This window comes from Brassica napus, chromosome C7 (genome assembly GCF_020379485.1).
Source record: "Brassica napus cultivar Da-Ae chromosome C7, Da-Ae, whole genome shotgun sequence".
Lineage (NCBI taxonomy): Eukaryota > Viridiplantae > Streptophyta > Magnoliopsida > Brassicales > Brassicaceae > Brassica > Brassica napus.
This window is the reverse complement of record NC_063450.1, coordinates 51,088,192-51,335,522: the sequence shown is the minus strand read 5'-3', so window position 1 is coordinate 51,335,522 and position 247,331 is coordinate 51,088,192. Positions and strand designations below refer to the sequence as shown.

The window sequence follows — 247,331 nt, the reverse complement described above, 5'->3', positions numbered from 1 at the left end:
TAGAAAGGGAAAGGTACTATAGCTAGTTGAAGACACAAGTTGAAAACTCTCGTTAGAGTTTACATAACTACGATTCTGAGTCCATCTGCATCAGTGAACCCTCACAAAGTATTTTTTATTATTCTTTTTCTGTTTGATTTTTGTTTAAAAAAAAATTAATTAATTAATCAGATCAATCACGGGCCGCCACGTGCCGTGGGGTCCATGCTACAATGATGACCCGGATTCAGTGCAGTGATCCCGCAGGAGACAAGTTCACTTCTTTTGTTTATTTTAATATTTTTTTTTTTTTCAAAAACTGTGTGTATGGAGTTCACTGATGCAGATGCTTTAAGAGTTTTTAAGCCACAAGTGGGAACTAATCAACTATTTTATTTTGATGTCCATCGAAATTTTTATAATCGAGCTGATCCAGTGATCCTTATCCTAATTTGATTTACGTTCACCGCCTAAACTTTATAGTCATCAAAATGATCTCCTATTTAGACTACTATTACTCAATAGTAAAGTATATTATTTGGTTTAAGTCCTTTTCTTTGCCTCACCACCACGTATATAGGCGGATATACACACAGAAAAACGATATTTGTATCGCTTTACATGTTAAATTTTGCAACAAACAATAACGTATGATTTGTATATACGTTTATAAGAATTAAGTGATAAAACAGCATGTAGTCGATCCTTTTCGATCTCCACAACTTATGCATGTGCCCATTATTCCATTTTAGACACTTCTAGTCTTTAGGAGATAACATAAAATACAATTCATCTCAAGATTATATATATGCCTATCTTATTCCACACTTTACAATACATTACAGATGGAACATCACTATTCACAAGATTTTATATATGATTTTATGGAGTATATTTTAGAGTCAATTGGCTCATTATACAAAAAGAATATGAATATTAGCAATCTACCTATAACATTAAATTTTATTGTCTAGCAATCAAAGCACCATTATGTGGGATTTTGGGTATTTACCTAATTAAGAAAAAAGTTGTATGTATAGGATGCAATTTCTATATATTTTATATATATGTATAAGTATATGTACATAAATCCGGTCTATTTATGTACGTACCATATGTGTATAAAAGGCTTCAGTTGGGATGATAAGCTAAATTAAGTTCATATATGTATTTTCGTTGTGTTTTTAGATCCTCAACCTATAACCCAAAATCTGCGTCTACCATGTGAATATTAAAGTCACCAATCATGCACAAAATAGATTTAATTGTACTTTGATCAACTAGATGAAGCTAATTGATTAAAACCACTTGATTATTTCTACTACTTTTGTCAAGTATATTGATTTTTTTCTCTTAGTAGACTTCAAAGAATAAGAGGCCAGACCTCTCATGTGTGATTAATAGGATGACACACCTGGACTATAAGGGCATCCTCAAAGGGGGAGCAGTTAGGTGTGTGCTTAGAGTGAAAATAGTAGTATAATATTGTATTTAGGCTAGGAACATGGGACATTCTCAAAAGGAGATCACTTAATTAAGGGTGTGCTTAACCAAATAAAATTAATTAAATAATGTAACAAAAAAACTTATTTTAAAATTGATTCCAAAAAAAAAAAAAAACACAAAATACAATTGGAAATTTGTATGAAACAAACATATTATTTAATTAAACAAACAAACATTTTATTTAATTAATACAAAGTTTAATATCCAAATTTATTCCATATATTCTCAATCAAATCCTCTTTCAATTGGTGATGTGCCTGTCTATCACGAATTCTTGTGTGACCATCACCAAAACCCTCGAGATTTGAAGCCATACTTACTGAAAATGAACGACCCGGAGTAGTTCCGGTTCCATTTTCTTGTTCCAATTCTTGTTCGAGAGTGTATGAATCTCGTTCATCTTCAACAATCATATTATGGAGTATGAGACATGCTCGCATAATATATGCTATTTTACCTTTCGACCATAAAAGAGATGGATTTTTAATTATCGCGAATCTAGATTGGAGGACTCCGAATGCACGCTCAACATCTTTTCGCCGTTTGTGGATTCGAGAGACAGAGAGATAGATCGCAAACCCTAGGAAATGGGAAAAAGAAAAACCCGTGTTCCCTTTCATTTTTTCGACCAATACACACTTGCCACGTCGACCAGCACTTCCCTTAAGCACAGCTCTTCGACAAGCCCTCCCAAACTGCTCTTAGCCCACTTTTGGATTAAATCCAAATATATTAAGCCCAAGCACATCCCATGTGCTCCTCCTTTGAAGATGGCCTAATACTTCTTTTTTATAATCAGGGATATCTGAATCCGAAAATCCTACTATTCTTATGGGCTTCGGTTCACCGGCATAGAAAAATCCGATAGCTCTACATAGAAATTAGATATCCAAGTCATTTTACTACACATATGAACAAATCCAATTGGTGAGTTTTTTTAATTCGGAGCGTTTAGCAATACGAACCCGCCACCACACCCGCGTGGTTACACATGGACAATAGTTTCATTGTAGTATACTATATACACAACATAATTCGTTGTTTTCTTTGTAAGATTAAAATTTCTTAATCCCAAAAGTATAAATAAACTGTTCAAACCAATTAAATGTCACGAAGATGTAGGTTTTTGCTTTACGAAAGTACATTGACTATGCAGAACATTCCGTTTTCGAATATCCCTATATTTACGAGATATACATCTTCTCCTTTTTGAAAAAAAATGGTGTTTAAGTTTGAAAATATTAGATTTGGAGTTTATGGGGTGTATTGAATCTGAAATTTGATTTTTAATGAGTTTGTAGATGATTACAGGAGAATTAGAGAATTTGGTGTGATTTTTGTTAAAACACTCTAGAATCTCATCTAAAACAGTGAGATTTGGATTTTTATTTTTATAACTAAGGAACTCCCCTCAAACATACTCTAAAATTTTCAACTTAAATTTTGTTCAATAACAGTGGATTTTAGAGTGTTTTATGAAATGACAAGTTCAATAACATTGGATTTTAAAGTGTTTTTTAAAATACATGTTTGAATAACAGTGAATTTGTTATTTTAATACAAATCACTTGAAACTCTTGGTTGAATACAAATCCCTAAGAGTTATACATCTTATTCGTTACAAACCAACTATTATAAATTACCTGCGCGAGAGGGTAAGAAGCATATGAATTGATAATAATCTTGTTTACAAAAAGGAGCAAATTAATGAATAATTAGTTCGGTCGGTGATGCATACTAAAAAGATATTGGACAATGACTCGACTTAACACCGTTTTTGTCTCAACCATTCGAACAAAAGTTTTCCAAATCTGGAAAAGAAAGACAGATTTGAAAAAGGTAGAACTAGTTTATATTGAAGAATATATGAGATAAGAAGGAATAGTCATATGGCAACGTAAAATATTCGAAGTTCTTTCGTTAATAACGTATTAATTATTATTTAATTGTATAATTTCAGTTGAAACTTGCAGATCAGTTAAAGAACTGTACTTTTGAAAAGTACCAACATTTAGCAACATGTGCTTGGTTGGTCGCAAAAGTTGCCTTTCTATATAAATAATCAAATAACTACACAAACTAGAGTGTATATATAATATATATGGAAAATTTGGAGAAATGCACTTAAATGATATTTTAATTTGAAAACTACAGCATTATTTAAGTTTTTAATACACTTATATATATATAAATTTACTAAGTTTTCTAATCTGAATATTCTGCAATTAAGTATAGCGTATCTTATATTTAAAGTAATGGTTTCAACAAAAAATATTTTTTAAAAAAATCTTTAGAATATCTACACAATATTCTTTTTGATATATCTTTAAAAAAATTCCGAAAAAAAATTAAGAGTCATCTCGTCTTTTTCTTCTCAGTAATACATCTTCCACTTTTGCAAAAACATTTTTCTTTCTCTAGTCTCATAGTTTATTCTTCTTTTACTCATAGGCTTGTTTATTAATTATGAATCCTAAATGTAATTCGATTTTGTAATTCTCATTTTTTATTATTATCTTCTTTCTCTTGAAACATACATTTTCTCTGCATAACATTCTCATGTCGATCTTTTATGGTTCTCTTAAGTTTAAGAAACTGTAATTGGGTTTTCTGATGGTTTCAAAATCAGATTTCATTTTCTGATCCTGCTTATGTTTTATTTTGAAAATAAAATTCATTTAAACTTCATGATAAAGTCAAAACACATCATAATTTATTTCTTTGATAATATCTTTACTTTTTTATCATCGATAATATCCTTGTTATTGTGAAATTTTAAATGGTAAGATAACATATTTATCTCAACGCACAAATTTATTTTAAACATAAATAATAATAATAATAATAATAATAATAATAATATTATCGAATTTATATTTCAATTACTGAAATATATAATCTGGATTAAAATGTCAAATTATATTTACTAAAATGTAATTTAAAAAATAAAATAGAAGGTGTAATTTTCAAATTTTAAATTATTAATAGAGTAATTTACAAATCATCCACAATATATACGATATATTTATTCAATAAGAAACCTAAATTTTAAAATGACAATCTATTTAGCAATACGAATGTGAGAGAGTATATTAAGTTTACCTTTGGAAAAACTCAAAACCGTCGGAAAGTATAGTCATCCAAATAATCAAGGTTAATGGATAATGAACTCATTGTTGTAAAATATAATGGTCTGTATTGCTTAATATGTTATTTATTTTGTTTTACAGTACATGCTAGTTAATATTCAATAAAAAAAAATTCAAAGAAAATAAGCACATTCATGACTACAACAGTTTAACATGAAAAAGTGATAGAACAAATTGGAAGGAAAGAAGAACAATATGGAGCCACAAAGCACGTGATGCATGGGTTTTACATAAAAGTACTTTGTCAAAAAAAGGGTTTTACATAAAAGTATATAGTGAAAAGAAGATATCAAGAATTGTTAATAACGTAAGTATAGCCAGCTACTTCGTATTGTGCACACAGCACATATACCATAAGATTCAAATACAACCAGCAAAAATGTTTTTATCGTATTGATCGGATTTGTGCTTAAGCCAATCGCAGATTTTATGCACGTGTAAAGCATTTATTCTGGGTATCAAAAGTTTCAATTCAAATACCTAATCAATAAATAACAACTCAAAGCTTGAGTTCATTCGATTTTGAAAAGTCATATTGTACGATTTAATCGGTCGACGTACAGTAGTTTTGACTGAAATGGTCGACATCTTTTGAATTTTCTAAAGAATCATTATAGTTTTCTAACCCAGAAATAAACTATTAATTTTGTTATTTACGATCTAGATTTCATCTCCAAGTTGAATCATATGTAGACATGCAGACACTGACACAAATGTATATAAATTAGTATATAATATATGGAAAACATATACGTAGACTCTTTTTTTGGCCACCATATATAGAGATTGATTGGTTAGGATATAACAAGTGTTTTCATCTTTAATTTCTATCTACAAACATAAAAATTATAAATCATACTTTATCTAATTTTAAAGATAAAATCATAACTAGATAATTTTTAGCAACCATGTTTTTAAAACATTATTTAGTGAACTATAGAAACAAAAAATATATTTTATTAATTTTTTTTATTTGTATTTTTTTTATTTAATTCTTAAATTTACAACGCATATAGCAACATAAAAAAAATTAAACAATAAATTTTATAATTAAAAATTTTTGTAAAAATTTTACAGCTAAAAACTAACCAATCATCAACATAAGCTTTTGATAAGACAATAATATTTATCGTATGATTCCCATAAGTATAAGCATTTTAAATTTTAAGAGTTTTAGAAAAGAAAAGAGAGAAACTTACAGAAATGACACACACACAATCACACGTGTGCCCCCGCATTTCTTTTGTTACTTCTGGGGCACTAATCGCAATCATTAATTCTTAAATGGTGATTTGATTATGTTTGCATGAGGACCGCACATGGGTTTAATCCCTTATATATTAATTGAGGAAATTTGAAAAGATGTAACCTCAATTTTGTATTAATTAAAAGAGGCCCCAATGCATAGGTGGCACTCAATTAGGTAGTCAATTACATTCAATTGAAAAATAAGTAGGTCCACATTATATTTTTATATGTTGTTAGATACATAAGTTGGTCAAACTATATGATATAATGATATGATATGATATTTTCTTTCCTTAAATAAAACCTACGGAATTACCATAAATGACTAATATATATATGACAATTAATGAGTTTAATAATAAAGATTTGATAACAATGTATATCTCCTCCATCATTTTTTGTTTAATTTTATATTATTAAAATAAATTAAACAATCAAATTAGCTATAAAAATAAAATTTAGATTTTTTCGTATATGTTATATTTTGAATTTTTAAAAACGACAATAAATGACTAAAACTATTAAAATTATTATGTTAAAAATTAATGATCAATTGGTTTAACATTTTTATTATAAGAAGATACACATGATTTAAAAACCATATGAGTAAAAAATATCATTTAATAATAAAATAAATATATATATATATATATATATATATATTAAACACTATATACCATAAGATTACATAAATATTTTAATATTAAAACTTTCAATGAATTTTCAAGAACATTTATAAATTATAAACTTATTAAAGATTTCAGATTGAAAATTTTGTTATCGATGATTTAAATATTTTGTTATAAAACGATATGAACGATCATAGAACCGTATGATTATAAATTCTTATTTAATAAATAACTATACAAAATATACTATTCCTAGAAAAATAGGTTGGTCCATCTTAACTTATATTACACTTTTTATTAAACTAACTATCGAATTGATAAATAACGTACCAAAAAATATTTTGCACTTCCCTTAAATAAAAGCTACGAAATTACCTAATATGATTAACGTATATGTGAAAATTAATTATAATGAATAATAAATATTTGATAACAATTTTTGTATCTTAGTTCTTTTTTTAATTTTATATTATTAAAATATATTTAAAAATCACATTAAATATATAATAAAAACATTTATAATTTTTCTTATATGTTATATTTTGAATTTTTCAAAACGTCTATAAATTATTAGAAATTTGAATATCCCCACCCTGAAAATTTTGTGATCAATAGATTATTTTTTTTGTCATAATAAGTTACAAATGATCATAAAATTGTATTAATATGAACTTTTATTTAATATTATAAGAAGATACACATTATTTTAAAACCATATGAGTAAAAAATATCATTTAATAATAAAACATATATATTATATATATATATATATAGATTATACTATATACCATAAGATTACATAAATATTTTAATATTAAAACTTTCAATGAATTTTCAAAAACATTTATAAATTATAAACTTATTAAAGATTTCACATTGAAATTTTTGTTATCGATTATTTAAATATTCAGTTATAAAATGATATGAATGATCATAGAACTGTATGATTATAAATTCTCATTTAATAAATGACTATATAAAATATACTATTCTTAGAAAAATAGGTTGGTCCATCTTGACTTACATTATATTTTTTATTAAACTAACTATCTAATTGATAAATAGTCTACCAAAATTTTTTTTGCACTTTCCTTAATTAGAAGCTACGAAATTACCTAATATGATTAACGTATATATGAAAATTAATTATTATGAATAATAAATATTTGATAACAATTTTGGTATCTTAGTTCTTTTTTTTAATTTTATATTGTTGAAAGATATTAAAAAATCACATTAAATATATAATAAAAACATTTATATTTTTTCTTATATGTTATATTTGAATTTTTCAAAATGTCTATATATTATTAGAAATTTGAATATTCCTACTCTGAAAATTTTGTTATCAATAGATTATTTTTTGTTATAATAAGTTACAAATGATCATAAAATATAACGCATATGAATTTTTATTTAATAAATATTCAAACTAAATAATATATATATATAAACACTAATGATTTAAAGCAACAAGATTGGCTGATCAATTTAGTCGTCCAGTTGAAATCTTTCAAAAGTATGTGAAAGACTAAAGTCAAAGTAAATATTGATTTAGAATAGTAGTTATATTTTACTAACCAAATACCGAAAAAAACCGAACCGAACCGAAACTAACCCGATATCCGGGTTGAACACCCGTAATCCAAATGAAGCCAAACTATTGTTTCATTCTCCAAAATATAATAAAAATAATAACTTAATCCCGCGCAAGGCGCGGATCTTATTCTAGTTAGTTATTAGTTGTGCTTTTTTATTGAGACCGTTGACTATATGACACGTGAGGCTAATAGGCACACGTGTCTTAATTTTGGCGGCTGTTTACTCGGAGAGATTATTAGCTAACGGAAGATTATTTTTCTATGTTTTGCAAAATAACTCCTTTCCTTTGCCAATATTTTCTGATAGTCCGTAACTTATTTTATGCATTCATTAACTCAATATAATTTTAATTCGATACTATAGTTTCCTAATCTACTACTTCATCTCTTCTCTGCTTCATAATATAAGTAGTTTTTAAAATATTCTCTTATTTCGGAATATAAGTAATTTCAACATTTCAATGTAATTTTATATTTATTAGATATTGCATGACCAACTAAATTATGTAAACATTTTCAAAATTAGTAACAACTTTTGAAATATCAGTGTTCTTACAACTATTTACATTTTAAAATATTATGGGAAATAAATTATTTTAAAATTAAATTAAAAATAATTTGTAATTAAAAAATAAATTTTAATGGGTTTTGTCAAATTGGTATCGCTCTACAATTTTTACGCCTATTTTTGTTATACATGTAATCAGCCTTTTCTTAGATAACCAATCCACATATTTATAAGAATTCTTATTCAGTACTACTCACGCAATATTGTTAGTGATCTATATCTTACTAACATAATTTTAATCCAAAATTTATAATATAAAAATGCCGATTAAAAAATAAGCAACCACTAAAGTGGCAATATGTTTTGTATAGTTTTGATTTTTATATAAAATGTTTTTTAACTATCAAATACATGCAGAATAAACTTTAAAATAAATTAAACATCGAATCAGAAATCTTTGTAAACATCTATCCAAATTAATTATGAAATTAAAACAAATTCTGAAACTAGCAATACTGAACTAAATTGAAAGATCGAGTTTATAAATTTTTTAAAAGAAAATATGATTGCCACAAGTCTAAGGAATCCTAACCATTAGACTTGAAAGTTGAAACAAAGTATACACTCGATATTTCAAACATAAAATTAACAAAATGTGACAATAAGGCCTAAAAGTGCGTATTTTTGGTATTTTCTTATTTTTCAAAGATGAATCAGCAATGAGTTTAAAGCCATAAAGTTTGACTCGTTAATTCAATTATATGAATATAATCCCATATATCAATGTGGAGCGATGATTCAGTAACAAAATGTCCGGTCCTACCTGCCTGGCAATGGACTTCGTCTCATTTTTTGCGATCAAAACTATAAAACAAGTTAAAGCTTGTTACGAAAGCACAACCATCATTGTTAAAAATATAAAAAAATGGTAGACCCACTTCATTATTTGCACAGTAAATTTTTTCTTTATCAGTGTTATAATTTTACGGATATAAATTTTGCCCTTATTTAAATTCATGTGATACAATAAAATTCCAGTTCTTTTTATAACACGTTATCAGCACGATCGTTCTCAATTTTTGTAAAATTTATTTGTATCATTTATACCCTGCTATAATGGTCGGTATACCGCCTCCACTATTATTTATATCAGGTTATAATGGCCGGAATACCGCCTATATTATTTATTAGTAATTTAATTAATTTATTGGTCGGTCGAGCCGTCTTATATTCTGTTTATTATTTATTAGTTGGCTGAGCTGCCTTATATCCTGTTTATTATTTATTGGTCGGCCGAGCCGTCTTATATTCTGTTTATTATTAATTAGTCGGCCGAGCCGCCGTATAATTTATTACTCTGCATTGACCGGCTGAGCCGTCGCATGATTTGTTGCCATAATTTTTACTTTTATTAATTTTTATGAAATTTTATAGATTTGATTGACTGTTTAATACAATATTTTCAGACTGATTTTTGGTGCACTCGATTTATCACCAACGGTCACAAAGAAAATTTTTCAAAAATTTTCCCTTTCTCAAACGGTCATGAACAGTGATTTTCATCTATAAATACAACTCATTTTCACTCCATTTCATCATCCAAAACATTTCATCTTCTCTCAAAAATTTCAAATCGCTCTCCTCCGATTTTTTTCATTTCAAGAAAGATGATTCGCGCACTTTTGTTTTTATGTGCCATTTTTATTTGTGTTTCTATTTATGGTTTATTCGTTGGAGAATTTACTCCGAGTGAATTTAAGATGAATATCTGTTTAATTTTCTTTACATCGCTTCTCCTTGTAATTGCTTGCATAATTAATGTAAACGGTTCCTTTTAATAATATTCTAATAAAATATATTATTTTGTGTCTTAGAAATACAAATGGAAAACGTGAAGAAGCTCCAATTTCCCGCTTTAGACATCACCGGTACCAACTACATTTCATGGGTTACAAATGTTGAACTTCATCTTGAATCTCTTGGTCTATCCCAGACCATTAAAGAAAATAATACTTCAACGCCTCAAGAAAAGGCTAAATCGGTGATCTTCCTTAGAAGACACCTTGATGAAAGTATTATTTATGACTATGCCAACATGAGAGACCCTAAAGAGCTATGGAAGTCTCTGAAAGATCGTTTTGATCATCAGAAAGACATAACACTTCCACTTGCTCGGGATGAATGGCAGAGTCTGAGATTCCAAGATTTCGACAAAGTGATGAATTACAATTCTGCTGTGTTAGGAATTGTAGCCAAATTGAGATACTGTGGTGAAACGATTACCGAGTCTCAAATGCTTGAGAAGACATACACCACATTCCACAAGAGCCACATCACCTTGCAACAACAGTACAGGTTGCGGGGATATACCAAATTTCCGGAATTGATTGTAGCGCTTCTCATAGCAGAAAAGAACAACGAGCTTCTGATCAAGAATCACATGACTCGTCCAACTGGTTCTAAACCGTTTCCTGAAGCAAACGCATTAGATGCGAAGAAACCACTCAAGGAAAATAATACCTTTCGGGCTCGCGGTCGCGGTCGTCAAAACTACCGTGGACGACGACGAAAGTACAATCCACAAGATATGAAGTCATTCCAGTGGGTCCGCTCTGAGCAAACCCCTAAGGGAAAAGAACACCAAGGAAATACCTCCCAGAAGCGAGAAGAAGCTTGTTTCAGATGCGGTACTAAGGGACATTGGTCTCGTTTATGTCGTACCCCTGCACACCTTTGCGCTCTATACAAGGAGTCCGTCAAAGGGAAAGAAAAAGAAGTAAACTATGCGGAACACTCTGAGGGTACAACTCACCTTGATGCGTCTGACTTTGTGAATGATTTCGAGGAGACCGCTATCACGGAAGCTTAAGTGCCCATCAAGTGACTCTTGAAATTCTACGATTATACCATAAATAATTGTTGTTTGTGGAAGATTAATGTATAATTATCGTGTGCTTTTCACCTTCTTATGTATAATTATTGTGTGTTTAATGTTTCCTGATGATGTATAATATTTTATGAATAATATTATCTTTCTTTTTCTTTGTCTCAGAAATGGACATTACAAATGGAAAATCAACCAAGATCAATACTAAAGATATTTGTATACCAGATAGTGGAACAACGCACACTATTCTGAAACACAGAAAATATTTTTCGGAACTAAAACCGACAAATATCACTGTTAACACAATATCGGGTCCTGCAGACTTGATTGAAGGGATTGGTAATGCCCATTTCACATTACCCAATGGGACAAAATTCTCGATAAATGATGCACTATTTTCTCCAAATTCTAAAAGGAATTTGTTGAGTTTTAAAGACATATATCTTCAAGGATTTGATACTCAGTCTGCAACTGAGGATGGAAAGAAGTATATGTATATTACTCTTGGGAAATCGGGAAAACGGGAAAACAAAAAGTATTGGAAAAATTACCAAAACTCCCTTCTGGTCTGCATCATACATATATAAGTGCCATTGAATCACATTTGGTGATTAAGGAAAATTCGGATAATTTTACACTATGGCATGATCGTCTTGGTCATCCGGGCACTACAATGATGCGAAAAATCATCGAGAACTCACATGGTCATTCACTGAAACCCCAAGAAATTTATCAGGGGAATAAAATGACATGTCTTACGTGTTCTCTTGGAAAGTTGATTATACGACCATCGCCAACCAAAATAGATAAAGAGTTACCAAAGTTCCTTGAACTAATTCAAGGCGATATCTGTGGACCTATACATCCACCTTGTGGACCATTCTATTATTTTATGGTAATGATTGACGCGTCGAGTAGATGATCACATGTTTGTCTATTGTCCTCTCGGAATTTGGCATTTGCGAGATTTTTATCTCAGATAATCAAACTAAGAGCTCAGTTTCCTGATTATCCGATAAAAAGAGTTAGACTAGACAACGCTGGTGAATTTACGTCTCAAGCATTCAATGATTATTGTATGGTAACTGGAATTGATGTTGAACATCCTATCGCTCATGTTCATACACAAAATGGTTTGGCTGAATCATTAATTAAACGTCTGCAACTGATTGCGAGATCATTGATCATGAAATCTAAACTCTCAACTTCCGTGTGGGGACATGCTATTTTGCATGCAGAATCACTGATTCGGGTGAGACCAAGTGCATATCACAAATACTCTCCAATACAGTTAGCATTTGGACGAGAACCAAATATTTTTCATTTAAGAATTTTTGGTTGTGCTGTATATGTGCCAATTGCACCTCCCAACGTACAAAGATGGGACCCCAAAGGAGGTTAGGGATATATGTTGGTTGTGACTCTCCATCAATTATACGATACCTAGAACCACAAACTGGTGACGTATTTACGGCACGCTTTGCTGATTGCCACTTTGATGAAAAAGTATTCCCAGTTCTAGGGAGAGAAAATAAACAAGTAGGAAAGGATATCAAATGGTGTGTACCATCTTTGCTACACCTTGATCCCCCTACAAAACAGTCGGAATTAGAGGTCCGTCGAATTATGCATTTACAAAGCATCGCAAATCAACTACCCGATGCTTTTGCAGACACCAAATTGGTTACAAAATCACATATACCGGCTGCAAATGCCCCTGCTCGTGTAGAAATGCCACATGAACGTGGAGTAGAAGATAATACACGAGAGTCTAAAATACGCTTGAAACGTGGTAGACCTATTGGTTCTAAGGATAAGAATCCTAGAAAATGAAAGGATGTAGAGAAACAAAATCTTTCCAATATAGCAGAAAAGTTAGAAGTGATTAACAATGAGGTCGATGAAAATGTTGAACATCATGAGTCTGAAGAAAGTCATGAGATTTCTATTAATTACATTCATAACAGAAAAATATGGAATCGAAACAAAGTGAATGGTGTTGATGATTTTTTCTCATACTTTGTTTCGAAGGAAATAGATGAAGAGAGTGATGACCCTGAACCAAAATCTATCTCGGAATGTCAAAAGAGACATGATTGGATAAAATGGAAAGATGCAATACAAGTCGAACTTGATTCACTTAACAAACGAGAGGTATTTGGTCCTATTATAGTCACACCTGAAGCTGTGAAACCAGTTGGGTACAAATTGGTTTTCGTTCGAAAACGAAATGAGAAAAATGAGGTTACGAGATACAAAGCTCGTCTAGTGGCTCAAGGTTTTTCTCAAAGACCTGGAATCGATTATGAAGAAACGTATTCTCCAGTTATGGATGCAATCACTTTTAGATTCCTGATGAGTCTATCAGCTGACAAAAATCTAGAGATGCGTCTCATGGATGTTGTTACAGCTTATCTATATGGATCATTAGATACTGATATCTACATGAAAGTTCCTGATGGATTTAAAATGCCAGAAGCATTAAGTTCCAAACCTAAAGAGTTATGTGCAATAAAATTGCAAAGATCATTATATGGGTTAAAGCAATCTGGACGTATGTGGTATAATCGTCTCAGTGATCATCTAATAAAAGAAGGATACGTGAATGATCCTATATGCCCATGTGTTTTTATCAAGAAAACAATATCCGGATTTGTAATAATCGCGGTTTATGTTGATGATTTTAACATTATCGGAACTCAAAAGGAAATACAAAAGGCATCAGACTATCTCAAAGGAGAATTTGAGATGAAAGATCTTGGACATACACAATATTGTCTTGGCCTACAAATAGAACATTCACAAAATGGTATATTTGTGCATCAATCCAAATACACTAAAAGAGTGTTGAAACGATTTAACATGGATAAATCAACTCCTCTTAGCACCCCGATGGTCGTTAGGTCACTTAATATTGAAAGTGATCCATTTCGACCACCTGAGGAGAAAGAAGATATACTTGGTCCGGAAGTACCATATCTAAGTGAAATTGGAGCGCTGATATACCTTGCAAATTGTACACGGCCTGATATATCATTTGCTGTGAATCTTTTGGCAAGATTCAGCTCATCTCCAACTCGAAGACATTGGAATGGGATTAAACATGTTTTTCGTTACCTCCAAGGGACCATTGATTTAGCCTTGTTTTATCCTAAAAGTTCAAAAGGTCAAATGGTTGGTTTTGCAGATGTAGGATATGTTTCAGATCCACACAAAGCCCGATCACAAACTGGATACGTTTTCACGATCGGAGGCACTGCTATATCTTGGCGTTCTCAGAAACAAACGCTCGTGGCTACTTCTTCAAATCATGCTGAGATCATTGCACTTCATGAAGCAAGTAGAGAATGTGTATGGCTAAGATCAATAAGCCGACACATCTGTTCAAGCAACGGGATTAACGAAAATACGGAACCAACTATTCTATATGAAGATAATGCAGCATGTGTTGCTCAAACAAAGGACGGATATATCAAAAGCGATAGAACGAAGCATATTCATCTGAAGTTCTTCTCATACACTCAAGAGCTCGTGAAGAAGAAAGAGATTGAAGTAAGATATGTCCAATCATGCGACAATGCAGCCGACCTCTTCACAAAATCACTCCCTACCTCAGTATTCAGAAAACACATCCATAACATTGGAATGCGCCATCAGAAGGATCTTTGACTGCTCATTCGAGGAGGAGCTTATGTAGTTGTACTTTTTTTACCTTACTATGGTTTTTTCCATTGGGTTTTCCTTGAAAGGTTTTTAACGAGGAAACAAAGACGTTAAGCGATAATGGATAGTGACACCGGTCCCCAAGGGGGAGTGTTACGAAAGCACAGCCACCATTGTTGAAAATATAAAAAGATGTGGGGCCCGCTGCACTATTTGCACAGTGAATTTCTTCTCTATATAAACGATCGATTTCGATCATTTGTAATACACACCTCAACTACTCTTCTCTCTAATAATAAACACTCTCTATCAGTATTATAAATTCTACGGGTATAAATTTTGCCTTTATTTAAATTCTTGCGATACAATAAAATTTCAGTTATTTTTATAACAAAGCTTAATTTTTCTTCCTTTTCTTTGTTTTCCTTTTGACAGTGCTTTAGTGGGAATCATACGTGGTGTCTCTTCAGTATATAGACGAGCAAACATGTAAACCACCTTCTTTTTTTCTTTTAATTTATAATATTTTTCGTAGTCAGGAATATTTTATATATAAACACACTTTTACGCAATATTGGTCACTTGCGAGGTGAATAATAAAGAGCATGTTGAAAAATGTATAATGTAAACTCTATTTTAAATCATCATGCTTCTGTTTGACGTGAATTCGAATCTGCGTTGGAACGCTAATTAGACTTTACTAGGAAATTTATTCACATGATGATAAGGTATTAAGGTGCTGCATTAAACCTACGTTTTGGTGAATCACATCATATAAAACACAATAACAGATTCGTTGTACTCGTATTTTATGTTTAAATCAAATCAAGTTTAATTTTGGTTCATTAATCATATATGCACATTATTATAGTTTTTTTCGTTACCAATAAATTTTAAGTTTAAATCGATAATCTTCAGAGTCATACGACCAAAAAGCCTCAACAATAGTCTCTGATTATTTTGGCTATTTTTCTTCAAGTGCGATATCGTTGTGATGAAGACCAAACAGTTTCTTAATTTGATTAAAGTAAACATAATTTAAATTTCTTAATACCGTAAAATTGGTCCACAATGGCAATTAATACCATGTAGATTGGCCAACCATATACTAGTTTTGTTTTAATAGTATAGAAAGATAGTAATCTTCTAAGGACAAAAATATAAAATAATGTAATTAACTAAATAAAAAATCTTGATACAAAGAGATTCGATAATTTTTAATGATGAAGATAAGATTTTGATAAGATTTGGAGGGGTCGATATAATTTAGTCTCCTCTAATCGTTTTGTTCGAAAACTAATGCTCGACGCTTTTCCATATAACTGAGTGTAATGTATAGTGCATTATGTTTATATAACAAAGACAAAATCAACCTTAAATCAACGAGATTAAAAAAAAACAGTTTGAACCCCCTTTTAATCTTTAGATTGTTTATCAATGAAAAAAAAACAAAAACATGGTTTTAATTATGTATCGTTTTTTTACTCTCAGGAAATGTATTTCTATGATGTCGTAAAATATCGAACATGTGGTTATAATCAAGACATGCGCTCCTATGATTTCGACCGTCCCCTAATAATCTAGAGTATCCAAATTTACTGAACGATCTTAATTAATGAAAGGCTAACGAGATCAAAACAACATGGGTCAATCGAATTGGGACCACTAATGAACTGAAAGTAATTAAAAGCTATCTTAATTAATTAAGATCTGACGAATATTACTAATAATAATTACACAATCAATATTTTCATAATTATAATTGAGAGTTGACTTGAAAGGCATATTATAAGCTTATTAATACATAATTAAATAGTACTCCCTCGGTTCCTAAAATATCTATGTTATAGTATTTTCACACTTATTAAGAAAACATTTAAAATTGTATTTTCTAATACATTGTTTTCCTTAATTAACTATTTTCAATAACTTTTAACAATGAAATTTTATTAAACACAATTGTATTTTTTGAAAAGTACAATTTTTCATTAATTAATGTCTTGAAAATCTAAAAAATGTATCTTTTTAAAACAATTTTTTTTTCTAAAAAATGGATCTATAAGGAACAGAGGGAGTATTAGTTACTCCCCCTATTTCCGAAAGTAAGATTTTCTAAAGTGTTCATGCTTAGTAAGAATTCAATAAATGTTTATAATTTAATTTTTTTTAATTTATTATACACTTTCCAATAACTTTTCACCAATGAAATTTAATCAATTAAAATATTTTCATTTAATGTTTCTTAAGAGTTAAAAAAAATACCTTAATGTTATGAACCAGATTGTGGATGACTCATAACCAAGAGATTATGATTTGTAATCTTTCCATTTATCTATGACGGTGTAATCTCCTATATAAGGAACATCTATTTTATGAATAAAGATAGACTTTTCCATTACTTTCACAACACGTTATCAGCACGATTGATCTCTAAAACCCTAAGCTAAAATATCGACCATAAACCCTAAATCTCTCTCCATTGCTAAAACCCTAATCTCTATCGATCACCTCTCTTTGATCATGACTCTGATCTGTATTCGAGCACTGATCTCAACAAGATCGATCTGTGGACTGATCTCTGCAAGTTTCAGTACGCCTCAACTATTCCAGATTGTACGATCAGCATGTTCCAGTCCGTGATCAAACTATTCCAGATCTACGAGTTTTTTGACTGCAAGTACCAGCTCGCGTACCAACGATCTCGATCAGCTCAACCTAAGCTAAGTTTTCGATCTCTATCTGAATCTCCGATCTCTCTCTCTCTCTCGATAAACCCTAATCACTTTCGATCTCAACTTGTACCCGATCTCAGCTCGCGGACTGCAATGAAACAGTTTGGACCAGTCCGCGTAAGGTTCCAGTTTGTACCAGTCCACGTAAGCTCATTCTCTTGGTGGTCCATTCAACCCATCAAGGGTTTAAGGTATACCTAAACTCTAAGAACCGAGAATCGAATGAACTAATGTTCAAAGTGAAATTCTAAAATCTGTAAACCCTAAATTACGTGTGCGTGGATTGTTTTATTTGATTGATTGAATGTTTCTTTGAGGTTTAAATCCGTGTGAGTTAGGATTGATAGTTTTTATAACCTGAATGAATGATTTGAAGTTTGATATTGAATGTTAGAATCTGTTATAATATAAACCCTAATTCGAATTGATAAACCCTAAAATAGAATCTGTGTATTGCATAATCTGAATTGAATGTTTTGAGGTTTCATATTATACTAGGTTGATAGTTTCATGATATAATCAAATGTTTTGAGGTTTAAGATTATTTTCTAGAAGCTGATTGATTGATAAAACCCTAATTTCGAATTGAAACCCTAAACCCTAATTTGCGTATTCCTAAAATCAGATTGCTTGATTCCATCTTGCTAATATCAGCCTTGAAACTGATTAATAAAATTGATAGAACCAGCCTTGAAACTGATTGTTTTGGTTTTTCATGATTAAAACCCTATTTTTGGATCGAAACCCTAAATTGTGTTATGGTTGAATCCATTTGATTATTTTTGATTATTGATTCAATTGCTAATCTTGATAAAACCTAATTGAATCTGATTATTAGTCTAGCTAAATTTCATACCTGAAACTGATTGATTAATTGCTAAACCTTGATTGAATGTTTTAATATTACCCTTGCACATATAGAATCCGCTTGCTAAGAATGAGTGCATCATATCTACTTGGCCGTGTGGCCAGTTTGCATTATATATCATCGTGACCAACATGTTTATGTTATGCGCATGATCTGATTATTATCACTTTTGCATGATCTGATTGTTTTAAATTGAGGTTCCATAATTCCACTCTTTTACATATAGAATCTGTATGCTAGGTTTGCATTATAACCATATGGCCCCATGAAAACATATAGAAATTGCTTGTTTGGTCGATACCCTTGCTTGATAAATATGTGCGACTTATTATGCATCATAATTCATATATAACTTTGGCCGTGTGGCCTTATTGCATTATATCACCTTTGGCTGTGTGGCTTGTTTGCTTATTAGAAATGTATTGACTTGATAGCATGTCTTGTTTATGGTCGTATGTTAAATATTTTATGAGATCTAAAATTGATTGATATATAATTTGAAATGTCGAAAATCAACTTGGATTTTGCTGCCATAAATCTCTCAGGAGATAATTATTTGAAATGGACATTGGATACTGAGTTTATCCTAAAGTCAAAGGATTTGGTGAATGAATCACAAAAGGCGATAATGCCAAATGAGAAAGATTGATACATGGCAATATTAATTATTAGCCATCATCTTATTAAGAGTCTCAAAGATCAGTATCTGACTATAGAGAATCCCTTAGAACTTTGGACAGAATTAAAAAAATCGAGATATGATTACCAAAGAACAGTGTTATTACCAAAGGCTCTATTTGATTGGAGGAATCCCAGAATCCAGGACTATAAGTCCGTGGATGAGTCTATTGCTAGCTGGGCAAAATAATGGATTACTGATGAGAAACAATGAATTGAGACCTCATGGATTAACCCCATTACCTGATACCAATAAGGCCGCAGAAAAAAAGAAGGGTAACTACGTCCAGAATGATAGACCACACGGCCATGGCTGTGGAGGGTTGAAAGGACGTGGCCATGGCCACTATAACACATTTGGCCGTGGGAATCACTATGGCAGAGGCCGTGGATATCAACCCAATTTGAGCCATGGTCAAGGCAGTGGCCGTGGTATATCCTTTAAACCACAAAGCTCGACCAAATCAGTATGCCATAGATGTGAAATGGGGAACCATTGGGCTAAGATATGAAGGACTCCCAAAGAGAGTCTGAAAGGGAAGAATCCTGAAACCCACTTGGTTTATAAAGATGGTGAAAATAATTTCGAACATGATCAAGATGATCTTATGGAATATGAGACTTATGATTGCCTAAAAAAATCAAGTTGATAATCTGATTTCGATATCAAACTTGTGTGATTGCTTTGCTTGTATGCTTTCTCTGATTTTTATCTCCTTTAATTTATTTCTATTACATTGTCAACTTAGATTAAATGAATGAATGATTTTTCTATATGAGTACATTGAAAAACGCTAATATAAGTATTAAAGCAGGTATCGCCAGTCTGAAAGAAGACTATGACTAGGCTAATATATTATTACCTAAGGGTATGCATCTAGAAATCAGTGATGCCTTATATTCACCCAGCTCTAAGAGCAAGAGCAGCCTATTGAGTTTTAAAGATATAAGAATGATTGATTTCCATATTGAAACAATGGGCGAAGGAAACAAAGAGTTCCTTCAGATATATGTATAAAATCGCCCAAGACCATAATAAGTCCTAAAGATTAAACATGCATTCTCTACTGACCTAGACTATGCATAGATCAGTATGATAGAGGCTAAAAGCCTGCGAAAATATACACTTTATGGCACGACCGGATTGGCCATCCTGGTCCAAACATGATGCAAAAATTGATATTCAAAAGGCACACATTAAAACATAAGAAGAGTTATCCCAAAGAATCTCACGTGTGTAGCATGTACACAAGGGAAACTCATTAGGCCATCACCAGTAAAATGGCTACGAGCCCCTTTTTCATGATAAAGACTATATGTCTAGATAATACTGGTGAATACATGTCTCAAGCGTTTAAATGATTATGGTTTGTCCATGGGGGTAAGTGTGGACAATTCTATGATACATGTACATAACAAGAACGGCTTGGCCGAAATCTTTTAAAACGCAAATAGCTGATTGATAGACCATAACTTATGAGGTCAAAACTCTCATTCACAGCTTGGGCCACACAAAATTTACATGCACCTAAGTTAATACTCATCAGGCCATTTAGTGAGTATAGATATCCCATATCACAATAATTAACGGGTCAAGAGCCAGACATACCCCATCATAAGACATTTGGATGTGCTGTCTATGTACTAATTGCTCCACCACAGAGAACTAAGATGGGACCTCAAAAGGAGGATGGGGATATATGTTGGATATGATTCTCCCACAATAATAAAGTACTTTGAGCCGACTATGGGTGATTATATTTGAGGCCAGGTACACGAATTATTTTAAGACTAGGAGGAGAAAAATAATAAAGCTGGTAAAAGAATGGTAAAAGAAATAGAATGGAATCAACCATCAATGTCTTGGCAAGATCCTCAGACTAAAGAATGTGAAATAGACGTCCAAAGATTATACATTTACAAAGCTAGCTAATCAAATGCCAGACATATTTGTTGACCCAAAAAGAATGAACCAACAAATTTGATGTCCAAGAAGAGACACAGTCAAGTTGCTACAAAGTCTAGACAACGTATGAAACGTGGTAGACCAATAGGTTCCAAAAGATAAGAATCCTCGGAAACAAAAGAAAGGTGCAGAGAATGATAATCAAAATCCAAATCCGAGGTTACTAAGGAAACCATCCCAGACATGGAGATAAGGCCGGCCGGCTCTAAGGTACAGGTACCAAACAATGTAGCTTGGGACGCCAAGCTGCAAATTATTAAATGTCCTAATAATAATGAATCTCAATTGATTATATCATATTCGGAACATAATTGAACTAATAACGAATGTCGACATAAGATGATTTATTTGCATACAAAGTAGCACTTGAGTTTATGAATATAAGCGAGGATCATGAACCCACGTCAATATAAGAGTGTGCACTCGTAGAACAGATTGGATTGAATGGAAACGTGGGGTTAAATAGTTTAAGGAAGAAATGCGTATTTGACCATATGATTAAGACGCCATATGATGTTAAAACCAGTGGATATAAATGAGTCTTGTGAGGAATATAAATCGTGAGATATAAAGCTGATGTTGCACAATGATTCTCAAAAAGACCAGTAATAGATTATGAGGAGACATACTCCCATGTGGTGGATGCAACTACTTTTAGATTTCTCATAAGTCTGGCTATATAAGAGAGAAAATCAGACTTGCAGCAAGTTGATATAGTGACTGCATATTTATATGGTCTACTGGATAATTAAAGTACTATAGGGTATTGAGCTGAAAGTACAACAAGTTCTCGAGAACAATATTGATAATCATCAAAGTATATGATCTGAATATCCTACGAACCTCTGGATACAATTTTCCAAACAGTTGAATATCTCAAGAAAGAGTTTGAGATGAAAGATCTTGGAAAACAAAGTTTTGTTTGGGATTACAGCTTGAGTACATTAACAATGAAATCCTTGTGCATCAAATAATATATACTGAAAAGGGTACTCAAGAGATTTAATATGGACCAGTCTCATCCATTATCTAGTACATGGGCGTGAGATCACTTGTTTTGGATACTGATCCATTCAGTCCAAATGTGGACGATAAAGAAGTCCATTTAGTCCTGGGATGGACGATGCAGAAGTCTTGTTTTAGATACTGATATGTTTGGTCCATAAGAAGGACGATGAAAAAGCCTTTGATTTTGGTTTATTTTATACTAACCAGCCCAAATAGGGGTTATTTGGTTTTGTTGATTTGTTTTGAGACATGTTATGTTTTACACATGGTGGTACACGCATATCACAACAACATCATCCAAGATTTCGTGTGTGTGTATTTGAGGTCGATGACTCAATATGTTCGATCAGATTGTGGCATGGCTAATGGTAAAGAAGAACCAAATATCATGTTCGAATACGAAACATATTCTGCCCAAGATCTTCATCATTCACTGATTGCAGAAAATTGGAGAGGTCCAAGGGACCTTCAGTAATATCCAAATCAGGGGAAGTAATGTGTGTTGTACTATTTTTTCTTCACCATGGTTTTGTCCCAATTGGATTTTCCTGGTAAGGTTTTAATGAGGCAACATTAAAGCACATTACAAGCTCTAAATGGTTATGGCATCTAATGGGGAGTGTTATGAACCAGATTGTGGATGACTCATAACCAAGAGATTATGATTTGTAATCTTTCCATTTATCTATGACGGTGTAATCTCATATATAAGGAACCTATATTTTATGAATAGAGATAGACTTTTCCATTACTTTCACAACATTTAAACATATAGAAAATCTATCTTTGTGGAATAAGTAAAAAATCTAAAACATTTTACTTTCGGGAACGAGAGCAGAAGGAGTAGATTTTAATAATGAGATAATTGAGAATCTAGGGTGTTATTGGTTAGTGGATTTAAAGTTCACTCTCTAAGATTTATAATGTAGTGTTATTCAATGATGCATTTTAAATTTTTTATCAAAATCTTTTGTTATTGGTTGTTGTATTTAGAGTATCTTCATCTAAAGAATTTGAAATCCATTGTTATTCAATTAAAGATTTAAATGCAAAATTTAAAATCTTGTGTTATTCATGTGATAAAAATTTACAATTCATCTGATTTGAAATATTTTAAATGGATTTAGATAGCATTCTATGTGTAAAATATATGAGTCAAAATCTAACCTATCACCTCGTGATTTTATAGAACTCTATTTAAACCAAGACTCGTGAAAACATATGACTTGATGAACAACACTCATCTACTGACAAAAAACTTCACTTCAAACCAGATTCTCTGTACCTAGAAAATTTATAACATTTTTTGTTATAAAATTAGCGTCTCCTATTGTGTTAATTCTGTATTTTTCATTTGATCAAACCTAGAAAATAGCTTTCATCATTTGACCAAACCCAGATTTTCTTTGCATTATCAAATTCATATATTTTTTTCTTACGGTACTTCACAATGCTTAGATCATCTTTTTCATTTTTCATAATGATAAATAAAATAGTGTTTCCACTGTGTATTAATGATGATCTTATGATAATAATGTTTTTTCTTTTTGCTAAAAGTAATAATAATGCTTTTTGCACCTACATAAAATAAAACGTTAGATGAGGTTCAAGAGAAGAATGTACGAATTATACATATATAAATAACTTTTGTGTGAATTAATTTTATTTTATATTTTTATAATTTGAGAGTTTGGAATTACAATTCATAGAACCCTCTTAAAATGAATTATAGTTCTGTTATAATGAATTTATAAATGCATTGTTAATGATTTAAAATATCTAAACAAATCATATATCTTAGATTGAAAATGAATTAAAAAAGTTAAAAATCTAACCTATTTGAAATCTACAGGTGCTGAAACTGTTAGCTCCCCACACGGGCATATTTCAATTCAACCAATACAATATAATGGTTTATTACATTTTTGGTCAACAAGAAAAAGATGATAGTTTCTAATTCCGTTTAAAGCAGTATTATTAAAATGTTGAATTTATTGATTTAAGACGTCAAAGAAAATATTTTAATAGCATTTTCAAGATGTATATTATTGGGCTGTAAATTCACTGTGATGAAGACCAAGCATTAACTTTACCCTCCATTTGTTTCGAATTGAGTGAATGGACTAACATTGAAATCCTTAAATCCGGCCCAACGGCTTCATAACATGTTGGACTGCCACAAAAATAAGATGTTGGACATAGTAATATCGTTGACATGCTAATCTGCCTATGTAGTTTTCCATTCAGCTATAACATGAGACATTGGACCAATTTGTGTGTGTTTAATATAAACACTAAAATATGCTATACTAAAGATATACAGTACAAATAAATGATTGAATATTGTATGTTTTTATTACTCTGTAAGCTGTAAGAAACACACCGTTTTGCTAAGATAAGGCGATTGGCGATTTTGAGGCGACACACGACCTAGGGTTCACAGCATGATTTCGGCGCCGCCGCCGGACTCATCGGACACGGATCCGCCGTCGGAGGATCAGAATGACGCGTCGAAAGGGAAGGGCGACTCTTCGGGGGAGGAACATGGAAGGAAGGAAAGTGCTCCAAAGGCTGCATCGTGGGTTGATGTAGCTCAGGAGAAAAAAGCTTTGCGGAAATACAATCTCGACATCACGAATCTGGAAGGCCAACTCAGTGTAGAGATTCCAGATGAAGTGGTCTTCAACGCGAACCCACTCTGGGAGGATTTTCTGATAGGGAAGTTTTTGGATTATGCGCCTCACATCGCTAGAATCCATGCCGTGGTAAACAAAATCTGGAGAGAAGGAAGAAAGGGGCAACATGTAGAAGTTTACGAAGTCGATTCTACCACAATGAAGTTCCGAGTCTCAGATCCATTAATGAGAGATCGGATTCTACGAAGGGGGATGTGGAGTATCGGCAACATTCCTCTAGTGGTAACGAAATGGACTCCGGAGGAACTAAAGGAGAAGCCGAAGATCACATCAATCCCAAAGTGGGTCTACCTAAAGAACGTCCCTATGAACATGTTCTCGTGGGAGGGCATGAGCTTTATCACAAGAGCAGTAGGACACCCGGTGAAGCTTCATCCTGAAACTGCATCGTGTTCCAACTTCAAGCTTGCAAAAATCTTTATGAATGCGAATTTGTCTAAGGAGTTGCCAAAGAAAATCAAATTCACAAAGAATGGGAAAGCTACTACAGTTGAATTCATCTACCCACGACTACCAATCTGCTGTCACACCTGCAGCAAATGGGGGCACATGGAGAAGGCTTGTATCATGAACAAAAAAGGAGAAGCACTAAAAACGGTTATTGAGATAATAGAGGAAGGGTATGTAAGGGAGAAGGCTAAAGAGACTTTGGCTATCATGGAGGGAAATAAGGAAGTTCTGGGAAGTGGAAGCGGAATGGAAACACCAGAGCAGACAGAGGTTGAGGAAGTGATAGAAGATATTGAGGAGGGCGAAGTGGTAACGGGTTTGTCTGATGTAATACCGAGGAAAGTCAGTAGCAGCCCCAAGATATCACCAGAATATGGTAAGGTCAAAATCGCTTCGCGATTCACTGCTCTGAATAAAGTAGATGAGAATGGCGATTTGGTTGATCAGGAAGAAGAAACAGAGACGGAAAATGGAAACTCAGGCGAAGGAGGGGAAACAGTGGCTGAAGTGGAGACAATGGGAGAAGGAAATCCCACAACTCCAGGAAGAAAGGAAGATCACGGTGAAAAGAACAACAGCTCTGTGACAGAGCAAGGGATAGATTTGGAGTCTGTGGGAGAGAAAAGCTTGAGGCCTTCACTCCCAAGAGCCTCAAAAACAAACCACAAAGTACTCTCTGAAGGCATTGGAAAGGAAATGGAGAACCCATGCACACTGGGAAAAAGGTCTCGCAAATCCTTTCAATGACTGGTTTCTTCTGGAACGTGAGAGGATTTAACAAGGCCGCAAAACATACTGTTGTACATAGCTGGATTCAGAATAAAGGGCTTCAGTTTGGAGCATTACTAGAAACTAGAGTAAAGGAGAGAAAGTCGAAGCAAATAATTTCATCAGCCTTTCCGGGCTGGTCTTGTGTAAATAACTATGAGCATATCAGGAAGGGAAGAATATAGGTAGTTTGGAACCCTCAAACGAGGTTGACTCCAGTTTTCAAGTCGGATCAGATCATTATAGTGTCGGTTCTCATGGAGGGCGAGACAGAAGAATTCCTTTGCTCCTTTGTCTATGCAGAGAACCTAGCAGAGAGGAGGAAGGAACTATGGGAGGATCTAAAAGCTCATCAGGATTCACCTATGTTCCGAAATAAGGAATGGGTCATCATGGGTGATTTCAATGAAATCCTCGAAGGAGATGAACACTCAAACAACCAAGATGCAGGGCTATCTACGGCCGGTATGAGAGATTTTGAGGATGTAGTTCAGCACTGCAAACTTATAGACATTGGGTATCAGGGGCCGCAGTCTACATGGTGTAACAAGCGCGATGAGGGTATCGTTTGTAAGAAGCTGGACCGGATTTTGATCAACGAAGCTTGGTTAAATCACCACACTCATGCGTATGGAGTATTTGAGGCAGGAGGCTGCTCAGATCATCTCAGAGGAAAATTCCACCTAAGGCCGGAGGCAGTGGGCAAGAGGAAACCTTTCAAGTTTTCAAATGCTCTAGCCGACATGCCAGAGCTTCTTGAAGCCGTTAAATACTTCTGGAAAGATACACAGCCGCTATTTGTTTCAACTTCAGCGCTCTATAGGTTCTCAAAATCCTTAAAAGCCCTGAAGCCAAGGATCGGAGCTCTGAGCAAATCAAAGTTGGGAGAGCTAACAAAGAAGGTGAAAGAAGCTTACCTGGATCTTTGCGACAAACAGGAAAGGTTGCTAAGGAACCCATCACATGAAAATGCGCAAGCTGAGATGGTAGCAAATGAAAGATGGCAAAAAGTTTCAGACATCGAAGAGAAGGTTCTGAAGCTACGGTCAAAGCTTCACTGGCTACAAGTAGGAGATCACAATACAAGGCTTTTCATAACGCCGCAAAGGTCCGAGAAGTAAGGAACGACATTAGGGAGATAAAATACTCGACTGGTAGAGTGGTTTCTTCGCAGGGTGAGATTAAAACTGAGGCTAAAAGGTTCTTCAAAGAGTTTCTTACCACAGAACCGTCAGACATTCAAAGTAAAATAGTTGAAGAGTTGTAGGAGATTCTACCTTTCAAGTGCAGTAATCAGGAGAGGTTACTACTCACAAAACCAGTGACAGAAGACGAAATCCGTGAGGTGGTTTTTCATATGCCGAGCAAAAAATCACTAGGGCCTGACGGATTCACAACAGAATTCTTTAAAGCTTCATGGAGTGTTATCGCAAAAGACTTCACAGTCGCGGTGCAATCCTTCTTTAGCAAGGAATTCCTGCCAAAAGATCTGAATTCTACAATTCTGGCTCTTATACCTAAAAGAGAAGCTGTAGTGGAGATGAAAGACTACATACCGATCTCCTGCTGCAACGTCCTATACAAAGTGATCTCCAAGATTATCGCAAACAGACTTAAAGCCACGCTTCCTCAATGCATCTCACATAACCAGTCAGCGTTCGTGAAGGACAGGCTGCTTGTGGAGAATCTATTGTTGGCAACAGAGATAGTGAAGGACTATCACATAATAGGGAAGATATAACCCCACAGTGCGCAATGAAGATCGACATCGCCAAAGCTTTTGACTCTGTCCATTGGAAGTTTCTCCTAAACACGTTGAGATCTCTCAACATACCGGAGGAGTTTATTCACTGGATTGAGTTGTGTGTCTGCACGACTTCCTTCTCAGTGCAAGTCAACGGGGAGTTAGCTGGATTCTTTCAAAGCACAAGAGGCTTAAGACAAGGGTGTGCCCTTTCTCCTTATCTCTTTTTTATTTGCATGAATGTTCTGTCTCATATGTTAGACAAAGCAGCTGAGAGGAGGCAAATTGGCTACCATCCTCGTTGTCAGAACATTCTGCTAACATACTTGTGTTTTGCGGATGATCTTATAGTGTTCACTGATGGTTTAAAGCGCTCCATTGAAGGGGTTCTCAGGATTTTTGAAGAGTTTGCAGTGACATCAAGGTTGAAAATTAGTCTTGAGAAGTCTACTCTGTACATAGCTGGTACCACGTCGAATGAAGCAGAGGACATTCTCAAAGATTTTCCTCTTGTCTCTGGACAGCTACTAGTTAGATATCTGGGGCTTCCTCTCCTGACAAAGCATATGACAGTCCACGACTACCTACCTTTGGTTGAGAGAGTCCGAAAGCAAATGAAGTCTTGGACTGGGAGGTTCCTATCACACGGAGGTTGCTTGCAACTCAGTCATCACAAGTCTCACCAACTTTTGGATGCAAGCTTTTAGGCTCCCCAGCAGTTGTCTAAGCGACATTGAGAAATTATGCTCAGCGTTTCTGTGGTCAGGGCCAGATTTGGAAACTAGCAAATCAAAGGTTAGCTGGAAGGATGTTTGTCTGCCAAAGCAATAAGGAGGACTGGGCATGAGACCTCTTAAGGAGGTAAACACAGTTCATGCCTTAAAACTAATATGGAGAATTCTTTCCTCTCGGAACTCGCTTTGGGTTCGGTGGGTGCAGTGTTATCTGATTCGAAAGGGATCGTTTTGGTCAGTGAGTATGAACACTGTAAGACCCGATCCTGGTCTCTCGACCCAACTGGATACGAATGCTTACTTATTAATTTCTTTGCTTGTTTGATTCATTTTAAGTCTTTATTTACTAAGTCATATTCGAATATGAGGTTCATAAACAAACGAACAGATTGCACAGTGGAATATAAATGTGTATAAATTGTATTACTTAGAAACATGAGATCCAATACACAACTTCTTAACAGTTTCATAGACAATCACTAGTTCATCCCTAGCATCATCTAACCACACGTTACACAGCCTCTCACTGACCGAGCCTTCACGGCTCCTTGGCTTGACCAGAACCATCCTTGGTTCCTGAAACCACAACCAGATAAGCATTAATCATAACCGAGAATAGAACTGGACGATTCTACAATGCTTGGCTTGGTTCCTAGAACATAGATAAACCTCAGACAATATAATAATAAAAAGATGTGAACCCATCTACCGTATCCTAAGTCATTCAACCAACCACCCCTTGACTTAGAATCAGATAGACGGTCCAGAATAGATAAGCAGAACACACGAACAGGTCCGGATCATCCCAAAGACCAATCAGTCTAATCGGATAGAATCTAGGTGCGACCGGTCCATGAAGTCCGGCTCAATGGCCCAACGGACTTCCTTACCTGATCCAGCCTTGGGCCTGGATCCAAATGGCCGAGTAAGCCTCAAGCCCAATCCGGTAGGCTTAGCAACCGATCAGACCATGCGACTCTTTCCTGGCTTAGACAAACCGTGAACCATGTCTTGACTTAGCAAGTCATAGACTGATCCATAAGGATTGGACACAACCTGTCTCAACAGACACCATTTGGAACATGCACCCCTCCGGTCCTTGGTACCTCTTGGTCCTCGTACCTTTTGATGTTCGTAACCCTTGGCAACTTGTACCCTTTGGTTATTTACACCCTTTCGCAACTCACAACCTTTGGTAACTCGTGACCTTTGGTAACTCACAACCCTTGGTAACTCGTGACCTTTGGCAACTCGTGCCTTTTGGGACATGTCCAACCGTTTATCCCAACCGCCCAGTCCATGGTGTGATTCGAACCATCCGCATAGCCGACCCGTGTCAAGGCTAGCGGTTCGGTTATGAATGGCCAAGTCTAGGGACGTGTCCCTTGGACTGAACCAACACAACCCTTTGTGTATAAACAGAAAGAACAGAAAGAGATCGGATAGAACACAAGTAAGAGAAGCCGGATGGGACTTAGGAACCGACAGAGCCGCGGTGCGATCGCATGGACCGTCCGTTCGGTCTGATGGAGCCACGGCCCATCACATACCTTCTGAACCACCTCTGGGTTCTCCACGTTCTTCTCCTTATCTTGGTCTCCCATCTTGATCAGAGATTGCTTCACAAACGATCAGAGTCGCCGGAAACCTAACCACCCTAAACTCGGCCTTTCCTTGGCCGGAACTCTCTCTCTCTCTTTTTCTCTCTCTCTCTACGTTTTTCTCTGAGTATTTTACTCTGGAATTGGATAATGAAATCAATAGGAGGGCCCCCATATTTATAGAAAACGAGGGGGTAAGTCTTGCCCCACGAACATGCACGACTTGCTAGCAAATGGGCACCATCGGCCAAGAGTTGTGCCTTCTCGGCCACTAGCACTCCATCGCCCTTTCTGATTGGGTTTGGGGTCGGTCACAAGCCCAACCCACTCCCCAAGCCCTCTAGACTTAGCCCACGTCTTTGTCCAAAGACCCAACAAACCATGGCCTCATGGCTGGACCTCACAGCCCACCACTGGCCCGGACTCAGACCATCGGCCCGAAACCCGAACAGTCTGTCTAGCTGAGATGAGCTGACTCCCAGCTGCATCAGCTGAGTGAGCTAGTAGTCCAGCTAGTGGAGCTGACTTAGTAGTGGTTGAGTTGGAGTGAACTTAACCTAGCTCCGTTGAGCTGGTCGAGCTACTCGAATACTTCTTCCAGCTACTGTCTTACTCGTCCTAGCTGTCTCTTTGCTCTTATAAGGTTAAGTCTAAGTCTCCTTAAGTTCTTAACCTTCTTTCTTGGCCATGGAACGCCTGCCTTCATGTCTCAAGACTGGCTAGTACGTTTCCTCGATCCATGGCCGTCCCAACGATCCTATTCAGGATCGGGGATGCGACAAACACAACCTCGGGATCATGGGTATGGCAGAAATTACTGAAGCTACGTGATCTTGCGAAGCAGTTTTTCAAAAGAGAAGTGAAGAATGGAAGAGAAACCTCTTTCTGGTATGATTTGTGGTCGACGCTTGGCTGTTTGAAGGATGTGATGGGAGAACGAGGGTGCATCGCTTTGGGCATATCTGATAAGGCTGTTTTTGCAGATGTTCTGAGTAATCACTAGAGAAGAGGACACCGTGAGAGTTTTTTAAATGAGATTGAGAACGTGTTAGAAGCGCTGCAAAATGGAGACAGTTGGGAAGAGGACATTCCTCTTTGGAAGCAGAGAGATGGGAAGTATGCAAGCGGGTTCTCTGCAAAGAAAACATGGCTGCAATTGCGATAGTCTCAGACAGTCTGTGAGTGGAGTAAGGGGATTTAGTTCACACAGTCCACGCCGAAATATTCCTTCCTCGTATGGGTAGCACTCCGACAACGACTGCAGACATGCGATAGGATACAACGGTGGCAAGCTACAGTAAACACAACTTGTGTGCTCTGTGATGCAGCTGACGAAACCTGCCAACACCTCTTCTTCAGCTGTAACTACTCAAGGCAAATCCGGAAGGCACTGGCTGGTGGGATTCTCCAAAATGCGTTCACTACATCTAGGAACGACATTGTAGAGATCATCTCTAATACAAGCTTGCCACCGACGAAGAAGTTCCTTATCGGCTACACCTTTCAAGCTACGGTACATGCGCTGTGGAGAGAGCGAAATGCCCGTAGACATGGAGAACAGCTGCAAACTGCGAGTGTCATCACCAAGTTTGTAGATAAAACAATCAGACTCAAGTTACTCTCAGTAAAGGGACTGGGGCACAAGTATCTTGAGGAGAGCTTGATCACTTGATTTGCAACAAGAGAGACACCACCATGAGGAGAAGGCTTTCCACATAATCTAGAGTATAGAAATCTCTTACAAACAAAATAGAAGCACTTGATGTACAAAGTTTTGATTGAATAAAATTTTATATTCATTTAAAAAAAAAATTTGAATAAATTAGGGGGAAGACTAATTATATGCTAGATCAATTTGGTATTATTTAGCCTTTGACCAAAGTATATTTGATCATTTGAAGGATTTTAAACTATTTTCGTTTGCTGCAACTTTAGTGTATATAACAAACAAAAGATAATATTAACTTAGTCAAACTTTTGCCCGCTTACTTTTAAAAAATCTATTTTACTTCAATTTTTATCGATGGAAAATATCAAAATTAATGTACTATTCATATTTTTACATTTTAATTTATGTTTTAGTTTTTAAATTTAATTTATTAATTATATTTTAAACATCAAATTTTAAATGTAAAACTAAAATATAAAGATGGCTCATGGAAGGAACTTGTGAATTCAGATAAGGTTGATATAGTATTTTGAAATGCTTTGATGGACTGATGGGCGCACGAAACGTCCGTGCTTGTCTTTCCTCTCTTCATGCAGATGTGGAAGCTTTAGTTTGGGCAATGGAGTGTATGCAGAATTTACGTCAAACATTCGTCACATTTGCAACAGATTGTTCTCAATTGGTGAAGATGGTTTTGGAACCAGAAGACTGACCAGTTTTGCAAGTTATTTGGAAGACATCAAGATCCTCAGAGAAAGTTTTATAAGCTCAAAGATCATTCATGTATCAATGACGCAAAATACTAAGCCGGACAGCCTCGCACGCAGTGCTAGAAGACAGCCCCACACGCTGTACTAAGAGACAGCCGTTTTTTTGTTGTTCACATGAATACGGAGCACCCGACATGGTTTTCAGAATCTGTTTGAGTATGTTTAAGTTGACGGAAAAAAAAACTAAAATATAAAGCGTTTAAATGCGAAAAAAGTAATTTTGTTTTTTAAAGAAACACATTAAATTTGTACTCTAATCAAATAACTGGACATCTAAGTAACAACCTTTCTAAAACGAAGATTTATATGACTACATCTATATTTGAGTAGATATCCAAGTGTTGTTACAACACAGTAGTGGAACCAAAGTGACTGTTGGTGATCCAGTTGAGAAGCTTAGACGAGAAATAATAGAAACAGGCGGGCTTTTAGGAGAAAAGCAATTGGCAGTGACTACTGTGGTTAGGAAGGTGAAGCCTGTTGTTGAGAAGGCCAAGCCCAAAAAGGTTTCAAAGGAAAGATTTGGTATCTTCGATTGTTGTGTACTGTGACAAGGGACATAAATCGAATGGTATGCAGGATACATTAATCAGGATAACAAAATAATCAAATAATAAAAACACTCTTAAAAGAATTGTAGAATGATCATAAAGACATAAACACACAAAAATTGGTTTAGTGTGTTACTGACCTTTTCTTCTACTTCTGATCATAAAACCCTAATTATATAGTGCATATATTCATTTTCGTTCAAATTTGATTTGTTGTAAAAATATCTAATCAGTACTTTCAATGATGTGTGATTTTCTTACCAAAAAAAAATGATGTGTGATTTTTTGTCAAATAAATTTAAACTATTTAAATAAAATATTTGTACTAAAAACAGGAGGAAGTGAGGAACATATTAATTTTCCATGTTTGTATCAAAATATATTATATGCTACATTTATTTTACGACTATACAAATTATATACAATATTCTTGGTATTTAGATAAGATTTAACCGGTTTCAATTGGACACTGCTATACGATAACAAAGCATATTTTTTTCCCCAAACAACTTGGTGAATGAATAAAGAGATAAGAGCACCATTATCGGTGGTCTTTAGGGGGTCTCTTAATTTAATTGTGCATTAAAATTAAATCAAAAACACAATAAACGTTGGAGACGTCGCTTAATTGGGGTAAGGTAGAGACCGTATTTGAGAGACACGTGTAGGCAAAGGAAGAAGAGAGAGAAAGAGCGTCTACGGTTTGTTTTGGTTCATTCTCTCTTTCTCTCGAAACCTCTCCACCTACCTTTCCGAGAAGGCGATTCTCTCTTCCTCCATGGTTCTTCGACTTGCCGGCGAAACTCCATGTCTCCATGGGACTCAGACGAAACGAGATCGTCTCTCTCTGTGGCTCGCAGACGAAAGGGCGATTCTCTCTCTCTTTCTCTTTGTGACTCCTGGAGGAAACGAAGCCAGACCTCTCTCTCTCGGTGGCTGACGTCGATGAAGGAAATCGTCGATTATCTCCCTCTCCGTGGGGCTTCTCGTCGGCGAAGGACGGCACTCTCTTTCTGGGTCGATAAACTGGAATCTGAAGGTAAATTTAAAGTGTTTGTTGTGTTCTTCAAGCATGCATGTTTTATTCTACACTTATTCTTGTTCCGACTGCAGGTTTGTTTGGTTTGTAGGTTCGATTCTTTCTCGCGGTGGTAGTCGTCGACGGCGATATATGGCTATCTGTCGGTGGCTCTCCTCCACGGCGACAGAGCTCTCTGTCGATGCCTCTCCGCGATTCGTACAGGTAATGCTTCTGTTTCATGTTCTTCAATGATGCATGTCTCTGATTGTGGCTTCATAAGTTGTGATTTGTTTGTTGCAAGTGAATTTATTTTGATAATGTTTCTGTCATATGATTCTGTTGGGTTTAGCTGGAACAATTTTTTTTCCAAGCTCGTTTTGTTTGTTGCAAGTTCATCAATGTTTATTTGGCTATTTTTGCTGATTGAATTTATTTTGTTTCTGCCTTTGTGTGGTGAGATGAAAGGATCAACGTGAGACGAGGGATCAACTTGCGTTTGATCTGCTAAGTGGAAAGAGAGGTCAGGAAGGTTCTTCAATGCAGGTTAGTGTTACTCTCCAACATCTGGTCCGATATGAAATGAAATGAATTGAATTAGAAGTGATGTGGTTAGCTTCTGTGATGATTTGAAACTCGTGTAATTAAAGATGTAGTTAAGTGTTAGATTTATGGTTGATGGTTGTGTATGGTATTAAATAGAACTGATGGTTAGATAGAAACATAAGTTGAACCATAAATTTTAAAAAGCTTCTGTGGTTAGATAAATTTTAAAAAGCTTCTGTGAAACTCCTTTGTTTGTTGTTAGATATGTGTCAATTCGATCAGCATTCAAGTCTGCTAGTAGTTGAAACATAAATTTTAAAAAGCTTCTATGATGAATTGTTTGTGTTGAGTTGTTTGGGTTGGTGTCTTGAATGCTACCTCTCTTCCTTGTATTATTTATAACCACTGTCTTTCTCTTCAATCTCCAACATCTGAATGAGCTTGATAGCTCTTCCTTCTCTTTCTCCTCCGGCTCCTCTGCCTCCTCTTTCTCCTCTGTCTCATCTTTCTCCACCGTCTCCTCTTTCTCCTCTTTCTCCTCTGTCTCCTCTGTCTCCTCTGTCTCCTCTTTCTCTTCTTTCTCCACCGTCTCCTCTTTCTCCTCTGTCTCCTCTGTCTCCTCTTTCTCCTCTGTCTCCTCTTTCTACTATATCCTTGTCTTCGAAAATGGATTTTAATCCATTTGAGGATTCTGCCAATTTTGTTGACCTACTTAATAGTCAACAAAATGTTGTCTTTGGCAGTAAAGCTGCAGAGCAGCGACCAGAGCGTAAGGTTTTCTCTCTTGTCATTCATGCCACTGGTTTTCTCTCTTGTGGCTGCTTCATACGCCCCTGAGAACTTGCAAACTGCTTCATTCACCTTGTGCCAACGTTGCTTGCATTGACTACCCTCTCGTTTTTCAGAGGCTGCAAGTTTAGGACTAGCCGAGAAGTATGCTGCAACTCTGGTCCAGAAAGCCACAGACTTCTGCTCATTCCCCACAACGGGGTCTTTGCTCGTGTTCAACCACGCGCTAATGAGCACTATATCCTCTGTAGCTGTCCACGACCTTCTTTCCTTACGCTCTGGTCGCTGCTTTGCAGCTTGACTACCTCAGGGGCGTATGAAGCAGCCACAAGAGAGAAAACCAGTGGCATGAATGACAATGACGTTCTAAAACTGGCCCACGAGATCTTCTTCAATAACCAAAAAAAGAAGTTCGGTCTCGAACATGCCTGGAACGAGCTTCGCAACGACCAGAAGTGGTGTGAGCTCGCTACTGCTAAAACTGATACCAGCTCGAAAAGGAGGAAGTTTGCCGACGGTTCACATTCAGGAGCAAGCTCGAAAGTCAATGAAAATGAGGCTGCTGTAGAAGGAACATCTCGTCCCCCTGGTGTTAAGGCTGCAAAAGCCCGTGGGGAGAAACCAATTACTGAGGGGAAAGACGTTGGTGAGCTTCAGAACATGTTAGTTAGGAAGGAGAAGATGTCGAAGATGAAGCTTCTGGACAGGCTCATGGCTAAACAAGAACCTCTAGATGATGATGAAGTAGCTCTGAAGAAGAAGTTAACTAAAGAGTTGTTGCTGTCTAATTAGGTGTTGTGATTGTTAGTTAATTATGTTTGTTTCTCGAATTTCAAAGCTCTGTTAAAGAGCTTAAGTTTTAAAATATTTAAGTTCTCAAGGATTTTATTGTAATGGTCTGGTTAGTGATGATATAAAATGTTTTATGTTAATGTCAATATTTGTCTTCGTCTGTAGTATTTTATATTTCTTATCATGCTAATGTTAATGTATGTCTTTGTCTTGGCCAGGATGCTTGCGTGACATGAGTTTTGGAGTTTTGCCTTCGACTGAAGCGAGTCACGGAGTGGAGTGTCTGTTAGTGTCTTTATGTGTATGTGTCTATATGTGTACGTGTCTGTTAGTTTCAAGTGGAGTGTGGGGATGTCACGGACTTGTATGTCACAGACTTGTATGTCTGTTAGTGTCAAGTGGACTTGTATATCACGGACGTGTTTATATGCACTCATCTTCTCTATTTATATGCACTCATCTTCTCTTTATATCAATCGCCAAAACAAACTCCTCTCCTCTCTTCAAACACAACAACAACAAACTCATCTCCTCTCTTCAAACACAACAACAACAAACTCACAAAAACCATCTCATATTTTCAATCACCATATATGGCTTCTTCTTCACAAAATACTTTAGATGAATCTTTTGATGATGATGCTTTTGATGATGCATTTGATGAGGTCTTTGATCAACATTTTGATCAAGCCTTTGAGAATTTAATCATTCATCGTGATCAAGAAGAACGGAGAAAGAAAAGAAAAAAATGAGCGTACATAGAAAGAAATCGTGAGGAAGGGCATATCCGTTTATGGAATGATTATTTTAGTGATACTCCAACGTATCCTGAAAATTTATTCCGTCGACGTTTTAGAATGAACAAACCATTATTTACGCGCATTGTTGATCGTCTCTCCAACGAAGTTCTTTACTTTAAGGAAAAGCAAGATGGTCTCGGAAGGAGTAGTCTCTCTCCCCTTCAAAAGTGTACTGCAGCCATTCGTGTATTGGCATATGGTTCTGCGGCTGATGCGGTCGACGAATACCTCCGGCTCGGTGAAACAACAACTCGGTTATGCGTGGAAAATTTCGTCGAAGGGATTATATGTTTGTTTGGCGATGAGTACCTAAGAAAACCGACACCGGCTGATCTTCAACGTCTACTTAATGTTGGAGAGTATCGAGGATTTCCCGGAATGATTGGAAGCATCGATTGTATGCACTGGGAGTGGAAGAATTGTCCCACCGCTTGGAAAGGGCAATATTCCCGTGGTTCGGGTAAACCAACAATTGTTTTAGAGGCGGTTGCTTCATACGATCTCTGGATATGGCACGCATTTTTTGGACCTCCAGGTACGTTAAACGATATCAATGTTCTTGATCGCTCGCCTGTTTTTGATGACATTATAAAGGGTCATACGCCAGAAGTCACTTACTATGTCAATGGAAGAGAGTATCACATGACTTACTATCTCACAGATGGTATTTACCCGAAATGGACAACTTTTATCCAATCGATTCAACTACCCCAAGGGCCGAAAGCAGTTTTATTTGCTCAACGTCAAGAAGCTGTCCGAAAGGATGTCGAGCGTGCTTTTGGAGTCTTGCAAGCTCGCTTTGCCATTGTTAAAAATCCCGCACTTTTTTGGGATAAAGTCAAAATTGGGAAGATTATGCGAGCATGTATCATACTCCATAATATGATTGTTGAAGACGAACGAGATTCATACACTCTGCTTGATTCTTCGGAGTTCGAACAAGCAGAAGACAACGGAAGTTCGCATGTCGATCTCAATTTCTTCACAGATATGCCTACAAATATTGCTAATATGATGGGTGTTCGAACTACAATTCGTGATAGACAGATGCATCAACAACTAAAAGCTGATTTAGTTGAACATTTATGGTCTAAATTTGGAGGAGATGAAGACGACAACTGAGCTCGAACGCTTCTTTCAAATGTTCCCGTTTGTTTTTCTAATCTTTGTTTTGATGTTTTAATTTAAAAATCTATGTTTACAATGTAATATTTTATTATGCTTTATGTAACAAATTATTTTTTTTTTAATAAAAAATGTTTAATATTTTTTTTAAGAAACCTCAAATAAGAGACTTGCAATGCAGGGAGGAAAAGTGTAAGTTTCTTAATCAACTCTCTCACCAAAATTAACTCTTTAAATAATGCTAAAATAAGAGACCCATTAGGGTCTTTAGGATAAAGATGGTCTAAGACGTTAGGTGTTTTTAATACCTGAGAATGACGTTTTTTCAATAGGTAACATGTCGTAATAAATTGCCTCCACCAGCAATTTTTATATGAACCAAATTGAAATTTTCCAAGCGATACAGTTGCTCGATGAACAACTTGAGAGCGGCATCGTATCTTAATATTTTCTCTTCTTTTTTTCCCTCAGTTTATACAAATCTTTACTGTTTTGTGCCTGCTTAACATATCAAATTATCATATAATATATACTTATTTTTGTTTGTGACAGGAGAAACATACTATCTACGTTATATTAGTTCACTAATGCTATTCAATATGTATTCTGCATAAAAACAGAAAAGATAGCACCTTTTTTATGTCTCAAAATTATTCATTAATTTGATTAGATTTACTTCTTGGTTAAAATATGCGAGTTTAACTCGAGTGAACGCTAGCGTAAACTGCTATGCTACATGGCATGGATGATATGTATATTTTAAAGTATTACAAATGATTACATATTGTAATTAATTTATGAGAGAGATGACGTTATTATGGAATTGATAGACTCACCAATATAGTATTTTTTCACTATGATAAGAAAATATATACACAGCCATGTTTACATCTTTTACAGAAGAGACAAACATAAGTCAAATCCAAGTATACAACAACACTCGAAGGGAAATATATCTGAAAACTTGAAAATCACTGTTCCACTCAATATTTCCCTTATTATTTCATTTGTGCATGAGTCATGAAGCAATCTTTGGTCACTAAAGGCACGCATCACCTAACCCAACCGTCGTGGTACGGCGACTCTAACGCGTTCCCCATCTTCTTTTGCAACTTAAGGTTCTTATAAAACTTCTTTATAAACTCCTCCGCCGCTTTATCCACCACGTGATCATGGTCTCCTCCGTCGTCTAATGGAAACGGCGAATCCGTCACTCTCACCCCTGGAAACGCCATCAATGGAGACTCTCCAGCCGCTGCCCCCACCATGGCCGCCGCATTCGTGTCATTCTCCCCTAACAACTCAAAAACCTTCTTAACCGCTTCTGTTACAGCGTCTTCCTTGTCCATACCGCCGTGGACGCGGCGTTTGCGTTTGCACATATAGGCAAAAGGGTCATTCGCTGGGGTGTTGCTGCAGCTGAACTCGTAGTCACGGACGCGTGCGGATGAGGTAACGTCAGCGCCGCCAGTGATGCTAGAACGTCGGCGGCGGAGGTTAGTGATGGCTTTGTTCCCTCTCTTGAGCATTAGGTTTAAGTCAAGCATGAGCTTGTTTTTGACCGTACCGGTTTTCAAAACGCAGAAGACGATCCGCACGACTTTCCAAAGTCTCTTGGCTGCGACTTGAGCGTTTTGTTCTATTTCTGTGTATAAGTCTCTCTTTCGGATAGAAGCTTCCATTTTAAATATTTTTTTCCTACAGAAAATTATATTTTTGTTCTTCTTCTTTTGCTTGTCTCTAGTCGCACTCTTGTAAGTTTGGGTTGCAATGGAAGAAAGAAGTTGAGCGTATTTAAAGGATAAGGAAAATAATATATTTAATATAAAAATGAAAAAGGATATTGTATATAATAAATAAATGTAAAGAAAGAGAAACAACCTAAAACCACAACTTTAGACAAAAGATTTTTCTTTCTCATTAAGAGGTTGGAGTAGTCGCCCAATAAAGAAGTCTTCTTTGTATGATTTATGTGCTTTATTTCTTATAAATTTCATTTTATTAGAGCTTAGTTATCCACATATCATATCACATGCATATCAGCATATCTAACCGTTAATGATGGAAAGGAAGTTGAGGGAAAATAAGCTTGCCTTTAACTCTAGAGTAAGCAACCGAATTGTAGCTATGGTCGTTACAACGTTTCAAAAGTGAGTGTGAATTAAGTAGGCCAAAATATCTTTCGTGAGCTTTTCATGAGTATAGCCGTTTTCTGGCAGGCTGATCTACGAGCATGGCGAGCAACTTAGAGAGTTTTGCTTGTAACAAAATACACTACAACTTTACAATTTTTTACCCAGCTCTAGAGAACTATCATTTTCTTAAGACTTTACATCATTTTCTTAAGACTTTACATTTAAGTTTTATTTCATCTACAATAGTTAACCAATAATATTTATAATCCTTAAGTTCTTAGAAATTAAACACATGTATATAGTTCAAGAACTATAAATATTACGCATACATGAGTTAGATTTTTTAATCGCAATTCTAGACAAGTACCGATCTGTGTCAGCAAGAGAGACTGACCTATGTTGGTACCACTAATCAAATAATCAGTGAATCCTTTGTAAGTTATTATATATAAATTATAGTAACAATTAATTATTTGATAACCATCTCTGTATTTGTACGTTTTCTGTTAACCTATTTGCATTTGTTTATAAGATTGTGATAGTATTTAACAGGAAGAAAATCTTGTATGCAACTTTTGTCAAAACAATAATTCCTTGTATATATGTTTTTGTTAGAAAAAGAGCGTATACATATACACATTTATGTGAATTATGTTTTCACCTGATTACATATATTAAAGCGGTAAAGGTCTGGAGTTGATATTTTTTCTTTGTATTTACCCTTACCATTATTTAAAACCAACTTGCTATATCTTTCAATAGAATATCACACATTTTAATGATACTGCGTTTGAAACACATGCCCAATATCCAATCAGACGCAACATTAACTATGATTAGATTGTCCCTAAGTGTATATGTCCTCCAACGCTTTTTATAAATTTAATCCCCTATATATTATTTGTGAAACATTGCAACTTCTTTTTGTAGCCACATGTCATCACTAAGATGATTCTTAGAATTACTAGAGAAATAGGTTGGTCCATCTAATTATATAATAAACTTTTTATTAAACTAACCATAAATTCATTATTAATGTCATTTATTATTTCCTTAAATAAAGATTACGGAATTGCCTAATGTGGATAAAGTATATATGACAATTAATGATTTTGAATAATAAAGATCTGATAAAAAAATGTATCTTCTATCAAATTTGTTTAATTTAAAACTATTAAAATAACTTTTAAAAAACACAATAACCATATTATAAAAATTTAGATTTTTCTGTATATTTTATATTTTGAATTTTAAAAAATGACTATAAATTACTAAAACTGTTAAAAGTCCCACATTCAAATTTTGCGATCCATGGTTTAAATTTTTTGTTATGACAAAATACAAATAATTACAAAATCATATAAGTAAAAGTCTAATTTAATTAATCATTAAGATTTAAAATATATATGTATATATATCATTCTAAATTAAACTATAAGCCATATTGAATAAATAAATATTTTAGTTTCAAAATTTACTTTGAATAATTTTTTTTGATAAAAGTTTTGAACTAACATTGATAATTTTTTTTAAAATTATCAATTACTAAAATTATTAATCCCACAATGAAAATTTTGTTATCAGTAATTTAAAGTTTTTGCTATTAAAGATACAAATGATCAAAAAAAAATATGAGTAGAAAGCATCATTTAAAAAAAAAATATAGACATTAATATTAAAAATATACTATATATGTTAATATCATTTAAATTTAATTCCATATCCTATCAAATTTTTTAAAAAAATTGTTTGGATTAATAAAATTGATTTATACGTTCGCACCAATTTAATTATATATGTAATAGTTACTGACTTTTAATTATTCAATATATATTTATTATTTCATAATATGTAAGAACATATAATACATAAAATAATTTTTATATATAATTTTTATTCCGCGCAAGGTGCGGGTCTTAATCTAGTATGATAGTATATTAGTTGAGTCATGTCTTTAAAGTTGATAGCACATTTAGACCGTTGCCGTAGCCACTAAGGCGATCCAACAAATTAAAGGAAAAGACCTCTTCGTACGTGGCGATCAACATTTACTTTGTTCTCGTTAGAAACTTCTTATACGTGTTACTCCACAAATAGACCACAAGCTCGTATACCAAAAGGTCTTTGAGTCCAATGTATGGTCAATTTACTAACGTTTGTTGATCGAACATCGAAAGATTTTGGAGTTTGTAATTATAACTGATGCTATTTTTTTTTGTGAATTAGGGAACAGTATTAACCGTATTCACGGAATCGATGACCTTAAAATATAGAAATGAGTAGCTAGTATTCATTGTAAAACTGAAATAATATAATAAGAAACATATACATAGTACGATATATTAATTGTGGATAATTTGTATATCTCATTAATCAAAAGAAAATTGTATACGTACGGTTCTTCTACTTCCTTCAAAATAAAATTTTACGCTGTTATATTTTATAAAAAACAATCTTATGATTTTTCCTTTGGATACCACTACGATTGTAGTAGCCAGTAGCCACACAACTGAATAGAAAACGACAGCGCGTGTACGTCGTCAAGAACGAATAATACATGGGAACGACACGAGGTTTCAACTCCAAACTAATAATTGGTGAAAACGACACACGACAAAGCCATTCCAGTAATATAGCGCTATATAGCTATATAATAGACGTTGTTGAACAAAAAAAAAACTATATAATATACGCCTTGTTTCGAAAACTAGTGCTTTGTTTTTCTCAGTCTCATTGTTTTAATTTATATTTAAAACAAAATTATATTGTTGTTATTATTATTTTAAATAATTTTTCATTTTTGGGGTTTCTAAAAGCAGCTTTCGGAATGGGCCATGAACCTTAGAGCTTAGACATGAAGGCATCTAAGCTAATCATAGCCACCTATCTCCACTTACTGAGATATTAACATGGGAATTAAGTTATGTGGTATTTATATTGTATTTTGATGAAATATTAGTGTTTTTACTACATATTGTGGTATTAAACGCTGAGTTTTAGTGGAAATTACTTGGTTTAGTGACCAAATCTTTAAAACTTATATATATATATATATTAAATTTGGAGTTTGATTATAGATTATATGATTTCTATAAATTAATAGGTGTAGCGTCTAACGGAATTTATAACTAGAATATTGTAGAAAAAGTCATCGTTCTGGTTTCGAATATAATAAAAGATGTTTATTCACTACAAAAAAAGATGTGAATTGTATCACTTAAATTGTATCACAAAATTAAATGATACAGTTTTCAATCATTTATTTGTAAATGATACAAAATATAGATAATTTAGTATCAGTTATAACAACTGATGTCATTTTTAACAAATTTAACATCACTTTGACTAACTGATATAATTCATCTTGATTAGCGTCACTTTAATAAAACTGATGCTAAATTATTAAGTTATATCATTTATATAATTGATGTAAATTTATTCTGGATTAAAATCATTTATGCAAATGTTACAAATTTTACATCAATTAAAAAGTGATTCTAATTATATATACTTTTTCGAAGAAATAATTATTAGTATTAACTTCAATTATAAGAAAATGATGTAACTATCTCTTTCTTTTACATCAATTAAATATAAATGATACTATTTTATCCTAATTTGTATCAGTTAAAATATTTGATATTAAAAAACTAATTTTCATCACATATTTAAATATGGATACATTACTTTTTATCATAATTATATTTTATGTTGATATACTTTGATAAATATTTTATAGTAGAAAGATAATAAGAGATTTAAGTTGATATTTATCTTTAAGAAAGTATAGAATATACAAAAAATAAAAAATAAATAATTTTTGGCGTTCCCTGATGATAATCAGAAAAAGTTTGCTTCGTTACGTTAATGTCATTAATTCACGATCACACATCGTCATCACCTTCCATTAGCTTTTGAAAAAAAGTTTGAATAACAAAAGAAAGTAAGTTTCTTGTAAATTTAATCAATCCTGTTTTTTTTTCCTCTTAACAATTAAACCTCATCTAAATATATATCTCTTTCTCTGGCAAAGATTGTTTTGTCTTTTGGTTTCAAAACTCAATAGTGAGCATCTCAGAAAATCAGACGTTGCATACAATTGAGGTAATTTATTTATACTGTTCTCCCATTACTTACTGATATGAAGTTTGTTGGGTTTTGAAGTTCAATTGTTTGTCGTGAATTTCTAAAAGTCTACTAATTGTGAAAGTCTGTTTTTTTTAGGTTCTAATGGATAAATCATGGATAAACAAACCACGTTTATCGCAAGATTAAAGATTAGGAGTGAAAAATTTCTTGGATTTTGCATTTGGTAAATCTAATGCACCCATGGTAAAATGTCCATGTACTCGTTGTTCTCTAGCCAAATCTAAGACAAGGGAAGATATCGAAGGTGATTTGATTTGTCATGGCTTTTTAAGTTCTTACACAAGTTGGATAGTACACGGAGAATATATGTGTGTCACGGAAAATGCAAGAGTACCTTCTGATAGTGCTCATGTTGAACTAGATTCAACTTTCAACCTCTTGGATGATATTTTTCCAGATATTAGTGCAAATATGAATGAGGAACATGAAGAAGGGTTGTCTGGGCAACCTATGGACACTGATAGACCATCAGCTTCAAGTGGAAATTCTAAAAAAGGAGAAGGTTTTGATGAGATGTTTGCTGATTACAATCAAGAGCTATATCCTGGATGCGATAAATTCACGAAGTTGTCCTTTATACTGAAGTTATACCATATAAAATGTATGTGTGGGATTAGTGACAAGGGGATATCCATGGTGCTTGATTTGATGAAAGAAGCATTTTCACATGCCAAATTGCCAGATTCATTTAATGACATGAAAAAGGTTATTCACAAATTAGGAATGACTTATGAGTCAATTCATGGATGTCCAAACGATTGTATGTTATATTGGGAAGCTGATGCAGAAAGGGAAGTTTGTAAAGTCTGTGAGGCCTCTCGTTGGAAAGATACAAAGAGCACAGAAGTATCTAGATCAGGAAAAAAGAAGAAGAGATCTCCTGCAAAAGTTTTGCGTTACTTTCCCCTGAAGCCACGGTTACCGCGTTTATTTATGTCATCAAAAACTGCTGCCCACATGAGATGGCATGGATCTGCTACTAACAATGATGGTAAACTACGACATCCAAGAGACGGAAGGGCTTGGAAGGAGTTTGATAAGAAATATCCTGACTTTGCATCTGATCCAAGAAATGTCAGACTAGGGTTGGCGACTGATGGTTTTAACCCATTTGGTACAATGAGTAGTAGTTATAGCATCTGGCCAGTGATATTATTTCCTTATAACTTTCCACCGTGGATGTCAATGAAGCAGACGTCAATGATTCTCTCGATGGTTATCCCCGGAAAACACATGCCTGGTAATGATATTGATGTTTACTTGCAGCCACTTATCAAAGATCTGAAGGAGCTATGGTCTGATGGTATTGAAACGCTAGATGCTTCCACAAAACAAACATTTGACATGCGAGCAGCCATCATGTGGACAATAAGCGATTTTCCGGGTTTAGGAAATTTGTCGGGTTGGAATACGTGTACAGCATCAGCTTGCCCAACCTGTAACTTTGATGGAATCGGACAACGTTTACGACATGGAAAAAAAATTGTTTTATTGGTCATCGTCGTTTTCTTCCTCTAGATCATGGCTTTCGGCAGAATCAAGCAGATTTTGATGGAAAATTAGAAACCAGATCCCCACCAGCCACATTGACAAGTTCCACAATTATTCATCAATTAGAGCAAGTTAATGTTACTCTTGGTAAAAAAGATAAGTCTGTGGTAGTTGGAAGAAAGAGAGACAGAAGTGATGCCGGAAGATCTAGTACTCAGCAGTGGAAGAAAAAAAGCATATTTTTTTAGCTGCCTTACTGGGAATTTACAATGCTGCGACATAACTTGGATGTCATGCATATAGAGAAGAATGTGTTTGATAATTTAGTCTACACATTGTTGGATGACAAAACAAAAACGAAAGATAATCTGAATGCCAGAAAAGTTCTTCGTGAGCTAAATATACGTTCTGACTTGTGGCCTGAGGATAATGAGAAATATCAAGCTGCATGTTTTTCTCTTAACAATCATGGGAAAGACATTTTCTTAAGTGTCTTAAAGAATGTTAAACTGCCAGATGGTTATGCTTCTAACTTGTCAAGTTGTGTTGATGTTAACAGTCGAAAGCTATCAGGCTTAAAAAGCCACGACTGTCACATGATAATGAGAGATTTATTATCAGTCGCAATTCGGAATCTGCTCCCTACAGATGTGTCATCAGCCATTGTCGAGCTTTGCCAAATTTTTAGAGATATATCTGCAAAAGTTCTTGATATAGATGAGCTTGATAAATTACAAGATCGTACTGTTATGACTTTATGTCGTCTGGAGATGTTTTTTCCTCCATCGTTTTTCACAGTGATGGTACATTTAATAGTACATCTGACAGAAGAAGCAAAACTTGGTGGACCAGTTCCGTTTCGTTGGATGTATCCGATTGAGAGGTGCGTTGTTTTTATTATGTATATGTCTGTATATGTATATACACAAAACTGGAAACTTACATGATTAAGTTATTTACAGGACTCTAGGATACTTCAAATCATATGTTCGAAATCGCGCCAAGCCTGAAGGTTCTATAAGTGAGCAATATTTAGCTGATGAGTGTATAACATTTTGCTCAATGTATCTAAATGATATAGAGACACGATTTAATCGGATTGGACGCGTTGATGATCAACCTCCAGTTGAGATTAGTATAAGAACAAATTCAGAACTTCCACATATTTTTCCAAACCATGGAAGATTTGTTGGAGCAGGTCAAGTTTATTCTCTTAATCATGTAGAGAGGCAGCAAGCACATCGACATATATTAGTCAACTGTCAACTACTTGATCACTTAAGAGAGTAAGTTCTATTATTATTTTAGTTATTTTTTCTTGACGTCCTAATGTACATGTTTTTTAATTGTTTGTATAGGAAATACAAAAATGAATTGTTGACAAAACAATCTCATCAGGGCAGGAGGAATCGTGCTATCGACATTGACCGAGAAGTTCATATTAATTTTTCAGAATGGATCAGATAGAAAGTACAGACTAATGAGATAGATGGGATAACTGATGATTTACGATGCTTGGCTATGGGTCCATCTGCGAAAGTTTTAAAGTACACAGCTTACAATGTCAATGGTTTCAAATTTTGGGCAACAGAAAGAGAAGCTAACCTGAAAACACAAAATAGTGGTGTGTATGTGGCTGCTGAGACTATGAGCTATGCTAGTTCTCGTGATTCAAACCCAAGAACAGGAACTGTTAATTACTATGGAAATCTGATTGAAGTTATGGAGCTAAATTACTATGAAGTTTTCAAAGTTGTATTATTTAAGTGTAACTGGATGGACACTCGTACAGAACGAGGTTATAAGCAGGATGCGTATGGTCATCATATGGTAAACTTTTCACGTTTTTTACCCACTGAAGAAGAAGGGGATGAACCATATATATTAGCGTCTCAGGCAAAAATGGTTTATTATGTGAAAGATCCTTTTGAAGTAGAGTGGAATATTGCTGTTCATGTTCAACCTCGAGATGTGTATGACATGGGTGATTCAAATGACGCATAGCCGTTGGAAGATGGTTTCGAACCTAGCATCTCTGTTTCTTCTTGAGGAGATATTTAATTATTTATTTGGTTATCGGTTTTTAGAACGTTAAAGACTATTTTGATGATGAATTATTTTTACAAGTTGTTTTTTATGCTTTTGATCTCTTCCTTTTCTCCTGGTTTTCATATCGTTTTTTTTAACATTATTCTCTTCCGTTGGTTTTGTTTTCTTTGTTTGTAACTTATTAATTAGGTGCAGAATATGATGGAAGTAATAGTGCCTAAATATTTATGTTGCATAGCATTCGATGGTCACTTCAATAAACACATGGTGGGCTTTGTTGTCAAATAATTCCATGAGCTCTCTATCTCTGATCTTCTTAAACATTCTACATCTCAAGTCACTGAAAAGGTATAACATAAAATATGAAATTTCTTTGTCAAACAGAAAATATATAGTTGTTGTCGGTGACAAAGGCTCTTGGGCATCCATGTGTCCTACTCTAGCTTGAGCTGTATGTCCATGTTAAATGCATACTCAAGTGTGTGTGTTTTCTGTGTGTGCGCTTGATATATATCATGAACGCGTCCAGGTGTCAAGCACGCCAAGTGAGCACATATACGGTTAAGGAAATCTATATGCTGCCCCAGTATAATTTTGTGATCCTAACTAACTTAATTTTTATGCTTACGGATCAGCACACAAATGATAAGAAAACTCTAAAAATATATTTATTTAGTGAAAATTAAAATCCCGCTATCTTTTCATCTCAAGCGGGAATTGAAATAATTATATTTTACATAAACTCACCACCTCTAATAAAATTGTTCTAATTAGGGTTCCTAAATACTAAATCCACGTTCTCTAGGGAAAACCTCCCGCAACCTATCTCTGCGAGTTAATATCAGTGAATTTCATTGGATCAAGGTGATGTATCTCTCTAACTCTATTATTTTGGTATTGTATTGTATTCTTCACTTTAAATAATGAGAAGGAGATCGTTGATTCATAGATTTGTTGATTTCAATTATTTTAGATCATGGATTACATGGACTCAGAAACACAAGAACCAGATGATTTACCATATCTGGAAACAGAGTACGACATGCCTCCTCCACTTGCCGCCGAATGCAAAAGTTTCAAATGGAAAATAGAAGTTATAGGTAATATAACTAAAAACTATTTCTTTCATTTACTTGAAATTTATTTTCTTAAAACTGTTTATTTTCTTAAAACTGTTATGTTATTTAGTCATCAAATATTTTTAATGTGTAGAGAAAGTTAAATTGAAATTCAGAGAACATATTATTAAACGTAGTCACTACGGCACCGTCATTTGTGTGGGCAAGGAAGCTTCAGTTATAGTCAATTTATTTGCTATACCGTATTAACTTAGTTTATCAAGAGAGCTAATGTTTTATTCTTGCACAATGTCTTGTTTAGATAATCAGATTTTTTTGTTGCAATGCTAGAATTATTTATATATGCTCCGTTCATAAAAAATAGATACTTCATGTTAATTTAGCCTATTATATAACACTCATATTTTGTTTTTATTAACAAGACACTGCTGGGAAAATTGAAGGCAAAATGATAACATCTAAAGAAGTTTGGAAAATTCAAAATAGCAAAGTGATTGTTCATTTTGACGAAGTTAGTGGCCAGCCAATCGGAGAGTCGGGAGGTCTACTAGGGTCATGGTTAGGTCAACTAAGCAATGATGTGAATTTGCTACCTATTAACTACAGTGACTGGAGAATGGTTAATCCTCACATAAAAACTAAAGTCTGGGAAGTAATACAGGTAATACATAACATTTAATCTCTTTATAAATTTTTAACTTTGAGATGTAAGATAATATATCCGTATGATGAACATGGTTTGGTTTGTTTTTATTATTTCAGTCCAAATTCTGGTTTGATGATCCACCGACGAGAAAAGTGTTTGTGATGAGTGCATTAGGTAGCAGATGCAAAGATGTCAAACTACGTCTTTGGAAAGAATACAAGCGAGACAGTCTAAGTGAGACATTGCTCAATCGACCAGAAAATGTTTCTGAAAATCAATGGGGTCATTTCGTTCACATGAGATTCACTGAAAAGTGGAAGGTACAGTTTTATTTGTTAGATATTTATACATAATTCTATATCAAATACAAGCAATATTTTTGTATGTGAGATTACAGAAAATGCAAGAGAGGAATACAGAAAGCCAAAAGAAAAATATCATGCCTCATGTATGTGGAAGGAAAAGTTTTTCAAGGAAAAGAAATGATATTGTAAGTAATGTAAAGTTATTTTATTATATTGATATAAACTACTTTACTATACTAATATTATATATATTTATGCATGTTACAAAGACAATCAAGACTGGAAAATGACCATGTCGAGCAGAGTTTTTTATCGAGACTCGTACAAAACCTAATGGAAGCTTTGTATGTGAAGAAGAAAAAACACGGGCGGTTAGTTTCAGTCAATATTATCATAGGTTTGTATGTTAATTCTACTTGATATTTATTCTTCATTTGTGGTTTAGGAAAAACTTACGACGTTGTTGGGCCAAAAGTCACATGTGACAAACAATGATATTGCTAGTTTGGATGATGAATATGCACAAGTTTTTGGTCCAGAGCGTCCAGGACGAGTACAGTGTGTTGGTCCTGGACCTACACCTTCAAAATTAGTGAACCATTCACCTGTTACGAGACAAGAGATAGAGAATTCAGAAATGGTTATTGACCTGAAGTCACAAGTCAAAGAATTATCAGATCAAGTCAAGGGAATGACTACATTCATCCAACAAGTAATTGATACTTCAACTAGTGAACAGGTAATAATATATTTTATAAGTTAATTGTATTTTTATACTTTTGATATATGTAAACTAATATATGCTGAACTAATTATTTAGGCAAGAGTATGGGCTTCAAGTTTTGCTGTAGCTTTTGCTAACATACTAAACCCAGCTTTTGCCAACGTACCATCTCCACCAAATCCAAATCAGGTAAATTATAATTAATTTTAGTTTTATAATCAATAATTATTCAAAATATTAACTGATTTGTTGTATAATTCTATTTCAGGAACGGAGTGATGATGCTGTTAGAGACTAAGACTCAGACGTTGGAAGCAATGGCAGTGATCTTCATCAACATTAGTTTAATAATATTTTCAGTAACTTTCAATTTATTTTATTTTTATGAATTTGCATGATGGATTAGTTGATTTGATTTCTAATACTTTATTTATTATCTAAATCAGGTTTTATTCATTTAATTAATTTTCCTGCATTTTTATATATATTTTAAATTTAATAACAAAACAAAAATTCGTTTATATTAATATTAATATAAATCATAAATATGTAAATAAAAATAATATTTGTATCATTTATATATAAGTGAAATATATTATAATCATTTATGAAAACTGATATAGATTTAGCATCAATTATATACAAATGATGATAGAAATTTAAATCACTAAATTGTAAATGATACAATTATAAAAATCACTTCTTAAAACTGATATAAATTTAACATCAATACGTAAAATGATAATAATACTTTAAATCACTTGCTTTAAATGATATAATTATTAAAATCACTTTAAAAAAATGATTTAAGGTTAACATCAATTGTTTAAAATGATATATTATATAAAATCGCTTGTTATAAATGATACAATTACTAATATCATTTCTAAGAATTGATGTTACTGTTACATCAGTTTATAATAAATGATTTAACAATTCAAATCAGTTTTTCTAATTGACACTAATACTAAAATCATTTCGCATAACTGATCTTAAAGTTAACATCATTTTCTTACAAATGACACATTTTAAAATCATTTAAAATAATTGATGTAAATATATAATTTTATTGCATCAGTTTTGATTAAAATGATGTAAATTATTTGCATCACCACTTTCAGAGTTATTTATTTAACTGATGTAAAAGTTTTTTACATCATTTATAACTAATGCAAATATATAAAATAAATGATGTAAACTAGTCTTCTTTGTAGTGATTATAGATACAGTATATATAAATTAATTATTATATATTTTTATATTGTATAAACTGTGTTCTAGAATTATTATTAGTAGTACTATTCATCATAATAATCTATATTAAATATTTAAATTTACCTACTTAATAATTACTTGTAACAAAATTAGAACAGCAATTTTATTATATGATGTAGGAAGAGAAAAAAACCCTCAGCTCTTATTTTTTATCTTATTGTATTGTTTTTCTTTAAAGTCTTCTTTTATTATTTGGTGGTATGCTTTCATTGAGTGGGAAGATTCTGTAGTTTGTGTGACTTGGAATAAAGAAAAGTAAGAGACGATTTTTAATTTTGTCATCTTCTGCATAAATATGTTTTCCAATATAATTTGTTGTTGGATCGGGTGTTATGGAAAACCCCTTTAATCCACTATATATATTATGTTTCTCAATAATATGATCCACCGAAAAAGAGAACATATATAAAATGAGAGATTTATCCAATTCAATTATATGTACTTAAATATGTTTAATATTCATAATTGAATAATACTTATCTACTAACAAATTACTACACATGGAAGCAATGCCATTTATTGTTATGTTCGGAAAATACTAGCTAGGCTAGTTATTGTCTGTTCAATATGAACTTTCTATTAATTAAATATTAAAAAAATTATTTTTTAGGCGAAAAAATGATAACTATGCTTTATTAGGCTAATATTTTTTGTACCATTTTTTTTAATACCTTTTAGTATTTTCTAAAATAAATTAAATAAATAGTTTTACAAAAAAAAAATTAAAAAAATAGTAACTACTGATGAAATACCTATATCAACTTATTGGTATTTTTTCAAGTTCTAAAAATGATTAAATCATAATTTTATATTTTGTTCTACAAAAATTAGAATTAATATTCTACACAGTAGAAAATATAATCCACATTTTTCATTGGATCTAATATGTTTAGAATACATGATCTACGTAAATAAAAGTGATCTAAAAATATTTAGAAAACACATTCGGCGCTTAACCTATCGTTCTAAAATCTGTAAAATCCGGAATCTACACATTACTATAAACCTAAAACATGTAGAAATCGAAATCTATACATTACTATAAATCTAAAACTAGTGAAAATTAATTTCAAACATGTTTATTGTGTTCTACACATAGTAGAATGCAAATTTTACGGATAAGGACAATCAGTTCCAAAATATAGGAAGAAAATATTTGGAAATATTCAGTTTCCTTATATTTATTAAATCGATTTTTTTTTTCTAAAAAAAAAATCGTGAATTAGAAATTCAATTTTTAAATTAAAAAAATTATAACATTGATTTGAAAACTTCTTCTCACGCCATCTTTTCTGCCATATGTTCTTCAAGGAGAAGACAAAAATGGGTTTGATTGATTAGAAATCGAGTTTTAAGAGTTCAGCTCGTGTTTGTTTGATTCAAATCAAGTGAGAATCAAACCGGATTTAACCGACGAAAACCAGAAAATCGATTTGGAAGACTTACTTGGGCACATGATTGATCGATCCTGATGACGCAACCGATCGATCGAAGTGGGATCGAGCTTCTGCGATCGACTGACCTGGACTTAGTCGATCAGTATATGCTCCGTATATTTTCGTTGCTCTGGATATATTTATCAGGATCGACCGGTTCAGATCGAACGGTTGCTTATGGGATCGATCGATCCCTTTGAGAAAAAACAATTTCGAACTTTAGGTTTTGTTTATGGATTTTTAATATTTTTTTTAATTATTTTAGTAAAAAATATATTTTTATATTTAACAATTGTTTTATTAATTGAAATTAAGGGCAGTATTACCATTTTCAAAATATTTAGACTAATAGGACATAAGGTATATGAGATTAGTCTAATATGACATATTTATCATTTTTTGCTATAAAAAAAAATTTTCCCTTAAATATTTTATACCTGACTAAATCGCACAAAAATAATTTACAAAAGAAAGATCACAATAATATTATCTAACACTAACAATGTATGCTAATTTCTTTTAATATATATTCAAAACAAAAGAACTTAACCCAAAAAGTACAGGAAATGGGGTAAAGGAAGAGAAAAGCATATCTCGAGATAACGAGGTAACCGAAAATCCTAAGACGTGTGTTGGTTTTATTTCATTATCTAGCTTAATGTGGTATTAAGCTTTTCTTGTATTGCAAATGTTGTAATACTCTATGGTTTCCATCAAACTTGTAACAAACTATATAGCCTAAACGCTATATCAGTTACATTTATTTTTAATGCATCAAATTAGTTTTAAAAAAAACAAAAAAAAACTTTTAAAAGGAATTTTATACCAAAACTCTGCTAACAAAATTGTGAATTCGTATCCACCCGGTCAGAGCCGGGCTTCACCCAATTATTTTTAACCAATCGAGTGGGGCCCCACTTCCTGGGACCCTAAATTCTTAAAATTTTGTAATAATATGTCTTTAAATATAATGATATGTATAAATGTGTAAAGGTATGAATAGTGATCAAGGGAACGACGAAGAATAATGTATTCCATAACTTTTTTAAAAAATTATCATTCACAAGGAATAATAATTTCCTTTCATTTTTTTTTGTAGAGAATTAATGAACAAAATGATTTCTTGTCAAATTTGAGAAGGAACAATCGTTCCTTTTCGTTCATTTTCATTCCTGCTATTTTATTCCCGTACATTTTTTTTCTATTCGTTTATCTTGTTTCCCGAATGGTCACCAGTCAGATTCTAAGTGTAAAATAAAAATGTTCATAAAAGATAAATAAAAATGCATAGTTATGTATATATGGCAGTAAATTAGATTAAGTTTATATTTAAATAAAAATTATAATAAATTTTAACCTTTCATAAAAAAATATTTAATACTTTTTAAAAGAAAATTGTATAAGGCCCCAAACAACTCACAGGCCCGGCTCTGCACCCAGTAGATATATTGTTTAGTTATCTTCACTAATACCCAATAATATGTCTAGGAAACTAAAACGAAATAGCCATATTTTCAATTCAACATGCATTTCACATATCAAATCCAAATTTAGCTCACGTCACGAGTCTTTACCAACTCTTCTGGGTTTCATTTACCTTCTGCAGGCGTTTTCTAGGCCTTCTTTTTCTATCTTCTCATGGATTATGGGCAATTGAACCGATTATCATGGTGCTATTGGGTTCTTATGGATTAACTTGGACTAAAGTTATTCCCCTTGTTCAGTTTGTTTTTTTGTATCTTACTAAGGTGGGCTTAGTGTAATGGAACCCCAAAACGCACTCTGTGTTTTTTTTCCACTGCTCAAACTCGAACCGGAATATTATTATTTGATTTGGACAAATTTAATCTGATTCTCACAAAGCTGAAATCGAACCAACAACTGGATTAAGTCGTAGAACAGTTGGCAAGGTTTGAAACTGAACTGAACCGGTTTGAGAAACAAAATATTAAACTAAAACCATACTAAACTAATCAATATTACGAATTGAACCACGCCTTTGGAATCGAAGATTAAACTAAAACCATGTTTTGGTAGTTGTAGGGTTATCGCTCTTACCATGTTTTGGTAATGGTGGATTGGGAACCGCACGAAGCAATCGATTGTTAACTCGTCGTAATTGCACATAGGAAAAGCGTCATTTTTGTAACATGAAAATGAAGAATGTGAAGAAATGGAACCAAAGAAGAGTTTTTCTTGAAACTTTCGGAGGAAAATAAAAGAGTTTTATTTTTGTACTTTCAGAGAGATTGAAACAAGAGCCAGAGCATTTAAACAGACCAACTTAACTATTTTGGCTTTTCATGGACCAAGCCTAGCTTTTCGATCTAACAATCCTTTAAAGACAAAGTTTATGTTCGCTTTGCTTCAAGTACTTGACCACAAATTACAATGAACCAGTAAAAACATTAACAAACAGTTTCCTAAAAAACAGAATATGCTTTGATCATCTGATTACACAACAACAAATGATGAAACGCTAAACGCAAATTCTTTAGCAGATTATTAAACCAAGTACTTTGTATAGCATCATGAGCAATCAGTCTTGGAAACTCAGTTTGTTGGTTTCTCATTAGATTGACTGCTCGTGATGTTATATCATTTTCTCTAACGTTGGAATTCCACGTGGTATAATTTCATTGGCTCAGTGAAAACTGGCGGAGCCGAGTGTCGGAGCCCAATAGTCGGCGCCATTGTCACTGCCGACTTGGAGTGTGTAGGAGATTGGAACAAGACATAAACCTCGACTTCTTAAATCTTTCTTAGGTTCTTCTTTTGCATTTTGATTCTCTGAAGACGAAGACGAGACTCCTCTTCTCTTCACGCATTGATCAGTCACGAGCTAAAACCATATAATAAAATAAAATAGCGTAAGATTTGTATTGCATTTGATTGCCAGCAAAATAACACATTTGACAAGATATTGTATGGTTAATATCTTTATACATAATATTATATATAGTTTTAATATAAATTAAATTAGAAAATAAAATGACATAAAACTTCTTAAGAGATAGAGTATTTATCAATAAATAAAATTATACATTAGATATTTAACGTGTAAAAATGTGAATCAACCTGTAAAATGGGACATATAATGTTCAAAAAGGGACAAAATGACAAAAATAAAAATAAAACTTCAAAATTTAAGATTCACGATATTTTGGCTGAGAATTTTACAAGAAATCATATAACAAAAGACGCGCCCAAACTAAACTTTGTTTTGTATATTTAACTAAATTTTAAAGATGAAATCATATAACAAAAGACGCGCCCACACAATTTGAAATGCACTTTGATGGAGAACAAAAATAAGGAAGAAAATGTGATATTTAAATAAATTTAGTGGCGCCGTTCAAAAAAAGAAAAATTAGTGGCTTTGTTGGTTTTAACAAACTTTCCTGGTTACAGTAATCAATAAGAGAGGTGAATACAAAAAGCTGGTGATTGCATCTTTTAATCTTTTAATATTAATTCAACTTTATTTTAAAAGGAAACAACAAAACGGAACAAAATGGGATACATTTTGGAAATTAAAGCTGTCCACATTTTAAGATTTTTATTCATTTAATCCGTATGCTTTAAATAACGATAATAAATATAAAGCATACATATAATTGTATAAACAGACGAAAATAAACGGGTGTTTTACCTGACCAGGGTCCTCAGGAAATAAGCAACTTCTGTCTCCTTGCAACTATTTATAAAAACCAGAATTAAGAGAGTATTTAGTATATATGACAATTAAAAGTAAGTACGGTGTGTAAACTATAGCATGGTCATGTGTGTTTACATGTTGGTTCCTCATATTCCCCGAGGCAGTTGTACCAAAGTATGGATGACTCAGAGCCTGCAGCAGTTTAAGAATATATACTTTATACATTAATGACATCAATCAAAGATAACTTAACAATGAGAGAATAATTTAGACTATCTTTATCTCTCCCTCTCTCTCCATTTTGTAAAATTTTATGTCTCTTTTCATCACTATTAAAAAATACTTTAATAATTTTCGTGAATTTATATATTAAAGTTCATACACTATAAGTCTATAACTAATATATGTACTAAATTAGTGATGTCATGCTGAGATGAATTTTCAGTAATCAGGAAATTGATACTCGGGGGGCATTTAAAAAATACCAAAAATGTTTGAGATATTATTATTTGTGTTTTAGTAATCACTTGGATTAACCTGACAAAAAGTATTTTTCTCCAAGTTAAGTTTAGTATTATTTTTTATACTAAAAGGAAATTGAGAATATTGAGAGTTTGGAAAAGACGTGTCACACCTCAATTTGATTCTGAAGGAATCTAATGTATCCAATAGCTTCCGACAGGACAGAAGCTGTGTCAGTCTGCAAAAAAAAAAGGTGAAAAAGGAAGAAGAATGATTTAGATTAGCAAAAATAAAACTAAAATGTCTCCTTGTTTTTTTTTTTGTAACACTACTAAAATGTCTCCTTGTTAAAAAGTTTTCTTGGGGGTGTAATTTTTCAGAATAAAGTTAGAAAGTTGATTTGATAAGATTAATAAATTGTGAAAAAGATTAATTATGGGATTTGTTAATTATATCGATCGCGACCTTGCCAAAAGGAGATACTAGCTGATGAAGCACTGCGATCCGGCCTCCTAATTTCTCCTTTCTCACCTTTAAGTATCAACAAAAATTAATTAGTACCATAAAGTGAAAACTTTATATGCACACATGTACGGTTATATTTTCTTACTAATTACCATGCATAGAGAAAACGTGCATGCTTCATAAGTAGAAGTGATTAATATATTTGTGTATAAAGCTAACAGTTATTTCATCGAATCTGAATTCTTCTACGAGTCTTTATTGGTAGGTTTCAAACGCTTACAGTAAAAGCAAACTTGGAAATCTAGAAATTTAATACTCCATATAATATCTAAGGAATATTGTTGAGAAGTATCAAGTGTGATTTACTGAAAGAAAGAGAGAAAAGGAATATGAAGAAGGAAGAAGAAGACAAAACAAGATAGAACAAAAGAGTTACGAAACACAAAACCGCACAGGTTATTCTGTGCCCATTCTGTTTTGTTTGCTTCGTCTGTTCTCCTTGGTGTTTGTGTTTTTGTTTTTGTTTTGTTATTATTGATGTCAGGGAGAGATTATATATATATATATATATATATATATAACTTATATAGGTTGATTACAGTTTTGTCGATATAATCAATTAGTTACCTTGAGGGTGGATTGTGACGAAGGAGAAGGTTGAAGCCTTGGCTTCTTATTAGTAGAGCCGCCAATATCTAAGCTGTTACACTTCATCACATATATAGATAACAACCAAAGCAAAGATCAGTTAGTCTGTAATAAAAAAAAATCATAGCAAAACCTATTCTGGTTGAGTTAATTAAACTGAGATCTCAAACCTCAAAAATAATACATAAGTTTGTCCTGTTCTTTTTAAATTACCTTTTTAGATTTCTCTTTTTCGTAGTAGATGATGTGTTTACTAATTTATATGTATATTAATAAGATCTCGGATTTTTCTCTCTGTTATCTTTTTTAACTCTATTTAGCTTTTTTTAAAACAAAATATTAGAGAGGTGGAAAAGGAATTACCTCAGAGGATCGATCCGGAGGAGTGTGTCTAATCTCGGACAAATTTAAACCATTGTGATTGCTGGAGAAACCCAACATATTATTGTTATTGTTGGTATTGTCGTTGCTATTGAGGCTTGTTGTGGTCGTGGTTGTGACACAAGATTTGTTAGGAGGTGAGTTTGGAGAAGATATGAGATAGCCATTATTGTTGTTTATGTTACTCTCTTGTTTAATGTCAACAACTCCCATGGAAGCTTGTTGGTGGCGTAAGACTTGTTCTTCCCAATTTTCTAATCTCATCTTCCCTTGAAAACTATGGTGGTGTTGTTCATCATGATGACTATGATGGTTCATTATCTCCAACCTCTCTTCCTCTCCCATCATCAATCCACCCCTCAAATTCACAAATAAAATATTCGTTATTAGATTTGAGTATTTGATACTGAAAATACTAGAACTACAAAAAAGGCAAAGTTTGAGTTTTCTGAAATTTTTTTAACTATAATCTTAACGTGTATATATATATAACGTGTATATATATATATATATATATATATATCACTGTTAAAGAAGAAATCAAGATTCGGTTACAACACATGATAAAACGAAGCCATGAAGTTAACCAGGAGAGACTATTTTCGTTTCATTATATGTATATATATGGAGGGAGAGAGAGAGATGAAGAGTTACAAGAGAAGTTGACTAAGGCTCCAAGACTCAGGAGGGAGATCATTGCTTTCAAGCCAAGAAGATAGACTTGGGTTATCAAGCAAAGACGGTGAAGAAGAAGTCATCATCATTCGTGGTCGGAGATAATTGTTGTTAGGAGTCATTTGTGGCGGCAACGGCCCCTGTTGATGACCCATCAATGGTGGTGGTGGCCTCGTGCTGCCGCTTACGTTCCACCAATTAGGGTTTCCAGCCACCATCAGTTGTTGAACCGGCGAACTCTCCAACGCACCTCTATTCATCACCCTCTCTCTCTCTAGATATTCTTATGTGCCTACTGATCAAGAGCTTTGGAGAACTCTGAGAAGCGTTATTCTTTAACTTAAGTAGTTTAGTTTTCATGGAGAAGAGAAAGAGAAAGAGAAAGAAAACTCGAAAATAACTTATATCTTGATCTTATTTGTTACTAATTTCTTTTGAAGTTTTTAATTTTGTCTTTTTCTCTCTTTTTCTTTCTTACTTTAATTTTCTTTTCATTAGAATAATCTTATTTTATATCTATATTTACTTTTTTCCCCATGCTTTTAGCTTTATCTTAAAGTGGGGCAAAAAGGTGGTAGCTACTTTTATTATTTTAAATAAAATCATGAGTTGAGAAAAAAAAAAACAGTATTTTAATTCAAGGAAAAATGCTATTCGAATATTGTTGTGTAATGTATAAATTGCTCTAAAATATATTACTAAATAATATTTTTGGGTATATCGTAGGTGTCTTGCATCTATGGTCTATGCATCCACCTTATCATCAATTGAGGATTTAATTATCCTTTTCAATCTTAATCATTCTTCAGTTAGTAAGATTGCTTCTTTGATCTAACGGTTTAGATTAATTAACTAGTTATAAACTCGCAATGATTATCATCTGGACAGATACTAGGGATTTGTAGGTACTAGCCGAGCTAACCATTTTTGCCATTATTTACTACTCCAAGACTAAATTAAAAGTTATACGGTTTCAGTTTTTTTTTTTTGACACGGTTTAACTACAAATTTGTTGATAAAAGAATTTCACAAAATATTCAATGAAGTATAACAGCAGTTACTTATGTTTGCACTTGTATTAACCTATAACTTTATATTTATATATAGTGGTCTCGTCGATTGCTGATGAGTGGTAAAAGCGTGCATAGTACAAATTACTGTAACGAACTAGTAACTCTCCAATTGAAGATATGAAAAAAGTTATGGACAAGAAAGATTCTTTTATTTTTTCAAAGATTCTTTTTCTGCTGACGTATAAATTACCGAAATGTGTTGCGTAGGGATTTCTATATTCGCAATAACGGAAATACATTTAACAAACTATGTATTTAACTAACGGAATACCGTGAAACGGGTCACAATATCTGTACGTTTGCGTCAGTATTACATCGGTTGATCAAATTGCCCAGCATTTTTCTTTTAAAGTGTATGTTACTATTTTTGTTCCTTATTTTTCGTTGTAAAGTAAGGTAAGATCGTAAGACATATGTCTTGATATCATTTCATCGTGAAATAAACTCACCGTAGAGGAGTATCAAATAAAAAGTACTTATATTCGCTGATAAAAACTTATGAACTATTTTCTAAGAATTCAGTATAGCACTACTGTAAACCTAAACAATGAATTCATAAACAACTACTATCTACAAAAAAGATTCATAAACAACTAATTGTTTTTTTTTTGTTATGAGTTCTAGATTTTATACCATGCAGTTAACTATGCTAGAGTGGGGCAAAAAATGCGATTTTAAAGAAATATCAGATGTAATAGAAAGTTGACAAAAAATGAGATGTAAATAAGAAAAATGTTTGCCACTTACCCACAAGATGACGAGAGCATTATGTCATATGACGCACACAAATAGAACCTGTATCTAAGCGTAAACGAGTTGCAAAAATAAGACCAACAAGGAACAAGACCAATTTCTCGAAGGAGTCAATGTCCTAGGGTTTGAAGATCCCTAATATTCCCTTTCCTGTGATTTCAATTTCCAAGAAATTATTACAATATACTGTACTTAACTATACGTCTATCATATGTAATTATGTATATAATACAGTATATGTAGCATATGCCTAGTTTACACCTAGTTAAATTGATGCGTATATAAAGAACTCAAAAGTTCAAAACTTTCATTTATTTTGTCCTAATTTTTTTCGCAAGTATTAAAAATGTTTTAGGTATGTTTCAGAAAATAAATAACAATTGAGTTGTTCTTATATTTTCTAGTTATAGTTTGGTTATAATCAAAGAAAAATTAAAATTCGACAATCTCTTTAAAAACCTAGTCTAATTCGAACCATATTAATTGGTCCACCGTCAAATTTGTTGTAGATATTGAGTTTTCACGCTTCCAAATCTTTGTCGGATTCTTGTTTGTCGTTTCTTCCCATATTTATTCTCTTCCTTATTAAATGTTCCTCACTTCTCTTCTTTTCTAATTTAATGCTTATAACAAAACATACACCAAGCACCAAATTCCTCTTTCTTGTCTTCCTCAGTCATCCCTATTTTTTGTTTTTTTTTTTCAGCATTATTTATATACTTCTGTTCGTTGGGTTAAGAGGACTCGGTTAAATTTGTTTAGTGATATCTCTTAGACTCAATTTTGGCTATGATTCGTTGTATAGTACTTATGTAGTTATGTACCACAAAAGTGAATACTGAAACGTAACTAAAAACAAAACGATAAGAGATCTTGAGATGTTGTGTGAGGATATGCATGCGTATGTCTTTGTAGTTATGTATAATTGAACAATCACAATCCACAAAAAAAAAAACAATCACATCCACAAAAATTAAAAAATTACTTTACTTTCTCTTTTTTATTAAAAACAGCAATATATATAAGTCTATAATTTTGGAATATAACCAGAAGATAAAATCTAGAAATAGTACAAAATATACTTAAGCAGTTATATAAATAATTCGAAATAGATTACCTACCGTATATAGTTTCTTAATAAATATTAAATATGTTAATTTACATTTCATTTATCTCTTTAAGAGATTCTAGAGACGTTGTATGAGATGTGTATCGATGTCTTTGGAGCTATGTATATAGTTGAACAATCACAATCTATTGAAGAATTTTCAAAATTACTTTGTTTTCTCTATGATAAAATAAGTATTACTATAAAAAAATTAATAACCAAAAGGTACGATTTGCACTTTTAATATCCTACCATTTTTAATATTTTAAGTATAACCATCAAATAGTTATATATATAATGTTCTAGAGTTAGAAGATAAATTCCAGAGGACACAAAATTACATAAACAAAATCCAAGTTTAAACTAATTATATATATTGCACTTTAATTTCTTTACTAATTCTGTTAATAAATACGTCTCAACTTAACCATTTTTTTGGTGAACCTTTAGACTCATCTTTTGTCATGAATTCACTTTTTTTTTTTTCATTGAACTCCTTTCGTTTCATATTAAGTGTCGTTTTAGAGAATTTTTTTCGTTACAAAATAAGTGTCGTTTTCGATTTTCAATGCAAAATTTATTAATTTTATGCAAAATTTATTTTTCTATTGGTTGAAATATGGTTAGGTGTATAGGTAATAGTGTTTTTTATAGGAAATGTACAAAATTAATTGTTTCCTTAATCCTTGTGCCGAAACCTAAAACGACACTTATAATGAAACAGAGGGAGTACGTATCAACTTAACTATTTTTTTGGTGAACCTTTAGACTCATCTTTTGTCATTGAATTCACTTTTTTTTTTCATTGAACTCACTTTTATTACAACCACTTTATATATTACAACCACTTTATAAAACTTTATAAAGTTCCAATTAATCTTTGAAATGATCACATACATTTTTGTATATGATATTTGATATTTATTGACATATTACTATAAGTTAATTTTCAATAAATTATTATGTTTAATTTAAACTGTACTAATCAATCAGGTTTCACTGTTAAGTCAACCGTAAATGGTGTAGACAAACCAATCACATATTTGCATGAACAAAAAAAAGAAGAAATTACAGATTTTTGATTAAAACTCTAATCATATGTAAATGGAGGCTTCAGCTGCTTCTGATTCCTTCACAGGCTCTACTGGTTTCTCTGCTTCTTCCTCCCTCTTGTCAAGAAAGCAGCAATCTCTTCGCTCTCACGAAAAGCAACCACAAACGGATTCTTAGCTGTATGCACAACCCCTTGACTAAGCGTCTCATCAACCTTACCACCATCTCCCTCTTTCATAGTTATAGTAAACGGATTCGTAGATTGCATTAAAAGAAACACATTTAAGCACAACTAAGAAAAGGAGAGCTACCTTTTTAGTTCCCCTTGCTCTGGTAAAACTCTCCCAGAGAAAGAGGTCAGAAGCTTCAAACCCTTATCTCATTTTGTCTATCTCCTCTGTTCTTTGTTTTTGATTTTTTCCGCTCTATTGTTCGTGGATAGAAGAGATAAGAATCGGCTCCAGCTGAGTCGATTGTAAATATGGGCTTGATAACAAGGCATTCACAAGCTTGAGGGTTGGAGGCTTAAAGAGTGAAAGTAAGTATAAACTGCTGATAAATCAGAATCTGAGCAAGGCTGGTTTGTCAAGGGGGGCAGAGACGACGTTGTTCAACATTATAGTACCAAGAGTTTTAGCTTTTGACTCTCCCAAGTTGTACTCGCTTCTTTTTCAGATCATAAACGAAAATGAAGGAACTGTTATTATGAAGGAAACCAGATGGCAATAGTTTTACATAACCAGAAAGATCCTATGCAGAAGCAAAAATGTATAAAGCAAACTGCGGAGGATGACGATGATGATGTTTTTACATGTAAAGGCCTTCAGGAACACCTTCTTTCTTTTTGAACATAACCTTCTCCTTTGCTTTCTTGAAATCCGGATGCGTCACCTGAACAAAAACCCAATCCAAAACATTAGATTCTGTGGCTCGTAACTACCCAAGTGTGTGTAAAGAGAGTCTTTTACCTTCATTCGGCGCTCCCTGAGAGCAAGCAGACCAGCCTCAGTGCAAATAGCCTTTATATCAGCTCCTGAGAACTCGTCTTTTGTCATCACAAACTCTTCCAAGTTCACATCTTCCGAGAGAGTCATCTTTGATGTGTGTATCTATTTTCAAAACAAAAGACACACAATCTCTCAATGAACAGGACACTCTTAAGCATTTGATTTGTTTTCTCAGTATAAATTAATTACCTGGAAGATTCGTCTTCTCGTTTTGATATCTGGAAGCGGGAACTCGATTTTCCTATCAATACGTCCTGGTCGAAGAAGTGCAGGGTCGAGACTCTCTATTCTGTTTGTTGCAAGGATGACCTTCACGTCTCCTCTTGAATCAAACCCATCAAGCTGGTTTAGAAGTTCCAACATAGTTCTTTGGATCTCACGCTCACCCCCTGAGTTGGCATCATACCTGTTTTTTATTTCAATCTTAATCAGTTACTACTATCTCTGAATAACAATAGGTTATGGAGTATGTATTTGTGTTGGTTTGACTCACCGCTTGGTACCAACAGCATCAATCTCATCAATGAAGACGATTGATGGTGAAAGGTCATCGGCAACTCTGAAAAGCTCCCTCACGAGCTTGGGACCATCTCCCAAATACTTCTGAATCAGTTCACTCCCTACAACTCTCAAGAAAGTAGCTGATGTAGAATTCGCCACAGCCTGAAAGGAAACCAAGATACAAGAGCTCACTCCCACATCGTTCAAAGCTAAAGTAAGAACATGCACGAAACCAAAACTAAGCCACAAAATTGCAGCAACTGCATGTTTTCTCTCTTAGCTAGATTTGCAATCAGAGAAAATCAACTTCACCAGCGACCCTAGAGGCATCTCAACAAGTCACTTAATGTTAACTAAAACCTAACAGGAAACTAAGCTAAAATCCTACAAGATGTTACATCAATAGTTCGAAAAGGCATACCTTAGCAAGCAGTGTCTTCCCAGTTCCTGGCTCACCATACAAAATCACACCCTTGGGAGGCTTAATACCAATATCTTCATACAACTCAGGATGAGTCAAAGGCAACTCAACAGCTTCCTTAATCTCCTGAATCTGAGCTTCTAAACCTCCAATATCAGCATACGACTCCAACGGAGCCTTCTCAACTTTCATCACAGACACCATCGGATCCACCTCATCTTGTAGTATCCCAACAACAGACAGAACCTAAACACACAAAACCCAACTCAACACACATCTCATAATAACCGCAACAAAGATCCAATCTTTAAACCCTAATCCAAACAACAGACAGAAACTAAACACAAAACCCAAATTCAAGACATATCATAATAACCGCAACAAAGATCCAATCTTTAAAACCCTAATTTCACAATACCTTATTATGCATCAAAATCGAGCACCCAGGCTCGAGCTGATCTTTATCAACAAAAGACAATATCCCAACGTAATACTCAGGCCCAACAGAAGACGACACGATCGCGTGATTCTCATCAATCAACTCCTCCAAGTTCCCAACGCTCATCGGCGTCCCTCTCAGATCATCGACCTTAGATCTATCTTCCTCTGCCTTCTCCTCCTGAGGTTTCAGCCTCTCCTGGTTCGCCACGAACTCTTCCTCCATCAAGAGATAGTCCTTGATCCGCTCCATTTTGAGCAGCCGGAGCTTGCATTTGGTGGAGGGAGTCACCGTCGGGAGCCGCGCCGCCGCCTCGGGTCCTTTTTGCTTCCGCTGCTTTCTTCCGACGCGAGACGGTGGAGCCGCCGGCTCGAATTTCTTCTCTTTCTTTTCGTTGCCGTCGGGCTTGCGATCTCCTGGACGGTTCAAACCTCCGGATGGTCCTTGACCCATGATTTGATTGCTTCTCCTCTTCGGTTTCTTCTCGACAGAGGAGAGCTTTGTACTAAGAGTTTCTGGCTTTGTGATGAAGAAATCTTTTGGGCCTAAGCCCCATTAAAGGACAGAATTGAGCCCTTATATTGAAACTAACTAGCGATGTTAAATGGGCGGGCCGAACCCACTTATGTGTATCCAGATGGACCATTTATTTCCATGACCAAATAGAACCTTGGTCAGTTGGGCTGCACATGAGCCCATTTAATGTAAATAACGATTTATTTTACTATTTGCATTTTTGGCGAGAAAACTGGATTTTGCGATTTCGATAAAAGAAATACAATATTTATGTTTCAACGAAAAAACTAGATTTTGTGGTTTCAGTAAGAAACTTTAATTTTGTAGTCTTGGCAGAAAAAAATTGATTTTGTGGTTTTGGCCTCAAAACGTGATTTTTTTTTTGTTTTTACGAAAGTGCAATTTTACTATTCTGACGGGCAAACGAGATTTTCTGGTTTTGCAAGAAAACGTGATTTTGCGGTTTTGGCGGAAAAATTGAATTTGTTGGTAAATGTAATTTTTGGTTTTAGCGGGAAAACATAATTTTATATTTTTGTTGGGAAGCTAAATTTGTTGGTAAATGTAATTTTTCGGTTTTGGCAAAAAAAAAAGATTTTGCGGTTTTGGCAGGAAAACACGATTTTGCGGTTTAGCATAAAAATGCTATTTTGCGGTTTTGACGGGAAAATGCGATTTTGCCGTATTGGCGAGAAATCTTAATTTTGTTGTTTTGGTAGGAAAATGTGATTTTGCGGTTTTGCGATTTTGATAAAAACACACGATTTTCTTATTTCAGGAAGAAAACTCGATTTGTGGGAAAATGTATTTTGGCTGTTTTGTTTTTGAGCCCTTAAACATGTTTCTTAACCTGTAAAAACATGTTTAATATTGTCAGATGAATTGTGAAACCATGGCTGACGATGTATATAACCACCATATTGATATATCGATATGGTAAAAATAATGGTAAATAAACTTTTTCAAAAACTGTTTTTGAAGTGTTCAAAAACTTTTCATATACAGTCTCTAGAGAAGTTTAAAACCATTTATAATTTGTCATGTTTTTTATTTATGATTTTAAGTAATTTTACTTATTTGTCATGTTCTAAATAATTTTAGTTAATAATTTTGCTTATATAATTTGTGAAAGAATTCCATATTAACAACAAAATCTAATTTTACTTATTTTTAATGTTCTAAATAATCTTAAAATACACTTATCTAAAAGTTTGTAATTGTGTATATGGTATTTTAATATATGGGGTATTTGTTTACACATATATATAAAGTAACGCTTAACCAATAAATAGTTATATATATAACTAGGGCCGGTCCGCGCTACGCGCGGAATGTGATGTATGTTTTTGTGAAAATATAAAACTTGTGTAACCGTTTTTGTATGTTCATTTGGTTGACAGTGCAATTTAGTCGATGAGGGTCATTAACACCGGTCTATTGTTTTATTCGTTCATTTTCATTTTAGTAGTTTATAGAATAGTGACTTCGGTGACTAATTTGATTTTAAACCATGAAGTGTAACAATCAATCCATATATATTTTTTTTTGTTAATACTTCTGGTAACCAACAAATGAGATTAAAATAGTTGATAGTTTCTTCGCAGTAGCAAATAGGATTAAAAAGTAAAAATTTGGTGTTGAGTTTTTGAAAATACCGTCCGTAGTCAACTGAGGAATATATATAAAATATACTATGATAGAAAATATTGTTTTTCAATAAAGAAAGAAGCAAATTTTTTTTTGAAAATCTTTAGCTTTTAAGATTACAAAATAAAGTGATGACATGATTTGTTATATATATTATCCAATAAAATCTATGATTAATATTTTGTAAAACAATAATTGAGAACTTTGAAAAATTATTTTTAAAAATATTTTTTTCATTTGTGGGTGTAAAATCATATTACATAAGAAAAAAATTATAAAGTTGGTTTTTGTAAGTAGTTTTTTAAAGTTTTTTTGTGAGCTTTTTTAAATATAACTAATACTACTATTTTAACCAAACTTCCGTTGTTCTTTGATGTTGGTTGCATCAAGTCTTGAGTTATCAAATTATCAAATGGTGTAATCTAAGTATGGATTTGTTAGATGAGCATATCGAGATGTTTCATTTTGGGAATCCATAACCGCAAAAGATCCATTTATGTTTAATTGTTTTATATTTTTGGTTTATATTTGGTTAGTCTAAAATTTGGTTAACTTGGGTTTTTTTTTTTGGTTTTGGGCATTACTCAGATACTGATTTATATTTTATAAACTTATCGAAGCTACTTATCTAGACCGGTCAAGTTTAATATAAAAATGAACATCATGAAACAAAGATAAAATAATCCATAATTAAACATTTGAACTTGTTCGTAGCAAAAGGAAAACTAATCTTCCAAAATCACACTCGTTTCGGCACATAAAGATTTTAGAAGAAATGTGTATTCTCCAAATCAAAGCTAATAGCAGTAAAAAAACTTTTTTGTATGTTATGAGGATTATTACTGGTTTCTTGCTCAAATTCTTCTTCATCTGAGTCCTCTGCATTGCCTGCATCATCAGCGTCATCTGCTTCATTATCGTCTTCTTCTTGATGGTTGTCAACTACTGGTTTTCCAATCATGGGTAAGCTTATGACTCATCTTTCTGATCTCGTTGCACTGCACCAAAACGAAGACACAACAGGAGTTTACTCAAGACTTACTTTGGCATTCACAAAAACAAACAGTGAACATATACAATAATGCTTATAGTCATGTAAAACGTTCTGCCTTAAACCATTTCGATTTGTCAGTTACCAACAAAACCATCTTCATCAAATTTGAACGGAAACACAAAGATTACTCATTTATAATCTCTCAATTCATCAGCAAAATTCACCCAATACGCCATCACACATGGACTAAACCGACGTCAATTTCAAAACCCAGAACTTTTTTTCAATCATCATTTTACTTATTACATACATATCTAAATATTATGTTCGATTTGTCACAACTGAAACAAAAAAAAAAGACATTTAAAAAAAAAACATAAAACGATCATTCTTATGTGGTGTTTCTTATCAGTCCCTAGGCGTCGGTGGCTGCGGCTTCTTGTGATTCAACAGCAGCCGCCTCCGTCTTTGCATTAGCTACTTCCTAAGGAGTCTTGCCATTGGTCACATGTGGCACCAAAGAGTCAAACTTGTCTGATTTCCCCAGCACAATCTCAATCTGCGTAAAACATAATGTAAAAATAAGAAGTCAAAATGTTACACAAAGGGGAGGATGATGCTAAAGTAGTGAAACTTGCCTTTGCTTTCTGAACCATCTTTCCTTTGGCCTCATCCTTCATTCCCACAGTGGATGTCAACACTTCTGAACAATAATAATAATAATAAAAAAACAGACTTGAATTAGATTAAAAGCTTTTCTATCATCATGAAAAAAAGAACTTACTCTTATCTGTAGTCAATCCAGTGTTCTTCAAGATCTCAGAGATTGTTACCACCATCATTATTGCGATTGTTACCACCATCATTATTGCTGTGTGCAAATTAAAACAGTTAAAAGTAAAATACACAAAGAAGAGAGAGAGACCAGTCAATGCTTTTTCGATAAGATTTTAAGTTATGATGAAAATGTGGTGTATACCCATTCAGAGTGCAGAGAGCTCGACCTCATTGTGTTGCCGAATGTACCTCTGCATCAAACCCAATGCATTTCACACAAAATTGATTCAGAAACTTTTTCAAATTTCTCTATTTGGAATACAAACAAACACTTTGGTGGACATATAAAGGCTAGAGATCGTTCAGGAATCAAAACTAAATCAACCAAGCAGATCTCACGCTTCCACAAACGAAATATAAGAAGTAGATGCTTAAAAACCTAGATCCGGTGTGGAATTTTCGTTCCCATCAAAGAGATTTTAAAGTAACAATACCTTGGCGAGATTAACGTCGAAGAACAATGGTTTCTTCGTGTTGGAGACTTGAATCATGTTCTTCTTGTGAGTCTCCGTCTTTGCTGGCGAGAGGATGATGTTTATCTTTGGGGATGTTATCGGTGCAGGAGCCGGTGTTGCTATTTCCATCGCCATCTTCTTCTTCGATAACTCTCAGTTTATTTCTGCGTAAACTTTCTCTTCTCTTCTTTCTTGTTGGTAGCGGGAAAAAGTTATATCGGGAATCAAAACCCAGAATGTATCATTCATGATTATCACACAGATTTCATCATACGTGATTAAATATTTGATTTTGGTAAATTACATTCAAGTGATATGCGAAAACTCTAATGAAAGAATACAGAGAAGAGAAGATATACCTTTTCTTCGAACTCAGCTTCTTCCATGGCAAGACAAATCTCTTCGTTCTGAGGCTGAGGCCACTGAATGGGTAGCAGACGCCGGATCGTCTTCGTCGACGACGGAAACTAGCTCATCAACGTCGATCTATATACGATAGGATGATTTCGAGAGGAGGGATGCAAACCTTTTAATACTTGAATTTCCACAGCTTTGCAAGAGCTAACCTCATTGAATGTAGATCGTGGATGATGGATCATGGAGCCATTAAACCGACCGTTTCAGGTTGTGAGAAGAAACACAATCGTCACCGCATCTCCGCCACACGAAGAGGAGAGACGAAGACGAACCTCGTTTCATCACTTCACCCGTACTCCATCGGCCCAGAAAAATCTTTAATCTTCGGAGCCCAAGTACACAAATAAGCCAACAAAACAAAGCCCAACATACCAACGGTTAAATGATACGCTGCAGTCGAGAATCATGGGACACATGGCATCTCCTGGTTAAACGAATTTCCTAGCTGGACGCTGATGTGGCAGCACTATGAGAGAAAAACCTCTTCTTTATATATAAAGATCGCATATATGATATATTTAATAATAATAGATAGCTAAAGATCTGATAATTTATTATAAATTAATTTAACTAGCCAAAATAAAAGTATTTTAAAAATAAAAAGGATTCATATATAATTTTAATCATAATTTTTAATATTAATAAATAAAAATACATAATTAAATATTAATCAAATAAAAAATTGAGTTTAGTATAATGAAAAGGAAATATTCAGTGGATTCAAAATTTGTTTGTTATTAATGAATATAATGTATGTAGATATTTTTCAAAACTATTTGTAATATATTAGAGTTTCCAAAAAAATTAAAAGCAATAACAAATATATATCTAAAATTTTTTTTGATGAAATTTCGTGCCGTATATAAATAATTCGTTGTTCTGTATGAGAATATAAACAATAATTTATCATAATATTAATTGATAATGTTTGTATGTATTAATAAATAATAAAATCTATACACCACAATCCACAAAAGAAAAGGAAGTACCTACTCATATATAAATTGACTCAAAAGATATTAGGGCAGGATTATCGGGGGAAGGAGAGGAGTTTTTAGTGAGGTTTTAAAGGGGAAGCCCACAAAAAGGAAAAAACGGGTTGCAAAGCCAGAACAAGGATGTTGTTGGCTGGTTTATTTTTTATTTTTTTATTCAGATAAAAAAAACAAAAAAAAAATTAGAAAAAAAAAAAATTAAAAACCCATTTGGATTTCAGCCTTAATCATGGTCTTAGTGGCGTCCAAAACATAACTTAAAAGTTTTGAGGTTATTTATACAAAATATACCCAAAAACTTAACGGCGGTGTTTGTCGTTCCGCCTCTCCCTCTCCGCCGAATATTTATTTTTCTCTGTCTCAGGTAAAGCTAGCTTCAAGTGATTTCAGCCACTAACCTCTTTGCACAACTAGAACGTGGATGATGATGAATCCATGCGAGGAAGAGCCATCATCCTCGGAGTGGGTTATCTTTGTTGCCGGAAGAGATGGTTCTATCTATTGTTGACGCCTGAGTTGTACAACTTGAGAACCCTTTCCGGCTGCACAGAGAACCTTATCTATCTATGCTTAAGCATCCCTCCAGAACCAAATCCACGCTGGTTCACCCTCTCCCCAAGAACCCTTGATAGGTTGGCGGAAGAGCCTCGTCGAGTGTCATGTTCCTGGATTATCGATCCCCATGCCCCCGCCTCATTGTAGTCGTCCCTTAATGTGCGAAAAGATTGTGATAAAGGAGGAGAAGGAGCTTGCTGCAATGACTGGCACAGGAAAATGTTTATCCTACATTCCAAGTGAAAGCAAATGGAAAGAAAGGGGTTGGCATGTGATAGAGAATGTAGTGTATTGCAGTAATAGTGATGGGCTGGTAATGTGGTGTGAGGGAGAGCCCCGAAACCGAGGTGGTTGCGTGGAGAGAGGTGATGGGCTCGGAGGCTCTCAGGGATACACTCTCGCTGCTTCCAAGCTGGTCAGCTATGCTGGACGGTTGTGGGATTACTGAGGCGAGGCGATTCAAGATTCGAGAACTCGATCAAGTACTTCCCGGGCACAAACTGAGCAACTCTGGTCCCAACTTGTTGATCTTCTGGGATGTGCTTGCTCCTCATAAGTTGGAGATTTGGTGTGCTGAGATCTCTTTGGAGAGACGCAAGGAGACTTGCGAGATTAGAGGAAACATTGTGTGGCCCCAAGTTGTCATCACACTCGACCCTCCTCCACATCACCAGCATCACTGTAGGATTTTGTCTGCTCTACCTCTCAACCTTTGAGCAAAAACTCTGTCATTACTTTTCTGTACTTTCTAAAACTCTGAACACTACTCAAAATGCTATCTCTCTTCTTTTACCCTGCCTTACTGGTTCTCTGAGTTTTTTTTTCTGTGCCAATGGAGATTAATTTGAAATGCAAATTATTACTTGTTATTATAGGATCGTCGTTTGGCATATTCTGATGCTATCGAATTGTAATTATTTTTGTATTGCAGGTGACCTCCCCGTTGTGATATATCATGTTCCAGTAGCAGATGCTATGTATGACCTTATCACAGCTGTCTCAGTGGTATGTTCATTTTACAACAGTTTCACCAATCCCTCTGCACTATCTCTGGAGTTTATTTGCGTTAGATGAAGAAAGTAACACATACATTGAAATAAACAAGAGTGACATGTGGTTGAGCTTGAACCTACTGTTATCTCCTGCGATTTTGAAAGCCTTGCATAGGCATGATTGATTGACCCGGTAACACTCATTTTATTGTTCATTTATGTACCTGTGTACCTGTACTATTATTAGTGCTTGATCATTAGTAGAAAAACAAGAAATAATACAAAACATAATCCATACTTTGTCATTTTTATGATAGTCAGACCATTATTTTTAACATTTACTTGAGTATACATATTTGAAGGACTCCTCTGTTTTTGAAAACCAAACTAAATCCAAACCAAAACTAAGGTCTTACAAATTGCATATATCTGAATACCGAACATAAACCGAAGCTGTACCAAATGCTATAACGATCATGAATTATATATTGGGATTCTTGAGCAATAGAGAGAAGATCTAATAATTTATTTATATTTTAATTGTTTCTAAGTTGATCACATAATATTAATCGATAAATTAACCGGTTTGTGTATGTAATATATAACTATATACTAACAAACAAAACGGAAATTTATGATGGAAAAAGTACAAAATGAAGAGAGTTTTGTGAGAGAGAAAAAAACATCTTGAATTAGTTTTGTTTCTCCATAAAACTAAACATTAAGAAGAAAAAATCACCATCCAGCTTCCCATTTCTCCAACAACAAGTCTTCACCATTCGCAAAGTTCCAAAGATAAAGCCCATCAGTTTTAGCAGTCCAAACGCATTTCTTCCAACCACATCTATGGAATAAGATTACATCATCCCAAAACACTTCCACATTCATATGACCATCATCTTTACTCAAGTAGCACCAAAACAAAGTTGAGTGAAGCATGTTTTCTCCAAAATTCCATGAAAACCTATCTCCAAGACGCAGATTATGTTCTCCTAAATCGTCTTCTTTAGATTTGCAATGGATGAAGAGAGTTTCAGACGTAGCTAAACCGTTGACTACCATGACTTGCCATTCAGAAATCTTGGGGCCTATGATGTCTCTCATGGTGGCGCTCCTGGCTACGACACGATCTTCACATGTTAAGACTAGAGAGATGTAAATGGCCAAGAGAAATTGTTTGATGTTGCTCATACTTTTGTTTTCAACAATGAGAGTACACAATGGTGAAGAGTTTTTTTTTGTTGGTTTCTTTTATAATGGAAGAGCGAAACGGTAAATGACGTTTAGTTAGATCATGAACTCTGAAGTTATTGCATTGCATTAGTGATGCATCATGCTCTAAATCATTTATGTGACCACGGGTTATTTAGCATTGAAGTTGAAAGGTTATCTCCTATAATATCTAGTTAGTAATGTTCAAAAAAAACATCTAGTTAGTAGGAAAAATAAATCAGCATTATGATTTAGCTATTAGTTTTGAATATATTATTTATGGTGATAAAAATATAGGATTAAATAAACGGTTAAACAAAAATTGTGATTTATCGTTGGCAAAAAATAATAATTGTGAGTTGTCAAAAAAATAAAAATAAAAATAATTGTGATTTATCATCCAGTCTCATTTGAAACCTATAAATTTATTAAAATTATATGAAAGTACTAAGGATTTCAAAATTACAACTCCAATATTTATGTCAAAAAAAACATTCAAGTAATTTTCGTTAGGACTTCAGCATGGTGGAGTATTTATTTCAAAAACAAATGATTTCAAAGTCCTACATAATTTGGGTTAATTATATCTCGGCAAACTTTTGGTTATCTTTTTTTTCTGAACCAAGTACTGTTCAAGTTTTACGTTACAGTTTCGGAATTAATAACAGTATTGAACACTGAAATGTCTGAAGAATTATTCTTTCCGATAAAAAACTTACATTTACAATATTAAAACAAAAATTAATCCTTAGTAAATAGTCAATTTTTAGAAAATATTAAATCAAGCAAATGCTTTGTCTTTGTGATTGGCCGTTTCTTGACCCCTAGAGTCCACGTATGCAAACATCAAAGAATTTATACCCTGGGTTTATACTATAAAGTCTATCTATAAGACTATAATCAAAAGTAATCATAGATGTTGACATCAATACTATTAAAAGGGAATGAGTTTTAATAAATCTACTTTAAAAAGTTGTTTGGTCTATTTATTACTATTAGTTATTATTTTGGTTCTACAATTAATTCAAACAAAACATTACCGATTGTTTTGATTCTTATGACATATATATAATTATTCATTAAAAGCGAGGAACCGTTACAAAATGGTTTAACCGTGTGACATTTTTATTTGGCTAACTTTACATTAACAAATACATTTATAACTAGGTTAAGATCCGCGCCTTGCGCGGGATCAACATTATATATATAAATTATTATATGTATTAAATATTTTTACATATTATAAAATAATAAATATATATTAAATAATTAAAAGTCAGTAACTATTAAAAATATAATTAAATTGGTGCGAACATATAAATCAATTGTATTAATCCAAATTTTTTTTTTATTTGATAGGATATGTTATTAAATTTTAATGATACTAACATAGATAATATATTTTAGTATATTTTTAATATTAATGTCTATTAAATGATGATTTCTACTCATATAGTTTTTTGATCATTTGTATCTTTTATAAAAAAAAATTTAAATTACTGATAACAAAATTTTCATTGTGGGATTAATAGTTTTAGTAATTTATAATTTAAAAAAAATAAGTTGTCAATGATCGTTCAAAACTTTTATCAAAAAAATTGTTCAAAGTAAATTTTGAAACTAAAATATTGTATTTTATATGGTTTATAGTTTAATTTAAAACGATATATATATTAATCTTATTAATTAATTAAATTAGACTTTTTACTTATATAATTTTTGTAATCATTTGTATTTTGTTATAACAAAAATTTTAAACCATGGATCATAAAATTTGAATGTGAGACTTTTAACAGTTTTAGTAATTTATGGCCGTTTGTAAAAATTCAAAATATAACATATACATAAAAATCTAAATTTTTATTATATGGTTATTGTGGTTGTTTAATTTATTTAATAGCTTAAAATTAAACAAATATGATAGAAGATACACTATTTTTTTTTATCAAATTTCTATTATTCAAAATCATTAATTGCCATATATATTTTAGCCACATTAGGCAATTCCGTAAATTTTATTTAAGGAAATAATAAAGTACATTAATGATGAATTTATTGTTAGTTTAATAAAAAGCTTATTATATAATTAGATGGACCAACATATTTCTCTAATGATTCTAAGAATCATTCTACTGATGACATGTGGCTACAAAAAGAAGTTGTAATGCTTCTCAGATAATATATAGGGGATAGTCTAATAGTGCACAACACACGTTAGTGTATATATATATATATACATAAAATCTGAGAGTGTAAGATAATCCTATTTCACTTAAAAAAAGAGATTTCATCTATTTACATAGTTATATTATAATAATATAACTAAAATTATTAAAATCTCATATTAATTTCAAAACTCACAAATGTAACTTTAATATGATCATTACAAAACTCATAAACTAAAATGCATAACATAAATACAATGTATTTACTTTATATGACAAATCAAATAGTTTATTTAATTTTTTATACTAATAAAAAGTATATGAAAAGTTTAATCACATTTTTCTGGGATTTTACTGGATCAACATGTGTCGGTTCACGGGTTAATTGCGGGTTTTTAGGTTTTATTGCATTTTTAGTTAATGAGTTTTTTCATTAAATCGAAACCATATTATATATGGTTACCAAATTTAACGTTTCGACTGCGGGTTAAATCGTGTATGAAAACACTGCTTATATCTTAAGTCGTCTATAAACCACATATATACCCAACTAAAAGGAGTTAAATACTTTGTAAAAGTACCATAATTTTTCACGCCATCTAAATGTAGTGCATTATTAGTCATCAACATTTGGTTTCAGTTTTTTTTTTTTGGTTTTTGGTGTTGTATTTCTAGAAATTTAGAAATTCTTCAGGTACTTACAAAGTATAGTTCGGTTTCAGTTAAGTTATTTTGGTTTCTGCTTTGGTTCGGGTATCAAAGTTAGGAACCAGTTAATATCCAAAATAAATTCGGGTCCAATTTGTTTCCAGTTCGATATGGTTTTTGGTAATTTCAGATTTATAATAAAAATATTGGATAATTCGGGTTGGTTCGTTTAAATATCGGGTTATTCAGGTTGTTTGGACAAAAATACGAATAATTCAGATAATTTTTAATATTTCTAATAAAAAATTGGGTAATTCGTTTTTTTGGGTAAGTCGGTTTATAAATAATATTTTTAGATATTTGGCTATTTCAAAATTAAATATAACAAATATTTGTTGGTATATAATTTGTATTGTAAAAAAATTAGATACTCTTAGTTTTCGATTATGTCCTGGTTTTTTGGTTCTACAGATATTCGATCCGTTCGGTTATATATGAAATTCAGTTTAATTTTGTTTTTTTATGGTACGGTTCAGTTTCTTGGTTTCCGATATTTTATCTTATATAAAAAATTGTGTAAAAATAATTTATTTAATTCTAAAATAAACCCGCGCTTCTAAAGCGCGGGTCAAAATCTAGTTAACTCATTAAATGAAACACTCAAAATAGTCGAATAGAATTTGAAACTGGACCAAGCCAACAAAGACACGAGTCTGATTCTAAGGACACCAATAGTAACTTAAGACGCACGTTAAACAGCTAATGAAATTTTCAAAGTCCAAAACCTTACAAAGACATGATTATTATTGTTGCTCTGAAATCATCTTAAACTAGACCTTGCTCAAGGACCGTGCGAAACCTTGATCCAAAGTAACAACTCAAGGAAAATGAACTCCGGTACTTCCTCCACCAGCTCCGGCACCAATACCACTGCATATCCCGTTTCCCAAACCACCGCCTATTCCATTTCCCAAGGCACCACCACCAAGTCTGTCACATCCCGGTTCTCCCAAACCGGAATGGTTTTGTTTTTCTTGATTATTAACTTGATTTAGACCAAAGCCCATTAGCTTTTATCCTTCTTTTCTGGTCCGTGTAGTAAACCCTAAGGTTTCCTCATCTTTTCTTATAAAAAAGAACCTCCTCATTCTCTTCTCTCCCATTAGAAATCAGAGCGAAGCCTTGCAGAGTTCCAGAAAGATCTGAAAACCCTAGCCGTCAAAGTTTCTCTTTTCTTCTCTCTCGCCTGCGTCTCTCTCTCTCTCTCTCTCTCCTTGGTGTTCGCCGTTTGCTGAAGGCTGGAGCCAAGCCGTTGGAGATCCCCGATGAACCGATCCAATTCTATGTCCAGATCTCTCCTTGTCTTCTTTCTAGATCTTGTCGCTGGTGAGGTAAGGAACCCTAGTTCTCGTTTCCTCCATCTCTTTGTTCTCTTTTATCTTGGATCTCTCATCCCAGATTCTTTGGTGGTAGCACCAATCCTTTTTGTTGTAGATCTGGTTCGTGGAAAGCTATAAGCTTCAGATCTGGTTCTACTCTCTTTTCCATTCTCAGATCTAAGGCCAAGGTGAGAGCTTGTTGCAATCTCTATCTCCTTCTATTATTATCTCATCATGGTAGAAGTGTCTAGGTTGATCATTCATCCTTATTTGTTACTTTCTATAGATCTACTAATATAAATAACTATACATATGATATATATAAATATCTTGATGCTTGATCTGTGAAAAACATAGATCTATTTCTAAGGTTGTTAAAATATGGTTGAATGATGTTTGAGGATTGAATGTGATGATTGTATTGATTGGGGTTATTATTATAAGAGGATGATATCTTTATAATTGGGAGATGTAAATGAGTAAGAGAAAGGCTTTAAGGCCTATGTGTGCCGGTGTAACGTGGTGGAATGACATATATGTATGTCTCGGGTGTTACATATCGTTTCTTGTTGGGTTATGTGGCAATCATTTGAGTTGGCATGATTCATCGCCGAAGCGGGCATGCGGCGTGCCTGTAAATGAAGTAACGTAGAAGCGTGATGTCGTGGAGACTACGTGGAACGTATGAACATGGTGGCGGATCAAGCGAGAACCAATGTCGGTAACTTGACTGCGTGAAGGCGTGAGACAGCGTGATGTCGTGGAGACAACGCAACATGGAAGTTCTCGCGCGACAACATGAGGAACGCGGGTACCGATTTAGGTGGCGTGGTCTCATTGTTGGCACCGCCGGGGTTTATCCTCGTTTCTTGTTGATTGCTTTCGATTTACTGAATGTTAAAGTTAGATGCTTATGCTATGTTGTGTGATGATTGTTGGTGATTGATTTCGGAGCTCCTGGAGCTTCTCTCACTGAGTATTTGTCGAAATGCTCACCCCTCCTTCTTCCCTTTTCATTTCAGGTTCGGCTCATATTGGTGAGTTTTTGTCAAAAACATCTTGGGATCCTAAAGACACATTGTTTCGGCCTTGTGGCTGGAGACAAGTGTCATGATATCGCCGACCATTTCAGCTATGCTGGATCAGGGTGTCACAAAGTCCACCAAAACCAAGATTACCACCGGGACCAGAAACACCACCACTGACGCCACCAAAAGGTAAACCATTGTCTCCGATGCTAGAATACCCGCCACCGTATCCGAGGTAGTTCTTCTGGTCAGAGAGTCCTCCTGGGTTGTTTCTTGCTCCAGAAGCAAAAGCTGTGGCTAGGGCAAGAACCAAGAAGAGTGTGAGAAACCACTTTGCCATAATCTTACTCAAGAGGTTAAGAACGGTAATATTGATAAAATAGTTGATTATGTTTGTTGCCTTGCCGGGAAATCTGGGAGATTTGCTGGGACCTTTTAAAGGCAGAGACCACATACAGAAAAATGACCTGTGTAGATAGTTATTGCCACTGTAAATGCTATAACCAAACGCTCTGGTATCAAAATTAAGTTTATTTACATTGTGAAAGTGACGGCTGATTACGCGGTATTGTGAAATGTTGATAAAAATGACTTTTACATGAAGAAAGTATGTTTTAAAATGTGTTTTTTTTTCAATGCGTAATAGAAATTTGGTGCATTTTAACAAAATAACTAAACCGTTGGCGTTAAGATGATATACGAGTTTGATGATAGACCAAATAAGAAAAAGAGAAGGTGTAGGTAGGGTCTCCTGTTTTACAAAGATGTAGTTTAAGTTTCTGAAATAATGTATGCACACTTTCGTTGACAGAATCATGAAAGTTAACTACCATAATTATACCATGAGATAATTAGCATACATGGTAGTAGATGTATTTCGTTTGGTTAGAGGCTATAATACTTCAGTTTCAAAGAAGCTCTTCTAGAGCTGCATATTTATGGATCTACCTACTGGTGGTTGTAACTATTTTTTAATCCCTTATCGGAGTTAAGTCGATATATGTATACATATATATATATATATATGTGCGTGTAAATATTTGTAATAATTTAAAACTCATGATTCATGATCTGCGAATAGTTTGAGCTCCCACCGTATAGACCCTGCCACAAAACAGCCCAAGCAATGCATTATACTGTAGTCATCACATAATAAGATATACTCCGACAGTCCGACGATATTTGAGTGTCAACTCGATAGAAATCTATCTGTTGTGACCCATTAATAAAAAGTTATGTCCAATTAAAAATAACTGAATTTTATATAACTGCATTTAATTATATCAAAACACTAACCACGTTATAACTTTTTTACCAAAAACAGTTATCAGGTTTTCTTTGAAAAAACTTTTTATGATCATCAATTAATTTCCCAGTAACAAATAACAGAAGTCAGACATGAATACAGAGTACAAACTACAATCGATCCATCTGTGGTTTCCGAAATCACTTTGTAGCTGCTTTCCCTTATTCCACTTACCGGTCTGAGACAACAAAAATTAAGACAAAGGCCCTGTAAAACACGGGTAAGGCATCCAAGTTTGTCGTAATTTTTTTTTGAGTTTAGAATGTTTAAAACTGATGTTTTATGGCAGATCTATGTATTTGAGACATAATTAATACTTAATCACACAACAATTTGATACTTTACAGGAAAATAGTTGATGACCGCCATGAAAATAGATTTACAGAGTCAAACCCTAAAAAAAGATTCAAGGGAAGATGATGCAAAAATTACAATTATGCCACACATTAAAACGATAAATTAAATAAAAACGCAAGACAAGTTTTTGTCGTATAGAACCAGGGAACTAAGAGCATGATTAACCCGGGGTTCTTAGGATGAAGTTCTTACCGGAAGTTAAGAAACTTTTTATTAACTTTTAAATAAAAAAGTTAAGAACCGATTCTTAAATAATGACTTTAAAAACCGGATTTTAGTTTTTTTAATTAAAAGTTAAGAAACAGTTTCTTAACTTCCGTTAAGAACCTCAAATCCGGGTTAATCATGTTTTAAGCGATTGAGCCAACAACATTTGCCACCAGACCACTGAAATTTAATATTATTTATTCCCATGTTTATTAATTACAAAATCCGGTTCAACCAATTCCAAGCATAATCGATTAATTTTGATTCTTAATAATTACCATAAATGACATTTCTTGATTAGTTCCTGATTTTAGTCGTTTGTAAACCAAAATCATTTTTCTTCCTTACTCACAGTTATTTTGTTTTCATTATACACACTTGCTATATTTTCTATAGCATTTATAGAAATAACTTTACAAAAATAATTTTGGTCATTTATATTATTTCTGTTCATATTTATAATTTACATTTAAAATATACTAAAAACTAAGTATTCTGTAAATTTTTGAAAATCCGGTTGAACATGTTTGACCAGTCCCAGTAAGCATAACAAATCAATATCCGGTTCGATTTTCAAAACATTGGTTCCAGTTCAGTTTTCTGGATAATTTTGCATAATGTATATAAAAAAACGAATAATCCAGATTTTTCAGTATAAATATAGAGTTGGGTTTTGGATTAAAAAGTATCCCAGTAATTCGGTTAATAAATAGCATTTTAGGTATATTTGGTTAATTATAATTAAATATAATTAATATTTGTAGGTATACAATTTTTATTCTTAAAATTTGGGTTTGCGGATTAGTTCTGTCGTGATATATATATATATGATTTTTCTTGATTATTTATGAATTCGGTTCTGATTTAGTGGTTTCAGATAAATGTGCGTAGACCTATACAATATTTTATATAGAAATTCATATATATTTTTTTTCTTAATTTCAAAAATAAACTCAGGTTTACAAAGCGCGGATCAAAATCTAGGTTTTCTAGGTTTTTGTTTAACAATTAGGCCATGAGTCACAATATTTTAAATAAATACAACGGGGTTTTAACAACTAAAATGAGCCTTTTCATTTACATTGGGTCAAAATTTACAAAACTTATTTTTAATTGCATGACAAATTACTATATGTAATAATAACGTTATTATCATTATATGAAATAAATTCATGAAAATTCAGTGAAAACATATAATTGTATCTATTTAATTACTAAACAAAATTGTAACTATATTTTGTTATTTTTTGAAAAAGTTTTAACTGTTTAAGAATAAAGTGCCAAATTAATGTGTCAAATGACTATAGTACAAGTGTATAGTTATGCAACATCATAAATTCAATACAATTATTAAAAAAAAATTACTTATAATTTTTTAAAAAAAAAATTTACACAAATATAATTAGAAGTAAAAACAAAAATATGATTACAAAAAACACAAATATGAAAATTAAATTTCTAAAAAAATGTAAAACAAAAAATATAAAATCTAGTTAACCTCTTAATTTTTAAACAATATTGTATCAACATACAACAACTTTCAAATCCAGTAAGATTTTGTTTTTTTAAAGGGTTAAACTAACAATATTTGCTGTCGATTGTTTGTTTTTATTTGGGTTAAAAGCCGTACATTGTTGGCAACATGCAAGTAAATAAATGCTTAAATATAACAACGTATAAGCTAATTTTGTAAAACTGAATCCCGGCCATAATGGTTGACAACAAAAATATCTTGGTCATATTTTGTTTTTTTTTTTACAATGGAATTCAACAGCTGAAATTAACACTATATATGACATATATATGTCAACTTTTACAAACGAGATTAAGTTTGATATTCATGCATGCAAACTGCAGTTACATGATCGAATATCTTGGAGCACAAAGTAACACGATTTTCCACACGAAAAATACTCTATTTATTGATAGCACAAGGTTTCTCACAAGAAATTAATAACAAACAGCATGAAAAATAGACTTGAAACATAAAATTGGGAAAAACAACATGATAAACTGAACAAATATAAACCACTCGATAAACGTTTATATCATCAAGGGTGAGGAAGAACGCCACCGCAATCGCTTCCACCGCCAATTCCTCCCAAGCCACCAACTCCGCCTATGCCACCTACACCGCCGAGTCCACCTACGCCGCCCAGTCCACCTACACCACCACCAAGATCTGAACCACCACCAATTCCTCCTATTCCACCACCGAGACCTGAACCACCGCCTAGACCACCTACACCACCGCCTAGACCACCTACACCACCGCCTAGACCACCTACACCACCGCCTAGACCACCTACACCACCGCCGAGACCACCAATCCCTCCGCCTACTCCACCTACAGGTAGAACTCCAGCGACGCCACCTACTCCACCGGCTACACCACCAAGGCCTGCTCCAGCAGCTCCACCGACTCCAGCAAACGCAACAAAATTCTTTTGGTCGTCAAGACCAGCTCCGACATTCTTGGCCGGGGTCGGTCTTGCGGCGGTGACGGATTGAACCACCGTTAGAGCAACAAGAAACACTGCTAAATACCTACTTGCCATCTCTTGTTACTCTTTTGTAACTTAACTTTGTTGTGTGTTTCTGTTAAGAAGAGCTAGAGAGTTCGTAGTGAAGAGTGCATAATACATTGGGAGGTTTATATAAGAGAATGTTTGGTTAAAATTAGGGCAATGGAGTGGCAGATGGATAAGCAGTAAATGAATGTCGGTACATCTCATCTCTTATTTGTTCGATGCAGATTCCTCCACGTGTAAATTTACTTTCTACCACTCTATATGTATAAAATTAGTTAGGGTATTATGACTTACAAAGTGACAAATGGGGAAAGATATTGTAACTTTGGAATTGGTTTAATCTCAGTGTCAAAAGCTATGGGGTTAAAATATACTCATTCTGTTTCAAAATAGATTATGTTTTGGAAAGTTTAAAATGTTTAAAAATACTTGATGTTTTGATATTTTTATATTAGTTTTAGTTTTATAGAAAATTGTGTCACTAATAATATTTTATAGTTATTTTTGTGATTGGTTGAATTAGTTTTACTTTATATTTTTAATGTTACCTTTTAGAAAAAAAATGCATGCTTTAATTTTTGTGCATTCACTTAAAACATCAAGTATTTTGAAACAGAGAGAGTATTAGATCAACCTTCCCGTTTTAATTAACTTTCTTTGTTTGTTAGTAAAATATATGTGGCGCTATTAGGATTTGCGCCATCATTCCTACGCAGACCATTACACTTGACATCAAGTGTTTATAATGATTCTCATATAAACGAACGATCTGTAATACGCAATAACTTGGACTCGTATACTCAACGTATATAGTGGGTAGTTTATAGTATATTACATACATATACAAAATACAAATGCAGTAAATGAGAGCATGCTGAGCATGAGGCTGTACCCAAAACCCAGAGTTAAAGAGCATGTAAATGCATTGAATTGACAGGTTGGAAGGCAAAAAGAGTAATGTGGAGATTAACAAAGTAAACCCGTAATAATTAGTATTTCTCGAAAAAAGGGTGTAAGAAATTAAAGCATCGTGACAGGCTTTGTAAAGTTTGTTTCAAAATTCTCCACATTTTAAACTATGCATTGAGAGAAAACAAGCTTAAAACATACGAAACATTTGATTTGTTATTGTATACTATTTTAGAAGGGTTTTAAACGAGTCTCTTATTTAGGCATACGGACTTGGAAGGACGATCCATAGATAGTTTTTTTGCCAAACCGATCCATAGATATGGTCAAAATCTTTGTTGAAAGCTACACACCCAAACAAGTGGAATATAAATGGTCAGTGAAAACAATAAATGATCACGAGATTTCGGTCAGTAGCATAATGCATCTGCATATTAAGAATGACAGGCTGAAACCGGTAACATATAGTTGTTCGTTGGGCCTTACTTATTGTTCACTTATTAACCTCTTTAATGCTTTGTTGTTCTCATATCAAACGAGTTTCATACTAAAAAATTATAACAGAACCAATTGTTTGTTGTCCCTTGCTAAATTTAACTGACCAAACTAAAATCCAAAGACTACTAGATAGCAAAACATTATACATCTTAACACATCTGACTGTCCGGACCAGTGGCGGATGTAGGAGGCCATTTAGACAGGCCTTGCCCATCTAAATAAGATTTTTGTATTATTTTAGTTTTTCGGGTATTCTTAGAATCAACGGTACCAGAGCCAACACTTTGGTTTCTTAATCAAAGTTTGATCCTATGGCGATTTTATATGTTTGTCCCTCCTCTTACGAAAGCTTCTTTTGTCAACATGAAGAAATTGTTTACAGGAAAATTGTTGGAGATCCAATCTTTTATCTTTATGATGATGAAGGTAGGATTCAATTCTACGGCCATAAACTTGATGCCCAAGAGATATAGAATCCAGGAGATGAAGTTCCTCTCCAGAAAATTAGGTTTCTTCTTGTGGAAGACAACAGCTTGGAGACAGGCAACTCACGGTCTAACGATTGTGGTACCAGTTGCGCTTTGAAGAAAACTGGCCCAATAAGAGCTTCCACACACAATCGTAATGACGAGCACATTGACTTACCATCATCCACTCTCATGTTGATCACGTGGGTTAAGGCCAAGGGAGAACAAACTTATATTTTCCTATTTGGAAAATATTATCAATGGAAAAAGAAGAAGAAAAAAGAGAGGAAGGCAACAACCGTTACATATCTAGAATAAATATCTTATTTATTTAGTGTTTATTTAGATTTTATTTATTATTAAGATAATTATTTCTAATGTTTTAGGGTTTTTATGTTTTCTTATATATAGTCTTTGAGGCTATAGTTTTATGATTTGATTAATAAAAGTTAAGAGATTTCTCTTTTATTCTTTGTTTTCGGTAGATCATAGATGATCTCAACGAATTTAAGAAGACATTGATCTTAGGTATTCTTAGACTAAATAAGATCTTTGTATTATTCTAGTTTTTCGGGTATTATCAGAATCAACGGATCTCTAGTTCTATCGTATAAAACTTTCGCTACATACTACATGCATTAATTGTTTTCTTGATTTTCTACACGTTTTTTTTGCCTTTATATTTTTATATATAACTCAAATTTAGTAATCCAAACATAATAAGAAAATTACTCTAAGTAGTGATGAACTCTGCTACTTTGTTGATTGTTTCATGTGTTTTCTGGTCTTTCTTTACAACCAATCTTTATGGTAATTTCTTTTTCTAAGTTTTGATTTCGAATTCACTAGACCTAAAAATCACTCATTGTAATCATTAGTGTAAAATGATAGAGTAGTATGTTCTTCAAATCATATTTTATCTATGATAGTTACATTTAACCTGGAATAGTATATGTTGATTTTCTCACTTTTCCTTAGATCTTTAGAAAACAGATATCTACAAAAATGTTACATCATTTGTGAAATGATTTCTAGACGATAGAAGGAAAAATATAATATCTAGAAAAAATTATCGTTCAACATATGTTATTGGGCCATCGAGTCTAAACAAAATTACTTTTATAATGACTAAAGTAAATTGAGTTATTCTTGGGTTCACCCCCTAGGATGAACCTTTAGGTTCACCAACCAATAAAAAATTGTCATTTTAAATCTAGTATCTTTTAATTAAGGAAACCAAATAACTTGGCAAATTATATTATATTTTCAAAATAAAATTTAAAAATAAATAAAAATAATATATAAAAAACGAATTAAAAAAAATAATGTTGTCAACAAAACACTAAACCCTAAACTCTAATACTAAACCCTAAACTCAAATCCTAAACCCTAAATCCTTGGGTAAACCCTAAATCCTTGGGTAAACCCCTAAACCCTTGGAAAAATACTAAACATGTTGTCAACAAAACACTAAACCCTAAACTCTAATCCTAAACCCTAAACCCTTGGGAAAACCTTAAACCCTTGGGTAAACCCTAAACCCTTAGGTAAACCCTAAACCCTTGGAAAAACACTAAACATTTGGATAAATTCTAAATTATAAATCTTAAACACTAAACTCTAAATCTTAAAAATAAATTTTTTTTTAAATAATCTTTTTTTAGAACTATTGTTATTTTTATTTATTTAATTTTTTATTTTTTTATTTTAAAAACATAATATAATTTGGCAAGTTATTTTGTTTCCTTAATTAAAAGATACTAGATCTAAAATGACAACTTTCTATTGGTTGGTGAACCTAAAGGTTCACCTAGGGGGTGAACCCAAGAAAAAGTCAAGTAAATTACAGTATTGTTGTCTTCAGATATCTTTAAACCTATGGAAATAGGGTCCATCGTAGATCAAATATCTTAGAAAGTAGAATAATATCTGATATGCTAGGTAAAACCTCTCAGGCCTAGGTCCCTATGCACGCCGCTTTGATGGATCTCATCCGTTTTAACTCCGCCGTTCAGCCTTCTTCCTCCTGAAGCAGATCTTCTCCTCTGCCATGCTCCTGATGAGGACTGCTCCTGCCCCGTCGCGCTTCAGGCCTCCTCCCGACCCACCACCGTGTGGCCACTTCCATGGATCTCTCCAGCTTCAGCCCAGTTCTTCAGTCTCCAACCCTATAAAGCAGCTCTCCTCTCCCATGGCTCCGGTGGTGACTGCGTCTCCTCCATCGCCACTCCATCTACCACCTCCTCCGTTGCGACTCCGTCTTCCTCCAGATCCGCCGCCGCCGTGGTCGTCTGCTACTGTGCCGTTTGAATCTCTCTCCCCGCCGGAACCACCGGACCCTCCCGACGCTTCCTTAAGTCTCGTCATTCATCGGCTATTTGACACACCATTCACCCTTTCTCAAGCATCTTTCAACATTCCAAATCTGGCTAGTGATGGTGTTGTCTCCCTTGTGTTCGTTGATGGCACAATATTTGGTTCTAAGTGTTTATATCCTGAAGTATGCAGTGTGATTTTTAGCCGACTTGTTGTTTGGAGACGTCACTGTTCTTCTCTCACTTGTGTTGGTTCGCTTACTCCCCCGTTCATTCTGGTTTGTCTCCTCTCCTCAATCTCAGTTTGTTCTCTTGTAGAATGGTCTGAGAGGTTTGTTGTGTATGTAGCACCAGATTTGTCGGTTATGGACTTAGATTACAATGTTCCAATGAACTTTGTTTCATTTGGTTCTACCTCTATGCCTGTTGATGACTCTCAGGTCACCTTAGTGCGATCTTCTACTGCAGTATGCAGTCTCCTTAGTGTATTCAGTCCAGCTCTTGGTGCTGTGATTTCATGTATCTTTCTTGGTGGCAGATTGAAGGAAAACTCGTTGATACGCTTATCCCGGTGAATCGGGTTATGGAGGAATTTCATTACCCAATGGATTCCTTTGTGGAGCAGTTTCTTTTCCCAATATTTCTTTCTATGTGGAGTGAATTGGATGGCCAAGCGTCGCTAGTATTGCAAGGATCTTCTCCTGGCTGATGCTCTTCTCTGCCTTTGTTGCCTTTGTTGCAGTGTTTGTGACCTTTGAGGTTACACGGTATGCAATTATTCAAGAAGATTATGAGATCTTTTGATTTTTTATGGTCTCTTGTAATGTTGTATATCGTCAATCTATCTTTTGCTTAATTTATGTTTGGTTTGTTCAGCCCTTAGTGGCTTTGATGTACTCTCCTTGTGGAGAAAAACTCTTTTAAATTTCTAATTAAAACTTGGTTTGAACAAAAAAAGAAAGAAAGTAGAATAATATCTAACCTCTACTATGATAATATATTCAAATGGATAATACATTATATATACATTATATAGTTATATATGACTTTAATAATCCCACCACAATTATGTTTATGATCATAAACAATTTTTTATTTGTGTAGCATTTTCAATAGTAGAAGAAAATAGTATGGGACAAAAGCGATGTCAGAAGACGATTGATGCAGCCATTTTTTGTCAGATTAGCAATTGTCGAACACATTGCTACAATTGCTATAGTCAGCAGAACGGAGTTGGAAAATGTTTTGACGATCCCAAAGTTCCCGGAAAATCTAACTGCGGTTGTACTTTACAATCCCCCTTGTTAAAAATATATTAATTTTAGAGTCATTTAATTACGTATATATAAACCATGATTTTATAATTGGGCAAATCTCCAAAATAGCACATTTCGAAGTTTATATCACAAAAATAGCACTCAAAAACTAAAATGACCAAAATAGCACATTTCTAAGTTTATCCTTTGAAAATTTTAATTTTTTTTATTTTTCAAAATTTGAAATCTTATCCCCAAAACCTCATTTCTCAACTCTAAACCCTAAACCCTAAACTTTAAACCCTAAACCCTAAACCCTAAACTCTAAACCCTAAACCATAAACCCTAAACTCTAAACTCTAAACCCTAAACCCTAAACCCTAAACCCTAAACCCTAAACACTAAACCCTAAACCCTAAACCCTAAATCCTAAACCCCACCTTTTAACTCTAAACCCTAAATTTGTGACTTTTGATAAAACATTAAGTGCTATTTTTGTGACTTTTGACCTTGAGTGCTAGTTTGGGAAGATAAACTTGATTTAGTGCTATTTTTGTCTTTTTCTCTTTATAATTTGTAAAGTATTAATATAAGTATACAGTCTGTAAAAAGTATTTGTAATGGCTACTGTTTATATTCCAAAAACGTCTATTTTTTTTTTTTGGTTAAACCATTCTTCATTAGATATTAAACGTTATCAGCCAAAGAGTTCCTCATCCCACTGGGTGAGTTAGAAAGTACAAACAGAGCATTCTTCGCACTACAATCAGCAGCAGAATTATAAGCTCGAGAGATAAACTTAAAGGAGATAGAGTTGAGGGAACTGCTCAACGCGCAGATGTCATGGAGCAGTCCTTGAATTGAGATCACAGAAGAGTTTCCTGTGAGGAGGCCAAATAGACAGCGAGAGTCTGATAAACAGACTGCGTCCTTGTACCCCAATGAAACAGCCTGTTGTAGGTCTGATTTTAGAGCCAGTGCTTCAGCTACCAAGACTGATGCAACATAACGGCGACTCGATGACCCTTGGAAACTTACAGCTCCATTTATATCAGTGGCAACCCATCCCAAACCGCTATCACAGGTGGTGCTATTCCAAGCAGCGTCTGAAAAGATGAGAAGAGCGTTTTGAGGACCTGCAGGGTAGTGATTTCTGGTTCGGTGGTTGACAGTCTTTGGGCGAAACAGAGTTAACTTTGTGCTGAGGTTGGGCAGACTGCCATTCCTTTGCCAGCTTAAGTGCATTCATTAACATCTCTGATTTGGAAAAAGACTTATCTTAGAACATGAATTGATTCCTGCTTGTCCACAGAATCCATAATATCCACGGGTAGAGGGGCGAAGTTAGTCCAGTTGGGGGGAGGTTGGTCATTTTCATGCAGCCTTTGAGTAGATTTTCCATTGAATCACACACCTCCGGGGCTGGAACAAACAAAGCAGGGGCGAGTTTCCACACTCGTTTTGCGACAGGGCATGTGAACATCACATGGAAAGCTGATTCTATGTCACCACATCTCTTGCATTTTCCTTCCGCTGTAATTCCCCTTTTTACAAGCGTTTCTCCAACTGCTAGAGCATTATTCTGCATAAAATCTTGGCAATATAGACGTATATAAATATTGATTTTATGCTAATGATATAGACATATATAAAAATATTGTTTTTACACATGCATATGCTAAAAGCCTAGAACCTCTGTCAGCGTGCTATCCAAAATTAAAGAGAAGAAAATAACATTTGTAGGAAGAGCAAGAACATGATCTGGTTAAAATATCTCACAAGAACATTGTTTACATGTCTTTTAAATTTAAAAATTGTATTTATTAGCTAATATATAATACTACTCTGTTCATTATATTGGCGGCAATTAAGTAACTCACTATTAATTAAGTAACTCATGGCAATTTTTTATAATTTAAATAAGAGCGATGATTACACTATGTAGTTGATTTGATTGGTTAAGATAAATAGAGAAGTTAAGGAACGAGAATCACGTTTTTCCAACGTTAACGCCTGATTTGATCTTTGACTCAAAAGGGTCCGAATCTCATCAGAAAACGTAAGCAATGGCGAAGAAGAATGGAGTGACGATGGAAGTTGGGGAAGATGGTGTTGCTGTGATCACCATTTCGAACCCTCCTGTTAACTCTTTGTCCAGCCCAAGTACCAAAAACCTCAAACTTTTTGGATCGTTGACTTTTTTACTGAGCTGGGTTGGTTTTTATATATCTTTCAGTTCTTTCTGAGTGGAATGAGAAGCTTCAAGAAGCTAATAAGAGGAGTGATGTTAAGGCCATCGTCTTGACCGGTAAATAAAACAAAAAATTGAAACTTTGAGCTTCTATCTTTAGATTTTGAAGGATTGTATGGGTTTTAGTGTGTGGGTTATTGAGTTTTATGTGATGTGTAGCATGGCCGGTGGTCTGTGCCAAGCCGGATGAAACTTTCGTGACTCACGCCTCTTTTAAAAAACTTATATATGCATAGACCATCAAATTTGTAAAAAAAAAATTAGGTCTCTAAACTATTGAAATCTTTATTAAATCGTCTAGAGCTCTCGAAGTCTTAGGGCTGGCCCTGATGTGTAGTAGTCTTATAAAGATCGTGAATTTCAATCCTTTTTTCATATCTTAGTTTGGTGTTACTGTCCTTGATCATTTCAGGGAAATATGGACTGTATAGCGTTCATCTCTTTAGGAATGCGTTTTGATTAGTGTGGCTCGTTAGTTTTGGATCATGTGTGGTAGCCTTCTGTCTTCTTTCTTTAAGCTAAGGATTTGCCACTTTCAATCCCTTTTATTCTTTGGTGTTTTTAGTTTGATTAGTGTCCTTGAATACATTGATCATTTCAGGGAAAGGTGGAGTATTCTCTGGTGGTTTTGACCTTAATATCTTCCACCAAGTTCATAAGACTGGTACCAAAGTTTCTTCTCTTAGTTTTTTTTTAGCCTGAAGCATGCTGTGTTCTGTGTATTGACAAATCTTGTTTCTTGGCAGGTGATATGTCGCTTATGCCTGATATATCCTTTGATCTTGTGGGCACGCTGATGGAAGGTGACTTTAGTTTCAGACTATTTTTCTTTGAATTCTCAATAAGATTAGCCTGCAACTGTTATACTGATACTGGTTGCTGCTTATCAAAGACTCTAGGAAGCCCATTGTTGCTGCAGTTGAAGGAGTAGCTCTTGGTGGTGGTTTTGAACTGGCACTGGTGTGAGACTTTTCAAGTTTATTTATCTCCTCTTCTTTCTAATGTTGTTGTGCTGATTATTCTGTCATTCGAAATTCTTTTAAGGCGTCTCATGCTCGTGTTGCTGCTCCTAAAGCTCAACTAACCTTACCGGAGCTGACACTTGGACTTATTCCAGGCTTTGGAGGTAAAGATTTGTTTGTTCAGCTTCATCTTATTGTTTTATCAATGGATACCATTCAATAACCAAGCTAGTTTTGTGTATCAAGGAACCCAACGTCTTCCTAGACTAGTAGGCCTTGCTAAAGCAATTGATATGATACTGGTATGGACTCACTTACCAACAGTTCCCTTAGTATGATTTGCTTGGCTAAGTTTTTTTTTTTGTAGCTTTCCAAGTCGATATCGTCAGAGGAGGGGCATAAACTGGGTCTCATTGATGCTTTGGTGCCTCCTGGAGATCTGTTGAGCACGTCAAGAAAGTGGGCTCTAGACATTGCACTTGGACGAAAACCCTTTTTGCGCTCACTATACAGGACGGACAAGATTGGTTCTTTATCTGAAGCTCGTGCTATATTGAATAACGCAAGACAACTAGCTAAGAAAATAGCCCCAAATATGCCTCAACACCATGTTTGCATTGATGTGATTGAAGAAGGAATCATCCATGGCGGATACAGTGGGATTCTTAAGGTAAACTTTTCCTTAGGATTTGATGCTCACTGTATTACTACTAGTTTGTGCACATTTGAGATCTTGTTCATTGATCCACTATGCAGGAAGGAGAAGTTTTCAAGCAGTTAATACCGTCAGACACTGTAAAGGCGCTTGTTCATGTTTACTTTGCACAGCGTGCAATATCAAAGGTGAGATTGACCAAACCTTTTAGCTGTAGTTTCCTTTAGGATTAAGTTGCACTGAGTTTGCGGCTCCTAGTACTTCTAGTTTTCCACATTCAACCTTTATCATTGGCATCTTTTTAACCACTTGTCAGGTGCCTAATGTAACTGACGTGGGATTGAAACCGAGACCAATGAAAAAAGTTGCAGTTATTGGTGGAGGTCTGATGGGTTCCGGCATCACTACTGCTCTACTCTTAAGCAATATAAGAGTTGTGCTCAAAGAAATAAACTCAGAATACCTTCTGAAGGGAATAAACTCAGTTGAAGGTTCTCATCTTATCTAGACCATATCCATTTGAGTATCTATCTGGTCAGACCAACAATATAAAATGGTGTTCTTAGATGAAATGCTGTGTATAGACACATCAGTGAGTTGTTTTTGAGCCAAAAGAAGCATGCATACCTTATGATGGAATAACAGATTATATAGTTTATTCATGTTTTTTCTTTTCTTGTAACAGCAAATCTCAATAGCTTGGTGTCCAGGGGAAAACTGACACAAGATAAAGCAGAGAAGGCATTTTCTTTGCTCAAGGGAGTACTAGACTACACAGATTTCAAAGATGTGGACATGGTCATAGAGGTCTCTCTCTGCCTTCTCTTTGGTTTCAGTTATATCCAAAATCTAGTTAGTATAAATACTCCCTCTGACCATAAGCCACTGCTTCTGGTATCATTTTTCAGGCAGTGATTGAAAACATTGAGTTGAAACAGAAGATATTCATAGAAATCGAAGAGGCATGTCCATCACATTGCATATTGGCGAGCAATACATCAACCATCGACCTCAACGTGATAGGAGAAAAAACTAACTCAAAAGATCGCATTGTTGGCGCACATTTCTTCAGGTCATTCTTCACTTTCAATGTCAATAATACTTTTATCCTTTTCGTATATTAAATGTAACTAACAAAGGTTTGCCTTATCTAACAGCCCGGCGCATATTATGACACTTCTAGAGATAGTCCGTACAGAGAATACTTCTCCGCAAGTGATTCTTGATCTCATGGCGCTTGGAAAGGCCATAAAGAAAGTTCCAGTGGTGGTTGGAAACTGCATAGGCTTTGCAGTGAATAGAACATTCTTTCCGTATGCACAAGCTGCACATATGTTGGTCAATCTCGGTGTTGACTTGTTCAGAGTGGACAATGTTATTACCTCTTTCGGTTTGCCCTTGGGTCCTTTCCAGTATGTCTATCCTTCTACTTTGCGTGTATGCGTTGCTGTATGATTAACTCAGCGAAGTTACTTCTCAGGCTAGGTGATTTGGCTGGACACGGTATTGCAATAGCAACTAAGGATATATATGACAAGGCCTTTGGTGACCAGATGTTCAGGTCTCCATTGACTGAGCTTCTGCTTAAGAGCGGGCGAAACGGTAATGTCATTTGCTATTGCGTTTGCGATTTTCTCATGTAACATCTGCTGCTTCAGGCAAAATCAATGGGAGAGGATACTATATATACCAAAAAGGAAGCAAACCAAAACCAGATCCATCAGTGATTTCAGTTGTTGAGGAATCAAGGAAGCTTACCAATATCATGCCTGGTGGGAAGGTAAAGAAAAAAAGAGGTCTTACCAAACATAAGTAGTATTACTATTTGGTAATGTATCCCTTTTCCTTGTTATACAGGCTATAACAGTAACTGATAAAGATATTGTAGAGATGATCTTGTTCCCTGTGGTTAACGAGGCGTGCCGTGTCTTAGATGAAGGAGTTGTGATCAGAGCCTCAGACTTGGATGTTGCGTCTGTTCTAGGAATGAGTTTTCCTTCTTACCGGTGAGGACTTAACGCATAATCCTTTGTTATGGTGATGATCATATCTTATGGTAAGCCCTTTCTGTTTGCTTGTTGCAGCGGTGGAGTTCTTTTTTGGGCAGACACGGTTGGACCGAAGTACATATATGAAAGGCTCAAGAGATTATCAGAGACTTATGGCGGCTTTTTCAAACCGTCCAAGTATCTGGAGGAAAGGGCAATGAGAGGAATGCTTTTGGTAAAAGTCCCCTCATGATCACAGTCTCAACTAAGTCCTTCTGCGTTGTGTTAATTCATGATGTAACTCTGTTTTTTTGGCTGCAGAGTGATCCGAAATCATCAAGGTCTCGGCTGTAAATGCACAAGAAAAGGGAGAGCTTAAAAGAAGTGAGCAAAATAACATAAGTTTATGAAGAAAGAGAGGCTGAAGGAGTGAAGGTGTTCATTCATGAATCATAATCAGAAATAATAAACAATGTTGTTTCATAATTAAACCATCAACATAAATTTACAGGGAAATCAGCCAATTCATATATCAACAGAGGGTCGCGGTTCCGATTAGTACATGGTCTTATCCATATAAAAAGTTTTACTAATCAGTGTTTTTTTTAAAAAACCAACTTTATATTGATGTATCAAGTTATTCATCTCCAAACCGGATATTTAACCGACTTCAAAGCTGAGTTTGATACGAGTAAAATATGGCACAGTCAAACCGGAAAATCACAGCTAGACAAGTTCACAAACAAAAGAAAAAGCAGTCAAGCTCATCCAGGATGTCTTGAAGTCTCTGTCTCCTCACGACGACCAGACGAGCAAAGGGCAACACGTCGTCTTCAGGTAACAAGCACATGCGAGACATCAGACGAAGGTAGGAACGATGGAGCCACTCGATCAGTTCCCAGTGGTTAGCGAAATGAATTGGTGGATAAAATAATTGTTTCGAATACAAATAGTGTTTTATGTTCTTAAGTGTTTGTAGTGACTTAAAATTATGTAATAATCAGAAATAATAAATAATGTTGTTTCACAACTAAACTTACAAACATGTTAGTATCAATATATCATAATCCTAAATTTACACCAGCAAAAGAGATTTTCTAAAACAAAGAAAAGAAAAACGGGGAAAAAATAACTTGACACAGTAAAAACTTGTGTTTAATATCTAATTACATGTCAATACACGCAATTGCCTTTAGAAATAAATGAAAGAAAATGAATAATACATGACTCGTTTTCTTCTATTAATGTTATATCCAAGGGTTGATGATGGCTATATCTCCAAAGTTTCATTTAGAATTTTCTTAAGAAAAGAATCCAAGAAATTAACATATCTGAGATTAGAGGGAATGACGTGATTGAAAACGATGATGCATCATCAAACAAATCATAAGAAATGTTTCAAGTGAAGAGTAATAAATCTCATAGCTAAAATTGCAAAAGAAACAAAATATGTTGCAAGTTTTGAATTTTTCTATATCTAGTACATAGATTAGATTTAGATGTATGTGGTTACAAAGCATATGATCTTTGTTGGTATTGTAGCAACTTCATAAATCTGAACTTTTTAATTTTGTTGAAAATTTATTTCTCGTGTTTTTTGACTTTTTGGTCAAAAATTGTTCAATTTACCAGAATTGACAATCAATAGTTATCAACTTTTTCCTTTTATCATGAATTATCAAAACACTTTTCTAGTTTTATCATACAAAAAATAAGTTCATGAGTTGCTCTTTAGATGTGTGTTCATTCTCTAATAGGCTCCAATTGGTGACCATATTTTAGGAAAAAATGATCATGAATTTTTTGTTCCTTTAATTTTATACCAATCACATTGAAATTTTTTGTCAATTTTATTACATATAGGTCCCACTGAATATTTCTCTTTTTCTCATGTTTAGATGAATTAATAAAGACATTTATTCCTTCTAAATTTTGATTAGGAACAAATGGAATTTTTTAAAGAAAAACATTCATCGTATTTCTTTTTTTTTTAATTCATTTCCTCAAATGAAAACATGTTCATTTATTTTTCAATTTATTTGATTCATCTAAGTGCTACCAATTGAGCCATAATGTTTTAGTCTTCGTACGTTTATGTTGCTCTCAGAAATATTAAAAATTAAACTAAACAAAGAAAACAACTTAATAATATGATTTATATAATTTATTTATATGTCGCTTTGCTTATTGAAAACCTTAGAACACCAATATGACGTTTTTGAAAATATAATCACCCAAAATAAAAGTAGAGAAAATAGACTATTTAGGCTAACACAACCTACATAATAAAATAAAATTAAAAAGGAGAAAAGTTTCATTCATGATTCCAACTTACTATTAAGTCTTGTTGCAGCTTGTTGTTTATGTTCTCTGGTAAATTATTTTCTGTCATAGGTTGAGTATCTCTGATATTATTTTAAAAATCAATATTTTTATGTGTCGCTCGCATATTGATTTTTAGAATGGTTAATTATAACTATAATCTTAACAATTTAAATTTATTATTAAATATCATTATTAATATCTTTTATTTTTTGTTAATATTTGTTTCTAAATCACCTTATTATCAAAAAGACAATATCTTTAATATATATATATATATATATATATATATATCATTTTCTGTTTAAACCATGTAATTTAATAAAAACACCTTTAAAAATAAAATAAAAATGAATTTAATATATAAAGGTATTATCTTTAATATAATATATCAATTTTATATTTAAAGCATGTAATTTAACAAAAATGAATTTCTTTTATATAAATAAAAAGAATATAATATAAAAGATAATATCTTTAACATAAAATATAATATTTTTATATTAAAACATATTCTTTAAGAAAAAGAATTATTATATGTATTAAAATATATCTAATATTAAAATGGCAATATACATGATAAAAAATATCTATAATTTATCTTATATTTGAAACATGTGGTTTAATAAAAACAAATTTCCTTTAAAATATCAAATTCATTAAGAAAAATTATAGACTAGTCTTAAACAGTAATTTTTTTCAATTTTAGAATTTTTCTTACTTTATAAGTTTTATAAATAATTTGTGTGTTTTCAAAAACTCACAAATTCCAACAATAAATAAAATATAAAAGCATAACTAAAATAACCAAACAAACGCTAAGACATTACACCAAATTAAAATAAAATTAGAATTTTAGAAAAATATCATAGCGTAGTTGAATAGTTTGCAAAATCAAGTAGATTAAAATATCACAAATCAATAACTCATAAAACAGTTTTAACTAAAATATTAGAAAATATAAAACTACACAAAATAAAATAAATATTAATAAACAATTGTAACTAAGTTTCTATCTTCTTTTTTTTTGAATGAATAGTTAAGTTTCTATCAGCTAGTACTTTATTGATTCAGAGGGTCTTTCTTCTCCGGTAAAGCTGGAGGTTTATGCGGATGATGAGTGCTTGAGGTATTTGTTGTGGTCTGCATCGGCTGCAACAGCTGCGGTTTGTTGACTGTAGGTTGAGTAGTGGCTCCATTCACAATTGGTGGTACTTGCTGTATCCCATTCTCCATTTTCACAGTCTCGGTTGCGCTTGGGGGTGACTGTATATGCCTTCTTGCTAAATATGAACGCTTTGATTCTGCAAAAACCAACAAACTTAACTGACTTTAGAGAAGAAAAGTTGCTTCAATGAGTTGGTGTGTGAAGCACAAGAAACAACACTACAACAGTACCTTTTAATTCTGCATAAGAGATAAGACGACTAAGGCAATCTCTGAGCTTGGTTAACACCACTCTCTCCAGCTCTGCGTAATCCTGTGACTGCCCCTGTGAGTTTGTTCTGCACCCACTGGGATCTACTGAACCATTAGGTTCAGATGCCGCCACCATGAATATAGTGTCTTGTTCATCATCACACATCAAAGCCAAAGTTGATGGAGATAGAGGCTTTCGTCTAGACTTATCAGCTTGGTTTCCATCAGGTTCAGCCATCTCGACATCACCTTGTGAGTTTTCTTGTGCAGAAGAGGCTAAAGAAGTTTCGGTTTGATCTTCAACCCGGTTATCATTTCTTTTATCTAATAAGTAAAATTCAAAGGAAGATCAATGAAACAATACGCACAGAGCTGAAACCACATCAATACAGAGTTTTTTCACTCAAAAGTTTCACCTGTTAATGCCTTTGCTGCTTCTCCGGCTACAGCGACCAACACAGAGCAAAGCGCTTTCACATCCTGTGGTTGAATTACATCTGCTAAGAGAGACCTATAAAAGAAATACAACATACAAGTCAGTGTTATGCAGCAGCTCTTTGGATCAAACAATATAAATTGTGAAACCCCAGAAACTTCACCTATATACAAACTTTGATGGACCAGTTGCTGGAGATGTATCTGTGGTGGCTTGGTTGAAGGAAATATCTTGGCCTCCTTTCCTTCTCTTAGGAGCTGGATAAGGAGCAAAGCCTGAGGAGCCAACAGCGCCAGTAATGGCCGCATTTGCTGCTTGTTGGAGGTAAGCCATGTTGTTGGCAAGTTCACCGTGAAAAAGAGCTTGTCTCTCCTCACTTCCGTCAAAGTTTTTGCAATCTAAGCATTTGCAGTTCTCGGAGCAAAGAATGTTTGCTTGAAAGCACTCACAATACTTCTTAAGGCATCCTGATTTCTTGCAGTTGCATCCTTTGTTATGTTTCCCTAACAACACCATCTCCTCCTGCAAAAGGACAAAATCAACAGTTTAAGCATCTCACAACACTTTTTATCAGTAACATTGATGATCCTTAAACTGCTAACCCTTTTATCCCTCACGCCATGTGGACTGCTAGCGATTTTCGGCCTGAAGGCATTGGGATTCCGCTCCAGAGTTGCTTCCACAGCGTCTCGTCTTGCAGGTTCATTGTCAACGTTGTTGAAACAGTTGACACAGTTACAACCGTCACAATATGTTCCGGACGCAAAGCATTCACAGTACCTGACAAGATAATAGTGTAAGTTTATGGAGGTTCAATAGCTTAGAACAATCCTTAACTATAACCAACACATCTCTTGAAAACTAAGAAGGGATAGTTCACAAATAGAGAACAACATAACAAGTATTGATAAATGCTAGTCCCTAAAGATGAGTGGGAAGGCTTACAGTTTCAAGCAGCGAGAATGTTTGCAGTTACAGTGCTTCTTCTTTTGAGGAGTTCCATCCACAATAGGTCTTGGTCTAGATTTTGGAGATTCCTGCTTTCTGCCAAAAAAAAAAAAAAGGTTTAAAATTTAAAAACCATTTGTCATCATCCCAAACCAAAAGTTTCAATTTTTTTTTCAGAAACTAGACTTACGGAAGCCTGACTGGCGCGTTGAGGATTTGTGATTGTGACGTCGCCACCGGATGAAGCCGCGATGTCGTTACTGTTACCGGTGAAGGAACAGAGGAAGTGACGGCCGCAGGAGAGACGACGGTAGGAGCCGGTTTAGAGAGTGAATGTTGATCTGAACCACCAGTGAAGTCGAGTTGCGTTGCTGGATCCCTCGCTGGGACACCAAACCCACCGTCATTTTTTGGCGGGAGTTTACCTCCTCCGCCGGCGTTACCCATCTGAAAAAAAACTGCGAATCTCGAGTTTTTTTCGCGGGGGGTACGGATCTAGGTTTTCTGAGTGTGATCTCTGAGCTGATTTGTTGAATTTCTATTTTAGGAAAGGGAAATAGAAATCAGAAACCGATTCGGCGGCTGTTAAAGCTTGGGACTTTTGAATTTGATCCGAGAGAGAACGATAGGGTTTTGATCTCTCTCGATGACAAAGAAGAGAATTGAGGAGTTAAATACTTTGGGTTTTGTTCTTCTTCTTCTTCTTCTTCTTCGTCTTCCACAGCATCCCTCCTCCCTCTTCTCTTAAACATATTTTGAAATTTCAATTTTTCTAGAGATTTTATTGGACGGTTAGATTCTCATGGGAGTCTGATCGTACGGTTAACGTTAGATATGGTGATCCGACGATTTGAATTCATTTAAGGCTTTAGGTTTCGCCGTCTTTCCACCGTTCCCTTTTTAAGTGTGCGTAATTTGATATCTACCAATTATAAACTGACACGTAGACAGACCACTCGTGTCTACAGTGCACACGTTTTGTTTAGTAATTGAGAAGAACGGGGTCCTTTAAGAATAAGCGTATTTTTTATTTCGCCCCAAAGGATTCTCTTTTTTTGCACAAAGAGCACAAATGTTTTGCTAATGTTTAAAAATGGAACAAAAGAATCTAAGGTGTAATACAAGGTCACATTGAATTTTTTCAGGGAAAATTTTTGAACCGTCTAACTGGACTCCCAAGACATACAAAGTTTTGCATTAGTAAGAGTTTCACATCCTGTCTCTGTCGCCACGCCTATCGAAGCAACTGTCACGGCGGTAATCTCTGAGCGGTGGTGGACCTCCTCTCATTGGATGTGGTGGTGGTGGACCGTCTCTCAATGGTGGCGATCTGCTCCTCATTGGATGCAATGGTTGACCTCCTCCTCTCATTGGATGTGGTGGTGGTGGACCGTCTCTCAATGGCGGCGATCTGCTCCTCTCTCTTGAATGTCGTCGTTCCCATCTTCCCCCACGCGGTGGACCGAGAGGTGGTCGTCTCTCGTAGTGAGGTTTTGGGAGTGGTTGAGGATGAACCCAGTCAGATACTATTCTTCTGTTAGGAGGGTACTCAAGATCTGAGTAACGCAGACGGTCACGGTCTCTGTCTCTCCATGTGGGATGGTCAAGTCTTGGTGGAGGGTAGTCTCTAGGGTAGCCACGTGGAGGAGAAGACCTGTAGCCGTTGAAGTCTCTTCTTGGAGAAATATTCATGGGAGGCGGTGGCGGACTATTGGGACGTGCATAGCGATGCCTCTTGCACTTGTAACACACTTCTCGCCTCGCAAAGTTCAAGTTTCTGCATCTGCATCCATAACAAAACAAAAAAAACAATACATGCAAATGAAATCTAGAAAGTTCTGCAGAGGTCACATATAGAGCAAACTGAGCCAATGATAAACTTACAATGGATCTAGACAGTACCAATCCCCATCTCTTGGTTGCACCTTGTGAGCAGGTTCAGGCCCATCAAAACGACGACCACCAGCTCCACCTCTAACATGGCGTGGTGGTGAATAGTCTCTGTATCTCCCAGAAGATTCCCTCCTGCCGCTGAACTCACGCCCACGAGGCGGCGCCGCACCTGAATGGTTTAGATCAGAGACGTGTCGGTGATCTTCGTATGGACGACGGGGTGGTGAGGTGGAACTTGGACGAGTTCTATGTCCTACACAAACAAAAAAAAAAGACTCTTTCACCAAACAAGAGAAAAGTGGAATGTTGATATGAATGTAACTGAACTATTAGCTACATAATCAATACAGCCTCTGTAGCAAATGAGATTCTTATTACACTAGCCACAAGACAGAACAGCAACAAACCATGACTTTGCCCAAACACGATATATTCATGAATTTCAACAGAATCCGACACGAACCAAATCAGACTAAACATTGTTTCTACAAGACCTAAGTAGCAATTCTCGTAACTATTAACCATTCTGGAGATTGTAATAACGATGGAAGAGATACGAACCATTGTCAGCCTTATGACGATCCGAGCGAGAAAATGAAGGCCGGTCACGGGAGACATCTCCGGTGGCGGCGAGGCGGTCAACTTCTCCGTCGTTGCTTCCGGACGTACGCACGACGAGACTGCTAATGTGAGGCGGGTGATGCTGCCGCGTCGTCGTCGTATGATCCTCTCTTTCATTAGAACCCATTTTCTCTCCGATTGTCGAGCGGAGGAGGAAAAAAAACCCTAGGGGGATTGGGAGCGCACGATAGAGATTGCTGATTGCTGGAAACTTTTGTTTTGTTTTATCTCATTGCTTTCAAGGTCTCTCAACTTTAGTCCCCTTTTTAAAACAACCCCTTAAGTTAATTATTTAACATATTAGTACTACTGACTAATTCATAGAGTCAAGTCAAAGCTATGGTCATTCCTTCTTTGACTCAGAGTCACAATTATGATTAGTTCTATGACATTTTGAGGGTCAATGGCAGCAATTTGCAATCATGTCAAAAAGATATTTAGGATTGCAATAGTATGATAGATAATTCAAATGGTAGTTCAATGACTAGTTGACTACATCCGGAACTGAGTATTTGATCCTGTAATTTGGTTAATTGAATAACCAAAAAAACTCATGGCCTCATTAGTCATTATGTCTCATTCAACAATCAACTTTGACCTCATTAGTCATTATCTCTCATTCAAGGATCAACTTTGACCATGATGAGAGGAGGTTATTACACATGTTGATATGAATATTACAAATTTGATAAAACGGATAATACAAGATCAAATGTATAAACGATGAAGAAACATAGAATCAAATAAGCAAACTTGAGTAAATATAAGATTTTTTTTTTCTCATTGTAACTTGAGATGAAAAATAGGGTTAAGGTTAGCTTGAGCAACAAGAAAACTAGCTCTTGAGCTAGCTAAAGGCTCACACCAACTTTCCAGTTGTAAATGTTAACCGTCTTCCATTACCAGAGAGGCAGAGAGACAACACAACACGATGAGTTCTTTGTTTAGGAAATCACTGAAGCTAATTTTCTGTTGCCTCTGATCAAGATGAGTGCTACAATGTGTGAGCAAGGAACTAGAGCGAGGTAGTTAGGGAAGTTTCTATATGTACAGAGGAAGAGAATATTGAGTAATAACTATTTGTATCAAATCTATTCCTTAACACAGAGAACATCTTTAAAATGGGAAAGCCAGTTTTTTCGGGATTCAATTTTCGTTTTTTTTTTTTTTACTAAATGCAAGTTCAATCGCTTCTCCATCATGCTCATACTTCCAAGCCAGGATCTCGTCGAAGATCTTGTAGAGTCCCGAGACGGAGGAGGATGTGCTCGAGCTGAGACTTCTTCTGGTACATCTCCTCGATCGGGAGAGAGTTTCTGAGAGGGAATCGAATGAGAATTGACGGAATCTCAGAGAGGAAATGAGAGAGTGAGCGAGACGACGATTGGGTAGTGGCTAAAATCAAAATTTCAAATTTTGAAACTGCGAAGATCATTAGTAATAATTTAATAATAATTTTAAAGCCCAATGTAAGCCCATATAAGACCAATGACAGCCTGTTTATTTTCAAACAAGTAGCCCAAATTCGGGGAAGAACCAAGTTAGCTAGTATATGAACTGAAGCATATATTGGCTCGTGTTATTTTTACATATGTTTTCTTCTTTTTGGTTGTTAAGATTTGAGTCATATTATCATCATATGTTCATTGTATTCGACATTCTTCTGCTTATACGTTCATTGTATTTTTGCAAATGCATACGCTTACGCCTATTAACATGGTAAAATTATCCTGAAAACAAAGTGAATTTTGGTTAACATGATTTGACCACCAACAGTAGCATTCTTAATTAGCTTGAAATCTATTTATTTAGTTATTGTAATAAAACAATCAGACTATTGTTTCATAAAAACAAAAAATATAATAGAAGAGAGGCTACATGGTTTTGTATAGTTAAAAGTTGTCTGGCCGTGATAGAAATATCACATACCCTAATGTACCATGCATTATATATGTTCCGTTTTCGATTTTTTTTTTAATGCTTTCTAAATTTAGGATACAATATTTCATAAGCTTTTATGAATGTTTTCAAACATTTTATAAAGCGTATTCAAAGACAAATTGTAATGTAAGCGTGGTAGGTTTCTAGAATGCTCTAAAGATTCTGTAACACTAGCAAACAATAATGATGGGACTAGTTAGTCTTAAAATGCTTTTCCCCGAGCTACACAACAAAGGTTGAGGAGTGATTGATGATTAACTACATAAAAATTAAAATGCAAGAGTCAAGTGTTCCACCTACCTAATACCATTTTTTTTTTTTTGTAACTTACCTAATACCATTATTAATTATCATTCATCGGGTCAAATCCAAATCTCGACAGGAGAGTAACTTGGTTCTCGTCACCAACTACAACATAAAACCACTGATACAAATCAAAATCCTAAAACCCCTATATAAATAAAACAAGTTTATAGTTGTTTTGAGCCAAATAACATACATGGCCACATTTGGTCTCCAAATGTTTTTCAAAATTATATACATAAATAGATTATAAATTATTTTTAAGAAGTTAATAAAGTTTTTAGTAAATGTTTATGGATTTTAAAATTTCAGATCCGGTCATATGTGAACACAACACATCTCTTATTCATGAAATAGAAAAGTTCAAGGCAGATACATCTTATTTAACGTTACATGCTCGTAGTTAAAAATACACATCAACACGACAACACTTATTATTCTGACTGAACCTTGCTTCCGCGGTATTGAGGCAACAAACCAACGAACTTCACAAGAACATCCACAGAGTTTACCGCAGCGAGGCTGCCGAAAATGTCGGCTTCGTTAGAGATCTCGGAGCCGCCGCCAGCGAGATCGGACAAGGCACGGATGACGATAAAAGGGATGTTTTGCTGATGAGAGATCAGAGCAACGGCGGCGCTTTCCATTTCCACCGCGGTGGCGTTGAATTTGGAGCGGAGGAAAGTCCGGTAAGCGGCGTTGTCGACGAAGACGCTTGCACTCACTCCATGGTCAACGATGGTTACCTTTGGTGGTCGAGGGAGGCACGTGGTGTTCACGCACTGTGGTAGCTTCGTGTTCTGTTGTTTTGTTTGAAATGTATATCATCAATCCACGTATACAGAAGACAATGATTTCATTGTAAGATCATGTGCAATGAGGGTGTTGAAAACCTCTTTCAACTGTTTAATTCCATACAACTAGGGTGTTGTAAACCTGTGTATAATGACGTGGTATCAACAAACTTTGTATAGTTTCAACAGCGGAAAGAAAAAAATTTGTGGGCCACCGTGCCACGTGTAGCGATGTGGTTGGTTGGGCATATTGCTTTTGTTTTTTTATCTCAATCCAATAATTCGAATACATTTACTATATAATAATTTTTTATTTGAAAATATGAAAATTATATCAAAATTCAAGATTTTTTTTAATCTATAAATAGAAACTACTCTCAGATACAGAAAAAGAAACATCATTTTTACTATAAGCAACTGTTTAAATGTTTTAAACCTTTCTTTTTTGTTAAAATGGATCCTAATAATATTTTTTTTTACTCTTAATATCGTGTGTTTGTATCATGTGTATTTAAAGTTTCTTAATTTTAGTTGTTTTAAAAATATTAATTTTCGTATTTTTAAAAATAAAATTAGGTAAAAATCTAACTTAAAAATGAATATATTCTTAATTTTAATTGTTTTATTAATACTTATTTTTGTATTATTTAAAAAATAAGCTAAGTATAATAATTGAAAATAAATATTATTAAAATTTATGTTATTTTAGTTTTTAAGTTAATTATTAATATGTAATTATTATATTGTAAGAAAAACAAATAATATAAATTAAAAGTTGTGGGATAGAGTGTTTAATTTTTTAAAACAAACCATTCTGGAGGTTTAGAATGAAGTGGGTGTTGAATAATTGAGGTAGACAAAAAAAGAAGATTACGTGAAGTGTTAAAATGAGAAAATGAGGGTGTTGAAAGAGAAGCGAGTGTTGAAAGTATTGTACATGATCTAATAATTGAACTTCTGGTCAGATTTATACTGATACAAATATAACAGATCTCTGACCTAAAGAAATAATAATAATGACAAATCTTTTTTTTTTTGGGCAAACTGAATACTTTCATTAGAAAAAAACTTAAAAGGTAAAAAACAAAGCAAAAGTTTTATATAGTATTTATCTATATATGTACATTTTCGAACTTATGTACGTATGGACACATCTGGTATTTTCTTATTTTCCGAATTATAAAGTTGGATTAGTAAATAGTTATAGTGTACATATTGATATAATCTATCCATCTATAGGAAACACTTAATGGACTACAACGTGTTGTAAATATTTGCCGATATATACTGTATGTAACTTGGCTAAAAATAAATTATAAATATTGTCAACTAAACGAATCTAAATATGTGAGTTAAGTCATACCTCGAGTTTGCTTGCAATATCCAAGAAGTACTCGTCAACGGGAACCCAGAAGGCATGTTCCCGGACTTCTGGAGTTCCTGTGACCGGAAAGATTTCTTCCGGCTGGTACCAAATTCTGTTGAGCAAGTTGTCACTTCCGTTAGTGTACTTGGCAAACTCTAGATAACCAATTTCCCGAGTATAGTCTCCGCCTCCTTCCAAAGCTAGTTCGTTGTCTATTCCAGCTCCATACCTCTGTATCCAAAGGTAGAGTAAGTATATAATGATATATGCATGTTATACCACCAGCAAATTTTTCTTGTAAGAATTTTTTGAACATATGGAAATATGTATATTTAGATCTAAAAAGTTTGAATCGTTACAGAAAATAACCAGTTAGTTTAACCACCAGCACATAATTGTTATTGATATATAATAGTAGATTTTGAACATGTGCAAATGATATTAATGAACAGAACCCAAAAGCTACTACCCCAAGTTTGAACGTTTAAATTACAGGGCACAAGTGTATATACTGAAACCTGGTCCAATAGAGGTACGAGTCTTCCCTACGATATATATATAGGTCGTAAACTATGCATGGATTCTAATAACCATATTTGAATATATGATATATGAGTTTCAAACTGTCAAGATTATTAGTACAATTAAGTTTAATATTATAATACGCTAGAAACAAAAAAAAAACATCTACTCTATTAAAATAGAGTCTTAAATTTATCTACCATTAATGTTGTCATTTAAGTTTTGGACTGTTTTAAGTTTGTTAGAAAGCTGTTTAATTTATGGACCATTTCAAGATTGTTATAATCTAATTATTATATAACACACTGCTATTACAAATGGAACCGGACAACTTCCATTAAACCAACATTAAAATCTATTAAAAGTAAACCAATATATTAACACGATTTAATTTAATTCTGGATGTACTCTATTATAAGTATAACAAACGAATTATGTTCTATGTAATCTGTTAATGTAGACCGACTGTATATATAAAATTATATTAGCAATACAATAACTTTGATTTGGACCTTTTTTACTAAAGATGATACTTGCTCTAAGTTGATTTATAAGTTTCTCATCGACATAATATCATCACACAGAGAATATGTATGTGTTTGGTTCCTCTTTTCTTAAGTAGATAGATTAGATACGAACTCTTTTTACACCTTATTTTCGTGCAATATGTTAATTTGCTCTAACTTGATTGAATCTTTTGTCATACCTGCCATTATGAACACACTATGTCGTTAAATAAACTTCAATCACATAATTTCATAAGTGTCAAACTTAAGAATATAACTTTTGCAAAATTTCTTTTTTTGAAATACAGAATAAGTTAGAAATTACATGTATTTTTAATCATTTCAAATTCTTATATCTAATCTATTAATTTAGGGTCCTATTTTATCTACTATTAACAAGTCATAGTAGAACCACTTAAAGAATTAGGTAATATAACATATTTGATTATTTACATTAATAATAAACCAACTATAAATTTGATTTTTTTTTTAATTATAACAAAATATGTTGAGAAAGAATCTAACAAAATCTTACTAAAATTTTTAAATATTTTTATACAATAACATATTAATTAATTTTGTAATTAGTAATATAATATTGTTATAAATAAATGTTAACTAAACTTTTATTATAAAACAAGAAAATAAAAATTATATACTATTCTTTATAAATTCTATAATTATATTCTGTGTTATATAAAAATAGAAGTGCTATATGAATTAAATATGACAAAATTCTATTAAATAGGTAAATTAACAAAAACAATTTAAAAAATCATCTAAATAATTTATCACTCATCATTAAAGTGGGTTAAAATTTGTAAACTATATAAGATTTTTATACAAAAATAAATAAATTAAAATATGTTAAAATTTAATATCTACAACTATATATTATCTTTTTATTTATTTTGAAACTCTCAACAATATATTGTTTAAAATGTTTATATAAAAATATAATAGTATATAATAACCTTTAGTTCATATACTATTTAAAAAATATGTTATTAGAAAACTATTAAATTTTAGTAATTCATTTAAAATATTAATGACAAATCAAATTTTAATTATATTTTTTTATTTTAATTATAAAGAAATATGTTGAGAAAAAAATAGAAAATATTACCAAAATTCAAATATTTTTTTAGAAGATAGTGTAGTAACGTAGTAACAAAAACAAATTCAAAATTCATGTAATCTTCAAAACTGAAAAATAGTTGTGTAATTTTTTAAAAAAAATTTGACAAAATATAAAATTTTGAAAATAAATATTCAAACACAAAATGATATATTTCAAATTTTACAAAAGATAAAATCATAGATAATAAAGAATAACTTTTTGAAATGCACCAAGAAAAAAAAACTATATATGTTGTAAAATTAAAACAATCTAATATTTTGAAATCTTAATTAAATATAAAAAGAAAACTCAATATCATAACATCCAAAATATCATATATCAATAAAATTTACTAAAATAATGTGTTATATGCTACTATATATAAAATCTACTAAAATAATAGGGCTATATTATTTAAACAAAATAGTGTTTTTCCTTATAAATCCCGCTAAATACTAAAATAATATATGTTAAAGTACATTTTTAAACACAACATGTAAATATAAATTATCTTAAACATATTTCTTTTCTATAATATAAATAAATAAATTTTTAAAATGTATTATAGAAAAATGTATAAATTAAAGAAAAAAACGTATTTTAAAGGAGATAATCTATTTGATTATTTTATATTGTTATTTTATTGGACCTAACTCGAAAGTATATTAGTAAATAACAAAGTAAAATGTATGAAACAAATCACTATATGTTAATAATGTCGAATAAGAAATATAAAAATAAATTATGAGTTACACAATATATAATAATAAAATGAAATTTATATATTTAAAACATTTGTAATAATATCAAATATATTTATAAAATGAAAAATTATCTGCACGGACGTGCGGATTAAAATCTAGTTCTGATTAATTTAGAAGAGTTTTCTATATTTGCTTAGTATGTCATCACTAATTTATTTGGATGGATGATAATTACGATATACAGAAAACGTAACTGCTGACATATTAATGACTTTTATTTAGTATATTTCTTTTTCAAATTCATTTATTATTGGTTGGTATCGATAATAAGTCTTTTTTTTTTGTCATAGTATCGGTAAGAGCATGATTAACGGGGTTTTTAGGGTGAAGTTCTTAGCGGAATATAAGAACCCGTCTCTTAACTTTTAACTTAAAAAAATTAAGAATGTTCTTAGCTTTTTAGTTAAAAGTTAATAGACAGATTCTTATATTCCGCTAAAAACCCCCGTTAATCATGCTCTAAGACCATGATTAACTCGGGGTTCTTAGAGTGGGGTTCTTAGCGGAAGTTAAGAAACTGTTTCTTAACTTTTAACTAAAAAGGCTAAGAACCGGTTCTTAAAGTCCTTATTTAAGAACCGGTTCTTAGCTTTTTTAGTTAAAAATTAAGAAACAGTTTTTTAACTTCCGCTTAGAACCTCATCCTAAGAACCTCAAGTTAATCATGCTCTAATATCTCTTATTTAAGAGATGGTTCTTAACTTTTCTTAGTTAAAATCTAAAAAAAAGGTAAAAACCGTCTCTTAGTCAAAGCTAAGAATTTCAGTTAAGAGACTGAGGTTAATCATAGTAAAGTTTAATGAAATTATTGAGTGAAAAGTAGTCTATGTTTTTGTTTTCGGGTTAGAAAAACCCTACCTGCCAATTCCAGAGACCAGAATGGGCCCAATATCTAGGAATAGTGACGTCACCAATCTGAAGATTAACATCTGCGTTCCCAGCGATTCCATAGTGCAACACTCCTCTCAGCCTAAACAGGTTCACTAGTAATTGTGTTGAAACTGCTGCATTTACCTGTTTATATATGTATATATTATTTAATCAAACTTTATATTAATAAAAAGACTAGAGTTCTTTGATATACACGGGATAAAGAGTTGATATAATCAATGAACTAACCATTCCTAGTCCTGACATCACGATTACCACCCGGTGGTTTAATATACTTCCAAAACGAAATTTTCTACCTGCACGATTCATATAAACCAGATCAATATATATATATATATATATATATATATATATATATATATATATATATATATATATATATATATAACGTTCAATGAAAAAAAATTATCATGTTTTACAAATTTGAAGAAAGAAAAAAGGAATTAAGTTCATATAAATTAATTTAATAACAAACATAGAACAAAATTTTACCTGCGAAATCGATCGAAGGCAGTCTGTGATATGGAACATAGGCTTGGGAATCAAGGAGAGGATTAAGCTCATAGTTGTTTGGAGCTACAATCCCCAAAAAGGGACCTCTCTTATTAATCCACTCTATTTCGCTCAAAACTGGTCTAGGTATTTCACCATATGCCTCTTCAATAACATTACCAATAGACAGAGCAACCACAAGGAGACCAATCAGAAAGTGTCCCATAACTTCTCTCACTTAATTAACCTTTCTTTTATGCTTCTCGTGAGTCTCATATCTCTCCCCCTTAGGTTCCTTATATATCTAAATCTATATTATAATGATTGAGTTTTTGCTTTTTCTCCAGCGCGCCACGTCAGCGTTTTATGGATCTCACTTTTAAAAAGTGTGAAAAAGTGTCGAGCACATGGTTCGAACCCGGGTTATTGAGATATAAATATCAACATTTATACCACTAAATTAAATGATATTTTGTACATTGATAGCTGAAACTAATATATATTTATGAAGGTCGGAAATCCTTGTTTCTTCGGTTTTCTCTGTGGACCGGGCCTACAAGTGTATTATTAGTTTCATTTTTAAATGAGATTCATCACATTATATGGAAAAAAAACAATTATAGTTTTCCCATATTGTAAACTGTCTTTGTTTAATATGAGTTAGGGTTCTTTTCATCATTGTCTTAGACAAGTCTGAGTTACAGAGTTGCGCCGTGTGTCTGTTCGTAATCTATGTTTTCACCGGCGAACTCTTCATCTCCCCATCTTAAATCGTTTGATCATAAATATTCCTTATTTGTAGTCCTTCTCTAAACTCTATATATATGATTCTCATCTTTGATGAACCCAATTTGCATCTCCACAAAACTCATTGATTCCTCTTAGCTTTAACCATCTTCTAGAAAATGTCTCTTTCTGCCTCTCCAGTTCCTCAAACTGGCGTCCCCGGCGTCCGTCACTCAACATTCAAGTGTCTCCCTCTTGGTCGTAGTAGTCAGAGCATAGTCTCTAACCTCCTCGCTTATGGGATTCCCTGAATTTCAAGAAAGACAGTGAGTTTATAGGAATCACAGTTCTCTTCCTTGATGAAAAGGTAAGTTAATCTTAGATTTATCACATTTATTTAATATATATTTTTTAATTGATTTCCTGATTCTTTGTTGAATAATATTATTTGCAGACTCCGTGATTCATGAGTTTATTCATGTCGGACGTGCTAATCATTACATGTCATCTTTGAAAGCCGGTTTTATTGTGAAAGTCGATCGTTTTGAGGTTGCTATGTGCTCAAGCATGTACAAGATAACTGATAATCCATTCTTCATTCGTTTCATCTCACCAACTATTAATGATGAAGTCATCACAGGTGCTCCTGAGATCAATCTCCAATCATAACTAGACTGTTCGACAATTTTCAAGTGATTGTGAACACAAACCTATAACTCCCAGGTATATTATCATATTGCATCTGGGTTTATATTATGTTTCGATATCATAACTGATATTTAAACTTGCAGATGTGGTTGGGAAAATCCGTTCTGTCCAGAGCTCTGACTTTACCAAAGAAACAACTCGAGTCCTTATCCGTCTCCTCATTGATCTGTAAGAAACAATCAACACATAATTCCCTTTATATTATTATCTATATTGTGCTAACATTAATAATCAAAAATATTTCCTATTTTGCGATCGTCTATTTATCTCTCTTACTTATCAAACTAATTTTACACAAACTAGAATTCCAAAAAAAGACGAATCATTAATGATTACCTCTTTTTTTTTGTCTAATCTTAGAAATAAACTTCAAAACAAATATAACAAACCAATCAGCTCAACTAAAACTCAACGACACATACATCAAGCCAGCTAAAAAAATACAAACTACACGGCCAGCTATTTAACAATTTACAAACTTACTTCCGCAATGAAGAAGACGAAGACGACAACCAAAATCAGTAAACTTACCTATACAAAAAAAAACAGAGTAAATTACGAACTTTGATAAATACTACTAACAATGATTTTTGTTTACATATTACCCATCAAATAAAAGATAAACAAACACAGCTACACCAAGAGATACAAGAGACAATCCCGATAGACACAAAAGCAACAATAACATCTCCATCTGCTCACTACTCTTGTCTTATAAAAATAGCTTACATGCCCAATGTCAACATGCCAATGCTATTGTCTTCTTATGAGAAATGCATAAATTCGTTTAAAACTCATTAAAGCCCAAATACTCAGAATTGTCACTCATTTTATAGTTATTTATACAAGTCTTCATGTATTTGTTTTAAAGGTTCGGTAAGAGCAATAAGTTTAAAAATAAAATAAAAACACATAACAAACATAATAAGGATAATAAAAATTATTACTTAATACACACAACTAAACTGGAGAAAAAATATCTAGAAACAAAAGGTACTCTCAACAACTTTAATATAATTTATGTACTCTCAACAGTACAAGAAACAAATTAAAAAGACAAACAAACAATAAGTCTCAGTGACACAGCAAACGACACCACGAACTATATCAATCACATTATTAACACAATTTAGTCCTTCATAAGTAGAGAACAATGCATACACAGTTCATCATCACAACTCTAACCCTATAACAATAAAAAAAACTTGAAAAACAACTCAAAATGCAAAATTCACAACCATAATAACCCTAGCAAGTATTAAGATGAAACAAGAACTCTGTCGACAACTCCGCCCCCTAGTGGAGATAATGTAACACACTAACAGTCCAAAACACACGTTACGAACGTGGAGATTGATATATGACTCAACCACTATGGGTGGGCCTAGAACCGGTGAGCGTAAAGACTGAGTGATCAAAGACAAAGTTTTGGGTTTTTGTTTTTTTGGGATTATAGAGAGGAATTTTGTTCTCCTCTTATATTATGTGGAAGAGAAACGCTCTCTAACTTTAGTTTTTCGTTCTTTATTTTTGATTCTTTGCATTCGACAGGAGGATATAAGAAAAAATCAAGAGTAACTTTTTAATGTAAATGTTTCCTATAATTCAGTTATATTTTGGGGGCCCTATATTTTGTGGCAGATTTAGAAAAATATTTATAGATATTATAATAATTGTTTAAATAAATTTATAATAATAATATTTATTTTGTATGTATAAATAACGTTATATTTACCAACACATATTGATAGTAATAACAGATATTAATACATTATACATTATACCACTTCTGATTAAAACTTAACAAACAGAATTTTGTTTCTCCCTTTTATTCATCTGCCTTAGCCATGAGGTCAATCATCTACCTTAGCGATGAGGCCATGAGGGAATACATCACTAACAGCAACAGGATAGCATGGTACATATCAAAAGATGAGGCTGTTGTTGCAATTAGATCCGAACATAAGGTTTGCTTCCCACATAGCCTAACATCACTTTGGAATCTAAATCAAACATATCATTAATTATACTGTTCTTGACTAATACGTATATATATAGTTCATGCATATATATAATTTTTTACAGCATATAACATATCAAGCATAAAATAATTTTAAACATTTAAATTTATTGATTGTAATTTAACAAAAAATGCTTTTTGATCAACTAGACAAACAATATAGTATAATAACTCAAATTTTGAAGGTGACAAGAAAATAAGAAGGGTCGGCAAAAGTTAGAAGAAATCATAATTAGTTTAATAATTATTAGAGCATCATTAGTGGAGGGGATCTTAGGGTGAAGTTCTTAGCAAAATATAAGAAACCGCCCTTAACTTTTAACTAAAAAAACTAAGAACCAGCTCTTAAATCCCTCAATTAATCATGTTCTTATGGCATTAAATTTTGGGGAACTAATAGAAAATATTTACTGCATGAGAACTGAACAGTGGAAAAAAAACAAGAGCATGGGAGCGGGACAGAGTGAATTCGACTTGAGAAGGGTGGGGCTATTTTATAAAAATATGACCAAAAATGCCAGCTCAACGTAATATGTCTCTTTTACAAATTACAAATTTAAATTTAGCACGTGTGCCGATTCCCCACTATTGTTGATGTTACACCCTATATTTTTGTGGGAGTAGATTACCAAAAAAAAGAACAAATATTTTGTGGGAGTAATTTTTCCTCCAAATATAATAACGTATTATTTATTATTCCGTATTATATATATATATAATAGGTGTTTTACCCACACATGCAGACATAATCATCTTACGAATACTTATTATTTTATGTCTTATTAATCCAAAAATCGGCATAATAAAACTCTAATTGGTGAACATGTTGAAGGAAAAAATTATGCTAAATTCTTTGTTCCTTAAAATTTATACCAGTTATGTTGAAATTTTAGTCAAATTATTAAAAGGTAGATCCCACTTTTTTCTTCTAAATTCCCCATGGAAGAATGAATTTATAAGAGAAAATTTCCCTATGCAATTTTGATAAGGAACAAATTGAACAAAAATTCATATTTTTTTTTATTTTTTCAATTCCACAAATGAAATCTTATTTTTTATTTTGTTCGTTTTTTTTCATTCTTCTAGTGGTCACCAACTGAAGCTATTAGAAATATTTAGAAAATATTTTTATATAAATATTTTTGTTTGACTAATATTTAATTATAAATTGTTTTATATCTTAATTTTTAACTTTATAACAAAAAAATATTGTTTTCAGATAGCAACACAATATATATAAGAATTTCTTAATTTTAAAATATATTTTCACAATTTAATTATATTAGTTTATAATTAAGTATTTAATATAACATATAAATTTAATATTATTAAAATAAAATTCGTGACTTATTATATATAGAATTCACTACGGTGTTTGTGAAAATTAATAAATATTCAGTTAAAAACTAATAATAAATCAATGACCTATATAAAAGCTTAAAACCTAATAAGAAAATAAGATTTTTTTTAATATAACATATAGATTTAAATATTATTAAATCAAAATTCGTTTTCAATTATATATAAATTCATTACGGATATTTTTTTAAATTAATAAATTAATGATTTAACTAAAAATTATTAATAAATCAGTGACTAAGCTAAAACCTAATAAAAACATGACAAATAAGCAAAATTGACTAAAATCATGGAAAACATGATAAATAATCAAAATCAAAATAATTATATATATAATTACATATTTTATAGTTATATTATTTAAATTAATAAATTATGGACTCAACTAAAAACTATTAATAAATTAATGACTCAGCTTAAACCTAATTAAAACATGAAAAATAAGTAAAATTACCTAAAATCATGGAAATCATGACAAATAAGCTAAATCACTTTATAAATAATTGTATAGATATCTCCTATATATTAAAAGAAAAATATTATAACATTTGAGGTAGTCATGTGTCATCACCAGAATGAGCCTTAAAATCTTTAGAGAAATATATTGGTCCATCTAAATATATAATAAGCTTTTTATTAAACTAACAATAAATTCATTATTAATGTCTTCCATCTTTCCTTAAATAAAAACTACGGAATTACCTAATGTAGCTAAAATATATATATAAAAATTAATGATTTTGAATAATAAGTTAGTGTATTCTCTATCATATTTTTTTAATTTTAAATTAATAAAATAAATTAAACAACTACATTAACCATATAATAAAATTTAGATTTTTCTGTATATGTTATATTTTGATTTTTAAACGATTATAAATTACTAAAACTGTTAAATGTTTAACATTCAATTTTTGTGATTTTTAGTTTAAATTTTTTTGTTATGATAAGATACAAATGATTACAAAATCATATAAGTAAAAAGCCTCATTTAATTAATATTAAGCGTAATATATATATATATATATATATATATATATTAATATCGTTTAAATTAAACTATTTACCATATAAAATACATAAATATTTTAATTTCAAACTTTTCTTTAAACAAAAAATGTTTTGGTAAAAACTTTGAGCAAATATTGACAACTTAATATTTAAATTTTAAACTTAGCCTTAATGTTTTTAAAAAATATAAATTACTAAAATATTAATCCCACAATGAAAATTTTGTTACCAATGATTTAATGTAAAAATGTACAAATGATCAAAAAATTATATGAGTAGAAAACATCATTTAATATATATCAATATTAAGAATACACTATATATATGTTAATGTCATTTAAATTTAAATATATACCATATAAAATAGAAAAAAAAGTGATTGTTTGGATTAAAGAAATTTATGTATGTGTTCTCACCAATTTAATTGTATATGTAATAGTTACTGGCTTTTTCATTATTCAATATATATTTATTATTTCATAAATATGTAAAAAAATTTACAATACATAAAAATAATATATATAATGTTTATAAAAAACTTACAAGGCGCGAATCTTAAACTAGTATGTTATTAAAAACAAAACCCTTAAAGCACAATCAGTTTATTATGCTGACATTAACTTAAAAATAAAATAAAAACGAAGATAAGTCGCATCGAGTCCGAATAGCCTTTTGTGTGTGTAAAACTATTCATGTAATTAATATACACACACATGCATGGAACGTAAACTAGATGCCATATGCGATATACTTAATTATATGTATGCGATCATATGATTGATACACGAAACCAATTAAATTAGGACAAGCTAATAAGTGTTGCCAGCAAAACATAAAATAGTTACAATCACAAATGCCTACATTATTGATTTTTTTGTGTGCGACATGGCTAGTATTGATTTATTACGGTCTTTATGAGGAAAAAATTGTGGTCCAGTTTAGCAAAAGAAATTGTGGTCCAGTCTGACAAAAAATAATAATAGCAACATAAAAAGTTGCGTGGATGCAGTTTATCAAAATATAATGTATGCCTATAACGAAGCACAAGAAAACTAATCTTACATTTAAAAACCATGAAAATATAAAACAAATACCAAGGCCATTAAAAATAGAAGACAAATCTTATTTTGCGTAAGACAAAATATGGTTTGTATCGATTCTAAAGAACCTCAATTTTTTTTTACAAAAATATACATTAACGAATAAACAGAAAATAAAATTAATGAACAAAGCTTCTAATTGTTTTGAAACCCCGATATAGAGATAAAACAAAGCTTCTAATTGTTTTAAACCAATGAACGAAGCACACCTCTTATTATTGAAAAAAAAACAGACAGATACATCTTATTTTTACGTTACATGCATGCTCTTTATTAAAATACACCCACTCTTATTATTCTGACTGAATTTTGCTTCCGTGTGGAGGTAACAAACCAACGAACTTCACGAGAACATCCACGGAGTTTTGCGCGGCGAGACTGCCGAAAATATCGGCCTCATTGGACATGTCGGAGCCGCCACCGGCGAGATCGGATAGGGCACGGATGACAACGAAAGGGATACTTTGCTGGTGGCAGATAAGAGCAACGGCGGTGCTTTCCATTTCTACCGCGGTGGCATTGAATTTAGAACGGAGGAAAGTCCGGTAAGCGGCGTTGTCTACGAAGACACTTGCACTCACCCCACGGTCAACGATGGTTACCTTCGGTGGTCGAGGGAGGCACGTCGTGTTTACGCACTGTGGTAGCTTCGTGTCCTGTTATTTGTTGAATATTCATTCAATCCACGTACAGAAGACACAATAATTTAATGATAACAAATTTATATATAATTATTGTACTTACGCATTTTTAGATTGATAGAAATATATCAAATACTTGACCAAGAAAAGAGAATATAAATAAATATAAGGAATATACTATATTTAGCACTTATACGTACATTTTCGATTTTATTTATTCTATGCTCATGTAGTACTTACATTTGATGGACGTCACCCTATGACCTATGATATCTTTATTTTCTGAATAATATAGTTTAATTAGTGAAGGATATTGTATAGTGTCCATGAAAGGTTGAAATTTAAATTTGTAGTCAATTATGTCTAATCTAGGTAACAGCTAACTGACTAACGTGCAGTGTTGTATATATATCTTCAGATAAATTTACTAAATGCAACTTGGATTCAAAATAAAATAATTATCAGCAAAACAAACCTCGAGTTGGCGTGCAAAATTCAAGTAAGACTTATCAACGGGAACCCAGAAGATGTGTTCCCGGACTTCAGGAGTTCCGGTGACCGGAAAGATTTCTTCCGGTTGGTACCAAACTCGATTGAGAACGTTGTCGCTTCCGTTACTGTACTTAGAAAACTGGAGATAACCAATATCACGAGTATAGTCTCCAGGGGCTTCCAATGCTAGTTCATCGTCAATCCCAGCTCCATACCTCTGTAATCAAATTTGAAAATGTATTAAGTATATTTAGAAAATTCCCTTGTATATATGCAAGGGAATTTTCAACATGGGATACCTACTTTTTCAAAAACAAAACATATATACATGCATGTGGTAGCTGTGATACTTGATATGATACTAATTAACACTTACAAAAAAAACGATACTAATTAACGCACAAAACCCAACCCATCATAAACTATAGTAATAAAAAGCTTTGCTACTCTTAGCAGCTAAGACCACAAGTTTCAACATGTATTATTTGTGCAATCATACAACTTAAAGGCAACAAGTAGTATTGAAACCAGCTGGTCCAATAGATTTACGAGACTTCCCTACGACATAGATATGAGTCGTTGATATATGGATTATAGTTGAGAAGCAGAAAATTGTTATTGGTACATATATATATCATAGCAGATTTTGAACATGTGCAAAAAAAATTACCAAACCCACGATAATAACTTTTTTATAAGTCTCTTAACAACTATATATGACCGCAAAACATTTAATATTATGTAAACAAATAAATTAAAGGCGTCCAATAGATTTTTCAGTCTTTCCTACGACATAGATATAGATCGTTGAACTATATATATGGATTCTAGTAATTAAGCATGTGCATATGATATATGAGTTCCAACATATATATCAAAATAACTATGAAGTATGAACTATCTTTTCGATACAACCCTATACCTGCCAATTCCAAAGACCAGAGTGTGCCCAATATTTAGGAATAGTGACGTCACCAATCTCAAGGTTAACATCTGCATTTCCAGCGATTCCATAATGCAACACTCCTTTCAGCCTAAACAGGCTCACTAGTAATTGTGTTGCTACTCCTGCATTAACCTGTTTATATATGCATATATATTATTTAATCGAAAAGATTAAAATTATTTGATAGATATAAGGGGAAAGAGTTGTATTTGATCAGTGAACGAACCATTCCTAATCCCGTCATCACGATCACCACCCGTTGGTTGGATATTTTTCCAAATCGAAATCTTCTACCTGCGTGATTTATTTACATCAGTTCAGTATCTACAAATATGTATATTATAGATATTCACACGAAACAACTCTCTTAGTAGTTAAAAGAACCCTAACGATATCCTATTTTGAAGTTTTTACGCAAGGAAACAAAACACTTAGCTACGTACGTACAAGCAATCATAATAATAAACAGTTCAAAAACATATACAAGAAATAATCGACTTTGTGTCCTACAAAAAAAAAACCTGCGAAATCGATGAAAGGCACAGAGGGATATGGAACATAGGCTTGAGAAGCGAGAAGAGGATTAAGCTCAAAGTTATTTGGAGCTACAATCCCCAAATAAGGACCTCTCTTGTTCATCCACTCTATCTTGCTCAAAACTGTTGGATAGATTTCACCATTTGCTTCTTCAATAACATTACCAATAAACAAAACAACCACAAGCAGACCAATCAAAAAGTGTCCCATAGCTTCTCTCTCTCACCCTTTCTTTTACGCTTATCGTGATGAGTCTCATATCTCTCCTTAGGTTCCTTTTATTATTGTAATACATGAATATTCTACTACACACGTTACGATCGTGGACATTTATATATGTTCAACTATTATGTGCGAGACTAGAACCGGTGAAAGATTTTTAGACGTATGTGATTAGTATATGTGTATTAGAGTAAAAATAGGTGAGGAAAAAGGAAAGGATAGAAAGGCAGAATTGTGGGGTAATTACGTTTTAAATATTTTTTTTTCCTCTATTTCAGTTACGCCGTATATTGTTTTTGTTGGAGTAATCTTCATCTAAAACATAATCACAAATATTAAGAATTTATTATTCCGTCATATTAATATATGCATTTTTTTTAAAAATTGAAAAGTTTTTAAGAAGAAGCTTTCTCAACTCAGAAATCGTTCATGTACCCAGGACGGCGAACATAAAGGCGGATAGCTTAGCACGTAGTGCCCGGCAACAATCGTCTTTCGTTGTACACATGGATGCAGAGTTCCCAATTTGGTTTACAGAGTTTACATGAATCTGTGATTGTTTGCTGTCAAAAAAAAAAAAGTACAATTAATATATGCTAACATTAACATACGAACTATGCGTTATATATGTAATCATATACAACACGCATATGATTGATACACAAAACTAATTAAACTAGGACAGGACACTTGATGATGTCCAAAGAAAAAGTTTGTTGAAAGGAAAAACATAAAATAGTCGTCACACAATCACAAATGGTTTTTTTCTTTTTTTTTTGACATCGAAAATCTATTCTATTACACAATCACAGATTTTTATATTGATAATGTACTAGATTTTTAATGAACGTCAAATATATATTAACAGCAAATTGTAAACCGTTTTTAAATGAATTTAATGATAAAAAATGTCTATCTCCAAAACTAAAACTTTAGTTTAATATCTCCCACGGTTAACATCGGAGACACAATCAGCACTTGTGCCAGGAAGGTTGATTTCGGATAATATTATTATCGCTCAGGAAATGTTTCATGGACTACGGACTAATAAAGCTTGCCAAAGTAAATATATGGCGTTCAAGACGAATATGAGCAAAGCATATGATCGGCTGGAGTGGGGTTTTATTCAAGTGTTACTTCTCAGGATGGGTTTTGATCCGCATTGGGTTAAATTAATTATGGAATGTATATCATCGGTTCAATATCATGTTTTGTTGAATGGGCAGCCGCGTGGACATATAGTTCCTCAAAGAGGTTTACGGCAGGGGGATCCCTTATCTATTTATCATGTGTACTGAGGCTTTGATTGCAAATATTAAGAAGGCTGAAAGGGGTAATCAATTCACGGGAATGAAGGTTGCCAGAGCTTGCCCTTCGATTTCTTATCTGTTGTTCGCAGACGATAGTCTTTTTTCTGCAAGACACAGAAGGAAGAATGTCACACTATCCTTAGGATCTTGAAGGAATATGAGTTGGTCTCGGACCAACTGATTAATTTTCAGAAATCTTCGATTCAATTTGGACATAAGATTGAGGAGTCCACTAGACAGGAGTTGAGAGACATCCTAGGGATACAAAATTTAGGAGGGATAGAATCATATATGGGTCTGTCGGAGAGTCTCGGAGGATCCAAGATACAGGTTTTTGGATTTGACCAGGACCGTTTGAATAATAGGGTGAATGGATGGACGTTTAAATTTTTTTCCAAAGGTGGAAAGGAAGTAATCATTAAATCAGTAGTCACGGGTTTGCCTAACCATGTGATGTCGGTTTATCGGTTACCAAAGGAAACGGTGAAGAAATTAACGAGTGCGGTATCAGAATTTTGGTGGAGCTCAGGGGGACATACAAGGGGTATGCACTGGAAGTCATGGGACAAATTATGTACAAATAAGGACGAAGGAAGTCTGGGTTTTAAGGACATAACGGATTTCAATACGGCTATGCTTGGAAAGCAATTGTGGAGGCTGATAGAGAAGCCTTCAACTCTTTTTGCTAGAGTTTTTAAAGGACGGTACTATAGGAATGCCTCACCCCTAGAACCGATCCGTTCATACTCCCTGTCGTATGGTTGGAGGAGTATTGTATCTGCTAGATCTCTGGTTAGCAAATGACTAATCAAAAGGGTGGGAACAGGGTCCTCTATCTCTTTATGGAGTGATCCATGGCTCCCAACCTGTTGTAGGCACAGGGGGGCGGGTAGCCCACGAATTGATTGAATGATGGATCCGAGGCTTCAACCTAAAAACAAAGAGAACTGATTTTTATGAGTTATAGAGTTTTTATGATGAGAACAGAAAAAAAATATGAATATGAATCAAAACGATAATATGAATAAAAACAAATAGAAAAGGGATAGATTGATGGAGATGAGATCTTTGTTGCTGGATGTGTATCACTCTCAACAAGGATCGATGGATGGAAGATGAATGAAGATGGAACCGGTTTTGCTGGATGTGTATCACTCTCAAGATCGATTAATGGATGGAGATGGGATGATGGACGCCACAAAGATCTATGAAAGGGATCCTTGATAAGTCAAGTTGCTCCAGAGTTGTTTCTCACACACTCAAAAGACTTAAGACAATAGTTTTGACAAAACTAGAAAAACTGATTTTCATTCATAAAAGTTCAAGGGTGTTTTACAAAGACAAACTAATTGAGCTTTATAGGCTCGACTACTGGGACTCTCTAACAGTCATAAAATGACATAAGGAAAGAAATAAAATCGAAATAATAAACTTGGAAGCAAAGGAATTGATGGCTCCTTGAAAACTAGCCGTTGGAGGCTTAATGATGAAAATCTTGGCCAAATAAATGTAGATGGTGTTCTTCTTGTATCTGGACGGTTTGAGGGGATAACTAAGCTTCCTGGGAACCTTCTTGATGGCTTGATATGTGCTGAAGTCGTGCACAACTTGTTTAGAAAGTATCTGTTGGAGAGTTATTGCCAAAGACTCCAAATAAGACAAGTTAAAGTAAATGAGAATCTTCCTGATCCAATGGTTGCTGGTGCATGGTATGAACATGTAGAACTCCTCCTGGACACCTAGAATACCTCCTGATTGGTTGAAATGATCTCCTGGTCGCCAATGCCTGGTTTGAAGCTGATTGAACCGGTTAGCTTCCAATTGAGGTAAGTGCAGAACTGGTTTGTCCGGTTTTGGAGATTGGATCATAACTTCTGATTTCCGTGTCTATTTCTCCTGATTTCGGGCTTTCTGGAAAGCCAATACATCTTTCTTGAAGCCCATGGTTTGTTCTGGAGAAGGACACTTCATGGTTGGGTTGAAATCCACTCCTAAGGGCTGATACTCGCTACTGGATGGGGTGGGGAACCTCCAGTTTGTAAAATCCATAACTTTCTGGTCCGTGTAGTTTTTCTTGAAATTCAAAGCCTCAATGACTCCTTGATGAGTTATTCTTCTTGTAAAATTGGTTTCATAGACAAACTCTTTCTGGTTGTCTAGATATAGTCCTTGGACTGAACGTCTATTGCTGGTGTCTCCTAGGTGGCCGGTTTGGGAGGTTTGGTGAGACTCTGGTTGAACCAAAGATTTCAGGGATACAACACAACCACTCGCCTGAGACCAGCAAACAAAAATCAACATGACACTTATCAGGACCTCACAGTGGACTCTTTGATAGATCCAATTTCACGAACTTGGAAGTCGCAAGTAATTCGGGATTTGGTGGATCCCCAGGATGCTCAAATTATTTAAAGTATTCTCTTGAGTAAGACTCGGATGGTGGATAGGAATGGATGGCACTTCACAAATAATGGGAAATATTCGGTTAAATCAGGATATCAATTAGAACGGGTCTATCCGGACAAGGCAAAACCACCAGTGTTTTATGGTCTCACAGTGGATATTCTGAAAGCGTTCTGCTGGGAGGTGAGATGCCCTCCGAATATTAAGCACTTTTTATGGCAAATGGTATCCGGATGTATAGCTGTTAAGAAGAATTTGCAAGCAAGAGGAATGAAGGGAGATATTTGTTGTGTTAGATGTGGAGCTGAGGAGGAATCAATAAACCATGTGTTTTTTGAGTGCCCTCCTGCGCGTCAAGTTTGGGCTAGTTCAAAGATACCGTCTAACCCAGTCTACTTCCCCACTAGTTCTCTATTTACAAATATGGATCATCTTTTCTGGAGGGTACTCCCGAAGATGGAAGATCATCAGTTTGCGTGGATATTATGATATATTTGGAAAGGAATGTATAATAAGGTCTTTAGTAATTTGGATATTGACCCAAGAGATATACTTACGCTTGCAGAAACTGAATCAACACTTTGGGCTGAGGCTCAGGTGATGAAGACTAAGCAGGCACCACAACAGACTGAGGTTTTGAATCGTCAACCGCGGGTCGGTCGTTGGTGTTTTATAGATGGTTCCTGGAAAGATAAAGAACCTTATTCAGGTCAAGGATGGTATAGCATACTTGAGGGCTTTCAGGGATTGATGGGTGCAAGGAATTCTAGGGCATGTCTTTCACCTCTTCATGCAGAGATGAAAGTGTTGATATGAGCAATGTAATGTATAAGGAATTTACATCAGTTTCAGGTTACTTTTGCTATGGATTGTTCTCAAGTGGTAAAGATGGTTTCAGAACCAGAGGAATGGCCGGTGTTTGAGAGTTATATGCATGACATAAAGCTACTGAAGACACGTTTTACTAGTTTAGAGATCATTCATGTACCTCGGACGGAAAATCAAAAGGCGGATAGTCTAGCACGATGTGCTAGAAAACAATCATCTTTCGTCGTTCACATGGATGCAAGAGCGCCTCTCTTCTCTGGAGTACAGACGAGGGTGTGATGGTGGTGCGATTCTCGGTGGCCTTGATTCTCTGCCTCCTCCGACTGTCGGCGTAAGATCTGGGTCAGATCTTAATCTCAAGAGTGGTGATTTTTCGAGAGCGTAGCTACCTCTCTTCTCATTGCTGCCTTGCCTCCCGATGGTTCAAGGGTCTAGTAGCTTCAAGGTTCTTTAGAGCCTCTCCTCGAGAATTTGTTTTCTCTGAGTACGGCGGAGCTGTGGCTCTTCGTTGAGGGCCTCTTTCCTTTGCTTCAAGTGTTAGCTTCCATGGTTTGTCCCTGTGTTGCGGCTTGTGTCTCTTTCTATTGTTCTTTGGTGGTTGAATACTCAGGGTTCTTCGAGGACAGTCCCGCCGTGTTTCCTCCAGGTCATGATGCTAGAGTCTCGCTCACACTCGGATTCACCTGTTTTTGAGGTGTCTACTGACTTTTCCAGATCTTCATCTCCTTCGCAATGCTCCAGGATGCTTCTCTTGACTGATTTGTTGTCTGCACTTAATCTCTGGGTCGCGTGGCCGGACTTAAGACCGCCTGCGCTTGACCATGATACCTGAGTTTCAAAACAAGTGTAGTCAGCTTTGATAGTCAGGTTGTGAGCTTCCCGAGCGGTTATTGGTGTTGTCTTCAACGAAGCCCACCTCAGCTTGCACCGGATTGGGTGTTGCCAGCCCTCCGTCGTCGCAGCTTGAGAGAATCTCCGAGTTTGTCGTCGGCATTTCAACACCGTTTTAGCCTACTCTTCGATGCTTAAGGCTCAGCTTCAGGTATCAAGAAATGCTTGTGTAAGGTTCTAATAGCTAATGTTTGTTGCAATAATCTTAGTTCTAAGTGTTGTTCACCTCTGAACACTCTTAGTTCTCTCTAGGTTCTATGGGTTTTTTTATATTTTTACGGCCAATAGAATCTGAATTAGCTTTCGAGCAAATCAGATTTCAATTTGTATTGTGATCAGACATTCATTCAAATTAATGATATTTACACTTTTAGCAAAAAAGAATGAAAGCATATGCCCTTATAATAAATTTAATAATATATTATATATATTATCTTTTTGCATTTGAAATAATGATGTTTTAGGTTATTCACACATATTAAGAAGAATTAAATACTTACATATTATTTTTTGTTGTTTAATAGTTTTATTAACTTCCTGATATAATTTGACCAAATATATTTTACACTTAATTTTATATTTTAGTTTTAAAACGAAAAGCATTAATTAAAACCTAAAAAATCAATTTCAAAGAAAACAAAAAAAAATTGGAACATTAATCAAAATTTTATAGTATTATTTATTGAAAATGTCTTTTGTTACTTATAGTGAGATATTTCTTCTCATGAAATGCTAATCTAATAATATATCGATTGTAAATCAAGATAATGTTCTCATCTTATAATAATGTAAAAGAAAACATGAAGTATAAGAGATAGAGTTGAAAAAGGAATTTAATGATAAAAATATATATATATTTCCAAAAACAAAACGTTTGTCAGCTAATAAAAGGAGAGGTGGTCTTCTATGAAAATTGTAAAGTAGAGGGGTATAAACGTAAATCTGGAATGTGAAAAAGGATTAGTTTAATCAAACAATCATCACCCTCGCTTGGAGATTGAGATTGCGATTGCGATTGCGATTGCGATTAGGGTTTAGACGAAATCGGAGACGATGACTGAGATTGCGATCTTGCTTAAACGGAAATTGGAATCTTCAGGAAGCTCAGGCGCAGCTCCGATACAGAGTTTCTCCAAGGTTGATTACGGTCGCAATCCATGGGATGACGATGAGATTGATCCTGTGATCGAGAAGGAGTACAACCGTCAATTTTTAGAGTCCGACGTAAGCTCTCTAGAATCTTTTTATGTTAAAATTGATTGGTTTTTGATCGAATTCATGTTAAAAGTGTTTGGCTTTGATCAAATTTATGCTAAAATTGATTTGACTTTGATCGAATTGATGTTAAAGTGATTGGCTTTTGCTATGATTATCTTAAAGTATTGCTTTTTGAATGTGGGCAGGGTTTCGATGTTGATTACTTCTATCTTCCGTATGGTGGTGAACTAGTTCCTCACTTAGTGGAAAACAAGTATGATTACCCATATGACATCGGCTTGTCTACTTGTTTAGTAGACTTGGACTTCACTGTTACAATCTTGAGAAGGTAAACAACAGTTAATATCTGAGCTCTTTATCCATGACATGGATGGTGAACTTGTTTGATCTTGTAGGGAACAAGCCTCAAACTGGCTGCTATAAACAAATACAACGATGAGCTGATGTTTACTCGGTGCCTCTATTACTACATAACGTTGGAGGCCATTGATACATCCAGCAACTCTCTTTGCAACTTTCAGACGTGTGTTTTCAAAGATTTCCTTCCGGAACAGGCATCCTTTGTGGCACAGACCGAAATTTCCAGACTAAAAGGTATATATATAACTAGACTAGTCAAAGGTGGTTCTCTTGTCTAATATTATCTTTCTCCAGTTTTCAATATCTTGTCTGGAATATCTGGTTATTAGTTCCTAGCGGCCCTCGACTTACGTTTACTGGGCCTGAGAGAAGATGGAAGGAGGATGGAGTTGACGATTATTACAAAGGTAAAATGCCCAAGTGGTTCACCAAAGATGAGATGGCTGCAATTAGCAATAAGGGGCAGTTTTATGAGGTATGCTAACTTTACTTCATCTGAATGATTGGGTTTGATTTATGAGATATCTGATTCACTCAAGGCTTCACAGTTGCAAGAATCAGACTTGCAAGGACATGAGTGGCTTCATATGTATGCGGAGTTTGCTTTTCACTATAAGTGGATGGCACATGAGGTAGGTTCTTCTTTAATCTAGTGGCTTCTCACTGATGGTTTTTTCTTTTGCCATAACTTTGAGTTTGTGTGTTTTGTAGAGCGACCTGAGGCCATTTCTACCATTGGAAATCAAGAAGGTAACTATACAAACTAAGGAAGAGTCGCTGCCATGCATGAAGCTCAAGGCCAACAATGCCATCTTCTACATTATCTTCAAAGGCAATGGTGATCCGAGTGGTGCCCCTGTGGAGTACCAAGCGGTTGTAAGAAAGACCATGGATGGGAGTCCTGGACACATTTGCTTGGAAGTCGACTGCTTGGCCTACAAATCCAGTTGAATGAAAATTTTCTTCCGAGGCTAATAAGATCTGATGTGTTTATTATCTTTTAGTTTTGTAAGTGGTGCACTATATCGTGGAGGACATAACCTTGGTGGTGTGTATGTTATCTACAGTTTGGAGCTTCCCTCCTAATATCTATTTTATTAAATTAAAAGTACATTTTTAGGAAGTGTTTGAAAACATATATAACAGTAAAAAAATATAATATTGTTTGAAAACATGGATAACAATATATTAAGAAAAAAAAGTAATGGACTTATGTTATCAAGAGAAATTAGAAGTCCATTTTATTATGAAAAACTATATATCTATGCACACCTTAGAATATACGTAAATGGTCTAATCTAATTACCTAAAAATATAATTTGTCTAAAATAATCATAAAACAAAATTTAAACTTTATATAAATTTTTCAAATCAAAATATTAATCTAAAATTGATTTATATCAAAATTGATTCAAAAATATACATAATATTCAAAAATTGATTTTTACTAAAATATTTTCCAATAACCATTATAAAAAAATGTTTTAAATATATATAAGAAAAATAAAATACAAAGTCCAATTTTAAATATCAACTTAAATTATGGTTTTTATATTTCACATTAAATTTTAAAAATATAATATATATAATTAAATTATGGTTTTTATATTTCACATTAAATTTTAAAAATATAATATATATGATTATTTATATGATGGTACATATAAAATACTATTAGTTATATGATTACTTATATGATGGTACATATAAAATACATTAATTATATGATGACATATACTTATATAATATATATATATATATATATATATATATATATATATATATATATATATATATATATATATAATAGTGGCATGAAAAATAAATAGCTACAGATTTTGAAAAAAAAATATAAGAAATATGATATTATACTTATAAGAAAAACAAAATAACATTTAATAGAAAATATATAACAATGTCTACTTACAAAAATATATATTTATATAAAAGCTAAAGTAAACACCCGTGCAGGTGCACAGATCAAAATCTAGTTTTATTTAATGCTTATGACCTAAGACATATATCAAAATTAGCAAAAATACTATGTTTTAGGGATGATTGTTTCTTGATTTATGATTGTTTTTGGTGATTGGGAGGGATGGAGTAATTGTCAGGTCATCTTTATGAAAAGAAGAATCACCATGATTAGACCAAAATATGGCAAGGGAAAATACATGGAGCTATGGTTATGGTGGCTCAGGGCTTGACAGCTTTATGGAAGATGCAACAGGAGAATGCCTATTTTTGCTTTTGGCTTGACGAATCAAGTTGAGAAACAGAGGAAGCATCGCCACTGAACATGAGTTTTTTGCTAAGGTTTTTAAGTAACATTCTGACAAAGCAACACATACTAATTCAAGCTCCAAAACAAACACATAAAGATGAGAGCAAACAAGTTTTAGACTCGAGAAATGAATTTTTTTTCAACTGAAACAAGTTCACAACCAAAAGTATCAATCTCGACTGTTTGGTGAAGGCGCAAAATGTGAGAGGCAATCCACTTCCTGCAATCAACAATGATTAAATATACACTTAGCAATACAAATATTCCTATATCAAAAATTATTTAAAAAATCTGTACCTTTTAGAGTCAAACTTCTCGAGGTGGAAGTTTCGGGAAACAAAAGCGAGAGAGCAAACTGCATGGTTGTGCAAAATCGCGATGAGCATTTTTTCCTTTGTATGGCACCTCAACTAGCATGGTGTCTAGAGATACTCTGAAATAACCCTTATCCCCTAGTTCTGTGCCATGAGTAGATTTCACAAGCGCAATGGTTTCTCTGTCTACAACTTCGATGGCATATATGGAGACCGCATGAGGACATTTATACACAGAATCTATGGATGTAGGTCCTCTGTAAACTCCCTAGCAAATAAGACACACAACACACAATATTAATAAGTTATATTCATTAACTTCTCTACTATAATCTTTCATAAGTTACTAATCTCGCAATGAAATATATATTTAATCATTACTTTTTTGACAGTGGAGTAATCTGGTAAGAATACAGCCAAAGATGCTCCAATGGGATGAAATTGCAGGTGATATAACATCTCATCTACATAAGTCAATCGCTCAACAGAAGCAATCTGAGCATGAGGATCATCCTTCGGTGGACGGTAAGTTGGTGCTTCTGTTGGTATTCATCCATCCAATATAAAATCTAACCCTCTTTAGCTACAGAGTAAGTGTAGCAGTAATGCTTTTCTTGCTCATAGTTCGATAATGTCTTTGCTGGGTCAGCATAATCCACCAAGTACTAAGCATAGTACTCAGTGTACTTTGTATCATACTTCAGAATGAATCTTATGGCACTGATCAACTCTGCAGTTACAACAGCCCAACAAGTGTCTGCAAAAAGAAAGAGAGATGAAAAAAAATCAATTCAAGAGACAACTGCACAGTGCAATCGTTTCTCCATTTACCACTTCAATGCCATATATAGAGACTGCATGAGGACATTTATACACATATTCTTTGGATGTAGGTTCTTAGTAAATTCCCTAGCAAATAAAAATCATTCATACACAAGACTAATAATTTATTAATTAACTTGTCTACTTACTAATCATATAGTGTAATATATATTTTTGATATTATTTTTGATAATAGAGTAATCAAGCAAGAGTATAGCCAAAGATGTTCCAATATGATGAAACTGCACGTGGTAAAACATCAACTACAAAATTTAATCTATAAACATAGATAATGTGAGCATGAGCACGATACTTTGGTCGACGGTAAGCACATTCATATTTTCAATGTGTTACTTATGGTATACTCCATTCAATACAAATTCTAAGTCTTTTACTATAAAGTAAGTATAACAGTAATGCATTTCTTGTGCATAGTTCGCAAACACACTTGCTTGGTCAACATAGCCCACCGGGTATTTTAGGATGAATCTTATCACATTAATCAAATCATCAGCTATACAACATCCTAACAAGTGTCTGAAAAAGACAGTTGAGAGTGATGAGAAAAAACAACAATTCAAGACAACAAAGCATTATCATTAATTGCTCTAATAAATAAAACGATACTACCATGACCATCTTAATCTCTTATCAGACTCATGTACACTTTCCAATTAATTTTTATCTTTCAAAAATGGCTTGATCTTGTTTATCAAGTCATCAAAGATGTGGAAGGCTGAGATACTAAACAAATCTACATCTTATAAGAAATGGATCAGTTTAAATTGGCAGTAACAAATTATAAAAATGTGAATATATAAACTAGTTTAGGCCTAAAACAAATGTTGGAATTGAAAGAAATTAGGCGCATATTTACATCCATGTCTTATATACAATTTTTTGTGGAGGTATTCATAACTCCTATGTAACTGACATGTTTTTGAGAATAGTCAATTTTTATTATTATTGCATTATATTTTGTTATAGGGAGCTTCATTTATTTTTTATATATTTGAACACAAATGTGGAATGTTTTGTATTCTCAACTCTCAAACTTTTTATTTTCTTTAAAAAAAATTATTTGAAAAATAAATGGTTATAAATAAAGTCATACTATATATAATGAATATCTCAGGTATTCAGTTGACTTAATGCCCAACTAATAATGGAGATGGACAAAATATTTTTGATGATGAAATTTTCACAATCTAGCATTTGTATTAAACATTATGGTTAGAGAAGAAAAAGGAAATCCAAAACAGAATAGTTTTAGAGGGTGTTATTGGATTATTTATTTGCAAAGAGTTATAAAGATTTATATATTGTGATGATTCAAGTGTTATTCAATCAAGACTTTTCAAAACTATGCTAAAATCTAGTGTTATTAGGTTCAGAATTTTACAAAGTCAATAAAAGTCTTGTGTTATTCAATTTTTTTTTTTAAATACTGATTTTGCTAATCTCTTATAATCTGTGGTTATTGGTTTATGGATTTTACAAGTTTTTCTTCATAAAATCTATTATCAAAGTATTGCACATTGACCATGTATTCTCAAAGGATTTTATTTATTAAATTGAATTGTTATAATAAAAAGTGTAATTCAACTCTCCTTCCCAAATCTTTTGAGGTGAATTGTTTGTATATATACTCCTAAGTCCTAAACTACCCTATAACACACATCACATCTCACGAAGCTTCTATTCTCGTATAAACTTTAGCAAAAACGTCTCCATTTTTACATCTTTCTCTCAATAATTCATACCTCAAATTCTATCATGTTCTCTGTTTTCCTCGGTAAAAAAATTACAGTATGATACCTCCAAAATCTGTTTCTTTAATTACCAGAAGATTTATAATTATCAAGAAAAACTGTGTACGATCCAAAACCTTATTACGGGTTGATGATGGTGAAACAACATCAAAAATCCCAGAACAAGAGTTTATAAAACAAAATGACACAATCTAATGCGATACTTGAAGATAACTTTGAAAAAATTATAATTATCTTCGATTAAAGAATCAGTAATAATCTATAAAACTTTTTAAAAAATAATCTAAGAAATTTAAATATCACTAAAACTCTTTTTAAATTCAGTAAAATATTTATTTTCCAAAATCATCAAAACTCTTTTTAAACTGTAAACCAATAACAACCCCTTAGTAATAGTTATATATTATAGCTTATCAAATTCAAAGAGATCAATCAAATGCCAAAAGGAAGAGAAAAAAAAACTGAATAAAATAAGAAATAGTAATAGGGAAATACAAAATGGATAAAATAAAAAACAAAAATTATTAAGAATTGATCCGTACTATGTCCGAGACTGAGTACCAAGGAGCGACGCCGCGAAGCTGCTAGGGTTTTTTCTCTTCTTCCGATCGTCTCCTTCCCCCTTTCAGGTCTTACCTTTGTTCTCTCTCTGCCTCGATTTAAGATCTCTGAGCTTCTTTTTTTTTTAATTTCGCGCAATAGCTTCTTTGTGATTGAAGAAATCGCTCTAATTTTAGCTGACTTTGCTCTCCAGCTGCGTTAATTAGGGTTGTGGGTATGAATCTATGATGATTTCGAACTCGAAAGTCTGGTACTTTGGAGTGATTTAAGAGGTTTATGATAGTAGTACAGATCTGCTACTTGTTAGGGGGGTTCTAGATCAAAAAGGAACTCCTTTTTGTATCTTTCCTTTTTTGGTTATAGATGTTTTAAAAAGGGAAAGTGATGAATGGGTTCCTTTTTGTGTGACTAATGATTTCTCAGATGACAGGGGATGTTGTAAAGATCTGTTGAGCTGTTTAGGATTAGATAGTGTGAAACAAAAAGAAATGGATGATGATAATGGGCTTGAGCTCAGCTTGGGTCTCTCATGTGGTGGAGGCAAAGCTAAAGGTACTAACAATGCTGGAACCTCCTCTGAGAATAATTACAATCTAGAAGGAGGAGGAGGAGGTGATAGAAGTGCTAAAGTGATTGATGATTTCAAGAACTTTCTTCATCCAACAACTTCTCAAAGACCACCAGCAGCAGAGCAGAGTTCTGAACCTCCTCCTCCTCCGCAGAATTTCTTCAATGACCTCTCCAAAGCTCCCACCGCCGACGGTGAAGCTTCCACCAAGCCTCTGTGGGTGGAGGATGAGGTAGTGAAAGAAGCAGGAAGCAGCAAAAGAAAGGAGGAGGCACGTGTTGATATGCACGAGAAGAAGAAGAAGAAGACAAAGGCATCCCATGTTTCGAACGCGACTGATGAAGGATCAACTGCTGATAACGAAGATGTTGCGGAGTCTGAAGCAGGTGGTGGTGGTGGTTCTTCTTCCAACCTCGCAAAGGATGTGGCGGCTCGTCCAACCGCTGATATGGACAACATAGCCGCTGGTCAAAGGAAGAACACTGAAGCGTTAACTACAATCCGCAACATGAGTTACAACGTACCTTTCGCTGTTCATCCACAGAACGTCATCACTGGTTTACCTTACTCCTTACCACCGAAAGAGTCTGGACCACATGCTGCAGCAGCTACAAGTCTGACTCAGCCTACTGCTAATACTGGGAATCTCCCAACCATGTTCGGATACTCACCGGTTCAGCTCCCTATGCTTGATAAGGATGGGATTGTCGCAGTTTCTCAGTCTCCATTTGCTGGAAGAGGTCCATCAAACTCAGGTAAGCAAACATTTCCCTTAAACTGGTGTAGAATCATTACTTGCAAAGTCATTAACTTCTTATTGTCTCCCTAAAGCTACGGCGAAAGGCGAGGGGAAACAGCCTGTTGCAGAGGAAGGCTCGTCAGAGGATGCATCAGAACGACCAGCAGGAGACACCAACAACAACAACAACATTAGTACAGCTTTCTCTTTCGACTTTTCCGCCATAAAACCAGGAATGGCAGCTGATGTGAAGTTTGGAGGATCTGGCGCGCGTCCCAACCTACCTTGGGTCTCAACTACAGGGTCAGGCCCTCACGGTCGGACGATATCCGGTGTCACATACAGGTACAACGCGAACCAGATCAAGATAGTATGCGCTTGCCACGGCTCACACATGTCGCCGGAGGAGTTTGTGAGGCATGCAAGCGAGGAGTATGTTAGCCCTGAGTCATCCGTGGGAATGTCGGCTGCCTCGGCTCATACCTGAATAATGTATTGATGTTTGTAAAACAGTATGGGAAAGTGGTTTGTAACTCTCGGTGCCAAAGTTTTAACGGTGCTTTTCCGCTATGTTGTGTTTGTAATCTCTATGCTTTTGCTTGTTTTGTTAGTTGTTACTCAGTTCTACATTTATCTCTTCGCTTTTGTGTACTAGTGGTTGTAGTTTTGTAAACTCTTCTCCTTTTTGTAATATCCCGAGTCGTGATATGTGAAAAGGTTTAAGAGAATTGATTTTGTTACCTATGTCACCAAAGTTGACTTATCTTTTCCGTCACACATTCGTTTAGAACTCCAGAATTAAGCTTGTTTGGGCTGGAGTAGTGAAAGGATGGGTGACATATCGGAAAGTGATTCGTGATACCGTGCGAGTGAGGCCAAAGCACGGGGAAAGGTCGGGTGGTAATTGCAGGGTCAGTAAATAATGATTCCGAGCCTTGGAAAATTAACGGACCAACCGTCAGACAGGATGGGGCCCACGGGCTGAGAGAGCAGGCGTGGATAGCCCATTTGCTGTGGGCAGTCGGGGCGTTATAAGTGGTATCAGAGCTGGTTAGCCATCTCAGTTCTGACCTGAGAGGCGTCTTGAGACCTGTCGTGGGCCGCAACAAGGACGTTGCGTTCTTTGAGACGGGGTGAATTGTAACATCCCGAGTTGTGATATGTGAAATGGCTTAAGAGAATTGATTTGGCTACCTATGTCACCAAAGTTAACTTACCTTTTCCATCACACATTCGTTTAGAATTCCAGAGTTAATCGTGTTTGGGCTGGAATAGTGAAAGGATGGGTGACCTATCGGGAAGTGATTCGCGATACCGTGCGAGTGAGGCCAAAGCACGGGGAAAGGTCGGGTGGTGATTGCAGGATCAGTAAACAATGATTCCGAGCCTTGGAAAATTAACGGACCTACCATCAGACAGGATGGGGCCCACGGGCCGAGAGAGCAGGCGTGGGTGGCCCATTAGCTGTGGGTAGTCGGGGCGTTATACTTTTTTGGGTTAAAATAAATGTTTAATCATCTGTGATATTAGAAACCCACTGATTTAAGAAATGGGCTTTAATACGTTGAAACAAATCTAAGATCATTGGTTTATCAACCATTGTCAAGAGTGAAACACAGATCCAAGCCATCACACTCAATCATGAAAATGGAATTCTATGCAACTGGTGGTTGACTTTCTATACTTTCGGCGAGTGCAAGAAACCTCATTTTATATTTATTTTAAGTTGCATTGCCAATTAATCTGTCAACAACTATCATTTATAAGTAATAAGAATATAATTTTTCTTGGTTATAAGTTAGTGATGGCTTTCCATATAGAAATATTTTGGTAGGGTACTAATTTTTTTTAAATAGTTTCTAGACCAAGAACCAAACTAAAAATCCAAATGTGCCATGCAAGTTGTAATTTTAAATATAGATGACAAACAAGTTCTGTATATTCTATAGTCTTGAGTATGTATCGTAGATGACGTAATTTATATTAATCAATCTCTCTAACATAATCTCATTTGCTTCTGCAATAAAACTATTTCAAAACCTAAACCTTTCCAAGAAAAATAAGAAAAACATCTTCTTACGATGTATCAAAACATCTTCTTCTTCTTTCTGACAACCTTGCACAGCTATTACTATGTCTCTGCTCAGCGTCCTGCTCCTCCGCTCACAAACGGCGACCTCGTCGCCAATTTCGAGCCGAGTTTGGCCGTCGTCACCGTAGTTCTCGCCATCATGTTCTCGCTCACTTTCTTCCTCCTCGTCTACGCTAAGTGCTGCCACATCGATCTCCGGTCAAGAACCGGCGACGGAAGACGGCAAGATCGCCGGAGCATACAAGGAATATTCGTTAACCGGTCAACTAACTCGTCGGACCGGTTCTCCGGTTTAGACAGAACAGTAATCGAGTCACTTCCTCTGTTCAGGTTCTCTGCTTTGAAAGGATCAAAACAAGGGCTTGACTGTTCTGTTTGCTTGTCTAAGTTCGAAAGTGTCGAGATTCTTAGATTGCTGCCAAAATGTCGTCACGCTTTCCACGTCGGATGCATCGATCAGTGGCTTGAGGAGCACGCTACGTGCCCTCTATGCAGAGACAGAGTCTCGATAGAAGAAGAGTACTCTATTTACGGAAACAGTTTTCGGTTCTTGAATCAGTCTGAGGTGAGAGATGATTCGAGCTTGGAGCTTTACATCGAAAGAGAAGAACAAGAAGAAGAAGAAGTTGGTGGGTCATCGAGATTCAGCGTCGGAGATAGTTTTCGGAAGATTCTTAAATTAGGTCATAAAGAGAAACCCTTACTTGATCAACACGGAAACGATAAAGACGAGAGGAAGCTGATGCATAAGTTCAATCATAGGATCATTGTGTCTGATGTTGTGTTCAAGAATCGTTGGAGCAATGTGAGTACGTCGGATTTGATGTTTTTGAACTCGGAAATGGTTAGTTCGATTTCAAGCCAGAGGTTCTTATCGATGGATCGAGTTAAGAGAGGTGATGAAGAGGGTGGAAGAGGTATCTTGGGAGTCAAGGAAGAGATGGAAGAGAAGAGAATGTTGGAGAACAAGTTGAGTACGATGAAAACTATGTTGTTGTCGGAAAATGGAGAGTCTGGTTCGAAAGCAAGAAGCGTTATGGTCGAGCCAGGAAGAAGATCGGTCTCTGAGATCACTACAGTTCCTAGACTCAGTGTTGCGGTTCATGGAGATTATAGCGGTTTAACCGCAGTGACTGCGTTAGAAACGGAGAGAAGACGGCGTTTGTGGCTGCCGATCGCTAGAAACACAGCACAATGGTTTGCTAATAGAGAATTAAGAAAGCAAATTAACATAACACACCTACACTTAGATGTTTAGTTTTTTTTTCTTCTTTAAGAATTGCAAATTTTTCAAAGTTACAGAATTAATTTATATTTAGTTTTGATCTATGTCTTGCAAAAAAAACACACACATGTTAGTTAGGTCAAAAGAAAATTATTTGTGTAAATACGATGAATTTATGTATAAACAAAGTTTTGATTCAATACAAATTAATGGATTGAATTATTACTGAGTTTTATTCTGGTATTCCATTTTATAAAATGGTGATCATTGTTTTCAATAAATGGAACATGTCAGCTTACCTGGCTACAGAAGCAACCACGTTCATTTAGAAGTTATTGTTATGTCTGCATCAAATTGTTGTGAATGACTGCATCATATCCTTATAACTTTAATACACATGTGTTACATCAAGTTATGAACTACCCCTTGGTTTTGTCTTTTGATATTGTGTTATTCTGTTAACGTTACTAACTCGTGTATATGATATTGAGCAGACTTTATTCGTATCTGAAAAATTTCCAATGAACGAATCATATAATACGAAATAGGTATACGGGGCCAAAGATTCTTGTGATGTAAGAAATAAGTCATTGCATCATATCATGTGGTCCAACGTTATGACGATTATGAATGGACTGGCAATATTATTGTATATACGTATATTATTAAACTGAACCCCAGGAAATTAATAAAATATGATCAAGCTAAACAATAACTTTCATATGGCTTTAACAAACAAAAACTCTATTATGTGGTATAAGGCTTTCATAATGCTCTAACGAATTATTCGTGGTTTTCATTTTTTGTGTGGTTCATTCTAGCATTTGATTTCGAGATGATATGTATTTTGAAGAGTATATATAATACACTAATGACTAAATTACAAAAAAAAACATCATAAGCCAAACATAATACAAACACATCATGTTACACAATTAGATCCTCTCTCACGGCCTGAGGTATTGTTTCCACTGAGGCTGCAGATACAACCTTCACCTACCTCATGGATGATGATGATTTTCCTAAAGACCGCAACAAACCAAGCAGTCGGATACAGTAGAAACACAGGCCGGTTGTACCCAAACCAATACATGACTCGACCTTGTTTTCCTGGCTTCATAAGCTCTCTTTGACATATTTGTTTTTTTTTTTCCTTTTTCAGATTTAACTGCTCGGTCGCTACCTCTGAATTTAAGAACCCCATGTTGGCTCTCAACATCTTCCTCTGAAACCTACGTCATTAAAAAAGGAGAAACGTGTGCGCTCTCCTAAGCCTCTGAAGACAGCTCCCAGGTCAAAAGCTTGGCTCTGGATTTCTGCAAAGAATATTGTTATCCATTAACATAAAATATTATACTCAGCAGTACAATAAGGCTAAAGCCCAACTTATGAGCCTTAACACAAACTTGAGTAACTAAAACTTGACATATATAACAATATAACAAATCTGGTGGTAAGAATTATACAAAGGTTGGAGCAAATCTTGAATGAAAAGCAAACATACACTTCATGTCTTTGTGTGTGTGTAACATGAATGTGTTCATGGAAAAACACCATCCTCTATAGCTGCCTGTCCACACACATCTCAGATAATATACAGCAGAAATCAGAACTTGGTGTCACTAACACCTTTTTAATCTTCCAAGGGCATGACTCACATTAATAGCTCACCATCTCAGATAATGTTTTGCTTTCTTTGCATCATTTATCTGGAGACATGAATGATGAAGTCCAGCCTCCGGTTCTTTTCCCACTTTCATACCCAGCATTTGTGGTTTCCGGAGGGAAACCTGATTGTCCGACATTTCTTTTTGAGGTACCCGCAGGAGACAGCGAAGTGGATGGCATGTTCACCTGCAGTGGTGTTTCAGTAAATTAAATGGTGTCTTACAATTGACAATGCAATACGGGTTTAAAGAATTTGTCAGGGAACCATGAAGAGTAAACATACATTCTTGTGGACGGGCTGATCAAAACCCAGAGTCCTCCCTGTAGCAGGATTGTTATTTATCTGTGGGCTTGGACCAATGGCCTTACCCGATCTGACACGCTCAGAGACGTCGGCTTCATAAGGAATATTTGGTCCCCCTACAAAACAGAGCATCAATAAAACAGAGATTTTGAGATAAATAACTGCAATAAGAAACTTAACATGCCATCAACTAGTGCTAACCTCGATGATTGCTTGTGTCCATTGGCGTCGCACGAGTATTGCTAGACCCAGGAACTGTCTGCAGAAGAAATAAAATATTTTGTTAGATAGTAACACGAGATGTGAACTAATAAAGAAAAAAAACGTGTATACTTAAGATAGAGAAAACTAAACTGATATGTTATACCTGAGACTGATTTCTAGATTTTTGTGCTTGTTGATACTTTATTATAGTCCAGTCAAATATATAGTCCATTTCATATCCTGCATAAGAAGAAAACCGTTAGTTGATGGAGGTAGGTAAACCACTGCTGTGAATCCTATCATTTTCATTTTCTACATGTACCTTCCCGTGAGAATAAATCACGAAAAAGCCGCTTCAAGAATCCATAATCAGGGCGCTGATCAAATGTCAGCGTGTGGCAGTAATGAAAATATGAAGCAAACTCCACAGGGTGTCCTTTGCATAGAACCTGCAACAAACGAGGTATGGATAATTTAGTCGCATATGGATTTTGAGAAACTAAAGAAAAGTCCACGGGACAACAGAGGGAAACAGACCTCAATAGGAGTTGATATCTTCTTCTCGCAAATTTTGTCATACTTTTGCTTCTTGTCAACAGCCTTAAGACCCTGCCATGGAAGACTAGCAAAAAAAGTGGTTCATGAGAACAGGACACAACGTAAGCAAGGGAAATGTTAGCTAGTTTCTTTTCAAGTCGGAAAAGCCAACACACCTTCCTCTGAGGAAATACAGAAGCACATATCCAAGAGATTCTAGATCATCCCGTCGACTCTGCTCTGTGAAAGAGAAACCAAAATATATGAGCATACTTAACAAAATGGGAAAGGAAAAAAAAACTGGCAGCATTTCTTACCAATTCCAAGATGAGTATTGCAACTCGCATACCGTGCAGTTCCAGTTAAATTCTTGTTCTCCCTGTATATAATAAATAAATGCAATAAGTTATATAATACGACCTTAAAAACTTAAAAGATAGATAATAAACCATCTGCAGATGGAGCACAAGGTTACCTGTAAGGGATGTGGCGGTTGGTGTTGGCATCACGATATCTCTTCGCAAGTCCAAAGTCAATTAGATAAACCTGACAACAAGAGACTTATCAATAACACCATCCCATTTTCAAAGTTTCAGATGGAGAAAAAGCACCACAGAAACAATACCTGATTAGCTTTCCTGCCTAGACCCATGAGGAAGTTATCAGGTTTGATATCTCTATGCAGATATCCTTTGGAGTGTACATACTCTATCCTCGTTAGCTGTAACAGAAGATGATCAATGTATGAGCCAAGAGAATAGCATAAAGAACAAGACTTGAGCCTTTATACCATTTGGTCAGCTAAGAGCAACACAGTCTTCGGAGAAAACTTCCTCCCACAATACACGAACAAATCCTCGAGACTTGGCCCAAGCAAATCCATCACTAAAGCATTCTCCGTCCCATCAACACCAAACCACTTTATCCGCGGAATCCCACCTAAACACCCACATAAACATTAGTTTCCTCTCAATCTAACAATCAAAGCTCCTCGAAACGATCAGTAACAAGCTTACTTCCTCCTTCGAGAACTCTGTATAGCTTGGCTTCGTAAAGAAGCTGAGGATGCTTCGTCTTGCTATTCTCCTGCCAAAACCAAGAACAAATCATCAGCTACAAATGAAGAAGCAAAAGGAACAGATCCGAATCGTGAAACACTTACGATCTTAACCGCTACGATCTCGAACGAATCGACGTGAGTAGCTGCGGAGAAAGTGATAAACACAAAGTCGTTAATTCCAAAGCTTAGAGGAGGAGAACACACATACACATACACGCACGCACCTAGATAGATCTCTCCGAAGGAGCCGCCGCCGATCTTGCGTCCGAGCTTGTACTTGCCGCCGATGATGCGTTCCATGGCAGCTCTCCGATCAAAAAAAAAAACGAATCTGGGATCAGTTCGTGCGCGACGTCGACGGAGAGAGAGAGAGAGATAAGGAGGATATAGGGTTGATTGAAAACGCGAGGGTGTTTTCGTAATTTTGGATCTGGTCAACTGTGTAATTAAGGTTCTTTCGTTTTGTTTCCTAAACTGGAGATTTTTTTTTTTTTTGACTTTTTCAACTTGTTAAATAAACAGAACTTGTGTTAATTATTTTCACTCTACAAAATCGAGTGATAATTACTCAATGTTTTCTTACGCAATTAATTTATCGAGTAATAACTTGATAAATTACGCAATTAGTTGAAGTATATTGATTAACTTGATTAATGTAGTATGTGTATTTAATAACATTAATCACTATTTTTTTCTCTAATAATTGCGTAATTTATCGAGTTTAAGATGAAACTTTACGTAATAAACTCAGTGTATGAGCAATTTGTACAGTTTAAGATGAAACTTTACCGTAATTAAACTGCAACGGTTTCAGCAGGGAACTCTGGGCCTCTCTCTGGCACATGTTTGATGAGCATTTGTACACTTCCTTAACAAATGGAACTATACTTTTGAGCAAATAGCATATCCTTTTTACAGAAACATATCCAGTTTTTACGTATTTATGCATCACATCTATATTATTAAAAGAGAAGTACAAAATAAAATTACCCCTTAATTTTGCAAATTATTTACACTTTCATACCACTAATATATTTAATGATTCTAAATTTAAGTTTTCTTTGTTTTTTTTCAATTTAATTAATGCAACTAAAATAATTAATAGCCTACTTTTTAGGATTCTGTATCTTTTTCTATTTAATTAATGCATATTTCTAAATTTAATTTTAAAAAAATCATAGCAACAATTATTTAAGAAAATCAATTTGTCATTACTATCGTATGGACATTACGGATTTCTTACTTTCAAATATTAAGTCTACTATCATTGATGTACATAACTGTAACCTAGAAAATTAGAACTTTCTTTCATATAAACCACAACAATTCATGGTTTTATGTATAAAATTCAAACCAATTATACAAATTAATATATTCATCTATATTATTAAAAGAGAAGTACAAAATAAAATTACCCCTTAATTTTGCAAATTATTTACACTTTCATACCACTAATATATTTAATGATTCTAAATTTAAGTTTTCTTTGTCTTTTTTCAATTTAATTAATGCAACTAAAATAATTAATAACCTACTTTTTAGGATTCTGTATCTTTTTCTATTTAATTAATGCATATTTCTAAATTTAATTTTAACGAAACATCATAGCAACAATTATTTAAGAAAATTAATTTGTCATTACTATCATATGGATATTACGGATTCCCTACTTTCAAATATTAAGTCTACTATCATTGATGTACATAACTGTCCTAGAAGATTAGAACTTTCTTTCATATAAACCACAACAATTCATGGTTTTATGTATAAAATTCAAACCAATTATACAAATTAATATATTCATACGTATGTATTATCTTAGTTATCTTATACCCAAATCGTTTTTGTAGTTCTAAACAAACAAAATCAAAAATATAAAAATCAAAACCGTAATATCTTTATTTATCTTTCAAAAGGATAATTAAGGAGAAATCATGGGTCAAAAAACAAAATAAATTACCGATATATAGTATAAAATTATTATGTTTAGAGATGCCATATTAAAAAATTATTTAATATATAATTTTAAACTTATATATTACTATATAAAAAATAAATATTTATTTATAAAAAAAATAAAAACCCGCGCGGATGCGCGGATCAAGCTCCAGTCTCTCTTATTATATATCGATGCCATAATATTACAATACCACTATGAATCTATGATGGTTACCCCATGTAACAATCTTTTTTTTTTTTATATCATTGTTTGCCTCCACATATGTGCGATCTAAAATAGCTAACGCGGCCAATAGAAGGATCACTAGCGGTTGCATGCGCTCAGAGACCGGTCACCAGTCCATATATAGCCCTTTTGAACAAATTTAGGACTAAGCAATGTTGATCGGTCGAAATGATCAGATTGACCTAAGTGGGCTGGGTCCATTGGGTTGGTAATCTAAATAATAAGTTTATAAATTTTCGGTCCGACTTTTGGAATGCAGTACTATTTCGTCAATGGTGGTGTGAACTGTGTAACATTGTAAACAAAGATCCTTCCTTCATTTAGGTTAATCATATTCATAAAGGTCAAAATATTTAAGACACATCGCTAACACATGCTTCAATGATATAAATAAAATCTAGTGATCAATCAAGAATAACTTTCGGTGGGTGTTCAATAGTATATGAATATTCTTATGTATTATATTCACAATAAACCTCGATCAATGGTAAATAGACAAATATTGTACGATTAAAAGCTTGATAATGAGTACTGATCACGTTTTTTATTAGTCTTGTTCAAAATCATAATTATATGTTCAAAACTTTAATAAGTTTCATTTTTTATTTCTTTTCAATGCCATACCAATCACCGTCAGTCCATATTACTGTATCACTTTTACTTTAAATTTTCCAAAATAAACTGAAGAACCCAACATCTTTTTTTTTACGTCGTATCACTGTTTTTTTTGTGGTAAAAATGTTAAAATAAGAATCACTTATAACATTTTAACTGATCCGAAATTACTTGTGTCTAGATTTTGTTTACGTACAAGTATGCTCCCTCACAATGTAAAGAACCATCATCCTCGTTTCTTAAGTAATTTTACGTATAGGTTAATCCTATACCTCGTTCATGATCCGTCTATATTTGAAAGTTCCAATCTACTGCATTTGCATGTCTTAACAATATACGGAGATGACTTTATGACTACTTTGACATATATGAAAATCATGTAGATTTACAAGCATACTTTGTCGAAAAGGTAAACATCTTGATGGTATCAAAATCTGATGCCCACAAATCAAACGATGACCTAAATTATATATTATTATTGTCTAATTTTTTAGTGTAACAAATCCATGGGCTCTTTAAAAATAATATGAATTTATTCATTACTCAAAGTGACAATCTCAGCTCCAAATCTGGCTCAGTTGCGTCACTCGTCTGGAAGTTCTCAACATCCGATCCCAACGAGTTATTTCTCGGATCCTATATCAATGAGAAAAAATCATTCAAAGATTCATATATTATTAAGCCACAATTTTGAGACACTGAACACAGATATTATGTCAAAATTAAGTTCCACTAAATCTCTTGACACATGATATATGTATCTACATAAAAACTAACCTCATGTAAGAAGTGTCTGGTTGTGTTTGGTTCCACAAAATGTTGGCTCTCCAAGATACCGTAGTTCGGGTTCCAACTGTACATGTGTTGTAAAAATTATTAGCTTTCTCTACATATTACAGACATCTAGAAGTATATACGAAGACCATACCATATAATTAAATATTATGTATGATGAAACTCTAACAATGTGTACGGACCTTGGTGCTATGTAAGGCTGAGCATCTATGTATCTTGTGGTTGTTCTCTCGTATTGATCATTACTTGCATTCATCTGTGAGATCACAAATAGAATAATGAAGAATGCTTAAATAAAAACCTATAATCATACTATTAAGTATAATTAATGGATCTTATTTGATTTTTAATTCACGTCTATAATTAGTCTAAAGATTAGAGTTCGATATGAAACTTGTTTAAGAATTCTTTTATGTTGATAGCTAAACAAATCTGATAATCAATGTGAGTATAATTGGAGATTTTACATATTAAGTTTATATATGAAATTAAAATGATTTCAAATGCAATTAAGAATCTAACTGAAATTTCATATAAATCTACAAAAATATGCATTTAAGAACAATTATGTGATGTGTATCATAATTTTGTGAAAGCAAATAAATGATACTACTAGATACAATATATATTCACACACACATACACAACAATAAATGTGGCCTATATATTTACCATCATGTTTGGATGAATGCCATAATGAACCGACGACGATGAATATGGTATAGATGGATATTCTCCTTGACTTCTCACATCATCCTACATTATACAACAAGATGAAACAAGCAAAATGATGAATCAGTATCTAAAACTATATAATTCAAAAAATCAATTTATACCTATGAAAACATAGATTTTGTTTTCGTGATGAATGATGATGTGTTAAGCTATAAATGCAAATATGCTTCCTTACTAATTAAACCTTAGCTGAAATCTCCAAAACATTCACACACACACACACAAAGGCAAATACTTCAAACATTTAGTAATCATGATCAAACCAGAGTTATTAATTCTGATAAAATTCTAAAAGGTTTTGACTATATCTACATGGATCTATACACATATGTATATGTACGGGAAATTTGTACCTGAGGACTGAAAGTTGAGGGATGATAAGAAGGGTAAGTATTGAAACTGTTGCAATTAAGTTCGCCGTGTAATCTAATCTTCTCCAACTGTGCCACACCCAGACCTCTCTGCGGCTGCTTAGGCTTGTCAGAACCATTCTTGTTCTTCCCTCTCTTTGCCGGAGAAGACGATGTTGGTGATGAAGACGAAGATCCACCCATTTTTGGTCTCCCAAAGAAACTACTACCCATTTCTTGATGTATTACACCGGAACAAATAATAATACCAAGACGTAGGAAGAGAAAGTCTTCTTAGAGAGAGAAAACGCAACAATACTTGTGTGTGTATGTATGTGGGGTTGGTTGGTATGCTTTGAGCTGAGGAATCGGAGAGATCTCCAATGGTGATCTCTTCTTTATAAGATGTTTATTTTATCTTTTTAGAAAGAAAAAATCTTTTTTTATGTTTTGGTTTTAAGATCAGTAACTACTGCATCGCTGGATCAGATTGTGTCCAGATTTCATTAGATACGTCCCACACACACATAAACATACATACATTACATAGATTTTATGCCCTTATTTTGATTTCGCAATTAATTCTGACAAGAATATCATTTTATAAATTACAATGATTGTGTAATATTTTAATCATGATTTATCATATATTTTTTTGCTATTTTCCTCGGTTGTGGATGACTTCCAACACAAATGACTACAAAACATTTAAATATATAGATCGGAGCTTGCTAGTTATTATAATATTATCCTCGTATTGACCCACTAATTACATAGATGAATATCTAACGGTTTATTACAGTATTTTCATGTAGGGTGTATCATGTATGGTCTATGTAGGAAATTAGCAGTAAAGTACAAGGTTATAACTATTTCTAGTATATATGTAACTTTACAGTATGGTTTTATGACAACACACATAAAATACGCTTACATAGATCATAATGTTATCGACATTCATGTCAGATGAAGAAAATGATAACATAAAATTAATTGAATTTTTTATCAAATAGTTAATTTTTAATTAATATTAAAATGCTAAAAAATTTAAAATAATACTTTTTTTGAAAAATGGTATTTTTATTATGTCCTCATGATAAATTGATATCACTATTTAATAATAAAATTAGAATCACAATTTCAAAATTTTCTCGAGTTATTTTAGAGATACTAATCTAATTAAAATCAACAATGTACCAAAAAATTATCAGTAAAATAGCTTGAGGCTTGGGCATTTGTGTAGTATTTTTGTTTTGTTTTTGTTTTCCTTCTGCCGCTTTATGGGCTGTGATTCACAACTTTCTCAAAGTATACTTGTTTTATTATATTAACACTTTGTTATTATATTTATAATAATAAATCATGTATCTGTCAATAACTTTGCTGGTTGTCAAAAAAAAGAAAGAAGATTTTGTTGGGAGATCAATGAGATAAAAATAACTTTATGATTCTTGTTTTACCTTTATGGGATGTAATATATCTAAAGGCTTCTGTAAGGGACATACAACAAAAAAAGCTGGAAAAGGAAAACAATGGAACTATATAATATAACGTAAAACGACTTGAATGTAATATAATACATATCAAAGTCATATTCATATTACAGATTCAAATGTACTTTTCTATAAAAAAAAGCTTCTTGTAAAAGACACGTGTGTACATTCACAAATTTGATTTCTTCGCAAATTTACATTTTATAGTTTTTTCTAACTCCATGTATCGATTCGCAACTAATGTAAATTAAATAATACAGTAAACTGAATAATGTAAATCTGATCTAATGATCACTATCTTATAAGTTGATCAGAAAAAATTATCACTATCTTATATTCTTATATCGAATTTTTATTTAGTGTACGCCAAGCCTAATAATTTATTAAAAATGCTACTATATCATATACTTTATTTGTTAAGAAGTACTTTAACCAAATTTAAATAAATCAATGCTACTATATCATATACTCACACGTATCTAAATCAAGAAAAAGTCCCGGTTATATACACTACATCTATACACCCGTGCTGTCTTTCCCATATAAGGGAGTTAAAAGGTCATTATGCAAATAAATTTATGCTCTTAAAACGTGTTTTAATTCTGTTATGATTATCCAACTAAAAGTCAGAGACATAGTCGATGCCGTCCTTGCTTTGAGAATGGTCTCACCAAAATTAAATGATTTTTCCATTCGATTTATATCTAGAAAATAGTAGAAAATATTTAATTTTCATAATTTATTAATAGTATTACACTATGGATACTTCATAAAAAATTTAATTGTTTAACCTTTTATAACCTTTAAAATTTTATTCAGTTCTGGTTCTGGCTCCTTAGCCTCCTTTATAAGCGAGGCCGAGTTTTTGGCCTATGGATACTTCATAAAATAAAACGAGCATCGGTTAGTATAAGCTAAAATTAGCCTAATTTAGTATTAGCCCAACATAATACTAATTACTATAGATTTATATATTAGCTAAATTATCCTAGTTTATTATTATTGTAGGTATGTCGTGAATCATGTGATACCCCCAAACATCTCTCCTAGCCTTGACAACTCCATAAATAAACAATTAAGTAGCAAAGGGTCTCATTTTAAAAAGACAAGGAACGAACAGGTGTGTGCCACTTGGTAGGTCAGATTCTGACGAGTTAATATTCTTTCTTAGTAATGACGCCACTTTCAATTTAATTATAATAAGCAGGATTATCAGTAAACTTGATTTTGAGTGATCAATGTTTAATATACTTACAGGTTTTGAGTGGTAATCATATTTTGCCTAAAAACGAATTATTGAGATAAACGTCCTCGGCTTCGGTCTAGGGTGGACAGAGCTCACGAGATAGTCTCCATATACTAGTTGCACGTTTCGGATAGTCCAAGGCGTGTCGATCATATTCATTGATCAAATTTGCTACAAGGCTAGCAAAGCAAGAACTCAAACGAATGTTTTTTTTTTTGAATGAATGTAAAGTTTATGCTAACCATGAACTGTCATATGGCTTGCCACAAATATATTCCATGACTGTTGGTTAGTTTAGTGTGTGTTCTCAGAGATTTTGAGATCTCTTATTGATGAGAACGTAACATTTATTAATCGATCTCGTCCGTGAATTTCCATGTGGGTCTCTACTATCGTCTGCAGTAGGCCTTATCTTCGCCTTATAATCGGTTCCTTATTCCAAGAAACTCGCAAGAAGCTATCAGATAGATCAACGATAATGAGAATTTGTGTCTTTCACATGAATTTAAAAGAAATCATATTTTCAAAAATAAATTATAGAGAATTTAGCTTCACGTTTTTTCGGGAGTAGATGTCAAAAACATAATGTACAAAAGATACAAATATCAAATCATGCGCATATTTAAACTTGGACGGTAAAACAATAACAAAACTTATAAAAATCACTAATATATCCCGATAACATATTACCATAAACCATAGCATAGTGGAGAGAATTTATACACCATGACTAGTTTAAAAACTATGAAATAATATCTACCGTAGATTTTGTCCACATGCATTCTCCTGCTGGCTGCTACACTATATTACACTGTCTATATATCCTTTTCTTTCTGTTTTTTTTTAATATTGGCATATTATTTTAAAAGTATTTTTTTATAAAATATGAATCCGATCGGAATCAAATCTTATTGATCCTCTTCATTACTTTGACAACTAATCAAACATAAAGTTTCATTCTACAGAACAGTCCTTAATTTACATTTTATCTTAATTATATTATTTTCATTTTGGTTAAGATGTTTTGATAAGTAAAATTTGATGTAATCAAGTTAAGGGGGATGTATTCAACTGAGAGTTTCAGCTGATTTGTATTTAAATGACAAATCCACTGTTATTGAAACATGGATTTTAAAAACTCAATTAAAATCCACTGTTATTGAATTTGACATTTCTTAAATTACTCTGAAATCCACTGTTATTGAAAATATTTCAAGTTGTGGAGTTTAAAAATTTTCAGGTGATTTTAGGGTGATTGAGTAGAATTTCTTAGTTAAAAAGATTAAAACCCAAATCTCATAGTTTTAGATGATATTCTAGAGTAGTTTAACAAAAATACTTAAATCTCTGCAACTTATTGAAATCATCTAAAACTCCATTAAAAATCAAATCACATCAAATGTTAAATTGAACACATCCCCCTAAGTTTTTTTTATTTATATATGATAAAACTGAGGCTATAATTGGATTAAATTAAAGGCAATTTTTGTTGTTGTTGGTAGTCTTAATTTTTTTCTTTAAGATGAAAGTGGACAATTAAACAAGGTAATCAGAGACTCAAACTTAACAAGTACTAACATGCAAAGCAAGCAATCAAACAACTAAAACGAATCAAACAAAAGAGAAGTAACAAACAATTAAGAACTAAGCTAAAGTTTGAATAGTAGAATTAATCATAAATTAGCATGAATAATGATTAAATTAAGATGAAGAGTATATTTTAAACATAATTATAGAGCATGCAGATTACTATTATATCTTCATCTTAATTATGTTTCACCCAAATAGTCTTTCTTTTCTTGGATAATACCACTAAACAATTCTTCATTTCTCATAAACTACTGACTTAATGTGACCTTCATTTGCAAATATTATATAGTGGATTGGAAAGCGGCGTTTTTGTAATCATTTTCATCACAGCTGTTTTTGAAGTAAAATTGTGTAACAAGATGTCACTGCCAATTTTGAAGTAAGAAAATAATCTTACAACAAAAACTATTTTCAAACTGTTAATAACCCCAACCCATTCCTCACCCCCCAAGCTTCTATGTTTTCATGATTCCCGCAACTGTCATTGATTTAAAAACATTATTTTCTCTTGTAGTATGTACTTGAGCAGGGGACGTATCACATATGGATCATGGACGCATGGCCTTAAAAATAATTCTTTTGACACAAATAATTATCCACTGCTTAGATGTTTTCATTATATACTCAACCAATAATTAGTTAAAGATATCTAATAAGGTATATCCAATAAAATTGGCTTCAGCTATGGAGATCAAATTAATTCATTAAACAAGGAGATCCCTGATCACATAAACACACATGCACAACGTACCAAAACCAACTGGCTGTTCAAATTTCAACAACTACATCAATTATATAAAAATAAAATATCCGAAGATTTCCATACATGCAATGCATTTTCTTTTGTGGGATTTTTTTTGTCTAACCTTGTTTTAGCTATGCTTTTGCAGAATGTAATGCGGATGTGCATGTTTTGATATTCAACTACGTTCGAGTTAGGAGTTTTGTTTAAACCAAGTGTTGATGAATTATAAAGTTTACATACATTATTAAATAATGCTACAATGAAATTCGTTTAGTGGAATTTAACATTACTTAAACAGTTTGAATAATAATGAGAACGATTATTTTTCTTGCAAATCTACAAAGTTAAATGTAATTCGTATAATAATACAGTAGCTTGTATATGGTTTTAATTGCACCGAACACGACGAATTGAAGAATCCAATCTCATACCATGCATGTAAATATTTCGAGAAGTTCAAAATTAGTTGAATTACGATCCAATCCAATCAAGAATCCAATCTTTTCTTGCGAAACTAAGTCACATTTTTCTGGTCATCCTACACAGATATAAGCTACTGTTTTTTGGCTCATTTGAATATTCGAAAAAAAGTCTATCCGTGGATTACACCTTCCACCCGAGGTCAGATCTGTGTTTTTAATAGATCCGAGTTTAACCCTTATTTTTAAAAAGAAATTAATTGAATTATTGCTTTAGATCAGCCATCATATATATATTATAAGCGTCAAGTGTTCACATCTAAAGGTCTTATAGTTAAGTTTTTATAATACAAATCGTACTTATTTAACTTGTGGAAGTAAAAAGGTTTCAATTTTAAACTACTGCCATATACTAGTGTATAAGCTTAGGAAACAATAAAGAAAACAAAAAGCGAGGTGTTTGACAAAAGAAGAGCATCTCGCCACATGCAAGGGCTTCAGGATTCAGGAAGCTGATGTCGCAGTTTCCAAGGTCATCATCTCTATCTAGTTGCCTACAAAGCTCACTTCTGATTATACATATTTAATGGTATGGTATGGTATGATTTAGCTATAGTTTAGTAATTACACTGATTTCATTTAAACTCGTACTACTAAAATTTTAAATGATCACAAAGTTGACCAGACATTTGTAAGCAAGCTATATTCTACGTCAAGATTAATTATTGGTGCACACCGGTATATAAATCTTGTTTTTCATAGGAATCTTAGATTGTATCTTTTATATAGAACGCAACCTTATACAACAATATCCACAAAATTATTGGCTAAATCGAGTTATATAGTTCAAACTTCAAAATATTCGTGTTTATTTGACGGATTTAATATTCGTATTACTAGTTCAAGTAAAATACATAGTTTATTTAGAAACAGTATATACAAATCTATCAATCAAAAATATATTGAAGTCGTATTCTCTACAATCTCCTAATAACTATGCCTATAAAAAAGTTCGAAAAATGCAAATTGAGTTTGGTCATCCTTCTCTCTTCCAAAGTATAACATAAAATAAAATGTGTACCTAAAACGACATCCCTAGCTAGTTGTCTTGCGTGATCTATCATTGGATATGGGCTTATCGACATGTTGGTTTAATTTTAAGGTTATGCCTAAATGATTGGGATCATTTATATAAATAAGTCTACGAATTATAATGTATTGTTTTATGATATATTCCCTTTAAATTCATTATTCATTCGCATCTATTTGTTGATGCCTTGATGGTTTTATTGCGCTGTCGAATTGAAAAAAGTAAGTTTCTTCCGTCCAATAACTCAATTATATATACATGTGGGAGCTTCGTTTTATACATCAAGTTGTTAGATTATACAGATGTGTGTAATGAACCATTTTGAACAACATCAAGGACGATCCATTTGCAATAAAATTTGCATCCAGACCGAAAAAAGTAGCGAACCATGCGTATTAAAATCACTCATGACAAGTAGCTTCGTTTTGTACTAACATTCAGTAAACATCAGTCTTCACATGCATAACAAAAATGATACATATACGTATTTATCATAGACTGGTCGATGTTGTTGATTGATTCAAACAAAATGTACATTGACTAATGCGATATCCATCTACCAGTTATATTGTTCGTCCCACGTGGGTGAAGGTATATTTAAATCATGAGACTCGTTGATGCCTGAATCTTTTATAAGCTTTTAAGCGAATAAATCAAGGAGTATCTCATATCTGTTCTATGAAGCTTCCTCCACCATTAGCCATTAGCCATTAGCCATTAACCATACAAATATTATTAATTAATCACGAATTTATAAACTGATTAGTCTAATACCTTTCCAACTTTCTCTTCTCTCCTTTCTGAATGATTATTACTTATTAAGTTTTAAACAATCTTTTAAATAGTACAGATTTGATACATTGGCTGATTTTGTATTAATTAATTAACTTGGCATCCATGCTGTTCCCTGCCACTAATCAAAATTATAGTAGTTATTAGTTTTTATTAATTAATGTATCTACTAAATAATGCAGAGTTTATGAGTATAGTCTTTGATTTTTTTTATTCAGATTTTTTTTGACTTTCTGGAATATGTTCTATCAAAAGGGACACTTCTGTTTTTAATTTAGTTTGAGTTATTCGATTATTATAATTAGTTTGTTCAAATCGAAAAAGATTGTTACTCAAATCTTTGGCTTGTAGAACATAAGATGCAGTTTGACATGAAGCTGTTAATTAACTTCCGTATATTAACTATATTTAGTCCATGCTTAAATTGATTTTTGACATAGACATGTTCTTAAAAATACAATTATATTTCGAAGAACCAAAGCCATTGATGTTGATATACTAACATGGTATGGATCATCTGGGATCACTAAACTTAACTGCTTAGGATTATAACAAGCTGAGCTGCTACAATAGCTTTAAGAAGTTCTCTTTGTTTTGTGAGTTCATATCATAAAATCCTTCCACATATAATCAGTTTTAACTCAAAAGCTAAACATTACATAATCATGGCGCCCGCGGTCTAGTTCTGTCTAGGCTCAAAACGCCAGAGATCAACCGCAATATCAACTTCTTTTCGCTTGTGGAACTTGTAGAGTTTCGGCAAGTCATAACGTAGCTGCAAGGGGAACAACATGAATACAAAGTTAGAATCTCCAAACACATTCAACATCAGAGTTTTATATAATGTTATTCAAATCTTTTGTAGCCCCAACCTCACATATAACTTCAGCACTTTTCGCATTAAAATCACGCAAGGCAGCCCTTTTAATGTGCTGTGATAATGAAAAGATAAGTCACAAAACAAAACCTTATACTCAAAAGTGTAAATAGTTAAGGAAGATGCTCACTTCTCTAGTTGACGTCTTATGCAAGGAGTAAACAGCTTGAGAGGCAACCTTCATAGCCGCAGAGAGAAACTCCATATCAGCTCCTTTCTTCCGTGTACCAAAAGGAGGATTCATCACAACAGTACCCACAACCTGACCTACAACAAACTCATGGATTAAGCTAAAAAGTTAGATCCATTCCATCTTCTTTAAACGAAATGAGATTTTTTTACCTTTTAACTCTAACTTTGTAACGTCACACTGAACAAAATCAATCTCCACCTGTTGAAACCAACCCCATTACAGCAAAGAGTATTGCTAAAAAAAAAAACCAAAGAGAAGAATGTACATTACCAACCTCAAGCTCCTCTGCATTAAGCGTTGCTGTTTCAAGAGATTGTGGGTCGATATCGAATCCAATCACACAACTGTTTTTGAAGCAAGAAAGGAGAATGAATATAATAGTGTTTTGATGAGTAAAGATGTAGACTTTTATAACTCACGCTGCATCTAGAAGAGCAGCAGCAGCACTTAGAGTACCACAGCCACAACCAAAGTCCGCAACTACTTTGTCAGTTATGTCCCCATATGAGTTCTCTGCCTAAGACAAGAAACATACTGATTCAACAACAACACACTACTAAATCCAATTAAACAGCTAAAGGAAGAAGCTTTTTGAGGTAAAGAGAGAGAGAGACTTTACAGTGAAGAGCATGCGGGAAGCAATGTGAGGACCAGTTGGGTACTGCTCCAACTCCACCTGCGACACACAAAAACAACAGCAGCAAAGAGTTTGGTTCGATGGAATCAGCAACAAATAGAAAAAAGATTCAATTTTTAATTAGAAAGAAGAGTGATCTTTTGGGCCTACTTTGGGATTAGAGAACTGTTGAAGATCACCCAACAAGCCTTCTAATTGCTTAAGCTTCATCTTCTCCTCCGGCGCTTCACAACGACTGCATTCACTTAGAAGTGTCAACTGGGCGGGCTGACCATGGGCTAGCCCAGTCCAATTTATTTTGGGCGGTCTATGGACGTGCCCAATTAATAAATAGTCCAACTGGACAAAAGACCAATTGGTACATGGTTCAATTGGGTAAAGACCAAATGTACAATTGGTGTCCATGGGCTTCTTAAAATATTTTTTATGAGTTTATTTTATGAGTTTAACAAAAGAAAACATAACTTTACAATTTAATCCAAAACAATAGTTTTATCGTTAAAATAAAAAATTCACGATTTTGACGGAAAACATAATTTCACAATTTTGACGGAAAAATGTATTTCATTAATTTGGCGGGAAAACGCAATTTCTCGATTTTGGCGGGAAAACACAATTTCTCGGTTTTGGCGGGAAAACACAATTTCTCGATTTTCGCGGGAAAACACAATTTCTCGGTTTTAGCGGGAAAACACCATTTCTCGGTTTTAGCGGGAAAACACCATTTCTCGGTTTTAGCGGGAAAACGCAATTTCTCGATTTTGGCGGGAAAACACAATTTCTCGGTTTTGGCGGGAAAACGCAATTTCTCGGTTTTCGCGGGAAAACGCAATTTCTCGGTTTTAGCGGGAAAACGCCATTTCTCGATTTTAGCGGGAAAACGCAATTTCTCGATTTTGGCGGAAAACACAATTTCTCGGTTTTGGCGGGAAAACGCAATTTCTCGGTTTTGGCGGGAAAACGCAATTTCTCGGTTTTGGCGGGAAAACGCAATTTCTCGGTTTTGGCGGGAAAACGCAATTTTTCGGTTTTGGCGGAAAAACGCAATTTTCGGTTTTGGCGAGAAAACGCAATTTCTCGGTTTCGGCTGGAAAACACAATTTCTCGGTTTCGGTGGGAAAACGCAATTTCTCGGTTTTGGCGGGAAAACGCAATTTCTCGATTTTGGCGGAAAACGCAATTTCTCGGTTTTGACGGGAAAACGCAATTTTTCGGTTTTGGCGGGAAAACACAATTTTCGGTTTTGGCGGGAAAACACAATTTCTCGGTTTCGGTGGGAAAACGCAATTTCTCGGTTTTGGCGGGAAAACGCAATTTCTCGGTTTTGGCGGGAAAACACAATTTCTTGGTTTTGGCGGGAAAACACAATTTCTTGGTTTCGGTGAGAAAGCGTAATTTCTCGATTTTGGCGGGAAAACGCAATTTTCGGTTTTGGCGGGAAAACACAATTTTTCTGGTTTTGGCGGGAAAACGTAATTTCAAAATTTTAGAAATAAGATCTAAACTAATAATTAAAAAATAATTATAAATTTTATTGGGTGTCCATGGGCATGCCCATTTGAACATGGTCACTATTGGTCTTGGACATTTGTTTGGACCATTGTCCAATATGAACCGCCCATTAGTGCCCAAAACTGAAATGGTCCAACTGGTCATGCCCATTTGGACCATGGACGGACCATTTGACAGCTATACATTCACTAAGCAATAAAAATAAAATAAATAAAGGAAAATAAAAAGAGAATCATTATGGGCCGATAATCTAGGCCCATTAGGCCTTTCTCACTCTGTTTCTTTCTTTCTCTCGCTCTCTCAAGAGTTAACAAACAAACTCATGAGGTTTCTCTCTTCCGTGAATCGCGTTGCTCGGTGAGAAAGAGATACAGAGAGAGATGAGTCCTCGAGCTGCTCAAACATGCGGAATCTGCGAGATAGTCGTGTCCAAGTACAAGTGTCCTTGTTGTCTTGTTCCTTAGTAAGTCTTCTCCATTCTTCGTCTTCTTCTTCTTCCTTATAAGCTGCGTCTTTGTTTGTTTCACCAAGTCATGTTGATAGTACTTTCGTTATTGTGTCAATGCTGCAAGCTGCTCCGTGGGTTGTTTCAAGAAGCACAAAGGCAAGTTCTTTTCTTTAAGTTAGCTTCATTGATTGATGTTTAGTTTCTAACTGTGACTTAAAGTCTTGGACTTTATAATTGATGATTCGATGAGTGTAGCGTGTTGATTGTAACCCAATCGAAGAAATCTCTTTGTGTAATGTGTATGTGTTTTAGCTGAGGAATCTTGATTCACTTTGGGGGGTTATGTTGAAGTGTGTTCTAACTATGTAATCTGACCAAATGATGCAGAGATTCCATGTGTTAAACCTTCTTCAACCGACGAAAAGCCTGGTTAGTGCATTTTAGTCATTTTGATTGTTTCTTGATTCAGATTCAGTAGCCTTTCTTGGTTTATTTGGTTTTGCATATCTGTGATGGGCTTATTAGATTTGAGTCATGATCTGGTACTTGTAGCGACGTCTCCAGCAAAGGAAGTCTCGGTGGATGTGGTAGAAAAGACAGAAGCCAAGGCTAGTGGTAGTAGCGGTATGGCTTTTCAAACCTCTTAAGTAGCCTAGAATGCTACCATCAGACATTGAAGTTTGGTTTGAGCCACGTTGCCTGGGTTTTGTAGCTGCGTGTGCAACAAAGGAAGCTCAGATGGCTGTGGTAATACCAGTAAATGCAGAGGAAGCAAAGCATGTTGTAGACAAGACACATCTCGAGGCTACTGGTACGCCTCTTCAAACTTTTAAACTCTCATTTAGCTACATTGGATGAGTTTTAAAACCTCAAAAGTAGCCAGTGATGCTAGCTTCAGGTGGAAAGACAGATAACTTTACATGGGGTTTTGGTAGGTGCGTCTGCAACAAAGGAAGTTCCAGTGGCAAGACCCATAACCATAACTGCAGAGGAAGCAAAGTATGTTGTAGACAAGACACAGCTCGAGGCTATTGGTAATCTTCTTCCAACTGACTCTCGTATAGAATAACTGGCGACTTTTTTTTTTAATATTGGACACTTGCTTGCAGCTTCTTCTAGTGAAATCCGAGAAGCTTTAAAGGATGAAGCCCTACAGAAACTCATCGCCAGTATCGATAGCTCTTCCAACCCTCTCAAGGTAAAAGCTCATCTACTACACACTTCATGTATCCTCTTCTTTTTGGCTGTTATTGAAAACTGTTTGTGGATGTCTCAGGAACTGGATGAAGCCATGGGAGAAGAAGCTTTCCGCATGCTCAAAGAGAAGGTAACAGTCTTCGAAGAGCTTAACAACCATCTATGACCAGCAGAAGAGCCTCTGCTAAGCGTTTGACCTTGTTACTTTTTGCAGATTCTATCAAACCTTTCCAAGAAGAAATGACAGAGAGCAATGATCGTAGTCAACATCCTAACAGAAGTTCCAGAAATATTCTTGATTCATTGTTTTGCGTTACAAGGTTTAAGTCGCAGGAGTGAAATGTTCATTTGACTTGTATATATAATAACCCCACAGAGGATTACAGATTACAGCAACTAAATCTTACTTGTGTTGTGGATTTGCTTGGAGAACATGATTTTTTGTTTTACTCCACACATCAACCTGCAACAACACGATGGAGATGTATCTTAAATACACAATGATACCCTAAACCTAGCGTGTGACTCAAGAAAGCGTATACATATATAAAACGTTTTGAAATGAGAAGCTGGCTAATTTCGCCGAGAGATAACACCACTTGTTCATTAATTTCCTTAATAAAACGTTTTGAAAATCTAGTTTAATAATGATTTCCTTATCGTGTTTTAAAAAACGTACTGATCCGATGGTTAAACCAGATTCGACCATGAACCAGTTACATAGCCAGGTTGGATCTAATAATTGGTTTAACCATGAATCGGTTATGGATCTCAGAGTTATTAAAATGATAAAATCATTAAAATTATCAAAAATCAATAAACTATCCACATAAACACTAGTTTATTTTTATAATGTTTTATGTTTTAAATTCATTTATATTTTTAATTATGTACTATCATATTTACTGACGTTACTTTTAAATTTATACACTAAAAATATATTAAACCAAATTATTAAACCATGTTTGACCCGGTCTAACCATATTGAACCGTGATCCAAAAACTATCCGGTTCATTTTTAGTAATTTTCAATCAACATTTTCACAGTTCTAAATATTTATGTAATGAAATTCTCAGACCAAAATAAGTACCGAACATAATTTTATGGTTTAAAAGATAAAACTTATTTTTTAAACGTTGTAGCTTGAAAGTTAACGAAACAACACGTATGGATACGATTATAAGCAAAAAAAGAATATAAAGGCTATATATGTGTTTAATACATCTTGTGCTAACACAAACTATACACTCTACACCTTATAAGGTGGTGTTATATTAATGAATAATTAGGCGGCATCAAAAGTATCCAAATTTTGTAATTATATGTATCCATTAATCAAACCACATAATGTATATAGTTAAGCATAATTAAACAAGTACTGATTGATTATCAGGGTTTTGCTTGTTTCAACACAGAGACACACACATTCTTTGCAATGGGATCGTAGAAGAATCCAACTTCATCTCCAACATCAAGCTCCTGCATCCTCCAATACTTCTTCCCAAGATAATATTTGTCAGATTTATGATAATACCCTAAAATTACCTTGTGCTGGCACCCCATATCGTAATCGTCGATCTTGATGTTTATAGGTTCTCTTTTAACTTTATTAATCTTCTCATTCAAGTTTTTTAAAATATAGTTCTCAACATCACTGTTATTATCAAAATAAATCCAACCTTCACATTTCTCCGTTAAGACCGTCCTTATCTTCCACAAAGATGTTTTGTTTGCTTCGCATGTATCTTTCAAAGTAGAGGAACACCTTGAGGACTTTTCCATTTCTCTTTTCTTTTTGTTTTTGTGTTTATAATTCTCAGATTATTTTGATTTTCTTATAGGTGTAACATACAGACATTCATATAGTGGGTTTTAGAGTAGGTGTGCGAAAGCTTTAATTATTAAATTAATTAAGGATCAAGATTACAGATTTGATGTTATCCAGCATGGATTTTTGAAATAAGTGCACATTAAATAAATATTTGTTTGAGATTTTCATGCAAATTTTTAAAAAATGTTTAGAGATCTTTTCATATATTAAAAAGGAAATTATTTAAATGATTTTGGATTATGTATCGTTCATAGATAAAATCTTAAGAAAATTATTTTAATTTGATTGGTCGATCAGTTTAATCCTTCTATATGTTAGACAAGAAGATATTTAAGTGATTTTGCCTTCCGTATCGTTCATAGGTAAAATTTTAAGAAAGTGGTTATAATTTAATTGGTCGATAATTATAATTTTAGTTAGTTTTAAATAAAAAGTACTTTTAGGAAAAATTAACATCAGTTGCCAAATAATCTTTAAATGATGTTACAAATAATTGTCAAAATCATAGAAAGATGATCATATTTGATCAATTATTTTTATTTATAACTATATAAAATAATCAATAAAAACAGTTACAAAAACCAATATAATGAATTTATATTACTCCATTTGTTCCAAAAAATAGACTTTTTAGTATTTTCACACAAATTAAGAAAACACATTAAACTACCATAATAAATATATCGTTTTATGTAATTTTCAATATTTAATAACTTTTTTTTTTTTGTCAGCAGCAAAACAGATTCATGTAGACTCTGCGAACCATCCTGGTAACTCTGCATCCAGATGAACGACAAACGACGGTTGTTTCCTTGCACTGCGTGCTAGACTATCCGCCTTTGAGTTCTGTGTCCGTGGTATATGAATGATCTCTGAGCTGTTGAAACTTCTCTTCAAGAACTTTATGTCTTCCAAATAGCTTGCAAAGGCTGGCCACTCTTCTGGTTCCGAAACCATCTTCACCAATTGAGCACAATCCGTTGCAAAAGTAACACAAGACTGTCGAAGATTCCTCATGCATTCCATTGCCCATATGAGAGCCTCTATCTCTGTGTGTAGTGGCGGCTGACTCGCTCTCGTATTCCTTGCTCCCATTAGTCCATCGTAACCTTCCAGGGTACTGTATCATCCTTGCCCTGAATATTTATCCTCTGTTTTCCAAGATCCGTCCGTAAAACACCATCGACCTGGTATACTCGGTATTGCCAAAGGTACTGTAACTTGGGTGCGGTCCGTACTCTGAGTCTGAGAGTTTTGTGCTTCCGCCCAAAGTAACGATTCCGTTTCTGCCAATTTGAGAGTATCTCTGGGATCCATATCCAAATTGCTAAAAACTTTATTGTTTCTACCTTTCCATATATACCAGAGAATCCAAGCAAAGTAATGATCCTCCATTTCGGGGGACACTCTCCAAAATAAATGATCCATATTAGTAAACAAAGATTGAGTGGGGAAAATATCCGGATTCGTTGGAATCCGTGAAAGTGCCCAGATCTTAACCGTCGGTGGACATTAAAAAAAAACGTGATTAGTGGACTCCTCGGGGGCTCCACATCGGTCACATACAGTACCTCCTTGCATTCCTCTTGACCTCAAATTTTTCTTAACCGCTATACACCCAGTTAAAATTTGCCACAAAAAATGTTTCATCTTGGGTGGACAGCGTACTTTCCAACAAAACGCCTTCAACGGTGTTATCGAAGGACCAAACTGGGGTGGCATACTTTCTATGTCCGGATATACTCGTTCCACTTCATATCCAGATTTAACCGTGTATTTCCCATTGTTTGTAAAATGCCATCCATTTCGGTCTTCTAGGTGAAATCTGCTTATAGAAATACTTTCAATAATTTTCACATCTTGCGGATCCACCAGAGTCCGAATAACCTGTAGATTCCATGACCGTGATGTTCCATCGATAAGAGCATCCACTGTTAGTTCCGGGTAAAGATTGTGTTGATTTTTATTTGCTGGTCTCGGGCGAGTGGATGAAAGCCAAGGGTCATTCCATACTGAGATAGATGATCATGTTCCCACCCTTTTGATTAGTCCTTTGCTAACCAGAGATCTAGCAGAGACAATACTACGCCAGCCATAAGATGACGAGTATGATCTAATGGGTTCCAGGGGTGAAGCATTCCTGAAATATCTTCCTTTGAAAACACGAGAAAAAAGCGTGTTAGGTTTGTCCATTAATCTCCAAAATTGTTTCCCAAGCATAGCTGTATTAAAGTCTGTAAGATTCTTAAATCCCAAACCTCCATCATCCTTAGTACTACAGAGTTTGTCCCATGATTTCCAATGCATACCTTTCTTATTACCCCCTGGACTCCACCAGAATTGTGCCACAGCACTCACTAACTTCTTCATTACCGTTTTCGGGATTCGAAAGCATGACATCACATTGTTTGGCAGAGCTGTAACCACAGATTTTATAATCACCTCCTTACCTCCTCCACAGATTTAATAACTTTTAACCAATAGTAATTCAATAAAGTTAATTAATTTTCTTGAAGTTTACAATTTTTTCATAGAAAACACAAAAATATATCTTTCTGAAACAAAATTTTTATAATCCTTATATATTTGTATATAAAGGTATTATAATCCTTATATATTAATCGAGAAGTTATTTAAGTGATTTTTTCTTACATATCGTTCATTAGTGAAGTTTTAAAAGGAAATTTATTGATTGATCGATGATTTTTCATTTTATTTTATTTTAGTTAGTTTAAAATAAAAAATAAATATTTGCCCAATTAATATACTTGCCAAATAATCTTAAATGATATTACAAAGCATTATCTTATTATATAAAGTAGAGTTCACTCTCTCCTGGTGATGCCACCTCAGCATCCAACTAGGAAATTCGAGCTCTGTGGGCGTGACAGGTGTCCATTTCTTTAAACTCTGCGTTTCATTTAATTGAGTCTGCAATTGATACGGGCTTTATTGTTTTATGGGCTTTATGTTTTGCTTAAGGGACCAAGCCGATATGGAACACACTAAGCGTCTCCGTAAGCGTCGATTGATCTGATTTTAGGATTCATCCCACTTTTGTTTTCCGTCATTCATGAGGTTAAGTCGACTTCTCAATCCATCAAAACAACTTAGTAATCTTATTTTCTGAAAAATATCTAACACATCAATCTTCCTTTATGATTTGAAGATCGGACGCTGCCCCTCCACCGTTCAAGTGCGATTGCTCCGGTTCTGGGAAGCTAGGAACGTCCGGTGGCGACGAATTCATGGGAGTGGATATGCTCCTATTGGATTCACAGGTTGTTATGTATAAAGCTTGCGTTCATAATTCAAAAAAAAAAAATCTGGTGTGTTAAATCCTCATTATCAAGCTTTCCTATTCAGAGTTTTGTTTGACATCTTTTGAATGAGAAATTTTGAAGCCGTTCTTTGATTGTGATGTCATAAGAGAAATTTTCGTTATGTGCTTTTGTGGTTTCTACAAAGTAATCCAGGTTTGCGATTAGACCTACATAATGCCTAGCAGGCTGATGTAATATTTTCAATTTCTTTTCTGCAGGAGGTAAGCCTCGCCGCGCCTCGGTAGCATGCTTCTAGCACAAAGAAGCTCCCACCTGAGTAAATCTTTATCGGAGTCTGGATGCACACTTCGTGATGTCATGAATTCAGTAAGAATTTCTTTTACTTTGCGCATTGTATTTAAATTCAAACTGTGCTAGCTATAACTGGAAACACAGATTTTTTGCATTTAACTACTCTCATCTAATTTTTTAAATAGGTGACACATTGACCTTAAGTAACGTGAAGATGATTTGCCAACATAAAGACATCATACGTCAAGGTTTGCAAGAGTTTATGGGCCTTTTGCATCATACAGTGACCACAAACTAATTTTCACACTCTTGCACATATACAGAAAAATTCAAGAAAGCAGTGCAGTGTGAGAAGTCAGGCAACAACATTGATCTATAAGAACGTTGAGGCATATCAAGTCGTGGATTGTAAGTGGAAGCAAAAGGATTTTGGTAATTTTGGTTAGTGACTCAAATCTTTTACCTTCTCTTCATATGGCTTATTTAGCTGGATCAAAAGCGTTCAACATCAATGTTTCCGTCTCCTCCAGTTGAATATTTTATGTACTATGGATGCTACAGTTAAATTGAATTACAGAAGCAGGGGTTCTAGGCTTTTAGCTATCAAGACACTCAATTGGATAGGACTTAGCTGGCAGCATCTTTGAATGATCTTTATACGAACGACATGGAAAAGCTTTCTGGGCCAATCAAACGCATATGGTACAAGTAAGGAAACAAAAATAATCTTTCTTGGTTTTAATATTTTTGGTTGCTGTGAATTGTAATCTCAGTTCTTTTTATTTGTTACAAGATTGATACTCCACTGAATGAGCGGAACGCAAGGCTTCTAATGATGGTTCTACTTCTCTACCACAAGGGAGCTGCGAAAATAGGGTCAAACTTCCAATGAATTAAGGTAAATCATAAGAGAAACCTCATCCAAACCATTGTGTCAACAGAGAATAGAAGTTCTAATTTTTGGAATCAGCTTTCCATTTATCATGCAGGTCTGATTAATGTTTTTGTCACAGGTTGTTCTCAACTCTGATTGTGCTATGTACAATACAAGTGATTATCTCAAGCTGTCTAATTATTTCTCTAACGATCTGTTTCTTTGTTGAGGGAAGTAGTCGAAGAAGATTTCACAGCCTTTGTTGGGAGACCAAATAAGAGACCAAGAACTAACTGTTCAGAAGCAAATGAATGTAATGTTCCATTCTCTCTTTCCCTCTATAACACCATTAATGTTATAGCTTGCTTTGTTGCTTAACATTTTCATTCCTGGTTGCTAACTCTTTTTCCCGGATTGTGGCTAGCAGAGGAAGTAACACATGCTCTTATGACACCCTGAGGCTGCGGAAACATGATTAAAGGTGTCATTCCTTGCCTCCTTGGTTTCTTCAATTTTTTTTTTTGGTTTCTTCGGTTTGTCCACGAAATACTTTGTGTTCTACTTTTGAATCTTTTCAGTTGTAAAAAGGAAGAATAATATAGCAATGTACCCATTTTAATAAATGAAAATGTAATCTCCCATGGCAATGTCATCTCCAAGTACTTTGAATCTTCTCTTTGTTTTTGTAAAAGAGATGAGTGGTGTTTTTATTACCAAAGCTAATTGTAATCTCCAGCGGGTTTTTTCCGTTATCAATAATGCAGCTCCTGTAATTTTCTCTCATCTTTGTTCCTTATTTAATATTCTGGTTGGCTACTATGTATGTTGCTAAGATTATGCAAAATTTTATTGTTATTAAAGTGACTAGCTACTTCTACGAATTTAACTCTGGTTCATGAAGGGATCATGATGGTGATACTGATACCGCTCAAGGCTGGTCCCTGGATTACTTTTACGGTTTTACCAATGCGTGCAACTTACATGTTTGGTACAGATGAGACGGGAGGAACGTAACTTGCGATCCTTCTCCCGTTTGTCTATCAAAAAAGAAATCTCAGCGTTTACTACTAAGAGAAGCTTTCGGTGTTTTTATCATCAGAGACCAATTAAATATTATCTGTAAATATTCTCTTATATAATGGAATAGTGACTCTACGCTTAAAAGTTTCTGTGACCTTTTATGGCTAGGTCTCTCTAATCTAAATCATCTCTTTCATATAGCAAGATGTCCAAGTATGCCTGGAGCAATGTATCAAATCTACAGCTTCTCCTTTGTCTCTGTTCTTGATTTTTCTTCTTATCACCCAAGTTATCCAGTTTAGAATGCTTCCAAAAAAAAAACTTTACACTTTCTAGCAGCGATCATATTTCAAAACTGCCTCAGACCATCTCTCTCACGTTATAATTCATCAACTGGCATAATATGAGGAACGATCTAAGAAAAGCAATCAGCGATAGTTCAGATATGAAATCAACATTCAACATGACGGCTTTATCTAATGTTTTGTTTAGCTATTTTGAGTATTCTTTTAGTTGGTTTGTTTTTTTGTGAAACAGTTTTCATGTTTACGGAACTATAAAAAACATACAACTTATCCTCTTCGGTTTTTTTTTTGAAAAAGTACTTTATCTTCTCTCCAAAATTTTATATTTTCTCTCTCTATTAAGATGATCTTCATCATTTACCATCAAAATTATTGAATCGCAGATAATAGTCACCATTTTCTATTTAAAGTAGCATAATTAATAAAATTCAACCCACTTCTTTTCTATGGTAAATACGAAGTTAGGTTTTCAAACTAAACTAACAAAACATAAATCGTAATCAGTTTATGGAAATGTAAAAAAAAAACTAACATAATACATGAAAAATATTCATTTAGTTCCACAAACACGAGAACCCTACATTGTAAACCTCCAAGTGTACATGTACGAAGATCATGTCCAATCAAACATGGAATCTGCATAGCCAACTAACACTCATATTATTTTCACCAATGCACTCGCTCAACCAAATCGCACTCTATTATATGCAGCAGACGACCACGATTTTTTAAATAATAAAGCCCAACTAAAAAATTTCAAAACTAATTCAAAGAACATGATTTTTTGTTTTCGATCGTCCATCCATCGATCTAAACTTGACAAAAACAAACCAACTACAAGATCAGTTGCAAACCAACCTCTGCCATAGATTTACATATTAACAATCATATATTTATAATAAAAAATATAAATGTAACACATCCCGCCCGTAGGGCGGGCCGACCCTAGTATTTGTATATAAGATATTATAATAATTATTAATGTTAAGACTTAATGTAGGAATAAGCAGATTTACTGAAATTGTAAATCAGAATGGGCCTGTAGGTTTTCTGGCCCTGAAGATAAAAGAGGGTCCGGTCCGCTTATAACGAAGATGCTAATGTCATCACAGCCAAACACGTGTCATCACAGTTCAAATATAAGGCTTCTTCCCTTATCCTACACGCGCCACTCTGCTTCCACAAAGACGACGACGACGATGAGTCAAACGGTGCATCGTCTTCACTCTTATTTACGTTCGGCAGGCGCATGTCTAGTCTCGTCTCCCAGACCTCCACCACGACGACTCGTATGTATTGCCACCGTAAGTGATCGTAACCAATCCAACGTTCTGCTGTGGAAAGGACGCGTATCTCACAACAAGCTCTCTGTTGCTGCTAAAGCTTCTTCTTCAGCTCCTCAAGGTAAAAATATTTGCCAATAATGAGCTAATTAAATCGCAAGTTGAATAAATTTCATTTATCTAAATGCATCATCTTAATATATATATATATATATATATGCAGCTGAGACTGAGAGATTTTCTGAAACATCATTAGAAAAAGAAGTGCTAAAGGCATTGTCTCAGATCATTGATCCTGATTTTGGGACGGACATAGTTTCGTGTGGTTTTGTTAAAGATTTGGTAATTGAAGAAGCTCTTGGAGAGGTAATTTATTATTAATACTACTGTATCAGTCAGGTTGCTGTTTGTTTTAAGATCCTTTGTTGGAACTTTGAAACATGTTTTTTTTTTTTTTTGGGGCCATAGGTTTCTTTCCGTTTGGAGCTAACAACACCGGCATGTCCAGTCAAAGATATGGTAAATAATGACCCAATCCCATTACAATTCTCCCTTTGAATGTCAAACAAATCATTTCATGAAGCTCTATCTGATGAATTATTTTTGTTACATAATAATGCAATATAGTTTGAGAAGCAAGCAAATGAGGTAGTTGCAGTGCTTCCATGGGTGAAGAAGGTGAACGTGACAATGTCGGCGCAACCAGCTAAGCCTATATTTGCAGGCCAGCTTCCACCTGGTTTATCTAGAATTTCAAGCATTGTTGCTGTTTCTAGTTGCAAGGTACAACAACCAAAACTTTCATTCCTTTAGCTCTTTAATGTTTCCTCTTTGTATATGTGGAAGGGGATTTGGTATCCAAAATATTGATTGTGCCAAAGTAGTCCAGGTGAAGATTAGGAAGATGTCAAATGATTTCTTGTTTTTAAGATCATTTGGTGTCTCACCATCCAAAACTAATCTCCTTTCTTTACTTGCATCTCCATTTTAGTTAATGACAGACTTGTGATAGCTGAACGTTTTCAGGGAGGTGTTGGAAAATCTACAGTTGCTGTAAATCTTGCTTATACGTTAGCTGGTATGGGTGCAAGAGTTGGCATCTTTGATGCTGATGTCTACGGTCCTAGTTTACCTACTATGGTCAATCCAGAGAGCCGTGTTCTTGAAATGGTATTATATATAACTATTCATCTTGTGGTGTACCAATAACACGAGTGTTAATATATATATATAATCAAAACAGGATCCTGAGAAGAAGACTATCATCCCAACCGAATACTTGGGGGTGAAGCTAGTCTCATTTGGATTTGCAGGGCAAGGTCGTGCCATTATGAGAGGTCCAATGGTGTCTGGTGTCATTAATCAGCTCCTTACTACAACTGAATGGTTTTGTTTTATTTATTTTACTTGACTTTTGATATATCTTTTTCAATCAAGAACCAACAACTCATAATCTTTTTTTTTACCTGGTGGTGTTGATGCTGCAGGGGAGAGCTGGATTATCTTGTTATCGACATGCCTCCTGGAACCGGTGACATTCAACTAACCCTCTGCCAGGTTCGGTTCTGATGATGGACAAGTTTTCTTCTTTTTTTGAGTGCCCTTATTCAATCAATTTCATGATGAAATATGCATTATATTACAACTCAGGTTGCACCGTTGACAGCAGCGGTGATTGTGACCACACCTCAAAAACTGGCATTTATAGATGTTGCCAAAGGTGTCCGAATGTTCTCAAAGCTTAAGGTTTCTTCTTCTTGGGCCTCACATGGACTTTGCAACAACAACAAGTATCTGAGATTTTGTTTTCTGTTTTGGTTGTTATACGGAGTAGGTTCCTTGTGTTGCTGTTGTGGAGAATATGTGTCATTTTGACGCTGACGGGAAACGTTATTACCCTTTTGGGAAAGGTTCAGGTTCTCAGGTTAGCTTTGGCTTATGCCCCACTCTCTCTTAGTTTCTTTCCTTCACATAAAATGATAACTAAGTCTCTGGCTACTGCAGGTTGTCCAGCAATTCGGAATACCTCACCTCTTTGACCTCCCCATTAGGCCAACGGTACACTCTACAATTTTATAGAATTCTGTGAAACGACAACACAACTGCTCTAAATAGTTTTTTTTTTTTTGTTGTGATTGTTAGTTATCTGCTTCAGGAGATAGTGGAGTTCCAGAAGTTGTTTCAGATCCTTTAAGTGAAGTTGCAAGAACGTTCCAAGATCTTGGTGTTTGTGTAGTGCAACAATGCGCCAAGATACGCCAACAAGGTTGAAAGAAATACATTATTCACTGAGAAACCTCATATACTATTATAAGGTTTCCACAGCATTGTATGTTTTGTAACAGTTTCCACAGCTGTGACATACGACAAATATCTTAAGGCAATCAGAGTGAAGGTGCCAAACTCAGATGAAGAGTTCTTACTTCACCCTGCAACTGTCAGAAGAAATGATCGATCAGCACAAAGTGTGGTATGCAAGACATTTAACCCCTGAGAATCATCAATCCACTTTGTCCTAATTTTTTAATTTTTTTGCTATTATTTACTTGAAATTATCTTCATATTATTTGTATTTTTGGTTCTTATCATTGTTAAACAGGACGAATGGACTGGTGAACAAAAGATTCAGTTCGGAGATGTGGCAGAAGATATCGAGCCTGAGGAAATACGACCAATGGGAAACTATGCTGTCTCGATAACCTGGCCGGACGGGTTTAGCCAGGTATTAAAACTGATATATAAACTTTGAAATCATAATCCAAAATTTGGATGTAAAAATAGATTACCAATAAATGTTTATAGATTATGAGTCTTGGGTTGGTCAAATGTGATTTTTATGTTTTTGCAGATTGCTCCATATGACCAGCTGGAAACAATTGAACGGTTAGTAGATGTTCCTCCATTGTCTCCAGTTGAAGTCTGATTCTTAAAACGATAGTGTTTTCTTCTGAGAGATAAAAATTTGTATCTATCTATCTATCTATACTATTAAAACATGAGCTTTTTTTTTTTGAGGTCTCTTTAGTATTTATAGAAGTGCCATTGCCTTTTTAAATTTAATTGAAAATTGTTTGAAATTACCAAAAGAATATTCCCTAAGTCAGAGAGTAAATGACAAGAGCAATGATCGTAGTCATATCCAAACAGAAGTTCCATAACTATTCTTGATTCATTGTTTCCGTTACAAAGTTTCAGTCGCAGGAAAGAAATATTCTCAGCCTAACCTTTTGTCTTGTATATATAAACCCCGCAGAGATTAAACTACAGAAACTAAATTTTACATGTTTTGTGGATTTGCTTGGAGAAATGATCCTTTTGTTTTACTCCACACATCAACCTGCAACAACAAGGTGGAGATGTATCTTCTAGTCTTGTACATTAACTTATCTCGTAAGATAAAATGCCTGTGACCATTCCTTACTACCACTTAGCCTGGCTGAAACTCAGCCATGTGGGATATGAACCCCTTGCATATAATATTTGATGTATACATCGTTGGCGTCATACAGCCGCCTCCCATGGACATCATCTGCTTACAAGTTACAACATTGATTCAGGGATTAATTAAAATCCTCTGTCATTATCTGCAGATTCTTCTTCATAGTGCTGTGAACTCGTCACATTTGGTCTCCTTTTAACCGATCTAACATGAACATATTACATTTCACCATGCGGGTTTGTATAATATTCTTAACCAGGTCACAAAACGTGCAGGAGCCGAAGACCAGGTACCCGGTTGTGGTCTGGTTTGCGAAAGTGAATTACGCCAACATATCGACCAAGAACTATGCATTAGATGAGATTGAAGAAGTTAAAGCTTAAACGAGAGAGAGAGAGAATTAAATGAATTATGGAAGTCATTGGTTCATTACATGTAGCTACAACTAATGTAGCTGTAGAAATTAAATGAAAAAAATACTAGAAAAGGAAGAAATTCCTACCAACAATATTTTTTGCTTTAGAATCACCTGTTAATTATTACCTAAAATCACCTGTTAATTATTCAACTGGTCTATCAGTTTGTAACTTGACCCGAACTATATGTACCGAAAAAATACCACTGGGATTTGGTTAAGTACCTCTCTACTCTTGTTTAAATCTTCAACCATACCACCAAATTAAATTACCAAAATAATAATTTTGAAGTTAAAAATCTTTCCATAACTTTTACATTCCCCCTTAAAAATATACAATAATTAAGGTCCCTAATCTTGAAAATATTTACACTCTACCGTCCATACCGTCAAGAAGACCGGTCCAGATTCCCTTAACCGGAGGAAGCTGTGCAACAAAGGCTTGCCATGGAGGATAACCCACTCCACTTCCTCTTACCCGCCCGTCCAAACGTAGTGACAAATACCTAAAACACTCGCACTCTCAGCTCAAGAACCATGTTTCACAAATCAAATATAAAGAAACTGACTTACACTGGAGAGTCTGAAGACACACCAGCAAGCTTCTTCTGCTCATCTATCCACCTGTTCAAATAAAAAAGAACAAAAACACGGACTAATCCAATTTATCGCCAATTTGTTTTAAGTTAAGGTTATTTATATCAGAAAGACTCTTTTAACCTTTCCCATTCCGAAACAAAAACCGGAGCCACACGCCACAATCTCCTCCTACTCAGACTCACTTCTTCATCCTCACCATCAAACTCCAGAACAGGCGTACTCCCATCAGTAGCATAAGCCACAACAACCACACCTCTCTCAACAAGCCCCTGAGTAAACTCTCTACTCCTCTTAAACGCTTCTTCTATATAACCCCCAGGACCAGCGCATATCACAAGCCTAGCAATCCCTCTCAGATCACCCACAGATATAACTTTATTATTCTCCTCGACCCTCATTTTAAGCTTGGCGAGATTCTCTTCCCTAGAGAGCCTAGCCATTTGAGCGTTCTTGGTCTTGTTTTCGCGGAAGTAGAGGAACGCAAAGAGAGAAGCTGCACCAACGTCGATGCCTAGGCCCTTTACTATCTCAAGCACTTCACCTGATCTCGCGGGGTTCGCTAAGGCTCCTATAAGCCTGGAGGTGGCTATTAGTCCTCCTAAGGAAGCGCTGGCTATGAAGGCGAGGTAGAAGAACATGCGGACTGATCTGAATGGAGACAGAACCTCACTACGGATTCTTGCATCCGCACTGTAAAAGCATAAACAGAGAGAACACAACTGCGTCATTTCAACCTTTCATCTGTAGATCTTTCAAGAACTAAGGAAACAGAATACCTTATTTCGGAAGAGGGAGAAGGAGAAGGCTCGTCTGCTGCGAAACAGACGGTGTTGAGAGACAGAGGTTGATGCTTTCTACCCCTTATCGTTAGAGTCCAAGTTCGAGGAGAGAGAACGTGTGTTTCTATGTGATTATGACGGGACAACCTGCGAGGAGAGTATGGATCTTTTGTCTGAATAAGAGCTCGTTTGATCAAGTGACAGTGGTAGATGTAAGCTTGGGACGAGACCAGAGTAGCCATTGGTCTCTGTGGAACCTCTGCAGCTTCTTCCTCTGTTCATTAAGATGACTTCTCCTTTTCATTTTGGATCAGCCTCTTAGGGTCTGTGATCATAAACTTGCCACGCTTCCAATATTTAACATCTCTTTTTTTTGAAAATATTAGTTTAATTTTTTTCAGGTAAACAATATGAAAATATTAGTTTAATTTTGACGGCTTGCTTAATGTTATACTACATGATTAGTGTATATGTTATTAAATGATAATGTATTATTTGAATGAGGTTCATCAATGCGTTGACAAAAGAAAATGAGGTGCAAATGTTTACAAAAGAGAGAAAACTCTTCAAAGCTCCATATGCAAAATCTCCATCCAGACCAGTTTCCATCATCTCCTTTAAGTTTGATTGGTGTTGCCGTTGGCTTCAGCTAACATCAGTTCAAGATCTCCTTTCCTGTTCAGCTTCACTGTATCTGTAGAGTACGACAAGAAGAAGATAGATAATGCAGTGAATTGAGGTTGAAGTAGATCCTTAGAATGTGTAGAAATGATGTATGAAGAAACCAAAAGACGAATGAGAGATAGAAAGTACCTGTGCAGCCACCAATGTGCTTGCCTCCTGGTTCATTAGGACAAAAAGGGTTAGACACTATTATAGTGTTATGTGTTGTCCACAGTCTTTTGAAGAATGACATGAAAAAGGTTGTATATGCTCCCTAGTTTTCAAGCAAGATATGTGATTGAAGCAAACGGATTAAAAAAAACTTACCAACGAAAACATTAGGAACAGTGTGTTGCCCAGTGAGTCTTTCCAGTACCTTCTGCAGTTGTGGCCCTTGTGGACCTGAAAAATTAGCCAGAGATTCAAAGGGGGGGGGTAAGAACATCTTTTGATAAATTGCATATCTTCAACTGTTTTAAAAAAAAACAGAGACAATATTACTAAAAGAAAATAATATAATTCTACAAGAAACAATAGCATAGTATCATCACAGAAAGACAAACAAGACTTTCAACAAGTGTATATGATGAAACCAATTCCAAATGTAATAAAAACGCAATACTAATGGAAACTTCCAAGTTTTTTTCATCCTCTATCCAAACATAAACTACAAGTCTAATCCTAATTATCATCATAATCACATCAATTAATCAAGCAAATCTGACATATAAAAACATACCAAGTTCATCCAATTCAATCACCAGCGGCTGAACACCAAGTCTCTTGAATAATGTCTTCACTTCAGTACAGTATCTGCAATACACACATGAACCAATCATCAACAAATAATATATATTTAAAAAAAAAAAAAATTGAAGATCTGAAGAAGAGAGCAAAAAAAACTGCCTACGAGCACCAAGTTTTGGAGTAAACAACGACAATGTTCTCAGTAACCGTTTTCCTCACGCTCTCCTCCATTCTCGATCCGAAAGAAGAAGAAGCAGCCGAAGGAGACATGGCTCGAACTGAAGAATAAGACTGCTTTAGGCATCTCTTGAAAGGAGATCCGACGGATTTTCTGATGCCGACGCTTATCAGAAACAACGAATAAGAAGTAGAATAAGAGATTGAAGGAATCGAATCTAGAGAAGAAGAGGATGCAAGTTTTAAAGGGTTGAATGCTGAGACTGCCATGGGCGATGTTATTATTTTTGACCCTTTGGATTCTCAAAAAGCCGACAGATTCTTGGAGCTTGTCTTTGCGTGTGGATGGTACTTGTTGTCTCGACGTCTGACTTGTCCCTCTTTTACCTTTTCGTACGTTGTCTATCATCTTTACTGGGCCTTTACTATTCTTAATGGGCTTTTCTTTTATACATATTTTGTTTGATTCCTCTCTCTAAAATGGCCTTAATTGCCTTGAAAATTTAAACAAACCATGAGTTTTTTTGGTATATGTAAAAAAACTATTGGGTGTTTATCTTGTTAAGATTCGGTAAAGCATTTGGGAGTATCAAACATTTAGGGGATGTATTCAATCTAAAATTTGAGGTGATTTGATTTTTAATGAGGTTTTAGATGATTTTAAGGAATTACTAAGAATAAAATGATTTTTGTTAAACCACTCTAGAATATCACCTAAATCCATGGGATTTGAGTTTTATTTTTTTGGGAAATCTGTTTTTTTATAGCAAAAAAATGGTAACTATGTTCATTTAAACTAATTTATACTACTTTATGTCCTATTAGACTATTTTTTTCCAAAATAGCAGTAATGCCCTTAAAATTGTAATTTTTTTTAAAAAGATATATATTGAGTTCGACAAGGGGGATCGATCGATCCCACTTTACAAGTTATAGTGGATCGATCGATCCCGATCATTATTCAGAACCAAAAAAAACGCAAAATATATACTGATCGACCTGGTCCATTTCACTCGATCGGCGAAGGTCGATTTACACAGATCGACCGATCTGTAAGAATAGATCGATCGATCCCGTGCCGAGGAAAGAATCCCAAATCGATTTTTTTGGTTTTGTATGATTATATCCGGATTGATTTCCACTTGATTTGAACCGACCAAGCATGATTTCAACTCTTTAAACTCGATTTCTCTGGGATGAAACCCATAATTTCCCATTCACGAATAAAGGGAGACAAAATCAAATTCTCACCCAAGTTCATTAACCCTAACTCACTCAATTTCACTCTGATTTGGACGATTATTTGGCCTAACCCATACGATTTCGTGAGCTTTTTACGAATCTATCACTCATAGACATGAATCATGGTAGAAATAATGTGAAAATTTTGTGAAAATTTTGTGAACAATCAATGGAATATAGAAGACGGTGAAGAAGGTTGCCAAGGGTTTTTTTTGTCGCTTTTTTTTGTTCCTTTTTCGGTTTTTTTTTTTTAAAAAATCGATTTTTTTTTAAGAATATAAAAGTGAATATTCTCAAATATTTTGTTTCCATATTTTTAGGAACTGATTTCTTATCCGTAGAATACAACTAATATGTAGAAATCAATTTCTATAGTTTTTTAGAATTATAGTAATGTTTAGAATTTGATTTCTACATGTTTTAGATTTATAGTAAATCTGTAGAAGTCGGTTCCTACATGTTTTAGAATTAGATTAATGTGTAGATTTTGATTTCTAAGAATTTTAGAATGGTAGGTTAAGCGCGGAATGTGTATTCTACATATTTGTAGAATACTCCTATTTACGTAGATCACGTATTCTAAACATTGTAGATTCAATGAAAAAAATAGATTTCGTTTTCTACTTCATAGAATGTCATTTCTACTTTTTTTAGAACATAATCTGAAATTTATAATTTTAACTTTTTTATAACTGGAAAATATATCATTAAGTTCATATAGGTATTTTAACAAATGTTACTATTTTTCCAAATTTTTTTTGTTTGTAAAACTATTTATTAAAATTATTTTCATAAATATTAAAGGGTATTATAGGAAAATATGACACAAAATATATATTAGTCTAAAGGGACATAGTTACTATTTTTTTGCTCTAAAAAAACAGTTTTTCCTTATTTTTTTTTAACTAAGAAACTCCACCCAAACACTATAAAATCAATTGAAAACTTTAAAACTCCACAACTTAAAATATTTTCAATAACAGTGGATTTCAGAGTACTTTATAAAATGTCAAGTTCAATAACACTAGATTTTAAATGAGTTTTTAAAATTCATGTTTCAATAACAGTTGATTTGTCATTTTGACACAAATCACCTAAAACTTTCAATTAAATACAACCCCTAGAATATCACCTAAAAATCAATTGAACGTTAATGTGCATGTTACATGTAGCCATTGACCAATGTAGTCTTAGTTTACACTTTGAGCCTATACTCATTGGCTAGCAGCAAACTCTTTGCCAAAACTAGTCGAACGCTTTTGGAAAAACCCAAATACCATGTACGTGTTAGCTAAGTTGCCATAACTAGCAACTATCGTGAGAAGTTTGTAAAACATTTCTCAGAAAAAAAAAGTTTGTAAATATAATAAACAACTCATCTATGGACCTCACTTGACAAGATCATGTGGGAACTTTTGACTAGAAATTTATGATTATTTTTCAAAAAAAAAAAATTAGATTATTAACAATTTAGTTACTTGTGTTCCTAAAACTTAAAATCAAATTAGAAAATTTTGATATATTTTGAAAATTTTGAATTCAAACATTTATAAATAATTGTGATAAAAAATTTGAGTATTAAAAATGAACACAATTTAAAAATTTAGTGTATTAAAACAAATATAATCCTTGTTTAAGATATTAAACTAAATAGCAAAAAAAATGGATATTACAAATTTAATAAACTTTAGTTGAGGTATTTTTATGGAAATTTTCCAAAACGAAACTTATATATTTACTTGTCATATTTTCGTGAATTTTCTTATTTGTCTTCCATGATTTTAGGGTAAAACATTAGTTTAATTAATATTATTAGAATTTTCTTAATTGTTTTCTCCATGATTTTAGTGAATTTTCTTATATGTCATCTTTTCAATGATTTTAGGATAAATAATTAGCTTAATTAATATTATTATATAAAATTTATGTTAATATATATATATATATATATATTTATCATAATATTTAAGATAATTAATAAACACTTATTATTCTATCCATATATATATACTATTATTTAAAAGAAAATATTTTAATATAGAGTTATCATGATATTTGGTACATTTAATTAATAATAGATGTTAACAATTGATATTCAGAATATCTATCGATAATATCATAATTACGTTTACCTTACATTTAATTTATGATTTAATGACTAATACTATAGCACATTTCTGTAATTCTTATTTGGAAATATTGATCCAAATACAAATCATTATAAAATTTATATATAAGTTACTAACATATTTTAATTAATCGGTTTCTTCGGTTGGACCGGTTAATATACTGAACCAAATCTATATATTGCGGGGTTTTAAAATAACATTCATTCGGTTTTTCGGTACTACCAAATCAAACTATTTTTTCTATTTCGACTCAGTACGGTTTTAAATGGTTCGGTTTTACAGGATTGAACACCCCTGTTATTTTGTTGATGTTTTATGGATTGTAATTGGTTATAATTTCTTTCGGTGCCACTTAGTTTCTTTTCAGTCCAAATATCTATACTATTATTTATGAAGTGATTTGGCTTATGTGTCAACCTCTCCTTAACATTAGATTTTCCTGCTTATTTTTTAATATTTTTATAATTTTATTTGCTTATTTGCTTATTTGATTATTTTGATTAATATTTATAGATCTGTCATATTTATAACGTAAAATCTACATTGAATAATGTTTATTTTTTTGCTTTACCGTACATAACACCAAGAATTGTTTAAGATAAATATACATTGAATAATGTTCTAGATAATAACGACAATGAAAACCATAATTCATTACGTTGAGGACAATATCTAATAATCGAAACCTGTTTGACCAAAATCATACTATACCAATAATTATTTAATATAAATATATACATATACATATACAACAATGAAAACCATAGTACATTACGATAAGGATAATATCAATACAACACTGACTCTATAATTTACCGACTATAGCTATATATATATATATATATCATTCGACTTTCTTTCGTTTACATCACCCTCAAATCAAAAGTTATAAACAGATCTTAAAACTTCTCAGCAGCAATAATAACTTGCCAACAATGTCTTTTTTGAGAAAAAAACCCGCTTCTCTTGTTTTTATTGGAGATATTGATCCGGCTAAAGATTGTTACAAGATTAAAGTCAAAGTGATAAAACTTTGGAATACATGGAAAAATTCAAAAATCGTTTCGATTGAATTAGTGTTGGCTGATATCAATGTAAGTATTGTATTTTACTTCATTATTGATTAGTATTAATTATATTGCTTAATGTCAGTGATTTCTTTTTGTAATTTTTTTAGGGAACGAGGATTCATGCTTCTATTGATGAACGTTCTCTTGGTAATTTTCGATCTAAGTTATCTCAAGGAGATTATTTTATTCTGAGTAATTTCACCATTGGTGACTATACCACAGAATATAGAACGAATCCTCTTCCTTTTAAGATTAACTTCTATAGAACAACCAAAATTACTCCTTGCGATGATTTTCCAAAAGAGTTACCAAATAATTACTTCAAAGATTTTAAGGAAATATTGGAATGCCAATATGAAAAAGAAGTCTTAATCGGTTAGTTTTCTATATCATATAGTTTTATTTATTTATGTGTCCTTATTTATAATATCTTTTTCACCGGTTCTTAATTCTAATATTTTGTGTTTTAGATGTTATTGGTGAAGTTGTGAATGTTGGACCTTTAGAAAATCTAATGGCAAAAGGGAAATCATCAACTAAGCTAGAATTAACAATTCGTGACATAAAGTAAGTTTTATTCAGCTTTTAATTTTATATTATTTTATTTTTATTATCTTATACTGTTTTGTATTTTAATATTTAGTGATACGCGTTTAACATGTACGCTGTGGTCTGGGTATGCAAAACAAGTATCAGATTTCTTTAAATCTAATGAAGCAGCATGTATTGTATGTGTTGCTCGATTTGTTTGTGTGCGAGAATTCAGAGGTATTTTCCCCCACAAAATCTAACAGCTAAATTGCTGATAATATATGATATTAATTTGTTGTTGTTATTTTGTTGATGTTTTAGGAGTTGTGACTGTTTCTAATGTATTCAATGCCACTGAAATTCTTTTTGATCCACAACTACCAGAAGTGCTTGATTTCAAATCTAAGTTGCCTAATGATGATTTGATTATTACTAGAGAAGCTTTTGATCCTAAATCTACGCCTCTAAAAGTAGATTTATATGATGAATTTTTCATTAAGAATCCTATAAAATCTATCCGTGCATTGAATGCATCGAATGAGGTATGTTGTACTTATTAAATATTTTTGGTTATAACTAATTAATGTCCATTGAAGTTATTGATGAATTCAGTTTTATATAAAGTTGTTTTGTTTGTTTTTATAGGTGGGAAAATGTGTTACCCTTTGCAAGATTGTTTCCATTGAAACCACTCCAAAGTGGTATTTTGTTGCGTGTGGTACCTGTCGGACGACAGTTCATCCATGTGAAGATGATCTTGATGATGATAGTCCACCTTTGTTTCATTGTAGCGGATGCAATGGAAACGTCTCTAACGTTGTGGCTAGGTATTTTGTGTTTAATATAAATTCTCATATATCATTTACGTGAATATATATTAATATTTAAAATTCAATGGTTTTATATTTTTGTAATTGTTGTAGGTTTAAACTTGTCCTTTGTGTTACTGATCATACGGGAGAAGCCGCTAGGTTTATTCTTTTCGATAATGTTGTTGTTCCCTTTCTCCATAATACTGCTATGGATCTTGCCGAAGAAGTTGCTGAGGTATGTTTGTTTATAAATCTTATACTTATAGATTATTTATTTTGTGTCTGTTTATTTGATTGTTTTTTTGTTATTTTGTCTTTTGTAGGAAAACGCATCTGTTCTACCTTTATCATTAGTCAGACTTATTGGTAAAACATATATTTACAAGATTAATGTATCAGCTGATAATTTGAGGAGTCGTAAAACGACTTTTAAAGTTGATATAATTTCTGATGATGAAGATTTGATTAGTAAGTGGGTCAGTGAAGGTTATACTGGTCAGGTATTTGTTATTAAGAATACACGTCTATAAATCGTATTCTTGTGTTTGTTTATGACCTTTTATATATTTTTTATGTATATGTCTTGATTATTTACTGTTATGTATTTTAGGGTGGTTTGTTTATGGATTGCCAACGTAGTTTGGAAGATTCAGCTGAAGCTTCCCAATCTGATGGATTAAAGCGTAACGGTGATGCTTTCGATCGTGGAAATTTGGTTGTGGGGAAAGATGGAAATCCTAAAAAGTTGAAGAAGAATACAGAATAATTTTTAAGATTTGGATTTGTTTCTTTAAATTTAGAGGTTTTTACGTTTTGGATAATTTATATTTATAGTGTTTGTTATGGATTTTTTTATTCTGTGTTGGTTTTTACAATAAAGTTTGAAGTTATTCCTCTTTAATTGTTGTTATTTAATCATTCAATAAATCTTATATACTAAATCTTACTTATTTTTATTCCTTCAAGTACTGACTAAAATACCGATACATTCATTATTCAAGAAATCACTCCAAATTTACAAGTTAAATTTCTACTTAACACCAAATATACATCAATAAATATGATATAGTTAATTAGTAGAAACCCTATTCTACGAATACTCCATGGCCATGTTAGGATCAGAAAACGAAAACCTTTTGCATTATTTTATATAAATAGTTTTATTAAGAGCCACTCAAAAATCAAAAAAAATAAATAATTAAATAATAACTAAGATAGCATCAACTCTGAAAATTATTTGCGCTATAAACAAAATAAACGTTTAACAAAACAAAAAACCATTTTCTATGGGAAGAAACTAAATATTGCAAAATTTTAGAAAAAGAAAAATCATATAATTAGTTTAACAAAACGAATTATATAAAAATATTTATGAATCTTTATATATATATTGCTAGAATCTGTAAATCAATATATATATATTATAGAAAAAACTATCAACTTATTTTTATTATTTAAAAAGGAAGTTTTCTTTTCTTATGTGCTATGAAAAGAATATATGTATATATATAATATATATATATACATATAGATAATGTCTAAATGGCATTTATCCTAATCTATATCATATTATAATAATCTGCCGACTCCAAGATAGTATATATATTTCTCTGCAGACACTTGATGGACAATAGACACAAAACTTCTAAGCAAAGAAACTTCTAAGCAAAAAGAAAAGTCAAAGTTATGGGTCCAAAAAAAACAACACCGCTTCCAGCTTTTACTAGACGTATGTAAATATTATTTTGACTTTATATGTTGTTGGTTAACAGTATGTACGTTTTTTTAACAATTGTAAGTTTTCCTAATAGGCGTCACTACAAAAGCTCATGCTTATGCTCCACCAATACCAATGCAATGTGCCATTACCGGACGTATTGAAAAACAGATGAAAAGCAAACTTGCAAGAAAGAAAAGAATGAATATTTTGAAATACAAGAGATCACACAACACTGGTATGTTTTCTAAATTTTATATTAAATATAATATATTACTCAATGAAATTAATGTTCTAATATAATATATGTTTAAATTCAGATACTTTGAAAAAAACAAACGATACAGATGATTTCGTTTGTTTTGTGGCCACGGATTCAGAGTCCGACGAAGATGAAAATCATGTAAATCACAATCAAAGTAATGTTCGTAGGGTTCATCGAAAAAGAAAAAACACTCACTCAGATATATTACTTGATGAAGGAATATTTGCTCCCATAGGTCTCACTGATAATGGTAATTATGGTTCTCTTTTTGTAAATTCATCATCTATATTATATTAAAATATTAATTAAATTTTATCAGGTTATTATGACGATGGCGATCCGTCCTACATGTGTGATTATTGCCAAGCTTATATGTGGTTTGGCGAAAGAATAAATAAAAGATTTATAAGTGCCAAACCATTATTTACCTTGTGTTGCCATAAAGGAAAAGTCAAGCTACCTCTTCTTAGAGCACCACCTACTTCATTGTTGAAACTTCTTTACAATAAGGGTGAAATGAGGAATCACTTTAGAGAATTCATTAGAGCGTACAATATGATGTTTTCCTTTACTTCACTTGGTGGTAAAGTCAATAATTCCATCAATAATGGTGCTGGACCTTATTTATTTCAACTATGCGGAGAAAATTACCACTTGATAGGAGATATGTTGCCTGGCCCTGACAAGAATCCTGCGTTCCTACAACTCTATATACACGATACTGCAAATGAGATTTCAAATAGAATGGCTGCTTATGGGTAAATCAATTTTTTAACTTTTGAATTTATATATATCTTGGGGAATCTAATATGTCATCCTGATTTTGAATAGGAGAACCGGTTCGACGGAAAAAATCAAACGACAGATTGTTGAAATTTTGAAGAATATGTTGGATGCTAATAATTGTTATGTTGGTGCCTTTCGATCAGCACGTGAGAGACTAGAAGTTTCTGGTGCTGGTCGGCGTATGAGATTGGTTCTCGCAAGTGGAAGGTCCACAGATGGTAGAACATATAATCTTCCAACTGAAAATGATGTAGCAGCTTTAATTCCTGGGGATTTTGAAAAATCAATGGAAAATCGAGACATTATCCTTGAGAGTAGTACCGGAAAACTACAAAGAATAAGTGAGCTGCATCCAGCTTATTTGCCCTTACAATATCCATTGTTGTTTCCCTTTGGTGAGGATGGTTTTAGATTGGGCATAGACATCGGCTTCCTAGATAAGAAAGGGAGGAAAAGGAAAACGATAACCATGCGTGAGTTTTTTGCGTTTCGTATACAAGAGAGGTTTGGTGAATCTCCGATCATTTTAATGTCTGGAAGATTGTTTCAACAGTTTTTAGTTGATGCATACACTATGATAGAATCAAATAGACTTCGCTACATTTGGTTAAATCAAAAGAATCTTCGATCTGAACACTATGATAAGATCGTTGATGCTGTGGCCAAAGGAAAAGGTGATCTATCTGAACAGGGTAAGCGGATCTACATACCATCTTCGTTTACAGGTGGTAAAAGGTACATGATGCAACACTACTTGGACGCTATGGCCACTTGCAAGTATTATGGTTACCCAGATTTTTTTATAACAATAACTTGTAATCCCAAGTGGCCAGAGATAACACGATATCTGCAGAAACATGATTTGAAAACAGAAGATCGTCCGGATATATGTTGTCGTGTTTTTAAGATGAAGCTTGATAATCTGGTTGATTATTTGATGACCGGAACAGTCTTAGGTGAAATCAATTCGGGTAAGTGTTTGAAGTAATTATTATTTTAGTTGTCATAATTATCATTTACTTTCGTCAAACTTTAGCTTTCCTTTTTTTTTTGAAGACTCCTTTGTTTTTTTTTTGTTTATAGTAATGTATACAATCGAGTTTCAGAAGCGAGGTTTGCCGCATGCTCATATGGTAGTCTTCTTGAAACCAGAATCTAAGTTGCCGACAGGAGATGACATTGATCGGTTTATAAGTGCTAAGATACCAGATAAGGAAACAGAGCCGTATTTACATGAAATTGTTAGTGATTTGATGGTACACGGTCCATGTGGTGCTGCTAACATAAAAAATGTATGCATGCAAGAAGGCAGATGCACCAAATATTTCCCAAAGTCTAATAGCGCTATTACAAAAATTGATGATGGTGGTTATCCAATTTATAGACGTCGAGATGATAACAGGGTCATTAGGAAGAAGAACTTCGATTGTGATAACAGATATATTGTTCCTTATAACGGCAATCTATTGAAACGATATCGAGCACACATTAACATTGAGTGGTGTAACCAAACAAGATCAATTAAGTATCTTTTCAAATACATCAATAAGGGATCAGATTATGTTAGAGCTACAGTTGAGAGTGAAGATGGTAATGAAGAAGTCGAGGACGAGGTGAAAAAATATTTCAGTTGCAGGTAATAATTTTTTTATCTTATTTTAATAGACTTTATTTTTGTCCGCTTCATAATTATATAATGCTTATGTGGAAGGTACATATCTGCGTGTGAATCCACTTGGAGGATTCTTGCTTTTCCTACACAATATCGCTCAACGCCGGTGACAAAGCTTTCCTTCCATCTGCCTGGCCAACAGTTTCTTGTTTATAATGAAGATGACCCAATAGAGGAAGTGATATCTAAATGTACTATTAGCCAGTCTAAGTTCTTAGCTTGGATGGAAGCAAACAGAAAATATCCAGAGGCACGTGAGTTGACATATGCTGATTTTCCTACCAAGTTTGTTTGGGTCTTGAAAACAAAGGAATGGAAACCACGTGATAGAGGATTTGCAATAGGGAGGATAACTTATGTACCGCCGTCTTATGTCCAAGCCTATTATTTGAGGGTTTTACTCAATATAGTAAAGGGTCCAAGAAGTTTCGAGGAGATCCGAACGGTTAAGGGGATTGTTTATCCGTCATTTAAAGATGCATGCTATGCTTTGGGTTTGCTTGATGATGATAAAGAATATATTGAGGCTATTAAGGAGGCAAGTTTATGGGCTTCTGGGAAGTTTTTGAGAAGATTATTTGCTGTGATGTTGCTCTCTAACAGCGTTGCAATGCCAATCGATGTATGGAAGGCAACATGGGATATACTAACCGAGGATATTCTTATAAGGAAAAAAAGAAAAGCAAAGAATCCAAGTATGTTATATATTCTTTTATTATCTTATTACGTAGACCCTTGCATCTGCAAATAAATCTCTATTTTAACATTATTTTGTGTTAAAAACTGCAGATTTCACACTATCCAATGACCAGCTGAAGAATATTGGTTTGGCTAAGATAGAGAAATATCTGCGTAGGAATAATAATTCTCTGTCTAACTTTGAGAATGCTCCTGTGCTAGATGAAGAAGCTATTGATAAAGATAAAAATCATCTTATATTAGTTGAAAAAACCTACGATCGGGAAAAGTTAAAAGAACTACATACCAAACTGATGTCCACTGTGACTGACGAGCAGAAGCGAGTCTATGAGACAATCATTACAGCAGTTGAGAGTGGTGTTGGTGGTATGTTTTTCCTTTACGGTTTTGGCGGTACCGGTAAAACCTTTTTGTGGAGTCTTTTGGGAGCTGCTCTTCGATCAATTGGTATGATTGTTCTAAATGTTGCATCGAGTGGTATTGCATCGTTGTTGTTACAGGGAGGGAGGACAGCTCATTCTAGATTTGGGATACCAATTGCTGTTAATGAATATACAACTTGCAATATCAGTGCGGGATCACATCAAGCAGAACTAATCAAAGAAGCTAGCCTCATTATTTGGGATGAGGCTCCGATGATGAGTAAGTACTGTTTCGAAACACTAGACCGGACTATGCGTGATATTCTTAAATGTGACAAGGTGTTTGGAGGTAAAGTTGTTGTCTTGGGAGGAGACTTTAGGCAGATTTTACCAATTATCGTCAATGGTGGTAGAGTTGAAACTGTTTTATCTTCCATAACCTCTTCCTATCTATGGCCTAGCTGTAAGGTTTTAGAGCTGACAAAAAATATGAGGCTTACAAGAGATGTAGATGGTGATCGATCGAGGGAAATTGAAGCTTTCTCTAAATGGATTCTCGACATAGGGAATGGGAAGATAAACGAGCCAAATTCTGGAGAAGTGGAAATAGATATACCTGAGGATTTACTGATAACTCAATGTGAGAACCCAGTGGAGGAGATTGTAAAAGACGTATACGGTATTAGTTTTCCCAACGAGCGCAACCCAAAATTTTACCAAGGAAGAGCGATACTGAGTCCAAGAAATATGGACGTTGACACAATTAATGACTATATGTTATCACAGCTACCAGGTAACTTTAACATAATTTTCCAGAAAGTGAATGTATTATTACTAAAATAATGTTCATGTTCTGTGTTATGCTTATTATTTTTTGGTATTCATGCGTTAGGTGACGAGGAAACTTATCTAAGCTCTGATAGTATTGATACATCAGACACAAGCAAAATAGACAATATGGTTTATACTCAGGAGTATTTGAATAGCATTAAAGTTTCAGGATTGCCTAATCATGTTCTGAAACTAAAGATTGGTACTCCTATAATGTTGCTTCGAAATATTGATCCTATCGGTGGTTTGTGTAATGGAACAAGACTGTTGGTGACTCAAATTGCCAAACATGTTATCCAAGCTAGACTTATAACAGGAAATAATGTTGGTGAGAAAGTCCTCATACCAAGAATGTTTGTTTCTCCTCCTGAAGCAAGATTCCCGTTTAGAATGAGACGTAGACAGTTCCCTATTGCTGTTGCTTTTGCAATGACAATAAATAAAAGTCAAGGCCAGACTTTGCAAAGAGTTGGATTGTTTTTGCCAAAACCAGTTTTCTCACATGGTCAGTTGTATGTTGCTGTTTCCAGGGTAACGTCAAGAGATGGATTAAGAATTTTGATCACAGATGAGAAGGGAATACCACAGAAAAAGACCTTAAATGTCGTTTATAAGGAGATCTTTCAAAGTGTTGAATTGTCAGACTGATACTACTCATCGCTTTTATGCTTCTGTTTTATATTACAAGAGTCTGGTTTTGTTTTAGAGTTAACTCGGTTTTTCTTTTTGCCTATGGCTTCTTTTTTGTATTACAATATATGATCTGATTTAGTTTTCGAGTAAAGTTAGTTTGTTTGGCTTTACGCTTCTCTTTTTTATATTACAATTGTCTATGTTTATTATTTACGAGTGATTTTGTTTTGTAATTGAGTTTTTAGTTTATTTTCATAATATGAAAATATTTGGTGTATGATCGAAGTTGATTATCTTGAGTATATAAACATGTTTGTGATTTAGAAATATACAACATATATTAAAAGATTTTAATGTTTACAAATATGATATTTGAACCGTGGGTTGCTTTCCTTTCGAACTTGATATTTGATTTTTTACAGTTGGTTTAATTGTTTTCCAGAAAAGGTTTTAACCGGCCAAAGCATGTAGATATTGTTTTCGAAAATTATGAGGATTGTCCGACCAGTAGAAATCAAAGCAAATACAAATTGGTTTTCTTTGCATGTTCTGAATTCAGAGTAATTGAATTGGAGAAAGTTAAAAACGTTAAACAGACAAGTACACATGCAACCAACCACATACAAATATAAAATCCTCGAAAAAAATTGATCAACTAAACAAATGAATAGATAAGAAATTGGGAAACTACGATTCCTAAAAAAAATCAGCGGTTGACAGCGATGTGACAGATACCACCGGCAATTAGTGAAAATGAGCGGCGGCCTCGGCGGAAGGACAGATACTACCGACAGTTAGTGAGAATGAGTTCGGTGGCCTCGGCGGAATAGTGCTAACAATACAAATTTATGAAAAAGACATAGATCTGGAAGAAAAAAATAAGGAAGGAGAAACAAGAGGAGAGAAGAGTTACAATAAGTTTACAGAAATGAACGAAGGGGAGACAAGAAACAGAAAAAAAATAATGAAATACAGGATAAAAAAACTTGAATCAGAAAAAGAGTAAAAAAAGACACCAAAAGGCAAAAAGACAGAGCACAAGAAAGATATATGTCACTTGACTTCAAAAAATATAAAATATCTGTCGTTTGGTAAAATTTTTCAACATCTTAATAATGAAAATCATGTTAATAATGAAAAAGCCCATCCCATTGAATTAATTTCCTCAACACTTGATAAGAAAAGTCCATCCTATTGGGTTAATTTCCCCCAACATCTTGATAATGAAAAGCCCATACATAATATAAAATAAAATATTGCAATAGACCCAAATTTTGAATGTTTAAACCTAAAAATAACACATAAAATACTTTAATTAATTAATAATTACCCTGATAAAAAAGTAAAATAGGAAAACATATGTTAGATTTAATATTCGATATATATCCGCCGCACAGGGTGCGGGCAATTACCTAGTAATAAATGTTTAATTTCAAATCCAAATTTTCTGATTTGATTATTTCTATAGAAAATGTTTTGATCCAAAATTCACATCCCATAAATAAAATTATGAAACAAAAGAACATAATTTAATATATTGATTATCAATATGAATATTGATGTTTTATATTTATAGTATTAATTAAAAAATTGTATCGAATTTAATAATTTTTAATAAAATGAACACTAGAATTAAAAATTGTTAGATATATACTTTAACCTAAACTCTGGGTTTTATATACCATCGGCAAGTTCTACCAAACATGAACAGCAATGATGAACATCCCCAGGGAAACAAGAACACCAACCCTCCGCGGCCGCTGAATCTACAATCTCATTCGTTTTCTTCACTCCCAGATGAAATCGCTGAGAAGGTTCTTGCTCGTATCTCTAGATGCAACTACCCAAGTCTCTCTCTAGTCTCCAAGAGATTCCACTCTCTCCTCTCTTCTCCCCAACTGTACAAGACACGATCTCACATCAGAACCACCGAACCATGTCTCTATCTCTGTCCAGAACATTCCGAGGACCAACCTCCTAAATGGTTCACTCTGTGGATGAAACCCTAACCGACCACGACGATCATCTTCTTCCACATGACGACGACAATCATGTCTTCCACATAACGACTATTCGTTGTTTCCGGTACCTTCTTCTTCTAATTCTATTCTCGAACCATTTTATACCTCAGTAGCCGTTGGTTCCGAACTCTACATAATCGGTGGAACTTACAATGCGCCGTCTTCAGCTGTCCGTATTCTTGATTGTCGGACTCACACGTGGCGTGATGGCCCTAGTATGTTGTTGCCTAGGTGGTGTTTGACGCATGCCAATGCGTTTTTACTCGATGAGAAAATATACGTGATGGGACGTTGGGGGAGCGACGAGTCTCAGCATAATTGGATGGAAATGTTGGACATAAAAACTCAGAAGTGGAGACACTTGCGGATCCATGGAGTCGACGAGTTTGACAGCCATTGGTTTGTGACTAATATGTTTGAAGAAAAGATGTACGCAATTGCTGAAAAGAAGAGCTATGCTTATGACACATTAGAAAGTAGGTGGGAAGTTGTGGAGACACACAGGAACTTCAGATTTATAAATGATTGGTGTGTGATTGAGGATGTAATGTATTGTTTTACAACCTCCGGTTATTGCATGTGGTATGACTCCAAAACTAGAGACTGGATAGATGTCAAGGGTTCAGATATGGAACTATTGCGCATGCATAGAACATGTGGCTTAGCATGGCGTCCTATGCTTCGAATACTCAACCTTGGTGGGAAACTTCTAGTTATGTGGATCCCTGAGTCCAAAAGAAACAAACGAGAACCTGAAGGGAGAATATGGTGCGCGAAGATCGCATTAGAGAAGCGTGAAAGTGAAGTCTGGGGTAAGATAGAATGGGCTAATAGTGTTTACGACTCGTATTGGTTCTCGAGTTGTGTTGTCTCGATTTGATGGTTAGTTAAAAAATGGTATGCTCGAACGACTTTTGCAGTTATTATGGTGTTAGTGGTTCTAGTCATAGTAGACCCTCTAGTATACTGATGTAAACACCCAAACGTAATATTAAAAAACAACGAGAAAGCTTTTATAAACATAATTTACGCCTTTATGTTTGTTCTTTTACCAATCTTCGACCCATGTTTGATCTCTCATATGTTACACTTTGGATTTTAATCAAAGCATAATCCACTCACTTGCTTTGAAACTTCACACTTGAGCCTTTTCTTTGATTGTGTTTCGACTGTCTTCGTTGATGAGATGCATCTCATGTCTGAAGTTGTCAAGGAATTAATTTCCTTATAATCATCAGTGACAACAACAGTGACTCCAGCTTTGTATAATTGTATTAGATTAATCTCTAGTTTTATATCAGTAACCCTTCGTGAGTGTTCTTGATTGGAAATCAGATATAGTGGAAAGCTGATTTAAATTCTTGTACAATAAATCAACCCACATGAACTTCCTTAAACTCACTCTCCATCTCATCCTTGGTGTATAACACCAAATATAAGAACAATTGACAAAGCCATTCACGCTCGTTGCTCTCCTATGCATCAGTTTCATTCTCCATTCTTCAAAATCTATGATGCATGATTTATTGTGTTTGACAGCTTGAAAAAGTTTAATTTGATTGGATAAGATGAGAAGGCAATATGGTAGCTGACAAACTCGCAAAGCAACGGCTTCCTCATCAACACACATTTCGTTCATTACACTGGAAATGCACAATAAAATATAGTGTTAATCTTCCACTACAAGAAAACAGCGGTATTCTGACGGACATTCCGACGGAAAATGAAATCCTTGGAATTTCCCGAGGAATTTCCGAGGATATTCCGAGGAAACCCAAAATTTGGTTTCCTCGGAATTTCCTCGGAATATACAGACGGAATTCCGAGGAAATATCAATCCGTCGGAATATTCTTATGAAATACCGAGGAAAAATGTGTTCCTCGGAAAAAACCGATGAATTCCGAGGAAATATTATAGCCGTTGGAGAGCCGTTGGGGGATTTTACAAAATTCCGAGAAAATTCCGACAATGATGACTCGGAAACAGATTACAATTGATTTTTTTTTTTTTAAGAAATACCGAGGAAATTCCGAGGAACACTTGATATACTCGATCGATCGATGTGTTTTTGAACATATATCCATCGATCGATCCGTTTACAAAAAACGTTCGAGATTTTGTTCATTCGATCTATTGGATATCCACATCGATCGATCGGATAATCTAATCGATCGATCACATTGTTACGCTTTGGTCCATCTTAGTGATCGATCGATGCGTTTTTGGACATATATCCATCGATCGATCCGTTTATAAAAAAACGTTCGAGATTTTGTTCATTCGATCTATTGGATATCCACATCGATCAATAGGATAATCTAATCGATCGATCACATTGTTACGCTTTGGTCCATCTTAGTGATCGATCGATGCGTGTATGGACATATATCCATCGATCGATCCGTTTATAAAAAAACGTTCGAGATTTTGTTCATTCGATCTATTGGATATCCACATCGATCGATGGGATAATCTAATATCGATCACATTGTTATGCTTTGGTCCATCTTAGTGATCGATCGATCCATTTTGGGATCGATCGATCACTTTGTTACCGCAAACCCTGTTTCCTCGGAAAAGCCTCGGAATATTCCGAGGAAATTCAGAGGAACATTTGATATACTTGATCGATCGATGCGTTTTTGAACATATATCCATCGATCGATCCGTTTATAAAAAAAATGATGTTTTGAAACCCCAAACACTAGTTCCTCGGTATTTCCTCGGAATATTCCGACGGAATTCCGAGGAAGAAAAGGGTTTCCTCGGAATTTCCTCGGAATATTCCGAGGAAATTCCGAGGAAATAGGGTTTTTAAACCGAAAACAACGTTTTGCGGTTTGAATAACACCTATATAACCCTTATTAAGTGTCTTACGTTCATTATGAAGTCAAAAATTTGTTCTTTACCCTATAATAAACACTTTTCCGATTGTATGAACGAAATCCCACAACATAAGAGAAACACTTATACACTTTAATGAACGGTAAAGGGAATACTTTCAATTCGTTTTGAAATTTGTTATTTCATTGTTTATGCTCATCTATACAAAGAATCCTCAATGGTATGCATTACAATTGTATAAGAAATGAAATACGGCAAAAAAATTGATGTTTTGAAACCCCAAACACTAGTTCCTCGGTATTTCCTCGGAATATTCCGAGGAAATTCCGACGGATATTTTACTATCCGTCGGAATTTCCTCGGAATATTTTCATTTTACCGGGCAAATATTTTGTGAAAATTAAAATTAGAATTCCGACGGATAGTATCCGTCAGACCCTAGGTTTTATAACCACGAGCCGATTCTTCTTCCCCATTTCTCTCTTCTTCCTCTGCGCGACTCCTCTCTCCTCTCCGGCGATTTCCCCCTGAATTCCGAAGATATCTCCGGCGATCTCCCCCTTCTCTTACACAAATCATGTAAGGACTCTATCCCACTCTCTTAGGTTCTATTTGTTAGGTTTTTGTGTAGTTTTGATAGATTTTTGTTAGGGTGATTGGTTAGGATTGTGATTTGGTTGTATAATAGGTTTAGAATTGTGATTTGGTTGAATAATTTGTTTTGTTGAATTGATTTAAAATTTTCTATAATTTTTTTATTTTTTTGTATTTATAAAATCGATTTTTGTATATAAAATCGATTTTTGTATTTTACAAAACAATTTTTGTATATAAATTCAATTTTTTTGGATTTTACAAAATGTTTTTTGTATATAAATTCGATTTTTTGGATTTTACAAAACATTTTTAATATCTATAAAACTTTTTTGTGATTAAAAACTATTATTTGGGATTTTTTTTTTTTAAATATATATTTATATTTATATTATTTAAATTTTTTATTTATTAAAACTATTTTTTGTTTATTAGAACTATTTTTATATATTTATTAAACATTTTTAATATCTATAAATCTTTTTAGAATGATTAAAAACTATTATTTGGGATTTTTTTATAAAAATAATAATTTATATATTTCTATATTTATTTAATATATTATTTTTAATTGACAGGTCTCATGATGATCAGACCCGGCCTCGACAGCGTCGTGGTCGTGGTGGTACGGGGTCAAACATGATAAGGATGATCGCATATCTTTGTTGGAGACCCAGATGGCGGCTCAACAGGCGGGCTATGAGGCACAGAGGAGGGCTGAACCAGCAAATGATGGAGATGATGCAGAGGATGTATCCAAACGAGGTGTTCCCGGACGTGCCAGACCCGTAGTTTTTTTTTTTCGAAAAACTCGGAATGTTTTATTTTTATTTGTGAAACTTTGAATATTAATCAATATGATTTCAATTTTAATTTTAATTTTATATTTTCGAATTTAAATTTCAAAAATTTTATTTTTTTAAAAAAATTAATATTTCTTACATTCCGAGGAAATGAAATACCGAGGAAATTCCGAGGAACACTTGATATACTCGATCGATCGATGCGTTTTTGGACATATATCCATCGATCGATCCGTTTATACCGAGGGACATGTTCCTCGGAATATTCCGAACGTTTTTTTATAAACGGATCGATCGATGGATATATATCCAAAAACGCATCGATCGACGAAGTTCCGAGGAAATATCCCGACGACGTTCTCCCTCGGTATATTCCGAGGAGCTTTCCGACGAACTAGTGGTCCTCGGAATGTCCTCGGAAATTTGTTCCCTCGGAATTCCGTCGAAAAATTCCGAGGGATTTCCGAGGAAAGAAGAATTCCGAGGAGTTATTTCCGAGGACTTGTTTCGTCGGTATGTCGTCGGAATAACGTTATTCCGACGACATACCGACGATTTTTTCCCTCAGTATGTCGCTGTTTTCTTGTAGTGTTCTAGTTTTAAGCAGAAAATCTAGAAGAATGAAAAAAGATTTTAGGTATGTAAATTTAAAAATATTATTTTATTTTATCATTTAATTTATAAATATTATTTTAGTTTTATATACGATTTTGTGTATAGATTATTTGGTCGGTTCTCTTATCATTTGAGTATGTTAGGTTACATCTATTTCTTCGAACTAAACCATTTTTGTTCTAAATAGGTTTGATTTTTGATTAAATTTTGTTAGTGTTAATTAATTTGGTTTAATATCTTAGATTAGCAAATACAGTAGAACCTCTATAAATTAATACTCGATAAATTAATAATTTCTATAAATTAATAAATTTCTCCAGTCCCAACTTGAGCCGGTTTAAAATTTGACACAAATCGATAAAATAATAAGATAATATTTTTTTAGAGAATTATATGTAAAGACATGGTCCCATTAAAATTATAAATTAATAATTTATATGTACACAAATTTTTATAGGTAAGAACCTATCATTATGTTGTTTGTTTTATATTCACAATAGAATTATCTTTATATTTTCTTAACACTTAATATATTTTTGATGAGATTTAGTAATATTATATCTTAAACCGCATTTAAATTCTATGCAATATATATTATATACACCAAATAATATAATAAAATTAATATAAATGTCCAATTTCAAAAAATAATAAGTAATATCTATACACAAAAATCAAATATTTTTTTTATCTTAGAATAAATATATCTTAAAATAAAAAATCTAAATAAGGAAACCTTTATAAATTAATATCTCGATAAATTAATAAAATTTCAAATTCCCAACATTATTAATTTATAGAGGTTCTACTGTATATTTTTTGTAAAATTATGCATGAATTGATGATATATGTTATTTTGATGAATAAACTGAAGTGTAATTGATTAAGAGTTATATAAAATGAAATAACAATAATTTTTTGAAAGTTCAAGCACATATATAAATTTTACAAAATAACTTATTTATAGTAGTCGTCGTTTCATATTTTATATGTATAAAAATCAATAGAATATTATTATAGACAATAATATGTTGCTATTTTAATTAGATTTTGATTTTAAGTAGAAAATTTGGATTAGTCCGCTTAATCATATTATGGGTATATTAACTTACAACTATTCATCCAAATTAACTATAGCTGTTTTCAGTTCTATTTAGAAAAAATCGGGTTTAAACTATTCGTAATAAAGATATTACATATATTTAATTATATTTAGAATAAAAATATTTTAGTTATCTTTTCCAATATTAAAAAATATAGTAGAAAATATAATAGGGTATGTTTGTTGAGAATATGTTCTAAAGATAATTAAAAAATTAAGCTTATTTGTTTTTGTGAACTCTCTTTTTTATGAAATCATTATGAAGTATATATATAAATATCCACGTTTTTAAATTTAAAAATATTTTCTGTTTAATATATGTGACTAAAAAATTAAAAAAAGAAAAAAAGAAAAAAGAGATCGAAATTCTAAGGAAAAGTTAAACTTAAAAAACTGACTAAAAACTATATAAAAAGGAAAGGTGATCGAAATTCTAATAATGGAAATATATATAGTACTTTTAATTCATTAAATATATTTTTCAGTTAACCACCGTAAGAATTAACGTGATAGCGACGCGTAAGAAATGGATTTCCAAATAATAATATAGGATCTACTTTAGATTTTGTTATAAATTCATGAAAGTTTATTGGCCTTGATTTCAACTAAATATATATATATAATTAAAATCAATTAATTTTTAATAACATTAGATTTAATTTAATTTAATTTAATATTTGAAACTTTAATTAAATAACATCAGATTTAAGAATTGTTTTTGAGAATTAGGATTTAAGAATTAATAATGCATAATTTAAATTTGAAGTTCTATTGAATAACAACAGATTATGTAGTTGGATTTAATTTTTTTAAATAACACCTTGTATTTTTTTTGAAAAAAAAAACTAAACATATAAATAAACTTGACCTAAAGGTGTACTCTTTAACCTAAATTTTTAGTTTTTATCTCAGCAGCAAAAAAAAAAAATTGTAACTTATCTCATCAGCAATTTACGCCGAACATGAACCGCGATGATGAACAGCCGCAGGGAAACAAGAACACCAGCCCTCCACCGCAGCTGAATCTACAATCTCATTCGTTTTCTTCACTCCCAGATGAAATAGCTGATAACATTCTTGCTCGTGTCTCTAGATGCAACTACCCTAGTCTCTCTCTCGTCTCCAAGAGATTCCACTCTCTCCTCTCTTCTCCTGAACTGTACAAGACACGTTCTCACATCAGAACCACCGAACCATGTCTCTATGTCTGCCTAAAACATGACGAAGACCAACCTTCTAAATGGTTCACTCTTTGGATGAGACCTGTCGATGAAACCCTAACCAAAGACGACGATCATCTTCTTCCACATGATGACTATTCATTGTTTACGGTACCTTCTTCTTGTAATCCTTTTCTCGAACCATATTGCACTTCAGTAGCGGTTGGTTTGGAACTCTACGTAATCGGTGGAACTTACGAGGCTCCGTCTTCAGCTGTTCGTATTCTTGATTGTCGGACTCACACTTGGCGTGATGGCCCTAGTATGTTGGTGGCTCGGTGGTGTGTGGATGCGTTTTTACTCTACGAGAAAATATACGTGATGGGACGTTCGGGGATCAACGAGTCTCTGGCTTGGATAGAAGTGTTGGACATAAAGACTCAGACTTGGAGACACTTGCGGAGCCTTGGAGCCTACGAGTTTGACAGCGGTTGGTTTGAGATTAATGTGTTTGAAGGAAAGATTTACGCAATTGCTGAAAATAAGAGCTATGCTTATGACCCGCAAGAAAGTAGGTGGGAAGTTGTGGAGACCCACCGGCGAGGCTTCAAATTTATAAAGGATTGGTGTGTGATAGAGGATGTAATGTATTGTTTTACGCACTCCGGTTATTGCAAATGGTATGACTCCAAAACTAGAGACTGGATAGATGTCAAGGGTTCAGGTATGGAACTATTGCGCATGCATAGAACATGTGGCTTAGCATGGCGGCCTATGCTTCGAATACGCAACCTTGGTGGGAAACTTTTAGTTATGTGGGTCCCCGATTTTGAAAGAGACAACGAAAAAACTGAAAGGAGAATATGGTGCGCGAAAATCGCATTAGAGAAGCGTGGAAATGATGTTTGGGGTAAGATAGAATGGGCTAATTCTGTCCACGAGTGGTGTTGGTTCACGAGTTGTGTAGTCTCGATTTGATGGTTAGTAAAAAAATGGTATGCTTGAACTACTTTTGCAGTTATTATTGTTTTAGTAGTGGTTCTAGTCATAGTAGACCCTATAGTATACTGATGTAAACACCCAAAGTAATATAGAAAAAGCAACGAGAAAGCTTTTATAAACATAATATATGCCTATAATATTTGTTCGTTTACCATCTTCAATCCGTGTGTCTGATCTTTTCATCTATTACATTTTTTATTTTGATCAACTCATAATCCCCTAACTTGCTTCGAAACATCAGTACATCACACTTGCGCCTTGTTTAATTGTGTTCGACTATCTTGGTTGATAAGATGCAGTTCATGTAGGCTTGTGTGACGAATTTTCTTACAATCAACAACTCCTGTGACAATAGCAAGTCCAGTTTTGTATTAGAGTTTGATTGTTTGTGGTTTTTAAATCTATTTTTTCTTGGTTTTTCCTTACAAAACTGTCGTTAGTTTTTGTTTTCTTTGTTAAAATAGGTGCACATTCATAATTTAATATCTACAGAAATCACCAATTAAAAAACAGAGAAACTATTTAAAAAAACAAATATCTATTTCTCTAAAAAAAAAAGAAAATCATGGCTTTCATGAGGTTTCTTCAAAACTTTTCCTATGGATTTTCAGTTCTTCTTTAAAAAAATAAAATATTACTATATTATGAATGAGTATAAGAAAAATAAATAAAAATGATAAAATAAATTATATATATATATATACAAATTTATGTTTAAACATAGAATTAAAAATTTAAGTGTATTTTTAAACATAGAATTATATTATTTTGTTTTTAATTTTTTTTTTAATTTTTAAATAAGCTTATGTGTGTTTTGGTAATGATATTTTTATATTTTATTATTTCTAGAAAAATATTTTACTTTTATAATATTTTCGTTTTATTATTTTGAAAGCAAAAACTAAAAACCAAAATCTAAAATAACCAATCATGTTTTTTTAAAAAAACTAAAATCTACAGAAAAATCAAAAACCAAAATCTAAATCTAAAATCCAAAAACCAAAAACTAAAATCCAAAAACCAAACAAACAATCACCACCTTAGATTAATCGATCTCTGACTTTTATATAACCAAACCTTCGTGAGTGTTCTTCATTGGAAATCATATATAGTGGCACTACCAGAAAACGTGTGAATCCCGACGGACAAAATCGTTGGGAATCCGTCAGGACTGGTCGTTCCGCATGAATTCCCAGAAAAAACTTTCGCAGGGAAATCATATATAGTGGCACTACCAGAAAACGTATGAATCCCGACGGACAAAATCGTTGGGAATCCGTCAGGACTGGTCCTTCTGCACGGATTTCCAAAAAAAACTTTCGCAGGGAAATCCGTCAGGAATTACCCGACTGACAACGTTCTCAGTAACAGTTTACATGAACAATTGATTTCGATTCTTGTACAATTAATCAGTCACATGAACTTCCTTAAACTCACTCTCCATCTGATCCTTGGTGCATAACACTAGAATGAGAACAAGAATTTTAATAAAGAGGAAAAAGAATTAACAAAGTCATTCACCACTCTCGTTGCTCTCCTCTGGCAAGGCCGGTTCTGGAGGGGTGAAAAACAATTTAGTAAAAAAATTAATAAAATTTGTAAAACAGTTTGATAGTCCATATCTATGGATATTAACCTTTACTTAGCTGCTAAAGCCAATGTTTCACTTAATTATTTTACATTCTTCAAAATCTATGATGTGTAACTTTTAGCTAGTTGGGATTAGATTACTCAACCTACTAAGTTTGGAGAATTTGTTTAAGAGAAAAAGACAAAAATAGCACTAAATCAAGTTTTTGTTCCCAAACTAGCATTCAAAGTCAAAAGTCACAAAAATAGCACTTAATGTTTTATCAAAAGTCACAAACTTAGGATTTAGAGTTAAAGGGTGGGGTTTAGGATTTAGGGTTTAGGGTTTAGAATTTAGGGTTTAGAGTTTAGGGTTTAGGGTTTAGGGTTTAGAGTTTAGGGTTTAGGGTTTAGGATTTAGGGTTTAGAGTTTAGGGTTTAGGGTTTAGAATTGAGAAATGAGGTTTTGGAAATAAGATATAAATTTAGAAATGTGCTATTTTGGTCATTTTAGTTTTTGAGTGCTATTTTTGTGATATAAACTTAGAAAGATGCTATTTTGGACATTTGCCCTTTGTTTAATCTTAAAAAAATGAAAAAGGTTGAAGGCTACTATTAATATATTTATTTCCATGCAAAAATATATACACAGACCAAAAGAAGAACGAAAAAACACTAAAGCTACTATTAAAATAACAAAGACATCAAAGAACACCTACATGTCCATGGACATGATTATCTTCACCACCCACACCTCTAACCATAATCCCATTCTTGATCTCTTCTTCTGTATACATATAAGCCAACCCACCATGACTAGTCGGATCCATCCCGGCGACCTCATCCTCCGACGGTATCCTCAACAGTTCCATCTTATGCAACACAAAAAACAAAGTCCCCATCGTCACACTAACCCAACCCACGATCACCACAATCTGCACTACGTGCGCCGCAAGCAACCTCCCTCCTCCTCCCATAAACAGCCCAAACGGTCTGTTCGGATCGCCTCCGTAGATCTCCGACACATACGTTTTATCCGCGAACAAACCAGTGAAAATGATCCCCCAAGCGCCGCAACCGCCGTGAAGCTGAGCCGCTTCTAAAGGATCATCGAATCTAAGCTTATCAGCTAGCTTGTTGAAGCCCATTAGCACCCAGGCCGCTACAAACCCGCAGATAACCGCGGCCCACGGTTCAACAACCGAGCAGCCGCTGGTTATCGCGGCAAACCCGCCTAGCAAACCGTTACATACATCCGTAACGTTCCAGTAACCATCAATCAATCTCTTCCCGAACAGAGTCGTTAGCGCCGCAGTACAACCAGCTAACGTCGTCGTAACAGCTGTTCTTCCGACAGCACTCCACTGTCCGTAGAACGAGCTCCCGGGAGAGGTCCCGTACGATTTGAAAATAATCGCGAACGAACCGGGGTTAAACCCGTACCAACCGAACCATAGTAGAAACGTACCGAGCACAACCAAAGTCGCGCTGTGACCACGCAACGTAAGCGGTTTACTCCGTTGCTCAAACCGGCCGATTCTCGGTCCTTCGATTAACGCTCCCCATAAACCGGCGATTCCTCCAACCATATGAACGACGCCGGATCCGGCGAAATCAATCACACCTGAGTGAAACAGAAGGTTATCAGATCTAGCGGGAGACGCCCACCCGTCGCTAGACCAGAACCAATGAGACACAATCGGGTAAACCAATCCGGTTAAGAAAGACGAATAAATCAAATACGCAACGAACTGAGTCCTCTCTGCGATGGATCCGCTCGTGATCCCCGCGGCGGCGATGGCGAACGTCCACTGGTAAAGAAAGAAAGGATAATCGAACGTAAGTTTAGGGAAATCACTCATCCCGAAGAAATGTTTTCCGATGAATCCGTTCGACGGAGCTCCGTACGCGAAGGCGAAGCCGAAGAGGTAGTAGAAGAGGCCTCCGGCGGCGGCGTCGATGACGTTCGTGAGCATTATGTTCATCGTGTTTTTGGCGCGGACGGATCCGGCGCAGAGCATGGCGAAGCCGAGCTGCATTGAGAAGACTAGGTACGCTGAGAAGAGGAGGTACGTGTTGTCGATCGCGTAGCCCGCGTCGGTGAATTTGCCGGAGACGGTTTCGAATCTGGAGCAGATGAATTCCGCGGCGGCGGCAGCGGCGGTGGCGTTGACTCCGCCGGAGAGTAGAGGGATCAGCTCGGAGGCGTTGCAAGAGATTGTCGACGACGCCATTTTGATTTGAAAGTTTCTAAATGAAGATTGTTTGTTTGAGGAGAGATGAGTGTTTTATAGAAAGGGAAGGTAGAGAGAGATTCACGAGATTCTGTTAAGGAGGAAAGTGAACCTTTCAGATTCTATCTTTCTTTTTAAAAAATAATTAAAAGATTCATTCATGCAACGGCTTTTTCCACCATTACTGTTACTTTTGACTTTTCTTTGCTCTCGCCATGATTATTGGAGTACCGTCCAATTAACGACAGTCCTTTTTATGTGGACTGTATGTAGTTTTCTATTTCTAAATATATATATTTTTTTTTTTTCTAAATATCTTGACCAGTTTTATTTTTAATTTTTCTGCAGAGAAAAAATATTTACTATAAATAATATATGAATTGTAAAATTCCCTTTTTTGATATATATTTCTTAAAAAACGGGTATGAATTTAAAGAAAAAACAAAAGAGATTGATACCAAAATTAGTGAAAAAGTAGAGACTGATATCAAAATATTCCTGGAGACTTAACATCCTAACTAACCAATACTGTACAGACTTATTAAGCCAGGAAATTTAATGTTTCAACCATTCAAAGGTTTCAAAATTGAATTGAAATGTCGTAGAATTGACTTGACCAGACAAGGGACAACCGGATGCAGGGACGGACCCCCACTCGAGGAGGAGTAGAGTCACCTGACACCACAGAAAACATGTTAAAAATATGTTTTACATAGAAAAACAGTAAAAAATTGGTAGCAGAGTTGGTTAAGTACAGTCCTTGACACCACAGAACCCGACTTCGAAGCCCAGCAGAGATAGTTTAATTATTTTTTTGACCCTAGTCAATTTCACTCTTGGGTCCACCACTGACCGGATGGGTTGGGATACTATTGCCCGTGAGCCAGTCTTTCAATCTTGGACAATTAATACTTAATCGGTGCTTCTTCCTGATTGTTGTGGCTGCTGCTGCTTTGCTGGATTATTAGGAGTCTCAGACAGAACTCCACACGTCAGAGCGTTACTAGTATGCATATTACGCCCAAAATTTAGTGTACACTTTGCTGTAAGATGCTAGCACGGTTGAGACATAACCGGTTATACTGCGAGCAGCAAAGTCACTGTATTCCACTTAGTCCTGGAGTTCATGTGAATGTATTGGAAGGGACCACTTAGGGGGTTTGTGTTACCATACAAGAGCCTCTTTTTTTTTTTTAATTATAGAATAGCTGAGGAGCACGAGGTATAAACCATTTTAATGAAAGAAGCATTGAAAAATTGAAACTCAAGTAAAGATCAAAACTAAGAGAAAAAAATATCATAAACCAAGAGAGTTTAAAAAAAAATGTAACATACACATTTTGCTCATAGAAAAGTCCCCCAACCTCATTGCTTCTTAACGAACTGTAAGCCGTTCTGGTCAGAGTACCGCTCCATAAACCTCATGAACCTGTCCCATTCCTTCGGCGTCCGCATCACGTGCTTTGCCACAATCCCTTCCGGTTTCCCGTTCACGAACCTCGCGTTCACATCCGTCGACTGTATCACACCTTCCTCATCAATCATGTACAAACCCGTTATCTCACCGACCTCACCGCTGGAGTCGAAAACTGATGGTTGGTCGAAGGAGAAGAGTGCCATTCCGTTAGATCCGTCCCTAGACCGAGTCAGCTTGACGTCAGGGATAGTCAGCTCATCCGTCCCTTGGATGAACTGGAGCGTAGGTTTGACCATCATCGTGATTGGGACGAGACTCCTCGGTCTTATAAGAGTTGTTGGAGTTGGTGGATGGACTCTCGGGAGGGAAATGGGAGAGCCAGTGAAGGAGGAGGGCGCGATGGGATGAACAGAGCATGAAGACATGACAATGCCTACACAATTCGAGTTAATTACTACTAATCACCAATTATACAAAACACACTTAAACTGTTAACCATGATCTTATTACAGGAAGCTACTACATAAACCCTTGTTTCTCAACTGCTAATGTCATCATCCTCTAAAGAAGAAGGAAGTGACGAAACAGTACCTGAGCTGCGTGAAACATGTCGAGGAGAATTAGTGACGGAAGTTAAAGACCCTAACGAACGAACACAAGCCATTTCTCGTGCTTAATTGATGTGCGCGAGGAAACTAGCGACAGAAGAGCAGAGGAAGGAGATGAAGCGAAGGTCTCTCTTCTTGGTGTGGTGTCAGGAGAATCTTGACGTGTCACGACCAAAGCCGTTCCCTTATTGGATACCGTCATGGTCTCATATATGGGCTTTTAACTTAAGGCCCAACATTTATCTACTTCCTCACATAATAAGCCCATTTAGAGTTTTTTGTGAGAGAGACTCTTGCTGTCTCGGAAGTTTTGAATCAGACTATCAGAGTGATCCGATCCCATGGAACACAAATGGCAGCGGCACATGCGTCCAGACACAGGAAAAGCTGTGATGCCATAACGAATCCCATAACCATGTGAGAAAACCGTTAGCATATTTGTTAATACTATTAGTTATTATGTATGCCATTGTCTATTGAAATTAAAAATGTCTAACTTGGCATTAAAAAACTCCAAAACACCATTTTGCAAAGAGTTTTTGTAATGACGAAAACACTAGCCGTAGCAGCTTGGCCGAGAAACACTTAGCATTTTCACCTGTAAATGGCCTTCTTTAGAGGTGATGATTGGTTCAATTCATGTTATGTATGTAGAAGAGAGAGAGATCTTTGGTCCTTTTGATTTGATTATTTTCTTCAATGTTGAATAACTATAACTTTTCTCTTCACACAGATCTTATAAACTTGTGCATTGCTCTGAAACGCTTTGTGAGTTTTGTAACTTTTGTTATACCTTGTCAAGTGTGTGATTTACAAACAGAAAATATAACTAACTAAAAAAATGGCAGAGCCAAAAACTGTAAAGGCAAGAAGAAGAAGAAGAAGATTCTTTGTCTTCTCTTTGATCTTGTGATATGTCTTATTATATTGTTTCAAACGTTGAAGGATTCTTGTAGAGTGTATTATATGCTTCATAAGATCATTTGAGCTGTAAAACAAGGATTAAACAAACACGGTCACAACGGCATATAATAAAAGATCTTAATACGGAATCTAGTAAATGTACCTGTACCAGTAGCTTCTGATGTTTTCATAATCCGGAGCCTTTTGACAGAACCAATAAACATCCTGGACACAAGTAAAACTCAGTTCATGATTCACTATGTGAAGCTAAAACTGGACTCAACATAAGAAAGTGTATATATAATAACAACATACCCCCAGGGAACATCACCAACAAGCATCCAATCTCCTTCCTTGTCTTCATACGTTAGTACTAATCCAGAAGACCCATCTGGTAGTATCTTCAGCCTTGTTTCCAAGTTACCATCTGTTTTGGGTTTCAGAAACATATCTTCAAGAGTGTTGGACAGCGATTCATAGCATCTATGAGCGTTCAGATCGATTTTCCTTCCAATGGGAATACCATCCATAGTCACCTTCACAAACATTCTCATCTTTGTTGTTCCATCAGTTCTGTTTTTGATCGGATCTTCCATGGCTAATGTCTTGGCTTGGTTAACCATGCTGTTCATTCTATAACTCCTTATCGGTGGCCACCCCACAACTTGCCTGCAAATTTACAAAGTTTTCAAATAGCTCAAAGACAGTAAAGACAAAAGGATTTGATATAACACTGTGATCAAATAAAGGTCGTGTTTTTTTTTTCAGACAACAGTGATCAAAGGAACATTATGTCTGATCAAATCACATAAAAAGCAAAAAAGACACAACCTTTTTTATGGGTTCTATGACCATGATCATATAAGGAAAGGAGGAGAATCTCACCCACTAGTTGCGGCCATGGAATCAGCTGTTCTCTTGATCCCAGCAGTGACGCTAGCTCTGCTACTCAAGGACGAAGAAGAAGAATCATCAGCGTAAGAAACCCTACGTTCTCGACCTAGGCTCAACGTGAGACCAAGCTCGAGCTCGTTCTCAGCCGGAGAAGAAGAATCCTCGCAAGAGACGAGGACGTTTTCGTTGTTTGACAAGGTCGAAGCCGACCCACTAGCCGAACCGCCTTCCATTTGAAAAATCTCCAAACCACAGAAGAGTGAGAATTGGGAGAGAGTGATTGAAGATTTGATTGTAAGGGAAGGTGAGAGATGGGTTGAATTTGAAGCAAAGTTTGAGACTTTAATGAGTAAGGCAAAAAAACAGTGAATGAAAATTAGGAAAAGAGGAAACAGAGGATGAACAAGAACAAGACACGACGGGTGGGATTTGTCTCTTTTTTCTTTTTACTTCCCTAACTTTAGTCCTTCTTTTTCGCCTTAAATATCAATTCTTATCCATGTTCTAAAAATCGGCCGACGGTAGACGTCACTTTTCCGTCCCGATTAATGCCAAATCGGTTTAAAAAATAGGATATCCGATTTTTTCCATCTAGACAGCCTAAATGACCGCCTAGCCGCTTAGGCGGCCGCCTAATCTATTTTATTATTATTATTATTATTACTATTATTATTATTATTATTATTATTTTAATTTTTTTACTTTTTTAATAATAGTTTTATTTGTTTATTTGATCTAAAATTTTATAAATATCATTTATATTCATAATTTTGATGAAAATTACACTATATTAAGTTTATATATTCTATTTGTGTGTTTTATACAATCTTAAACATGAAAATGTATTAATGTTATACACAATTAAAGATTAACATCTTTTATAACATAGTAAATCATCTAAAAATTCCGTCCCGCATAATTTCTGATTAATCTCCGATTTTTTCTTTATGCGCTAGGCCCAACCCGACCGTCCGACTAGCGCCTAGCGCGTTCCCGAACATGGATTTTTATACATAATAAATGTTACCTAAAAAGGAAAAATTTATTCACTTTTATTCCGTGAATATATTTACTTGTATCTACTTTTTTCTGATCAAATTTACTAGTATCTACTTTTTCTCACAAAAAATAATATAATTTGATGGTTGTAGGCTACAACTACATTATCATTTTATGTCCTTCAAATAATGTAACTCCATTACTTTCGACAAAATACTAATTACTTTAAATGAAATAGTACTCATTTCACTAGTTTAACAGAAATAAACAAATATTTTACTGCAATTTTGATTTAAAAGCGAATTTGATGAATTTATGAGTATTCTATTTTTCTGATATTTCATTCATATTTATTCTATGTTAACATAATAAATTTAACAGAATATGATGAATCATCCATATAGATGGTAATGTTCAGATGTTTTTGGTTGGTATTGACTCCAAAATCTGATATAGATAGGATTGATTTAAAATCAAAGATGATATCAAAACGGTTGCATCCGTGGGATTAATAAAAGCAAATTAAAAATAGGGTGGAAAATAAATGAATAAATAAATAAAAGTTCCAAAGTATTTGTGCATACATATCCTCAGACTCGAGAACTTCAAGAGAAAGTGGGGGCTCACATGTCAACTTCGTGGGATTCAATCGGACGGCTAGAAAAAGGAAACTTAGAAGGCTACATGGGACCCACGTAAACAGAGGGGGAGGACCTCGTGCCCACGTCCTCGAACGATGGCTATTGGTTCCGGTTTAAAGCTAGATATCATCGCTATTCAGAAATTATTAATTAATGTAATCAACTGGCTATCTGATCTATAATCACGTAATTAAAATTGAGTTTTAATTAAAGAGAGAGTTTAGCTGTCCATTTTTAGTGGTGTCCGAATAAAAACCCTGTCGTCTGTAGGGAAGACATAACCGACCGTTGCTTCTTTACTTTCCAAATAAAACCGTTCAACCAATTAAATAGAGAGTTGAAAATTTTGAAAGTGTTAGTTGTCCATCTAGGTCCCACGCTCTGAATGGGATTCCCTGCGGTGTGCACCATCGTAATTTTAAAGTATCAGATTCTTTCTTTTCTAGCCTTACAAAAACAAAGACAAGTGGCAACATAGGAGTAAACCAGGAGGAAGGGAAAGGGTTGGGGACTTTGGTAGCTCTAGCTCGTGCATGAGCAAGTCCTCCGGACCGGGTGCGGAACGGTGACATCGATGGCAATAGAAAAGCTTCCATTTTCAGACAAGGGAAGTGATTATCTGAAACTAGGGTTTAAAGGAATGCTAAAGGAAACTCATACAGTACAGGTGGAGATTTGTAAAGTATTAATTTTAGCCATTTAGGTAGATGGACTAAGCAATGAGCATTACCAACTTGACTAATATTTAGGAAATCATTTGAAAAATTAGTTGCATCTGTATAATTTTTTTATTGTAGTCTTATTGATAAAAAGACAATAAAGTTAAATGTGACCTTGTAATATGTACTCCTTCTGTTTTAAAAAGATAGTAGATGTTTTAGAAAAAAAAATCGTTTCACAAAGATAGATATTTTGTGTTTTCTATGAAAAAATTGTAAATTTTTTAAAAAATTGATTTTATTGAATTACTATTGGTTAAAAGATATTGAAAATTGAAAATTGAAAATTGCAGAAAACAATATATTTATTATAGTGATTTAATGTATTTTCTTAATATGTGTGAAACGCTAGAAAATCTATCTTTATGAAAAAGATGGAGTAAATCATTTGTAACCAAGAGGTTCCCGACCTTTTTTTTGTAACTTGATTTTTGTTATGAAAATTTAATATTTGAATAAATATATATAAATTCCTCTGTTTCCGTCATAATCAAAGATCCAGATTTGGGTATTTAAGAAAGCTATATATTAATTTTAAAGAGTTTTAGAGCAAGTGGAATTTTAACTTTGTTTGTCATAGGGGCAAGTGGCTTAGACCCTCCAGATCCAGTATTATTATCACATCTTTTTGTAAATCCACTATAGTTTTCCATAGTGTTAGTGAAGCATTACCATCTGAATTCAAATCCGAGTACTGTGTATATTTTGTAAAAGGGGATTGAGCTTAAACAAAAAAGCCAGAGCTTAATTTTGAATATTTTAAATGGGATGGAGCCAAACTCATGATTAACATCTCTATTATTATCATTGGACAATGAAATATCAAATTATTTTAGCGAAAATATCAATAGAAAACCACTTCGGGCCTTAGCGGCCTTATAAGGAGTGAAAGAAAAAAAACAAACGATAAAGGCCAAAGCCTATTAAATAATTAAAATTGTCCAGTAAACAGCGTCCACGTGCGGCTTTTAGTATGTCCGAAAAAGCAAGTAACACACGCGCTGTTTCAAAGCGCGTAAGTGGACGAAGGCTGATCTCCATATGCTTAAGAGACAGCCACCAAAAACACCTCCTTGGACGATGAAAGTACAAAAACATCACCGTCAACATTCTCTCGAGGACAACAGACAACAAGACGATTTCTCCGATTATTTTCCTCAAGATGGCAATTTATAAATGATTATCTATATTCTATTCTTTCGTCTCCTATTCCACCATGAATTGTTAGGTGAGAATTTTCGATTCTATTTTCGCGTTTGTTAATCAAAATTGATATCTTTCGAGCATAATTGTAGATATCTCTGCTTTTTCGAGAAACTTCGTTCACGATTGGTTGATTCGGATTCGATTTGTGTTTATTTAAGTGTTTATTTTAGTTTCCAGCGAGTTTGATGTTTGGTTGGATAATGTGTGTTTGCTTTTGTCGATGATTCTCGATGCTTGTGTTATTTTATTACAATTAGATTTGTTTAAGTTTTATTAGCGTCTTCTTATAATACTTTTTATATCGATTCCTTCTCTACTGAATTTTCTCGCTACATTTCGTTTAAAAGACTGCATATTTTTACTTGTACAATCAGACAGTAACCTCGAACTCATGCTGATTGTTGTCTTGTGTCTCTGTTTCTAGAGTTTTGTCTGACCGCATCTGTGTTCACTGAGGTTTTTGAGTTTGGTTTCGTGTATTCAGATGCGAGATTTGATGATTCGGTTTGGGGTGCACCCATTAGAATCTTCAAGAACTGACAAGTCTTCTTCGTTTACAGTTATTACCAAGGTTCTTGAGTCTTTCCAAAAAGAAAAGGATGTTCTTACAGATTCTTACAACTTGAGATTAATTCATTTATGATTTTTGTTTTGGCAGGACAACAATGGAGGCTCGTCCGGTTCAGAGATCAGGTTCTATGGTGCTCAGTAACCTCACTCGCACTACTACTTCAATACCTTCTAACCCTTCAACCGGAGAAGAATCCTTCACGAGATCAGACAACACTCAGTTTATCTCTAAGCCATTAGGACAACAAACCTACCATTTGCTTTCTTCCAATAACAACGGAGCGGTTGGACACATATGCTCTTCAACATCCTCTGGTTTCTCAACCAATCTCCATTACTCATCCATGGCATCTCACGAGAGACACGGAAGCAGCAGTAACGATACTTCTTGGTGCCATGATTCACCTCACGGAGGGTTTCTTGATTTCCCTGAGGCCAGCCATGTTGAGGATGGTGGCATTGGTTCTGCGTTTGATGACATTCAGAAACCAAATGATTGGCATGAATGGGCTGACCACTTGATCACCGATGAAGATCCTTTACTATCTACTAGCTGGAATGATCTCTTGCTTAACACCAGTTCCCATTCAGATTCAAAGGTGCAAATTCCACCGCAAGCTCATCAGACTGTTCAGCAGCAGCCTTCTCCTTCTGTGGAGTTGCGACCTGTCGGCACAACATCTTCAAGCAGTAACAACGGAACGGGCAAGGCACGTATGCGTTGGACGCCAGAGCTTCACGAGGCTTTTGTTGAGGCTGTCAACAGTCTTGGTGGCAGTGAAAGTGAGCGTTTAATTATTTCATCTTTGCCTTTCCATAAATTTTGTGTGTTAAAAAAACTCATTGTTTTTTTTTTTGTTTACGAAGGAGCTACTCCTAAAGGTGTGCTGAAGATTATGAAAGTTGATGGATTAACTATATATCATGTCAAAAGCCATTTGCAGAAGTATAGGACGGCTAGATATAGGCCAGAACCATCAGAAAATGGTAGATACCCAACTCTTTCTTAATCTTTATTTCCTTTATGATTTTTTTTCTTCTGAAAATTCAAATTTAAAGATCATTTTATTTTGAGTGCTACAGGTTCTTCAGAGAAGAAGTTGACACCGCTTGAACATATAACATCTCTTGACTTGAAAGGGTAACGTTCCAAGTGGTCCAGCAATTTTTAACAGATTCTCACCTTGTTTGATGTCTTAAAATCTTTTATTTTTGGTATTACAGTGGGATAGGTATTACAGAGGCTCTGAGACTTCAGATGGAAGTGCAGAAGCAACTCCATGAGCAGCTCGAGGTATATCTTGTCTTATATTCTATAATACATTGCTTCTAGCTTCCTTTTTTTTTTTTTTTATGTCTGCAAACATTGCAAAGGTTGAAATGTGATTCTAGGAAGTGTGAGTTTGGATGAGAATGTTTTGTCTTTTTCTGTTCTTGCAGATTCAAAGAAACTTGCAACTCCGGATAGAAGAACAAGGAAAGTACCTGCAAATGATGTTCGAGAAACAAAACTCGGGTCTCGAAAAAGGGACAGCTTCAACATCAGATACCTCAGCCAAATCCGACCAAGAAGACAAGAAAACAGATGATTCAAAGGAGCTCGTATCAGAGGAAACAAGGAATAGCCAAGAGCCTGAATCTTCTCAGGCAAAGCGTACCAAAACCCGATAATTGAAAGTAATGGGAGTATGATGGAGAGCTTTGAGTTAGATGAGATAGGGAAGGTGGATGCAAAACATGATGAACTTGCCAATGATGTTAAGGATCTGAGAGAGAGTATGATGGATCGTATTTGAGTTTCAAGAAACAAGACTTGAAAAGGTGGAAGAAGAAGCTATGAGAATTAAGATGAATGAAGAGATGATTGAAAGCTATGATAGGATATGGTTCTTTGGAAAGGGGTTTAGCAACTGAGATGATCATGTTTTCTTATGTTTTTAAACTTATGTAAGACTCTTATTATCTTACGTTTTGAGTGTCAGACATTATGATGTTCTTTGTGTTTCAGTAACCGAGATTATCTAAGTTCTTTATGCTTGGTCATGCTTGAGTTTAAAACATGAGAAAACACCATAACAAAAGATACCAAGTACATAGTTGAAATCTTTATGTTGTCTACATTGAGACATGTCTTTATCTTGTAACATTGTAATGATACAAAAGAATAATGAAATTTGGAATATAAATGATTTTCTTAAAAAGAGGTTTCTATACGAGTTCACAAGGTCCACGTCTCGGTTTTTTTTTTTTTTATATAACATAGCATCTAGGTTTCTTTTCATATTTTTTGTTTCATTTGAATCAAGTATTTGCCTTGTAAATGCCTCTAAGTAAATGGAACACCGATAAAATGAAAGAAAAAAATTGTTAAAAAAAACACCTATAAAATACAGGTTCGTAAATTTTGTTATAACTACTGGACGTGTCCCCTTTACGAACCTGTATTTGAGTTGTGTAGGAGAGAGAATAAAACGTGTACTTATCAAATCCCCTTTTATTTCTCGTGGAGTTAGAGCTTTTTTTATCAATTCTTTTTCTATTCAATTTAGGATTATCAAGTTTTACCAAACATTTTATAAAAACATTCCGGCTGTAAAATTTTATATATATAGATCATGAAAAGGTACATCAAAAGCTATTCTAAAAGGTATATATGTGTTGTCTACAAAGGAAACTCTTCCTGTAGAGTTGTAACATGAGCAGGTTTGTGTTTCAAAGGATGTGTTGTTTAGATTACATAGCTATTCAACAAAGAGTTGCCAAATATAGATTTTTGATGACATCATCAAAAGTATTTTATGTCATTTAGATCAAAGAAAACAGAAAATTTAGACCATTGGATTGAATTTTTTTTTATAAGTGGTTTTCTGTTTTCACCATGACCAAACAAAGGCTCTGGTCTAGGGGAGAGGAGATGGCGTAGTAGATAAGATTTGAGGATTAGGCACCAAATAGAGGTCAATGCCCCAAATAAGTCAAAACGATATTTATCCAATAGAGATAGTAGACTTAGAATCAGGAGAATATATTTAAAAGAAGTGTTGTTGTTAGGCTTGATGTTAACAAATATAATTTTTTAAAAGATGATGACATGTTTGAAGTTCTCTCTATTGATGATTGAATGTTCAAAACTACAACACATTTAACCATTATAATTGATATAATAGCACGATGATAAATATGAGAGTGTAGTTGTTTGTGATTTTAGAACAAACAAATTCATGAATCTGAAATATTTATTTTGATTCGAAAATTGTTAATTGTGATCCTTTTTTATCATAAATTATACAGTCTACCATGAAAGTGTGTGAAGAGTTCTTTTACGCTGAATGAAGTAGTTTTGAAGATTGACTAAACCAAAGACAATGTGAGAATCCAACACAATGTTTTACTGATTTAGAATTAGAAGTAGACCAAACATCAAGATCTCCAACATTTGTAAAACCAACAAAGAACACTATTTTTTCAGGTTTGGAAAGCTTCTGCTCAGAATGATTGGTAGAAAGCTTCTTTTTACGAAGTTGGTGTTGGCGAGATGTTTTAGTAGGAGTCAGAGATGTTTCAGATATCAGATCAGATCTCAAATTCAAGTGGTTCCCACTAAGTGTTTTGGGAGAGTTGGAAGGAATTCTTTTATTATTTGGGCATCCCTATTTCATCTGACATGTCTTCTGCGGAGTCGGCCGAGGCAGTGTGTGCGCACTCTGCGAAGAAGCCACACCATGGTTAAGCTTCAGATTATTGGAGTAGATACAAGGTCGCTCAATCTCACAACTGCTTTCTTAACCAGTTTTTAAATTCTTTCATAAACCGAATAAGTATCACTTTGAGCTATTTTCCTCAGTGTTTTAACTTATACATGTATTTCCTCTTCTCTATGAATTCTGCATCTTTCTTTTTAAACAATTTTGAACCGTAGAACTGGTTACATAGACCAATATATTGTTACTCCTACAAGCTGTTTCATTTTCATTTTCTGAAAAAATATACTCCGGAACTGAGAAAAGTGAATTGTGAGATACTTTGCTCTGTGTTTTCAAAGCATATCGTTATCTTTATCATGTTATTTTCAATTCCAAGAATCAAATGTGTGTGTCCTCAGCTATTACGCCCCGCCGTAAGTGCATTTTATTAACTTCAAAAAATTATGTCTACTCCAAGAATTCTATTTTTGCTTATGTTTTTTTAAATTGTGGCCATCGAACTACTGGCTGGTTACAGAGGTCAATAATATTCAAAACAGCTGACAAAAAAAAGATTATTCAACCCTGATCCTCTCACACATACATTAATATTCCGTCTCCTCGTCGTATTATCCGTAGGTCATAACAAAAACTGAGATCAACCCACTAAAGTAAAGTTCCAACTCGAAACTGTTTAAGTCATCATGCCAAAAAAATTAAAAAAATTAAACATCTCTGATACCCTTGATTCCAGAGACTCAACGCGCTGCTAATGGTTACACTAAACATCACACTTTCTTTTTACAGATTTTACAGATGCTAATGGTTGCACCTTTCATCAAATTCGGGCAATGATAATAAAAAAAAAGAAATTTACAGATTTTCATTTTTTCATTTTTATCACGAAGTTCATGCTTTACAAAATTAGTAACAAACAAAATGATGGACCTCCAGAAATCATTGAAAAATCATTGTAAGTTTCAAAACAGAAGCTCTGCAGTTTTGATGTGCATAATTGTTTGCTAGATGATACATCAAACATTAAAAAGTTATTATGTTGTTTTGTTCAATTTAATTATTAAATTATATATATAATTTTTTTGATGTTATCGTTGTTACTAAGTGGAAACTAAAAATGAGATGTTTGATTAGATAGGAAATATATATTTTCATTCAATATAGCCAACACTTAAACAAATAAAAAAGTTTAGTTACTTCTTTAAATTTTATTTTTTTGAAAAGAAAAACAATTTTCAGAAAACATTTATATGCAGTTTGGTTCATCTTAATTTCCAGATTATTAATGATTACACTACATTTCAATTATTTGATATGATAGGATATGAAACTCAAGTAAAATCCTGTTAGAAATGTAATGCTTATATTAATTTATAAAATTATTTTCAAATAGCACGAGCGAAATTTCCAACAATTTTTTTTTAAGTTCAACAAATGCTAAAATATTTTACAAAACATAATTAGTAAAACACTAAAATTAAAGAAAATTCAATTATAAATTGAAAATCTAATATAAACTGAAACAAACATATATTATAAAAAATCATTCGTTATTACATAATATATACTAATTATTATTTACGAAATTATTTAAACTATTTATATATTACTTAAAATATAACATTTTATAATTTTATCACATTACATTTAATTTTCAATTGATTTAGCTTGGGGATGGATGTATTATTTTATTATTGTGAAAAATTAGTTATTGTAATAATATTAAAATCTGATACTCTTAGAAATAAAAAAATATTAGTTTTATTACTTTTGGTTTTATTCAACTATATCAAATTAAAAATGCAAATAAAATAGAAAAATATGAAGCATTACATTTTCCCGAATTTTAAATTTAATAATTTTGTGTTCTCTAGAAAAAAAAATTGTTAGTGGTTTTTTCAACTCAAACCAACAAAACTTAGTTAAATTTAAAATAAAGTTTTAGAATAAAAACAGATTACATTTATTATTTTCAGTATAAATTAAAATTTTAAATATTTTATATAATTAACTATTTTAATATAAAATACTTTTAATGTAAACTCACCCGTTCGTAGGGCGGGCCAACCCCTAGTTTATAATATAAAAGATTAATACACGTTATGTAATAATGGAGGTACCAAAAGTCTCTAATCATTAATGAGTTTGATTTCCATAACTATTGTACGTTTATTTTGCAGTTATAATGTGGTACTAGACCCTGATCCGCGCGGATATGAATTTTTAATTTTTAATTATTTATTTTATTAAATGATGTATTTGTAATATTCGTTTATATTATATTCATTAAGTAAATATTTTTTTGCATCTTAAACTATCTATTTTTTTACGAATGTGTGATATCATATAAAAAATATAAAAAAATGAGTATATAGAGTTAATTAGATAATTGTAAAAACAGAAAAAAAATTTCTTGTGCGATATCATATAAATAATGATCCGCCCAGTTAACAAAAATCATGATTTTTATATGTGTAATTTTTTTTATTTTGACTATTTCCTTTAAACTATATTAAATTTTACATATTTTAATTAGAATATTTTTAATATCTTTACCTTTTTATTTGAAATGCAACTCAATATTTTTTAAAAAATTATAACAAAATATTTAAAAAATAATTTTTAGAATTTGTTTGAAAAATACGAAAATTACATTTTAAATTAAAATTATCCTAAAATATTATAAGCTTTGATGTAAACGAAAACTCAAATTATGTCAAAAATAATTATATTCAATGATAATAAAAATTTAAATTGATTATTTTGAAGAAAATACATTTACAAAAATATTGTTTGAAAGAAAATTCATTTATCTTTCAAATATAAAATGAAAATATTATAATTAATTAATAAAAAATATAAATAAAAACCATAAATTTAGCAAATGACAACTGAGTTATATTATACTAAAATTTTATTTCTAACAATTTAGCAAATGACAAATGAGTTATGAGCAAATAATATCATATAATTTTTAAAAGCATAGCCATTCTTAAATATTATTTGAATAAATAATTATTTTTAAATTTAATCAACTAAAAATAATATCCGTACAATTGTATGAGTCAAATTCTACTTTTATTGGTGCATGTTATATATTAATACTGCATGTTTTAGGTAACATTTTAATGATGCACGTTTTTTTAAAATCTCTATTATTAAAATTATGCACGTAAGGATAACTCATGAGTTTTCTTGGTTGATTAAATGACATTATGTCCAAATTTGTTTAAGGATATTTCATTAAGTTAACTGAAAAAGACAAACAATAAAATAGGAAGTTTAAAATCATTTAAGCATATTTCACTAATTTAACTGAAAAGATAAGTAATAAATTACGTAGTTTTATTCGTTTTAGAATATTTCATAAATGCAACTGAAAAAGACAAGCAAAAAAATAGGAAGTTTAATTAATGAAGTAAGAACATTTTCAAATGGGTACTTCTCTTTTAATAATATAGATGACTAAATCACACCCATCACTATGCTTTTATTGAGTTTATATTTTTATATTAAAATAAATATAAAAATATTTCAAGCTCAAATATACTCAAAGTGATTTATTTGCTAAATGTTTTATATTTAACCAAATTTAAAGTTTCATACGCTTTGCATATCACTCCTTTTGGATTTTCATTTCTCATTCAACACAATTCCGATTTTGACAAACAAATACACTAATTCATAGTATTCACGATTACATCGTGCTCAAGTTCCAGTTCTTCCGACAGACGTATCCATCGAAAAACTCATCGGAAAATTGGTCCACACCACTTTGTCAAAAAAAAATTCCAACATCATGAAGAGAAAAAGAACCTCATTTTCGTCTACATAGAAACTGAATGAAAATATAAAATTAAAAGATTATTTTAGTCATAATCAAAAGTTATTATTTAAAAAAATTGTTGATAAATCAATTTAATGGAAAAAGCTGCACCTCTCTTGTTTACTATCTACTCTAAATTAGTTTAACAATGCATTTCGATATGTATTTTGCATAAAAATTGAAAAGACAAGACCTTTTTCGTTGTTAACGTTACTGATCATAGGCAAAATATTTCATTAATTTTTATGGTGCTTACTTCTTGGTTAAAATATGTGAGTCTAAAGTCGAATGAACACTAGCATAAATTGCTATGCTACATGTCTTGAATTGATGATATGTACACTAAAATATAAATTATAAAGTAGTACACATCTTTTTTTTTTTGTGCACCAATGTTTTCATTAAGAGATTCAAACCGTTACAAGAATAAAAACAGCATCGTACAAACCACGATGTGCGAACTGATCAAATAAAACCCCGACATTTAGTTCAAAGGAATACAAGGATAGATACACAAACTTAAAAAAGTTTGATAAAACATTATGAAAGATATAGAAGTTGCCACCTACGATCAAATCTAAGGAAGACTCAAACCGTACTTCTAAATCTTCAAGTAACACACGATTAGTCACAATAGCATATGACGTCGCAACACCTTCCAAAACCTCGACTCTCATCGGAGAGAGGGTCGTTGTATCTACCGGCCCCAAGTGGACCATCACATAAGATAACAAACGGTTAGGAAATTGGTAACTTTTCCCGGTTAACACCGGAAGAGGATCACCTCTTGTAAAGAGGGATTTTGATGGAACAATTCTCTCCTTGGAGAAGGAGGATGTGGATAACAATCTCTCTCGGCCCTGACGAGAGGAAGTTTGAATGAACTTAACCAAAATGGTTAAAGTTACTGGGCTGTTTGAGACAAGCTTTAGTCTTTCTGAATTTTGAACCAAAGGAGTGCTTGAGCTTGTGAATGTAGTAGTCATGGATGGTTGCTTGATGAGCGATATGACCTCCGTCCAAAGACCAGAAAAATCAACAGGAAACTTCGCTTGTACTTCCCTGCTGCATAACAAATAACACTCGTTGATGCTTTTGGACAGACCAAGCAAATTTAGCTTCCCCATGAAGCTTTGTTCTGATCCAGACTGAGGATATTGAATGTGAGGCTGGAGCATATCAATCTCAGGTGGGTAGTAACCTGGAACAAGGTCAGGGGGGTCTGGTGGATCCGGTGGTGGAAGCGGCTCCGATGGTGACATGGCCCAGATGAGAAGAGCTTTGGCTTTTAACACCGATGGTGACATGGCCCAGATGAGTCTTCTCGAGCAAGAGAGAGCAAATAACTGTCGGAGGAACCAGGTCGAAAGATGAGTACGGGAGCAGGTAAATAGACTCGCTTGAGAAACCCATGGGAGCATGACCGTTACAGCGGAAAAGATCTTGTCGGCGCAACAGGCCACCGGCAGAAGGCAAAGTAGTACACATCTAAACTATTAAAACAGGAATACAAATAAAAATTGACCCTGAATTTTCCTAAATATTTACAAAGGAATGCCACTGGAATAAAACAAAGTAGTTTTATCTGATTATTAAACTAATCACTTAAATTTGAACTGCCTTACTTTTTTAAACTCGAAACAGAACCGGAAGTAATCTCATATTGCGTGTTTCCATATCCGTGATCTGTTTAAAATCGTTACATATAATCAATATGCATTAATAATACCGAAATCTGTTTAATGATAATCATTTTAGATATGGAAACATTATCAATCCTAAAATCTCTATTGAAACTAATTCACAAAGTTGTTTCCGTATATAGCTCTTGCAATCTTAACAATGGAATATATTGCTACAAGTTCTTAATTTCCAATCATGCCTCCCAAAATATTCCTTGAAATCGACTATAGCAAGCATCAGTAGTTAGTTTCCATATTCTGCGCTTGAGATTTTAACAAATAACTAGGATTTGATGATTAGCATATATATATTTATACGATACGGTTTAGTTTAAAAAACAGAAATAAGAATATCTTAGTTGTAGCTTGCCATCTTTATCCTCTTAACCTAAATTCTAAGAGCTCAATCAGACGCTTCTATATATACTTCTCCTCCTATTTAACTGCTCAATCAGACGCTTCTAGCCCGTGTAACCGTGCGTTGAAACTGCTATTCCTTCGATGGAGTGAGCAGAAGAAAAAACTAAGCAATTTTATAAGGTAGTGTTGAGATGCTGTTTTTATTTGCATGATGAGTCTTAATGATGAGTTCCATTTGTATTATATTTGCAGGTTATTTTTATTTTGGTCCAAAGTGCGCATATTCACAATTTAATAGAAGCAAAAATAAGTTTCCCTTCACGTGCACCCATATGTTGATGGCAAGACCATAGGTAGAAATGGCTAGCTGATAAATAGGTTTCTGTTAATATTATTTTCATTTGATTGCATGTAGACAACTGTTCCAGGACTAAAGCAGCGCCACTTGTATGCACCAACGAAGTCTTTGGAATTAAACATTAGGTTGTCAAAGTCTTAGTGTGTTTATTCTTGATGTTTGTGTTTTATTTTTTTTTGGTAAATTCTTGATGTTTGTGTTGTAGTGAACATTACCGCCTACGGGTATGCTGAACTTTGCGAGTTAGACAATTGAAAAGATCTATTTCAATGTGATCTGGAAAACTGGAAAAATCTATATTGGAGTATGGTATTGTACGAAGGATCTTGCCTTATGCTATATATTATAAATTTTTCAATAGACGAAAACGACTTTACAAGAAAACGTCCACAACCAAAATCCACACACCCAAATGAATATTATTGCAACAATAGTCCCAAAGTAACATACAACTATTTGATTGCTATCACAATAGTAGAAACGGATGAACATATGTAACTCGGTAAGTGGTCTTCTGCAGCACGTAACTTTACCCTTGGGCCAAAGCCGAAGCCATATGCTTTCTAAATCAAAGGCTTAAAGTTCAAGAAGGTATCTAAATCTATATATCTATGTCTTTAACAAGAGAACCAAATCATAAGAGGAAATGGATATGGTTTTCTCAGTTTGTGCAGCCCGTGAGAAGTTCTAGAAGAAACGTTTGCAGAACGGCACCAATTTGTATTGACAATAGACAGCAGAAAAAAAAGTTGATATGCAAAATAAAAGACACTCGCAAGATAAAACAGAGCATCACTGAACCTGATCTACAAACTAACCATATATTTGGCCACAATATTCATATATATATATATAACAGTTTCAAAACAATCTGCACGGGTCAAAATCTAGTTATAATTTATTAGAGAGATGGTGTTATTTTAAGGATTTGGTTATATATGTTATTATTTTCCCGATTTTTGGCACGTGTTCATCGCACGGAAGATGAGTTGGTCCAGACTCCACATGATTTTGCTCATTTCTACTATAAAGGAAAGAGTCCTTCGTGGATAGACAAGGCTAAACTAACCCCGTATAGTTAGTTTTGCAATGGGAACACGAGTAGTTGACTCAAAGGTCAGTGTAGGAAAAAATGTTTGAGATTTCACATGTGCTATGCTTAGAAGAAGAAGCTTTGTATAATAAGTATTTGATTGTTGTATGTTCTATGCAAATATCTTTTTTTCTGTCGGCAAGGAAACATTTTATTGAAAGTTTTTTTGTGGGATTACAGCCATGGGCCCAATTATTAAAAAATAATATAAATTAAAAATAAGCCCAAATTCATGTTTGTGTTTAGGGTTTTGTAGGTTTGTTTCTCCACGGAGAGCGTGTGATTTAAACCATAACCTTGTTTCACAAGACAAATCGATATCCTTGCACAGAGAAAGACTCAGATCAACTACTGTTCAAACCGTCCATCTAGATGGTAGATCTTACGGTGAAGACAGTGGATCTCTTATGGGCTGTCTTCTTTTGGGCAATCTTAAGATACGCCCCGACAGTTGCTGTAGAGATGTTGTTTGTCATCTTGGTTATCATCGTGACCATGCTCGGACTAGACATTCTCCGCATGTGTTTTACTGGCGTTTTGGCCGGTAATGACTTGAATCCGTTGGAGACCTTGGCTCAGGTGGAAGAAGAGCAGAATTACGAGACATCTGAAAAGATTTTACGCGATGTAAGGAACCAATCTTATTTCCAGCGCTTTCTCGTATATCGATCGTCTTAATCTTTCTTAAACATGTATATCAGATTACTGATTAGGACTAGAGTCACGTCTTAGATATCCAAACATATTGTTGTGGAACTAGCGTCCAATCTCTTTGGTAAAAAAGCTGTTTCTTCCCTTGTGTACAGTAGATTTTTGGCTTGGGTTTAGCTACGAATTACTTTTAACTTCTATATGAGATCGTTTAGTTTTAGCTCTGATTGCACAGAACTATCTTCTAAACTACACAATGATTTTTGTTAATGTGGTTAACTCTATTAATGCCTTTTTGATAGACTGTTTAATACGCTAATGTTCATGATGAATCATGGTTTAATGCAGGTAGCCGAGATTAGATCAAAAATATCACAAATTGAGCTTGATGTTCGGCAAATTAAGCAAATAATTTATATATTAGTAAGTCACATATTTTTCCCTTTAATATGCATATTTCTGGCAAGCTCATCCCTCCTTGTGTATACATACTTATATGGTCTCTATTACCTAAACAAAAAAATTATTTCAAAAGTACTAAAATCCTGTTTTCTTTCTTTCTTAATTAATATTGTCACTCTCATATGAAAATTTACAGCAAGGGAAGATTGAAAGTCTTGAAAGCAAACAGGTAATCTACCATCAGATATTTACCAGAAACTAATTGACATAATCTTTTTATATCCGAAATATTTTTTGTTTGTTAAACCCGCAGGATGCGACTCTCTTGGAACTATGTCGCTTAAGCCAAATTTTAAGTGATGAAGGCAATACAAGCACTAAAGTATTATAGGTGATCATTGATGTTTGGTCGCTCTTCATGATCGTTTTGGGGAAAACTTCATCCTTAATTTTGCAGTTGATATTCTGAAATGTTGTTTTGTTTTGACGTTGATTGACCACTTTTTCGACGTCGAGATACATGAATGGTTTTATTTTGTTTTATTCGTTTTCAAGGATTTTAAGAGGATTAGCTTCTTTCAACCTTTTTCGAGTGTTAGATTTTCACAAACTCTTGGTGTGTCTACTGTCTAGTATAAAACTTACCAGACTGTTATTATAAATTAATGGAATTGGAACGAAATCAACGAATCAGTAAAATTAGTCACCAAGATGTCTTGAAAAATCATATGTTTGTGTTGTTTACCAACTATATGTAAAAGCTGAATTTTGGTTTCAGTTTTACGTCGGTAGCTAGAGTGCCAAAATCTAATAGCGTTGAAATAATCACTTAAGTTGCTTTGGCATATATGCTCTTAAAGCTATAAGGAACGGTAGGCACCAAATTTACTAGATAGGCAAATTTGATATGTAAAGCAAAAAATTTATAAATAACATGAATAAAAAATACAACAATATAATACCGTAGTTGGAAAAGAACTAGGTTGAAGCAGAATCGAGATTAGATCTCTTTCCTTAATCCTTTAAACGTCCGTAGTGTGCCGGTTTGATACGTTTAAGAATCCCAGGATACAACTGCCTATATCTTCAGTTTCACAGCACTTGAGAACCAAAGCCTGTCGAACCTATTTCTATATTATACTCTCAGACACAAAACAAAAAAAAAAGAAGTAGGAGAAAGTGGTTTTGTTTGAATTGGACGTGTGTATCCAGAATAAGAAGAGCATAGCATTTATATAGAATATAAAGTTTAACGTGTGCTTTAACCAGTACTAAATGGAGATGACGTTTTTGATTCTTTCATAATGACTATTAAGAGGTGATTGATTTTCATATGTTACAAAAATCAATTCACAAAATCAACTTGAGGTCAAAGATTTAGTCAAGAAGTAATAAAGGGCCTTGGTCAAAAACATGAGAATCATTCTCTACACCAAGAGATAATATGCTTGCATTATTTATTTAAATAATTAGCAAGTGGATTTCGGCTAACAAGATTAATCTTATTTGCTTAATTCCAAAACTTGCTTTAGCCCAAATATCTCTTTTTATAATACACCAAAGTGTTTACAAAGTTTTCTATGATTTTGTTATAAATTCTCCATTTTAAACATAAGAGGTTTCTTACCTCATAATTCTAATATAGATATTTTACAAATAATCTATTTTACACTTTCATTTCTCATTCAAACGAACTTCGTTTTTGACATATGATTACACTATACCATAGTGCTCATAACAATGAATCCAACGATTCCACAATCCGGTCATTTCGACATTCAAATTGCTCGAAAAATTCACCGGAATATTGGCCATAGCCATTTGTCCAAAAAACAGTTCCAACAGGAACTCCCTCATATTATGTTTTTTACGGGGACACGTTAGAAGATATGTTACTAAATGCAGTTTTCGTTTTTACAACATATATGAACAATGGATCAACATACGATGTTTAACTTTTTGCACCGCATGGCTGATGAATTAGTCCAAGTTAATTACTGAAAAGAGACCTTCGAGGATTCACAAGGCTAACGTAACTCCTGTTACTTTGTAACGGGCACGAGTAGCTGACTCAAAGGTCAGTCTGTATGAAGAGAACATGAGTTATTCGATCTCTTACTCCAAAGAAAAAGAAAGAAAAAAGTGTGATTGATTGATAAATCAAACTATTTGATAAGTAATATTACAACTACAGTTCAAAATAATAATAATAATGTAAGGTGTACCGAAGTAGGTTACTGACACAATGCACGCCGCAGTGGTCACGCATTGCAACCACAGTCGTCTATATCATTTCAGAAACACGCTGACGAATCTTCTGGAAAAAGCACGCTACAACGGCCAACATGATGACGACGACTACAACGATGCTAGCTATGATATATTGAACAACGCTACTCATCTTGTTCCTTGCAAACAAAAGTAGCGTTCAAGTTTTGATTAATGAATGCCTTCAACAAAACTAACGTTTTTTTTGTTTGTCTTCTTCGTCTAGAGTTATATATATAGAGATACACATTATACGGTAACTAAATATTTCACAATTCAGAAAAGTAAGGTAAACTGTAGTCAGATATTCTTCCGAAAATAAGTAAACTTGACATCCTCCCGTACATTTATATGTACATATATTTATTTCTTTGTCATCAAGGAAATAAATGAAATGGCTTAATAAGGGAGAAAGAGATTCATAGAATCTCTTAATAAGGGAGAAAAAGATTCATAGAATATGCAAAAGAGTGAGGGTGGCATCCTTATTTATTTTATTTTTTTTGAATTTTAGCGCCAAACTTAGATACAAGGCAACAGAAAATGTAAAAACGATTTTTTGCTTGAATAAATTTAAAATTCTTAAAAAAAAAGAGTGAGGGTGATTTTCTTATTATATTTTCAGATGGATGAACAAAATACAAAGCTGTTGAAACTCTTTGAACCTTGATCTGGTCCCATTGCAGAACCGTATATAACATCAGAATCTATTCTTGCAAGGAAACCTCATCACTTATTTCAAATCTAAAAAATTTCAGGAACAGGAGATAGTTTCAGTTCTTGCTTTCCGTCAGTGATGCAACTATCTTTGTGGAGATGCAGTAAGCAGTAGACTGAATGGTGATCATAGGGTTTACTCCAACAGCTGACGGCAACACACTCCCATCGCAAACAAACAGCCCCTCTGCTTCCCAGCTCTCACCCTTCTCAACCACCGCACCTTCCTCCGCCGTGCGACCCATCTGGTGAACCGAGAAGTATGTCGTCCAGTACTCTCCCTTTGTGCTAACTCCACCAACCGCATCAACTCCGTCTAGAAACTCTTCCATGGCTTCTCTTGTGATTCCTTCACACTTTATCCTCTGTCCATCACTCCTGCATAATCCAATAGTGAAATGACTTAAAAGAGTTACTGCTACTTAGACCGAAGGGATCATAAACATTTATAGGTTAATCTTGATTTAAAAAAAATAGTCAGTGTAGGGGTTGTGCCATATGAATAATAACCATGGTTCTAAAAATCGGTCAATATGGGCTTTTAGGCATCTTCCTAGTTGGCAAACTATTCTTTTAAACTTATTTAAAAAAAAAATCGTTTTAGGTTCAATAACCGATCTAGACGCCCGCCTAAACATTAATCTTGTTTATTGGATTTGTAGGGTTTTAAAAGGATACACTTCTTCTTCCAACCTTTTTTGTTACGAATTTTGTTGTTGTCAGAACCATTATTTCGTGGACGAAGTTTCACAAACTCCTGTTGTGCCTAGTAGAAGATTTACCAAGTCGTCATTATAATTTAATGGAACGAACCATTAGAATTAGAGTCCATGATCATCAACATGTCTTGAGAAACCATATGCATGTGTTAAGTGTTGTTTGTAAAAGCTGAACTTTGGTACCAAAAGCTACCAGCGTTGGAATAATCACTTGAATTGCTTTGCCATATTAAATCTAAGGAACGCCCCCATATTCTGTCTTTAACGGGAAACGTTAGAAATTATGTTGTTAAATGCTTTTTTCATTTTTGCAAATCTATGGATACATACAGTGTTAACTTGATGCACACTATCGCACGGCTGATGAATTGGTCCAAGTGACTAAAAAGATACCTTCGAGGATCAATATGTTAAAACGAAACATGAGTTATTCAATATCTGAATTCAACTTCTATGTTTATCAGGATTTGAAAACTAGAAGGACAAGGCTTGGACTGGACATAGCTGATGAAGGTAAAACTAGGGGTTAAACCAGTGTTTTAAAACCCGGACCTACGGTTGGACCGGGTTGAACCATGAACCGAAAATAATCCGGGTTGGGTTAATGGTAAAACCCAACTAAAATCGAACCAGTTAAAAACTCCTATCGAACCGTTGAAAACCCGGGAACCGGCGACCCAATGAACCGGCCAAACTCCGGTTCGTATATAAGCCAAAATTTTGTTAATGAAACAATTAATTTTTCTTCCTTTTAAGTAAAAATAAGATTTATCAAAGATTAATAAAGTATTGTCTCTTGGCTTTTTCTTTTGTCGTCTCTACAACTCATAAATTACAAGAATCACAAAGTTTAATATTCACGTCAAGATATTGTTTTTGTCTACTTCTCACTTTTTTGAAAAAATTCTTCCATGATCACTTCTTTTGAAGACTTTAAATAATTGAAACATTTTCGTTTCTGAAATTTGTATTTCAAAATATAATTTTTACCAAATGTGTATATAATTTTTTTTAAAGGTGATGAAGATTTAGATTGATAAAATCTGTGAATAACGTTTAAATGTGCTTTTTATATTGATTTTAGATTTTAATTGTTATTTTTAAGTTTTCTACACATTATGGCTATTTAAAAATTTTATTTGATATGATCTATTATTTTTAAAATATACATATTATTTATAAAATATCATTAAATTTAGTTTAATCTAAGTAAACCCATCGAACCCGGTTCAGACCTGGTCGAACCACAATGACCCATGACCCAAAAAAATTCCGGTTCGCTAGCCGGTCCGGTTTTAAAAACACTGGGTTAAACCGTTAAAGAGGTTTATGTGTTGTTAATTTAGGTGAACGAAGTTGATAAATTCATATTAGATTACCAAAGTTTGCATCTGTTTCTAGAGAGTCTATATCATTAAAAGCTTCGGACATATTGGAGATGATTGGAAGGAGCTGTAGCTTTATATTTTTGCTTTAGAAATAAATCTGTAGATTTTTTTTGCTGTGCCTGTAGATAATTTTGCTGTAGAATATTAGCTGTAGGTTTAAAAAGATTCAAAGACTTGCATATAAATTTTCTAAAGCAAAAAATAAGTGCTCTAGATTTATGGCTTTCCTTTCCACAGCTAAAAATAAATAAAAAGGAAAGAAAAATTTGTAGTTTTAAAAAATCTTTACAAAGCATGATTGACAAAATTTTGGGATGTAGAAATAATTTAGGCTGTAGAGAGATCTTACAGCACTTCTAAAGCACTTGTCAATCAACCCCATTAGATGAGCACCATTAACCCTAAACCCCCACTTGGGTTCTTATTTTTTTATTTTTTATTTTTAAATTAAAAACGAACCAATCGCAGACCGTCACGTATCAGTGGGGTCCGCGAACAGTACAAGAACCCTACCAAACTTTGTTCTTGCAGAAGAGATGGAAGAAGTGGTTTTAAAAAAAAATGTGGGACCCACCTCTTGAGAACACACTTAAGAGGTGGGGTTAATCATGCTCTCGTATTAAAATTGCCAAGTAATGATTTATGTCTATCTCTTCTGTTTTTAGTGCTTTTCGTATAAGATATTGTGTGATCGAATGATTTTAACCGATATTGTAGATCATACTTCCCAAGAGCCCAAATTTTTTTTCAGGTCTACTCTGATTTTTCTTTTTGCGGCAATCAGGTCTACTCTGTTTTAATGAAAAGTATCGATATATTATAAAAATAAAGAATCGTTTAAAAGAAGCATATAAATAAGACAAGATTATAGACTTTGTTCATCAAAATAACTGTTTCAGTAACTCTGAAACCTAAAAGACTGAAACCTAAAAGAAGAAAAGAAAGAAGAGGTGTGATTAATTGATAAATCAAACTATTTAATAAGTAATAGCCTCTTTCAAAATAAAACTATTGAATAACTTTAGTCTATGCATGCACCGAAGTAGTCATGCATTACAACCACCGTCGTCTATTTTTCGACGCTTATCATGAATAATCTCCTGCACCTGGAAAAAGCACGCTGCACAGTAACCTATGACGTAGACGACGACGACAAGGGAACACACGATGAGAAGGATGCAAGATATGATATATAGAACATGGATATATTGGCTACTCACCTTCTTCCTTACAAAACAAAAGTTGTGTTCAAGTTTTGATTAATGAATACCTTCAACAGACAAAACAAAACTTTTTTTTTTTTTTTTTTGAAACACAACTTTCACTAAACTCAAACTTGACGACTACAATGACAAGAGAGAATTAAACATCCTCTCGAAGACAAACCATAAACTACAACAAAAAAAGCAATTAAACATAATAAGTCTTCATATGAAGTTGACAGCGAATTCGAGACATGGCTTGAATGCGTCGATAAAGCATTTCCAGCAAAGTCGGATAGCTGAGATTTAGTCACTTGAGATTTAGTCACAAGTGACGTTGCGAGATAACCCTCACCAACAAGAAAAACCAAAGTAATCTTGATTGCACCTTCTGGCCCCGTACAGACCGCTACGCAAGGAAAGTAAGCTGAAACAATAACTCGGAAAAGGATCCGAAAGAACATCTCCGTTCATAGAATGGAGGTATGATTGTAAGATTCTATCCTCGACCAAGGAGGATGATGAAAACGATAACAGATCTGGTGAATCCACCGAAAACTGCTTCCTAAGTGAGTGATATTGCAATAAGCTCAGAATAAAGACTTCAATGAATCCATCGAAGCTCTTTAAATTAACCATAGAAACCAAAACCGAAATTGATTGGCTCACAATGTGTTACAGGTTTCTGGATTTTAGTAGATTGATAACTGGGATAGCAGCTTCAGCCAAAGTACTGGGCCAGGCCCATGAAGATTCATATCTTGGTCCAATAGCTTCTGGCTCATTGGCAAGGGACGTTGTGGATCTGGAGTACGAGTCGGAAGCGGAGAGGAAATCCCTGGTTGAAAGACAAAGAGCAGTGGTCGGTGGGTATTTGCAGAGCTCACCGGAACAAGCTAGATGGCCATCGAGACAAGTCGGAGGAGGAGACTGTTCTTCACCATAACAGGTTTTGCCGGACTTCCAAGCAAGACTGGAGAGAATATAACTTAACCGGGTGGAGAAGGTGAGAGTATTGAGCAGACAACACAACCTTATCAAGCTTTGAAGAAATAGATCTGGTCGCCGGAATGGAATCCCATCTACATCGGTCGCCGGATTAACACAAGATGTTAAGAGAAGGTGTGGCTGGAGTCGTTTACGGTGTGGGTCTTCAGACAGGCGCTTCATCGCTGAGGTTGAGTTAAATAGGTTTATAGATCTGAAGATCTGATGAGAGGAGACATGGAGGATGAAAAGATGGAGAGAGGTATCGTCTGAGAAAATTATCCAGGAGTCCCTGGAGAAAAGGTCCACTCTGGTGAACTCCGACCAACAGTACGAGACCACGGAGATCTCTACCGGTAGTGTTGACAGGAGATCCAGAGCAGCAAAGTTGAAAGAAACCATAAGAGATACAGGACAAAAGTGAATTAAAGATGGAGTCGTGGCTAGGAAATACTGGCAGAGGTGACGCCGGCGTGCGTCTGGACCACCGGCGTCGGAGAACATGTTGAAATTTGAAAACTCGATAACCGTGCCCGAGAGAAAAGCGTCTACAGAAAGCTCATAGTATTGACAAACAAAACTTCTTTTATAATTCGTCTTCTTCGTCTAAAACTATTATACATATATATAGAAAGATACATCATACACCAAAAGGAAAAAAAAAAATACATCATACACATTAAGGAAAATAAAATATTTTACAGTTTCATTAAAGTATGTAGCTAGATATTCTTCCGAAAATTATAAATTTACATTTGACAACAAAGGAAAGAACAAATGTTAAGTTTACATTTTCCCCTAGTGTTTTTATATGTTCATATTTTTCTTTCTTGTCATCATTAATGATGAAGAGTTCTTATGGATTTCAAATTTATCATTAATAATTTTGAAATTCTTCAAGATTTGGAACTAGTACCATTGCAGAAACGTATATAACACCAGAATCTTTTCTTGCAAGGAACACTCGCTTATTCAGTATGAATCTAAAATCTTTCAGGAACATGAGACAGTTTCAGTTCTTGCCTTCTGTCAGTGATGCAACTATCCTTGTGGAGATGCAGTAAGCAGTAGACTGAATGGTGATCATTGGGTTTACTCCAACAGCTGATGGCAACACACTCCCATCGCAAACAAAAAGTCCCTCTGCTTCCCAGCTCTCCCCCTTCTCATCCACCGCACCTTCCTCAGCCGTGCGTCCCATCCTGCAACTACCCATCTGGTGAGCCGAGAAGTAAGTCGTCCAGTACTCCCCCTTTGTGCTGACACCACCAACCGCATCAACGCTGTCTAGAAACTCTTCCATGGCTTCTTTTGTGATTCCTTCACACTTTATCCTCTGTCCATCACTCCTGCACAATCCAAATAGTGAAGTGACTTAAAAGAGATACTACTTACAAATCTTTACAACCGTATCTGAGATTGAGGGACCATAAATTTTTTTAGGCTAGTCTAATAAAATCATTTTCAATAATTTAAGGACCATGCAACTTATCTATAATATTTTTTTAAAATTTGGGGCCAAGACGAATGCTTCATCCGACTATGTCTAAAACCGGCCTGTTTAGGTTGAGTGACATACCTATATGTTCCGACTTCAACTGCACCTGCTGCAACCAAAACTCTCAAAGCCTGTCTAAGCCCCACTCTCAAATTCTCCCTATCTTTCTTACTTGTCCTGTACGTAACTTCGTTTTCCTTCAAAACCTCACCTGATCCATAGTCCCTAACCAGAGCAAACAAATGCGATGTCCTTCCGTACTTCATCATCCGCTCCTTAAGGTCAGCTCCCGAAACCCACGGGCTCAGCCCCGCATACGAAGCTGGTCCCGCTAATGGAGTCTCCAGTATCGCTCTGCAACCAGATTCAGCATCATGCACATGATGGACGGATGTAATAATCCCTCCCTCGTACATTTTCCCAGAGAACTCAGAACCGTTCTCTGGGAAGTACCCCCATGTCATGAGAACCGGGTGCAGCTTTAGGTTCCTCCCTATGTTCCTATTCTCTAGCCCACTTGAACGCATCAGAGGCGGTGTCAACAATGAACCAGCTGATGAAACCGTTACTCTAGCTTCAATCATGAACTTCTTCTCAATCTTTCCTCCAACAGAACTCGCTATCACTCCCACACATCGTTTCTTCTTCCTCTCATTGCCAGTGTTGTCTGTGAAAACAAACCTCTCAGCTTTGACGCCTGTCATGATCACCGCACTGTTCTCCACGGCATCAACCAGCCAAGTCTTGTCCGTCCCGTTCTTGCCTCCTCCTCTACAACCATACCCGCAAGAACCGCAGTAATGATCCTCCGGTGAGTTTCTCGGAACAGAAACTACCTCCAACCCTAGTCTCTCGCACCCTTCTCTCAGAACCTGGTTCTGTAACCCTTCCTTCACGCATCTCTCCGTGACACCGAGTCTTCTAGTAACTTCATCCATTGCTAACTGATACTCTTGGCTACCGAAAAACTCGATCTTACTCTCTTCAGACCATTCTCTCAAAACATGGTCCGGTGTTCTTATAGAAGCAGACCAGTTAACAGCTGTACCTCCACCAACGGTTGAGCCAGCCAAGACCATGAACTTCCCGTCGACCGTCGTCATAAGCGCGCCTTTCTCGTATAGCTCGAGCATAGACGGACCTTCTAAACCTGAATAGTCCCGAGATGTGAAGTAGTTTCCTTTCTCCAGAACCAAGACTTTTAATCCTGCTTTCGCTAGGTTTGCAGCTGCAACACCTCCTCCGCTTCCTGACCCTACGATAACCACATCGCATCTGATCCTGTGGATATTGTCATTATCTTCTCTAGCGACGTGAACACCTTTTTGAGTTAGAGATTGTCTGATGGTGACGTCACTCTCGTTCTTGGTCTCAATGATCCCTCTCTCAAGAGGTCTTGGCGTCTCGTCTTCTTTTCTCATCTCTGTTGTGTCGATGGAGTACCCTATTGCTTCTAACGCAGGGTTCTTCATATTCTCATCTCTCTGTGAAACAATACAAAATAAATAACTTTTTTTTTTATATTTAACAAATAAACAACTTATACTAACTAGTAATCATTTGAGGTGTTACCTGGGAGAAGAAGGAGAAGAGAGTGTAGAATTTTGCAAGGAAAAAAGTGATTCGAAGAGGGAGGAAGAAGCCACTCTGTCTCGACCACATCCTCAGGATCTCTTCTCTTTTGTCCAGTGGGAGCTCAGAGAATTTAAGGACAAAAGGCCAGTCCTTAGCAAGACAGAGAGAGCCACAAAGAAATAAAGTTCCAAATCTATATGCTAAGACGGTCGATATGATTTTGAAAACCTTCACTGCTTCTGATCTTCCATTCTTCACTATCATCTCAGCTACCTAGAGATCAATAACAACATATAGAACCAGTGTTCTAAAAATCACTCTAGGCTGCGGTCATAAACAAAACGATTTTTCTAAAACATTATAAGGGCATGATTAAAGCAGGTCTTCTCTTATAAATAGCTCTAAGACCATGATTTTTTTTTTCTAAAAATAATAATAAATAAACCAATCGCATCAGTGGCATCCACATTTTGTAGAAAAAACCTCCCTAAAGATCATGAGATGTTCATGCTCCAAGGTACCCTCTAAGCAATAATCCTTAGAGACTATATTTAGTGCCTAACAATTTCTTAAACATTGATATTAATATAGCCAGGGGTAAAAAGACAAGACCAACCAAATTTGATAAGAAACACTATCTGTAAAGCTATTGTCTTAATCACATACATAGCAGGATCTTGACTTCACAAAGTCAACGCTAAAAATCAGAGGAGAGAGAGAGAGAGAGAGAGAGGGAACCTCGTCGGTGAAAGGTGGCTGAGAACCGGAGGCTACTTTGAAGGAATCAACGGCGTTTTGCTCCGCCGTGGTCTCAGGAGGAGGAGGTAGGAGAGTTTGACAGATGAGGGAGAGAGTTTGAATCTGAGATATTGAGAAGCCATGGCTATAGCCTCCTTCTTGTCTCTTCTTCGATCTCAACAGAGGATGCCCTCTGCTTCTTTTATCTTCTTCCATGTTAATTCGCTTGGTTCTTCTTCTTCTTCTTCCACTTATCGAGAACTTTATAGAGAGGAAGTGAATGATTGAATTTATTTATCCTTCAGCTTGAAGAATCAGCCAAGTCTTGATACTGTCGTTTTAGAACAGAAGATCACGGAGTCTACCTTCTTTTGTGGGGTCCACGCTTCAAATAAGAATGTGATACAAGACTTAATCATATGTCATGTAAGATTTATCTTTGTCTTTGTGTACTGATTTGACTTTCTCAGGAAAGCTGTTGTGAATAATACCACTTCTCGAAATTCATTTTTTTTTATCCTCTTTCTGGGCTTATGTAACTCCCAAAAGTAAAGATTACTTTCCATTTAATTATTGTTTTTTTGTTTTATTTCTTTGTAGATTTACTCTCTTTTTACACATTTTTTTGCGTCGTGTATTTCTTAATTAGGATAAGTTTACTGTTTAGTGTCTACATAATCTCTAAGTCGACAGACAGTGCTTAGCTGAGATGAGAAGAAAGTCAGGAAAGACATTAAATGCGTTTGTATTATAGTATAGATCGATATAAATGTTTTGGTCTCCTCAACCATTCCCAAATAAAGTATTGTGAGAGTATTTATATATTTTTGTCTTGATTCACAGAAATAGATTTATGAAGTTTTTTTTCATGCATATAATTTATTAGTCCTAAAGACTAGGTCACTTTTGGAGATTTCACATCCTCTGAAATAACTGCAACTTGTGAGAATCCCTAGAATATATTTGACATAATTATCTAATTCTTTAAACATTTATCTGTTTGGGGAAAAATTAAACCAACAAAATCTGAACGTATCTTTCTAATAAAATGATTAAAGTGTGCATCTGAAATTTTCCATATTGTAAAAATTATTGAATTTGTTTGTTAGAGCATGATTATTAGGGGTTCTTAGGATGAAGTTCTTAACGGAATATAAGAATCCGTCTCTTAACTTTTAGCTAAAAAAAGATAAGAATCGACTCTTAAAACTCTTAGTAAGAGTCGGTTCTTAACTTTTTTTAGTTAAAAGTTAAAAGAAGGGTTTTTATATTTCGCTAAGAACCCGCCACGCTCTAAATGTACAAAAAGAGAAAAAGATATGCAACTAACAAGTCTGGCGCAAATTTACAGACGGGTCGCTAGAATTAAAAGCCCATAACAGATTTTGGGCTAACAATAATGTCCAAAAATACGTAGTTATCCAACAAAACATTACACGATGATTGTTTATAATTAGCAGCCAATAACAGAGTCAGGTCTAAATAATATGTATTTTTGTTTTTTGATAATGAAAATGAAAGTATTTTGTCAACATTTTTTTAAAGATTCCTTTTCATTTGAGTTAATAATTTTTTATTTAGTCAAGAAACAAACACACAAAAATTAAGATATAATAATTTTTTATTTAGTCAAGAAACAAACACACAAAAATTAAGATATACGAGTAACAACTTGTCGTGATTACAGTACAAGAGCGTAACAATTTAATACAAAAATCCAGAGAAACGTTACATTCATAATACATGAAAAATTTGGTAGTTTCGTGGAAACGTGAGGACCAAACAACACACGTGTAAAGAAGAATCCAATTTACAGAAAAAGAGTTGATAGTAACTTTCGTTTGTTCTTACTTACTTTCTCATTTGCGGATAGAAAGAAGCTCAAAGCTTCTGAGAGCATCGTCACCTGCAGTCCTAGAAGCAGCCACTCTGTTGCGGTTAAAGGCAGAGGCTGTCTTCGACTCATATCCACTCACACCAGCTGCCGCTTGAGCTCTCTGGAAAACAGATGGTCGAACACCACCTCCACTAGAGGCCACACGGCTTGAACCGCGGCTGTCCCCTTGTTCACCTGATGAGCTTGGTCTACTTCCTGATGCCACCGCTCTCCTTGAAGCACTGCCGTATCTGGAAGTGTTTCTTCCTTTCTCAGATACCATATTCTGACCCCAAAACACAAAACATATCAGTAACAACAACAACTAATCTACTACATACACACCATCATGAGTTTGATGCCTTCATTGGTGATTATGTATATATATATTTTACCACAGCAGGTTTCATTGGTGGAGGAACATCATCAAGAGTTCGATGCTTGGTTTGGTTTTGATGGGGAGTGGCTCCTGTAGCGTTCCTTCTCGCGAATGCTTCAACTGCACCAGAGAATCTGTCGCGGATTTCCCTCCCAACTGTAAGCAAATAGATCAGATCAGACAACTTGGTAGACATGTTTCTAACTCTGGAAAAAGGTAAATGATTACCTGAGATCCTTTCAGGTTTCTCAGCAGACGGTCCCGCGGCCGCAACTGGTTTACCCGTACGATGCTGAAGGAAAAAAAAATAGTGAGGATCAAAGTGTATAAAGAAAGAACTTTAAGGGCAAGTGCACTCACCCTTCCGTGTGAGCTGGACCGGGAGCTAGAACTACTCTGAGGGTGTTTCAGTGCAGTCCAGTCAAATACATAGTCAAACTGATAACCTGTGAATCAATTTTGTTCTCATAAGCGTGAAACATTGGCACGGGCTACGTTACTTTATATCAAACAAAGCAAAGATCAGTCTTTGAAACACCACAAACCTTCGCGGATAAACAAATCCCGGAATAGCCTCTTTAGATAGGAGTAGTCTGGTTTGTCTTCGAATCGCAAGGACCTGCAGTATTGAAAGTATGATACGAATTCTTGTGGATAGGACTTGCACAAGACCTGTTACAAGAACAAACAATTAACTTGTGATTTTGTGTGACAATGAGATAGCTGATCTAACTCCACAATACATACCTCTATAGGAGTTGAAACTTTCTTCTCACTGATTCTGTCATACTTCTGCTTCTTTGTGCCAGCTTTTAGTCCCTGCCATGGCAGGCTGAACACAGAAATCCCAGAAAAATCAGAACAAGCAAGTCTAAACTAAAGATTAAATCAGACAAAAAAGGATCAGCATGTATAACCTTCCTCTGAGGAAATACATGAGCACGTAACCAAGAGACTCCAGATCATCCCTTCGACTTTGCTCTGCCATAAATATGCAACCGAGCACACGTCTAAAAAAATAGTATACACAGCTTTGAAGTAGATGCTCAAGTGGTTGTATGAGTTTGCTTACCAACACCAAGGTGAGTGTTGACGCTAGCATACCGAGCTGTGCCCGTAAGGTTCTTGTTTTCTCTGTTAATGAGTAATATGTAAGTATTCAAGTAAGAAATATACGGACAAGCACATGAAAAGCTCTCCATAAAAATCACCTGTAGGGGATGTGTCTATGTGTTTGGAGATCCCTATACTTCTTTGCAAGGCCAAAATCAATGACATACACCTACATACATATTATTCAGGAAATGATTAAATAAAGCAAAAGTAGAAACCTATGTTCAGTAACCATACCAACAGTAACCAAGAGAGAGAAAATGGAATCTAACATAACTTAGTGGGTAACAACCCACCGAAAAAGAAAGTGTAGAGAAAGAAAAAAGCAACCTGGTTTGCTTTGCGACCAAGTCCCATCAAGAAATTGTCTGGTTTTATGTCTCGGTGTAGAAATCCTCTTGAATGCATATACTCAACTCTGCTAATCTACAATTAGGGTCAACAACATTTTTAGTTGGAACTCCAAAACTCCTTACACTAACAAAGTGAACGCAGCAAAAGTTGATAGACTCACCAGTTGATCCGCAAGCATCAAAACAGCCTTCAAAGTGAGCTTCCTATTACAATAGTTGAACAAATCTTCCAAACTCGGACCAAGCAGATCAATGACCATCGCATTGTAGTCTCCCTGAACCCCAAACCACTTGAGGCTAGGGATGCCAGCTTCACCACATAAAAACAAAATTTAGATGAGCTCGGTTCAATCATGTTTCTCATCAAGTCAGAGATGTAAACTTACTTCCTCCTTGAAGAAGCATATAAATCTTGGACTCATAATGAAGTTGTGGATGCTTAGTTTTCGCAGGCTCCTTCAAAAGTTTCCACAATAATAGTTTTAAAAAGATTCAATTTTTAGCCTTTCATTCAAACTAAGAAAGCATGAATATGAAGATCAAAGAGATCTTAAATCACATGATGAATAAAGAAGGTAGATTCGAATCATACCAGCTTTACAGCGACTTCTTCTCCGGTTTGCACACTTACTCCTGAAAAACATTTCCAATAAATCAGATTTAAATCAAAAAGGGTAATCAAAAAAATCGAATAAAGGTTACAACGGATCAAAGAGAAACAGTTTTTTTTTTTACCAAGAAAAAGCTCTCCAAAAGAGCCACCGCCGATCTTCCGACCAAGCTTAAACTTGCCACCGATTACATTATCCATTTTCAAGTCCATTCAGACAAGAAGCCTAAACACCTGTTTCAAAATTCTGTAAGGTCTTATATATCTATGCCCCCTAAGACTTTGCTGCATAAAATACCCATCTGAGATCGAAAACAAGTCAACCAAACACAATCTCACCTTTCTTTCTTTCTCTCCTGCGTCAGGGAAAGGAACCATCCAATGCCGCCGTGGAAGAAGAGTTGAATCGCCGGAAGATGTAATAAACCAGACAGAAGTTCATCAGAAAAAAAACCGACAAAAACTACATCCCCATGTTTGAGATTTGTCACATTCCCAAAATCAAAGGTGACAACGCCAATCGATTTCTGCAACGAAAAGCATTGACCCAGTAATCATGAGAGAGAGAGAAAGGTATGGGCCTAAAACCTTCTCGCTGGGCCTGGCCCGAATAGTTCATATTTATAAATTTTCAGAAAACACGTGCCAAGTCACGTGGTAGGGACGTAGTTTATTAAAAACCTTTGGTTATGGGCTTCAAAAATGGGCTTATGTGGGCTTTTGCTCGCTTATCACAAAGACGGTGATCGGTTTGACTACTTATCAGTTGTTATCACGCGGCCGAGCGAGAAAAAGGTTGCGTGAGGACCCGTAACGCAGCCACCATCTCTGACCGACGACGAGAAAGAGACGAAGCTCGATCGAAACCCTAACAATTCTTTCAATTTTCTGGGAAATTTTCCGGGAATCTGGGTTAGTGTTTCTGAATTTCCGAGAAAAAGTTTCTATGGTTGATTATTTCATGGAATTGTGGGATTGATTGCGAGAATTTAGAGGCTATGTGTATTCACTATTCAGTTGATGCTGTAACAAGGAGGAGGAATGCAAATGCGATAAGATTCCTATAGTTGGGAAGGTGATTCAATGGAGGAAGAAGAGGATAGGTTTTTGAGTAGCTTAGGGGTGACATCTGCTAATCCTGCAGATATCGAGCAGACGATACTCGATGAGGTACTGCGTCTTACCTCTGTGATTTTGAATCCATGAAGTTTTTGAGTCTATATCTTATAGCATTTATCTTTGTTAGGCTACAAAGAAGCTTGATAACGATGAGAGTGTGGAGGAGCGGTTGGAAGGAACCAATCTACTTCCACCAAGCCAGAGCGAGCTTTTGAATAAACTGAGGGCTGTGAAGTTTGAAATAGACGCTGTTGCATCTACTGTTGAGCAAGCGGAGGAGGAGGATGGGTTGCAGAGTGGCTCTGTGCTTCAGAATGCTCTTGCTAAAGACCGTCTCAGAAGCCTTGGGAAGAGAAAAAATGAGCTTGAAAAGGAACTCTCTGGTTTACATGGTCAGGGCGGCACTTCTGGTGGTGCTGATCGCGGTGATATGCAGCGAGATTTGGTGAAGGGAGAGCCTAGTCTTAAGAGGAAGTTGAAAGAGGTTCGGAAACCAAGCAAGAGAGAAGGGAAGAAGGTGAAAGTGGTGTCGTTTCATGAGGATACGGATTTTGATGCCGTTTTCGATGCTGCTTCTGCAGGTTTTGTTGAAACGGTACGTGTAGATAAAGGTTTGATCTACTTTCACCTGATATGTGGATATAGTGACTAATTTAAAGCTGGTTGTGTCTAGGAAAGAGATGAATTGGTTAGAAAAGGAATTTTAACTCCTTTTCACAAGCTCGAGGGTTTTGAACGCCGACTTCAACAACCTGGACCGTCGAACTCGCGTAACCTACCGGAAGGAGAAGATGATAATGAGGACTCCAGCAGTATTGATAGAGCTGTCCAATCAATGTCGCTGGCTGCAAAAGCTCGCCCAACGACCAAGCTACTTGATGCGCAGGACTTGCCAAAGCTTGAACCGACCCCTGTTCCTTTTAGAAGGCTAAGAAAGCTTTACAAGACTAATGATTCTTCGGATAGTGATGCAAAGAAAAGTGAAGGTGGGAAGGGTAAAAAGAAGCGGCCTTTGCCTAAAAGGAAATGGACAAAGCGGATTTCTAACGAAGACTCTAGTCTTCAAGAAAATGGTATGGTTGATGATATTGTGAACTAAATGTACATATTTATAGATTGCTGGTTGAACCTGTGAATTTAGTTACTAGTAATTTGAGTGAATGCTTTTGGAAAAGATAAGGTCGTGATATATGCAATGCTCTGAGTTGATATATTCAGCATATGCTTCTTTTTCCTCATTTGAGTCATTGTAAAGAAAATGGTTATCATATTGATTTCCTTTGCAATGTTGCAGAAGATGGACGGAGAATCTCGGCCACGTCCAGTTGTGAGGAAGAAGAGCTAGATGATTTTGATGAGGTAGACGACAGCGAGAAATCTTTTGTACCGCTTGAAGGTGGATTAAACATTCCTGAAGGCATATTTATTAAACTTTTTGACTACCAAAGAGTTGGAGTGCAGTGGCTCTGGGAACTTCATTGCCAAAAGGCTGGTGGCATTATTGGGGACGAGATGGGTCTTGGTAAGACTGTGCAGGTCTTATCTTTCCTCGGATCCTTGCATTTCAGCAAGATGTACAAACCGAGTATTGTCATATGTCCTGTCACACTCTTGCGTCAGTGGAGAAGAGAAGCACGGACATGGTACCCGGATTTTCACGTGGAAATACTCCATGACTCGGCAAAAGATTCAAATGGCAAAGGACGAGTCGATGCCTCTGAAAGCGATTATGATAGTGAAGTTTCAGTCGACGGTGATCATGAGCAAAAGTCTAAGAACACCAAGAAATGGAGTTCTTTGATAAACCGGGTTCTAAACTCTGATTCGGGGCTACTCATCACCACATATGAGCAATTGAGGCTGCATGGTGAGAAGCTGCTCAATATTGAGTGGGGTTATGCAGTACTGGACGAAGGCCACCGGATCCGGAACCCAAATGCTGAAATTACTTTGGTGTGCAAACAGTTGCAGACCGTCCATCGAATTATTATGACTGGAGCACCAATCCAGAATAAACTGACAGAACTCTGGTCCCTGTTCGATTTCGTTTTCCCGGGAAAACTGGGAGTCCTACCCGTGTTTGAGGCTGAGTTTTCTGTTCCCATAACTGTGGGTGGCTACGCCAATGCTTCTCCCTTGCAAGTGTCAACAGCCTACAGGTGATTGATTACCTGATCTTTCTTTGAATCACTTAATTATCTTCACAGTTTGTGTTCTAACAATTCTTGACAATGTACAGATGTGCGGTTGTTCTTCGTGATCTGATCATGCCATACCTCCTCCGCCGAATGAAGGCTGATGTGAACGCACACCTCACAAAAAAGACTGAGCATGTTCTCTTCTGCAGCCTCACCGTGGAGCAGCGTTCTACCTACAGGGCGTTCCTTGCTAGCTCAGAGGTAGAAGATATTTTTGACGGCAACAAGAACTCTCTGTATGGGATCGATGTGATGCGTAAGATATGCAACCACCCTGATCTGCTCGAGAGAGAACACTCTCACCAGAACCCAGATTATGGGAATCCAGAACGCAGCGGGAAGATGAAGGTTGTTGCAGAAGTTCTAAAGGTCTGGAAACAGCAAGGACACCGTGTACTTCTGTTTTCACAGACTCAGCAAATGCTTGACATCCTCGAAAGCTTCTTGGTTGCAAACGAGTATAGCTACCGGAGGATGGATGGTCTTACGCCGGTGAAACAGAGGATGGCGTTGATTGATGAGTTTAATAACTCAGATGATGTGTTTGTTTTCGTTCTGACAACGAAGGTGGGTGGTTTGGGAACAAACTTGACCGGGGCGAATAGAGTCATAATCTTTGACCCGGATTGGAACCCCTCAAACGATATGCAGGCAAGGGAACGTGCTTGGCGTATAGGGCAAAAGAAGGATGTTACTGTTTACAGATTGATCACACGAGGGACAATTGAGGAGAAAGTATATCATAGACAGATATATAAACATTTTCTCACCAATAGGATCCTCAAGAATCCACAGCAGAGAAGATTCTTCAAAGCTAGGGATATGAAAGATCTTTTCATCCTGAATGATGATGGTGATAGCAACGCATCCACCGAGACCTCTAACATCTTCAGTCAGCTGTCTGAAGATATAAACATCGTAGGAGCTCAAACAGAGAATACAAGTACAACCGATTCCACTACACAACTTGATACTCACGATGCAGCAGAAGAACTCTCAGGAGAAAAAGATGCGGAAACCAATGGCGAGCCAGTGGATGAAGAGACAAATATCTTAAAGAGTCTCTTCGACGCACATGGAATACATGTAAGTTTGTTGATTGTTTTCCTCTTCGGAGTTGAAGTTTACTCTACTTGACTACTTGCATCTTTTATTCAGAGTGCTGTGAATCACGACGCCATCATTAACGCCAACGATGAGGAAGAGAAGATGAGACTTGAACACCAGGCATCTCAAGTGGCGCAGAGAGCTGCGGAAGCATTGCGCCAATCGCGGATGCTGCGTAGCCGCGAAAGCATCTCAGTGCCCACATGGACGGGAAGATCTGGCTGTGCAGGTGCACCTTCATCTGTACGGAGGAGATTCGGATCAACTGTGAACTCCCGGTTAACCACAGCAGACAAATCATCAACTGTCAAGAACGGTATCAGCGCGGGTCTATCTTCAGGCAAAGCACCCTCTTCCGCAGAGCTTCTCAACAAAATCCGCGGAAGCAGAGAACAAGCCATTGGCGTTGGCCTTGAGCAGACACAGTCTTCTTCGAGTTCAAGCAGCAGAGTAGGTTCGTTGCAGCCAGAGGTCTTGATCCGACAGATATGCAGCTTTGTACAGCGAAAAGGCGGAAGCACGGACACGAGCAGCATTGTCAACCATTTCTCGGACAGAGTTCTTGCTAAGGACGTACCGTTGTTTAAGAGTCTCTTGAAGGAGATTGCCACGCTTCGGAAGGATCCAAACGGTTCGGTGTGGGTCCTCAAACCAGAGTACAAAGACTAGTCTTTGTCACAACGTAGAGATGTCTCTTCATAATTTTTGTTGACTTGATTGATCTTGGTGTACATATAGATGCCTGAGTTACACATTCATGATACGACTAAGATGTTTAGGCTTAATAACAGGCCTTAATTGAGCTTTACAAAAAAATAACCAAGCCCATTAATGTTTACTACATCGACGTGTAGCTTTCGAGAATCAACATTTATACCAATCATTAATGCTAAACTCTTGTTGTATATTATGATGTCTATGTCGTCCTTCATCCTTTGTTGTCTTGTCATTATCAAATCATTGGGCCTGATCTCTACTTATCTCAGGCCCACATTGCAACGTGGAATCTTTCGAAGTGTGTGGAGGATATCCTTTCTGGTGCTGCTGCACACATCAATGTGTCCCGAGAAGGCTATTATTGGTGGGAGATGAAGTCATGAAGAAGCGTCAATGGCAGGTCTTGTTGGTCCACTTATTCAATGATCCGAAACCTCTAGATTCATATTTTCTTCTGTTCTGTGAAACAAAAGCTTATAATTTACTCATCATTGTTTTTTCTGTGGACAAACTTTTACGTAATTGGGTATCTTTATTTGCTAAAGCTAAGGAATATGCTTTAAATTTCAAGATCTTTGACTCTTTTTTCCTCCTTGATCGTCGTATAAGATAACCTAGTTTAGTAACGCTTAGTCGCCAGTTTATTATTTTCTTTTGTGTGTGGGGGATATTTCGGATGGATCCGGACACGGTTATGTCATAATCTTGTAATAAAGCTATATAGTTTATTGTGTTTCCTTGTGGGCTTAAGATTCGTGTGTCATTCGGTTAGTTATTAGTTAATCTTGTAATAAAGCTATATAGTTTATTGTGTTTCCTTGTGGGCTTAAGATTCGTGTGTTAATTATTGCATGTTATTGTGACAAGAGTTTGGAGACAGAGATATATATGCTTTTGAATTTTGTGTAACTGATGACTTTAAGGTGATTGAATTTTCAATCTTATGGGATACGAATCGAGTAGCTGCCTGTATTGGTCCCATTGATTGTAAAGGCTTTAGAGATACACATAGATATCATTGTATATATTGATAAAAGTAACCCCGACCTCGAGAGTAAATTTCTATATCAAGAAAATGAAAAAAGTTTTAAACAAGAAAAGATTCTTTAGCGGTCCCATTGAGGTTGAAGTTCGAAAAGCTAAAATAAGATTTAAGAAGTGATCTCTCTTTTATTTGTCTTTTTAAAAACTTTATTAGATGTCTTCTTTTACTTTACCTCTGTCTCTTCGGTTGGTCTACTATAGCTTTTCAAATGCTATAGGCTTAGGTGAAGGAAACACACAAATATACATACATAAATATTATATATAAAGAGTGGTGTATATAATTGTATAGCTAGGGCTAGCTCTTGTACTTTTATATAGGAGTAGATGCTTAGGACTATTGATGCATGGACCCGAACCATCCACGTACTATCATTTCTCTCTCTAGATGGCGATGATATATATGAGTTTTATCTTTTTATTCAGTTGGAACATGAGCCAGTTATTCCTATCTCTCTCTGGATGGTGACGATATATACAAACATGAGCCAATTATTGATATGTAACAGTCATACAAATTTAACTTTTACTTATTTCCAATGAACACGGTTCATCAAGATTTTTTTTCAGGAAATCCCGTTTCCGACGGATTAAGTTTTGGATTAACCGTGTTCATTGGAAATAATCCGTCGGAGACAGTCATACAAATTTAACTTTTACTTATTTTTGTACTATAGTCTTTTTCTGTCGGAGACGGCCTATTTTCTTCTAGTGAATCCATATGATAATTGTTTGTAGACGATTGATTGATGCTACAATCTCTATACAATGTTTTGAGATTGTTGAAATCATTCATAAATAACTGTTTTACGTGAATTTTAAACATGTTTTGTGTTACGTTGTTATAGATCATGAGTTTTCTTAATTCTGAACATTTTCCAACTTTTTAAAACACTTTTTCAGTGAATAAGTTGATTCATACTCCTTAATATTACTTTTCATGTCCATCTAATTTTCCTTAATTGTATGTATTTTTGAAACATATTTACATTAATACACGACTACTAACATTATGGATATAAGTTTTGGATTACTATTTTTTTTGCTAAAATAAGTTTTGGATTACTGCATGAATCTAGTACAAATTTCCGCGTATGCATGCATCGATTCAACTTCATTATCCTTAAAATTAATTAAATTATGGTTTTCGAAAGAAAAAAACTAAAATGAAACATTGCGAAAAATAATCAAGACAAACAAAAATCAGTTCATATGATTATGATGGAAAACCTGAAAATCAAAATCGACCACCAATATTTATTTATAGTTATACTATTTTCAATTGTTGTCGTAAAGGAAACTATGAATGAGTCCATTAGCATTGCGGCGGCGAAAATAAAATAAATTTAAATTTTAATCAATCATAAGCCCAAAGTTCTCTGTCACACGCTTCTTCAACCTCGCCCAATCAAACTGCCCCTCTTTGATCAACAGTACTGTTTTCCCTCTGCATCTCTCTCTCTTTCAATTTATATATATTTTTTATATACAGATTATTGTATACTATTGTATTATATATTTTTTTTTGAAAAGATGAAAATTATATTCTTATATAGATAATTCTCTTATATCTTTGAATGAGAGAAATTCTCTAAACTCTTCTTTTTTTACTGAGATAAATATCTCTAAACTTTTTTTGGGCGTAATCTCTAAACTCCTGTTTCCCAGTATAAACGAATCTCTAAACTATATAATAGTGCTTCTATATAATATATACAAACATATAATGAAACTTACACTGACTACAAACACATATTTTGTGTAAATAACAGAATAAGAATGACGAACGTTATCTAGGTGCCGGGACTAGAAGCATTCCAAGCTGCACGTCTGTTTGATTATCTGATAATCATCACTAATCTACAAATGATTGATATATACAAACAATGTATATGTAGATGTATATGTATGTTATTATTACATATGGGATATCTTTTCCCAGTGTAAACTATAGAGAAACCCCTAAATGTCAAAAGGAAAAAAAGTTTTAGCATTTTTTGTCATACATTGATTCATTATTTTGCTAGGGTTCAGGTCATCTTAAATTTATGATTTGTGAGATATCAAACTAATTTTCACATTAGAGAATTAGACAAAGAATGTCTAATATATAAATAGATGTCAAACTCTAATTAGTACGAAGTCTTTTGGGTTTTGGGAAGAAAACCAAAAGTAAATTCATACGGACTTGTCTAAGACCCAAAGTGGACAATATCGTACTAATTGGATAATATAGAGTTAGACATGAGCTTTTACAATCTCAACATGATCAACTCACATTATTGTTACTATTTTTCTTTTGAAAATGTTACTATTTTTTTCGAAAATATATATGATCAGAGAATTTGTAACGAAACTCAGATTAACTAGTTCGTTGGAGATAATATTGTATCCATGAAAAGAGTTTGTTGAAGGAATCCATCATAAGTTAATTTTTGTTTGTTATTAACGTCACATTGACTGCTAGAATAATATTGCATTGTTGTCTTGTTGATGTTTGACGCAATAATATTTGATTAATCGTCCTTGATAAAACAGATTTTTAATAAAACTATAACATCCAGACAATTTTAATGTTAAGACTCTTAAGAATATATATCCAATTAATTGAACATGTAGGCAATAATGTTGTAACTCATTTCAAAAATGTAATATATATATATATATATATATAACTACCTTTATATCATCTACATATTCGTGTTAATGTTTATCTGATAGGTTAAATCATGAGTATATATTTTTCAAAAAACAAATCATGGATATGTATATCTGAGAAAAATATAATAAATAAGGAAAAAGTGGCTTTCCATTGAGAGGGAAAAGTAGATACCATTTGGTGATCCATAAAATATATGATGTCTCACTTTATTCTGACAATGAAATAAAGTATTTTTTTTTGTTTAAATGAAATAAAGTATATTATGCCAAAAGAAAGCAATGAAATCAGTTATTTGTATATATATACATATGTTTTGAAATAATTTATATTAAAATTTTATATACTCCTTCTGTTCCGTTTTACATGAAGTTTTAGCCTAAACCATACATATTAAAAATATATTATTTTTATTAAAAAACACTTGATTACAGAAAGATAATGCTATTCCTAGCAGTGAATACCTATAGTCACGTTCACTTTTTACACAGCTTCCTATAA

The 247,331-nt window shown here is 34.2% G+C and overlaps 37 protein-coding genes, 2 long non-coding RNA genes and 5 pseudogenes across 80 annotated transcripts; 22 read left to right on the top strand and 22 right to left on the bottom strand.

The window, feature by feature from the left end:
- Window positions 1–10,502: 10,502 nt before the first annotated feature.
- LOC106362801 lies at window positions 10,503–11,489 on the top strand. Its single transcript, XM_013802644.2, has one exon. It carries the CDS (start codon window positions 10,503–10,505, stop codon window positions 11,487–11,489), a length of 987 nt encoding a protein of 328 aa, XP_013658098.2.
- A 19,665-nt stretch (window positions 11,490–31,154) lies between these two features.
- LOC106362798 lies at window positions 31,155–32,087 on the top strand. Its single transcript, XM_013802642.1, has 2 exons — window positions 31,155–31,407; window positions 31,744–32,087. The coding sequence occupies exons 1-2, from the start codon at window positions 31,155–31,157 to the stop codon at window positions 32,085–32,087; spliced, it is 597 nt and encodes a 198-aa protein (XP_013658096.1).
- Window positions 32,088–34,112: 2,025 nt separating this feature from the next.
- On the top strand, window positions 34,113–34,811 carry LOC111207697. The gene is made up of 2 exons (XM_048763205.1): window positions 34,113–34,444; window positions 34,536–34,811. Exons 1-2 carry the CDS (start codon window positions 34,213–34,215, stop codon window positions 34,676–34,678), a joined length of 375 nt encoding a protein of 124 aa, XP_048619162.1. The 5' UTR covers window positions 34,113–34,212; the 3' UTR covers window positions 34,679–34,811.
- A 1,295-nt stretch (window positions 34,812–36,106) lies between these two features.
- LOC125590676 (glutathione S-transferase T2-like) lies at window positions 36,107–36,550 on the top strand. Its single transcript, XM_048764357.1, has one exon. The coding sequence runs from the start codon at window positions 36,107–36,109 to the stop codon at window positions 36,548–36,550; it is 444 nt and encodes a 147-aa protein (XP_048620314.1).
- A 2,752-nt stretch (window positions 36,551–39,302) lies between these two features.
- On the bottom strand, window positions 39,303–40,287 carry LOC106364217. The gene has a single exon (XM_013803839.3). The coding sequence runs from the start codon at window positions 40,155–40,157 to the stop codon at window positions 39,528–39,530; it is 630 nt and encodes a 209-aa protein (XP_013659293.1). The 5' UTR covers window positions 40,158–40,287; the 3' UTR covers window positions 39,303–39,527.
- Window positions 40,288–49,275: 8,988 nt separating this feature from the next.
- LOC111213807 lies at window positions 49,276–51,351 on the top strand. Its single transcript, XM_048764356.1, has 6 exons — window positions 49,276–49,399; window positions 49,801–50,039; window positions 50,141–50,344; window positions 50,775–51,068; window positions 51,150–51,242; window positions 51,322–51,351. Exons 1-6 carry the CDS (start codon window positions 49,276–49,278, stop codon window positions 51,349–51,351), a joined length of 984 nt encoding a protein of 327 aa, XP_048620313.1.
- A 4,750-nt stretch (window positions 51,352–56,101) lies between these two features.
- On the bottom strand, window positions 56,102–60,458 carry LOC106410971 (transcription factor bHLH68). The gene is made up of 8 exons (XM_048763204.1): window positions 60,033–60,458; window positions 59,361–59,736; window positions 58,977–59,057; window positions 58,350–58,415; window positions 58,057–58,122; window positions 57,558–57,614; window positions 57,417–57,461; window positions 56,102–56,606 (listed from the first exon to the last, which is right to left on the bottom strand). Exons 1-8 carry the CDS (start codon window positions 60,311–60,313, stop codon window positions 56,409–56,411), a joined length of 1,170 nt encoding a protein of 389 aa, XP_048619161.1. The 5' UTR covers window positions 60,314–60,458; the 3' UTR covers window positions 56,102–56,408.
- Window positions 60,459–64,719: 4,261 nt separating this feature from the next.
- LOC106411074 (26S proteasome regulatory subunit 4 homolog B) lies at window positions 64,720–66,923 on the bottom strand. Its single transcript, XM_013851757.3, has 6 exons — window positions 66,388–66,923; window positions 65,970–66,215; window positions 65,541–65,710; window positions 65,237–65,453; window positions 65,009–65,149; window positions 64,720–64,931 (listed from the first exon to the last, which is right to left on the bottom strand). Exons 1-6 carry the CDS (start codon window positions 66,859–66,861, stop codon window positions 64,848–64,850), a joined length of 1,332 nt encoding a protein of 443 aa, XP_013707211.2. The 5' UTR covers window positions 66,862–66,923; the 3' UTR covers window positions 64,720–64,847.
- Window positions 66,924–69,282: 2,359 nt separating this feature from the next.
- LOC125590675 lies at window positions 69,283–71,456 on the bottom strand (annotated as a pseudogene).
- LOC106405211 lies at window positions 69,923–71,100 on the bottom strand (annotated as a pseudogene).
- Window positions 71,457–72,457: 1,001 nt separating the features above from the next.
- Window positions 72,458–76,302, bottom strand: BNAC07G41700D (S-protein homolog 1). The gene has a single exon (XM_048763202.1). It carries the CDS (start codon window positions 75,005–75,007, stop codon window positions 74,552–74,554), a length of 456 nt encoding a protein of 151 aa, XP_048619159.1. The 5' UTR covers window positions 75,008–76,302; the 3' UTR covers window positions 72,458–74,551.
- A 1,525-nt stretch (window positions 76,303–77,827) lies between these two features.
- On the bottom strand, window positions 77,828–83,834 carry LOC106410088 (annotated as a pseudogene).
- A 179-nt stretch (window positions 83,835–84,013) lies between these two features.
- Window positions 84,014–84,760, bottom strand: LOC106409077 (glycine-rich protein 5-like). Its single transcript, XM_048763201.1, has one exon. The coding sequence runs from the start codon at window positions 84,674–84,676 to the stop codon at window positions 84,170–84,172; it is 507 nt and encodes a 168-aa protein (XP_048619158.1). The 5' UTR covers window positions 84,677–84,760; the 3' UTR covers window positions 84,014–84,169.
- Window positions 84,761–91,943: 7,183 nt separating this feature from the next.
- On the top strand, window positions 91,944–96,598 carry LOC106409243 (peroxisomal fatty acid beta-oxidation multifunctional protein AIM1). 2 transcript variants are annotated; one of them, XM_013849901.3, is made up of 18 exons: window positions 91,944–92,257; window positions 92,331–92,402; window positions 92,947–93,009; window positions 93,092–93,148; window positions 93,238–93,305; window positions 93,390–93,471; window positions 93,554–93,609; window positions 93,675–93,977; window positions 94,064–94,150; window positions 94,279–94,453; window positions 94,648–94,769; window positions 94,871–95,034; window positions 95,120–95,374; window positions 95,443–95,564; window positions 95,621–95,742; window positions 95,820–95,968; window positions 96,047–96,185; window positions 96,272–96,598. In XM_013849901.3, exons 1-18 carry the CDS (start codon window positions 92,161–92,163, stop codon window positions 96,302–96,304), a joined length of 2,166 nt encoding a protein of 721 aa, XP_013705355.2. In that variant the 5' UTR covers window positions 91,944–92,160; the 3' UTR covers window positions 96,305–96,598. The 2 variants fall into 2 exon arrangements, with proteins under 2 accessions (XP_013705355.2, XP_048619157.1); XM_048763200.1 differs by having other exon boundaries at window positions 92,147–92,257; window positions 92,758–93,009.
- A 2,556-nt stretch (window positions 96,599–99,154) lies between these two features.
- On the bottom strand, window positions 99,155–101,825 carry LOC106409371 (protein tesmin/TSO1-like CXC 5). Its single transcript, XM_013850019.3, has 7 exons — window positions 101,266–101,825; window positions 101,073–101,171; window positions 100,730–100,907; window positions 100,291–100,649; window positions 100,108–100,202; window positions 99,671–100,015; window positions 99,155–99,576 (listed from the first exon to the last, which is right to left on the bottom strand). Exons 1-7 carry the CDS (start codon window positions 101,520–101,522, stop codon window positions 99,335–99,337), a joined length of 1,575 nt encoding a protein of 524 aa, XP_013705473.2. The 5' UTR covers window positions 101,523–101,825; the 3' UTR covers window positions 99,155–99,334.
- Window positions 101,826–102,139: 314 nt separating this feature from the next.
- Window positions 102,140–103,824, bottom strand: LOC106407436 (pollen-specific leucine-rich repeat extensin-like protein 3). Of its 2 annotated transcripts, XM_048763199.1 has the most exons (4): window positions 103,530–103,815; window positions 102,960–103,221; window positions 102,452–102,858; window positions 102,140–102,370 (listed from the first exon to the last, which is right to left on the bottom strand). In XM_048763199.1, exons 1-4 carry the CDS (start codon window positions 103,714–103,716, stop codon window positions 102,285–102,287), a joined length of 942 nt encoding a protein of 313 aa, XP_048619156.1. In that variant the 5' UTR covers window positions 103,717–103,815; the 3' UTR covers window positions 102,140–102,284. The 2 variants fall into 2 exon arrangements, with proteins under 2 accessions (XP_048619156.1, XP_013703748.2); XM_013848294.3 differs by having other exon boundaries at window positions 102,140–102,858; window positions 103,530–103,824.
- A 2,332-nt stretch (window positions 103,825–106,156) lies between these two features.
- Window positions 106,157–112,577, bottom strand: LOC106410663 (bark storage protein A). The gene is made up of 5 exons (XM_013851216.3): window positions 112,289–112,577; window positions 112,025–112,092; window positions 111,764–111,919; window positions 107,991–108,224; window positions 106,157–106,633 (listed from the first exon to the last, which is right to left on the bottom strand). Exons 1-5 carry the CDS (start codon window positions 112,512–112,514, stop codon window positions 106,268–106,270), a joined length of 1,050 nt encoding a protein of 349 aa, XP_013706670.1. The 5' UTR covers window positions 112,515–112,577; the 3' UTR covers window positions 106,157–106,267.
- Window positions 112,578–119,396: 6,819 nt separating this feature from the next.
- LOC106409572 (bark storage protein A-like) lies at window positions 119,397–122,093 on the bottom strand. Its single transcript, XM_013850182.3, has 5 exons — window positions 121,813–122,093; window positions 121,518–121,585; window positions 121,268–121,423; window positions 120,329–120,562; window positions 119,397–119,868 (listed from the first exon to the last, which is right to left on the bottom strand). Exons 1-5 carry the CDS (start codon window positions 122,036–122,038, stop codon window positions 119,506–119,508), a joined length of 1,047 nt encoding a protein of 348 aa, XP_013705636.1. The 5' UTR covers window positions 122,039–122,093; the 3' UTR covers window positions 119,397–119,505.
- Window positions 122,094–128,457: 6,364 nt separating this feature from the next.
- LOC106409091 lies at window positions 128,458–130,162 on the top strand (annotated as a pseudogene).
- Window positions 130,163–134,680: 4,518 nt separating this feature from the next.
- On the top strand, window positions 134,681–136,828 carry LOC106410973 (AFP homolog 2). 2 transcript variants are annotated; one of them, XM_013851616.3, is made up of 3 exons: window positions 134,681–134,881; window positions 135,237–136,136; window positions 136,213–136,828. In XM_013851616.3, the coding sequence occupies exons 2-3, from the start codon at window positions 135,302–135,304 to the stop codon at window positions 136,605–136,607; spliced, it is 1,230 nt and encodes a 409-aa protein (XP_013707070.2). In that variant the 5' UTR covers window positions 134,681–134,881; window positions 135,237–135,301; the 3' UTR covers window positions 136,608–136,828. The 2 variants fall into 2 exon arrangements, with proteins under 2 accessions (XP_013707070.2, XP_013707071.2); XM_013851617.3 differs by having other exon boundaries at window positions 134,687–134,881; window positions 135,244–136,136.
- Window positions 136,829–137,044: 216 nt separating this feature from the next.
- LOC106410972 (E3 ubiquitin-protein ligase ATL42-like) lies at window positions 137,045–139,470 on the top strand. The gene has a single exon (XM_013851615.3). It carries the CDS (start codon window positions 138,202–138,204, stop codon window positions 139,468–139,470), a length of 1,269 nt encoding a protein of 422 aa, XP_013707069.2. The 5' UTR covers window positions 137,045–138,201.
- An 808-nt stretch (window positions 139,471–140,278) lies between these two features.
- LOC106410996 (casein kinase 1-like protein 3) lies at window positions 140,279–143,649 on the bottom strand. Of its 2 annotated transcripts, XR_002660135.2 has the most exons (15): window positions 143,435–143,649; window positions 143,313–143,353; window positions 143,167–143,236; window positions 142,941–143,089; window positions 142,776–142,871; window positions 142,626–142,696; window positions 142,468–142,529; window positions 142,327–142,390; window positions 142,151–142,235; window positions 141,936–142,062; window positions 141,777–141,853; window positions 141,611–141,668; window positions 141,389–141,525; window positions 140,942–141,291; window positions 140,279–140,753 (listed from the first exon to the last, which is right to left on the bottom strand). XR_002660135.2 is itself a non-coding variant. In XM_013851654.3 (14 exons), exons 1-14 carry the CDS (start codon window positions 143,508–143,510, stop codon window positions 141,139–141,141), a joined length of 1,266 nt encoding a protein of 421 aa, XP_013707108.2. In that variant the 5' UTR covers window positions 143,511–143,649; the 3' UTR covers window positions 140,844–141,138. The 2 variants fall into 2 exon arrangements, 1 of the variants encoding a protein (XP_013707108.2); XM_013851654.3 differs by lacking the exon at window positions 140,279–140,753 and having other exon boundaries at window positions 140,844–141,291.
- Window positions 143,650–146,359: 2,710 nt separating this feature from the next.
- Window positions 146,360–148,876, bottom strand: LOC106409938 (protein SPEAR3-like). Its single transcript, XM_013850476.3, has 5 exons — window positions 147,894–148,876; window positions 147,478–147,561; window positions 146,988–147,061; window positions 146,788–146,863; window positions 146,360–146,646 (listed from the first exon to the last, which is right to left on the bottom strand). Exons 1-5 carry the CDS (start codon window positions 148,122–148,124, stop codon window positions 146,554–146,556), a joined length of 558 nt encoding a protein of 185 aa, XP_013705930.2. The 5' UTR covers window positions 148,125–148,876; the 3' UTR covers window positions 146,360–146,553.
- Window positions 148,877–155,788: 6,912 nt separating this feature from the next.
- LOC106409053 (rRNA N6-adenosine-methyltransferase METTL5) lies at window positions 155,789–157,275 on the bottom strand. Its single transcript, XM_013849741.3, has 8 exons — window positions 157,123–157,275; window positions 156,955–157,011; window positions 156,755–156,852; window positions 156,610–156,679; window positions 156,485–156,533; window positions 156,273–156,409; window positions 156,138–156,197; window positions 155,789–156,040 (listed from the first exon to the last, which is right to left on the bottom strand). The coding sequence occupies exons 1-8, from the start codon at window positions 157,180–157,182 to the stop codon at window positions 155,945–155,947; spliced, it is 627 nt and encodes a 208-aa protein (XP_013705195.2). The 5' UTR covers window positions 157,183–157,275; the 3' UTR covers window positions 155,789–155,944.
- A 1,476-nt stretch (window positions 157,276–158,751) lies between these two features.
- On the top strand, window positions 158,752–160,578 carry LOC106409194 (zinc finger HIT domain-containing protein 3). 3 transcript variants are annotated; one of them, XM_048763198.1, is made up of 9 exons: window positions 158,752–158,947; window positions 159,057–159,088; window positions 159,320–159,361; window positions 159,458–159,556; window positions 159,645–159,743; window positions 159,868–159,966; window positions 160,042–160,130; window positions 160,209–160,259; window positions 160,344–160,578. In XM_048763198.1, exons 1-9 carry the CDS (start codon window positions 158,865–158,867, stop codon window positions 160,371–160,373), a joined length of 624 nt encoding a protein of 207 aa, XP_048619155.1. In that variant the 5' UTR covers window positions 158,752–158,864; the 3' UTR covers window positions 160,374–160,578. The 3 variants fall into 3 exon arrangements, with proteins under 3 accessions (XP_048619155.1, XP_013705322.2, XP_013705321.2); XM_013849868.3 differs by having other exon boundaries at window positions 158,756–158,947; window positions 159,497–159,556; XM_013849867.3 differs by having other exon boundaries at window positions 158,770–158,947; window positions 159,485–159,556.
- A 4,320-nt stretch (window positions 160,579–164,898) lies between these two features.
- On the top strand, window positions 164,899–167,193 carry LOC125590128. 19 transcript variants are annotated; one of them, XR_007326338.1, is made up of 9 exons: window positions 164,900–165,039; window positions 165,131–165,242; window positions 165,503–165,611; window positions 165,722–165,784; window positions 165,860–166,244; window positions 166,330–166,434; window positions 166,526–166,549; window positions 166,649–166,723; window positions 166,838–167,057. It is a non-coding gene; the product is annotated as an uncharacterized LOC125590128 (long non-coding RNA). The 19 variants fall into 19 exon arrangements; XR_007326339.1 differs by having other exon boundaries at window positions 166,646–166,723; XR_007326340.1 differs by having other exon boundaries at window positions 166,507–166,549.
- A 1,662-nt stretch (window positions 167,194–168,855) lies between these two features.
- On the top strand, window positions 168,856–172,069 carry LOC125590127 (fe-S cluster assembly factor HCF101, chloroplastic-like). The gene is made up of 14 exons (XM_048763197.1): window positions 168,856–169,139; window positions 169,242–169,384; window positions 169,487–169,537; window positions 169,646–169,801; window positions 170,045–170,188; window positions 170,262–170,404; window positions 170,506–170,575; window positions 170,669–170,764; window positions 170,853–170,942; window positions 171,023–171,076; window positions 171,161–171,284; window positions 171,364–171,488; window positions 171,618–171,740; window positions 171,867–172,069. The coding sequence occupies exons 1-14, from the start codon at window positions 168,935–168,937 to the stop codon at window positions 171,939–171,941; spliced, it is 1,599 nt and encodes a 532-aa protein (XP_048619154.1). The 5' UTR covers window positions 168,856–168,934; the 3' UTR covers window positions 171,942–172,069.
- A 1,049-nt stretch (window positions 172,070–173,118) lies between these two features.
- On the bottom strand, window positions 173,119–174,575 carry LOC106410781 (protein LOW PSII ACCUMULATION 1, chloroplastic-like). Its single transcript, XM_013851384.3, has 4 exons — window positions 174,249–174,575; window positions 173,593–174,162; window positions 173,446–173,496; window positions 173,119–173,378 (listed from the first exon to the last, which is right to left on the bottom strand). The coding sequence occupies exons 1-4, from the start codon at window positions 174,491–174,493 to the stop codon at window positions 173,240–173,242; spliced, it is 1,005 nt and encodes a 334-aa protein (XP_013706838.2). The 5' UTR covers window positions 174,494–174,575; the 3' UTR covers window positions 173,119–173,239.
- A 147-nt stretch (window positions 174,576–174,722) lies between these two features.
- Window positions 174,723–176,233, bottom strand: LOC106410782 (glutaredoxin-C5, chloroplastic). The gene is made up of 5 exons (XM_013851386.3): window positions 175,825–176,233; window positions 175,654–175,727; window positions 175,242–175,316; window positions 175,065–175,091; window positions 174,723–174,945 (listed from the first exon to the last, which is right to left on the bottom strand). Exons 1-5 carry the CDS (start codon window positions 176,106–176,108, stop codon window positions 174,869–174,871), a joined length of 537 nt encoding a protein of 178 aa, XP_013706840.1. The 5' UTR covers window positions 176,109–176,233; the 3' UTR covers window positions 174,723–174,868.
- Window positions 176,234–179,587: 3,354 nt separating this feature from the next.
- LOC106398003 (replication protein A 70 kDa DNA-binding subunit C-like) lies at window positions 179,588–182,831 on the top strand. Of its 2 annotated transcripts, none has more exons than XM_048763196.1 (9): window positions 179,588–180,303; window positions 180,387–180,426; window positions 180,750–180,846; window positions 180,923–181,047; window positions 181,132–181,352; window positions 181,456–181,637; window positions 181,734–181,857; window positions 181,946–182,122; window positions 182,233–182,831. In XM_048763196.1, the coding sequence occupies exons 1-9, from the start codon at window positions 180,145–180,147 to the stop codon at window positions 182,386–182,388; spliced, it is 1,281 nt and encodes a 426-aa protein (XP_048619153.1). In that variant the 5' UTR covers window positions 179,588–180,144; the 3' UTR covers window positions 182,389–182,831. The 2 variants fall into 2 exon arrangements, with proteins under 2 accessions (XP_048619153.1, XP_048619152.1); XM_048763195.1 differs by having other exon boundaries at window positions 180,387–180,654.
- Window positions 182,832–183,481: 650 nt separating this feature from the next.
- On the top strand, window positions 183,482–184,237 carry LOC125590126. Its single transcript, XR_007326322.1, has 2 exons — window positions 183,482–183,577; window positions 183,660–184,237. It is a non-coding gene; the product is annotated as an uncharacterized LOC125590126 (long non-coding RNA).
- Window positions 184,238–184,490: 253 nt separating this feature from the next.
- Window positions 184,491–186,878, top strand: LOC125590674. Its single transcript, XM_048764355.1, has 4 exons — window positions 184,491–185,361; window positions 185,474–186,026; window positions 186,102–186,693; window positions 186,852–186,878. Exons 1-4 carry the CDS (start codon window positions 184,491–184,493, stop codon window positions 186,876–186,878), a joined length of 2,043 nt encoding a protein of 680 aa, XP_048620312.1.
- A 176-nt stretch (window positions 186,879–187,054) lies between these two features.
- Window positions 187,055–187,966, top strand: LOC125590124 (ATP-dependent DNA helicase PIF2-like). Its single transcript, XM_048763193.1, has one exon. The coding sequence runs from the start codon at window positions 187,055–187,057 to the stop codon at window positions 187,964–187,966; it is 912 nt and encodes a 303-aa protein (XP_048619150.1).
- Window positions 187,967–188,077: 111 nt separating this feature from the next.
- Window positions 188,078–188,872, top strand: LOC125590125 (ATP-dependent DNA helicase PIF1-like). Its single transcript, XM_048763194.1, has one exon. It carries the CDS (start codon window positions 188,081–188,083, stop codon window positions 188,600–188,602), a length of 522 nt encoding a protein of 173 aa, XP_048619151.1. The 5' UTR covers window positions 188,078–188,080; the 3' UTR covers window positions 188,603–188,872.
- Window positions 188,873–190,009: 1,137 nt separating this feature from the next.
- LOC106408512 lies at window positions 190,010–192,371 on the top strand (annotated as a pseudogene).
- Window positions 192,372–196,320: 3,949 nt separating this feature from the next.
- On the top strand, window positions 196,321–199,398 carry LOC106408511 (F-box/kelch-repeat protein At5g39560-like). The gene has a single exon (XM_013849267.3). The coding sequence runs from the start codon at window positions 197,531–197,533 to the stop codon at window positions 198,704–198,706; it is 1,176 nt and encodes a 391-aa protein (XP_013704721.1). The 5' UTR covers window positions 196,321–197,530; the 3' UTR covers window positions 198,707–199,398.
- Window positions 199,399–200,909: 1,511 nt separating this feature from the next.
- On the bottom strand, window positions 200,910–202,672 carry LOC106407120 (ammonium transporter 1 member 4-like). The gene has a single exon (XM_013847916.3). The coding sequence runs from the start codon at window positions 202,531–202,533 to the stop codon at window positions 201,004–201,006; it is 1,530 nt and encodes a 509-aa protein (XP_013703370.2). The 5' UTR covers window positions 202,534–202,672; the 3' UTR covers window positions 200,910–201,003.
- A 1,143-nt stretch (window positions 202,673–203,815) lies between these two features.
- On the bottom strand, window positions 203,816–204,756 carry LOC106411346 (photosystem II reaction center PSB28 protein, chloroplastic). The gene is made up of 2 exons (XM_013852098.3): window positions 204,542–204,756; window positions 203,816–204,383 (listed from the first exon to the last, which is right to left on the bottom strand). The coding sequence occupies exons 1-2, from the start codon at window positions 204,612–204,614 to the stop codon at window positions 203,899–203,901; spliced, it is 558 nt and encodes a 185-aa protein (XP_013707552.2). The 5' UTR covers window positions 204,615–204,756; the 3' UTR covers window positions 203,816–203,898.
- Window positions 204,757–205,327: 571 nt separating this feature from the next.
- Window positions 205,328–206,817, bottom strand: LOC106407193 (auxin-responsive protein IAA11). The gene is made up of 4 exons (XM_013848011.3): window positions 206,347–206,817; window positions 205,777–206,130; window positions 205,625–205,686; window positions 205,328–205,546 (listed from the first exon to the last, which is right to left on the bottom strand). The coding sequence occupies exons 1-4, from the start codon at window positions 206,586–206,588 to the stop codon at window positions 205,530–205,532; spliced, it is 675 nt and encodes a 224-aa protein (XP_013703465.2). The 5' UTR covers window positions 206,589–206,817; the 3' UTR covers window positions 205,328–205,529.
- A 2,937-nt stretch (window positions 206,818–209,754) lies between these two features.
- LOC106411490 (protein PHOSPHATE STARVATION RESPONSE 1) lies at window positions 209,755–212,533 on the top strand. 4 transcript variants are annotated; one of them, XR_007326321.1, is made up of 8 exons: window positions 209,768–209,942; window positions 210,405–210,491; window positions 210,579–211,273; window positions 211,358–211,477; window positions 211,574–211,631; window positions 211,715–211,784; window positions 211,931–212,338; window positions 212,398–212,533. XR_007326321.1 is itself a non-coding variant. In XM_013852260.3 (7 exons), exons 3-7 carry the CDS (start codon window positions 210,586–210,588, stop codon window positions 212,159–212,161), a joined length of 1,167 nt encoding a protein of 388 aa, XP_013707714.2. In that variant the 5' UTR covers window positions 209,768–209,942; window positions 210,405–210,491; window positions 210,579–210,585; the 3' UTR covers window positions 212,162–212,533. The 4 variants fall into 4 exon arrangements, 3 of the variants coding, with proteins under 3 accessions (XP_013707716.2, XP_013707714.2, XP_048619148.1); XM_013852260.3 differs by having other exon boundaries at window positions 211,931–212,533; XM_013852262.3 differs by lacking the exon at window positions 210,405–210,491 and having other exon boundaries at window positions 209,755–209,942; window positions 211,931–212,533.
- A 9,058-nt stretch (window positions 212,534–221,591) lies between these two features.
- On the top strand, window positions 221,592–224,687 carry LOC111207584. Its single transcript, XM_022705773.2, has 4 exons — window positions 221,592–222,137; window positions 222,510–222,584; window positions 222,760–222,792; window positions 222,877–224,687. Exons 1-4 carry the CDS (start codon window positions 221,883–221,885, stop codon window positions 222,952–222,954), a joined length of 441 nt encoding a protein of 146 aa, XP_022561494.2. The 5' UTR covers window positions 221,592–221,882; the 3' UTR covers window positions 222,955–224,687.
- Window positions 224,688–225,589: 902 nt separating this feature from the next.
- LOC106410789 (long-chain-alcohol oxidase FAO4B-like) lies at window positions 225,590–234,033 on the bottom strand. Of its 3 annotated transcripts, XR_007326320.1 has the most exons (5): window positions 233,656–234,019; window positions 232,915–233,190; window positions 231,424–232,826; window positions 230,776–231,193; window positions 230,704–230,744 (listed from the first exon to the last, which is right to left on the bottom strand). XR_007326320.1 is itself a non-coding variant. In XM_048763188.1 (4 exons), the coding sequence occupies exons 1-4, from the start codon at window positions 233,869–233,871 to the stop codon at window positions 225,605–225,607; spliced, it is 2,217 nt and encodes a 738-aa protein (XP_048619145.1). In that variant the 5' UTR covers window positions 233,872–234,033; the 3' UTR covers window positions 225,590–225,604. The 3 variants fall into 3 exon arrangements, 2 of the variants coding, with proteins under 2 accessions (XP_048619145.1, XP_013706849.2); XM_048763188.1 differs by lacking the exons at window positions 230,704–230,744; window positions 230,776–231,193 and adding an exon at window positions 225,590–225,926 and having other exon boundaries at window positions 233,656–234,033; XM_013851395.3 differs by having other exon boundaries at window positions 230,501–231,193; window positions 233,656–234,018.
- Window positions 234,034–235,258: 1,225 nt separating this feature from the next.
- LOC106410370 (casein kinase 1-like protein 6) lies at window positions 235,259–238,566 on the bottom strand. 8 transcript variants are annotated; one of them, XM_013850861.3, is made up of 15 exons: window positions 238,326–238,562; window positions 238,112–238,220; window positions 237,969–238,009; window positions 237,763–237,832; window positions 237,538–237,686; window positions 237,354–237,449; window positions 237,122–237,192; window positions 236,983–237,044; window positions 236,828–236,891; window positions 236,658–236,742; window positions 236,456–236,582; window positions 236,271–236,356; window positions 236,139–236,202; window positions 235,927–236,066; window positions 235,259–235,817 (listed from the first exon to the last, which is right to left on the bottom strand). In XM_013850861.3, exons 2-15 carry the CDS (start codon window positions 238,197–238,199, stop codon window positions 235,515–235,517), a joined length of 1,446 nt encoding a protein of 481 aa, XP_013706315.1. In that variant the 5' UTR covers window positions 238,200–238,220; window positions 238,326–238,562; the 3' UTR covers window positions 235,259–235,514. The 8 variants fall into 8 exon arrangements, with proteins under 8 accessions (XP_013706315.1, XP_048619146.1, XP_022562723.1 ...); XM_048763189.1 differs by having other exon boundaries at window positions 238,112–238,233; window positions 238,326–238,522; XM_022707002.2 differs by having other exon boundaries at window positions 235,927–236,202; window positions 238,326–238,566.
- A 150-nt stretch (window positions 238,567–238,716) lies between these two features.
- On the top strand, window positions 238,717–243,166 carry LOC106410369 (protein CHROMATIN REMODELING 8). 5 transcript variants are annotated; one of them, XM_013850858.3, is made up of 7 exons: window positions 238,717–238,898; window positions 239,004–239,156; window positions 239,233–239,700; window positions 239,779–240,178; window positions 240,400–241,264; window positions 241,345–242,389; window positions 242,462–243,166. In XM_013850858.3, the coding sequence occupies exons 2-7, from the start codon at window positions 239,070–239,072 to the stop codon at window positions 243,077–243,079; spliced, it is 3,483 nt and encodes a 1,160-aa protein (XP_013706312.2). In that variant the 5' UTR covers window positions 238,717–238,898; window positions 239,004–239,069; the 3' UTR covers window positions 243,080–243,166. The 5 variants fall into 5 exon arrangements, with proteins under 5 accessions (XP_013706312.2, XP_013706314.2, XP_022562717.1 ...); XM_013850860.3 differs by having other exon boundaries at window positions 238,757–238,898; window positions 239,020–239,156; XM_022706995.2 differs by having other exon boundaries at window positions 238,771–238,898; window positions 238,980–239,156.
- Window positions 243,167–247,331: the final 4,165 nt, after the last annotated feature.

Excerpts from the sequence above, each read along its gene's own strand:
- LOC106362801 (XM_013802644.2), top strand. The coding sequence starts at position 10,503 with ATGGAAAACGTGAAGAAGCTCCAATTTCCCGCTTTAGACATCACCGGT.
- LOC106362798 (XM_013802642.1), top strand. The coding sequence starts at position 31,155 with ATGGCCGTCCCAACGATCCTATTCAGGATCGGGGATGCGACAAACACA. Across the intron at positions 31,408-31,743 it reads TGTTTTTGCAGATGTTCTGA|CTGACGAAACCTGCCAACAC; the intron begins GTAATCACTAGA and ends TCTGTGATGCAG.
- LOC111207697 (XM_048763205.1), top strand. The coding sequence starts at position 34,213 with ATGTCTCCATGGGACTCAGACGAAACGAGATCGTCTCTCTCTGTGGCT. Across the intron at positions 34,445-34,535 it reads CGATAAACTGGAATCTGAAG|GTTCGATTCTTTCTCGCGGT; the intron begins GTAAATTTAAAG and ends TTTGGTTTGTAG.
- LOC125590676 (XM_048764357.1), top strand. The coding sequence starts at position 36,107 with ATGAATGACAATGACGTTCTAAAACTGGCCCACGAGATCTTCTTCAAT.
- LOC106364217 (XM_013803839.3), bottom strand. The coding sequence starts at position 40,157 with ATGGAAGCTTCTATCCGAAAGAGAGACTTATACACAGAAATAGAACAA.
- LOC111213807 (XM_048764356.1), top strand. The coding sequence starts at position 49,276 with ATGGATTACATGGACTCAGAAACACAAGAACCAGATGATTTACCATAT. Across the intron at positions 49,400-49,800 it reads ATGGAAAATAGAAGTTATAG|ACACTGCTGGGAAAATTGAA; the intron begins GTAATATAACTA and ends TTTATTAACAAG. Across the intron at positions 51,069-51,149 it reads ATACTTCAACTAGTGAACAG|GCAAGAGTATGGGCTTCAAG; the intron begins GTAATAATATAT and ends CTAATTATTTAG.
- LOC106410971 (XM_048763204.1), bottom strand. The coding sequence starts at position 60,313 with ATGAATAGAGGTGCGTTGGAGAGTTCGCCGGTTCAACAACTGATGGTG. Across the intron at positions 59,737-60,032 it reads AGCCTTAGTCAACTTCTCTT|GGGTGGATTGATGATGGGAG; the intron begins GTAACTCTTCAT and ends TGTGAATTTGAG. Across the intron at positions 56,607-57,416 it reads TTCCTGAGGACCCTGGTCAG|CTCGTGACTGATCAATGCGT; the intron begins GTAAAACACCCG and ends ATATGGTTTTAG.
- LOC106411074 (XM_013851757.3), bottom strand. The coding sequence starts at position 66,861 with ATGGGTCAAGGACCATCCGGAGGTTTGAACCGTCCAGGAGATCGCAAG. Across the intron at positions 66,216-66,387 it reads CGATTTTGATGCATAATAAG|GTTCTGTCTGTTGTTGGGAT; the intron begins GTATTGTGAAAT and ends TTGTGTGTTTAG. Across the intron at positions 65,454-65,540 it reads GATGCTGTTGGTACCAAGCG|GTATGATGCCAACTCAGGGG; the intron begins GTGAGTCAAACC and ends AATAAAAAACAG.
- BNAC07G41700D (XM_048763202.1), bottom strand. The coding sequence starts at position 75,007 with ATGAGCAACATCAAACAATTTCTCTTGGCCATTTACATCTCTCTAGTC.
- LOC106409077 (XM_048763201.1), bottom strand. The coding sequence starts at position 84,676 with ATGGCAAGTAGGTATTTAGCAGTGTTTCTTGTTGCTCTAACGGTGGTT.
- LOC106409243 (XM_013849901.3), top strand. The coding sequence starts at position 92,161 with ATGGCGAAGAAGAATGGAGTGACGATGGAAGTTGGGGAAGATGGTGTT. Across the intron at positions 93,978-94,063 it reads GATACAGTGGGATTCTTAAG|GAAGGAGAAGTTTTCAAGCA; the intron begins GTAAACTTTTCC and ends TCCACTATGCAG. Across the intron at positions 95,035-95,119 it reads GTTGGCGCACATTTCTTCAG|CCCGGCGCATATTATGACAC; the intron begins GTCATTCTTCAC and ends CTTATCTAACAG.
- LOC106409371 (XM_013850019.3), bottom strand. The coding sequence starts at position 101,522 with ATGGGTAACGCCGGCGGAGGAGGTAAACTCCCGCCAAAAAATGACGGT. Across the intron at positions 101,172-101,265 it reads AACGCGCCAGTCAGGCTTCC|AAAGCAGGAATCTCCAAAAT; the intron begins GTAAGTCTAGTT and ends TTTTTTTGGCAG. Across the intron at positions 100,016-100,107 it reads AGCAGCAAAGGCATTAACAG|ATAAAAGAAATGATAACCGG; the intron begins GTGAAACTTTTG and ends TTTACTTATTAG.
- LOC106407436 (XM_013848294.3), bottom strand. The coding sequence starts at position 103,716 with ATGGGTTCTAATGAAAGAGAGGATCATACGACGACGACGCGGCAGCAT. Across the intron at positions 103,222-103,529 it reads TCGTCATAAGGCTGACAATG|GACATAGAACTCGTCCAAGT; the intron begins GTTCGTATCTCT and ends TTGTTTGTGTAG. Across the intron at positions 102,859-102,959 it reads TGGTACTGTCTAGATCCATT|ATGCAGAAACTTGAACTTTG; the intron begins GTAAGTTTATCA and ends TTATGGATGCAG.
- LOC106410663 (XM_013851216.3), bottom strand. The coding sequence starts at position 112,514 with ATGGGACACTTTCTGATTGGTCTCCTTGTGGTTGCTCTGTCTATTGGT. Across the intron at positions 112,093-112,288 it reads GCCTTCGATCGATTTCGCAG|GTAGAAAATTTCGTTTTGGA; the intron begins GTAAAATTTTGT and ends TGAATCGTGCAG. Across the intron at positions 108,225-111,763 it reads CTGGTCTCTGGAATTGGCAG|AGGTATGGAGCTGGAATAGA; the intron begins GTAGGGTTTTTC and ends CTTTGGATACAG.
- LOC106409572 (XM_013850182.3), bottom strand. The coding sequence starts at position 122,038 with ATGGGACACTTTTTGATTGGTCTGCTTGTGGTTGTTTTGTTTATTGGT. Across the intron at positions 121,586-121,812 it reads GCCTTTCATCGATTTCGCAG|GTAGAAGATTTCGATTTGGA; the intron begins GTTTTTTTTTTG and ends TAAATCACGCAG. Across the intron at positions 121,424-121,517 it reads TGATGACGGGATTAGGAATG|GTTAATGCAGGAGTAGCAAC; the intron begins GTTCGTTCACTG and ends ATATATAAACAG.
- LOC106410973 (XM_013851616.3), top strand. The coding sequence starts at position 135,302 with ATGGATGATGATAATGGGCTTGAGCTCAGCTTGGGTCTCTCATGTGGT. Across the intron at positions 136,137-136,212 it reads AAGAGGTCCATCAAACTCAG|CTACGGCGAAAGGCGAGGGG; the intron begins GTAAGCAAACAT and ends GTCTCCCTAAAG.
- LOC106410972 (XM_013851615.3), top strand. The coding sequence starts at position 138,202 with ATGTATCAAAACATCTTCTTCTTCTTTCTGACAACCTTGCACAGCTAT.
- LOC106410996 (XM_013851654.3), bottom strand. The coding sequence starts at position 143,510 with ATGGAACGCATCATCGGCGGCAAGTACAAGCTCGGACGCAAGATCGGC. Across the intron at positions 142,236-142,326 it reads CTGTATTTCCTCAGAGGAAG|TCTTCCATGGCAGGGTCTTA; the intron begins GTGTGTTGGCTT and ends TTTTTTTGCTAG. Across the intron at positions 141,526-141,610 it reads GGACACAAGCAATCATCGAG|GGGGACCAAATATTCCTTAT; the intron begins GTTAGCACTAGT and ends TCTGTTTTGTAG.
- LOC106409938 (XM_013850476.3), bottom strand. The coding sequence starts at position 148,124 with ATGGGTAGTAGTTTCTTTGGGAGACCAAAAATGGGTGGATCTTCGTCT. Across the intron at positions 147,562-147,893 it reads CCTCAACTTTCAGTCCTCAG|GATGATGTGAGAAGTCAAGG; the intron begins GTACAAATTTCC and ends TGTATAATGTAG. Across the intron at positions 147,062-147,477 it reads GCATTCATCCAAACATGATG|ATGAATGCAAGTAATGATCA; the intron begins GTAAATATATAG and ends GTGATCTCACAG.
- LOC106409053 (XM_013849741.3), bottom strand. The coding sequence starts at position 157,182 with ATGAAGCTTAAGCAATTAGAAGGCTTGTTGGGTGATCTTCAACAGTTC. Across the intron at positions 156,410-156,484 it reads TACAAAGTTAGAGTTAAAAG|GTCAGGTTGTGGGTACTGTT; the intron begins GTAAAAAAATCT and ends AGTTTGTTGTAG. Across the intron at positions 156,041-156,137 it reads GTGCTGAAGTTATATGTGAG|CTACGTTATGACTTGCCGAA; the intron begins GTTGGGGCTACA and ends TTCCCCTTGCAG.
- LOC106409194 (XM_048763198.1), top strand. The coding sequence starts at position 158,865 with ATGAGTCCTCGAGCTGCTCAAACATGCGGAATCTGCGAGATAGTCGTG. Across the intron at positions 158,948-159,056 it reads CCTTGTTGTCTTGTTCCTTA|CTGCTCCGTGGGTTGTTTCA; the intron begins GTAAGTCTTCTC and ends CAATGCTGCAAG. Across the intron at positions 160,260-160,343 it reads TCCGCATGCTCAAAGAGAAG|ATTCTATCAAACCTTTCCAA; the intron begins GTAACAGTCTTC and ends TACTTTTTGCAG.
- LOC125590127 (XM_048763197.1), top strand. The coding sequence starts at position 168,935 with ATGAGTCAAACGGTGCATCGTCTTCACTCTTATTTACGTTCGGCAGGC. Across the intron at positions 169,802-170,044 it reads TTGCTGTTTCTAGTTGCAAG|GGAGGTGTTGGAAAATCTAC; the intron begins GTACAACAACCA and ends GAACGTTTTCAG. Across the intron at positions 170,405-170,505 it reads CTCCTTACTACAACTGAATG|GGGAGAGCTGGATTATCTTG; the intron begins GTTTTGTTTTAT and ends TTGATGCTGCAG.
- LOC106410781 (XM_013851384.3), bottom strand. The coding sequence starts at position 174,493 with ATGGCTACTCTGGTCTCGTCCCAAGCTTACATCTACCACTGTCACTTG. Across the intron at positions 173,497-173,592 it reads TTTGTTTCGGAATGGGAAAG|GTGGATAGATGAGCAGAAGA; the intron begins GTTAAAAGAGTC and ends TTATTTGAACAG. Across the intron at positions 173,379-173,445 it reads GTGTCTTCAGACTCTCCAGT|GTATTTGTCACTACGTTTGG; the intron begins GTAAGTCAGTTT and ends CGAGTGTTTTAG.
- LOC106410782 (XM_013851386.3), bottom strand. The coding sequence starts at position 176,108 with ATGGCAGTCTCAGCATTCAACCCTTTAAAACTTGCATCCTCTTCTTCT. Across the intron at positions 175,728-175,824 it reads TACTCCAAAACTTGGTGCTC|ATACTGTACTGAAGTGAAGA; the intron begins GTAGGCAGTTTT and ends TGTGTATTGCAG. Across the intron at positions 175,092-175,241 it reads TGTTCCTAATGTTTTCGTTG|GAGGCAAGCACATTGGTGGC; the intron begins GTAAGTTTTTTT and ends CTAATGAACCAG.
- LOC106398003 (XM_048763195.1), top strand. The coding sequence starts at position 180,145 with ATGTCTTTTTTGAGAAAAAAACCCGCTTCTCTTGTTTTTATTGGAGAT. Across the intron at positions 180,847-180,922 it reads TTAACAATTCGTGACATAAA|TGATACGCGTTTAACATGTA; the intron begins GTAAGTTTTATT and ends TTTAATATTTAG. Across the intron at positions 182,123-182,232 it reads GTGAAGGTTATACTGGTCAG|GGTGGTTTGTTTATGGATTG; the intron begins GTATTTGTTATT and ends TATGTATTTTAG.
- LOC125590674 (XM_048764355.1), top strand. The coding sequence starts at position 184,491 with ATGTTGGATGCTAATAATTGTTATGTTGGTGCCTTTCGATCAGCACGT. Across the intron at positions 186,027-186,101 it reads AAAAAATATTTCAGTTGCAG|GTACATATCTGCGTGTGAAT; the intron begins GTAATAATTTTT and ends CTTATGTGGAAG. Across the intron at positions 186,694-186,851 it reads TGCCAATCGATGTATGGAAG|ATTTCACACTATCCAATGAC; the intron begins GCAACATGGGAT and ends TAAAAACTGCAG.
- LOC125590124 (XM_048763193.1), top strand. The coding sequence starts at position 187,055 with ATGTCCACTGTGACTGACGAGCAGAAGCGAGTCTATGAGACAATCATT.
- LOC125590125 (XM_048763194.1), top strand. The coding sequence starts at position 188,081 with ATGGTTTATACTCAGGAGTATTTGAATAGCATTAAAGTTTCAGGATTG.
- LOC106408511 (XM_013849267.3), top strand. The coding sequence starts at position 197,531 with ATGAACCGCGATGATGAACAGCCGCAGGGAAACAAGAACACCAGCCCT.
- LOC106407120 (XM_013847916.3), bottom strand. The coding sequence starts at position 202,533 with ATGGCGTCGTCGACAATCTCTTGCAACGCCTCCGAGCTGATCCCTCTA.
- LOC106411346 (XM_013852098.3), bottom strand. The coding sequence starts at position 204,614 with ATGGCTTGTGTTCGTTCGTTAGGGTCTTTAACTTCCGTCACTAATTCT. Across the intron at positions 204,384-204,541 it reads ACATGTTTCACGCAGCTCAG|GCATTGTCATGTCTTCATGC; the intron begins GTACTGTTTCGT and ends CGAATTGTGTAG.
- LOC106407193 (XM_013848011.3), bottom strand. The coding sequence starts at position 206,588 with ATGGAAGGCGGTTCGGCTAGTGGGTCGGCTTCGACCTTGTCAAACAAC. Across the intron at positions 206,131-206,346 it reads TCCATGGCCGCAACTAGTGG|GCAAGTTGTGGGGTGGCCAC; the intron begins GTGAGATTCTCC and ends GTAAATTTGCAG. Across the intron at positions 205,687-205,776 it reads GTTGGTGATGTTCCCTGGGG|GATGTTTATTGGTTCTGTCA; the intron begins GTATGTTGTTAT and ends ACTTGTGTCCAG.
- LOC106411490 (XM_013852262.3), top strand. The coding sequence starts at position 210,586 with ATGGAGGCTCGTCCGGTTCAGAGATCAGGTTCTATGGTGCTCAGTAAC. Across the intron at positions 211,274-211,357 it reads CAGTCTTGGTGGCAGTGAAA|GAGCTACTCCTAAAGGTGTG; the intron begins GTGAGCGTTTAA and ends TTGTTTACGAAG. Across the intron at positions 211,478-211,573 it reads GCCAGAACCATCAGAAAATG|GTTCTTCAGAGAAGAAGTTG; the intron begins GTAGATACCCAA and ends TGAGTGCTACAG.
- LOC111207584 (XM_022705773.2), top strand. The coding sequence starts at position 221,883 with ATGGTAGATCTTACGGTGAAGACAGTGGATCTCTTATGGGCTGTCTTC. Across the intron at positions 222,585-222,759 it reads AGCAAATAATTTATATATTA|CAAGGGAAGATTGAAAGTCT; the intron begins GTAAGTCACATA and ends GAAAATTTACAG. Across the intron at positions 222,793-222,876 it reads AAAGTCTTGAAAGCAAACAG|GATGCGACTCTCTTGGAACT; the intron begins GTAATCTACCAT and ends TTAAACCCGCAG.
- LOC106410789 (XM_013851395.3), bottom strand. The coding sequence starts at position 233,871 with ATGGAAGAAGATAAAAGAAGCAGAGGGCATCCTCTGTTGAGATCGAAG. Across the intron at positions 232,827-232,914 it reads TCTTCTCCTTCTTCTCCCAG|AGAGATGAGAATATGAAGAA; the intron begins GTAACACCTCAA and ends ATTGTTTCACAG. Across the intron at positions 231,194-231,423 it reads GTTGAAGTCGGAACATATAG|GAGTGATGGACAGAGGATAA; the intron begins GTATGTCACTCA and ends TGGATTGTGCAG.
- LOC106410370 (XM_022706998.2), bottom strand. The coding sequence starts at position 238,199 with ATGGACTTGAAAATGGATAATGTAATCGGTGGCAAGTTTAAGCTTGGT. Across the intron at positions 237,687-237,762 it reads TATGCTTCTTCAAGGAGGAA|CTGGCATCCCTAGCCTCAAG; the intron begins GTAAGTTTACAT and ends TATGTGGTGAAG. Across the intron at positions 236,583-236,657 it reads AAGTTTCAACTCCTATAGAG|GTCTTGTGCAAGTCCTATCC; the intron begins GTATGTATTGTG and ends TTCTTGTAACAG.
- LOC106410369 (XM_013850858.3), top strand. The coding sequence starts at position 239,070 with ATGGAGGAAGAAGAGGATAGGTTTTTGAGTAGCTTAGGGGTGACATCT. Across the intron at positions 239,701-239,778 it reads CTGCAGGTTTTGTTGAAACG|GAAAGAGATGAATTGGTTAG; the intron begins GTACGTGTAGAT and ends GGTTGTGTCTAG. Across the intron at positions 242,390-242,461 it reads TCGACGCACATGGAATACAT|AGTGCTGTGAATCACGACGC; the intron begins GTAAGTTTGTTG and ends TCTTTTATTCAG.